This window comes from Pelodiscus sinensis, chromosome 7, assembly GCF_049634645.1.
Source record: "Pelodiscus sinensis isolate JC-2024 chromosome 7, ASM4963464v1, whole genome shotgun sequence".
In the NCBI taxonomy this organism is placed as follows: Eukaryota; Metazoa; Chordata; order Testudines; family Trionychidae; genus Pelodiscus; species Pelodiscus sinensis.
In genome coordinates, this window is record NC_134717.1 from 46,827,449 (window position 1) to 47,115,806 (window position 288,358).

Here is a 288,358-nt window from a genome sequence, read left to right on the forward strand (position 1 = left end):
TATATATAAGTTTCCTCTTCCGCAAAACCTTAGCGAGGCATTAATCCTTGGAGAAATGGGTACTAGTATGCACCTAATACACATGGCACATACTATTTCTCAACTTATACAATATGTCAGAAATGGAATGTAATCATTAGTGTAATAATACACTATGGGACTGATACTACAAATACTTCTGCATATGAGTAACTTTGCACATGGGGTATTGCCTGAGTAATTGTGCATAAGGGAAACAATTACTTCAATGGGCCTGCATGTGGATGTATTGCAGGATCAAACCTTTAGTCATGCGAGTGTAGAACCATAATTTCACGGTTTTCTGATTTTTGTGTGGTTCACCTTCCAGTTTTAGCAGGGTTTTCATGTATTTGTAAATGGAGTTTCCCTTGTTTGCAAAAATCAATCAACCAATAAATAAATAAATAAATCATAATATGCAGCATTTGCTTAACAGCAGTAGAGTGCACGGTACTGAAAAATGTATGGAGTTGATAGGACAGAAGCCCTGTAGATGAGCTTTTCTGTTGGTGTAGGAATGCTACTTCCTTGAATGCTATTAGCTAAAATGGAAGATGTGTCTACATTGGGGTTTTTGTGTGTGTTTTCTTATACCCTTATACAACTAACAAGCAACAATTCATTTTTCACCAACATAATCTAGAGGACAAATCCCTACAGAGTTTTTAGTTTTCTAACCGTTATCACTGAACACTAGAACTCTTCAGACAAAGCATTTTTGTAATGGAGAAGTTCTATTTCCCTGCTTCCGCTTTGAGAATGGCTAAACTGCTCCTTCCCTCTCCTCAAAACTTTCCAAAAATATTTTCTCATGAATGAAAACAAACAAGTGAAATATCAGCCTGAAAGACAAAGATTCTATAAGCAACAGAGAACATTTACAAAAACATCTGAGACACCTTAACCACATAATACCTCAAATGAAATGTAAGTATCTTTGGCCAGATTGATGGCTTGGGATGTTTGCACTCTATTACACAACCATGTGAGAAAGCCAACTTCCACAACAGCCAACTTCAGGGCTCTTAATGGAGCCTGGAAATATGACTAAGATGATGATGGGATCATAGACTTCACTGATCTTCTCCACTGATAGCACCTCCTAAGGGTCAGCTATTGAGCAATAAGGTCTCTAAGGAGTATGCCTACATCTATGGCTGAAAAGCTGATGCTATCAAGTGCTGGTGCTATATGAAATGGTGGAATAAGCTAAACAAGAAGGCTATGTCTACACCGCAGGCTTTTTGCACAAGAACAGACATTCTTGCGCAAAAACTTGCAGAGCATCTACAATTCATGAGCCTTCTTGCGAAAGTAAATTTACAGTAAAGCATCAGAAAACAGGGCTTCTTCTGGAAGTTATTCCTCTCCCTGCGAGGAATAAGCCCTCTTGCGCAAGAGCTCTTCCACAAGAAGGCAGTGTAGACAGGCAACATGAATTTCTTGCGCAAGAAACCCCTATGGCTAAAATGGCATTCAGAGATTTCTTGTGCAAGAGAGCGTCCACACTGCCATGGACGCTCTTGTGCAAAAGCACATGGCAGTGTGGATGCTCTCTTGTGGAAGACCTTTTGCACAAGAACTCTTGCGCAAAACAGTTCTTGAGCAAGAAGCCTTCAGTGTAGACATAGCCGAACTGAAGCATGGGTGGTGTGTATGTTTGTTTGAGAGAGGGAGAGATGAGTCTCCATAGTCTACATCTTTTCCCTTTTTAATTTCTAGGATTCTGTGAATGATTTAGGCATGCTGCTTATCAGAAAAGTGACCGTGTAAACAAAAGTTGCCTTCTTAATAGATCTGTTTCCTATATGCCTTCACAGTCATATCTGTTTGCCTTGCTGGCAAAGTCAAATCATAGCAAAGTCACAAAAGCAAAGTGTTTCATATATTACATATCAAATTGTTAATAAAAATCCACAGTTGGAACTTAATCAAGAGTCATGGGCTACGTCTACACTGGCCCCTTTTCCGGAAGGGGCATGTAAATTTCACTAGTCGTCGTAGGGAAATCCGCGGGGGATTTAAATATCCCCCGCGGCATTTAAATAAAAATGTCAGCCGCTTTTTTCCGGCTTTTAAAAAAGCCGGAAAAGAGCGTCTAGACTGGCCCCGATCCTCCGGAAAAAGCGCCCTTTTCCGGAGGCTCTTATTCTTACTTCAAAGAATAAGTAAGAATAAGAGCCTCCGGAAAAGGGCGCTTTTTCCGGAGGATCGGGGCCAGTCTAGACGCTCTTTTCCGGCTTTTTTAAAAGCCGGAAAAAAGCGGCGGACATTTTTATTTAAATGCCGCGGGGGATATTTAAATCCCCCGCGGATTTCCCTACGACGACTAGTGAAATTTACATGCCCCTTCCGGAAAAGGGGCCAGTGTAGACGTAGCCCCCATGTGTAAGCCAGAAAAAGGCTATGGGGGGGGGGGGGAACACAAGACCCCCAACCAAAATGCAGAGCTTGATTTTCAAATCCCAAATTGTGTCTGCAGGTCTGAGAGTTAAAAAACAACTCTCCCCCGCGGTTTTTTCAATGAGCAAGTTGGCTATGGAATCAGGGACAATAGAAATAAAACCCCTCAATTTCAGAGTCACTTTTCAGAGATGTTGTTATCCTGTAATTTCTAACACCACTTCTGTAAATAAGCCAGCTGATAAGAGATATTAATGGACTTAAAGTGTTTATCAATTTTAATTTTACAGTCTATGAGACCTGAAATTAAACTGTCCATATTCCAATTCTCTAGGTTTACTGGCTGCTAAACAATGAAATATTTAACACTGATCTTTAACCCACTATTGATACCTGTTTGAATAAGATGTACAAGTGAAATATTTATTGACTGACAATGATTATAAAGGATTCACAGCATCTAGGCTTTTTTCTTCATTGATTTTTAGGATCATGGTTCTAGACTGAGACACTGCTGCTAATGGGTTATTTGGGTCCCTATTCTGCCAAGGTGAAGTTCACCCCCATGTACAGAAGCCAGAGCAGGGTCTTAAGTTTTCAGAAGAGGGAGATTTGAGTGCTGAATAAGCCTTGAACTCACCTGGATGCACAGGGCATTAACTTAAAGCAGGCATCTCACACTTCATTGCACCATGACTCCCTTCTGACAACAAAAATTATTATATAACCCCAGGAGGGGAGACTGAAGCCAGAGCCCTCCCAACCCCAGCCACCCCATGTGGGGGAAGGCCAAAGCCCAAGGCCCACCGCCACTTAGGAGGAGGACCTAAGGCAAAGGGCTTCAGCTGAGGGGGAAGGGAAGGCTGTAACCTGAGCCTCACTGCCAGGGCTGAAGCCAGTGAGCTGCAGCTCCCAGCAAGTCTTGTATCAGGACCTTGTTTTAATGGGGTTGCCAGGGCTCCTGACACACCCTTTGAGAAACACTGACTTCAGTATCAATTTTCCAAACCTTTTCACTACAGAGATATGCTTTACAAAATGCAGATGGCACCAGCTATCCTGGCCATTGTGGGATAGTGCTGGTGCAAGCACATATAATTAGCTCCTGCCCTCTCAGCTCTAATTAAGGGGAACAGATTAGATCTGGTTGAAGAGCCTGAGGCCTGCCTGAAGATTGGCAACACATGTCAGCCTGAGGAACCACAGGCTACAAAGGCTGGAAGGAAGCAGCCAAAGAGAAGTTGGAAACCTCCTAGTGAGTGAATGACTTTGTTGGTGGGGAGGGGAACCTGTAAAGTTTGTATCTAGATGATGATACTATGGCTTTTATTTTTCTGGTTTCTCCATTACTTCTGCTGAAGGTGTGAAGTGGCTTACAGTATGTCTGCTGCTGATTTTGTGATAGTCTGGGAATTCCTTTGTAGGAGCATCTGAAAGTAAAAGGAAACCCAGTTTCCAACCCATATGAAAGTGACAATGGGCCTATATCACCAGACACTTTAATCCAAGTCTTGCCAACAACATGCAAATATGAACAAAGATCCTATTAAGCAGCCTTGAAATGTTATCTGCCTAGAGACTCTCTCTATAGCAGTCCTGATGAACCTCAGCTTTCCAGTTGCCAGAAGCGATTCCTTGTCCATGCACAGCCTCCCTAAGGCTTTGTCTACACTGCCAGCTTTTGCTGGCAGAGAGTTTGCAAATTAAGTGCTGATTAGCATACTGTTGTACTTCATTTGCCTCTGGGAGAGGCATAAGGATCTTGTGGAAAAAAAGGGCTTTTGTGTAAAAAGGAACCATCCACACTGCTTGTTTTTGCGCAAAAAACCCTTGCACAAAAATGGCTTGAATAGAGTTTGCAACTGAAACATGACAATATGCTAATCAGTGCTTCATTTGCATATTCTGCCAGCAAAAGCCAGAAGTGTAGACATGGCTTAGGAACATTGCTAGAGTGCTAGAGACTTTAGGGACTAATTAACCCCCCTCTCCATGCCAAGTTTTAAATACATAGGATTAACAAGATGTAAGAGACAAAAACTTATTTCCATCATTCCTTCATTAATGGCTTCTATAACTCTTGCTTATGTAAATGAAAAGTCCTCAATTGGCTACTTAAGAGGAAAAGGAGGAAACCTTCTCTTCTCTCTTTCAGTTGCTTGTGTCCCACACTTGGGCTACGTCTACACTGCGCATTGTTGTACAATAAGACATGCAAACGAGGTGTGGGGATGAATATTGCTGTGCCTCATTTGCATACCTAATGAGCTGCCATTTTGTGGCATGGGCTTTTGCGCAAGCAGGAGCTGTCTACACTGCTCCTTCTTGTGCAAAAAAAACCCCTCTTGCGCAGAGCCGTTCTTCCTGAAAATAAGCTGTAGAATGGCTCCTGCGCAAGAGGGGGTTTTTTGCACAAGAAGGAGCAGTGTAGACAGCTCCTTCTTGCGCAAAAGCCCATGCCACAAAATGGCGGCTCATTAGGTATGCAAATGAGGTGCAGCGATATTCATCCCTGCATCTCATTTGCATATCTTATTGTGCAACAATGCGCAGTGTAGACATAGCCTTGATGTTTTAATTGTTTTCAGTCTTGCTGACAGAATGGGTACAAGAAAACTGACCTACCAACATGAAGGACTGTTTCTTGAGAGGTTTATGAAAAGGTGCTTAAAAAAGTAGAGGGGAAATTACTAATATCACATAAAAATACACACTAAAAAAGTGTGTTTTTTAATTTGTCTTACAAGCCAGGAAAAAAATAAGTGAAATTGAAACCACAACATGTATGTCAAGTTGATACTACTGTGCAAGTAACTTTATTGATGAAATACAAAGAAAATTTCAAATTCTAATTACTAGCATGTTCTTAACAGGTACTAATTAAGCAGCACTCAGAGATTCTCTTCCCCCCTCACAATGTCAAAGCTCCATGAAGATTCACAGCAAGCGGTGTCATTAGTCCACTCAAATTGGGCATCCTGAAGGTCAACCCATCTTCTGAATTAGATTTCCCCAATAACATCCTCTGCAGTAGCCAAGAGACATATGGGATCATGCTTCAAAATGATGTTAACTTCTTGTGACTCCACATGTGCAGCCAATGTTTATGTTTTAACCTGTGCAGGCAAACATTTAAATTAGTATCAGCTGCATTTTAATCTAGTGTAAATTACAGCACTCTTCATTCAATGTTCTGTGGTGACTGATGAAACTGTGATTAAAATATCAAATATACTAGGCAGAAGTAGAGTAATCCCATCCCTAACAGATTATATGACTGGCCTAAAATTTATTATATTACTGGTGAAGCATAAGAAGTAGCAGTGTAAGGGTCAACAAGCAGAGGAGTCACAACAAAATTCCACCTTCTGCTTCTCCTTAAAAAAAATTAAGTGTTTTTGTTTTTTGGAACAGATGACATTTCAAAATGATGCACAAAGCGTGGACCGTTGCCTACGCAGATGGATTTGAGCGAGAGCATACAGGGAGAAAGTATTGTTGAAGAAATTAGAGCATTTTTTGCAACCAAAGTGTTGCCCATGGCATAGGTTTTAGTTCTCTTTCCTGTGGTATGTGTTGATCTGAATCAAAGCTCATATCTCAGAGGATATAGGAAGAGATTGCACTCTCATCAACAAAGCACAGCAGATCTTTTAGCGGATGTGAAGATAAGAGAGAGAACTCAGCTAGTTATTCATTCAAAGGAGATCATCAATCCAAATGAAGGAGCAAGACCACAATAATAATGAAAATTCTGCGAGCAAATACGCAATTATCTAACCAATGTAAATCTTAATTAGAATCTTGAAGACTCTAAAACCCCTTTCACAGGAAATAGGAATAGTCATTTGCTCCTTGCTAGTAAGAACCATGGAGACATTTTTCTTGTGAATAATCTTAAAAACCCTTACCCTGAGAAACTAAAGTGAGAGGCTATTTTAAGACAATAAAATGTCCAAACAGTCTAAACTTTCACATAGTGGTATCATGCTTCATTAGAAGAAGTGACCAGGAATTGTCCATGGTTTTTCATTTTGACAAAAAACCCAACACACAGAAATTGCATTCACTTTATTGGGGGTGGTGCATATATCCAAAAGTACAGTCTGACTTCTACTGCACCAGTGAATGCTGTAAAGCCAGTGAAAATGCATTGGATCACCATAATGTGGCATGCAGCCTGTTGTGAGAACTTTCAATTTTTTACAGAACTTTTAGGAAGAACTTGCTAAGCATTTCTTAAAGCCTACATTCCAAACCCTTGTTCCTTGAATCATAGAATCATACAATACTAGAACTGGAAGGGACCTCAAGAGATCATCAAGTCCAGTCTCCTGCCATCACGGCAGGACCCAGCCCCATCCCATGAGAGATGTCTGTCCAGGTTGCTCTTAAATATCTCCATTGATAGAGAATCCACAACCTCCCTAGGCAATTTATTCCAGTGTTTAACCACCCTGACAATAAAGACATTTTTCCTAATGTCCAGCTTAACCCTCCCTTGCTGCAATTTACACAATTGCTTCTTATCCTTGAACATATTCATACTACTAGCAGCAGTTACTGTAAACACATTTTTCAGGATAGCACTAAACTGATCTTGTTTGTCAGCCAAATATGATTAGCAAAGATTTCAACACTGGGAGGTGAGGCTCATCACTTATGGATCTAATATTTTGATAAAATACTTAACCTTTCTGGCATAAGTCATAGGCTAAGCAGTAAATTATTTTTGTCCATTTTAGTGCAACAGTAAGTGATAATGCCATAGTGAAACATGACCCCTGTTTTGTGGGAATATGATGACATAATTGATGACACTGAAGAATTCTATGTCTCCTCTCTGTTGCCTTCATTTCACAGGTTCATTCTTGTGAAAACTTGGGAACTAAATGTATAAGCACAGGACTTAGAGCAGGACTATGCAACATGGTTTGCGTTTACATGGAGCTCAACACGCGGCCTGCAGGTGGGATTCTTTGAATATGGGCCTTCACTGGGAATACGCTCCACAATAACGAGGTGTCTCCCACGCTGAGTGAGCACTAAAGGACACAAGCAGATGGGCTGGCTGGAAAAGACAGGTATAGGGTGTTGGTGTTTCTAGCCTCCAGGGAGGAGGTGCTGGGAGCACCAGGGCATTGTGGGAAGTGCTTTATATTCGAGCCCATCAGTGTGAAAATCTATTTGCATATATTTGCATATACATGCAACCATGCTTAAGTTGCGGCCCTCGGCATGTGCTGTATCATTGTGGCCCCTGGGACTTCCAAAGTTGAGTAGCCCTGGTTTAGTGAAACTGAAAAAAGTACAAGGATAGTAATGATGGTACATGTGTGGCATCCTCTGTTATGCTTAAAAACCCTTGTTCTCCTGCTAAGTTAACTTGAGACTTTTTGCAAGACACACCACTGATTTTATTTTGTGAAGGTGTTGAGTAAAGAGATCATGCATAGGTAGTGCTTTCTCTTTCTCCAAATGGCAATGGATGATGTTCGCCTAACATGCCCAATCCATGAATGCAAGTTTCCTTGGGAGACACTTTTAGAATGAACAATGATAAAAGGCTTATAACAAATTGCCAACCTTATGGCAATTTAATTCACAAAATCGTATGCCTGCTTGGCACTGGCTAGTAGTTCATCCCTTTGCAGCAACAGTGTTGTTTCTTTGTTCAGCTATACTAGCATGTAATAGAAGCTTAGCTGAGTTTTTACAACATTTTTTATTCCAAATTGCCTTTGAGCAATTCGGTCTAATAGGTTGTTCTATGCACCATTAAAATGGCCATAATGGATGAGGCCAATAGGTGTTCTAGCCTAGTATCCCGTCTTCAGAGGGTGGTCAGTGCCAGATGCCTTAGAGGGAGCAAATCAAGTGATCTGTTCTCTATCATTCAATCCTAGTTTCTAACAGAAGTTTAGGGACACAGAATATAGGGTTGTATCCCTGACCATCTTGGCTAATAGCTGTTGAAGTGGTGGCACACACTTAGCTATTGCTATTTTAAACCCATTTATACTTTTGGCCTTCAATAGCCATTGGAAATTCGTTCCATAGGCTAATTGTGCATTGTCTGATGAAATATGTCCTTTTTTTTAAAAACGGCTGCCTATTAATTTCATTGGGTGACCCCTCGTTTTTGTGTTATGTGAAGTGATAATTAACACTTCCTTATTCACTGTCTCCACACCCTATAGGGAACACATGATCCCACATGCCCCCCTTGAACACACCACCACCTATGAATTCCGATATATCTTTTTAAAAAATGGCATGACCAGAAATACGTGCAGTATTCAAGGTGTGGGCATACCAATGGATTTATATAGTTGCATTATAAAATTTTCTGGCATATTACCTATCCATTTCCTAACAGCTCATAACACTTAACTTTTTGACTGCTGCTGCATACTGAGTAGATGTTTTCAGAGAACTATCCACAATGACTCCAAGGTATTTCTTGAGTGCTCAACGGTAATTTAGATCCCATCATGTTGTATGAATAGTTGAGATTATGTGTTCCAGTGTGCAGTTCTTTGCATTTATCAACACTGAATTTCATATTCATTTTGTTGTCCAGTCACTGAGTTTTGCAAAATCCCTTTGTAACAGCTCAGTCTGCTCTGGACTTAGCTATTTTGAGTAATTTTGTATCATATGCAAACTTTCTCACTTCTTACCCTTTTTTCCAGGTCATTTATGAATTTATAACATATTCATGAAACAAAAAACAGGACTATGTAGCACTTTAAAGACTAACAAGATGGTTTATTAGGTGATGAGGTTTCGTGGGCCAGACCCACTTCCTCAGATCAAATAGTGGAAGAAAATTGTCACAACCATATATACCAAAGGATACAATTAAAAAAAATGAACACATTTTTTATATATGGTTTGGTATATATGGTTGTGACAATTTTCTTCCACTATTTGATCTGAGGAAGTGGGTCTGGCCCACGAAAGCTCATCACCTAATAAACCATCTTGTTAGTCTTTAAAGTGCTACATAGTTCTGTTTTTTGTTTCAGCTACACCAGACTAACACGGCTACATTTCTATCACTATTTAACATTCACAAATGCTAAGTTACATTTACAGAGAAAAGGCGGGTGAAGTATTATCTTTTACTGGACCAACTAAGACAAGCTTTTAGCTACTGAGCTGAAGAAGAGCTCTGTGTAGCTAAGCTTGTCTCACTCAGCAACTGAAGTCAGTCCAATTAAGATATCTCCTCACCCATCTTGTTTCTCTAATAGCCTGAAACTGACAAAGCTACAGCAACACTACATACAAGTTACATTTATGTAAGTTACCATACAGTAGAATGTATGTGTAAGTGTAAATTATTATTAGTTTATAAATTGCATATCGATCTATGATATCTTGATAGAAATCTAAATGCCAAAGATAGCCATGTTATGATTCACTTAATTACTCACTTTTGTGTAATATAAGACAAGTTCCTGTTCATGCTTCATAAATGAAGCCCAGTACAACTAAAGATTGGACTTCACTGGTCTGACACCCTTGGGACCTGAGTGGTCCTGGATGAGGGAATTTGTGGCACTAGGAAAGGTCCCCTGCCTCCAGCCCCCTCAGCCTGCTGCCCCTCCCCGCCACCAGCTCCTTTGGCTCTGCTGCCGGCCAGGTGACATGGCTGCCCCAGCCCCACTGCCATAACTGCTGCTCCAGCCCCATTGCCGGCACAGCAGCACACAGCCCTGGCTCTGCTGCTTCGGTACCAGTCCTGCTGCCAGCTGGCACATGGTCCCAGTCAGGCTGCCAACCTGCTGTGGTCCCAGACAGGCTTCCCCTGCTAGGCTGCCATGTCCCGGCCTTGCTTCCACCCAGGCTGCCATGGCTCTGTCCCCACTGCCAGGTTGGCATGCAGCCCAGCTCTGGCTGCCATGGCACAACCCTGCTGCTGGGCTGGCATGCACGAGCTGCCCCTTCCCCACTACCACAGCCTACTACTGCCACTGATCTGCTGAACATCTGGTCCTGCACTACCAGGCTGGCCTTTTGCAGAGATTTCAGCTGCTGGCCCTCCTGCCCTGGGGCTCTCTCATTCAGCAACATCCGTGGTCCTGCTGGGCCACAGATGTTGTTGGATAAGAGTGTTCCAATTTAGAAAGGTGCAACCTGTACTACAGTGTACTACAAGACATAGTACTCGAGTAAATTTGAAGTTACCTCACTGACAGATGTTTAGCCATTGGCCTTTGCACTTTCATACAATATGTCCCCTGACCTTGTCCTATTTCAGTTGTAGCGATGTTCATTTTTCCCCAAAAATATCCAAGTTCCTGTTTTGATTTTGTTCCACTTACAGCAGGAATTTCTATTTTTTTATTTGTCTCCTAAACAAAATGTGTATGTCAGGGAGAGTGGGAACAAAGTTCTCTTTAATTATACTAGTGTGCATTGGAGGAGGGGAATTCACCTGTAACTCTGATGAAAGCTGAACAGGATGCTTCCCCAACCTCATTGCTGGCAACACAGTTATATCTCCCAGTATCAGCAAGGACTACATTTCTTTTTAAAAGGTAATAGGAGTCTCCTAATTTCTCAATCTGTAAAACAATAAGAAATGTGCAAATTACAATTAGCAGCACACAGAAAGATATACTATGTCCCTCCCCAAAGAACATTTTAAAAAAGTTAAGACATACACTGGTGTCTCCAGCTACCACTCTGATATCATCTTTAGTCCAAATAACATTTGGTCTGGGTCTTCCATGTATAGTACAATGCAAGATTAAATCGTCTCCTTCTTGTAGAGTTGTATGTCCAAATTTCTGTATGAAGTTTGGTATTTTTCCTTGTACTGAAAAATAGCATATACTCTACTTGCAATGGCACAAGCAAACAAAAAATAAAACCCTTCTGCTTTATAATTTTCTGATTAATGCACAGAGAAAAAAATCCATGTTTATGATTAAATCTCAGGAGTACTAGTTTACACAGAAGTAGAGGACAGACAACTTTGAAATTATATTCAGCTTCTTGCCGGTGTGTGTAATATGGAGTGGGAATAGTGAAACTCCTCTTGACTCATAGGGTGGTAAGCATCAAGACCTCCATGCATTAGGACAGTGATATTAATTTCAAGATACCATTAGATAATCACATTCTTTATATGAGTAATGGATATGATGGATTACCTTATTGCAATAAATAGTAAAACATATTTCCTACAGAAGTTTAAGGAACAAGGTCAAGACTGGTAAACTTCTGAGCTTATTGTTGCAATTCACTCTTTGCTTTGCTAGTCTGTTCTATCCTTCCAGGTTAGCAACTTAGTGAAGAATGCAAGAAGCCTATTCTACAAAAGGGTCAAATTTACACTAATGCTGAAGGACAGAACAGAGCAGGATTTATGCACTAAATTTATCACAAAAGCCCTACGTGAAAAACTAAGGTAGGTTATTACAAACTATAGCAGTGGTTCTTTTTTGGCCCACGGCTCACCCCACTCAACACAGACCTTTCTGCAGACCACCAGCCAGCCACCCATAATGACAAAATGGATGAAGGAGTGGATAAGGTTGCAGGATCTGGCTGAGAGGTAGAGTGCAGTAGTGGGTTGGGGGTCTGGTCGGGAGGTAGAATGCAGGAGTAGACTGAGGGTGGTGGGTCTGGGTGGGAGGTAGGGAGAGAGGGTGCAGGGGTGGGGTGGGGTCTGGGAAGGAGAGAAGGTGCAAGAGCAGGGTGGAGGTGCGGGGTCTCAGTGGGAGGGGGTGCATGAGGAGACTGAGGGTGTGGGGGCTTGGCATAAGGGGGATAGGGGTGTTTAGCTGGCTCTGTGCCTCCCACTGCTCCCAGGCACCATCCCCTACTTTGCTCCACTTGGCTGTGAATCTGGCCATTGGGAGCAGTTGGGGAAAGCCTGCACTGCTGTTCCCCCTGCTGGTGGGAATGGGAGCAGCAGCATGCAGAGCCACTTCCTCCTCCTGTGAGCCAAATCTAGCCCACAAGGCTCTCCCCGTCTCCCCTGCAGTGGGATGCTGGTGCGCCAACCTCATGGGGGAGGGGGACGTGGCTGCAGTGGGAAGCTGAACCCCGAGTCCATGGCCCACCTATATGACAGTCACAACCACACTTTGAGAACCACTGAACTCTAGGATTTTTATAGCAGCCCAGACAATTAACTCATATCTTGCTTCCCCTCCACTTCAGAAAAATAGTTCTCTCTTTCATGGTGTACCATAGCTCATATATTTCTAAAGAACCATACAAGCTGTATGCATGCTATCTACCTTATTGTGAATGTAACTCCCTTAGGCATATACAAGACTCTCATATAAACAGAACTGTTCACATTTCGTGTTTAGAAACCTTAACCAAAATATTTCAGCTAATTAAATGTATCAAAATCTAGGGCTTGAGTCTACTCTCAGTTATACCATGCTAACTGTTCAGTCAAGTCATTCCTCCAATACACCAGGGTCAGAACAAAATCAGGATATTCCTTAAGAGTGTGTAACATACACCCCCATACAAAAGTCTCTAGCATAGGGGCATGTCAGGGGCCAACAAGAAGTGAGAGCAAGTGTGGCTGGGACAGTCCTGAGCCCCTGCTATATTACCACTACCACAAAGTCTATAATTAACTCGTGCCAGAGGCCAAAACTCTCTAATTCCGGCCACCCCTGCCTCCCTCAAAAACTGTGGGCCTGATAGTTATATCTTTAGGCCAGGGGTGGGGAAACTTTTTTGGGTCTGGGGCTGCTGACCCACAGAAAAATTGGTTGGGCCCAGCCTAGTAGATTTTGTGTTCTTCAGCCCTATGGGGGAAACAGTGGGGGGGGGGGGGAAGGGGGGCTCCCCAATGCTGAATGGAAGCCCCAAGCCTCAGGGGCCAGATCCAGGCAAGGCTTATGTTCCCCACCCCTGCTTTAGGCACTCCCATTGAAGTGAAGCAAGTCCACCTCACCTTACTGATGGTTGTGATTTTAAAGCTACAAATAAGAGGTATCTAATGTGGCTGACATAGAGGAAGCAGCAAATCGGGTAAAAGGAAGTTAATATCCTCAAACAGTGCTCTTATATTAATGACTATGAAGTTGGAGCCTATTCAATGTTGCTGTATAGGTGGAAGCAGAGAGAGTTTTGGAATTAAAAGCTCTTTATAGTCACCTACTAAAATATTTTCAGTGGGAGTGCTAAGGAGAAGGGAGCCTAAGGGTGGAAACTGTATTTTAATAGAGAAAAAAGACATTTAAGTTTCAGTGTGTTCCATGTTGGCAAGCCCTCCCCCCCCCCCCCACCTTTTATTAATACCTTTAGTTTTATAGGAATGCTTTGACTGAAAAAATTCAACCTGCTCCAATAACAAGTAAATTTATCTATGCTAATTTATTCCACATTTGTCTTTTAGTTTATGCCCCGCTTCACAGCAATCAATCTTGTGGCAGCAGCTCCTCTCTATGAAGCACAAACAAGGTATCTAGCAATGCAGATGAGCCAGTCCCCCTCCTTCATTTTCTCGTGTCTCTACAATTTCTCTTTTCCACCTCTTTTTTTTTAACCATTCTCTTTTTTCCCTATTGTCACTCCACTCTATTCTATCCCATCTCCTGTTCCTTCCCCTTTTGTTTCCCTCTTGCCTTTATCTATTTGTTCTTCATACCCTCCCTTCTTGGAGAATCCATATTGACTTTTTTGTGACCAGCAGGGGATTCTGCCTGGTACCAAGACCTACAGAGAAAAAAATTAAAGGGTGTTCATACTGGACTATTAGTCTCTGAAGCTATGTTCCTTTCTGATACTAATATGCTGGGAAACCTCCCCCTGTTGCAAATAAGCTGATATACCAAAGCATCACAGTGAATTTCTGATGCACAATACAGTTTCATGGACCACTGCAAATGCCTGGGAACTCCTAAAGAGTGGTTAATTTTTGCCATTGCTTCAGTGCTATTTTTTTCCAATAAGGTAGAGCTAATGGCTGTGTTGAAATAGAATAATTTATGTGGTATTGGTGTTGGCAAAAAAAAGTTTTCTGATTAAAAACCTAGCACTTTAAGAAGTTGTTCATCTTTGCCATCGTTCTGTATCTAAATAGTAGGAAGGGCCTACACCTTGTAAATGGGTACCTTTTTAGTTTTTTAAAAATAAAATTAAGAATGTGGTTTAAAGCAAGTTTCCAATCAGTGTGCTGTGAGCAGACATTGTGCCATCCTACAGATTGACATAACTATAAAGCAGACAAGAGGTCATATACCTTACATGATTCAAGTGTCTGAGTCAAAGGCTTGCATCCCAGCTGAGAATATTAAAATGGGTGTATGACCTGGCTTCTGTTACTATGGCTAAAAAGATTCATCTTCACCATTTAAAACATAACCAAGTCCCTTTCCCAGCTGTAGTAGAAGTGTTTGTGTAGTCCTGTGGAATTAGACAGAAAGTTGGACAAAGGAAGAGTGTATCACATGAAATGTCCTACATCTTTTTGTCTCAATGGTATATTGTGATGCAGAATCAATCTTTTGCCATGATAGAGCGATTTCTGTTCAGTACATCAGGAGAGTGTAGAACTAAATGCTACTTATTTTGCACAGAAAAGGTTCAAATCTCTGTTCAAATATAGCCATAACGTGGCAAGAATTACAGCTTCGATCTGGTTTCCTGCTGAATATACTACAAAATTGGTAGTGAAAAGGGAGTTAATATTCTGACAACAATAGTGTTAATGGACATAAACAGACGGCTACAGGCAATCTAGGTCCCCTTCCCTCCCCACATTACTTCATATTAAAATTGCAAATGAATCCAAGGTAGTTTTCTAATTTATATTAGTATTTCATGGGTTGCCATTCCATGAGCCACTAAATCTAGAAGCAAGTTTAGATCTGCTTTGAAAAAAGCTTCCCCTTCGTCCCCTGGTCTCCAGGGCTGTGTCTAGACTGGCCAGTTTTTCCGGAAAATCAGCCGCTTTTCCGGAAAAACTTGCCAGCTGTCTACACTGGCCGCTTGAATTTCCGCAAAAGCACTGACTTCCTACTGTAAGAAATCAGTGCTTTTTGCGGAAATACTATGCTGCTCCCGTTCAGGCAAAAGTCCCTTTTGCGCAAAACTTTTGTAGACAGCTGAGATTTGTGTTCTACAAAAAAGCCCCAATCGTGAAAATGTCGATCGGGGCTTTTTTGCGGAAAAGCGCGTCTCGATTAGCCACAGACGCTTTTCTGCAAAAAGTGCTTTTGTGGAAAAGCGTCCGTGCCAATCTAGATGCTCTGTTCCGAAAATGCTTTTAACGGAAAACTCTTCCGTTAAAAGCATTTCCAGAAAATCATGCCAGTCTAGACATAGCCCAATAGTAAAACATATCTCTGTCTCTAAAGGGCCTGAGGATAGTGGACCTGAAATCAGTCCTAGGTTTAAGATTGTCTTTTGTCCAGCTATCACCTCAGATTAATGTAATTATTGGACTTGAAAGGGATTTCTCATTTGGAGAAACAAAGTATGTCTGCAACAGGTTGTTTAAAAATACCCAAATAACCCGCAACTCTAATGTGGTGGGATGCGGAGGGGAGGGGAAAGCAACAAGTTTTAGAATGTTTAGATAGAGACGCAACAGACAGGATTCATCACAAGGCTCATCAGGTGGGTGGCTTTCCCTATCACACAGATCTGTGTTGAAAAGCCATATGAAATTGCATTTCACATTCCCTTTTGTCCACCTCTACCCTTTTCCACCTGGGACTTAATATTTTAGACCTATGACTCACAGTTCCAACTCCTAGCTAAGAAACAAGAAGTTTCCTCAGTAACCCTAACTTGGGATGTTAAATATTGGATAATTGAATAGTTGTGTAACTGCATGAAACTACTGTTTGATAGTCCTCAGGGGGGGACCAGCAGTCAGTGAACTCCCGGCTCGCCCCCTGCCACCTTGCGCTGCTGACTCCGTATCAGGCTTGATTCAGAGGCAGCAGCGCAGAGTGGCAGCAGCCCCTGTGTGTGGTGGGGGTCCAAGTTCCCCATGAACAGCGGGTACTCCACATCTCCTGGAGCAGCTTCTCTCCATGATGAGCTTGGGCCCGTGGACTGAGGCTGCTTTGTGGCAGCCTCTCCTGCCCCTCCCTCCACTGCCTCTGATAGTGGCAATTGTGCTAGGGTGGGAGGAGGCAGGTGACACTGTGGAGTTGGTGCAGCAGTGAGGGGGGGAACCAGCTTCCCTCAGCACCACTCCTGCTTTCCCCCACTTGCTGGCTCTGAGAGGTGGAAGAGTCCAACTCATGAAACCTCTTTGGCTAGTAACCAATGTTGCCTCTAATCTTTTCCATCATGAACTGAGTTTTTATCCCTATGCAGAATAAGTTTTGTTATGTGCACCAAGGTATGTGCAAATGTGCACCACTAACAGAAACACAAAACCAAGCTGCAGATGCTGTGCTGGGTGGCATTTGAATCTCTCCCAAGCGGCTGCAGAAGTGCACAGCTTACAAAGAACACTGCCAGTAATAGAAACTTTATAGCAGGAACTTTACAGCTTTCATTGCCACCTGTTCTGTAACACTCTGACATCTCAGACAGGGCTCTGGCACTCAGGGTGAGGAGGGACAGCCCCACATGCTGTAATTTTTCAGTGCTAAATGGCCCCTGAAGGGACAAACTCGTTTCTCTTTAAAAACAACCTGGCTTTCTTCAGCCAGCAGCCCAAGTCTGCTCACAAGCAGAGAGCCCGCAGATAAGCGCGGGATGAGACAGACCTCCCCAGCTTCAGCGCTGAGAGGAAAACCACCTGCTGCAGCCGTCTCTAGCTCTGCTCCCTCCCCAGAGCCCCGAGCCCCCTGTGCTGGCTCCTCCATTACTGAGTGACGCCTGGTCCCGCTGGGAGACCGTCTTGTGGAGACAGAAACACACGAACCCCTTTCCTCCCTCCCATCTTCTGCACCGGCCACCCAGCCTGTTCCAACCACACCGCGAGCCCGGCAGCGGGGCTTCGCTGCCTTTAACATGGCTGGCTCAAAGCCAGGCGGGTTTTGAAACGCAGGCTCCTTTGCTCAGGGGGCAGGCAGGGAGCGGGTCTAGGCTCAAGCGAGTGGAGGTCAGGTTGGAAACAGCCCGTGGCAGAGCCAATACCAACCAGCTCAGTGGTCCCGGGAGCGCTGGGGGTGGCGGGAGAACATGCAGCCGGCACAAAGCCCAGTTCTCTGCGGAAAGGGCTAACGGCAACACGGTGGCTTTAAAATTAGGACGGGAATGGTTACAAAGCGCAAACCCTTGTTCGGCGGCTGGAAGAGTTAACAAGCAACCCGCGCCGGGCGCCCTCACGCTGCTGGTCCCGAGCAGGCGCTAGGTGCAGTTGCACGCAGGAAGTTTTGAGAGCTCATTAGGCCCAGGGTACAAAGAATTTTCACAGGGTCTGTTCACCTGTAAGTATCTGAAGGGTGTAGATGTGAAAAAGACCGTGGAAGTATTTAGGGTGATCGGGGAGCTCCAACTAAAAGTACTACGTTAAAAAGAGTAAAAAGTAAGGCAGGCAGAATATCAGGAAATATTTCCCCAGGAGTGACAGCTCTACTATTCTCCCAGAGAGAATAAAGAAAACCCTCTCTCACCTTGAGCCATTTAAAATGTGACAATATAAAGCAGTTTTTTACATCAGGGCATTTGGCAATAATCAGCATTTATTGTACCTTTGCTTATAAATCCCAGTATTAACAATTGGAAGAGGCCCTTTAGTGCCTCCCTCCCCCAAGCAAAATAGCTCTGCAACCAGAGTATCAGGCAGAGATTAAAAGACCCTTATCTGTAAAATGAATAGTGATTTAAATATTAGATTAAATATACTATTTCTGTTTAAGGCAAGTGAAAAGCAAGTGCATACTAACCTAGCAACACTCTGAGATAACTACTTAAAGATACTAGTATTGCATTTGATTTACTAACATCTACAAAAGGGACTAGACAATCTGAAGCCCTTACACTCATGTTTGCTAAAAGTATTTACAGAATTTTTCTTAATCTATTTTGCACTTTCATCCACTCCTTATGCAGTAGTACTGTAAATACCATATCCCCTGCCCACCTACTGAGTAGTCCTAAAAATAATAATGCATTTCAGTTAGGAAAGCTGGCTTATTTTCTCTTTTTCTTTTCTGGGCCAAATTTTGAATTATTCATTCAGGCAAAAATCTCATGGAAAGCAGTGTGAATTTTGCATGAGACACAACAAATAAGGAAAGCAAGATTAAGTTCCATATCTAGAATTATTTTTAATTTTTGGGGGTAGAAACATAAGAAGGGCCATTTATCCCAATATCAGACCAGTGGTCCATTTAGCCCAATATTATGACTTCCAATAGTGGCACTTGTCAGATGCTTTAAAGGGAATGAATTGAACATGGTAATTACAGAGTGATCCATCCATCCCGATACCCAGTCCAAGTTTCCAGCAGGCAGATGTTCAAGGTCACCCAGAGTGTGATGTTGTATCTCTCTGGCCATTTTATATATAAATAAAGCAGATCTTTTGAAAAGGAAAGCAAACATCCAGGGCCCAATCTTGCCACTTTTAAAGCCAATGTCAAGACTCCTTCTGACTTTAATTGGAATAGAGTGCGGTTCTCTGCAGTTTACCTTAGTGCAAAGTGTCCTCATGGGTCACTTTACCTCCATTTAAACCTGTGTCTAGACTGGCCAGTTTTTCCAGAAAATCAGCCGCTTTTCCGGAAAAACTTGCCTGCTGTCTACGCTGGCTGCTTGAATTTCCGCAAAAGCACTGACTTCCTACTGTAAGAAATCAGTGCTTTTTGCGGAAATACTATGCTACTCCCGTTCGGGCAAAAGTCCTTTTGCGCAAAAGGGCCAGTGTAGACAGCTCAGCTTTGTTTTCAGCAAAAAAGCCCCGATCGCGAAAATGGTGATCGGGGCTTTTTTGTGGAAAAGCGCGTCTAGATTGGCACGGACGCTTTTCCGCAAAAAGTGCTTTTGTGGAAAAGCGTCAGTGCCAATCTAGACGCTCTGTTCCAAAAATGCTTTTAACGGAAAACTCTTCCGTTAAAAGCATTTCCAGAAAATCATGCCAGTCTAGATGTAGCCCTTACGTTTACCTAGTTCAAAACATACTGGGGTGAATTTTACTTCCTCAGTGTGCTCACTATTCCTTTTGCTTTGGCACAGGAGTTGATCACCTCTCAAGCCTTCTCCAGTAAGGAGTTGTTGTAAGACATGAGCTGCTTTATCAGGTAGAACACAGCATTTATGAAGGGGAAACTACTCAGGTTACCATTCAGCCTGGTTAATGAATGGGGCATTAAGCAATGGAAAGCAGCTTCTTCTGTACAAGTATAACCCATACACCTATGCTATGCTTTACATTTTCCATATCTTTGAAAGTTGCACTCTACGGCTAAATCTACAGTACATACAACTTTTGGTGGGATGTAAAGTACACATAGCTACATACCATAGTGAACTGCCAGGTGCATCTATATTACAGTGTGTAGCTATAGGTGTCAGTGAAAGACTCTAGTGGCACAGGAAGACTAGGGGGAAAGCTTCAGCTTTCTTTCTGTTGCCAGAGCCTTTCCATGCGGTGAGGAAAGATCCTGGCTCAGGAGATTTGCCCAATCCTTTTCCTTACTGCCTGCACGCAGCCCTGCCAGAGCCTTCCTTCTCTGAAGGAGTCTTTTCTTGTGGCAAGGAAAGGCTCCTGCAGTTGAAAACTATAGAGTTAAAAATAGCAGTCTAGATGGAGAGACACGGCTTGAACAAGTAGCAAGCTGGTAGGATATATACTTGCATATCTTCCCCCACCCTTCAGGCATCACATATGCCATGCCTCAAAGGTATACTGCCTCACTGGCTATATTGCCATTTACACCCATTCTAGAAGACTCTGTGCCTGCAATAGTGTCTAGTGTAGATATTGCCTAGATGGGGTGTCTACAATTGGAGATGAGATGCAGCTTTGAACACACACATCCGACAGCCCTTCCAGTGTTGCCATTCTTGCTATTTTATGAGAAGCCTGAGGATATTTTATATTTAAATTTAAAACCTTAGCTTCTTGGGGCAAGAGCTCAAGCAAGAATCTCAGCTTTCACTTTAAAGGAAGTAAGGCTTCAACCTGCATAATTGCAGTGACAAGACTGAAAATATGATCTGAGTGTACTGCAAACTCAGAAAACAGAAGAAAGTCCCCAAAATATATTATTCAAAACAGAAACCTGAGATTGGAGTGCCTTGACTCATGATATTTCATGACAACACTTCTAGCTGTCCCATCAAAAGCAAAAAATTTAAGTGGCACCCTGAGCTCCAGAAATCAGGGATCTCCCAGATCATCCAGAGGTACATCTCCATAGCAGCTGCAAGGTAATATTCAGTTTGGGTAGCTGTACACTCTCTAGCTTAGACTGGGTGCAGTCCTATCCAACCCCCTGGGTACATACTTGGGCAGCTAGCCTGCCCTCCTAGCCCCACTGCAGTTATGCTGCTATTTTCAGCATGCTGGCTAAAACAAAACTAGCGTGTGCATGTCCACCATGCTGGAAATTACAACTCCAGCTGCAGGGTAGACATGCTCCACGACACTGTTTCTCAGCCTTTCCAGATTACTGTAATCTTTTCAGGAGTCTGATTTGTCTTGTGTCATCCCAAGTTTCACCTTAAAAATGACTTGTTTACAAAATCAGACAAAAATTTAAAAATGCCATAGCGTGCTATTACTGAAAAATTGATTACTTTCTGCAAATATAATATAAAATAAATCAATTGGAATATAAATCTTGTACTTACATTTCAGTGTCTAAATATAGAACTGTATAAACAAGTTATTGTCTGAAAATTGAGTTTGTAATAGCTTTGCTACTGCTTTTTATGTAGCCTGTTATAAAATTACACAAGTATCCAGAGGCATTGATGTACCACCTGGAATGCCTCTGCATACTTCCAGGAGTATATGTATTCTTGGTTGAAAACCACTTCTTTAGAAGACTTCACATTCCTTCCCTATCTGCACAGAACATTGGTGGTATAAAAATAAACCCATGGGTTTCAGCCTCTGGAGAAACATCCTGGAGAAGATCAAAATATCCCCTTGGTGGAGGGGGAGAGAGGGTTGACTTTGAATTCTCACACTGCTGAGTGTGTTCTAATCTAGTCCAGTATGATGAAAACTGCAAAGCCTTGACACTAAATTAGACCCACCACCTTTCATGCAGTGACTACAAATCTACTGGCTGGCTACAGCCTTCCAGCATTCTGTTGATTTTAAATGAAGATCAGGCAGTCAGGCACCGACACTTTAGTAACAGGTAATACCTGAAACACATTGGAAGGATACTTTTGTTTAATCTCAATGTTTATTATACTGTATATGCAAGTAGGAGTCTCAACATAGTTGCTTTGTTGGTTGTTTTGTAGCAATGAATATGGATATAATTACAAGGCAATGAATTTAAACTGTTCTTTGGAGAAATTTCAAACATTCAAGATGCTAGTTATTATTAATTGTAAAATGAAAACCATGTTTCCTGAAAAGTACTAATCTATATAGCTTATTTACTTGGAAAAATTCTTATGAGACAACATTTACATGTGATGGCTAGACTTAATATAAATTCTGTTTATAATATGTTGTCTTCCCCCATCAGGTCAGCTCCCCTTTTCCTGTTGCTAAAGATATTTTGCCTTGAGGACTTCTGTTTTGAAGTTACAAGATTTAAATAGAGACACAGCCTCTGTGCCAAAAATTCAAATGTTTGTCTCTAGCCTCACTGGCTCTGTGCTATTTGAAATCTAGATTCTGTTCAGATCCTGTTGTGCAGTCAATCATTTATTTTCTTATTGTAAATTTTGCAAGAAACTGTATGTTCCACCCCCACCTGCCAGGCCTTATAAATTTCCCACAAAAGCAGATTCATTTTGTGAAAGCAGCAAAGGATAAAAGAAAAAGATTATACCAATGTTCACCAACTGTTTTTAGTGTATGGATACATGTGCCCAACTTTCATAAGAAATAGTAGAAATTAATAAGTTGTATATCTCACTCTTTAAATAGATTGATAATTTATAGGCAAAATCTTCCAGTGGCATGATTATTTTCTTACCTTTGTCAAAAACCTTAAGTAAATTATTCACTGTGTTTATAATATAACAATATTTTACTTGTCCTTGAAATGTAACACATGCAAGCAAATTCCTCTTTTTAATGTTACAGTTTTAAAATTACGGCTCATTTCTGACTGCAGCAATTTAAATGGAACCACACAGAAAAATCCTTCCTTTTCATTTTATCATTTATACTATCTTTTAGTATATTCTTTGATCTCTTTGAAAACAATTTATTAAAAAGGAATTAAAAATGGGCTCAAGGTCCAATGCACAGAAGATTATTTATCCCTGTTCATGTTTATAGATGGGAGTATAAAACATCTGTATCTTCCATTTAACATTTTTTAAGAGGAGTAAAAAGGTTCGTAGGAGTTATGGCACATATAAATGCATATACAGAACAGCTAAATATATTGGAAAAAGTCTTACTTTTAAAAGATTTGGTTGGTTGTCATGGGAATATTATAAAGCAGGAGCTACTTCTCTTAACTATCACTTACAAGGGGGCAGAGCCTGAGCTGGGGAAAGTTAGAAAAGCTTCACTGACTTCAGTGAAGCTATGGGAATGCACAGCAGCTGAGGCTCTGTCCCCTTGCTTTAAAGTCACTCAAAAAAGATAAATTTTATTAAGAAGAGCTGTAGTACTTAAAATAGAATATAATGATCTGATGTATGCCAATTAAACTATGATTACACTTCTGTACTGTGCAGATTCAAGTAGCTATGCCATGCCAAGAAACATTTAAAGTGTATGTGAGAAAAGTATAATCAGAAAACACATTTGATGTAAAAAGCATCATGCTACATACATTGATTTGAGCATCATGTTCCTGGATGCACTGTGACACATTATGATGTCTACAAACAACACCTTTTGTAACATTTTTTTTATTAAGTCTAAGACGTCTTTGTTATAGAGTGCAAAGCTCTGTCCATCATCCCAACTACATTTTAAACTAAAAATTAACATGATGAAAGAAGATGAACATCTGATGTAGTAGTGGCATTAACAAAATATCCAGCGTGACAAAAAAGCAGATTGGTACCGTTTGTGAAAGGTGCAGTGGAAGATAACTGATTTATTGTTGCTTCAGTCTGTGAGAATCAAGTCCCAGTGTTGTCAGTAGTACACTTACTATGTGAATAGCCAGTACATTAGTGATACGCTAATATAGATGAGACACAACATTATCCAGTTTATTCTTGTGATAGGTGGCCTGTTACCTTTCACATGGAGGATGGCACTTGATGAGATAGTGCCACTAGAATTTTTAGCCCGAACAACATAGAGGCCAGCATCTCCATCACACACCTTCTGAATGAACAAAACATGCTTTGTCTCCTTTTGTAAAAGTTTTAAGTGCTCATCATCAGTCAATTTCTGGCCCTTCTTGTACCTGAAGCAGAGAGTCAGTTTTCAAGTGAGGTTTACATCAATATTTGCAGAAGCAGAAATTGCTGATTTCAGACAATCTCTACAATAATGATAGCCGTAGCAGTCATTGCGAGCTGCCGCTCCCCAATTACCTCCATTTAGAAGAGTTATATTTAAACAGAGATACAAAATAGCTACCATGTTCAAATATGTATAAGGTTAGAAAAGATACAAAAAAGAGAGTCCTGATCAATAAAATCTTGCTAACAAATGATTAAATTCACCTATGCATCACATGAGCTCTGTACTGGAGGCTTAAAAGGGTCTTAAGTGGTGCACAGAGCATCATGCAGGCCCTCTAAAGAAAGATGGTTTGGTGGCTAAGGCACAAGTCACCAACTTTGGGGACCTAGATTCAATTCCATGCTTGGATTCCTGAGTGAACTTGGGGAAGTCACTTAAATACTTATGAGGAAGTGGGCTTAAAGTACCTGGTCCAAAGAAATCAATGGAAGTTAGGGACCTTTGAGTATCTGGGCTTTAGTCTCTGTGTGTCTCAGTTTCCAACCAGGGGATAAGAACATTAAGACTATGAGGCATCCAGATATTCTAGTGATGATGTGGCCATGCAAGTACCTTAGACAGATTAGACAGATACACATACATATTAATTTCAGTCAGAGAAAACAGAAAGAGAGTAGATGAACCTGGTGTTCCTCTCACTTTTGCCAGTGTAAAGCTGGTGTAATTCATTTGGGCCAAGTTCTCAGTTATTGAAAATGAATGTAGCTTCACTGATTTCAGGGGACATATGCCAATTTACACCATCAGAAGATCTGGCCCATTTCAATAGTGAAATGGCTGATTTACCCTCTTAAGGTAGGCCCTAGTTGTCTGATTCTGTAGTTTCTACTATTACTATATTTAACATTGCCTACATGTAAAACCTCCATGCCTATGTCTGTTAAAATATATACATCTATGCAATCAATATTGGATAAAATGATTCTGAACTAAATGTTTATTGTAAAAAAATCCACTTTCACAATTTTCATAAAATTGTGGATTGAAAAATGGTTCACCTTAAAATTTATTTTGAAAAATAAATAAAAATCCCAGCAATTTATTCTTTTGTGCTGAATCAGTGTTAATAGTGCTTTAAAACTGAATTGAAGTGACTTAATTCACCAGCAATACCTTCTCAAAGTGTAGAAGAATTAAAAAGTGATGACTATATTACTGATATTGGCAGAATATACTGCATATTTCAATATTTCTTATGTTTTTGGAATTCTTCGGGGGGAAATTCACATTATTAAAAGATCAGCAAAAATAAATTGTACTCAGTGTGTGTTAGTTTATGGTAGGTGGTAAACTCTCTCTACAGTTGGAAAGATCAGGGGTGGCCTGTGAGCCTAGACAGTCACCTAGGGCGCCGCTGGCCCCGGGCACCCGATGCCGACGTCACAGGGCGCCTGGGCGCCCGATGATTACGTCATGGCCATTGACGGCTGTGCAGGCGGGGGCGCCAATCGTGCCTTCCGCCTGGGGCGCCAGCTGCCGCAGCCAGCCTCAGGCCGTTCCTGCGCAAGATGTTTCTCTATCAGTCTATGCTTTCCATTATAGTTCTAGCAAATTAAAACAGAGATTCTATATGGGAATTAGGAAGAAAAGTGGGTAATATGGCTCTGGGAAATTGCAGTTGAATTTATTAAAATAAACTAGTGCAGCACATAAATTAATAAATATTACATTATTGTGAAATCTTTGGGACCTTCCATCAGTCTCTAAAAATCTTTATTAATGGATTTATCAAAATATTTTTACCCTTAAGAGATACTTATATTTCTCACTAATAAAAGTTCCTACTTCTGATTATTAAAAACAGTTCATGAGAAAAGTGGATAGGAGAGAGTAAATATTCAGTTAAAAACTGGAGTTCCTAGTTTATAGGCTTATTTTCTTTGCTTTCAGTCTTTCCCATTTGTGGGAAGAAGGGATGCTTGCAAGTAGAAGGCACATTATATGGAATTTAAGCATTGGAATAAATTGCTTAGGACAGCTGTGGAATCTCCACCACTGGAGATATTTAAGATCAGGTATGATCCAGATGGTGCTTGGTCCTGCTGCGCGATCAGGGGGCTGGACTCGATGACCTCTCAAGGTACCGTCCAGTTCTAGTGTTCTATGATCCTATGTTGGCTGTAAAAGGGGAAATTCCTTTCACAATCATTTTAAAAAGTGGAATGTTATGCTAAAAAGAAATATAAAAGAAAAATGTGTTTGATGTAATTTCATTTGAAAATAAATGTTTGCTACTCTGATAATTCATAAAGATTGAAAGCAGTGAAATTATTTCAAGTGGGTTAATTGAAAATAAGTTTTCTTTGTAAATGGAACCATGCAGCAGTGTAGTATGATATGGATAACAAGCAATTCTCACTAATTTTAAGATTAGTGCACACAGTTGTAAGCAGTTCAATGTGTATTCCTATAGGTATATTTAGTTTTTCTCATTATAAGCTACCCACCATGTCAGTGAAGGCTCTGGAAATCCTGTTACTTCTACTTCCAAAGTCACTGGAGAACCTTCCATCACGGTTACATTGGACAGCAGTTTGGAGAAGTTAGGCGCCTGTCCAGATAGGCTGACCATGCTGTTCTTTTCTGATACATTTTTAATCTCTTCTTGAGTGACCATCTGCCTCTGACAGCTTCTGGTGGTGTCTGATTGAAACACGAGATCTGAGAATGCATCAGGCAAAGCATGCGGCCAATCCTGAGTTTTAGTAACGTTATTAATGTCATGCAATTGTTCTTGTGTTTCTGTCATGCTTTGGTAAGCTTCACTGTGTTGTAAATGTGTCTCACACATTTCACTCATCATGCTATACACAGGGTTTGCATGTATTGTGCTGGAAACAGTGATTATTTCAGGTACTTCTGGTGAACTACAAGTCAAAGGAGATTCTACTCCAAATTTTGGATAGTGCTCTAATGTAGAAGGTAAAAACCTCTCTGATTCATCTGATGTGGTTTCTTTTCTATGATATGAAGTGTCAGCATAAGCAACAGGTGTTAAGAGATCAAACTCATCAATCATTCTTTTGCTGCCAGTGTTTATCTGCATTTGCAAGCTACAGGAGCTAACATGCAGACTATGAGAACTACAGCAAGGCTGCTCTTCCAGCTCAGCTTCAGACTGCAAGAGGTCAGATTCAGGCATCTCGGAAAGCAGTGGCAAAGAAATGTCATCAGGTGATATACATTTATGTTCCTCTCTCGAGGCTGTTTCTTCTGCCAGGAGCTCAGTCTGTAAACTATTCTCTTTGGCAGAAAGAGACAGTGCCGTATTCTGTGAAACAAAATCCTCCCCAGCTGGGCAGACAACTGAAATATCAGCGAGTCTCGTCTCTTCCTTAAAATAGAACAAAAAGAGCACAAGTTACTGTAGCACATATCCACATTTCATGCACAAGGTAGCAATAATATTTGGAATATTACTAATTAAATTCCGTCCACTTTGGAAAGTAGGAAAAAATGTGTGTGGCAGAGAATCACTAGCAAAAAATATTCAGTGAGATAACAGGTGGTCCAAACAGCTTGTGTACAGTCTAAAAAGTAATACAATCTGAACCCTTTATATTTTATTGATATAGCACCTAATATCAATGCACATACTTTGTATCAACAGGTGTCAGCCAGTAGATTCCCTATGCTCTGTGTTTACATAGGTATTTACTAATCTGTTACTGCTTTGCAAATGGTCACCATAGTAACATGGTATAGTATATATTTCCTGCATGAGTTTGACTATACTAGTCCTTTATTATAGTCAAATTACTGGGGCCTTTTATTCTGTTGGGAAGAAGGTGTCTGGCTATGGTTTGTGGGGTTTAGGAGCTAGACCAGAGGGGGGCAAACTATGGCCCATGGGACCCTATTGTCTGGCCCCTGAGCTCTTGCCCAGAGAGGCTAGCCCTTACCCCCTCCATATCTGTCACCCCTCCCCCACAGCCTCACTTTGGCACAGTTGTAAGCTCTGGCTCAGATGCACAGCTGTAGCATCGCCAGCCCTAGTGCTCTGGGTTGCGCAGTAAGGGGGCAGGAAGAATGAGGGGATTGGATGGTAGTGAGGGATCCTGGAGAGTTGGTCAGAGTAGGGAGCAGGGGAGTTGGGAGGGGCGGAATTTCTGGGGGGCAGTCAGGGGACAGGGGTCCCAATGGGATGGTCAGGGGGTGGAGAGCAAGAAGGGTTGGTTAGGAGCAGGAGGTCAGATAGGGAAGGGGGGCAGGGGCTGGGTCATGCCTGGCTACTTGGAGAGGCACAGCCCCTATAGCCTTCCCTATCCAGCCCTCCGTACAATTTCAGAACCCTGCCTGCTGTGGTACCACAAGCCACTCAAAGCCGGAGGAAATGTATATGTCTCTGTGTGTCATGCTCCTTGGTAGGGGAAAGAGAGTTCGCATACTGCTTTTATCCCCAGCACAGGCCTCACAGTTCCCATTGGCCAGAAATCAGCCAATGGGAGTTGTTTGGGCTTTGCCTGTGGAGACATGCTGCCTTCCTCCCCTCTGCCCTAGCACAGATGCACCCACTGTCCTAGCATCTGGCTGCTTTAAGTGGTGTATGGGGGTGTGACAGCAAAGGAGCCTGCTCAAGAGTCCCACTGGGCTGCTGGCCAGGAACCACCTAAGGCAAGTTCCTCCCAGTCAGAGCCTGCACGTGGCACCCCACTCCCTCCTGTACCCCAACTCCCTGCCCCAGGTCATAACCCAAATCCTCTGCACCTCCTTCTACACTTCTCCTCCAAGTCATAATCCTTTCCTGCATCCACCCCCCTCCCAGTCACCTGCTTCTCTTTCTGCACTCCAATCCCCTGCCCTAGGTCACAATCCACTTCTTTACCCAAACTCCCTCCCAGACTCCAAGCTCCCTCGTGCACCCCAGTCCCCTACTCAGGGCTGCCTTCCATACTCAACTTCCATCCCAGACCCCAGGCTCCTTCCATTAATATATAAAAAAAGTTCAGTCCTTGACCACTTACCAAATTCTTGGAGTGGTCCCCCATCAAAAGTTATTGTTCACCCTGTCATATTCATATAAAGTGCACATATAATTGTGCACATGAATTCACAGTTGCAGCTGCAAATCAGTATGAACATAGGTCTCGTCTACACTAGGAAATTAGGCCAGATTAGAAAATCCACAGCTTTGAATGACATAGTTAAGCCAAGATTAGTCCCTGTAAAGACAGCACTAGGTTGACACAAGAACTCTTCATTGACTTAGTTTGGGGTGGCCAATAATTTTAGATGGGGGGGGCACTTCAGAAACTTCCGTGCTTCTTCCCCCCCCCCCCCCCGCGCACACACACAGACCCTGATTGGCCTGCGGTGGAGGGAGTGCATGAAGTTTTAGCCCCACTCCACCGAGAGAGAACCACCAACTGTTTTGAACATCTGGCAGTTCCCTCTAGGTCAATCAGGGTCTGGGGGGAGGGGAGCATGCAAAGTCTCCTCCCACCCTGCCCCTGTCCTGCAAGGGGTGCACACTCTTAGAGTCAACTGCTAGGGTTGACTAAGTGCCGCACGCCCCTTGCAGGGCAGGAGAAGACTTTGCATTCTTCCCCCTGTCCTGAGGCCCTGATTGGTCTCTGACAGTGGAGAGAGCATGTGAAGTCTCTTACTCCCTGCTCCCACCCTGAAAGGGTCAAGTGGTGCTTAGAGTCAACCCTAGCAGCTGACTAAGTGCCGAGAGCTGCTGGCAGGGAAGAAAACTTTGCAGGCTCCCCTGATTGGCCTGGGGGCAGTGGAGCAGCAGACCAGATAAATCTTCTTGGTGGGCCGCATTCAGCCCGTGGAAGCCCTTTTTCCCCACCCGTGACTTAATTACTACCTCCTGGAAAGATGAATTACATATGCCAAAGGAAGAACTGCTTCGGCTTGTGCAGGTTGTTCTATAATGAAGCACTGCAGCTGTTCCACTGGAGCATTTAAAGCATAGACAAGCCCCAATCTGGTTTCCTTAATTACTTCTGTGCTTGGACTCTGGCCAGGGTTTTGTACAACAGTAATTGTGAAAGGTGCAATCACATTCTCATCCATTCATCCCATTAAACTATATTTGAACCAAAACTCTGGGAAAGTTATTTTGAGAGCACAATTTCTTTCTTGTGGTCCAGTGCTGCTGTTAAACTCTGTGCAATATATTGCATCTGTCAGCCAACTGCATCAATTGAATGTATAAGTCTCCAATTTTCTGTCACCTATCTCCATCCACCACAGATATTGTCACTAACAAATGAGCACATGAAGTATGTGTGTAAATGCGTGGTCCTAGCTGGCAAGAGGTACAGAAGGATATCATTAGTGGCCTTCAAGATAAGCGTTTAGTGACCATTTCAACCAATCTTTCCTTCTACATGGTTAGTTAAGTGTTGCTCTGTTTGTAAATATTTTTACTGGTCTTTGGCACACACAGTAAACAAATCAGTCAACAGTAAAGAAAAAGATACTGCCAAAAATATATTTGTCCAGGGCTTTGTTGTTCCATCCTGGCATGTTAGCCAGTTGAAGGCTGTGGTGATTCACTACACAGACACATCAGTCTCTTTTGGTGAACTGACTGGAAAAAGCAGTTCTATTGCTTTTATTCTGCCTGAAATGATTAATTTGGTCATGAAATGAAGCTCAGCTTTGGGCTTAGAATTCATCTGCTATAAACACCATTTGATGAACTTGGACCTCACAAATACCATTGACGAGAGAATAGAAAATGGGAATAATAAACATGGCAAATAAAAATTTCATTTCTTAATTTTCTGAGAAGTGTGTGGATGGATTTCTCCAGCTAGTCACTCAGATCTAGTCAAGAATACTACATCAAGCTCAGATGTTAGGCCTTGTGATGTTTTAAATTATTACAACTGTGATTAACTGCTAAGTGGATATATCCAACTTGTTGGACCTTGCTGATATTGTCACATATACCTGTTTCAGCTTTTGTCCTACCCAGGCTTGGACCTCACTGAACCCAGAGGCTTTATCTGGGGCCCAGAGACCAAGATCGGATTACTTCAACACTAAGTGGTACTTCAAAAACAAAATTAGACTAAGTCTCTGTATTAAAATACTACCAGGGTGAGAGAGTCCTGCAAGAATATTAAAGCCTGGGCGGGCATATTTTACAATAATAAGGCTAAGTAATTTCTCAATAGCTGACTGGCTGTGTCTAAGGCTATGTCTACACTGCAGGCTTCCACACTACCAGCCTATTCTTGTGCAAGAAAGTTTACAGTAGATCATCAGAAGAGAGGGCTTTTTGAGAAAGAGTTATTCCTCTCTCCACGAGGAATAAGCCTTTTTGCGCAAGAGCTCTTGCGCAAAAGGCTAGTGTGGATGGGAACAGCTAAAATGGCCATCCAAGCTTTCTTGTGCAAGAGAGTGTCCACACTGCCATGGACGCTTTTGCGCAAAAGCACATGGCAGTATGGACGTGCTCTTGCGCAAGAACTTTTATGCAAGAACTCTTCTGCAAAAAGCCTGCAGTGTAGACATAACCTAAGGGTGAGTCTACACAGCAGGGCTTACCTCAAAATAAGCTACGCAAATTGAGCTACGTCAAATGTGTAGCTTATTTCAAAATAGCTTATTTCGAAATTGGGAGCATCTACACAGCACTTATTTCAAAATAGAACACTCTGACTTCCCTTACTCCTCATACAATGAGGGTTACAGGAATCGGAGTAGGAAGTCCTCCAGCTTGACAGTACTTTGACATTATTTTGAAATAACTGCCTGCTGTGTAGACACGGACTAAGTTATTTCGAAATAACACGAGTTATGTTGCTGTGTAGACGTACCCTAAGTTCTGAATGAAATCAATGGCTCAGATCCTTCCCCATTCTTAGGTTGCTTTGTTCTACTCCATTGATTTGAAGTGATCCCAGCATAGACATAGCTTACCATAGAGACCACACCAGCAATGACCAATCTTTCAGTGGCATGCAACAGCTAGCTAGCCCAGGGCTGGGTAGCATGAGAAAACGGTGTAAATTAAGCTTTCCTGCACCTTTACAATCTCCAGCTGCTGTAATGGCTGGTAGATTGGTTAACTTTGTGTGAAATCCTGACTGTATTGAAGTCTATAGCAAAACTCCCATCCGTTTCAATTGTATCAGCATATCATTCTGTGATTTAAAAAGGGACCCCAGGTAAGACTTGATACTGGTACTTTATTTACATGTACATAGATGTAACAGGATACTGAGGTTCCAATCTATTATTTATGCCAAAGAAATTAATCCCTGTAATTTTAAGATTTCTCTTGTATTGCTTGCTGCACTGCAAAGGGGCAGCCCTCACCCCTCATGAGCACCCTCCTCTGGCCGAGTGCACTCTCTTGTTTGTCAGCTGAAAGCCTTCTTTGGCAGTGTAGCCCTCCTGCTAAGTCACACCCTATGTGTATCAAACCCCCTTCTGGGGTAGACATCTAACAGGGGCCCATCTTGGTACCTTCTGTAAGCATACTTCTTAGTCTGTTTCCCCACTCAGAGAGAGTTGTACCTCGAGGGCTTCCCCTCCTGGAAACAACGTCCTCACCTTTGGCTCAGGACTTTACACATCTAGCAGGGCCTATCATAGTCCATCTTCAATGGTGCTCCACACAGAGCTGCCCGAGGTGCTGCTGCTCTCTCAGACAGCCATTACCTGGTGTACACACCTTCAGGGCTCCTGAGACACTGACTGATGTTCTGGTCTCCAGCTCCTTTGATAGGCCTTTCTGATCCCTGAGTGGCTGGTTTGTTCTGCAGCCACTCTCGCCTACCTGGAGGACTTCTCTATGGCCTTTTTCTGGGATGGGGTGTGAATGGGCCACATGGCCTTCTTCAGTAAGGGACTTTAGGATCTGGTGCACCCATCACACCCTCTAAGTCTCATATTTACGCCCTGGCAATTTGGTAGTTTTCATATGCCATGTCTATATATCCATTGAACATAAACAATGTAACCCATAAAGATTTTAATTCCTTTAAATAAATACATGATCATTTATTGTAATTCTCTGAGTTAACTTTACTTGTTTCCATACATTATCATCAGCATGCACAGTATTAGTTATTTATTTATTTCTGATCTCTACTACATAAAACTCAGGCAATAAAAAAGGTGACTGAACTGTTTTTAGATGAGCATGAAGAAAATTATTTGCTGCTGATTTAGTATTGTTGTCTATTTGATATAGAGCTTTGTACCAATTGCACTACAGATTATGTATGACATGTCACCATGCTGAACTGATGACAGCTGTAATTGTATTCAATCACATTCATTATAAACCTGCTGTGCTATCATTTACAGTGACATAAATCTGGAGTAACTCTACTGATTTACTGGAATTACTCTGAACTTGCATCAATGTAACAGTGCAGAAATTGATCCTAAAGATCAGTCTTTCAGAGTGTCAGCATCCTCTGTGAACCACTCAATTGTGGGACAAAAGTTTCTTTGGGATTAGGGGCATGTTCGCTTACGTTTTTCTTTTTAAGAATTACATCAGACTGAACAGCAGATACCTTTTTAAGGTGACTGGCATGAAGCATATTGTTCTTTTCCGTTTTAATTCTGATTTCTGGATTTTCAGTGAGTGGCTCTGACTCTGTCTACAATTAAAAATTAAAGCAACAAATAATTATTAAAAACCATTTAAAACTAATTTAGGTCTCCAGAAGATAGATAAAAACACTAGTTTTTCTGTTTTCAGTCTGGTTCAAATCCAGCCTGAGCTATAAGTAAATTATATCTTCACTAATTTATTATGTTGTCTGTCAGGGGAAACAAAAATGTTAGGGTACTGGAGAATACTAAGAGTAGTGAACTAAAATAATATTGTAGTATCATAAGAAGATTAACCTCCCAATATTATTCCCATAAACATTACTGTATTGTAAACGGACCGGGCAGAGACACTACTCATGGGAAGGTAGGAAGTGTGAAATATCTCATTTGGAATCCTACGTACACAGTCCCATGGAAAACAGGGAGAGGAGTAAGAAGAAGCAGACAGAGATGATAGTGGCAAGGAGAGAAATGGAGAAGAGAGATCAGCTGACTAAAAGTGGATATTACATGGACATTACAACTCCACTGAGTAGGTTATGACAATCTCACTATTAAACAGTGGTTGAGAAGAGGAACAAAAGAAAGGAAGGAAGGAATCAGAAGAAGTTGGACAGGATGTAAGGGTAGGAAGGGGAGAAAATTGAAAGTGAAAAGATACACAGATTGTGCCGATGCTGAAGGAGTCTTCCAGTCAGTGGAAGGAATAAAGAACAGACCTTAGCAATGCATCAAAAAATTTAGTTTACACAAAATTCCAGTGCAGAAAGTTTACTAACCTCTTGATTGGCTTTGGTAACTTCCTTATATGTCTCCTGCCTGTTTTTTCCTTGTTTTCTTTCTATAGTGGCTGATTCCTCAATAAAACATGTTGTGTCAGGTGTTTTTTCTTTTAACACATCCTCCTGTTATATAAAGGAAAACTTTAGTGACTAAACATTACAAATTAGTAGTTGATTGTTACACTATCATCCAGTACATGGTGTTAAAGTAAACCTATATATTACAATCTGTTACCAGTGCAGTGTAAATTGTTTATGTCAGACCTATTAGATAAATTCTGATTTTTTCCATCTTATACAGTATCCAGGATATGCATGGACCAAATTTTTATAAGGTGACAGAAGCTTTTTTAGGGAAGGGAAACTGCAGACAGTACATGGATCTGTCTAGGTGTCTAGTTTTTACATGAAAACAAACAAAAGATACAAAAAGATTGTCCATCAACTAATCACTTCAACCTTCAGTCCATGCCCTCTATCATGGCCCAAGAAAAGAGAAAAAAAGAATAATATATAAATGTGTAATAAAATTAGCCTACTGTTTTTAAACACAGTCCTAAGTCAACAAAGAAGTCAAAGAAATTCAATGGGGTTAAGACTATTGTCTAATGAGCTTCAAATGAATATTTGCTCAGATATCCTCAAGGAAGGTTTTGATAGATACCTAGATACAAAGGAGGGATAACTAGGAGGAATTAATTCTCTTTTAATATATATATAAAGAAGGGTATTTCACTTTCCCTTATTCATGTCAAAATATTTATTTGAAATAACCTAACTCCCTTTGAAATGCCTACATGCAAATTAGGAGGAAAACTAAAAGCATTTCTTGTCAAGAGACAAGGGATAATGAACTGAATCAAATATGCTTTAATTTGGAAAATTATTAACTCACCAATACACAATCACAACAGTGTCCAAATATTATAATTAAAAGGTGTAGACATCTGAACATAAAGCTTCAGAGGGAATATTGAGTTATAGGCAGAGTAGAGGGGAGAGGCAGATATCTGGCCCACTGCCCTAGCTCTGGGAAAAAACCCAAACAAAAGTCAAAGATAAACATGCCAGGGGAACAAGCTGTTAGCATGGGAGGTAAGCAAATTACTGAGATGTAAAATGTATTTGCCAAAAACCACTGTGTTAAAAAGAGCTATCCTAGAAGCTGCTTGTCACTTGGGTCAAGCTAACACTAAGAAACAATATTATACTTTTCTTTACAACCACTCTATATGTATATCTTTCAAAAGGACAAATGTCAGAACATCAGGAAAGGTATAGTTATGTGATCCATTCGGTTTCCCACTGCCACATAATCTATCACCATTCACAACCTCAATATTGATCCCTACAATTTGTAAAAGTAGATGCAAGGGGTCAAAATTAAAAAGAATTGCTAGGGTTTTAAAATCCCATTTCCATTCAAAGGATCCAATTTAAATTGAGTTGATACATACAATTTTCAGGAGGGAGAAATGCTCTGACAGATCCTCTGAAGCCCATTAAAGGGGGCTCCTATCCTGAGAACTTTAGCCAATCTATTGTTCAGAACTAGTTCTCTCATACATTCCTTAATACTGCCCTGGCAGTGCAAAAAAGTGTTAGTGTACATGAGAATTAGACCCTGCTCCCAGCTCCATGCCTTGGCAGTGCCTACCCAGCCTTCTATGCTTTGTAGAATAGTGGTAGAGATGTAGCCGTGTTAGTCTGGGGTAGCTGAAGCAAAATGCAGGACAATGTAGCACTTTAAAGACTAACAAGATGGTTTATTAGATGATGAGCTTTCGTGGGCCAGACCCACTTCCTCAGTTCTATGCTTTGTGTTCCCTTACTCTTATCCCCTTGACTCTTGTCTCTCCATGTTCCCCCACCTCCACAGCCATGACTGAAGTCTATTGCAGATCAATTAATAATTATGAACATTTTAATGTATCTTTAATCATTCCTCTGTTAACATATGAAAATAACTCTGCATATATGAGGCCTAAGTTGTAGCCACTGGTAGCGGAAAGGATGAGAAGCCAGGGAAACATGAAACAAGATTTAGGATACATGCAAATTTGAACAGAATAGAGCATTTCCGCACTGTAGGAAATTTATAAGCAATCAGAAGTGGAGCTGTCTTCAGCTTGGTACAAAAAGACAAAATATCAGTTTTTCATGCTGTTTCTTTTCCTTAGTGCTTTTGCCCACACTTTATACACCTGTTCTGAAGAATTTCTAGTTCATCCACTCCCTATATAACTCAGTGTGAGGTGATACCCCATCATCAGTGATACCCCTTTTTAATGAAGATCGGTTAAGGAAATTACAAAGATTGTCTTCAACAAGGCCAACAAAGCAAAATAAATCTGGAGGCAAACATCTGTTGAGATTTTAAAAAGTTAAGAAATTGCTCAGAAAAGTTACAGGGAGATATTGTAAGCAGCTTAATTTCAAAGTTCTCCAAACTTCCAAGAAAAATTGTATCATGAGATTGTCGAAGCAAAAACACGCTCCTCTGTGTTAGGCAGCTAACAAGCAGCTTTATTAATTAATAAAGCACAGCATGAGCCAAACGTGGTCACAGCAGAGCCAGACCCAGTAAAGCTGCTAATACAATCAATCCTAGTATCTTTATACCCTTAACCAAACAGTCTGATGTCAGGGCATCCAATTACAGAAATCCTCAATTAAATTTGGAAAAACAAAGCTTTATCAACAAGATGGCGGACAGGTGCGAGGGAGTACATCTCCTGTCCCAACCAGCCCAATTAACACATACCAATAGCCCATCCTGTAGGCCTCTTCTCACGGGGTGACAGAAAGTTCACTCTGGTCTACGTGCTTGAGAGAAAAGCTGAAATGGTTTCTGATATACAAGATGGCTTCTAGCTAAATATGAAAATGGTTTCTACAGCTTCTACAAGATATAATTTAGTATGTGAAATTTTTGATGGTTTAGTATCTTTTGGGGAAAACTCAGCTCACAATAGGAACTAATTTCATTCTTCACCATGGGGTTGCTATTGCAATTTCATAATTCCTGTTTACTTAATATATTGTAACTAAATGGTTATGTCTAAATAAGTATGTTTATCAGACTGTTAGGTTAGAACATACTGTTATTCTGCTTTAACATTTATTTTATGATCTGTTTTCTAAATTGTAATTTCTCCCTTTAACACAATTTGACAGCCATTTTTGGTGGAGGATGGAGAGAAGCCAAGACTGGCTGTTTGACATTCCCATAAATAAGGCACCCAAATCTCATGACATGAAAGGAAGGGGAAACAGGAGAAAAAGTACTTGAACTGTGAATTTCCTCCTCAAAAGGGTGCTTAGGGGCTCTAATTGAAGTCAGAAGGCGAGTTTGAAAGGCCAGGAGGATGGTAGTTATTAGACACAGCATTATGTTTATGCTGTAATGGAAGAATAACTGGTAAAAAAAAAAGAGCCCATTTTGCTGTAAAAATCTGTTTCATTAAGAAGTATAGTCTCCCACAAATTGTCTCTCTAGTTTCTTAACACAAAATACTTATAAAAAAACCTGGCATCACATACGCTATTTTAAAATTGTCACTATATGTTCTCCAAATAAAATGAAATTACCACAATCTGTTCTTCAAGTTCTCTTAAAGAGCTGCACAATTCATCAATAGACTCAAGAACTTCCTTGTGTCTTGCTATTGTTCTCTGGATATATTTCTTTCCTTCTTCAGAACCTGTAGATAGAAAAACAGCACAACAATGAAAACAATACAATATTATGTAGACAAATAACTGCATTTTTCTGCAGGCTCAGTTTTATTGCATTAGTTTCACAATATAGGATGAAGTACCTCCTAACTTAAAGCTTTATGGTTATGGTCCTTTACAATCTGAGCCTTTTGGGTCAGTTCTTCCCTGACTAACACAATATCACTGACCAACTGACAAACAAATTGAAAGGGAAAATGGACCTTATGGGTGCGTCTAGACTGGCAAGATTTTGTGAAAAAGCGTCCGCTTTTGCACAAAAACTTGCCTGCTGTCTACACTGGCCACTTGAATTTGCACAAGAGCACTGACATTCTAATGAAAGAATTCAGTGCCTCTTGCCAAATACTTTGACATTCCCACTCAGGGATAAGCCCTCTTGTGCAAGTATTCTTGCACAAGAGGGCCAGTGTAGACAGGCACCTTAATTTTTTGCGCAAGAAAGCCCGATAGCTCCGATGGTGATTTTAGCCATCGGAGCTTTCTTGCACAAAAGCGCATCTATACTGGGCATGGATGCTTTTGCGCAAAAGCAATTTTTGCGCAAAAGCATCCGTGCCAATCTAGATGCTCTTTTACGGAAATACTTTTAACGGAAAAACTTTTCCATTAAAAGTATTTCTGCAAAATAATGCCAGTCTAGACACAGCCGTCATGTTTCTCTAGGACTAGCACCTCTAAGTCAGCTAAGGAAGACTTAAAAGCAGTTTTTCAGTCAAAAATTACACTGACCTCCTTCTCAAGGGGGAACAAACAGTTAAGATTTCCAATATAAGGCTAATTGGTGTCAAGAAGAGACTGTTCCCCTATTCTATTCTACAATAGTTAGGCTTAAAATGGTGGGCATGGTACATGGACAATGGCTGCTAGTCCCCTCCACACTTAGCTTTCAACACTGAAACAATTGTAAGTTTTGGTTGTATCTAAGTGTATATTAAAATGTAATCTCACTACAGTAAACTTCTGATAATCCGGCACCTTTAGGACCCAGGGGGTGCCAGATAATCAGATATGCCGGACTATTGGAAGGGGGGGCTATGAGGGGTCTGGGATGGGGTGGGGGGATGCCAACTCCAGACCCCTCATAGCCCCCCCTTCCGATAGTCCAGCTCTGCCCCAGGCGTCCCTGATTCAGCCGCTGCTGGTCAGTTTCAGCAGCAACTGAACCAGGGACGCCTGCAGCAGAGCAGCTGGGGTACTGCCGGGTTGGTCCGGTAGCACTGAGCCTTGGTGCGGCGAGACCAACCCGGCAGCACCCCAACTGTTCCTGGGGATGCCTGGGGCAGAGCAGCTGGGGTGCTGCCAGGTTGGTCCCGCAGCGCTGCTCCTCGGCGCTACTGGACCAACCCGGCAGCACCCCAGCTGCTCTGCCCCAGGTGTCCCCAAGTCAGCCGCTGCTGATACTGATCAGTGGCTGACTCCGGGAAGCCAGAGGCAGAGCTGCTCTGCCCCGGGCTTCCTGGAGTCAGCCCCTGATCAGTCTCAGCAGCAGCAGAATCGGGACGCCTGGGACAGAGCAGCTGGGGCAATGCCGGGTTGGTTCTCGCAGCGCTGCACCTTGGCGCTGCGGGGACCAACCCGGCAGCACCCCAGCTGCTCTGTCCCAGGTGTACCCAAGTCAGCTGCTGCTGAAATTGATCAGGGGCTGATTCCAGGAAGCCGGGGCAGAGCAGCTCTGCCTTGGGTTTCTTGGAGTCAGCCGCTGATCAGTATCAGCAGCGGCTGAATCAGGGACAGCTGGGGTGCTGCCGGGTTGGTCCCACAGCCCCGAGGGGCAGCGCTATGGGACCAACCTGGCAGCACTCCAGCTGCTCTGCCCCCGGATTCCCAGATTCAGCCGCTGAATCGGGGAAGCTAGGGGCAGAGCAGCTCCAATGGCCCGGCTGCCCGGAGCACTTCCGGGTTCCTGATGGTGCCGGACCATCAGGAGTGCCGGACCATCAGATGCTGGACCATCGGAGTTTTACTGTATTTGGCTTATCAGTTTTCACTAAGCAGCCAGAACTAGAGATGCTATGTCACCCCCACTGAGAAAAAAGGTATGAGCTCTTCTACTCCTAACAGCAACTCACAGTCTACATGGCACATGATTAGGTGACTTAATAAAGCCAATAGATGACATAATCATACTTATTTCTCCACCCATAAATTTGCCCCACTGTTTATTTTAATGGGTTTGGGGCTTATGCCCTGGGCTGTTCTTTTCTTGAAGCTGGCCAGTTGTGCAGTTAGGTTCCCCAGTCTTCTAAGAGCTACTACTCTAAGGATATTTTCTGACAAATTGGGCCATAAGTTAATAAAACTGAATTTTTAAGGAACTCAGGGCCTAATTTTAAAGGACCTCCTGATAACATGCCCTCCACACATGCACATGCATTCATTTGCATAAACTGGCATGTATACACAATTCGTAGAGTGAAAAATGTGGCCCTCGGTTACGTGACTATTGAAAATGGTTTTGAATCTCTTGAGCTTCCATGGACCTTTCATGGGCACTTAATAAACTTTTATCAATTATGCAAATAATTGAGCACAGGTAGTTATGGTATATTCTACGTAGCCCACAGTAAGCCAGATTTTCAGAGGGGTTTCCAGAGTTCCCTCTAGTTAGATCCTGTTAGATAAAGTAACTAGCACTAGTTCACCCAGAAAGTCACTGGGAGAGACAATAAAATAAATTAGATCACCAGAACTGTGCTTAAACTTTTGTGCTTCTGACTCCCTGGACTGTGCTTAAATCACTAGAGCACCATCTTCTCCTCTGTCAATGTAACACATAAATGTTATTTAGAAATTAAATAATCCCTTGTCTTCTGTCTCAAACTGTTCAATTTGCATTTGGTCAACAGCACATCACTAGGCAACTTAAGGAAGTCCTCACCATATAAGTGTTTAGCGAGGTCAGTAATCTGCTGAATTCTTTCCTCTTGTTGAGGCACTGTAGGCTTGATAAACTTATTGAACTGCCTGTAGAGGATTGCCACTGCTTCCTTTGTTTTACACTCTGCAGAATACTTCCCGACTCTAAAAACTGTAGCACTTGCGTCTTCATACCAAAATTGACACTGGCATGTATCAGGGAGGGAAAAACCAAGGCATTTAAGAAATGGATACAGTAACATTTTATAAAAGTGAAACAAGAGCTTTTGTGCAGTAGGTTTGTCCTATTGTTGTGTGTCTTTGAATAATAGCAATGAAGTTTCGAAGTGATACAATGTTCAGAGAATGTGTGGTGACATCATAACCTGACAAACTAGAACTTATGTGCAATATTATTCTTACAACTCAGAATTGATTAATTTTCTGTTAAATTGCACTGGATTCCATACAAACATACTCCCTTTAGAAGCAAAATTATATTCTTTTTTTAGTTGCTACCTTTCCAAATGCAATTTGGGCTGTGAATCAAGTCTGTGCATCCGTAGAGATTCTGCAGGACAAATCAAATCCTCAATTACAACTGTTATAACTCCATGAACTACGACTATGACTTCAGTTACACCTGTGAAACCCAGTATCTTCTATGAGATTGCATAGATGTAACTCATTGAAAATTCCAACTTGATTCAATGCTGGCTGAAATCATTAAGGGTCTTTCTCTTGACCTCGGTGAGCTGTAGAACATCCTCACTGAACAATTAAGAGGGATAACACACAACGTACAATAGAATCTGGTGCTCTCCCAGTCTTAGCTGTGTTGGCTCTGCAATGCTAGCAGGTGTAAAATTCACCTTTTTTTGTCATTTTAGATCAGAATTGATGATTCTGTATTTGCAAGACACAAATCTGAGATGGTGCTAGTTTTACAGCTCAGTAAAACAGAAAAATTACAAGAGAATTTTTGAGAATAAAATCATTCTTTAAAGTTTAGCATGTAAAATCCCAGCTCTTTCTAGAAGGTGAGATATTAAACAAATATAATTGCACAATTGTTGCCAAATTGTTCACCTCCTCAGGGATGAATTAGATCTAGGGAGTGTTTATTGACAATGGGGGAAACTGTTTTATCTAAGAATTATTATTTTGATCTGTCATAAAGATCTGTCATAAAGGAAAATTACCAGTCATGGATTTAGATTACAGTAAAGAACCAGAAGAGCTTTATTGCTAAAAATAAATGACAATGATGATAGGAATGTGGTTGACTCACAGCACAAGAACCTATACAGTGTGACAAGAGAGTAAAATGCTACTAGACATTGGTCTTTAAAAAACTTTCAGCACTACATTAGGGAGTCTGTTTTAGCTATATTAGGGTATGTCTACACTACAAAGTTAATTCGAACCAACAGACGTTAGTTCGAATTAACTTTGATAGGCACTACACTTAATTCGAACTAGCGGAGCGCTTAGTTCGAACTAGGTAAACCTCATTTTACGAGGACTAACGCCTAGTTCGAACTTACTAATTCGAACTAAGGGCTGTGTAGCCATTTAGTTCGAACTAGTGGGAGGCTAGCCCTTCCCAGGTTCCCCAGGTGGCCTCTCTGGGCACAACCAGGAAAACTCCTCTCCTCTCCCCCAGTCCCGGGCCCTTAAAGGGGTAGACTGTGGCCAGACGGCACTTTGCAGAAACAGCCCTGCTTCCGGCCAGCCTTAACCTCAGTTCAGGGTCCACTCAGTGTGGCCATGCTAGTTCAAATTAGCAAAACGCTAATTTGAACTAGTTTTTAAGTCTAGATGCGCTAATTCGAATTAGCTTAGTTCGAATTAACTAATTCGAACTAAGTTAGTTCGAATTAGTGCTGTAGTGTAGACAGACCCTTAGAGTGCAATTTTAGAATTCCCCGGAGGGGAAGTAAATGAAATGCTCTTGTGGATCTGGAATTCTGGGGATGGAGTTGAGAAGATGAAATCATATATTTAGCTGATTTACAAATTTACAAGTATTCTGTATTAAACACTACAGATTTGATTTTTTAAACAAGATTTCATTTTGCAGCTTTACAAACCACACAGAGTTCACAGTGACAGTCAGGCAAAGATCATAAAAAAAATGGTCCTGTAGCACCTTACAGACTAACAAAAAAATATAGATAGTATCATGAGCTTTTGTTGGAAGGTAGGTGGAAATGTAGACTGGACAAGGCTAAGGTTGATGGTGGGGTGGAATCCCACACAACAGATCCACTTCTTTGACACATTATATTACAATTAAATGATGGCCACATTTCCACCCACCTTCTACCGGAAACCTACCTATCGTTATATTTACCTACATGCCTCTAGCTTCCATCCTGGACACATTACCTGATCAATTGTTTACAGAAAGGCCCTAAGAAAAAACCTGATTTGCTCCAATCCCACATACAGAAACAAACACCTACGGGATCTCTATCAGACATCCTTAAAACTTAAATACACACCCAGAGAAGCAAACAAACAAACAAACAAACAAACAAAAAACAGATTGACAGAGTCAGACGAGTACCCAGGCATCAACTGCTTCAAGATAGGCCCAACAAACAGAACAACAGAACACCACTAGTCATCATGTACAGCCCCCAATTTAAACCCCTCCAGTGCATTATTAACAATCTACAGCTATCCTGGAAAACAGTCCCTCACTCTCTCAGATCTGGGGAGACAGGCCAATTTTCGCCTACAGACAAACCCCTAATCTGAAACAAACTCTTTCCAGCAACCACGCATCACAACTCAAACACACTCAGGAACCTTCCCCTGCAATAAACTCCATTGCCAACTCTGTCCACACATGTATACAAGCGACATTATCACAGGACCTAACCAGATAAGCTACCATATCAGAGGCTCATAAAACTGCACATCCTCTACTGTGAACTATGCCATCAAGTGCCAGCAATGTCCCTCTGCTATGTATACTGACCAAATTGGACAGTCTCTATAACAAAGGATTAATGGACACAAATCAGTTATTTGTAATGGTAACACACAGAAACCTGTTGGGGAACATTTTAACTTGCCTGGACACTCACTAATGGATATAAAAGTTAAAAAACAACAAATAGTGCTGCAGCACCTTAGAGACTAACAAAAAATGTAGATGGTATCATGAGCTTTCATAGGTACAACATGCTTCTCTGACAGGATAATTTCAGGAACCAATTAGAGAGAGAAACTGCTGAACTGGCCTTCATATACAAATTTAACACCAGCCAAGGACTGAACTAAGATATTTCTTGGATGGGTCTTTATATTCAACACCCAAATGACATCAGAAGCTAAGTATCAGACACTTAAAAGTGCACTAATCTATTAGCCTCATTTAGTATGGACACTTTAATTGACAGGTTTTTTTCTCCACCTCCTCCCCTCTTTTTGTGCTTTGTATTTGACCCTCTGTGCCTCTTGCTCCATATCTGTCATCTGAAGAAGTGGGTTGTGCCCACAAAACCTCATGACATCATCTATATTTTTGTTAGTCTCTAAGGTGCTGCAGCACTATTTGTTGTTTTTTACCTTTTATATCCATTAGTGAGTGTCCAGGCAAGTTACAATGTTCTCCAAGTGGTTCCGGGTGGCCTTAAATGCTAGTTAGCATCCAATCTATAGGGATAGCTAAGCGCTATTTCGATGCACTTTTAGGCTGTGTCTACATTGGCAAGATTTTGCGCAAAATCTTGCCGCCTGTCTACACTGGCCGCAAGTATTTGTGCAAGAACACTGACTTTGTAATGTACAAAATACTCTGATGCTCCCGCTCAGGGATAAGCCCTCTTCTGCAAGTATTCTTGTGCAAGAGGCCAGTGTAGACAGGCAACGTTAATTTCTTGCGCAAGAAAGCCCGATGGCTAAAATGGCCATCTGAACATTCTTGAGCAAGAGAGCATCTACACTGGGCACTGATGCTTTTGCGCAAAAGCACATGCCAGTGTAGACACTCTCTTGCGCAAATACTTTTAACGGAAAAACTTTCAGTTTGGGCAAAATCATGCCAGTGTAGACGCAGCCTTAGTATACAGACACGCTATTTCAAAATAAGCTATTTCAGAAAATAAATTCCGATATAGCTTATTTAGAAATAAGTGTGCAGCGTAAACATACCCTAAGATGCTACAGGACCACTCGTTTTTAAAGCTTTTTTTAAAGTTACCGATTAACACAGCTACCCCTCTGAGACTTTTAAGCAAAGATCATGTCATGATTTGGGGTAATTGCAGTACTTTTTGTGGTGCACTGGAAAACATTGTGGAAAACGTACTCAAATGTACATTCCAGAATAGGCTGAATTACTGTGGTTATCACTTATTGATGGAAACCTTGTTCTTACATGAAACAGGGAGTGGACAAATAATGTTAATGAAACTAAGGTATTTAGGCAGTCCTGACAATTTACTGTTTCCCATCAGGATAAGACATGGCAATTTACTAAGTGAAAGGTGCAATACTACTTGAAGTCACTGGATAGTGCTACTGGAGATGGTCTACTCCTTCTCTACACTAAAAGGAAGATTAGGGCTGCTGCAATCAATCTTCCAGAGTTTGATTTAGCAAGTCTAATTAAGACTTGCTAAATCAAACTCAGAAGACACCCCCTCCCCGGTGTCTGGTAATCCTGATCTTGCAAGGAATAAGGGAAGCCGAATGCTCCCATCGGCCTTCCGCTATAGGGATACCTTTAAACTCATCGTAAGGTAAGCTGACTCCAGCTACATATTCTACATAGCTGTTGTTGCGAGCTTTAAGCCGAACTGTTGGGTCTAGTGTAGACCTGGCTTCAATGTTTAGCAGTTAGAATTTGGGGAAATTCTGATTTTTCAAGTGTGGTGCAGTTCTCTTTAGATGCTAAATAGATTGCCAGTAAAGTCCATTTTGCTTTCTCTGACTAAATTATTTTTCTTAGATTGCAGTTGCTGCTTACAGGTTATCCACATGAAAACAAACAAACACACTAATGGCCAAACTAAATCAAGCCAGGGCCCAAGGCACAACCAACAGGAATTCTGCAATGGCCCCTCCTCCATGCCTGGGCCCTGTATAGGAGTCATGGCCCCTCTTCTTCTTGGGTTGCCAGCAGGTTTCAGAATTAAGACAAATGAGGCAGTCCAAAGCTCTTGGAGCTAATGTTTCAGGCTCTCTGCAAACTTAGACTGGCATCAGTTACAAACAGGTCACAATTTATAGTTTTTCTTTGCATCCATTATGCCTAGAAGCAGGGGTTTTTTTTATGAAAGTTGAGATTCTGATTTTGTGACTCCAGAAGCTGGTTCAAGGAATGGCAAAGCAGAGGCCAGGCAAGGCTCTCTGGTTCCCTACACAATACTTATGTGTACTGCCCTCCTACCACTCAAATTTGGCCTGACTGACCCTCTGTCATGACAGATGGGTGGCCAAATAAAAATTGAGCAAATGGAATGATGACTTGGCTGGCACATGCGGTTATAGCTGCTCAGAAATCGGCTGACTGTGCATCTGCCTACGTTGCCAATAGCTAGAGCAGCTTCTGGGCCTATGACTTTAATTCTGTCCTGATTATGTGGCATCAGTGTATTGAGAAAGAGACAAGTATGTAACAGCAGTATTACTAACTTGAGTACCATTTTTTATTGTCTGCCCGAACAGGATATAGTGAGATCTGTGTCTAAGAGACCCAATCAGAACAGTGCTATATCTCCAATTACCTCGAGATGATGGCGAACAGTATCACAAAGCATTCATCTTACTTTTTGTAGCTGTAATGTTCAAAGAGCTCAGTATAGGGTGTATGAAGGAACTGAAGCTGTAAATCCAGTTTGTTGGTTGGAACAGTAGCCACAGAAAAACTGTGTTGCATCCCTGCAGTGGAAGGGGGGTTATTTAAATGCACCCCCATAAAAAAATCTCCAAGATGTCTTCACAAAGGCAGTACAGGGAATTATGGGTCCAAGAGGATTAATGGCACAAAGTCTAATTATAGAAGTATGCATTTTCCCCCCTTGCAGGCCCCATACTCACCCCTTATCAGAGCTACAGAGTGGATTTCAAGTTTTATTAATACCTCTTCCATCATCTGCTGCAGATGCTCAATCAGATCCAAATTTTGCTTGTAATCCTCCACAACTCTGCCAAATTCACTCAGCTGTTTCTGTAACTCGTTGACTGACTCCAAGAGGACACCAGCTTTACCATCAGGATGATTTATTACACAGCCAGTAACTTTCTTCTCTAAATTATCTATCTTCTTTCTCAGAATCTATTTTGAAAGGTGCACTCTTGTTAACAATTATGACAGAAAGGTCGATAGATGTTTTTTAAAACTGAACAGTAGGGGAAAATTTGCAAACCTCGCTTCATAGCCTGTTATCTAAAAACGACAGCTAAGAACACTATACATTTGGAAAAGCAAAGACAGAAGACTGTACCCTTAAATGGGCACAGACAACTCCTACTGCATTCAATGGGAAATGCACGCATCTCTCTAAAGGTCAATTGAGTTAAACATTTCCAACTTTTTAACTTTAAAAGTAGATGATCTTTCTAGCCATAAAAGGGTCTTATTATTCACTCTTGAATAGAATGACCTAGATGGTATCTGGAAAAAGAACAAAGGAGGAATTTTAGCTTCTAATTCTAACTAAACAAAAGTTAATTATATTAAAATAAATTCTGTTCACTTCTACAGTATTAATTTCCAACATACTGGTCAAGAACATGTTGGTAACATCAGAGGAAGTCTGGAGTGATTCCCCTGATTTGAAGAATTAGTAGTACACTAGAATAAATGATGTCAGAAACTGGTGTACACATTATTTGTTGTTATTCATAGATTTTTAAGGCCAAAATCACTTAGTCCAACCTCCTGCTTAATAGAAGCCATTCCATCTCACCCAGTAACATCTACATTGAGCCCATAACTTCTAACATTAGTACCTGCATTTTTTCAGCATACATTTCAACCTGCAGAATCTGCATCTTAAGAACTTTTATATTTCGAGCTTTTTCTGTTTTCTTGGTATAGTTAAATTTCAGGTTGTTGAATTTCTTTTTCAGATCTTTAAATGACTCTCTGAGCTGAAAGAAAATTAGCATATTCTTCAATAAGAAACACTGGAGCACATATTAAAATTTATAAATGCCTGCTAAGACAAACTAACTACATTAGGAATATTCAGAGGATTCTCATGAGGATTAAAAACACTTTGGCACATAAAGCAATCTTTGTAGCCTCTGTTCCTCAACAGGTAAAACTATATACCAATTATTTTTTTCAGCAGTAGAAAAATCTTGCTGAGTAAACATCAAACAATATTACATATAAATCCTTTAAAATATACCAGTAAGTATATGCTTCTAATGGATTTTCTCAAGACAGCAGGTTCCCTATTAGGAATAATCTGTTGTATATATTTCATTCTAGATAAAACAAGCATTACCTAGTATATATGTAACAATCAGAATTTTACTGCAGTTATAAGCAGTGGGTTAGCTATCTAAAAAGGAAAGTAATATTTAAGACCCTAATCCTGTGAAGAACGATATACAGGCTTATACAGACTACACAGTGGGTAGTCTGTCTTCAATGGGACTAATAGTGCGTAAAGATGTACATAAGTGTTTGCAGGATTGAGACATTACATGTCAGCATTAGAGATTTGGTGAACTATTTCAGCCCCAGAGTTTATTTGCCATAAACATTCAGTTTCAGGGTGACCAGAACAATCTGAGAATTCTGCGAATAACTGTAGCCAAATACAAATCAGAGGGAAAAATTAAATAATTGAAATGCTTTGTTCCAACATTTTCTAAATGACACATTTTGACTTTGTTTCAAAACAATATTTTATTTTGAAATGTAGCTAGATTTGTTTTTAGAAGGATAAAACTTTCCTGGAAAACAAAACAAAATGAAAACAAAAATAAAATAAAATTAATTTGAATCCTAACAAAATGTTTTATACTACCCAAAACACTTTGTTTGTTTGTTTGTTTCAGTGAGAAAACCCAGCAAATTTCACTTTTGGCTAAATCAAAAACAATTATTTTTATTAATGATTGAAATAGGCACAAAATCATGGACAGTGTATTATGCTAACTATTTAATTGGTAAATAGTGCTCATTACCATGACATCTAAATATCTATGTCTGTTATGGATTTATTTAAATATTTATTTTTACTTTGTTTTCAGTATTGCTTTCGGTTCATTTTAAAATGCTCGATCTGTTCTAAAGCATATTTTGTTTGTTTGAATTAGTCATGCCCTCTTTATAACAACTTACCCTATATATTTAATAAGATTAACACATTGAAAGTTTTGTTGAATTCCACTATTTTTTATTAATTTAGTTATTTTTCCTTGCATGTAATATAATCTCAGATTTATTTATGCTAATATGTCTTTCTGAATATTTACTAAACAAACATTTTAGGGGAAAAAATGCTTTTAAGGGATAGATTGCAACAGACATGAGGAAACCATTTCTTTTTATGATATACAATTATAATTTTAATAGAGCTGCTTAAAACTTATTTATTATACCTTTTACGAGACATTGCTAAAATTTAATTTTGAAATAAAAAATTCTAACAATGTATAATTAATAAAAAAATAAAAATGGAAGGACTAAAAGAATTTAATTTTTTTTTGAAGTGAGGGATTCTCTCACCCCAAATTTCATGTACCTTCACATATTAAAGATTTCTGCTTTTTATAAGGTCTTGTACACTATGGCTATATGGAATAAAACATTTTAAAAATATTTTTATCTATACCAAATGATCTAGAGTAGATGTATAAAATTAATGTACCTGTCTTAATGATCTAGGGCTTGATCTGTTCCTAAAAACACTTATCCTGGAGAGTAACTTAATTCACGTGTGTTATATGAGTGGGCTCAGGATCAGGCTCCCAATTTAATGTTTGAGTTTTTGTGTATTTCAGAGTCAGACAGACATATATTCAAAATCCAAAGAGTAATGAATGCTTGTTTTGTAGCTACTCATCCATTATTATTATTATTACTTACTAATGTTAATCCACCAATGGACATATTTTTCATTTTCATTTAATCTAGGAGGATAACACTCTCTGCTAGCACATGATACCAGCAATGCACAGACAGATGGCACTGACGCAGTCTGAGAGAAAGGAAGGGAATTCTATCATGAAGTGTGATCTCCAATTAGTTAAGCTATTCATCCCTCCTAATTACAAAGAATAATAAATCTATCATAAAGCACCATGTTAATAAAGGCAGATATATGGACTAACAGTTTGTCTTCAAAATACAGAATCTTAATTTTAAATCTAATTTGGAGGAAGACCCAGGACTGACATATCACTAAGCAAGAGTTTATTTTGGGTTTACTTTCATAGTTTATGCCCATAATAATCATTTATAAAGACAGAGGCTCTCTTCATAGCACTATGAGTATGTGAAACAAGATCTCCTTGTTTCTGACAGTTCATGAGTCAAAGGTCAGCAGCTGCTGTCACTCTTCTCTCTCAGCCACAGTGGAAACCAGCTCAAACTCAGGACCATACGTTGCCTCCCATCAACACATGCAAATTACAACTACTGACATCAGCAACTGTGTGTGATCACTGAGGGCAGTACACAGGTCTGAATCTTCAGCAGCAGAGAACTCTAACCTTATATTGGTTCTTCACCCATTTACTGCAAAAATGCAAAGTTAAATTGCTAAATGGTTTTACTGCAAAATACCTAAACGAATTAAGACTACTGGTTTAATGGAACTTCATCATTACTTCATCCTTATTCACGCAGATGTTCCTAATTATAGTGTCCTGGGTCTCATGTGGAGAATGATGGTGGAAGAGGGGGATGGCTGCTACCTCTTGCTTAGACTTACAACACAAGTACAAAACAAATGCTATAGGCAGAGCAAAAAGCTGCTTTTAAAATGCATTTGTAAACTGCAAAGTTTATGAAAAACATTTTTCATTCATAGCCAAGATTCTTCAGGAGGCACTTCCCTCTCCCTTTCACTCCCACATATAACCTCCTGCAGTCTGAGTATCAAAATAGGCAAAAGGGTAAGGTAGCTGAAAAGAGATTTTCAAAGGGACAAAGACAAAAGAACAGAAGCAAAGATGGTTAGAAGGCAGGGACAGGAAAAAGTTGCCCTTCCATTTATCATTGGTTATGAGTTTAGAGTCAGGATCTTGTCAAGTAGGCAAGGTGTTGAGAAACTTTCAACTCCCGTCTATATCATGAATTCATGAGCGTGCTTGGTGCCTTTGGGAATGCTCAGCAACTTGTAGGATTGAGCCACAAACATAAAAGTATACCTCCCTATAAATTATAACAAAATGGGGGTTTGGGAAAAGCTGAGGCATAGTTTAAAGTACATTAGCATTCAGAATAACCACAAGGTGGTTTGCAATATTATTCTCAGTTGAAAAAGATTTTTTGTTGCAAAGAAGATCAATTTTAAAAAGAATTAAGTCATTTTTAATTTCACGTCCATTAGCTTAACAGAAGGTTAGACCATGGAGTTACCACAAAGCTAAGTAAGGGTTGCACATAGCTGCACTGTCCTAGAAGCACATCAGTGAGTCACAATTCAGATCCTGAATCCCTTTTCTTTAGGGAAGCCAATACCTAGCACAACTTACTTCCCCCTCTGGACTGGCTCAAATATACTGGCAGATACACTTGGGTAGAGCAGAAGGGTGGGGATGGGAAATAAGGCAAAGCTTCACCTGTATCCTTTCTCTGCCACCTGTGTAGAAAGAAGAGCAATATCCCTGTAGGGGCTGTACTTATGTCCTGTGCATGGAGCAGTAATGCAGGTAGCCCACATATGCAAGTGGCACCTACTTTGGATATTACAAATGCTTACAGGGCATGAGTTTTGGGTTTTGATTTTGCAGTTTTTTTAAAAGTAACAAAAAATAGAAATTTCTTTGTCTGCAAGAATGTTGCCCATTTGATTTTACACATCTGAACACAAATTTGTTTTCTTGCATTTTAAGGAGCTTCAAACCTTTACTCGTAGACCCGAGTCTAAAACAAACAAACGTTACTTCTGATCTGAATACTGCACCATAAGATAACCAATAAGTCCTTGATCCTTAAAATATTTACAGCATGGGCTTTACATACATAATTACACTAAACTTAAATGTATGCATAAGTGTTTGTAGTAGGGTCTTAAAACTGTTGATCACAAATGGTTTTAAATTTACATTTGAAATTTGGTGTTGCCAATTGGTAAACTGCAAATAACTAGATTGTGTATTGTTTGACAGGCACTATGCTTCCTGACATGTGAAGCGAAATGTATACCGACTCATATGTGATAGATGACAATGGAACTATTTGATACATGTCTACTTGTTGTTACAAATAATATCAGACTTATTACTGATGTTTAATAAATATTTAAAATAATTAATTGCATTATTTTAAAACTTGTAAGCACAAATTCATAAATTTTATCTTCTTGAACTAATTCAGTGCCATCAATTTACTGGGTATCTAGGTAGCTTTAGTTTTAGATGCTTAATGAAAAAAGTGACAAGGGATTACTATTCAAGTACAACTACCTAAGTGTTTGTTCAGGAAACATCATCAGTACTAAGTAATAACGGAAATGGAAACTAATTAAAGACAAAAACATCAAAGGGGCTATTTAGCATTATTTCAGTTATACTAAATACAACATTCAGTTAGGCCATTAGGTGATAAACATTAACCCACTCAGTGGGTTAATGTTCTCTGCTACTTTTATATCTTTTATAACTTAATTTAAAAATATACCATGTAATTATTTTTACAGAGGATTTCCATTATGTTTGAGAACCTAATGGGATGACTATATTTAGCAAAGCAGCTGACATTGATTTCATTTAGGTTTTGGGGACAGAAAGACATAGAAGTAATTTCCATCTTGCTCGTACTCTCTCTGGGTAATGCAAAGAGTAAGTACATAGAAATATTGCTTTACTTAGCAGGTAGATACATCCGTTCTGCTATTACTGCGATCACTGCAGAATACTAGGAACATATCAGTGAGACCAGAGCTCCATCTAGTCCAAAATCCCGTTTCTCATCGTGGCTGGTTTTGGATGGAGAGCTGGTTGGTAAATGTATTTTTTCACCTTGCAGATAATCTCCGGAAATATTTTGGCTTAAGCTTGAAATATATATTTTGTTCATGGAATGCTGCTGTGATGCTTCAAGCACCCATTCTCCTCTCTAGGATGGGCTCCCTGGTCAAGACTACATCCCCCACGATGTACCAAATTATCTCTCCCTACCCTCCCACCCCTCATCCTTTTGGGCAGGGATGGGGAAATTCAGGCCTGGGAGCCAAATGTGGCCCCCAGCTTGCCTGGATCTGGCCTCCACAGGTCTGGAGCACACAAAACCTACTTGCCTGGGCCCCCGTAGGCTCTGGTGTGCAAGGGGAATATGGAGAGTGTCTTTCTCCTTCTCAGTCAGGGCTTGTGACATTGCTTCTCACTTGTGTGTGGCCCCGACTGATTTTTCTTTGTCAGTGGCCCCTGGCCCAAAAAAGTTTTCATACCCTGCCTTAGGGAAAAAGGTGGTCCATCCTGGCAGCTGCAGTATATTATGGGGGGTGAAGTCCAGGTGGGGTGCCTGCCCCATAGAAGAGACTGAGAACATGAGGTGCTCAAACTACAAATATTATGAGACACCACAGTGTTATTTCAGAATCAAAATAGGTACATTCTGTAGGTACATTCTGTTATTCAATGACAGCATTGAAATTTCCCCTGAAAAGTAGATATTTTAAATTTAAAGAAAATCCTGTTTAATCAACCCCCCAATTTTCTGTTGAAAAACAGATGAATGAAAAATTTTAACCAGTCTTTATGAGAAATGTACAATTATGGACTAGCCTATGTACAGGGTAAATTTCTTCCTAATTTTGATTTTTTTCTTCTAATAGTTACCCAAAGAACTGTGTATGCGCTCATCTCCATTAAGTGGCTAACCCATTTTTAAATCCTAACCTTCTTGACCTCCATAACATGTTGTGTCAAAGAGCTATTTCATTGGTTTTAAATAGTACCATGTTCCTGATTGCTGAGAACAGGGTAAATATGAGTGTCCCATTGATCTTTTCTACACCATCATTAGTATGCATACTCTTTTTCCCCTTTAATTCATTTTCAGTTAAAAAATCCTTTCAGTCCATCAAGCTTTTATTCACTTTTGTTGTTATAACTGATTTATGCAATCTCTCTCTATACATATAAAGAATTTTTTCCTGTGGAATGACAGAGTGATGTTATCATATCGCTCTGCGTCCAGAGGAACAAGCCCTGCTCACTCCCATCCTGGTCTTTCCCAGGGCCCATAGCCTAGGCCTCCCCTGCCCTTCCCAGTAGCTGGGGGGGGGGGGCGGGGGGAGCTGAGCCTGTCATGGCTTGAGCCCGGCCCCTCCTGATGGCCAGGGGGAAAGCCAGACCTTCCCGGCAGCTGGGAGATGAACCAGGCCCAGCGTAGCCTTGGCTCAGCTCCTCCTGGTGCCTGGGGGAGGGGGGCAAGAGCTGGAGCTGGTTGAGCCAGGACTAGGGTACCTTCAGATCCTCCCGGCAGCAGGGAGAGGGAAAGAACCTTGGCCCAGCCCCTCCTGCGTACGAGGGAAGAGCCTGGCATGGATTTGGCCTGACCCCTCCCAGCATCAACGGGTGAAAGCCAGGACTGGCGCGAATTCGGCCCGACCCCTTCTGATAGCCGGGGGAAGACCCGGGCCCAGTGCGGCCTCAGCTCGGCCCCTCCCAGAAGCTGTGGGGACAAGAGCTGGGGCTGGCTGGGATGGCCTCAGGGCTGAGTCCTCCTCTGCGGGTGGGGGGAAGAGCCAGAGCTGGGGTGGCCTCAGATCCTCCCTGGCAATGGGGATGGAGGGGGAAGAGAAGGGGAAAAGCTGGGGACAGGTGGCCTTGGGCCTGGTCCCTCCCTGGCCAACAGGGGGGTTGGTGAGCATAGCAAGCAGGGGGCATGCCCCCCTAGTAATAGTTTATTGTTAGTAGTAGTAGTATTTGTATTACCATAGTGTTGAGACCACTTAATTATGGAACAGGGCCATATTGTGCTAGGGGCTGTACAAATATAACAACGAGAAGGGCCCCCACCACAAACAGCTTAGAATCTAAGTAGGGTGCCCAGTACAGAGAGAGCATGAAAGTTTTCAAAATAGCTTGTGTGTTATTTTAAAAGAGTTAATTGTAATATAGCCCTTTTGGAACTGTGAACCTTACATTTATATTGTTACATGGTTAACAGTGACCTGCCAGGGAAAGATAAATTGATCTTGAGACCTTTTAATTTCTTTGTAGCATATAAAGAAAGCTCAAAAGATTTTTGTTAAAAATAAAAGTAAAAAAAATTAAATTTGCTTTTTACATTAAAAAACAAAATGTGTCAACCTTGGAAGATACTGTGGTTACTGGCAAAATAATGATATTCGGATAGTACAAGAGATAAAGACTGCAAATAGATCAATTGATAGGAAAAGGGGCTAGTCAGACTGATTAACATTTTCCTCCCTTTTTATGTTTTGGTTAAACTTCAGTCCCTACTGAATCATGGGCAGAAATTATGTCCTATTAAAATCTCAACACGGTTGCCATTTAAGGTGTTAAAACAAAATAGCCAAGGTCCCCACATTTCCCCTAAGACTCAGGGAATATCAGAATTGACATTCTGATATTTCTTAAAGTACAAAATTACTAAGTGTGGGGGGGGTTTTAATGAATGCCTTCTCGTCTTGTAAAAATCATTTAAAAAAAATCTTTTACGGGTCACATTTAAACCTCTAATTGTAATACTCATAATTCTTTTTAACATGAGGATCAACAGTACAGCTACATGATACAGAAATACTGCATTTGTTTGAGGCTTTCCTTTTGAGATATTTATAAACCCAAATAACTGAACTGAACCAGATCTGGAAAAGAATTGTGCTGAACATCTGAACCTGACAAACTGCAGCTGCTGTATTTGCATTAATGTCAGCATGGTATCTTCATGTAGACTTGAACACAGGGTTGCATTTTAAACACAGGCCATAGATTTTTGCTATTGGTAAGATGAAAATCAGCTCTATTGTTTGTGGGGAACATCTAAGCAGTACCACATATAATAACACACATATTAGTAATTTAATCTGTTCTTTTCACCAGACCTCGTTTATCTCTTCTCTAGTTGTGCAGTACTGGAAGTTGTGTGACAGTTCCTCCTCATACTTATCTGCTTTGGTTCTCCAGTTAATGCTGTTACACTCAAGTGTAGCAAGCTCCTGCTGTAGAGTCTTTACAGAAACATTAAAGCAGTTCTTTACAAAATAAGAGAGAGAGAAAGCAAAAAATGAAATGATGATGAGCTGGATTTGCTGCCTACACAATATAGACACAAATGTCTAACTCATATGACATTGCTTATGGTTTAAAATAGGGAAAATATTTCTGCTTTATCTTACACTTAGTCAATTAAAAATAATGTTATTTCAGAGAAAGGATATTTATCCATGTGAGAATATCATTAACCATTAAGAGTAAGATTAAGGCATGGTTCGTAGCATATAGAAAGAGGGAACGTGTCTGCACCACCCTAGGAACAGTCTAGAACTGGAACTGTGGTTCAGAGTTGCACTTCCTGCCCTGATGTTCCCCTTAATCCAGCAGGAAATAATCTTCTATTGGCACCTGCTACTGTTACCTTACCTCCCCGCATCTGCTGCCTGGCATATTCTGGGGTATGGAAACAGAGTCCAGGTTCTGGCTACTCCGCTCTCCTCTGTTTAGGAGAATTAGTGGCCCTTAGACTCTGTTCTCTGCCTCCCGTGTACACCTTGTACCTCCTTTTCTCCCCTCCACAATATATGGGGCAAATGAGAATCTTGCCTGGAAGGAATAATGCTTTCCTAAAACAATATCCATTTCACTAGGAAAATTCACCTCTAGAGGAAAACTAGAATCCTGCAAGAAAATAAAAGAATATGGATGCAAAACTACCTTACAAAATAGGAGTCTAAAACTTACATACTTTATCAGTTGTCAAGCTACAGGACATGACCTGCACATGGAACATTGGGGAGCAGGAAAGCAGATTCCCCTCCCCACAACGTTGACTGTATTTATATAACTGATAATTAAAAAACAAATAAAAACCCCAAACTAAAAGACTAAGATTTCTGAATAACTAAACTTATTTTCTCTGTACCAAAATGATTCATAAAGTTAGCGGGACCACGAAAAAGTGAACTCCGTTGTTGAAGATTTCTTTTAGGTTGATGCAAACAAAAAATCTGCAGATGGATCAGATTCATTACATTAAAATGGATTTTTAAAATGTAAGCATGAAAATGTTTAACCATTTTGCTTTAGTTTTTTCCCCGGGGCATTAATGTGTTGTATGCATATCTACACATCAGTACGATAGTGCTAATGTTTCAGGCTATCATATGGAATGCTAAATTTCCTAATATTACTTACAGGATGCTGCACTGCAGAAAGGCTGGCCTTGCCTAGAGTAAGAGCCAGGTTATATAGATGTCTGATATGTGCATGTTTCTCCTGAGTATTAGCAAGATGCACTTTAGCTTGGAGTGCATCATCAGGAATCTTGCTTCTTTCAGGAATCTCCAGTTCTCCTGATTTTATGAGACATTCCAGCTGGAATATGATTGAAATAATTTGTTAAAGAAAGTTATACTATTCCCTTCTTCACCATCAGATGTTAACATAATAATGGGTAGGGAGAGGCCCTAAGCACAGAATCTGTGATTTTGATCTAGAATTTGAGCTCACCAGATTTCAGAAGATTTCAGATCCACAGTATGAGTTCAGTTCCACAGGTGGGTAGGTGTTTTTAATTTTGGGGCAAAACAAAGACGATAGGTGGTACCAGAAACAAAAAGAAATTAATTGCAACAGGAAAAAACATGTATATTTTAAGGATAAATATTATTATGCTTACTTGTTCTTTGACATAATGGAATTTGACTGACTTGTTGACGATTTCATCATATTCTGTCATCCTTTCTTTTATCTTCTGAAGAAGATGAGTAAGCTCACTTATTTTCTCAGAATTTTCTTTAAGAGGAACTCCTTTTAGGCTCAGCAATTCTGATAATTTTACTGTGTATTCAACCTCAGCAGTTAGTTGCTAGCAAATAAACACAATAGTCCAAGTTTTGCAGGAATTAATTTTCTTGTATTATTTCATCAAATGTAAATTAGGGATTAGGAAATTATTTTAGGAAAAAAATAAATGCCATTGTCTTCTCAAGGGGGGGAGTAGCATTAGCATGGTCCACACTGGCTCTACAGTGCTGTAATTAGTGTTTCTTCAAACCCCTAAGCAAGGAAGTTACAGCACTGCAATTTGCTAGAGTAGACAAGCCCCAAGTCCCTGCTTTTTCTCTTCAAAACCCTGCACACCCTACAGAGGGAATTCCTGTTTTACAGGCAATTACCAGCCCTTTCTTATCTGATCACGCAACCTCTGTCTATCAACAAAATACTGACTCTCTGCCCCAGGGACACCTATCTTCTGCAGACCTCACATTCCACACTAATGCCCATGCTGTAGTTAGGGGCTGAACCTGAACTTTTTACAAATAGATCTGAACCAAAACCTCAGATCCATAAGCTCCTACAGTTGAAGTCTGGACCAGATCTGCATTTCAAGCTGTGGACAATCTACTTTTTTGTTCCCCACATTTTCAATTTCCCCTGTACAAATTGATATTAACTCGTTGGACACTAGAGACTTCGCAGGTGAATGTCACTTGAGATCTGTAGTTAAGAGGAGGCAAACCGGTGCTGTGCTTGGAAACCAGGAGGTCTTTTTCATATTATAAGACATGACAGGTGGACGTAAGTCTGCAGAGCATGAATGGGAGACAGACTTTTCTGGGATCAGGAGTTGCAATGTGGAGGAGATAAGAAGCTCATATACATAAACACTCCTCCCCAACCAGCTCTGCAATCCTAAGCATGAGGCTGAGATGTCTTTTTTTTTGCACTTGTGCATTCAAGTAGGTTTTCCGGAGAGAGGGATGACTCAGTGGTTTGACCATTGGCGTGCTAAATTCAGGGTTGTGAGTTCAGTCTTTGGGGGGGAGGGGGGAATTTAGGGATCTGGGGGCAAATCTGTCAGGGATGGTACTTGGTCCTGCTATGAGGGCAGGGGACTGGACTGGATGACCTCGCAGGGTCCCTTCCAATTCTGAGATAGGTATATCTCATATATTTTAATTGCTTTTATTCTCTTCTGTATAGCTAGTCTTTCCTTGTGTATCATTCCTGATGTGCAGCCAATATTGTAGGAGACATTCTGAGGAGTTTGCACATGACAAAAGGCAGGGTGCAACCCTACACAGAATATAAAATGTAAAACCTAATCCCACAAATACTTTTTCCTGTGAGCAGTCCCAATGAACTCAATGTAAATGTTACTTTGCAGGATCAGGAATTTGCAAATAACTTTTTTTTTCACTTTGGATTTCCTCCAATCCAATCTGTTTTCTTACCTGAAACTGTTGTTTCATTTGGTTAATTTTTTGTTGTAGTTCTAAAAGAATCTGAAGATTACTCCCAAGGTCAACTGCTGCAGTAGGTCTGAGTGCCTCTTCAAGAACAATTAAGTTATGGGTTGTCTAAAAGAAATAGTGACACAACATATGAGAACATTTTCATTGGCATTACATCATTTAAATTTGACTTAAAAGCTATTTTTATAATTAAAGTAAAAAATTCACTGAAGTTCTGTCAACAGAATTCCATAGAGTGATATTACAGCTATAAAAATGGTTGATAATAAAAGCAATGCAAAGGAAGCTTGTGTGTGTCCTAAATTTGCTTTAAAATTATAGATCTCTCTTTGGTGCAAATCCTCTGATGTTCTGAAGGGGCTCTGGAAGACTTTAAACACAGTGTAGCTGGGGTAAGAGGAGGCTGGAAAAAAGATTCACTTTGTAGCCCATAGAATTTTCTCTGCAAGAGCTTGGAGAGTGGCTTAGCAATAACTAACATAGTGGCCACATAATGGGCTGCAGCCACATGTGTAGCTGCAGATGTAATGTGCAATCTGCCCCTGGGCCAAAGAAAATCCTTTTCTCATTAACCACTGCACAGCCCATTTACTTTAACTTTGTTCACAGAGATAGGATTTGGTTTACTGGAAGTAGTTAATACAAGCATGGCAGAGAAATAAATTTGTGCTATCTGGCTAGGTAAATTTAAATGCTCTTCTTTTCAGAACAAATACACAAATAGAAAAATGTAATGTGCTTGTAAGAATGCTGTGCACTGTGTAAAGCTGTGATTCTCAAAATGTTGACTTCAGCAGGATTTTATGGTGTGCACAAAACAAAAATAATAGAAAATCAAGCAATTTAATACAGCAAACAGTCCATAGAGTGATCTCTTCTGCGTCACCTGCAGAATTAAGTGGTGAGAGAAGCACTGACACGTGGTAATTTCAGACTACAGTATTAATAATGCAAAAATGTGTGTCAACACTGTCATCTTTAGATGTGTTTCACTTACTTTTTTAAATTGCTCTTTAAATTTGCAACATTGTTGTTTGATAGACTTTCCTTGATTTATATGGAGCCTCCATGTTGTCCACAGGTCTATCAGCTCTTCCTTTTCTTTATTCAATTTGTCAATAATGTCTTCAGTTATTTGCATAACGTTTTCCATTTGGAATATAATATTCTTATTTACCTGGTAATAAATGACAAATGCAACTTCATTTTTCCCCAAAAAGAATAACATATTTATAAGAATGCAAAACAGATTCAGTTTTTAGCTCAACAACTTTTAAAAAGAGAGCTGAATACAATCGGCATAATTCAGCATAATTATTTTGGAGTTTCCTGGTAGTTTGTGTGCATGTATAATACAGTGGTTTTAGAGAACTGGCTAACTAAAGGGAGTAGACATGGAAGACTAGTTCTTTGGTTCAGCAATGGCCAAGAATGATCTCCTTTTGATGACTGTTTGATGGCCATGAAAAATCAGGTGGAGTCTTCAAACCACATCTTAATGAACAGCGTTCAACATCAGAGAAACTACCAACATTGCCAATAATTCATATAACCGTCGGAAATTTCAACAAAGAGTTAACTGGGACTGAAGGAGGACTAAGGATATTTACTTATCCTTAAATATGGTTTCCATTGCACAAGGCTGAAAAACTCGTGAGATAACATGAGGCAAACATAGGCAACACTTGTGGATTCTTTTGCCTTTAAGCTTTTTGGAGTGACAATAGAAAACTTGGTAATTTTCTTTACTCTTTTCCCCAAATCTAGCCTAGAATTTTTCATCTGTGGAAGGATGTGTATGTAAATTATATTTCTTATCTATATGCTGACATTAATAAATATTAAGACTATAACTCCCATGTCAAGAATATATTGAGACCATATTAGCAGATGATGTATTGGCAGCAATTTTTAGGCCTTGCAAGAGGCAATATCTGAGAGCATATCAGCAAGGATAAATGGCATGGAGGTAATTCTATCACCCATTTTTCTAAAAAGTACTTTCATATTTTTCAACTAGCACAGACTACCTCTTAGTGGATGCAGAATAAAGTGTATATTGCACAAACAGAAATATGTGAGTCTATCTTGAGTAAAATATGTATATGAAAAAACTGTTGTAATAGGTTATTTTATTTGTATCACATAGCTTTTATGCCTGCTTGCCTTTGTGCTTTTAGCCAGAGTCAGCAGTGCATGTCACAGAGCATGTGAGATTGGCACAGCTTTTACAAACTGGCAGGCCAAGCTCAATATTCTTGGTTTAAAATGAGAATTTCCCCCTCTGTATAGGGCACAGAGAAATAAAGTGAGTTTCCTGAGGTCGCCCAGCAGGTCCAGAACAAGAACCCAAGTCTCCTGATTTCCAGTCTCATTTGCCCTCCACTGTACCACTCTGCCTCCCCTCACAAACGTTTTTAGAGTGTAATTGATCATACCACCATCTAGTGCTTTATTAGTTTGAAAATATTGCACATATATTCATCCTCTCTACCCCTCTATGATGGAGTGATGTGTTAGTTCCTGCATGGAGACAGACACTGAAAGGCTAGCATGACTTGCTCGGACCACACAGCACATCAGAATTAAGAACTGCCAGTTATCCAGGGGGCCAACAGACATGCCAGGCCGCTGGGCAAGGTGGGGGAGGGCTGCCTCTGCACTCCGGGAAGGGGGCGGTCCTTGGGCAAAAGAGGTGGGGCCTCAGGTAGAAGGGTGGGGCCAGGGGAGCCAGCCCTCGGTGCTCCCCACCTCAGCACCATCCAGAGCATGCTGCTCAGGGCACAGTGTTCCGGCAGTGATGTAAAGGACCCAGGGTTCCAGCCACTGCTGCAACAGCGGTGGCAACAGCTAGGAGCCCTGGGCCCTCTGAATTGCTGGGCCCCAGGCAGCTACCCAGTGATGGATAGGCAGGGTACTACTTTTTTCTAACCATCCCAATATTCAGTAACAAAGGGTTAAACCCAGAACAACGGATAACCAGGAAGTGCTGGCAGGGAGCCAGGAGTGCCAATGGAAAGAGAGTGAAAGATTTTTTAAATGAAATAAATTTTGCCTGTTTCAGTTTTCTTTATGAGGGAGCCAGAACAGGAGCTGGGATAGAAATGGACTAAGCAGTGATAAGGCACAGATTTTCCAGCAATATCATGTCTAAGAAAAGAAAACCTACATTTTGGAATAACAGAGATGTAAGTAGAACAGGGAATGTTTATAATTAGATGCAGTCAGGTTTTCTTGGTTTGTGGGACTTCTCTGTGCTGCTTTAAACCCTCCCCCTATTAAAAGATTACACTTTGTTTCCAAACTCTCTCCTAAGGGAGGATTAAAAGTTACCCCACAGAGAGAAGTTCCCAAGTGCTTCTTTGTGGCTCCAAGGAGTTTTTGCATTTGGGTGGTGGCAGCGTACCACTCAAGGTCAGGGAGTCTGTGACCTTAGGGAATTTTTATATAGAAGCCTTTAGTGGTAAGGTATTTTAAGGTCTCCTGCAGGCCCCTGTCTTCTGCACCCGAAATGCCAGAATGGGGAACAGTTTTGTCACACACCCTTTATATTTCCCATCAGTGGGCCTACAGCAATTCAGTCTGCAGCTTACTGCTTCACTTAGGGTACGGTACGTCTACACTGTGGAGCTATTTTGGGATACTGGAAGTATCCCGAAATAGTTATTTCATGTCTACTGAAGCAGCCTTTTATTTCCAAATAGATTCAAAACAACAGGTGGCTTATTCTGACATCCTGGTAACCATCATTCCATGAGGGTTAAGGGAAATTTCGGAATAGTGAGTTATTTTGAAATTTGACACTGTGTAGACAGCGCCAAATTACAAAATAAACTATTTTGAAACACACTTGAAATAAGCTGTGCAAATTGCATAGCTTATTTTGAGCTAAGGGTGCTGTGTAGACACACCCTTAAAGACCAGTGGCCTGCAAGATTGCAAGCTTTCTTCCCATAAGAAGAGAGTTCTGGAGAAAATGTCCATGAAGATGTCCTTGCAGACTTTCTCTATTGTTCCTTTGAAGAAGTGGGATTTACTGCATCCCAGTGGACAAGAAGGTAGGACCAGTCCTCAAACCAAACAAATGCTCAGGGGTCTGCAGAAGGCCAGGGTTGTCTGCATGGAGGCCCTGTGCCTCCACAAACCCTGAAGGAACTGCTCAATTAAAATCATGCTTACATGGATCCTGACTGTGGTGACTCCTTGGATGCTCAGAAGGTACCTCAGAAGTAGAAATAATCCCATCCCTAGCAAATAATCTTTTATGCTGAAACTCGACAGGACTTGCCTACTTCTTACTGCTCCTGGTAGCCAAATGTCCAGTATACCCATGCAGATCCCAGATACATGGACCACCCTCCAAAAGGTGCGGAAGAGGGGTGAAGAGTGGTGCAGAAGTAGTTTTCCAAGCTCACATTCTGCATGGGATAGGAGTGATCTATGCATAGAGATAGTGGGAGGAGTGAGCTAGCCTTTAAAATGTCTACAAATGCATTTTATCCTTATACACAGCTGGAAACTTGCTAGCAATTCCTACATGGCCTGAAAAGTGTTACAGGCCCAGACGTGTTCTACTGCACTGCAACGGAAGGTTTTCATAGGTTTTCAAACTCTAATAAGCTCAACGTACAAGAATTACAAAGTAATAAAATGTAAAAGATGCCTTAACTTCCTCTGAAATCTCATGTTAAAACATAACCCTTACTTAAGAATTGCCTACCAATTTAACCACATTATTGTTATTAGGATTAGAGCCATCAATATTGTGTTTACAGCTATGCCATCACAATTAGAGCTGGTCAGGAGTTTTCCATAGGAAAGATTTTTTGATAGCAAATGCAGCTCTGCAGAATGAAAATGTTCAAATTTGCCAAAAACTTTAGTTTTTTTCATAAGAAAATCAACCTGAAATACTTTATTTTGGATCAGTTCGGCCAAACTCAAGATATTTTGTTACACTGAGTTGACCCAAAACGTTTACGTTAAAATCAGTTAAAAATTAAAGTACAGTTTACCATCACAATTTCATCAGACAAAGTGTAATTTGGATCTTCTACTTCCTCCTTTGAGCTAGTCTTACTGGAGGACTTCATCCTCTGCGCTGCAGCATACAGATACAGAGAGGTCTTGGTCTCTTTACATTGTGGGAGATGTAGTCTCCATGGAGAGTCTGGCTCATTGGAGATAATAGAGGAACTGAACTATGCCAGAGAAATGCGGTGTAATGTTGATATCACTTGAAAAGCAGCTTTGGGACTGAATTCAACAAAATAAAATTAAACATTTCAAGTTCAGAAATGTCACAGTGTTTTGTTTATACTGAACATGTCAAAATGAAATGTTTTTCCATTTGCATATCAAAACTTTTTAGAATTTCTGTGCCGCAAAAAAAAAAAAAAAAAGTTATACCATTTTGAAATGAAAAAAAAATATGAAGTGTCAGAATTTTCCACAAATGAAAAAAACTCCAAGTTTTGCTCAGCTCTAACCATGATCCTCCTCCCCAGGATGCAATACAAAGTAGAAATACTGTGCCCTGGGCAAACTCTTCGGGGCATGGGAGTAGGATCCATAGATCTATTGTTAATCAGTCACTGGTTATGGTAGTTTAGTGCATATTTGAAATTTGAAATGATCACTGTAAATTTAACAGTTAATCCTTGCTACAGTGATAACTCTGTGAACTACAGTCTTACCATATTTAATGAATTAATAAATTCATGCCCTATATCTTCTGTGGAGAGAATCTTCTTTAAAACCATCTGCCACTGAGTATTAGCTGATTCCATCATATTCCTGGTTTCAGCTTCAATCTCTATTTGCACAGGCTCAGATTTATAGAATTCCTTCAGACTTTGAGTTTGGTCATTTACCTATAGAAAAATGCAAGAATAAAAGTAAAGGCCTTAATATCTAAAACTGAACAATTGAAACTCAAGTCTACCACCATGTTTGAATAATTAATTAATTAATTAATTAATTAATGTCTTCAGTGTTCTAAACCCCATGGTTTCCTCTACAGAAACCATAAACTAAGCAGACGTATTTTAAAGTAAGGATGTTAGTATAATTGAACAGTTGTGTAACCGCATGTAATCTTAGCAGTTACACGACTATTCGATAGTCCCAAGGGGCGGGGCAGCAGCCAGAGCACTCCCAGCCCCACTTCCAGGGGGCCCCCTCTGATCCTGCACAGGTGGGAACCAGTCCACTGGGGAGCCAGTTTAAAATAAAGAGGTAGCAGCACCAGGTGTCACCAACCCTTGTCTGTGGGGGTGTCCAAACCCTGTGGGAAGTGGAGCACCATCCATCTGCAGAGATCTTGGACACCCCACTTCCCCCAGACAGGAGCTCATGCCATGAACCAGCCTCTTCTGCGGCCAGCTCAGGCCGCCATGGATAGAGACTGCTTCATGCTACCCTCAAACCCCACACTTGATAGAGGCAGGAGTGGGGGGCAGACCACACCATGAAGCTGGTGCTGGTGGGAACTGACTTTTAAGCGGGCTCCCCCTAGCACAGGCTCCTGCCTCCCCCCCTCGTTGCCTCTGTAGGAGGCAGCAAAGGTGGGGGCAGATGGGTCTGTGGAGCCAGCATGTGCAGGAAGCCTGCTTGAAAGCCAGCTCCCCATGTGTATTGGCTCCAGACTGCCCCCTTATGCTCCATGCTGCTGCCTCTCATAGAGAGGCAGCAGCAGGGGAGTGGGGGGGGGTCTGGCAGAGCCAGTGCTCATGGGGAGTCTGTTTAAAGCCAGTTCTTCACAGGCACCGGCTCCCCCTCCCTCTTGCTGCCTCTGATCCAGCAGATACAGAGGCAGCAAGGGGGGGGGGGGGAGTGCATGTAGTGGATAAGATTAACTGATACACTAAAGCTTATCGGTTAATCATGTAGTGGACTACATGATGACATCCCTAGTTTTAAGTAACCTGTACACCTAATTTAACAGTTGGCAAATAGGTGAGGGACTGAAGTGAAAAGTTTATTATTCAACAAGAACTTCTAAACACACTGCAATATTTTTAAGCTGTTAGTAATTTGTTTAATATCTGTTATCTAGTATGTTAATATTATATGTTGCTTAGTTTCATTTAATGTGAGGTAACAAAAATTATTAGACAAATACAATATACATGACAAATATTAAAAAATACTTAAAGTGAAACATTAGGCTATGAACAAGTAAATGTGATCGTGTTATTAATTAGCATCACTATAATTGAAAACTTAATTGCTATGGCAAAATTTATCTAAAAAATTTTGTTCTACTTCTGTTCTTATTTTAGTTTAAAACATACAAGTGAATAGTATTACAGAACAAAAACAAGGACCAGAAAATCCTAGTTCTATCACTAGCCCAGGTTTATCAGTTTCCAAAGGCATGTTAGAAATGAAGGGATTGATTATGGGCTCCACTTGGGTGGTTTAAAACTAATTTAACTATTTTTTCTTACCAATTGAACTACATTGGTAGAAAAATCAGACCCTATCGTGGACTCAATTTATACTAATATAAAGCTATGTCAGAACAGCTTTAACAACAATTTCCCACAGATATCCAGCGGAGGGGTATCTTAAAACAATGTGTGCAAAAATGCATGCATGTAATTCCTTATGCTAGTGTACTATCTACAGTATTGCACTGATTTTAACTAAGGCCCTTGCTGAGGAAAATAACCTCATTTGAAATAGACAGCAGCCTAGGGGCTATGTAGATTGGAGGCCTGCACATCCTCCCTGGCATAGTAGCCCTAGATGGTATTTTAGATCTGACAAAAGCCATTGTCTCTCCTTGTGAAATTACAGAGTGACATTTAGTAATTCAAAAGGGAATCTCTACCTCTTTTGATGACTTTAAAAATGCCACATAAGCTTTTAGAAGGTCTAGTTTTGAACTAATATTTCTGTTAAGTGTTGTCAGTTCTTCATTTAGAAGGTCAGCTTTGCTAGAGAAAGCTGCCACCTCTGCAGGTTCAAATTCTTCCACCTCATTAATAATTCTCACAGCTGCTTCCAATTCATGTGATGTTTCCTATGAGGGCATAAACATAGAACACAGTATATGGTAATTGGAAAAGGCTCATCAAAATTCACATCCTAATGTTAATTTCCAGCAGTATTTGTTCTTTCTGTTTAAGCCACCCTCCTACATAGCAAAGGAACAACTAAAAATGTACATTAAATGCCAAAGATAAACATACCCTGCCTGTCATAGTTTTGAAATCAAACACAAAGCCTGAACATAATAAAATTTGCTAACTTGGAATGGGAAAAATGTGAATCTGAGTAGTGACAATCAGTGTAGTCTCTTGACAAAACTAAGGATCAAAAGCAATGGAAATGCTCCATCTGGGAACATGGATAGAGAGATGGGCCACCCACACAACCAAGACATGGTCAGTAAGTTCTCATGCAGTGCAAATCTGTAGGTCCCCAAAATTGAAATAGGAGCCAAGCAGCACATCATGTCTGTTTACGGTCTCTACTCTCCAAACATAGTAGTATTTTACTATGGTTTGGGTTGTGCAGATGTCCTTGACATTAGCGCTATTCTAGAATAATCAGCCAGGATTCTGTTTTTCAGTTCTGCTGTGTTAGCTCGTAACTCTAGGCAAGCACAAATCTTTTTTTCAAACTTTACGCCTATTTTTTCTTGTGGGCCTTATAAAGTCTGAGACACTTCTTCCTGAGGTCAGATGTTGGCTTGATATTACGTAGAACCCGGTGAATAAATTTCCAGAAAAGGCTTTGAACACTTGTTCTCAAAAACACATAAGAATGGTCATGAAGAAAATCCAACCTTAGCATAAAATCTAGATTGCATTTACTGCCTGGAAATATCCAAAGTTTAACTTAAATGTGAAAAGTCTGGCAAACATGATAAATCATTTCAGGAAACCCCCTCAGAAACTTTTTGCTATTGTGCTTTTCAAACGACTTCTGGATCCCAAATTTTCTCCAGAAAATACATAAATAATTTAAAATGTGAATTGATGGAATTGTTGCCTCGTATGCATAATGTTATCATCCAAAACTGCATCTTGTGAGCAATGGCATCAGAACTATGAATTACTGTAGGCAAAATGTTCGATCCATGTATTTCTATATCTAAAGGCCTAAGATAGCTTTACATACTTTAGTCCAATTCTTGGATTGATAGTATATGGTATATTTATCTCTGTCTCTCAGCTAGAGTGCAAGCTATATACCCTGTGAAATTCCACAGAAAGAATGGGTATGTGGCTAGGATACTGTAGTCAAAGCACATTATACAGTTTCTAGAGAAAGATCACAACAGGCAAAGGAAATGTCTACATCAGACTAGCATTACACCAACTGAGCAGAAATGTTATAAAAAATTATTTCATACTAATTTGTCACAAAGAATAGCTCTTACAACGCATCTGTTATTTTTATATTCTTGCTGAGTGCTCTTCAGAATTTCTTGTAAGTGAATTTTACTTTCAGTGCTACTGCACAAGACCAATTATTGGTTTATATAAACTGGTACAAGACAACAAAGAAAAAGAACAACAAAGATACTGAGTTTTCAGAATGTATTGAAATTGGGACTAGTTTCACAGAGAATACATATTGCTGCATTTTCTAAAGATCTCCCATTTTAACCTTGAAATATGAAACTGTGGTGAGATTTCAACCCACTAGTGGAAAGTGGGTGTGGTGAGGGGGGTAGAGCTAAAGTGGCTTTAAGCCCCTCTTACATGTTGTGGGGCCTATCTGGTTACAATAGTTTCCCTGTAATGCTTCATGATTCGGAAGTTCTCAGAAGGAAGCCTTATGGCTGTCTGTAGTACCTATGAATGGAGAATCCTCCCCCATCCAGACCTGGGCTTTTACACCATTCTAGCCCTTTTATCCACCATGAAGGAGTGTGAGTGGGAAAGATGATCTCACAGTGGTTATATTCTCAAACATGCCATTTTTGACATCCCAAAAATTAGTGGATCAGCAATATACATCGAGAACATGATGCTTCCAAGGGTATTAGAATCCGACCGTGTTTGGGCCTGGAGATACTAAGAAAGGATAGGATGATAGTAAAAAAAATAGGGCTGAGATGAGATGTATTACCTTCTTAGTAAATATAACCATCCCTTGCTGAGCATCTCAGCACATTTGTGTAAAATATACATTTGTGTCTAAAAATAGATAGGGTAATAGTATATGAAACATTTCTTTTACCTTAGCTTGATTAGACAGTTCTAGGTATTTGTTCAAAACTTTCTCTGACTCAGTCAAACAAGAACCAGGATCCACACTGACTGCAAGTATTGGACTGATTTTTTTAATTGATAGTGATACCTATATTAAAATATATACATATATATACACATCATTATATTAATTTCATCACTAGACATTATAAAAACACAAGCTTGCATAGAGAACGAAGTGAGGGAACAGACTTAGCTCTTGGCATTTCACAGCTTTGATTTTCAACCTTTCCTATAATCAGGAAATACAGAGGATGCCAAAAATAAAAAAGCCAAACAAATTCTTCTACCTACTGCAAATCTAACTAAAAAGTCTTGTGTACACTTGGGACACAGGTTTGAGCCTGCTTTCTTTTTTATCTACTTTTTTATCATTCTTAATTAATACAGCATCCTTATTATAATAAATTTGAAGCTTCACAGTGTTATAATCTAGAATTTACCATTTTGAACTTAATACTTTCAAGATACCTTATGTTTTAAAAAAATGTTTTGCAGATTACACCATTTTTTAAAACTAAAGCATCTTTAAAACTTCTCTAGCAATCTAAAAGGTCTATTTTATGCAGATATGTGTATATAACACCCTGTGAGTTATGCATGCATGCTGGCAAAAGGATAGATTATGAAGAGCAACTGCAGATGAGTCTATATGTGTATACATAGTCACTGCTAGGAATGTGAATTCATGTCTATCATTCATTTTAAAATGTTGCTTCTGAATTTGGCCTGGGATCACCGTGTGTCAAATGGAGCCTAATTTAGCAGCAGATCCTTCAGAATGCTTGCCTTTAGTAGGAGGTTGAAATGGGAAGTGTTTTACTGGGGAGCATATGGCACTGGGTAGCATTCTATGAGGAAAGTGGAGATATTTTGGTTCAAATGTTCCAAATGTCCTCAAATTCTGGGTGTCTGAAATGCAATGCCCTAAACTGAGATATCCAGAATCAGAGACCACATATGAAAATGATGGAGAAAATACACTGTTACATTTAGAGCATTCATTTGATTTAGATTCACATTTTCTTCAAGTGATGCCTTTTGTTCAGAACCAACAGGTGAGTCTTTTTGTTCAAGACTAACTAAACTACGCACTAGTTGAAACCTCATGTATAGAAAATCTGTTTCAAGGGATTCATGGATAGCAAATTGACTTCTTACCATTTGATTAAGGATAGTTCATTGCAACCTTCATGTGTACATTACGAAATTGCTTATTTAATAATTACTGAATCATTACATATTATTTAATTTTTGTCTGCACTGTAGGATGTCTTTGCTTTCCTTTGCTTGCTAGAAATATTATATTGCATTAGAGGTAGAACAGGCATATAGGCTCAAAGTGAAGTTCTGTGTGCCTAATCTATCTCTAATGTAATGAAACAGAGGTCAGAGAGAGCCTAAGACACCCAGAAGCTTGGAGGAAGCTTTCACTAACTTTCAGGATCAGTTCCTTAATGAACAGAAGGAGCCGTTATTGCGAATGTGATGCACTCTTCTTTGGCAACAAAGAAAGAGAAATCACATCACCTCTGCAGTGGTTCACAATCCCCATTCCTGTGGTTCCCCTGAGTTTGCTTCTCCTCCTCTCTCATTGTCAACAAAACAAAATGGGAAAAAATATTAAGAATGCAAGAAACTTTCATGCAAGTCACAGTCTTGGATTGGTTGCTCATATCTGCCAAAACAAAGGGCTCGTTATCAAAGCAAATCCATGATTTATTATTTAATAGGCATTGATGTAATGTGCTTGTAGAAAAAGCTTCATTTTCGGATCAAGACTTTTAAGATTACGGGTGCCTGCAGCTGCACTCAGCATTTCACAGGTACAATTCACCTATCCTCTCTACCAGCTAAATACATTATTTGATATTGTTCACTCACAAGTGAAGTCTAATGTTCTGACAGCTGTAGTGTAGAAATTCAATGCCATCTGCATGAAAACATTAATGAGAATGCCTTTTATAATGTACCTTCTTTAGATAATCTTCTAGTGAGGCAGTGAGCCTTTGTTTCTTGAAAGCAAGTTCTTTGTAAGCAGGACACTGTCTGATTAGTTGATCCACCCTTTTCTGAACACATTTTATCGTCTCCTGAATTCCAGTCATCCAAGAGCTACATTGGAACAATACGGCTGTTAATACTTGTCATGGCTTGTGCAGAAGCAAGATAACAATAGATGAATAAAAATAGCTCTTCTGTTTCATAACAAAAATGATATAGTAGGATTTTAAAAACGAGTCTTGAAAAATCTAACAGTAGTAATGCAGATAAAACTGTTCAGGAGCAAAGCAGAGAAATGATATTTCCTAACAAATTATTTCACATCCAATGCATACAACTCAGATGCAGATTCCTTAACTTGCTCTTTTACTCCCAATGACTTCAGTTGCACTACTTATGGAGTAAGGTACTAGTCAGGGCAAGTTAGGGTATTAGATTCTGGCTCTAGAGGAACTAAGCAAAAAGGAGAGAAATGAAATGAAAAAATCTGACATGCCAAGCATCTTAGATTTCTATTTTAAAAGGATATTTGACTTTGCCTCCAAATGTTTCAATTTTCTTACAGTAAATACATAAAATATGTCACCTCATTCCCTCCAAAGCTTAAGCCAACATTTGTTTAAAGAGGCGGTTTGAATAGAAGTGTAGAATAAATCAATTGAGAAAGCCCTGATTGTTTTATAATCTGAAACGTTTAAACACCAGGGTGCCAGTTCGCAATAATATGAATGCTTAAGGCAGTTCTCTCCAAATTGTAAACAAGTCATCACAGAGAATTAGGATTTGAAGATGGAGCATAAACAGAATTAGCGCTCGTATTACTTAATTTACTATTGAAGTTGTCTCTGACAAAGATAAATAAATACATCCAAAATTTATCAACTACTGCTAACGTGAATATTGTCAATTTAATTTCTCTGCTGACTTCCTAATGTACTTATCTTGATTCAACTATATACAGCCAGGCCCAGTGATTCTGAAGACCAAGTTCAGCAACCATGATTAAAGTTGAGCAATACCCTATCTAATGACATGGAGAATGGCATTAGACTGAATCTGCTGAGTGTATGTGGCCCAGAGAAAATCCAAGATCACAAGAAGGACATTATTTATGGAAAAAGTGGCTTCGAATTTTGCAAATTAATTTCTCAACATATCTATAACCTCTTATTTTTCAATGTAACCTTAAAATGTATAAAAAGTTGTCCCTCTGTTTCAACATTTCTTAAAGAAGAGATATTACTTTTAATTTACCAAAGCAGCTCCTTCAAACACTAATAGAGATTAAGGTTATACCTCTTGTAGATGATTACTTAGAGCTTAATAAAATCTTGGAAAGCCCTAATGATTCTGTCTGGCTTTAATACAAATAATGAATTTATGACATGGTGAAATTGAGTTTAATCAGTAATGAAATGAGGCCAAATCTTAAACTACTGATAGGCAAGCAGACTGGCCAGAATGATAATGAGGATTTTCTTATTAGACAAAAATCAATTGACTGAAGAAATTCTGAGTGAATATAAAATGCATCTTCTACAGCACTACTGTATAGTCAGCAGGCTTTCATTTTTAAAATGAAAATACACATGAAATCAGTAACTACAAATAGTCTCATTTGAAACAAAAATCTGAATGGGAGTTTTTTAATCTGGGTATAATAGCAGAGAGAATATAATAAAGACTTGCCCACCAATAGTCTCTTTTCAAAATCTACACATCTTCTAATATGTATGTTCTTGTACTCTTTCATTTATTCTGATCAACTTTTAGCAGAGTAAGAATATTATGTGTTATGAGCAGATCTGAGAACTAGATAGGACTAATCCAGTTACCTGATTAAAGTCCCAATCCTACAAATCTGATGTGAGTGCTTCTTACATAAACACTCAGTGAAATCTCTGGAATAAAGTGCTAATCTACATTAGGGTGGCAGAATTGGGCTCTAGTTTGTAAGCTATTCAAGGCAGGAAACGGTATTACACATACGCATGTAAAGTGCCTAATACATTTTGGGCTGTTCTATAAATAACGATAGTGAAACTATGAGGATGAAGCTATTCACTGACATTTTAAGGTCTTTCTTTAATGTTTCCTGCTTTTGCCTACCACATACATAAATTTAGACCATCCAATTGTCTGGGCCAACATCTGAAAACCTTACTAATGCTGAATAGTACATTAGAGCTAGGCAAAATTTTTCATATGAATAGTCTGAAATACTGAAATATGCAGTACTGGGTTGGCTGGAACTATTTGTGAATCTAACACAAATTATCAAATAACTTCAGCTAAGAAAAAAAATCTTATGCACTAGATTCACCAGGGAAGTAGGAACCATTCACAAAACTAGAGGGCTGTGTCTAGACTGGCAAGTTTTCCGGCAAAAGCAGCCGCTTTTCCGGAATACTTGCCAGCTGTCTATACTGGCCACTTGAATTTCCGCAAGAACACTGACTTCCTACAGTCTGAAATCAGTGCTTCTTGCGGAAATACTATGCTGCTTCCATTCGAGCAAAAGTCATTTTGCGCAAAGCTTTACGCAAAAGGGCCAGTGTAGACAGCGCAGATTTGTTTTGCGCAAAAAAGCCCCGATCGCAAAAATGGCGATCGGGGCTTTTTTGCGCAAAAGCGCGTCTAGATTGGCATGGACGCTTTTCCGCAAAAAGTGCTTTTGTGGAAAAGCGTCTGTGCCAATCTAGACGCTTTTTTCCGCAAATGCTTTTAACGGAAAACTTTTCCGTTAAAAGAATTTGTGGAAAATCATGCCAGTCTAGACGTAGCAGAAGTGTAAGAGTACTCCAAAGCCTGGAGTTTAGGGCACTGACAGGCAACATGGGAGGCAGGTTCAAATAGCTGTTCTGACTCAGGCAAAGTGGGGCTTAGAATCTGTGTTTCTCAGGTTCCAGCTAAGTGCTCTAGTTGTACAGTGTAAAGGGTGGGGCTCTTCTCTTCTAGTATTATGAATGACATTTCTTATTTTTAATTTTTAATAAAAAGCACTTCAAAATGCCCCAAACGGAAATGAAACATTTTATTTAAACCCATATTATTTTTTCTTTGTTTAATTTCACCAAGAAACATAATTATTTTTTGTTTGGTTGGTTGTTTGGGGTTGATCTTGTAGTAATTGCTGTTCAAAACAGGACACAGATACTCTACAACAGCCCTACCCAAGAGAAAGGAAATCAGGGAAAATAATGTATATCCAGTTGAAGGAATGGAATGAATTTAGGGAGGAATAAAATTGCACAAGTTGAAATCTGAGGCTATTACCCAGAACACTTGTTGAAAGTGCCGTGAAAACTTCATAGTCCATACTGTAAAGACAGCCATCCTTGTCTTCAAAAGTCTCAGGTAAACGATGGAAGCCAGGTGAGCTCAGATTCTGTCTCTCTCTTGTTCCCTATAATGTCTTTATTTTCCCCGAGTCCTTTCACTCACCTGGGCTACTAAAATCCCTTTCAGTGCTGAATAAGATCTTACCTCAAGTGGGTGGGGTGCAGCACTCATCACTTACTTTCTACAAACATAATCCCACACAGCTGAGCATGAAGCCACTTTGGGCACCTGCCAGGCTCTTGGCTCACTGCCTGGTTTCCTGTGATGATTGGGTGTGTGAAGGAAACCAGAAATTTGTGGAGACAGCTCACTGTACAGAAATGTTGCCCAGCATGGGAAGGGAAGACCAATTCTAATTCACTCTGAGAGTCCTGATCTCTTCTTACTTTCCTAATCCAAAAATCCCTTCCTTTTCCTGACAACATTCCTACCAGCCCTTAATTCCTCATAGAAACTGTCCTCTTCTAGGAGATCTAAACACTACCCAAGCTCCTAATAAGAAGTAGTCAAAACTCAGTTTTATGTCTCATTTGAAAGATTCACCTCCAACAGCACACTGGTTTTATAATGACTAAAAGAGAAGACTTCCCTGTTTTCCTTTCAGAAACTCCATGTTGGCTAAAGTGCAAAACATTTCTGGGGGAAGCACTGGCTTCCAGGAGCACCATAAATGTGGCACTTTTCTGTCCCAACACCCTTCTGATGTCATCTGTTCCTGACTCAGAGAGCTGTTCTTTGGAAGGTATGTCGGGGAAGACGAAAGAAGAAAGCTAGTGAATTAGTCCAACATTTCTGAACCTGGATGCCTAAAGTTAGGTTCCCAAACTGATGTTTAGGCACCTAATTAAAAGTTGCTTTCTTTTAAGAAGTGCTGAACTTTGCAGCACCCACTAAAATCTATGGATGCTTCAGGTGCTCAGCCCTTTGGAAACAAAGCTACTTTGATCTACCTGCCCAAATACAGATTCACGAGTCTAACTCTGGCTCCTGGATTTGATCACTTTCAGGGAATAGACAATGATACAACTTAAGTAAAGGCTGATTCAGGCCAGGTCCACACTACGGGGGGAGGTCAGCTTAAGATATGCAATCCCAGCTACATAAAAAACATAGCTGCAGTTGATGTACCTGAAACCAAGCTTTGGTGCTGTCCTCACAGCAAGGTGTTGATGGGAAAAATGCTCTCATCGACTTTCCTTACTCACCAGTAGGAAGAGTCTTAGTACTGACGGGTGCACCCTCAGCGTTTGATTTATCGGGTCTTTACTAGGATGCTAGATTGACTGCTGCAGCATTGATCTTCCCGCAAGTGGAGACATGGCCTCCCCCTCAGTGCAGGAGAAGGTTAAATGAGGCAGAAAGTGAACTTGTCAGGAGTGGAAGGAAATCAGCAGGGAAAGGGGGGAAACAGAAGACGTATGGTTTTTGTTTGCTTTTTTGGTTTGGTTTTGTTTAAAAGCTAGGATTTGGAAAATTTCAGTATTCAAATTGTATACATTTTGTTCAATTCTCAAGAGGTGTATAATTAACTTGAGTGACCTTGTGACTGTTGCTTTAACCTTCACTACACACACAGCTTGTTGCACTAAGTTGTTGCATTTTTTCCACATTTAAAGCACAAGGTCTTCTAAGCAGGAATGGCATCTCTCTTATTTTTATGTAAAATGTCTAGCACAACTTGGGAAGCTCAAAATTTTAAAAAACACTACCAAAAATGCTAGTTAACTTCCATGAGAGAAGTTTTAACTAGAGCTCCCTGGCAAAGAGTTTTTCTTCTCTTTCGGCAAGGGTACCTGCTTATGGCAGCACATATTAGCATTGCTGTTATCAGTGTTGCCTATCCAGAAGGATTTTTATTTAATTTTGCCACAAACCTCTAACACAATTACTTCATGTCAATTTGTCACTTTCCTTCTCGACTTGTCCTGGGGTTTCAGTATCCCAGCACTGTGTCACAGGCTGAGTACTTAAATACAGTAAGTATGGTTTTAAAAGACAGAGAAAATTAATGGCTGCAGTAATTTTATGGATCCGTTCTTAAAAGGTCTGAAGACGCCAAACCATTAATCAGATAGCCAATGCAATTTGGAATCCTGTTTGCTTTGTATCCACTGCCACTGAGATACTGTTGAACAAAGAACAGCCTGAGGTTTGTGATTGCTGCTGGCTTAAAAAAAAAATGAAATGAAAGCAAACGGAAGAAAACCTTCTCTCTCATTCTGCTTATCTATTTAAATACCAGCGGCAAGAATAATAAAATCAGCTGCATGTGGTATGGGTAAAATCACTGAACTTATTATAGGATCTCTTTGCTTGGCTCAGAGCTCTAAATAACTACAGTGGGTGCTACTCAGACTGCAGTGGAACTAAAGTGCCCCCTTTGGATGAAAATCAATGCAATGTTAAGTTTTTTGTTTGTAAGTGATAGCACAGGATCTTGAAGTGAAGAGAGTTCCTACATAGATTTTGAAGTTCTCTTCTGAAGCAAAGCTTTTTACACTCCTGGAATGACAAGTTGTGAAAAATAGGAGACAATCAACTTAATTTGAATCTAAGTTTCATTGAGGTAAATCAGGAGTAACTCCACTCAGGTCCCTAGAATTACACTGTTCTTGCTAACAACAACAGATGGGGGAAAAAGAAAGGTTACTTTATTAATAAATAAAGGTCACAAAGAAGCAGAGGAACTGTTCATATTCTTACATTTAGCTTAATACATATTATGTTCATCTGCTATATTAAGTTATAAATTATTAAATTTAATATACAGGATAGGCTTTCAAATGTCTGAAAATGTGCATTTGGGATTGTAAAAATGACTATCTGTTGACATTTTATTTTATCTGGACCAGACTGCCTTTTCCTAAACATTTTCTGATCTAACCATAGCCTTTTATGTACATAATTTATGTTTCAGTGTATATCGTTCTAAAAATGAACAAACAAAAACTTGTGATAGGAAGCAGAGCAATTTGTTCATATAGTATCAGTGAAAAATAATGACAAATTTTGAAGACTCATTCATGCCACTGGGCACAGACTGGCCCTAAATGAGTTTTTGTCTTCGATCAGGTTAGTGGGAGATCTGAAACAGTCGTAAAATAGAGAGAGAAAGAGCTCTCTTTACTCACCTGTGGGAATCTCCTTTAGTAACTAAGGCTTGTCCCTTCTGCAAAGCATCAGTTGTGCAGTCTTTAATTTCTCCCTGTAATTCCTCATGCTTCATTGCCAAGATAGGCAAACTTAAGCCCTCTGAGTTAAGGAGCTTAAGGTAAGCTTCAATACCTCCAAGAGCATCAAATGCCTGTCAAATGAAACACATTTCTTCAGTATTTTGATTTACAATACCAAAGTATTTGGTACAAAGCAAATATATTAGATGGATATTCATTAGTATTTTCTCAAAAATGAACATGATTCAATCAATTTAGGGCCTAATTCTGATCATCACAAAGGGGAAAAAAACAGACCCCACTGAGGTCTACAGAGTTATGTGAAAGTACATGAAAGGGGGATCCGATTTTGAGTTTAAAAGCAGAATTCATTTTATAGACATAATCAGACCAGTTTGATTCCAAGTCTCGGCCAAAGTGACTTGATCAATGCAGATGAAAATGTTAGAACTCCATGCATCAAAAAGTGTACGGAACACAGACCTACATTTATTACGAATCCTGTTAACAAAGCAGAAAAAAAGTGTAAAGGCACTAATACTAGGACCATAGGACATGATCCCACGATTAAGTTGTAGTGGTAATTTATGAAGAAAATGCTGAGTGTGGAGTTACAGAAAGTGATCCAAGAGATCTTATCGCATCATGTATTGAGAGTCATAAGCACTATTTTTAGCACTTTATGTTATTACTGCAGAGAGAGCTTCAGTATCTGTCTAAGATGTAGACTTTCTAGTAAATTCATTGCTAACAGAATCATTAACTAAGTTCCACATGTAACTTAAATCTAAAGCTGTGGGAAATATTTTTTTCCATTTGTGAAAATATTTGAGATTTCAAAAATGTTCCTATTCCACACTGGGATAAACGCGAGGCATTTCTTTTTCTTCTTTGTATTGTTAAAAATGAAAGAGAGTTCCCAGCCTTAGAATAACCACTAGACCAGAGACCCATAGCTGAAATGTCAGACAGGAAGGTTCCAGTCTCTGGACTAAAGCAGGCCTAGTTTCGTATACGAGCGCCTGATCTCTGGACTATAGACTCAGTCTCTTCCTCTGGCAGGATGCATGTTTAATTATATAAAGTGGAACATCTCCAACAGCAGATTGCAGGGCTGTCCTTAGGATTTATGGGCCCCTATGCAGTATTATTAAATTGGTGCCCCTATGCCTGATGACAGCTTGGATTCGCAGTCTGGGAAAAGGGATGAGGCAGCAAAGGATACTGAGATACCTGGTCCACCACACAGTTCCTCACAGAATGCACTGCACTGGTTCATTTGGCACAGCCCCTGACTCAGGAGATGGCAGCATGTGCTGGGTATGTAGCTGACTTACTCTTATCTGCTGAGGTCTCAGTCGTGCCCCAAATTTTTGGGTGCCCTACACAGCTGCATATGTTTCCTATGCCTAAGGATGGCCCTGACAGAGAATGAGGCACAGAAGCCTGGTGTTTAGAGCATTCATATTGTAACCCACCCACTTGTAACTACCACCAGACAGATTTGAGCCTGGGATCTCTAGAGCTTAGTGTATGAGCCTCTACAGATTGAGCTATAAAGCCAGCTGGCTTGCAGCCTAGGCTGTAGAGCTCCTTTGTTCTTATCTCTTGTGGTAAGTGGTCCAAATGCCACTACATGGGACACAGTAGGTGTGTGGATTACAATATGACATGTGGGAAGCCCAGGTTCCAATCCCCCCTTTGTTATCTTCCCACATACCAATTCAGTGCTCTAAACACCAGGTTCTACTCAGTCTCCTCTGTTGGAACCCTTTGGATAAGTAATTAAATCATAGAATCATAGAACACTAGAACTGGAAGGGACCTTGAGAGATCATCGAGTCCAGGCCCCTGCCCTCATAGTAGGACCCTGTACCATCTAGACCATCTCTGATAGATGTTTATCTAACTACGCATAGGGCTAGCAAGAAAGAGACTTACTATATAGCTTTGTGGTTAGGACAATCACTAATGGGATGGGGGTGATGCAGTTTCAGTCTATACTCCAATGAATATAGAATTAATTATACAAAGTAGAATTATACAAAGTAGAATCTCTCAAAAGGAGAGATTGGGAGAGACACACGGCCTGATTCAGTATATAGGTTCAAACCTCTATCTCCCAGGTGAAGATCCTAACCACTGGGCTATTGGCTATTTTTAACTGGGTGTCTCTGTTTTTGGTTTTGACCAGAAATTCCATTCTCAACCTGAGAAAACTTTCTGAATGGAAGTTTTGTTGAAATTGGCATATTCCCCAAAAACACCGTTTTGCCAGAAATTCCCGATCAGCTCTGACCAAATTCTGTCCCCTTTTACTTCAAATAATGATTCTGAAAATTGATTACAAATAGCATTGCAGAATTTCCTTTTTATTGGCCTTTATATCAAATATGTCAAGCAGAGAGATTGGATTTGTTTTTTAAGTCCTGTAAATTTAGACTGGATCTTTAATTTTTTTCAGTTCATCTAATATAATCAATAATATGAATTACACAGACCAAATTCTCTTCTTAGTTACTATATCATGCTCCCACACTAGCATCGTGAGTATTCTTACTGTACTCAATTTTCGCTTGCAAATCTTGTTTGCTATGCAGTGCCATTATGTTCAAAATAATAAAACATAGAGCATTAATGCTATTATGATCTTGTGTATGTGTTTCTCATGTGGAGAACTTTCAAAAGAATTAATTTCCTATTTAATAAATATACACCTGTGCACAAAAGGACAAAAAGAAAAAAGATCCAAAATGGGAATGAAACAGTGTATAGCTGCTATTGCATGTTATGCATGAACTAAAACAATTGAGACCAGTCCATAAGATGCTGAGTCAATGGAAAAGTGACAAGCTAAAATTTATTCACACACCTAAGAGAAATGCTTATCATTACTGAAGCCGAGGAAAAAGTGGACAAAAATACTTGAAACTGATGCAGTCATGGAAATACATATGGGGGAGGAGGAAAGTGATTAATTCTATAATGAAGAATGGAAAACACTAAACATATATTAGAAGAGAAATTAACAGCGTCAGAAAAAAAATCATAGTAACCAAAGCAGGTTAGGCACAAAGCAAGCACCAGCAAGAAAGTCAGAAAGTTTTTAATCCTCAATGCTGCTGTACAAAAAGATGGCATAATCAATCCTAATGCAGTTGGTGAGACAACGTTTTGTATAGGTACTGCCAAGAACTGGGTTAACTATTATCCGTAAGAAAATTAATTCAGTATTGAGATATTATTTGTGCTATCCAGACCAAGAAAAGTGAAGAGGAAAAATACAAACATGAAATGCACACAACAAATTTCAGGTAATTTATAGTATTGTTGTAGCCATATTGATTCTAGGATAGTAGAGAGACATAGTGGTGAGGTAATATCTTTTATTGACCAATTTCTGCTAGTGAAAAAGACAAATATTCAAGCTACATAATGTTGCATAAAAAAGCCTCCGCCTGAGTTCACTAGATTTATATACATGGATTTTCTAAAGCTACACCAAACTGTAAGGTCTAAGGCTTTAAACTGCAATTTATTGTGATCCTTGTCAATCTTTGTAATCTGTGTAACTCTCAAATTTACTGTAAACTGCAACTTTGTAATCTTTGTAACATTCAGCCACCCTGCTTGGAACTTTCCCTAAACTGCATTCTCCCCTGAATGAATGGAGAGAGAGTGTGAGTGTGTTTGAAGAAGGCTTGGAACAATGGACTACATGGCAATGAGTCATCACAGTCTGGGCATGTTCTCTGCTGGATAAAGGGAAGTCTGGGCATGCTCCCTGATGACAAGGTGAATGAGTCACAGGAGCCATTCAAACACTATATAAAGAGAAGGAGCACATGCGAGACTCTCTTTTTTTCCTTCCACTGATCCTGAGACGCTCCCCTCCAGTGTCTTTCCTCCTGACCAGCTTCCCCAGCCATGACGAGCAGACAGACCCTCCAGGATCCACATGCCTTGGCTCCTTCTGCAACCCATATGTCTGTGTAAGTATGTGATTGCCTGAGGGCAGGAATGAATGGGTATGAATGAGTGAATGAATGGAGGGGTGTGTGCTTGCTTGCTTGCTTGCTTGAGAGAGAGAGAGAGAGAGAGAGAGAGAGAGAGAGAGAGAGATCTATCTTCTTTAGTTTAAACCTTTGGTGGCTGCTTTCTCCTTTTTTGTTTTACCTAGTGGAAATAAACCCACACTAGTGTTACCCTGGGTGGTCTCCAGTGAGAATATGTTTGGGGTAACACACAGAACTCTTCTTCAGGTCCATATGGACATTTTAAATATGGACCAGTTTATGATTTGCTAGAGTAGTCTCTGATCTATTATGTAACAGAACTCCATCTACTGTGTAGTCAAAAGATTTATTCTGAACACTGGATTTACACAAATCATTTACATTTGGGGGAACTTGAGGCACAGAGGGTAAAGCCAAATCATTTCCACTAATTTGTAGTCCAATATGAGATATGTAAAGCCTGATTTCTGAAGGCCCTTATTTTTATAGCACTTAAAGGAACATAGCTTTGCCATTCTAAAATATTTCTACTGAGCATGGGTAAAGTGTGATTTTTCTATGGCTTATCCATTTTCACAAAAATTGGATGTATTTTTACAAATAAAAGGCAAATACTTGACATAAAAGCCACCCTCTTTCACAAACTGAAATGTGTGCTCCAGCATAAGGGGGCACTAGAACTTTTCAAGTACAATATTTTAACATGGGAAAAGCAATTTATTTTCCCTAGAATTTTGTTCTTGGAAATGGTGGAACTGTCTTGATTAAATTAGAATCATCCTGAGGCAGATAGCTCACATGTAAAATTTCAGCCCAAACAATTGTTCTAAGCAACTGAAAAGAGGATCTTAAAATGGAAGTGTCGGTAACCTTAAACTAGTGTTTGTAAAAGCAGAGACAATCATCAAAAGGACAAGTGTTTCACTTTACTGTATTTTAACTAAAAGAGACAGTGTTAATAGTCTACTGCAAGGCAGAATCAGAAACAATATCGGCCAAGAAAATGTATAACCACTTAGGAAAACCATTCAAGAACTGAGGTAATTCCAATGCTTATTTTATCTGCAAGCAACTTAGATGGAGGGAAAATAATCGGCTTACTCCACTGTAGACACAATGACTAAAATAAGTATAAGAGTGCTGCCATATAGTTGTCTGTCATCAACAATCTGTGGTCTTGAGGTAATTAGTAGGCAGACATGCACGTAAAAAAATTCCCCAAAAGGTCCCAGTCTTTCTTCAGGACCTACTAGTATAGGTTATAGTGCCTGGGAAGAGTCCACGTGAAGTAAATGGGACTCTGGAGTGGCACAGGAATCCTCATTAGCAGATCCTCATGCAAGATATATACATTGGCCAAACTGGACAGTCCCTACGTAAAGGAATAAATGGACACAAATCAGATATCAGGAATGGTAATATACAAAAACCTGTAGAATACTTCAATCTCCCTGGACACACAGTAGCCGATTTAGAAGTAGCCATCCTGCATAAAAAAAACAGACTTCAAAGAGAAACTGCAGAGCTACAATTCATTTGAAAATTTGACACTATCAATTTAGGATTAAACAAAGACTGTGAATGGCTAGCCAACTACAAGAGTGATTTCTCGTCTCTTGGTGTTCACACCTCCACATCAGCTGCCACATCCTCCCTGACTGAATTGACCTTGTTATTTCTGGCCTTCCTCTTGATTGGTACGCCTTTCTTTTCATGTGCCTGTATATTTATACCTGCCTCTGGAATTTCCACTACATGCATCTGATGAAATTGGTCTTTGCCCACAAAAGTTTATGCTCCAATAAATCTGTAAGGACTTCTCGTTGTTCATGCAAGACTGAGTCCTAAATTGCTAACTGAATACAGGCACTCCCTGAATTACAAACATCCGACTTTCAAATGTCCGCACATATAAACCAAAGCTCACCTGCAGCCTCGGGGGAGTGGGCAAGAAGCACAGGTGGTGGCAAGCAGCACAAGTGCTGACTGGAAGACTCCAGAGGAGCAGGGAGTGGTTGTGCAGCCATCTACTGGAGAGAAGCAGTGCTTTGAAGGGGAACTGCTGCTTCTCTCCCACCACCAGCTGCACAGCCATCCCCTGCTCCTCCAGAGTCACCCAGCCTGCGCTTGCACCATTTGCTGCTTCAGGTGAGCAGAGGCTGGGTGCAGAATGAGAGGCAGAAGTAGTTCAATTGAGTCTTAGCCCTCCTGCAGGAAAGTCTGGATACATCATGAGCCCTATTAGCCAGATAGTGTCGCCACCTCCAGTTGTCTGAGTAAACTGTCTGGAGCTCTGCAGTAGCACACATTTCCCCGTAATTCTACTCTATGGAGGACAGAATTGTTGCAGATATTGCTGCTGAACAGTGAAACACAGAATGAGATAGGTACATATATTTTCTTTTTCATCAAGAATAGCTGCATGGACACAATGTGCATTATGGATTCAGCTCTGTCATCAAAAACTCTTGCGGCATGATTTACTTTTCATGAAGGCAGACCATTCTACCAACTGCTACCATATGACAAGCCACGCAACTCGTCCCCAGCCTTCTGTTCATTCACTATATTTGTTCATTTCAGTGTGAAAGACTAATGTGGAAAAAACAATAACAAAACTAGAAAAAAAATGAGACGAGCTTTTCAAGATGTAGTTAAAAACAATGTCTGCAACGAACAATATGGGCATGATACCTATGAGCATGCATAACTCTCCTGGCTTAGAGCCATTTATGGCTTTTTGGCCCACTGAAAAACAAATATGATCAGTCCAAGGGTATGTCTAGACTGCATACCTCTGTCGGCAGAGGGATGCAGATTAGGCAGGTTGACATTGCAAATGATATCCCGTGCCTAATTTGCATAAAAATGGCCACCATGTTTTGCCAACTCAGCACTTTGTCATAACAACAAACCCAGCCAATCAAAATTCAGATTTGGTTACACTCACAAAGTCCAAGGATTGTGATACATGTGAATAGTTTCTGAATTAGGGTCTCATTCTATAATCACCTGTGCAAATAGCCTTTACTCATGTGAATAATGCCTTTGGTTTCAATGAGACCATGCAGCAGCAAGGATTACTTACATAAGTAAGGGTTTGCAGGATCAGGCCCTCTTTGGTCAGCTCTACATATCAGGTCCCAATCCTGCTTCCACCGAAGTCAGTGGGACATTTACTTTTTACTTCACTGGGAGCAGGATCAGGTCCATTTTGCACAAGAAGAGGCAGCACTTTTTGAGGCTGTTGGTAACTTTAATACAATGCATTTGTTTTGTGTGACTATATATCTATATATGAATAAACATCAAGACAATGGGTTATATATTAATACAGATATGATAATAGCCCCCCCTGGTGTTGAAAAAATAAATGACCCTGGACAAAAGTATTTTTAGTTCTGTGCCTTTATGTGACTTTTTAAACAGGGGGAATATAAAAGTTATTGGGGAAAGCCATCTTTTAAGGCTTTTGTAAACAACTCATGAAAAAATGCGGTAATATGTTATCAAAAGATTGCCTCTATGGACACCTTAAAATAAACACATTTCCCAGTACACGTGTGCGCGCACGTGCACACATACTCTCACTCTTAAATGACATTTTATATTTAAATAGTGCCTTTTAACCAAGGTTTTGCTAGAACACTGCAAGTATGGATGGATAAAGACTCAATGACACTGTGGAGAAGGTAATAATTTCTTCATCTGTACAATGGAGTCACAAAGAGAGATTGCATGTTTCACAAGTGGCACCAAAAAATGCCAGTGATAGAGAATCCATCACAGCACTTGATAGGTTGTTTCAATGATTAAATGAATTGTCTGTTAAAAATATGCACCTCATTTCAAGCTTGCACATCATGTCTACCTTCAGCTTCTAATCACTGGCTCTTATACGTTTGTCTATCAGATTGAAGAGGCCTCTATGATCAAAGTTCAGTTCCCATGCAGATACTAATAGATTGTGATCAAGTGACCCCTTAGTCTTCTCTCTGTTAAAATAAACAGACTGAGTTCCTTATACTCAAACCCCACTTAACGGGAAGTGCTCAGGGCAATCCCCATAGTACCAAATCAGCCCCTAAAAGGGTGCCACATTGCTCAACTGGTTATTTCTGTACATATGCATCTCTTTTATTTATGTGCTTGGACAATCTGCAGTTTTCCCCTCAGCTGGTCAATGTTTATGCATATGTGTGTGTCTAACATAGCTTGCAGAATAGCTAGGGCTGGCCATGCTTAAGCTTGTTGCTCAAAGGCATGCTTTCTAATCCATTAATCATAAGTCTTCTCTGAACCCTCTCCAGTTTATCAACATGCTTCTTGACCTGTTGACACCAGAACTAGACAGTGTTGATCAGAGGTTGCGCTGGTACCGAAAACAAAGTAATGTAATCTCCTTCTTCTTACTCTATATTCCCATTTATTCATCCAAAGATCACATTAGCCTCTTTGGCCAAAGAATTACATCAGGGATTCACATTAATTTGATTATCCACCATGTCCCCCAAGTCTTTTTCAGAATCAAGGTCTAGTGGTTAGGGCATGAGTCTAGGAATTAGGAGACATGGGAGACTGACCTTGCCAAATCACTTAGCCTCTCTTTGTCTTAGTTTCCCTTTGTAAAATGGAGACACATTACCTCCCATCTCATCGGATGTTGTATGGATAAATACATGAAAGCCTGTGAAGTGCTTTGAGATCTACTGATGCAATGTGCTATATAAGACCCTGGTGGTCCCGGATCCTAGGATACATTCCCTCATCCTGAAAGTATGGCCAATATCCTTTGTTCCTAAACATGTGACTTTACACTTGGCCGTAATAAAACACACACTGGCTGATGCCCAACTTACCAAATCACTCTATATCCATGAACTGTCCTCTTAATTATTTACCTCTCTTCCAATCTTCGTGGTGTCTGCACACTTTATCAGTAGTGATTTAATGTTTTCTACTAGGTTATTGATAAAAATATTAAATTAGAGTAGGCCCAAAATTGATCCCTGTGGAACATCCCTTTTCAATTATGATTCCCCACTTACAATTACATATTGAGACTTATCAGTTAGCCAGTCTTTAATCAATTTAGTCTGTGCCATCCTGATTTTGTATCAGTTTAGTTTCTTAATCAAAGTGTCATACCAAAGCAAATCCCCTACGGATATCTAAGTAAATTACATCAAGACTTACCTTCATCAACCAAATCTCATTAAAAAAATCAAGTTGGTTTGTCAAGAATTATTTTCTATAAACCCATGATGATTGGCACTAATTGCATTTTCCTCCTTTAATTCTTTATTAATTGAGTCCCATATCGGCAGTTCCATTATTTTGTCCATTAATTTACACAATCCCTTGCATATCAGATTTCTAGAGCAAAGTACCAGTCATATGATCAGATTATAATTATAGAGTTGGCCTCTAACTAACCTTGTTAGCAGCACTAAAGAAGTCATTGGCCTCTTGTAACAAGGTTTTCCTTTCCTCCATACGATGGCACAACTCTTCTTGCAATAGATTTATTTTCTGATTTGAAAGCTTTAGATGTTCCTTTTCCGCATAGTCCTCTGAAAACAGAATCTTGAGTGCTTCTGCTTTTAATTGTTCCACAGTGGAATTCCATTCCTAAAAGGAAGAGTGCTGATTTAATTAACTCCATGTAGCTAAAACGATCCAAAGGAAAATACTGTATGGTAACATATTACACTTATTGGCAAATACAATCATTTAATTTTATATGAGTGACGGTGATAGCCAACTAAAACAGAATTTCTCTTCAATAATTTCTCAGCCAAATGACTACTTTAATGAATAGAGTCTAGTGACATAATTGTCAAAGGACAGTCCCACAAGCAGAAGTATAGACTACAGCACGTCCACTGGGTGATTTGGTCTGGATAACCTAAAAAAGCAGCCCCAACCACAGAGAAACCTGAGATGTTTTTAAGAGTTTGACAATGAACACTTATAACCCCCATTCAGGGCCCCATTGAAGGCTCTTTGAGCGCCTCATCCTGCCAAAGACAATGTGAAATATTGCTCATTGTTCATGCTTCAGTGCCGCATGGCAGGGTATATATTAACTATTTTTGCCAGAGCTTGATGAGGAATGATAATTTGAATCAGGATGCTGTCCTTTTACCACGGGCCTAGAAGGGACACATCCTCTCCAATGGCCTTCATCAACTATTGTCCCATTCCAATGCCAGAAACACAAATGCCGGTTTTATTCTTCAAACATAAATCTTAGAGAAAACACAAACCAAAGAACCATCATGGATTGCAGATCCCACAATACAACCTTCCTTTCATTCCCCCTACCACAGGGTTCCTGTAGTACCTCATCTCTCTCCTGCCACTCCTTCATGCAGTGGGCCACTGTAATGGGGCACATCAGGATCTACGGCAAGATAGGACCATACATAGAGTAGTCCTCCAGGCTGGCTAGAGGGGCTGGGAAGAGACCAGCTAATCAGGGGCCCAGATAGGACTACATAAGAAGCTGCAGCACCTGACTCAGCGCAGTTGTACCCCAGACCTCAGGGAGAAAGGAGTAAGGTAAGTGACTGGCCTGAGGGAGTGGTACTGAGAGGAGAGCTGCTCAGAGACTATGAACTGGAAGATAAAGCCCTGGGCTAAGGGCAAAGGGAGTTGTTTCCAGGAGGAAAAGCCCTGGAGGCACCCCTCTTGATCAGAGTGGGGCAACAGACAGAGACAGAGAAACACTTTACAGAGGGCACTGAGATGGGCTCCTGTTAGAGGTGTACCACAGAAGGGGTTTGAGACATGCCAGAGTGTGACTTGGCTGCAGGTCTGAGCTGACGAGGAAGCTTTTTGGTTAAACTGAGGCAGTGCAGGAACCCGCACTTGGCCAGACAGGGATGCTTGCATGAGGTGAGTGTCACCCCAGTACAGCCACTTTTTGGGTTTTATAATGATTTTGAGTCCTACTCCAGAATAAACAGGGCTGGCAGGGCCCAGGCCATCAAAAGGGCAGACCATCCTGTTCCATACACTTTTCATCCATTGATCTCAAAGCACATTGCAGAGTGGACTACGCAACATCCCCATTTCAGACCAGAGATCTTATTGTGAAGCACAGAGATGTTAAATGACTTTCCCTAAAGAGCACAGCAAGTCCAGCGCAGAGCCAGGAACAGATGTTTGCTTGCTTACAGAGGTTTCCATAGCACTCAGTATCAGAGCCTTAGACCTGGTTTCCAATTCCGCATTTTTCATTTGTGAATGCACACATATCAAATCCAAAACTGCTCGACTGTTGCTAATTTGTGTGTGGACACTGCCTGCACGCAGAAGTTCCACTGATTTAATTATAGTGGGAGGAGTGCAGTGCTGAGCTCTTTCCCCTCTCCTCCTCAGTTCTCAGAGCCCTTCGGAACAGAGCTCCCATGGCTTTTCAAAGGGGCCTGGAGCTCCAGGCCACTGCTTCTGCAGCATTGGAAGCAGCCAGGAACTCTTGTCCCCTTTGAAACGCAGGGCCTCTGTGCATTTGCCCCATTTTTCTCCATTGGCGGGCCTTCTCATGTAAAATGTACACCAGCTTTAAAGGAATAGGGTTGCCAGATGGTTTCAACAAAAATACCGGACACACTTGACATTACATCACAATCTACTTTACATCTTATTTAGAAAATACCGGACATTTATATTTTCTCATTTATATTTTTTCAATTTGTTTCCCGAACAGAAAGCTCTAATACTGGACTGTCTGGTTCAAAACCGGACACCTGAAAACTATATAAGAATGCCCCCACAGGATTTAAACTGGTACAACTTTCTCATGTAGACAAGTCCTTAGTTCAAACATTTCTACCTATGATAAATTCCCTCATTGCCATTTTCATCCTAAATGACAATATTAATTTAAACAGGGGCATTTTGGTATAAATTGAAAGTAATATCTTATTTTAAAAGGGTAAATGAAAAAATATCCCACCATTCTTCCTGTTTCAGTACAACTGTTGTTTTTTTTTTTGGGAAGGGTCCCTCCCCCCCCCTTGCCCCCGCCCATGGGAAAGCCTTTAAAAAAAAAGTTAAAATAGTAATCCAGTGGTTGTCAAACTTTTTGGCCCATGGACCATCTAGATCAGGGGTCTCCAAACTACGGCCCGCGGGCCGGATGCGGCCCGCGAGGCCCTCTCATCCGGCCCGTGGAGACCTTTTTGTCTGGCCCCGCCTTCTTCCGCGTGCCGGTGTGATGAGGCGACCCCCGCCCGTCCCTGGGGCGCCGCCGAACGGGCCCTTCTTGCCGCGGGGGGGGGGGCCCCTGTCAGGGGTGTGCGGCGTGTACTCACGCCGCACCGGGGCAGGAGAAGCGGGCCGCTCCGCTGACAAGCGGCTGCGCGGCGGCAAACGGCGCAGGGGGCGGGGGTTAGCACGGGCGGCGTTCCCCCGCCCAGACTGACAGGGCAGCCGGCCAATCAGGGGGCAGGATGGGCGGTGGTGGTAACGCCCGCCCGGCGACGTGCGGGGGAACATGAACCCCGGCGGGAACTTTAAAAAGGTGACCCCTTCCGCCCGGGGGGGGGAAGGAGTGAGCGGTGGCAAGCAGGAGGGGAGGACAGCGTGCAGAGGAAGGGGAGAGCAGGGGGAAAAGCCCCCCCCCCTTCTCAGGAGTCCAGACCTGACGGCCACCCAGACGGCAGGACCAGCCCCGGCGGGAGGGGTGGGCGTCTGGATATACGACCGTCAGTCTGACGGACGAATCAAAGGTGACCGCCCCATGGTGGGGGGAGATAGAGGGTCACACGAGGAGGGAAAGGAAGCAGCCAGGGCAGAACTCGTTAGAGTTGGCGGGCTGACGAGTTACGGCAGGAGCCCCGTCAGCCGGACCGGAGCCAGCTGGTTCCGTGTTCTTAGGGCCCTGGGCTGGGGCCCGTGAGTGAGGGTGGGCCCGGGCCCCCCTTTCCCTCCCCTTCAGCACTGGAGGGAGTGCATGGTCAGAGTACCGGCCGCGCTGCGACAGAGGGCGCAATAGGCAACTGAAATTCCCCGTCGTGAAAGTGGCCCCCGAACTGCTGTTTGATAGTTAATGCGGCCCTCGGGCTGAAAAGTTTGGAGACCCCTGATCTAGATTAATGTAAACCTTTCCCAATGGAAACCCACCATTAATTACATAATTATGCCCAAGCCATTTTGCTAGTACTACAGCTAGGAAGAACCATTTAATTGAAATTATTATACAGATGAAGCATTTTAACTCTCTTATATTATTTATAAAATTTCATTTTAAATAAAGTAAAATATTATGTCCAACATAAAAGGTTTCAATGTTTTCTTTATGTATGGCAGGTGTGGGTACCTTTTTTGGGCCAAGGGGCACTGACCCACAGAAAAATCAATTAGGGACCACACGAGAGAAGCAAAAAAACTCCTCCAACAGCACCCAACCTTCACTGATGTGGCCCACAACTGACACACCTCACTGCTCTGGTGCTCCAACCCCAAGGTATGAGGAGAAGATGAGGACTGAGGTTCAGGGCTTCACATAGGCCAGATTTACTTTTCTGGGGTTCTGGAATCAGTGGATTTTATGCCTCCCCCACTTGGGCTCTGGGGTGGGGACAAAAATGAGGGGTTCATTGTGTGGGACAGAGTTGCCAGCAACTGGGTTAGGGATGGGGGTTCAGGATCTGGGAGGGAGGTGAGGTGCAGAAGGGCAAAAGGTTGCGAGGTCTGGGTGGGAGGTTGGGTACAGAAGCAGGCTGGGAGTAGGGTGTCTGGCCAGGGGAAGGGAGCAGGAGCAAGGGAGAGTGCAGGAGCAATGGTGGATGTAGGAGTAGGCTGCAGGCAGGTCTCTGGCCAGAGGGGAGGGTGTTGGAGCAAGGTGAGTGTGTGTAGTCATGGCGGGGGCAGGAGAGTAAGAGAGATTGGGGTGCAGGGGTCTGGGCATGAGGGGGGATGCTTACCTGGCTTCCTGTCCCCTTGCAGGGGGAAAAGCCCCTGGACAGCATGCTGCTGTTCCCCTGCGGTGTGGGGTGGGGAGGGAGATGGGGAGAGAGCTCAGCCTCCCCTCCCCCAAGTAGCAGGGAGCCCATGCAGCCGTGAGGCTGCAGCACCAGCTCCCCGCTCGGAGGGCATGTGGGAGGAGGGGGAGAGGAGATTAAGTAAGCCCCAGCCTTCTCCACCAGCCCTGGCTCATGGACAGTGGCTGAGTGGTAGAGGAGAGACAGTGACAGTGCATGGAGCGCACCTGATGAGCCCGAGTGCACCCCGCCCCACACTGACCCAGCTGGGCTGCATGCGGCCCCTTCTGGGACTGTGGCAGCAACTCTAAGGCACCGAGGTCCAGGAGCAGCTTCACCGGCTTTTGCCTTGGACCTGGGCTGGGGAGGAGGCCATGTGACACGTGGTGGTTGGGCAGGAGGTGGCAGGGACTCACCAGGCAGTGGTACGCACCGTGTTGGAACTCGGGGAATGCTGCGGTGTGAGCTGTAGCTGGCAATGAGGGGCCGTTGGTGGGGGTGGGCTGCCATTAGGAGACTCTGTGCATGTTCAGGCGGGCAGGGAGAGTGAGCAGCCAGGCCCTGGCCCACAGCATGGCGGTTAGAGTGACACTATTTTTGAAGCGTCCTTCCTGTGGACCATCTGTAAGGCAGCCACGGACCACTAGTGGTCTGCAGACCGCACTCTGAGAATCACTAATTTAATCTGTTGTTGTTCAGGGTAACATTTGACATTAGAAACCTATTGCATTATTCAAAACAAAATGAATATCTATTATGCTAGAAACCCTTCTGAGTTAATTAGCATCTTTCCCCTATTTTTTCTGCTAATTAATTAAATATCTTTTGAAATAAGCAAGACTTTTTACATTGCAGTTCCTCCCACGCCTAGAAGGGCAGAAAGACAGAGAAAAGTTTGTATAGACTGACAAATATTTTAAAATTAGATAAATATTTTCAGAAAATGCTGTGATGCATACATATCACCCACTAATGGTATTTGGATCTAATTTTTTCCAAGAGCGCCCAAAAAATGCTCTCTTATTTGGCACTCTAATGGACATTTTATTTTGTAGTAAAATACGTGTTAGACTATCAATACTGCATCTTTCACTATCAGGAATAATCTGATCATTTACAGAACAGTTACAGTATAAACAGCCCTAGTGTAAGCTTATTCACACTATCCCATTCCACTGCCTTAATCCTGTTCTCAAGGTACCATCAGTGGGGATGGAGAGTTTAGTCCATTCATTCTTTGACCTGTTTTCTGAGGCTGTGTATTGTTGTGGCAATGGTTTTGTGACAGACACTTGTTCAAAGAGATCAGCAGTTAATTTCACATAGGCCAACAGACAGTGATGATCCTAGCAACTCTCACTTTCAACCGACTTGGGCTGAATTCGGATCAGCAACCTAGTTAAAGTCTCCCTGCATTCTCCTGAAATATCCAGCCCCTTCTTACTTTTTAGAGAATGTCAAGCCTACTTAAAATGGATCAGTGTTGATAAATGTGAAGTAATTCACACTGAAAGGAGTAATTTGAACTACTTACTGGATTCTAAATGAACTGGAACACCTTACTGGATTCTAAATGAACTGGAACTTGGGAAACAGACCTGGGTATCACTATGGACAGCTCAATAATACTCTGTATAAAGCTGCAACCAAAGAAGCAAACAAAACGTTCAAAGGCATAAGATGGAAAATAAGAATGAAAATTTTATCCTGTCACTCTATGCTCTCTTTTTGAATACTAACTTTTGTTCTGCTTATTCTATCTCAATAAAAGCAGAAATAAAGGGGGTACAGCGATAGATAACAAAAATTATTAGAAATGTGTGTGTGTGGAGGGGGGGGGAATCCAGAAGAATGAAAAGATAGGGTCAATTTTGTTTACAGACTGATAAATGAGGACACGATACAAAAAATAATCAAATGACAGAGATGAGCCAAATCGGGTGTTCCTAGTTACTTTTTCTCATAAAACAAGAACAAGGTGACTGACATTCAATGATTAATGGAATATTTTTATTTTGACAATTTGCTTCTAGTTCTCATGTCACACGATATTATTGAGACCAGGAGTTTAGCAGGATTAAAAAAAAAAAAAGACCACACACTTATATGGATACAGCGTTACAAGGGATTGAGAAAAAACATTTTGAAGAGATATGCACTCTTATGCTTAACCAACCTTTAATTGAGATTTGGGAAGAAACTTCCCTTCAGATAGGTTATCCCATTTCTACCTCCATTAGAGTTTCTTGCATCTTCCTCTGAAACCACAGCAATGGCCCCAGAGACTGGTCTGGATTTTCTTAATCCAGTATGGTTATATAAGAACATGAAAACTGACAAAGTCCAGCTGACATCTCTGCCTGGAAAAAAACCATGTGGGGCACAGAAGATTTTATAAAAAGAAACTTGCAGTGTGTGCAACAAATTCTGCAAGAGAGAAATTCCTGGACACCACAGTACAAATCAGCAATGGAAAATTAGACACCACTCTCTACAGAAAACCCACTGACTCATACAGTTACCTACATGCTCCCAGCTCCCATCCAGAATACACCATATGATCCATCATCTATAGCCAAGCCCTTCGATACAAGCGCATCTGCTCTAATCCCACTGACAGAGACCAGAAACTTCAGGATCTCTACCAAGCATTTATAAACCTCAACTACCCACCCGGAGAAATAAAAAAGCAAATTGAAAGAGCCAGAAGAATACCTAGAAACCAACTACTTCAAGACAAACCCAAGAAAACCAACAATACAACACCACTTGTCATCAGCTACAGTCCCCAACTTAAACCCGTCCAACACATTATCAATAAACTACAGCCCATACTGGAACAGGATATTAAACTCCGAGAGGCTCTGGGAGACAGACCCATAGTCTCCTATAGACAACTACCTAACCTCAAGATGATTCTTACCAACAACCACGGGACATACCACACTAATACCAACCCTGGAACTTCCCTTGCAACAAACCCCGTTGCCAGCTTTGTCCACATATTCACTCTGCTGATACCATTATTGGACCTAACCAAGTGAGTTATAAGATCAAGAACACATATTCCTGCACATTCAGAAATATAATTTATGCAATCATGTGCCGAAAGTGTCTGTCTGCTGTGTACATTGGACAAACATCTCAGACACTTCACCAAAGGATCAATGCCCACAAAACAGATGTCAGACAGGATCACAAATAAAAAACAGTTTCTTGCCATTTCAACCAGAAAGGACATTGTCTTAACGACTTGATTACCTGCATCCTGCTTCAAAGGCCTTTTAAGACTTCACTTGAAAGAGAATCCTCTGAACTGTCATTCATGCTTAAATTCGACACTTTACACTCAAGTTTGAATAAAGATGCTAATTATCTTACCCATTACAAAGATAGCTTCCCCAATTATCACCTCTAATATTATTAGCTCACAGACATTTACCTTCCCCCCCCCCCATCTCCCTTCTGTTCTGAAATTTGATTTGTCCTTTTCATGTGTTCATTTTTTTTTAATTGTATCCTTTGGTATATATGGTTGTGACAATTTTCTTCCACTATTTGATCTGAGGAAGTGGGTCTGGCCCGCGAAAGCTCATCATCTAATAAACCATCTTGTTAGTCTTTAAAGTGCTACATAGTCCTGTTTTTTGTTTCAGCTACACCAGACTAACACGGGTACATTTCTATCACTATTCTGCAAAAGAGATGACTCTTGTTTCCTCTTACCCTACTGAAGAATCAGAAAGTTCAGCCCCAAGAACCTGTGGAGTGTGAGAAATTTGTGGAAGACATTGGTCATCTGCAGAGCAGATTTGCATCTCTGCACAAAATGTGGGGACCTCAGCAGAGATCACCCCTTCGCAGCCTGGTGTGGGGCCACAGAAAAGTTCATATTACCACAGGCTGTATTGTTTTCACAGCAGAATGGCTGCTATTTTCTGAAGTAGAAAGGAAAACAATGCACTTACATTACAACTGGTTGAAAATTTCCCAACAGAACATTTTGCTGTTGGAGAGTGCAAGTTCGATCACAGCAAAATGTCTGACAGAAACACGTCAATTTTTGACATTTTATTTAGAAAAAAAACTCGACCCTCTCTCACCTCTCCGCAGCATTTGCTTGTGTCAAAACTTTCTTCTCAGACATTTTCAAAATGGAACATTTTTTGTTTTCAAAATTAGAATTAAATGTTTTGGTTAATTCCAAATGAATTTCTTTCCCCTGAATTTCATTTTGCAGGGAATTTTGAAATGTTTGTTTTTATTTTGTTGTGGAACAGGAAAAAAAAAACTTTTCAAACTCAGGGAATGTCCCACTTAACAGAAAATCTGATTCCTGCTTTGCAGAAACATATATGCACCTTTCTCCCCAGTTCTCCTTACCCCTACAAGCTTGGTCCCACAGCACAAAAGCATGAGCCATGAGACAGTGTGCCCAAAGGGCAGTCCTCCCATCTATACAAGCACACTCAGAGCAGTCTGCTTCTAGATTGTTAGGGCCCAGTTCTGTCCGACAAGAGGACCCCACACAAGCATCTAGGGTCCAAACTGATCTAATTATTTCTAAATACATCCATGTTGTACCCTAGACAATGTCTATTTCCAATTATTCATGCCTTTTTATATTTGCACATGACATCAAACAATTGCTTAAGATTGCACATTTCTCCCACCCTCCCCAGAAATATTGAGAAATACCATGCAAATGGTACAGATCTTTGGACCCTGGAATTGGACCTTTTCAGGTCCCCAGTGGAAAAAAAAGAAAGGGATTAATATCTGAGGATAAAATTCAACAATTCATTCAATTTGCCTACATTTATTATCAAATTGTAATGCAAATTTTGTGACTTGTTTTAAAAAAACAAACCTCTGACCAGGAAGCAATAACCTTTCGTATGTATATTTTACCAGCTAATGGAACAATGATATAGTCTGTAAAGGAACACCTGCCTTATAAAATCATGGTTTTTGTGTCTCTACCTTCTGCTTGACAAAAATGTGGATTTCAAGGCTGATTACATTCTACTGTATTTCATACACTTTCTTTTTTTATTTAAAGTAATTGTTTTTTGTTTTACAAAATAGAAGGCTCAGTCCCTGTACAGAGAGACCCTTATACACATTAGGCACTCTAAAGGGTTTCCTTGTATGAATAAATGCTATAGCATTTGTTCTATAGGCCCACTCCTATCAGATAATCAATTCCAAAATCTCCCATCAGCTTCCCTGGGATTTGCATTTTGTGATGAGATCCTATATATATGAGCTTTCATTTATATGTCAACATACAAATACTGGAAGAGATAATGTGAATTAATTTGGAAAACAACAATGAAATATGTTATTGTGAAACTAGGGTTCATTAACAGGGCCTGCTCTAGTGGCATTAGTATAGGTAAAATGACAAGGAAGCCCAGTAGCAAATATATTTGCTCATTTTGTAATGGAAAGAATAGGTCTTAAAATAAAAATAAAATATTACTTTTACAAGAACCTATATTTTCCTAATGCAATAGCATGGATTCTGCTTAAGATTAACTGCACTATGAAATACTCTACTTATAGAAAGGTGGAATGAATGTTCTAAAGTGTTTCAATGCATGTGATGAGTAAGTTATAACTCCAGCTGGTGAGCCACTGATTATAAAGAAATGACTCCACTTACTGTGAAATGACTGCATTGTACCAGGCTGCCACTATAATAACCTTCAGAAATTTGCCTTCATTGTAAGTTGCACAATATTCACCTTCTAGATGATTTGAGGCAAAGGTTGATTTCTCTGAATAATCACATTAAATGTGTCTCTCTTTGCTTACGCTTTAACCTTTCAATCAAATGGAAAATGTCAATTTATTGCAATAATTAAAAGTTGCAAAAGAACTCCATTGAAATTACATCCCTGGACAATTTAAGATATTATATGTAGCTAGATTATTTGATATTCTGTATCATTTTGTGATGACAAGGTGCCAGTTCACGCCAAGGTTCCCATGTTTCAGCTGAACAAGGACAAATACATGACAAGAATCAATATGGCTCATTTCTGTGTTAATATTGTTAAAATATGTATTAGAATTATAAAAAGGTGTTTAGTGCTTAGACTTTAACTAAATGTTTGTGAGTTTCTGCATGTATTAACTTCGCTTAAAACAACAGGTGTAAACTATATTGGAAGGTAATATTTGAGCAGTTGCATTGTGAGCCTCTGTGACTGTTTAAATCACTATACAGAAGAGAGACATCATTTAGCATGAAGGGAGGATCTTTAATAGAAGGTGCCATGCCCATCCCAGAAGGAAAGGTCCATCGATACCAGACAGACCATTGTGGAATATTGCACCTGGAATTTCCCTATGTATTATCAATATGAGGACAAATGACCTTTGTTGTTCTGCCTTCCTCCCCTGGAGATGACTCATGCAAGTGCGCTTTTCCCATCAGCTGAACTTGCAGCTCAGAGCACACAGAACAGGAGAGGAAATAAAACAATACGGAGCAGATTATCTCTGTGGGGCTTGGACTCTGGAAGGCAACATTTCTCTAGGTATAAGCAAGGGATGCCCAGCAGCTTCGTCTGGGGTAGCCCTAAAGGAGACACACAGCTTGCTATAGAAGCATCTATTACCTTTTGACACTTAAGACTGATCATTTGTGTATCTATATTTATCTGCTTTTACCTTGTAAATAACTCTCTGGTTTCTTTTATATGGTTTATTATAGGATTGGCTACAAATGTTGTCTTTAGTATCAGGTTTAAGGTACAACTCACCTGGGGTAAGTGACTGGTCCTTTGGGACTCAAGTATCCTGAGGACTGACGTGATACTTGGTGTAAGGGATCGTTTAGCACAGTTACACTCATCTGTGTGGCAAGATAGATCAGCGTACCCAAGGGGACTATCTGAGACTCCACGTTAAGGCTGTTATAATGCCTGACTGAGTTTACACTGGATATTTGGTTGGCGAAATCTAAGTATAGAACTCCCAACTAATCTGGGGTTTGTATCCTGGTTCCCAATAGTCTGTCCTGAGGTTGGTATTCAATAGTCTTGAGTCACTGCAGGCAGCATTACAGTTCTCTATTACAAATATATTCAGTTTTCTTTACATTCCCTACAGTCAGTTTCTGAAGCATTTATAAAGCATAATTGTTATGCTACTTATCATTTTCTTTTTTATTTTTATAAGGAAAGGGCATGAAAATGCAGTGGAGAAAATCATTGTCAGTTCTGTCTGTTCTTCAGTCATTTAAGCACTAACTCTAGAACAGTCTGTCACTTGGCAATCAAATATTTCTGTTACTTGTCCCTCCTTGCCCCCCAGAAAGAACACAAAGCCTGCCATTATTTTGACTTTCTAGTTTGACAGAGATATGTGAATATCTCTGACCCATTCAGGACACATGGCACTGTATATACCTGTGCTCAGTGTCTCCCCACAGGTCATGCCATTACTCTCATTTTTCCTTGCACAGTAGTAGCCTTTTAAACTGTAGCTTTCACTCTTCCATTTGGCAAGGAAATTGAGCTCCTTCTGGATCCCTTGATTGATTTTGTTCTTTTTAAGAGGATTAGAGGTGATAGACAAGAAAGTGGAATTATTTTGTTATTTTTAAAATAAAAGCTTCAAACTTTTTCTTCACAAAATGCTGTGGATTTTCTAAAACGTATTACGTGATTGTCTGAAGTTAAGTAGATAGATCTGTTGCTCCCCGTGAAGGAAAGCATAAAATTTTCTGTCATTAATAAGACCCTATCTACATGTACAGTGCTGCAGCAGCGCAACTGTACTGGTGCAGCTATGCTGCTGCAGTGTCTGGTGAAGATGCTCTATGATGAGAGGAGAGAGCTTGCCCCTCAGCATAATACAACCACTTCTGCGAATGTTAGAAGCTATGTCAGTGGGAGAAGCTCTCCCATCAACATGTGTGTGCTGTGCCCACAAGTGCTCATGTCGGTAATTTATGTCGCTCTAAGGGGGTGGTTTACTCACAACCCCGAATGACATAAACTGGCAGAAATTTTGTTGACAAGCTGTAGCGTAGACATAGCCAAAACACGTAGGCTGTGTCTACACTGGCCCCTTCTTCGGAATAGCCATGCTAATTTAGAACTTTGGAATAGGGAGATGCGCGGGGGATTTAAATACCCCCGCGGGATTTAAATAAACATGGCCGCCGCTTTTTTTCCGGCTTGGGGAAAAGCCGGAAAAGAGCGTCCAGACTGGCGCGATCCTCCGGAATAAAGCCCTATTCCGGAGGATCTCTTATTCCTACTTTCAAGGAATAAGAGATCCTCCAGAATAGGGCTTTATTCCGGAGGATCCCGCCAGTCTGGACGCTCTTTTCCGGCTTTTCCCCAAGCTGGAAAAAAAGCGGCGGCCATGTTTATTTAAATCCCACGGGGGGTATTTAAATACCCCCCGCGCATTTCCCTATTCCAAAGTTCTAAATTAGCATGGCTATTCCGAAGAAGGGGCCAGTGTAGACGTAGCCGTACTGTGGGGTAAATGGAGCTGCTTTGTTTTTAACAGTGGTTTCCTACAACACTAAGGCCACGTCTCTACTTGCCAAAGGATCAACACTCTGATGATTGATCCTCCAGGCTTTGATTTAGCAGGTCTAGTAAGGACTTAGTAAATTGAACTATGAGAGCACTCCACAGGTACCTGTAGTTCTCCCTGTCACAAGGAGTAAGGGAAGTCAACGGGAGTGCCAGAAAATCGGTGCCAAGTATGTCAACTCTAGCTATGCAATTCATGCAGCTGAAGGTGCTTATCTTACATTGATTTTCTCTACCAACATAGACCTAGCCTAAAACTTCATGACAGATGTAAACCCCCAAATAAACATGGTTCCTGGAACAATTTGACATGAAAATGAGGAATCTTTGGAAAAAATGAATGTGATATAGGTTTAACACATTAGAGACAACAACTAAAGTTCAAACTAATTAAATATGTATTTATCAGGGTATGTGATTAAGTAGACCCTTCTGTTGTAGCTACAGTATACATAAGGCCAACTTTTTAAATCAGTGAGTCCCCTTTTAAAGTTTATGCTTGTTAAATGTCTTCCTATAACTTTGCATCTGTAATTGACACGAGAAGACTATTTTTGTATACCACTAACATTCTTGGAGCTGGGATATGCTCTAGAGCAGGGGTGCGGAACCTTTTTTGGGTTGGGTGCTGCTGACCCACAGAAAAATCAATTGGGAGCCACACACTAGTTAGAAGGAAACAAACAAAAACAAAAAATCCCCTCAAAAAAGCAGCTCTTGACTGAGAAGGAGAAAGACATTCTCCACATCCCCCTTGCATACCTGAGCCTCGGGCTGGATCCAGGCAAGCCGGGGGCCACACTATAAGCCAAAGGAAGCCCAGGGTTTGAGAATTTCTGTGTTTAAACTGTCTGATTCTCAGACAGAACACACCAGAGCAGCAATTCTTACCTTTGCTGCTTCTTTTAACCTTGCCCTTTTGCTTTCTAAACATTTGTTCCTTCTAATAACTGGTCTGTGATTCCTGTTCAGTATAATGTGAATGTTCTAGAGGCAATAGAGTTGTGCATCATTTAGTCACCAGTTCACTTGGTGGAACTACTGGACCAGCAAGCTAAATGTCAAGATCGGACTTTGTTCCACGGAGCTCAACAAACATAGAACCTGTGGGGCCTGCTGTGATAACTGACCTGACAAATTTACCCTAACTGAAGCTCAAGTGTAAAAAAATGAATGAAAGTTCATGAAAGGTCAGAATAATCCATAACAACAAATGTTGATGGGGAAAAAAGAACAAAAGAGAGACAGAAACACTGAATTAGACCTGCAAAAAGGCCAACCTATATAATTCAAGGACTGTGTTAAGATCATGCCTGGTAAACAAGACACCATGAAACTGAAAGTCAGTGAACCAAAACTGATATATCAGAAAGTAGGTCTAATTGGTGGACAAAATAATCAGGGGATTAACTATTCCACCTATTACTCCCTTTTGGGATCCTTAAAGAAAAAGTGGGAGGAAAATTGGCTACTAGAGCAGGAGTCACCATAAGGGCTGCTACCCTTGCCATCTCCCGGCACCAGGGGCCTTCAATGTCCTGATCCTGAGAGATGTCCTGACCAGACTAGGCTAGAGAGAGGAACCCAGATGACATCACCATTTCTATCAGTTTCAGCTGAATCAAAAAACATAACCATGTTAGATTTCACTTTCTTTTCCCCTCCCCACCTCCACAACTCTTTATGGCCTTTTCCTTCCCCGCTTTATTGCTGTGCTTTCCCCTCCTTCCTTTTTTCCCTTTTGTCTAATAAGAGTCTGGTAAGAGAGGCAATTCTTGATTTAGTCCTAAGCAGAGCATGAGATTAATATAGTTGGACAACTTGGTAATTCTGGCTATAATATTATTAAATTTAACATCCCTATGGTAAGGAAAATGTGGTAGCTGTACAACACTATAGCATTTAATTTCAGAAAGGGAAACTACTCAAAATGAGGAAGTTAGTTAAACAGAAATTAAAAAGCGCAGTGCCAAAAGTGAAATCTATGCAAGCTGCATGGAAAATTTTTAAAGATACCATAATAAAGGCTCCATAATAAGGCTCCATAATAAAGATACCATAATAATGTATGTCCCAAACTAAAAAACATCATAAGAGAGCCAAAAACATGCCACTGTGGGCTCCCAGATGCTGCTGCTGGAAGTTAAAGAAACAGTCAGAGCAAAAAGGCATCCTTTAAAAAGTGAAAGTTAAATCCTATAGAGGAAAACAGGCGCATGAACTCTGGCAAACAAAGTGTAAAAATATAATGAGGAAGGTTCAAACAAAGGCTTTCAAGAACTGCCAGCGAAAGTCTCAAAAAGTAATAGCAACCATTTGTTTAGTTCATTAGAAGCAGGAAGCCTGCTAAACCACCAGTGAGGTCACTGGAACATCAAGATAAGAGAAACTCCAGGACAATAAGGCCACTGCAGAGAAACTAAATTCTTTCCATCAGTCTTCACAGCTGAGGACATGAAGGAAATTCCCAAACCTGAGCCATTCTTTTTAGATGTCAAATCTGAAGAACTGTCACAGATTGGGATGTCATTGGAGGAGGTTTTGGAACAAATTGGTAAACCAAACAGTAATAAGTCACCAGGACCAGATAGTATTCAGCCAAGAGGTGTGAAGGAAATCAAATGTGAAACTGCAGAACTATTAATTGTAGTTTTGAACCTATCATCATTTAAATCAGCTTCTATACCAAATAAATGGAGGCTAGCTAATGAGATGCCATTTTTTATAAAAGGTTCCAGAGGTGACCCTGCAATTACAGGTTGGAAAGTCTGACTTCAGTGCCTGGCAATCTGACTGAAATTATAGTAAAGAACAGACTGTCAGACACATAGATGAACATAATTTGCTGGGAAAGAGTCAACATTGTTTTTGGAAAGGGAAATCATGCCTCACCAATCAACTTGAATTCTTTGAGCGGGGTCAACAAGAATATGGACAAGGGGGGATCCAATAGATATATTGTAAGGTATCATCTGAAAACTCACACTTCACCAGGACATTACTGATCTGCAGACTGTGTAGCAGCACTGTAGGTGAAGGTAACATCCTGTATGGTGTTAATGCATATTCCAATCCCTCCAGTAAATAGGCCTGTCATAAACAAAGGACTATGTGCTTGTCTTAATTTGCATTTAAGCAGAGAACAGTTATCAAACAGGAAGGGAAAACAAAGAAAATTCAAATAGGATATCCCCAGCTTGTTTTCTCACCTTTCTCATGGACTCTTGGTCCCCTGGATTTTAGCTGGAAAACTTTTTTAAGAGAACTGAAACTAACTACAAATGAGAGACAAACATCCTAAGGCATCCTCCTCTCTCTCCCTGCCAATTGCATCTGAGTAACCAAATGCAGCAGTCATTGGATTTGCTGGGGCAGGGAGGGAGGGGGGGAGTGTTTGGTCACTAATAAGACTGCTGAAAGCTTGCGTTGAAAAAACGTTTTGTTTGGAAGCTGAGGTAGTTTGTTAAATTGGACTAGAAAGCATTTTACCTTTGTTTTTCTTATAACCATTTTTTACTTTTATGGCTCACCACTGCGCACACTTGAAATTTCTCTTTGCAGTTAATAAACTTGTTTTATTGTTTTATCTAACCCATATGTTCACGTTGGAGTGTCTGGGTAACTCCATTTGGGGCAACACTTGTGTACATATTATTCCCTTAGAGGAATAACGGCCTCAATATAGTTGTACTGTCTAGGTGAGTGCTGAGCAGCGCAGGAAATACGTTTCTGGGGTGTGCTGGGTATAGTGGTGGTCACTCTGCAGTCTAACCAAAGCTGGTAAGAGCCAAAGCATGGCTGGCAGACTGCAAAACACACAGAGACTTAACTGGGAGTGACTTGCATGCTGGCGTCTGCTCGTGAGCAGCCCAGGCTGGAGACTACCTCAGCAAGGCATTCTTGGGGGGCACCCTCATTATAGAACAGGGGTGACTGAGTTATTCATTAGTCTGGATTGTACCAGATACGTCCCAGATAGTGACACAGTCTTGTCAAGACCTTTTTGTCTCTTTGAGCATGTAAATATAATCTAAATAAAAATATGCTAAGGTGTGTCAAAGAGGCTTTTGGAAGCAAATGAACCACTCTTGCAGTGCTCCAGGATGGGATATATAATCATACTCGCATCGCTGGGGAGCTGAAAGACGGCAAACCCTTCCAGGAGCCAAGTTCTCTACCACCAGCACCAAAGGAGAAGTACTGATGTGACTATTTTCAGTAAGTACTGTTATCTTCTTTGAAGGCCCATATTTTATGACCCACTTGTATATAAAGAGTCCAGCTCTGAAAATACTCATTAGCTAGCCCATGAGTACCTTTCTCTTCCCCACCTGTGGCATGGGATACCGCCCCTTTTCTTCCAGCTTGCAGGACAAAGAACTGTTATATGGAAAGATGCAGTGAGCACATTTTATTGAGGTGATGGAATGCTATGCTTTTTTTTCCAAGAAGGTAACAGACACAGTCTAAGTTACTGATGCGCTTTAAGGGCTATTAAGACTATCTCCAGTTAACATCAAAGCTACAGAAAATATACTTATTTACGAATAGTAATAGAAAGGTAGCTGTGTTCGTCTGATCTTGGTAAAACAAAAGGAAAAATATGTAGCGCTCTATCTAATAAACTATCTTGTTAGTCTCTAATGAGCTTTCATGGGTCAGACCCACTTCTTCAGACCATATTCTGAAAGAGAATTGGCATGACCATATATTGTATTCCTTTGTTATATATGGTCATGCCAATTCTCGTTCAGAATATGATCTGAATAAGTGGATCTAGCCCATGAAAGCTCATCACCTAATAAACTATCTTGTTAGTCTCAAAGTGCTACATATTTTTTCCTTTTGTTTTATTTATCGAAGGCTAATGTAATGTCCCCCTTATAGTATTTCTCAAACATGAACTGAAAGGACATTCCTGTACTTTCCTCTCAGAATCTGACAGTATGGTTGTACCTTTACCCTGCACTTACACTATCTACACTTCACCCTTGCCTCAAAATAAGCTCGCAATTTGCGCTATGCAAATTGCGTAGCTTATTTTGAGGTAATTTCAAAATAGCTTATTTTGAAATTTAAACTGTCTACACAGTGCCAAATTTTGAAATAAAGCACTATTCCGACAAGTTCCTTAATCCTCATGGAACAAGGTTGACAGACACCGGAATAGTGCTCCTGTTATTTCTAAATTTATTTTGAAATAACAGGCCCGTTTAAAGATGGGGAATTGCTATTTCAGGATACTTCCAGTATTCCGAAACAGCACTGCTGTCTAGACATAGCCTAACTGTCATGACAATTCTGGTGTATTTTGATGTGATAGAAGCTACATTCTGAAATTAATGCAGAACATTCACCATTTTTTAATTAGAACACAAGTTGGACACTAACGTGAGTTCTGGAGGGGGGAGTAATTCTAACTGTAGTCATAATGATTCCAGAAAAATTCATTATATTTTTCCTATTACTAATGAGACTGCTTCCAATTTATGTGCTGCAAAAACTGGTGTCTGCTTCTAATTGGGTAGAACATTAAAGAATCAGACACTTAAAACAAACTGTTCACTAGAAGAAAGAAGAAGAATTCTGAAGCAAATTAATATATACTTCTCTATTTGGAGACTTAGACTTACGCTTTGAGACTTTTCAGTTTCAGACATCACCTTTTTGTTTAAATCAGGTGACATGCAGCAGTGCCATTGTCTTATACAGTATTTTATAGCTTTCTTAGCTCATCTAGTGATCATCCCAGACAATGTGAGCTTGATTTACTAAAGCAATACTTTTTATGGGTGTTTTAAAATTTCATCACGTACCACTAGTAAAACAGTCATGACACATAATGAATGTTCAGTTCAAGCAAGACTGGTCAGAAACTAGGAGAAGAATGGCATGTAGCAATAATTTTATCAGTCCAAAAACGAACCAGGTAGCTCCAAATAAAAGGTGCCCAGCAAAGACCTGAATGTGGGTAAGCACATTTTTTACATCACTCTAAACATATACACCCAGCTGGAATTTACAGTAACACAGAATTCAATTCTGTCTGTCAAAAAAAGGAAACTAATCTCTATTCAAGCATCGTGTAGCAGGCTGTGCTGCAAAATAGGGCTCCTCAGGGATACTGTTATCCTCTCAAAAGTGCATTAGGCCGGACAGTTGTAGCACTTGAAAGTGGCGATTAATAGTCTTTCAGTGTGAATGTAGACTTAAATTTTTCAGAGAAAAATGTTTGTTCTACAAAAAGCAGTGTGAAATGTTAGTATTTTATTTTTCTACTACACTGTTTCTTGGCCCAATGCTACTCAATACCTATATCAATTATTTGGAAGATATGGCAGGGTCTATTCACCCCCACCATCTGAGGGTGGGCTGATGATGCAGTATCCCCATGGTTACATCACTCAGGTGGAGCTGGCAACTCAAATCACTTGGTCTAGTGGCCAGAATCAAAATGATCAGTTCTCTGTGTAAGGGGAATGTGGCCCACTGGCCCAAGTCAACATATATTAGCCCCTATTCTCAGAGCAATGCTGCCTACGGTCAATAGCTATCAGCCTCTAACTTCAGAGCAGCATGTCCCAATGGTCCAAGTCAATAGGTTTCAGCCCCTAATCTCAGGTCAGTGTGGCCCAATGGTTAGAGTCAATATATATTAGCCCCTATTTTCAGGGCAGTGTGGCCCAGTGGCCCATACCTTGGGATAGGAGGGAAGGCCAGTCCCAGAGCACTACCAGTAGTGGATTGGCCTACCACTGAATCAGTGAGAAATTCCACTGACTCACTCAGGTAAGAGGTATCACTTGCACACCTTTACTAGGTCACTTTCTACTGGGCCCTTCTCTCGTGGGGTGTCTCCGGAGTCTGGAAGCTCCTTCGGTGTTGGCTGTGCTCAGAGGCAAATGGTGGGAAAGAACATGGAGACCCACCACGTAGCGATGTAACCACCCCCGCCCCTACAACAGACTCCTCCCTGTGCCATCCCTAGCACAGGGGGAGGGCCAGGACTCTCTGCCCCAGGACTCTGGCACTGGCGGCAGCAGGGGTCGGGCCCTTCCTGCAGTCTCTGGCAGTGGTGGGGGCTGGGAAGCAGAGTAACAAGGCCACAGCTCACTCCTCCCCTTCTCCGGCTGCCAGCTGTGTTACTCCACTTCTCACGGGTGAGTGTGAGGGGCTGGTCCCACTCCTCCCCTGAACAATGCAGCCAAAAGAGTGGAGCTACATTGCTCGGTTTCCCTCCCTTGCTGGTGAGTGCAGGGGTCCCAACTTGTGCTGCAGACACCAGCCTTCCCCCTCCTCTCTAAGCCCCAGGCTGTCCAGAGGCTCTGGCCCCTTGTCCCACCCAGCCATGTTGTTTGGGGTGTTATGTGCCCCATCAGCCTCCCTCCCATGCATCACACCTATCTGTGCTCTGCGTAAAGCATCTGGTTGTCTGTCTTGGTATCAGAGTCTCCAGCTCCCATGCTCCAGGTTCCAGGCTGATCCTCAGCAGAGGCTGGCACAGCATGTTCTTCCTCCTTAGCAGTCAGCCCAGACTAAGCTGGGCAAGTCTCTTTTATCGTGTGGTAGTTGGAGCATGCCCAACAGTGTCAGGTGGGTGAGGCTTCCACTGTTAAGAGCACTGGCTTATCCCCTTCCTTCTCACGGTAGAGTATATTTACCCCATCACAGAAGAAAACAAAATAATTGTTTGGTATGGTTTGCAGAGGATACAAAAATAGTGGAATGGTATAATAATGACCGCTCAGTGAGAGACAAATCTGGATCCCTGCATAAGCTGGACGCATTTGAGTAACTTGTTTCAATACAGCCAACTGTACTTCCATTCATCTAGGAACGAAGCATGTAGATCACATTTAGAAGATTGGGGACTGAATCCTGTGAAGCAGTGACTTCAGACTTATGGATCATAATCAATATTATTTATGTCTTTAGAACTGGTGAGTCCATTAATGGAACACTGTGTCCAGTCCTGATATTCACACTTGTAAAAGGATGTTCAAAAATTGCACAGGGTTCAGAAAAAGAGCTGAAAGAATTATCTGAGGTAGGGGAAAGCTGCCTTAAAACAAATGAGGTTCCTAAGTCTGTCTAGCTTCTCAAATATCACACTAAAAGGGATCTTGATCATGATGTACAAGTAGCTGTTCTCAGAGATTTTTGACAGTAGAGGGCTCTTCAGTCTAGCAGACGAAGGCATTAACAAGATCTAATGAGCGGGAAGATAGAACTGAACAAACTCAGACAAGAAATAGAGCACAAAAAAGGTGAGTGTCATTATAACCATTGTAACAACTCATCAAGGATATGGCGACTCTCCTTGGCATGAAGTTTTAAAATCAAGATCTTTTTGAGAAATAAACTGAAGCTCAGCCACAAGATAAGGGATTGGTATAGGAATAACTGGGTGAAATTGTTTTGTCTGTACTATGCTGCATGTTAAATTAGGAGGATCATAATGATCCTTTCTGATTTAAAAATCTATGTAAAAAAATGTGATTTTGTTTCTAGCTCAGTTCTGGAAAGGAGAACATGTTTTTCAGCAGAGCTCTGAACTGCCTGTAACACATTCATAGTGAGGTTTTATAAACATATGTATTTCAAATTTCTAAAAGTACTACTAAAGGATCCCTGTTTAGGCAATAGCCTGAATCTGTGAGCGTAACAGCTGGCAAACCAGGCAGGAGAGAGAGAACAGTAATGATGATTGAAGCTACCAGAGCATTTGTCCTAAACTATACCAGAAATGATTATCAGACATACAGCTGGAGCTGCTATAATGTAATGATGAACAAAAAGTGATTTAGCATGAAGCAAGCTTTCTCCACTAATATATAATCAGAACTGCATATACAGTGTAGACATTTAAAATGTAGTGATCTCACCAGGGGAAAGCATCAGATTTTGGAGGCTGTCCTAAAAGCTGCAAAATATTGCAGATTCAAAATCCCTAAAAGCTGCAAAATATGGAAATTCAAAGTTTAGGCCATAACTCTTTAGGGTACATTGAAATAATGGTTTAAAAGATGGCAAATGGTGCTTATATGCATGCATATGCATATATATATATAAAATCTGAAAAACAAACCTTTGTTTTTTATATATATATATTTAAAAACCAAAGGTTTGTTTTTCAGAAGTCCATAAGAGCTGAGTTGCGATTAATGCATCCTGAGATACAGAAACGAGCCTCCTACATCATAAAGAGACATCACAGCAGTTTTATCAGATGGAAGGTTTAACAAAAGCCTAGGGACTGGAGACTTACAGATTTAAAATGTTCCACTGTGGCGTCACTGGCACGGAGGTGCTATAGAAGAAATTAAGCTACTGAATATCTTTGCTCTGATTTTACAATGAAGTCTTAACTTTTGAAATTGGTTTCAGCTTATGTTTCAATGTGCTACTGCCATCAAGGCAAAATACCAATGGGTCTAGTGATGGCCTGTAATATAAACCTCTACCATTCCAACACATTTTACAGAAATATTTGTTTGAATACTCAAGCTGGAAATAAAATGTAGCAAAGTGTCTAACTTCTCCTTCCCATTGTTCTTATCATCTGCTTAGAACAAGGAAAAGATACTGTAATTCACCATTCTGCAATACATTTTCTGTGTGCAGCCTACAATGGCTTCTACACCCCCATTTCACATCAGAAGCATGGTAAGTATTTTCAGCAAGAGCTACTCTGTGAACTTGATTTCCCTGAGCTAGAAAATGCTGTTAACAGTAACAGAAGGATAAAGGTAAGCTGCACTAAGCTATGGCTCTCTGTGGAAAGCTTCCAAAGCTAATCTACAGTCTAAAACAACATTCTGAGAAGAATGGGACATTCTGAGATGATTCAAACACCTTGATTAGGTAATGTATGGGGAAATAATTACAGTAAACTTCCGATAATCCGGCACCTTTAGGACCCAGGTGGTGCCGGATTATCAGATATGACAGACTATCAGAAGGGGGGGGCTATGAGGGGTTTGGGGTGGGGGGAATGCCACCCCAGACCGCTCATAGCCACCCCTTCCGATAGTCCAGCTTTGCCCCAGGCATCCCCAATTCAGCCGCTGCTGGTCAGTTTCAGCAGCGGCTGACTTGGGGACGCCTGGGGCAGAGCAGCTGGGTTGCTGCAGGGTTGGTCCTGCAGCACCGCCCCTCAGCGCTGTAGGACCAACCCAGCAGCACTCCAGCTGCTCTTCCCCGGGCGTCCCCAAGAGCAGCTGGGGTGCTGCCAGGTTGGCCCCGCAGCCTCAAGGGGCAGCACTACGGGAACAACCCAGCAGCACCCCAGCTGCTCTGCCCCCAGCTTCCCCAATTCAGCTGCTGGTCAGTTTTAGTAGCGGATGAATCGGGGAAGACGGGCGCAGAGCAGCTCCAATTGTCCAGCAGCCAGAGCACTTTCGGGTTCCTAATGGTGCTGGACCATCAGGAGTGCCGGAGCATTGGATGCCAGACCAATGGAGTTTTACTGTATTTAGATAAGCAATAAATAAAAAAATACTTTACTGTGATAGTTTCCCAAAGCCCCAGCCATGGATCAGGCTCCACCGCTGTACAGAATGAAAATATGAACTCTTCTTTTTTAAAACCTACCACTGGGCTAGAATGAGAAAAACAGTACCAAGAACATTGTGTATATAATACTAGTTATATTCATTTTTTCCCTCTTATATCACAAACATATAGACTTCACATATATACTACATATAGGTTTGTGTGTATGCATACACATTTACACAGACACACACATATATAATTGTTAGTTTTTTCCTTTAGTATTTTCATATTTCTTACTTTAGCCTTGAATTCCATTTCCTTGTGCTCATGAAGTAATTCTTCATTTTCTGTTAATGATGAGCCTAGAGTTTGCTTATGTAGATAATCTTTGATGTTCTTTCTATACCAAGATGTTACCTAGATTAAAAAAAAAAAGATTTTCAAGAGTTGAGAAGAGTTTTAAAAGTTGAGAAATAATTTTCCTATCGTGCAGGGGTATTAAGTGAACCAACTTAGTCTATAAATTAAGCCCCAATTTTAGATAAATAGAACTGTGTTTTCATGTTTTAATTCAAAAGTTTATATAACTACACAAAATAAATCATGGGTCAAAGTGCACATATATGGGAACATATGTAACAAAACAAGACTTATTTTCATAAAGTATGTCAAATGATTTATCAATCAGTACAATGGTTGAGAATGAAGGAAAAGAAAAAGCAGGTAGTAGTAACATGGAAGAAGACATACATGATCTAAAATGGTAAAGAAATCACACATTTTCCTTAGAAAGATGCTCTTTTGTGTATAGTAAGAGACTATAAATCTGAGCATGTTTACAATGACACATAAAAAGCAATGACTACATAACTTGACAGGCCTTTTCTAACTATAACTTACATAATTCAATTAAGCTTCTGTATTGCATTATATAAAATAATCTTTTGTATTCCAAAAAACAATTACAACTTGCTAGACTGACTGTAATGAGAATATTAAGCAAACAAATGTAGTAGTTAATGTATCTTATAAATTGTACAGAATAGCTTCCATCTACTTCTATTTGATTCAGAATAGGTCCCTTACATATTCCTTGTATACAACACATGGCAAAGATCCCTGAGTGAAGGTTTGCATTTTAAAATAGTACTGGGAATCAGTTATTACCTATGAGACCCACTCCAATGTTTTCCAAGTTTTGCAAAGCTACCGCCATATTCTATAAATCACATTTAAAACTACTTTGTAACATATGAAGAATACAGGCTTGAAAACAGGTCTCTAAGAATTTCTTGAGATCTGTGGAAGCTATTTTATTTTATTTTGATTTTTTTAAACCAAAAGAATCTTTATAACCAAAAATACTTTCAACACACCTGAAATAATCCAAGGAGCAAATTACCTAAGGACCTCAATAGAGCTAGGAAAGTAAACAGATAAATGTAATTAATTTTTTTTAATTTGATAGCAAAGTGCCTCGGAGTTTCTATTTATTTATGTATTTGTTTGTTTATTTATCAATCACACAGGGAATCTTGTTTTTATGAACACTCTCCTGGGGATACAAGTTACAAACAAAGGCATATTTGGGGTTTTGTATGTGTTCTTCTTTAAAGACTGTAGTTCATAAAATAATTCTCTTAACTATTTGAACAAAAAATAAGACAGTGGGAAGTGAAAACTACGTAACAAAAATCATTCATATTTGGGAACCCACGTGGTATTTTCATTTTCAAGGGAGGGTGAGCTCTTGTTAGCTTTTGTAAGTGCAAGTTTTGCAGCAGAATGAACCCATGTCACGAAGTTCATATTGATGCTTTGATGACTGTTAAGTGACATTTTGGACAAGCTCCATTTCTGGAATACTGCATGACACTGGTTATTTTGTTCTCTCAGAAAATGGGTTAGAGCTGGACAAGTCACCCTTTGACGAAGGCAGACCTATAATGAGGAAAGTTGATTATGCAGAATGAAGGGATGAGTGGAAGCCCAGTCGAGTATCGGAGTAATATTTATACCTCTGATTGAAGCAAATCAAATTTAAAACATAGGGATTACACCAACATTTTGAACATGACGACTTTCCTTGTCCCCTTCCAAACATACAATGCAAAATTATGAAAACATTTATACAGAAAGAAAACATACAAAACATGTACTTTGCATCTATCAAAATAAAACTGAAAGCGTATGTAAGGAGAGAGAAGAATTGCCCTGTAAATTGAGGCAATTTTCTTTTCTATGGAAGCAATTGGCTGTTTGCCAAAACAAGCTCATGCTTCTACAGACTTGAGCAGGGATACAGAAAAAGCAGTAATAAAATCTTTAGCTCTGTTACAATAAGAAGCTCAGTCCTTAGTCACCTGGCAATGTCCATTTTAATTATCGAAAGTAAGTAGTTGTATTGAAGTACTGCAGGTGTCAATCAATAATATTCACAGGTATGCTTAACTCATATAGCGGCTTTCTTTGGTGGTTTTTAAACAAGAAGCCCACAGAATTCTACTGTTACAGAAATTTCTTTTTATAAGCCTTTTTTTTGTGCACAAGCTACAGAGCACATTGATTGCCTAATAAACAAAACCACTGGTTTGCTTAAGTCCTGCATACAACTGCCTTCCAGCATTGTCTTCCTGACCAAGAAAACAGTTGCACATTTTAGGGGACAGAAGGGTTGCCGAGCTAGTCTATAACTTGGAAAAAAATGAGTAGGCCTGTAACACCTTTTTGAGTATCTCGATGGTGCTACAGGACTACTCATTTATTTTAGGGGACAGTTTGATATTCTGAATTCAGAAGTTAACTATCACCTAATGAGAAGAGACTTTGACATTCTGACAGTCTTTTTTCCCAACTTTTGTATAAATTTTGTAAAGACAGGTTGAACTTCCCTAGTCCAGCACTCTCAGACTGAAATGGTCCCAAACAAGGGAATTTGCCAGACCAGAGGAGGTCAGGTATCTGGGCTCATCTGGGGCTCCCCTCCTGGCTGCTGCCCCAGGAAAACCTGGACCTCCTCTGGCCCACCTGCCTGGCTCTGCTCCCTGGCCCCAGTGCAGGGCAGCAGCTGCTCCTGGGGTTCCCTGGCTGTGGCCCTGCGCATGGGAAAGGGGGGCCCTGCCCGTAGGTCACTGGCCCTGCAGGCTGCCACCAGCTAGACCTGCTCCGCTCCAAGCTGCTCTCAACCTCTGCAGCCTGGGTTCTCAGGTCAAGCAACACCTGTGGTCCTGCTGGACCATGGACGTTGTCAGACCAGAGAGTCCTGGACGAGAGAGGTTCAGTTCAGCCTGTACCTTGGCTCATGGTGCTGCTCTTACAAGAATATGGTACTTCACAAGAAGATCTATGCCAAAACCACCAAAATCACTGTTGCTGTGGGGAGCCTGACATATACTGCTGAGCTACTAGCAGAGCAGCTTGTGGGGACAACCAGCAAGCGCAGGTGGACCAGCAGAGCGGCTGGTGGGGGACGACCTACAGGTGGCTGGTAGGAGCAGCAGCAGACAGCCAGTGGAGCAGCTGCAGGAGCAACCAGCTGGCGGCCAGGGGCATGGACCGAGACGGCTGGCGGAGCAGGACAATTCGTGGGACAGCTGAGGTGGCTCATGGGACAGCAGGTGGAGTGTGGCGGAGTGACTCGCGTTGATGGTGGCAGCAGAACCCTATGGAGAGGCGGAGCCATCAGCAGACCATGTAAGGTGTAGCGACCCCCACCCCACTCCAGGTTGGGATGGTAACACCCTGACGGGTGAACTTCTGAACCCTGGATCGGCACCAACCCGGGGCAGAGACTCTTGGGGTGTTGGACTTTTGGGAACTTTGGGTGATTCGTGGCTGGGGGGTGGGTCTTTGCTCATGTTTGGTTTATGAATCCGAGTTGTGGTGTTTTCCCAATTTAATGCTGAGGTCGGTTACCTCATGTTATTAATGATTTGCTGCTATACCGAGGCTCTGTGCTTGCAAGAGAGGAAGAATTGCCTCTGAGGCACCCAGGGGTGTATGTAAGATTTCCCAGGTCACTGAGTGCGGGGCTTGAGCCGGTGTTGTATTACCTTGTTGGGAGGAGACCCCTAGATACTGAACCCAGCCCTTGCTGCTATTAACTCGGCCTGGCAGAAGGGTTACGTATGTAAAGGGCTGAGATCTGGAGACAGTATTGCATAAATCCAAATATGCAGTTACAGTAAAGGGGACTACACCACCATTAATCAAATAAATGACATTATAAGAGATGAAACAATTATACACCAGAGGCTAAAATCCTGGGCCCAATTAAGTCAACCACAACACTCCCGTTATCTTCAACTGACCAAGATTTCACCCAGGTAGCTAGTAAAGGATAATTTTGAACACTGAATAGAATTTAATAATTTAATTTTGTTCAGGTCTAAATATTCCTGCACTTACGGTAAAATGTAATCAATTTGTCATTTTTATGAAAAGTATTTACAGAAAGCTCTAAGAGCATATCTGAAGACATATAAAGGTCCACTCGATAATTTTATGGAAACTTTTAATTGCTTATGAATTAAGTGAAAAAGTCCAGGCTTGTCTCCACAAATGCAAGCCATTCTGGTGCATTAGTCACTACTGAAGATTCCCAATTACACTTGTGCTAAAAATGGAATCCCATATGCTCATATTTGAAATCAGCTTCCAAACGGAGTAATGCCCATCCCACCAAACTGCATCCTAAGGATAGTAATGGTTAAATCTATCACCCAATTATACATGCTGAATACCTTTCAGTAAAAAAGAAAAAACTCAGCTATTAACCTAGCCACCCACTGTGTGAAGATTAGAAGGAAAAAAGACCAGGCTACGTTAATTTAGAACCTTTAAATAACTGCATTACTATAGTAGTTTTTACATGGGTTAAATTGCCAGTAAATGAAATCCAGAATCAAGGAATGACACAGCCATTAGTTCTATCTTCTTAATGACATAAGTACTGAAAACTAACGGTAGTTAATATTTTGCCTTTAAAAAGGAGGCTCATTTCCCTTCTGTATGTCTGCATGGACCGCAGATGAGGATGTGCTATGCTGTCCCACAAATCTGATTTAGCTCTGCCCTTGATAAAACCTTTTACCCAGGGACCATGAATAGTTTAATTTATTTGTTTGTCTCATATATGCATGATTAGCACAACTGAGAAAAATTATTTTCATAAATCTCACCAAGAAAATTAATTATGCACAAAATAGCCCAATCTGCCTCTGATTTTCATTAACAAGGGAGATTATCAGCAAAATATGATGCTGCTGTATCTGAAAAGGAAGATCAGCTCTTCTTTAACTGTAAAAGAAGGCACATTTTTACATATTGAAAATACTGATAAAGAAAAACATGTTATGATTATGCTTATCAGACCATCACATTCCAATTAGAGGAAGAATGAAGGTGTTGCATTTTGAGTTCTTCGGGGGCATTGTGATCTTTACATTTGCTTAGCTTCTCTTTCAAAGGCTTCTGTGCTTTATACTTATCCTTTGAAAAACACAGGCAGTATTAAGGGTAAAAATCTACTCTCACATCTTCACAGCAGAGCTTGACTTCAGTATGCTGCTCTACCTGTGTCTCCCAAACTCCCATTAATGTCAATGAGTGCTCAATAGGCTGTTCTCCTTATATGTGTAGAACTCCACTTGACATTAATGAGAATTCAGCACACAGAGGGAAAGAAAAATATTAGGCTTCAGATCTTCCATAGAACTATGAGAACAGTACAGGCAGTCCCCGACTTACGCGGATCCGACTTAGGTCGGATCTGCACTTACGAACGGGGCTTTTCTCGCCCTGGAGCTCGCGGGCGGCAGGACCGCCAAGAGCGCAGCGGTCCCACCACCACGTCCTCTGGGGCGAGAAAAGCTGCTCCGGATTTCCCTGGTGTGCTGGGGCGGACTCCCTAGCACAGCAGGGAGACCCGAGCAAAGCCGGACAGGCGGCGGGACCCCGCTGCCCGTGCGGCTTTGCTTCTTTGCCCCGGTGCACAGCAGGGAGACAGGAGCAAAGCCGCAGAGGCGGGGGACCCCGCCGCCTGTGCGGCTTTGCTCGGGTCTCCCTGCTGTGCTGGGGAGGACTCCTCCAGCACAGCAGGGAGACAGGAGCAAAGCCGCAGAGGCGGTGGGACCTCTGCGCCTCCGCAGCTTTGCTCGGGTCTCCTTGGCCTGCTGGGCGGGCGCCTCCCCCCCCCCAGCAGACCAGGCTTTTGTTGCGGGACGCCTGGGGTAGAGCAGCTGGGGTGCTGCCGGGTTGGTCCTGTGCAGACCTACCCGGCAGTGCCCCAGCTGTTCTGTCCCAGGAGTCCAGATTCAGCCGCTGTTGAAACTGATCAGTGGCTGATTCCAGGAAGCCGGGGGCAGAGCAACTCTGCCTAGGGCTTCCTGTAGTCAGCCGCTGATCAGTTTCAGCAGCGGCTGAATCTGGAGCCAGTTCCGACTTACATACAAATTCAACTTAAGAACAAACCTATAGTCCCTATCTTGTACGTAACCCGGAGACTGCCTGTACTTAAAACGTATATGCATAAGTCTAAAAAAAAGATACTCTCTCACAAAATTTCTATCAGTTATTTCTAGAGTATTTCTTGTTCTCTAATTGTACACAAAAGTTACATAAATGCCAGACTGACAATCCGGTATTCAAATGCAGATCTGGTCCATAGTAAGAACTGTACTGCAAGGACCTGATTCTGAAAATCTGCATAAACCTTGGACCCTAGTTGGGCATGAGAAGGCAGTTAGTTGAACAAGTATTCAGTCTGAATTACAGCCCTTCTCCTCAAGCTATCTATCACCAAGCTTGCCAGTAGATGTTAGCTGTAATGGTGGCGTTCATGATGTCATCATCTTTTCTTGGGAAGCATGCCTCTCAGTAAGTAGATTTCCAACTTACATAGCTTAAATGTGTTTTGAAACTTCAGTTGTAGCCATTGAGAATTTATCACAGGATACTGTACTGAGAATTGAAATAATCTTTTTAAAGGTGTGTTCTCTTGCTGGATAGTTTCCTGATGACATTAGACAAAGCAGCAGCAACCAGTACAAAATCAAACAGCATCATGCCTCTCTAAACAAATGTTAGACAATATCTCCTGATTTTCATAGTAGTGGGGTATGGTCTCTTATTTAGCAGTTTCTCCTTTTACAGTATCTTGGTTGAAAAGGGGGATTAGTTCCAGTCTACAGCCACAGGCTGAGAAGATAGCACTTCCATAGGAACACAGGATTTTTCATCCAGGGTAGTGATCCGTCTAACCACAATGACACCAATAAATCCAGTTTAGCCTCGAGCGATTACTAATACATGATGCTTTGGAATAAGGTTAGCAGCTCCCTAGAGTACCTAGTCAATTGTAAAATGTTTTAATGCGGGGGAGGGGGAGAAGTGTAACATACACACTATGCAAAAAAAAAAAGGCAGAGTTGTTTTTAATGTAAAAGGTGCTGTAGCCAGACAGGAACCCCCCTTGTAACATCCATTTTTGCTTGCCTGGAGCATGCAGGGCACACAGAGCAGAAGGCCCAGGCTGCTGTGACCATGAATGGCTGTAAACAGAGATACGCCAATTGCGGACCAAGAGGCTGCTAAGGAGTGTCCTTGACTTAACCCATATTGATACAAACACACAGCCGTCCGCGGGGGGAGGAATCTCTCGCCCAGTAAAAAATGTCTAGTACTCACAATTTAGTTCTCTCTCTTGCAAGTGTAAATTAACTTTAAACTTGCTTGTAAGAACTGGCGCCACAAAACGGACCAGTACAATTCGGCGTCTTAGATAAGAAAGAGGATACGGGCCCCCAGGGGTATATAGATGGGTCCAGCAGCACATTTTCTCTGCGTGTCAATCTACTATCTATCTGCTGGTCGGGTTTGGTGTTTGATCTCCCGAGGTTCCAGAGGGGACGCTCACCTCGTATTCGTCTTTCCTAGGAATTGAGAGACCGGCCCTGGCCTGACACGCTGGAGTCGAGAGGCACAGAAAGGGGTAAAAATTGTACCTGGACGTGGTCCTTTGTTTAAGTATATATATACATAGTGTTAGAGCTCTTTAAAGATTAAGCTGTCACTTGGTACCATCATTTCTATTTTCTATCTTTACCTTTTTCCTGTAACCATTTTTAAGATCTATATATACATTTGCTAGCATTTAAGAAATAGAGCAATAGCCATTGTAACCATATGCTTTTACAAGTCTTTTAATAAACCTGTAACTGTTTAAGCTTTAACCTGACTCCTTCAGTTGCTGTAACAGAACCAAGCACAATTTAAAAGAACTTCAGCCGGTCATAAAGGGACAGGCATAGGAAGAGCTTGGGCGTTTGGACCTGTGTCACTCCCAGGTGACAGATCCGTTGGGGCACCTTTTCAGCCTTCCCCAGGCTGCCCGCTGCGAAGGAACTTTGTTTTCTAGCAGCTAAAATCTAAGGTGTAATAAGCTCTTCCTATATAACGGGGCGTCTGTTGGCCTGCTGGCCACCCTCTGCAACGGGACCCCGGTCCTAGCAGTAAAGACACGGATGTTAAACCTTTTCTCAGAAACATACACACACACACACTGCCCTGACCGTCGGCTGACAGGTGCATAACCACGCTGGAGAAAGTGAATAAGGAAAAGTTATTTACTTGTTCCCATAATATAAGAACTAAAGGCCACCAAATAAAATTAATGGGCAGCAGGTTTAAAACAAACAAAAGGAAGGTCTTCTTCACACAGCGCATAGTCAATCTGTGGAACTCCTTGCCTGAGGAGGTTGTGAAGGCTAGGACTATAACAGGGTTTAAAAGAGAACTAAATAAATTCATGGAGGTTAAGTCCATTAATGGCTATTAGCCAGTATGGGTAAAGAATGGAGTCCGTAGCTTCCGTTTGTTAGAGGGTGGAGATGGATGGCAGGAGAGAAATTGCTTGATCTTTATCTGTTCGGTTCACTCCCTCTGGGACACCTGGCATTGGCCACTGTTGGCAGACAGGATACTGGGCTGGATGGACCTTTGGTCTGACCCAGTATGGCCATTCGTATGTTCTTATCAATATTATAGGCAGAGCTCGAATGCAAAGTGCTGCCTAGCACGTTCCATTAACCTTAAACATTCAGACTAAAATTTTCCTTGATGAGCGCTTGCTTTGGCTGCATTTTTAGGAAACTTTCAGTTTAAAGGGGCTTAGCTATTTCTTAGCCATTTCTGTTTCGTTGTTGTTGTTTTGGTGGACATGGGTTGGGTGCGCTAACAATCGCAGAAGAACAATTTCAAGATAATTGCATCCATACGGCTGCTTTTACCTCCTTCCTCCGGAATCAGTGTGTACACACGATACTAACTTTTTTTGGGGGGGGAGAGGCGGGGGAAGAAGTATGTATTAGGCATTCTTGGCTGGGATCTTATGGCGTTTTGTCCCACTATTGGGCTTTATGCATTCTGGAATGATTATTTTTTTGGCAGTGCACTGTCAGATACCTACAGTGAGCTCCCAGAATTCTGGAACTTGGGGTCACAGTAGCAAATCCTCATGATTTATTTCCTGTCATCCTATAACAGTCTTTTGCAAGTCAGGGCCTATTTCACAACTGCCAATAGCCGGCATGGAGGGAACACTGCTGTATGTTATGGTTTAGACATTTGCTAATGCACAGAGTCTTCTGCACATGTATTTGTGATCACATACGTGGGTCATTTTGAAAGCCAGCCAATGCACTGCCAAGCTAAGTTTGTTAAAGAGGAGGAAGAAATCAAGCAGCTAATTGTGGAAAATCTTTGCCTGGAGCACGTTCACTTGACTGAGTGTCATTTCTGGGCTCAAGAAAGCACCATTGACTGGTGAAAATGGATAGTGATGTGAGTCCTGGAATGACTACTCAAGGGAAGAAATTCCAGGTGACAAAGGGAACTTTCCAAGAAATCACTGAACTCACCCTAGCATGAGCTGATGTTTGGCGAAGCACAGGAAGCTATTTTTGGACTTTCTGACCTGTCTTGGAGCCACTGATGAAACTCTTATTTCCCCCTGCCCTCAGAGTTCATCAGCAGAAAGTGGTGCATTTCCATGGAGCTCCAATGTCTAGAAGATTCATCAGTGTTAATGGGTGGTGGTGATCTTAAAAAGGTTTAAGTTGCTGGGGTCTTCTGAAACTCACATCTGTTGTCTTTAGTGAAATATGGAAAATATGTTCCCATTGCTTCTATAGATACGGTGCTGTTATTTCTCCTGTCATTCTAAGGGAGACAGCTTACTATCTTCTACCCTGGCTTATGAAACCATTTACTGGACACTAATACAAGAGGAATGACCTATGAACTACATACCTTTGCCTGGGGAGCGCAGGGTGAAGTCCTGCCTCCCCACGCTAGCCCCAGTTTCCCCAAGAATGGGGCATGCTCTGGTACCTGTAGAATATCAGTGGATCCTGCATTTGAAAGGGAAGTAGCGTTATCTCATGGTGAAGCTGGAAGTTGCTAAGAAATACCTGCCTCATAGGATAACTTCTTGCTGTATTTTGCCGAACTTCTGAGGCAACGAGCCTCATTAATGGGTTGAGAGCAGAAGTGCAGAGACTTTTTAAATGCTTTGATCAGGCAGAAAGGTTTCCTCTGAAAACTGCAGCAAATCATCAGGGCCAGAGGATCGGGGTCCTCCATGCTCTTACTTTGAGACTAGAAGCTGAAATGTGGCAATAGAATTTAATATACATTATATCAGAGTTTCTTTATTCTATGTGTATGGCATCAGTAAAAATTGCTCTTAGTGAAATTTGTGTCATGACTTTTGGCGAGGATATTTTGTTTTGTTTATGGGGCATGTCCTTTACTGGTGAATCTTGTCAAAAATAACCTGTATTGATCAAACCGTGACAATATAAAACTCATGGACTGGACAAAACTGTGCAAACTTTTAGCCATTGTTACATAAACAATGTAAACTAGTTAAAACTTTAAACAAGATTACAATAAACATGTGGGCCCATGCCATACAGTGTGGCATGAAGATATGTGTGCTTTACTAGTCAAGCATGTGTACAAGCAGGATTTCTACTGGTAGCCTTCGTGCAGAGACATAAAATATGCTAGAAGAAACTATAATTTGTCATTGTAGAGATGAAGGAGGGATCCCAGAATCCACTGATTTCAGACAACTGCCTGTACCAGGAGCTTTAAGAATGTACAGGCAGTCCCCGAGTTACGCGGATCCGACTTATGTCGGATCCATACTTACGAACGGGGCTTTTCTCGCCCCGGAGGATGTGGGCGGCGATCCCGCCGCCCCCATCCTCCGGGGCGAGAAAAGCTGCTCCGCGTCTCCCTGGTATGCTGGGGGGACAGGGTCCCCCAGCAGACCAGGGAGACGCGGAGCAAAGCCGCAGAGGACCCGGGCGGCGGGACCGCGTAGACGCGCTGCGGTCCTGCCGCCCGCGTCTCCATGGTCTGCTGGGGGGAGGGAGGGGAGCGCAGCTAGTGCGCCCCCCCCACCAACAGACCAGGCTTTTCTCGTGGACGCCTGTGGTAGAGCAGCTGGGGCGCTGCCGATTGGTCCCGCAGCGCCGCTCTGCGGCGCTACTGGACCAACCCAGCAGCACCCCAGCTGCTCTGCCCCAGGCATCCCCAAGTCAGCCGCTGCTGAAACTGACCAGCGGCTGATTCCAGGAAGCCTGGGGCAGAGCAACTCTGCCTCAGGCTTCCTGGAATCAGCCGCTGATCAGTTTCAGCAGCAGCTGACTTGAAGATGCCTGGGGTAGTGCAGCTGGGGTGCTGCCGGGTTGGTCCCCGCAGCGCCGCACCTCGGCGCTGCGGGGACCAGCCCAGCAGCGCCCCAGCTGCTCTGTCCCAGGCATCCAGATTCAGCTGCTGTTGAAACTGATCAGCGGTTGATTCCAGGAAGCCTGGAGCAGAGAAACTCTGCCTCGGGCTTCCTGAAGTCAGCCGCTGGTCAGTTTCAGCAGCGGCTGAATCTGGACGCCAGTTCCGACTTAAGTACAATTTCAACTTAATACAAACCTACAGTCCCTATCTTGTACATAACCTGGGGACTGCCTGTACTGCTGCTCCCAGTATGTATTGTTCTCCATGGGCTCCAGGACATGGCTTGACTGGGCATACTATGTCAAAACAATTGTGCATCTAACTCAGTATCCTATCTTCTGACAGTGGGTAAGGCCAGATGGTTCAAGGGGAATGAACAGAACTGGTCAATTGGGGTTGTTGTTGTGGTGCTGTGGCAGAACATTGCCCAAAAATGTTCTCCATCAAGACAGTCTGGTTTTGCGTGGGCTTCAGGAGCTATTTTTGCATGTGCTTCTCATTCTTAATAGGGTCTCTTGCCAATTCTCTGTCTCTCCACAAGGATAACTTCCTTCCACTCCTCTCTTTTTATCTGTCTTCTAAGATGCTGTCATAATGTCCTCAACCATTTCATCCTTGGTCTTCCTTTTCCTACTGTGGAGATTAATCAGAAGCTCTGCAGCTGATAAGGGTCCTGCCATTCTGGGGAATGTGTAGACATTTTCACATTACCTCCCCTTTGCTTAGGAACCCTGTTCCAATCCAAGGCTGCTGATATGGCATACAGCTGGGGACTGCAGGTTTCGGCTTGGGCTTTGCCTTTGCCTGAGTATGAGTAGGCAACAGCATTTAGGGGTCTGGGTAGATTGCAGGTATTGGAAGGTGAATGGGTGGACAAAGGTTTGCAAGAGGCAGGTTAGTAATTGTGGACAGTCTTTACAATGAAAGATATTACTCTGATCTAAATCACCCTAAGGCAGTGTAAGGGCTTATTCAAAAAGGCCACAGGTGGACAAGGAAGATATGCATTGATATTAATCACCAGAAGGGTCCCTCCAGAAGTACTGCAGGATGGGAAAAGCTACTCTACCCGTAAAGCTAGCCCCAAGAAGGATGTTGTGTCGTGCAGCGTGTGTGCCAAAAAAGAGCATTAAGTTTGCCTTAAATTCTGTTTGCTATTACCTGCACTCAGACACACAAAATGCAGAGCAAAGTAAGTACAACTCGGCAGTCTGTGTTCTGAACTTGATGGCTTAATGATGCCGAGCCAAGTGTCTTACAATCTCTGTACAATTATTGTCTCTGTCTTTGGGAAATATACTTCATAAAATGCTAAGAGAGCGGAAACTCAGGGCATTGTGAAGCAGAGTATGTTTATATTTTATAAACATGGCTGCATGACAAGGCTGTTTTACAAAGCCACTCTGGCATTGCTGGCTTTATCAGGGCAATGGAAGCAAAATGGATCCTCCCTGTAGTGTTTGATGGGGGATGGATGGGAGAAAGAGGTTGAAGGGTAGATGCTGGGAAGATAGTGGCAGCTACTGTTAAGACAAGGCTGAACTCTCTCCTGTTCCCAGATAACAAGGAAATCTATGACTTTTGTGCAGCACCACAAGGCCTGGATCTACAATGCTGATTACAATGAAAAGCATATATATCTCCAGTGCCACATAATTGCAAATAGAGACCTCTTAGTTGTGCACCAGCATTTAAACAGGCTGATGACATCTGGGCAACATGACCCTATAGCACTAGAGGGGAGACAGATAAAAAGAGATGGAAGTCCTGGTGTGATACAGTGCAGTGTGGCATACAAGTGGGAGGTCTGAGAAGTTAATCCAAAATATAGATAATTCCCTTTTCTGTACAAACACATTCTGAAATTAACTGAATCAATTTTCAAAGCGGATTATCCAATTTCCACTAATTGGCCAGCCGATTCAGAAGAAGAGTTGTATTGTGTGGATGCGAGCCCATTTTAACTGGGAAAAAAAATCCTGCAATTAGCGTGAAATAAATCCCACTATGTAGACAAGCTCAGGAAACAAGATTCAAGAAAAATACTTTTTATGCCCATGTATAAAAAATGTCTTACACCTGTTAATTGAGATGCCCTAGCACCTCGGTGCTTTGGAGAAAAGGTTTTAAGTTTAGCCAGGAGCTTGCTCTGGTATCTAGGATGTGCCATTTGCTTTTCTTATGAAAATTCACCCAAATGTGGCCAAATTCCAAACCTTTAAAAATTCCAGTTGCACATTCTCAGAGACTTGCTAGAGTTTGGCAGCTCCATGGCCCAAAGATTCCATCCACACTGAGGATACCCCTCACCACCCAGGGATGCAGGAGCGGAGCAGGACTTGCCTCTGAAATTGGTCCCACATGCAAGGAGCTACAGTCACAGTGGAATTGGGAGCAAGGAGACTGATGTCCTGTGCTATAAATGCTGCCGCTACCCTTCTGTCCCGTCCCCCCACCTCCACGATGACACCAGGTTGTGGGGAGGGGAAAAAATGAAGCTGCTGCCTCATTTGAATGCAGAGGGGTGGAAGGATAGACACAGACAGGGGAAGGAAGCTGAGGAGGCAAGAAGGGTTGGGTGTATATAGACACACAGGGGGAGGAAGGCAAAAGCTTGAGCACAGAAGTGGAGGAAGTTGGATAAGAGCAGAGAGGGATGGAAATAGGAGCTGGGCATGGGTTGATAGCCAGAGAAGGGAAAGGGACTGGATGGGTGCACAGACACTGAAGAGTATCACCACAAGAGCGTATTCATCTCCACAAAAGCAGGCCCTGAACTCAAGCATTCTGAGTCCCTCTATTCCTCTGCCCTGAGCAAATAGCTGTGAAACCACTGGCAAAGTATTTCTCTAGTTCAGAAAGAAGATGATCATCTACTGAAGTCACCAGATGCTCCATTAACTCGTGTGGTAGAGGTTAGTGCAGTGAAGCTAAAGGTCTAAAGCAGGCAGGTCACCCATGTGACAGGATTTCTGGGAGGTAGATTCAGTTATTTTTAAACTTAGAAAATTACATTAAAAAAATATAGCAAAAGAACATTAAGGTTGCAAAATCAAGCATCCAAAATTTTAGAGAGACCAGAAATAAAGTTGTGCTGTGAGACATCCATAAAATATAATTCAAAGTAAACAGATCAGTGTGCTGAACTATTATCCAAATGCACTGGAACCTCTTTTCCTGTTATTCTCCCACCACATAAAAAAAGTCTCCTGATTTTACCATGGCTGGCTTAAGTGCTGTGCATCATACCTGGTTTTCTTGGTGATGCCAATGACAAATTTGCAGAACCTGCTCTAATCCTTGGCGTTGTTGCTTCAGATATTTGTCCAGTTGCCTTCTCCTGTCTTGTAGCAGTTCAAGGAGACTGTCAATTTTTAAGCAGCTGCTGTGGGCTCCTTGAATCAACTCAGGGTTCACATTAGGCCCGTCAGACTTGAATTCTTCTATGAATTCAGTCAGCTCATGGCTTTTGTTTAAGAGGGCCAATGACTTTTCCAAGAGCTCTGAAAGAATAAGATCACATATGAAAAAACATGCTAATTTTGATTAATACAGTCATTAATATATAAAGCAAATATTGTAGAAATGAGGTTTCTGTCACTGATGTGGATGTATTTGAGAGAGGACTCGATGAGAGTCCAATTCCCCAGAGTACAGGCAGGCACTGCGAAAGCCAATCATAGTTAGCTATGAAGAAGCTCCACTTTCTAGCTGAATGCAAATAACGTACAGTATAAGCACTGGAACTCTTTGGAAACAATTACCATTCCACGGAAAAATACAAATATTTTTAAAAAACGGAATTTTCCATTGAATGGAAATTCCAAATGTTTCTTTTTTTTAAAAGAGATGAAACAACACTTTATATTGACATTTTCAAAATCTTTCTGAGGCTCCCTCACAGTTGTCTGGAGACCTAGCAGTCTACTAGAAAGGTTGCCCCAATGTCTAGGAGTTTGGATACATGGGAGGCTTATAAATTTGGGCTGCTGAGCCATCAGGAAACCTGCCTTTCTGTATTTTGAAATCTGTATTTCACTGAAATTATCACATTCATCTGGAGTGTTTTAATTTAGAAAAATTCACATTTTCCGACAAAGACATTCTACTGGAAAATTTCCAACAGCTCTAGTAAGCATGTGAACAAGCCTGAAATAACCCATTTAGCTAAGTACACAAAATGCTTATTACAAGATGAGATCCTGCACAAGTTGTTTTGAGCCTGCTTCTACTTTAGGATGAAGTGACCATGCCTTTGCTTCTTAGGAGATGTTGTCAAAACTGTTAGAATAAACATTTGAAATTTAACAGGGATAACTCCAAAGTGAAATCACTCATTTCCCCACCCCCAATTAGGCGTGCTCCTGGCACACCGATAAGTTTACTTTTTAAATGTAAAAGAATTGTCACCATAGCTTGTTAGCGCAAACACTTTGTAAAGAAGGCCAGCAACTTTTCTGCAGAGAAAATAGTCTCTATTAGAAAGGCACAGCCTAATACAAGCATGATTTTCATTAATTTTATGACCATCCTCTAAATTCTTAGCACTTTGGAAAGATGTAAACCAAAAAGGGGAGCATTTGCTACTTCTTCTGTCCCTTTCTGAAGCCTATCTTCCCTCTGGAAAACAATTTTACTTGATTGTTTCAATTATGGACCCTCTTTCCAGCAATGACAATCAATCACTGCCAGGTATTCCAAGCTAAAATTGCTGTGTGATGAGCACTTCAGTCCAATAAAGATTGAATTGGGACCACCAAGCCCATATTAAAGTTACCTGAGCTCAATTCACTAGTGTCTCTTGAGTAGAATTGCATCTGATTCACAGTGCCAGCATTTGAAGCAGCTAGCTTTCTGATACAGTGCAAAAACTGTTCACGCTGCTACTCTACTACTGAACAGTCAACTGCAGTTTATTTTTTTCCTGCCTGTTGTTTGATTTCCTATAACAGGTTTCCTTTAACATTTGGTTAAAATTACAAGGCTGGAGTGTATGGATCTGTAGGAAGAAAGCAGTCTTATGTAGGATTTCAATCTTTCAAAATAGACTGCAATTGTACTTAGTTGTGCAAAGAGATTGATTTTGAGATGGTGGGAAGGCACCTTGCCTCCCACTCTCAAAAGATTAGTATGTTGTCATAGCAGAAAATGCTTCATATAAAGATCTGATTTTAAGATTAATGCCCCATCTGCTGAATTTCTTATAACATGGGAGAATCTGTCTAGTATTGAGAGAAAAACATAAGATGTGGAAGCAAGAGTGTAAGCCTAGTCCTGGGCCCCTGACCTGTGCTCAGACCTGTAAGTAAAGGTCCTGTGGCTCCTTTCAAACCACCGGGGCCTAAGGGCAGAGGAGACAGAAATGCAAATACAGTCCCCCAGTCAATAAGGCCCCAGGCCCTGGTGCAGGGCACAGCAGCAAAGCAAACACAGTCCCACAGTTAGTAAGGCCCCGAGTCTAGTCCTACAATTAGTAAGGCCCCAGCCCTGGTCCAGGGCAGGTCAGAAAACAAATGCAGTTCCAGTTATTAAGGCCCAGGCCCTGGTTCAGGTCAGGTCAGGCAAACAAACGCAGTTCCCCAGGAATGAGCAGGGAGGGGGGAGACTGCCACCCAGTATGTGTTGTGGCAGGGGGCACACAGGCCCTCTCTAATCCACCGCGTCCCAGCCCACGGCCCTAGGAGTTGCAGCTCTGGCTGCATGGATCTGGCCTGCAACACACAGACATACCCTAAAACATTACGAGATCAGCCTGATAGTCGTTGGCTTCCCTTGGGCCACTTCCTAACTCCCCCTCAGCATCTGCCTGGCTCCATGCCAGCTGCTGGTCTTCAGGGTTGTGGTGCTATGAATCCTTGGGCAGGGTGTAGAAGGTCTCCTCTTTGAAGCAAGAGCCCGGCCGTCTGGGCCAGTCCTCAGCCTCTGCAAGGTCCTCCAGGCCCGCTTGGCTTGGGAGCTCAGGGCCAGCCTCTGCTTCCTCCGGAGGCTGGGGCCCTACTGAGCTTCTGGGCTGGGCTTTTATGCTCCTTGCCTGCCCCCTGGCCTCTGTGGAGTTAAAGAGGCAGGACCTCGCTCGGCCCACCTGGACTCAAAAACGGGTTCTTCCCCCTCAGGGTCAGTGAGTGGCCACACCTGGCTCACTTTAGAGAGGTACAGGAAGTATGGGGGGGGGGGGAGTTAAGTGGGACAGAGAATTTTATTTCCTGGCTGCATATGACTGCCTGAAACTTCACTGCAGAACATTATTGGAACTTGGCTCCACCATGGGACAAGAAAATTCATCAGGGGAGCTTAGTGTCGCTCTACAAAGCCAGAAGCACACATCAGGTAAGCCATTACAGGCAGCTGTAATCTGAGGTTTTCTGGGGGCCCTCAGTAGCTCATTTCCAAGCCCACTTCACTCCTCTTGCCCCATACACTTCCAATTGTTGGGTAGGAGGCAGCATGTGCCACACACTGTTCCCCATCTGCACACCCAAGAGGCCGCTGTAGGACTGCTGTGGAAGACTGGCACCAATGCAGGTTTCATCCCTCTCCAGAAGCTCCTAGAAAAGCTCAGCCCTGGGGCATAGTATTATAGCAAGCTGGCTGGCATCCATCCAGAATGCTCCCCACCTCCACTTTCACTGTGTGGGAAAACATGGCTGGATGAAGCAGCAGTGTGGGGAAGCCAGGAGGGGGAAGCTTTAGCGGAGCCAGGAGAAGTATGGAAAACAGTAGGGAGGTGTCAGAGGACAGGAGAGAGAGAGAGAGAGAGAGAGAGATCCGGAACAGATGTTTAGAACCATTATTCATTGACCGTGCTTGTCAGATGAGTATTAGCAGGTAGGACACTGCCAAACACTGAACAATACTCACTTTCTGAGTTCTCTTTGCAATTAAAGACACTACCGGAGCAAACAGGATTTCATAAAAGAATGTATTTATATAGGAAAACCAGAAATCTCTCTCAAAGCCTAGAACGTCAAACCACTAACTATGCAAGTGTGTACTATTGGCCAAAGAAAAGAATCCTTTCCTTACCTTTTGCGTGATGCTCATGCTGATAAAGGAGCTCTTTCAAAGACTCAGTGTTCTCGAACTCCTGGGCATTCTGAAGGAAGTCCTCCACTTGGTCAATTTTAATAGCAAACTGCAGTAGGAATACAAAGAGAAAAAACGCAATGCAGTAATGCTTAAAATACAGTATGTCAACCTACGCCTTTTGGAACAAACGCTCAGATTAGTGGGGAAGGGTATCAAATATTTCTAGTGACAATCAACTACAACTTTCTAGTACAAATTTTTGGAGGCTGCTGTGGGGCCTCTGTTTTCACGAGGTTCTGATTTGAATCAAACCCTTGTCTTACTGGATGTTTTCCAATGTAACTGTGTAAAATTACAGTTTGTCTTTTCTCCCCTGGTTTATCTGCCTTCAAGTTCATTGATAAAGTGCTCTTAAATGATCCTCTGAATTTTAAAGATTGTTCTAAAATCCCCGTATTAACAATTGAATAAAGTTTTCCCTCTCACATTCACATTTTATTCAGGTTCCCTTCCAAATCCTCTCTGCCATATTAAAATCTAAATTCCAAGCATCTCTAGGAATAATGTTGAAGGCAGATACAATCTTCAGTCTGACTTTCTGAAAATAAAAATTGATTTTAAATCCACTGTTATGGTAAAACATTAAAAAACAAATTACAGTGAGTGAGGCCATAGCACAATGATCATTAAGATTAGCTTACTGCTTAACAGCTGATTTTTAAGTTCTCTAAAATACACCTGCTTTCTTAGACTGTTCTGAAAATTACTAAATAGGTATCACCTGCTTAGGACTGATCTCAGCTACAGGAAGCTACAAGACAGATCTCACTGATTTAAGAAGATATTCAAGGTAAAATTTGAAATGACAATGTGGCTCAAGCCAAACTGACAAGCCATAGAAAGTGCTGATGTGTATTTTAAGTCTGTATAGTGCTTTTGATGTTCTGGAAGGGCACTGCTGGTCAACCATAACTATATATTAGCAAAGATTTGTGACAATGAGTTAACATTACAGCTTATATCAAGTTATTCTTTTGATTAATTATATCTTCTATTTCTTGTGTCATAATGCTCCTTCAGTATAATAAAAGTTTTTCATTACCACACCCTGGCTTCGAATGCCCTGAAACTTTGGATCCAAACCCAGTCCAGAATCTGAAGTCTACAGGTGATTTCTAGCCTTATAAGTGTGACCTGCACCTCAGACCTTACCACTTCAAACCCTGGGTTGCTCGAAATTTAGACTTGAATTTTGCAGCTTTGTGCCATCTCTAGTAACTGGATTGCCAAATTAAGGAAGACCAAATGATTGAAGTGCACACTTGGACTTCAGTGTCATCAAGTATATTGAAACCTATGATGAAATTAACAAACAAGATGAAAATCAAGCTCTCTCCTTTTGCTTGTTTAGACTCCTTTTCCTCATGATCTGTATGCTACACAATTATTCCATTATGCTTCAACATTTGAGATTTGAGTTTCATTAAAGAATATCCTTGCAATAATGTTTGTGCTTTATAATAGTAAAGCAAAGATTTCACAGAATTTAATTATAAGAAAAGAATCTCAAAAGTTAATTACTGTGTATTTTTATTTAAATCTATAGGACAATTTACACAGGTATCTAACTTAGTCTAGACTCAACAGAATGGGCCAGACCACTGGTCCAGTTCCAACTGCTTTATATTGTTCCCCTGGCAAAGAACAGCTTAAAAGGCAGCTCAACCAGTCTTATACTGGGGAGTAACCATAGTGACTCCTTAACAATCTCCTCTTGGCTTCTTGATTTAGGATTTGGCCCAGGCATGTCTGCATCTGGCTGATCCCTGGTTGCTGGAATGGTTTGTGAATTCTATTGGGAATCTGCAACGTTTACCTCAGCCCTCCTACTTTTCTAATTTCTATTAAGCATCGGGATAGTACAGTCAGTCCCAGGATCTGAAGTCCCAGACGGTGGATTAGAACAACACTTGTCCTCCCATGCATCGTCTTGTGAAACAAAGACTAGAGAGCACCACGTCACTGGGCGCTCAACTTCTGGTGCAAATCCACCCCACTCCTCTGTAAATGTGAAGTCAAATGATAGATTTAGTGGGCTGCGCAGGGAGTGCACATACTGTCATGGTTTGGAGTCCCAACCTCCATGAGCTTCCTGTGTGAAGACGTGAAGAGCGGTGGGATGATGGGATGGCATGAGCAGGCTGGGAGAGAGATAAGACTGGGAGAAATGTTGCTAGATTCCTATCTTTCTGGTTTTGTGCCACTGTACAAGCTTTGTGCATATGGTTCTTATATTTGTCGTCACTTGGATGGCTAGACAGGCAACTGCCTTATTTGCAAGCACCACTGTGAGAACTATGCCCACATTTTAATACCCAGCCTTGAGTCCTGTGTTTAGGAATTTGGCCCTCAAAGAATTAAATAAACTGAATCTTAGATAATGAAAAAGATCTATTTGGACATGTCCATGTTCAGTGCAGTATCGAATACTAGAACTGGAAGGAACTTCAAGGGGTCATCAAGTCCAGTCCACTGCACACATGGCAAGGCCAAGCACCATCCTGACAGTTATTTGTCTAACACCTGCTTTTAAACACTCTAGTGATGGAGATTCTATAACCTCGCTAGGCAATTTGTTCCAGTGGTTAACCACCCTGACTATTACAAAGTTTTTCCTAATGTCCAACCAAAATCTTTCTTGCTGCAGTTTAAGCCATTGCTTCTTGTCCTATCCTCAGAGGTTATGGAGAATATTTTTTCTCTCTCCTCCTTGTACCAATCTTTATACTTGAAAGTTATTTCCCCTTTCAGTCTTCTCTTTTCCTAATTAAACAAACCTAATTCTTTCAATCTTCCCTCTTAGGTCATGTTTTCTAGAATTTAATAATTTTTGTTGCTCTTTTCTGGACCTTTTTCAATGTGTCCACATCTTTCCTGAAACGTGACACCCAGGACTGGACATAATACTCCAACTGAGGCCTAATCAGGGCAGAGTACAGCAGAAGAATTATTTCTCATGTCTTTCTTACAACATTCCAGTAAATACATCCCAGAATGATGTTTGGTTTTTTTTTGCAAGGGTGTCATACTGATGATTCATATTTAGTTTGTGGTCCACTATGACCCCTCGATGCCTTTCTGCAATACTCCCTCCTAAACAGTCATTTCCCATTTTGTATATGTGAAAGTGATTGTTCCTTTCTAAGCGGAGATGTATGTTGTGCTAATTTTCTCAGCTCATTTCTCCAGTTTGTCCAGATCATTTTGAATTTTCATCCTATCATCCAAAATATTTGCCACCAACCTTCCAGGTGAAAACCAAAACAAATAAGTCATTAAGCACTTTCTCCATTTCCACATTCTCTGTTATCGTTTTGCCCTCTTCATTTAGTAATGGGCCTACCCTGTCCTTGGTCTTCCTCTTGCTTCTTTTTGTAGAATGTTTTCTTATTACCCTTTATATCTCTAGCTAGTTTGAGCTCATTTTGTGCCTTTGCCTTTCTAATTTTGCCCCTATATACCTGTACTGATTGTTTATATTCATTTATATGTAGGTACAGACTAATTTTTCATTGTTATTTTTCATTATTAGTTCTTTTTTAAGTAAAACATTAGGAAGAGATATCACATTTTTACAGATATTCATTCTAAATGTTCTGCTCATTTTTCTTCTGGAATACTCAAAAACAGAAATGCAACTGGGATTTTTAAAAATTAATTAGCCCTTTGCATCAGTAGATATAGAATGCAACACACTCTTGGAGGGATTGGGATTTGTTTCAAATTAAGCAGCATTTCATTTTAAATACAAACCTCCAGAGCATTTTCAAAAAATACTGCAGTAAGTTTCAGAAGTGCTCTTCGCTTCTGCAGCATAATGATGAGGGCATCCCAGGCATCCCCCAGAGTCTGTGCCATAGCATCATACACCTGGCTTTGCTCTTTGTTCTCCTCGGCAGTCTTGTCTGCTTCATGTAACAGATTCCATACTTGATCTTCCAAAGACTGTATGCGGGCAGGGGACGGAAAAACAAACAAATGTGTTATATCTAATCAGAATTGCAAATAACACAATGATATTACTTTGGGATACATTTTCAATAGGATTATCTTTTCAGTTACCCACAACTATCCTATTATTGGCATATTTTCAACATAAAGTATTTTAAAAATGGTGTGTGGCCTTTTCTAGAGATGGTATCAAAAACTTACCTGTTGAATTCAGTTCTGTATTTTGACGCTCTCACACAATTCCATAAAATGTTGGTGACAATGCAAAGGGGATCCATCATTCCACACTTAAAATTTACATTCAGATATGCTCTGCTACTTAAATGTAAATCATTCCTGCAGCTAGTAAATACTCATGTGTTTTGGGTCTTCATTTGTTAGAATATCATACAGCCATAGCAATGCAACCTCCCTGCAGTGCTGGAGGTCAGTAAAACAAACCCAAATTAAAGCCCTAACAATATAGGATACAACTCAAATATAATTAATTCACAAATACCTCAAAGCCAGGGGCTAATTAGATTAAAACTATATTTACATTGTCTAAGACAGGCCACAGCTTACATGCCAGGATTTCCAGTTCTGCCTGGTATAGTTCTCAAGATGAACCACATAATTAAAATGTTCAGGTTATCACAAGAATGAGCCCAGAATGTTTCATGCCCTTTGCCATAAGATAGGATAACTTCTGTGTCTTTTCTTGTTCATATTAAAATCTTCAGAGTGTCTAGAGAATTGATTGTTTGTACTATACGTGTTTTTCATCTTGGGCCTTTATCATGAGAATAGATTAATAAAGTGCCAATTTCTGCTGTTATTACATGTACTATCACAAGAATGTATAATGAGAAGAGGAATCTCTACAAGGCAAATTAAAATCTCTGATAACTCATGCTCATGACACAGACTAATAAAAATAGAAGATAAGAAAACTTGAAATTCTCATGACAGAGATTGAATTTCGAATCAGAAATAATAGAAAACTAATTCATTATTGTGCTAAGCACAGGATCAGATGCTCCAGATCCTCCCTGGATGCTACCCACACACTCTGTGAATGTAATAGAGTCTGAATCAGGTGTTAATCTCTCCTCACTGAAAGCAGGGCTTTGGGAAACACTCCAGTGCACAGTGGAACCATTATGCCTGACTCGAAACATTTTAAACAAAAACAAATAATTTAATTTACTTCAGCACAAGACAGAATAAATAAAAGATTAGTATTTTTTTACTCAGTATCCAAAATAAGAACTACTACAGTCTGATACTGCAAAAATAAAATTATTAAAGAAAGGAATATATCCAAGAAATATATTATTGAACAAATATTGTGTAGTACATAGGTAAGTGTGGTAATTAACTTTAAGTTCTCAGCAGTGTTTTTGCTAGCCTTATAGTGGCAAACCCATCTAAAGGACATACAAAAAGTAAATCTTTTAAAGAACTATTTACATTCCCCATTTTGTCTCCTGAATGATAACATAGTACTCGGAACCCTGCATTCTAATCTTGGCTCTGAAAATGACTCCTTCCATGCCACTGAACAAATCATCTTTTTTTTCCAATTTTACCACTGGTGTAATGCCACTGATATGAAAGGAGTGGCTCCTTAATGACAAAGGTATAAGATCAGAATCAGACCTGGAGTAAAAATGGAGAAAGGCCTTGAGGATTTAACCTAGTCATACTAATACTTCCTTTCTCTTCATTTTATTAATGTTTAGTTACCAACCTCACTGGAGTGATGTTCAGACTAATTAGTTAATGTTTGTCAAGTTCTATATTCAGTAAGTGTTAAGTACCATTATAATTAGTCCTAAAAAGAGAAGCACTTACTGGGGTGTGTGATAACTTTTACACCACAGAGATATTAAGGCTCTATGATTAAATGAAATTTAGAAACCAGCTTTATCAAACGGATGTTAATGGTCAGGCTTAATGAGCCATTACCAAAGCTCATGCAAACTTTAAAAGAAAATTCATCTTGTAAAACAATCTTCAGAGTGTGTTTTTTAAGTGCTTTGTTTTTCTTTTATTGGCTTGCATCATTATTTCCTACATTATCTTTTTATAGCAGCATAGCTATATAAATAATGTTGTCTATGCAGTATTCAATTTGCCAAAGCATATGCACAATCTGCACAAAATCAAGGAGATACTCTAATGCCTAAATGTTCTATTCTGTCTAAAATATAAGCTCTGAGTGTTTAATCCCAGAATGCCACAGATGCAGGACAGAGAAGAAAAGTTGGCTTGGTTCTTCAAGTCTAAAGAAAGAAGAATAGCTCCAGGCCAAAAACTTGTGGAACTGAGTGGCCAGTGTACTAAAGAAGAGGACGTGTGTGAATGATGGAAGTTACAACTCCATTAACATGGGTCTTACAATTGCCAGGTACTTTTTCTTCTGTTATATAAATGATTCTCTTGGTTTCTGCTATTTCCACTCCATTTCATCTGATGAAGTGGATTGTACTCATGAAAGCTCATGATTCTGTATATTTTGGTTAATCTCTAAGGTGATACAGGACTACTCGTTATTAAAGTTACAGACTAAAATGGCTACCCCTCTGAGATATTTTAACTCCATATTCTTTCTTTACTACTGAGCCCTTTCAACGTTCAAGCATGTGGGGGGTAAATGCTTTAATTATCTGAGAACAAAGTGATTTCTTTCTGCCCTCCCACTGGCGTTTCTACAGAGCATCTTCCCATCAGGTCTGTTGCTATGCAGGCAATCATCCCCTCTGCTCTTACTGATCGGGCTTTGAGAGTTCTCATGACCAAGGTCTGTAGAGAAAGTTCCTGTTCTCATCCCCCAGGCCGCAACACGAGCACTCACAAGGGCAGAGTTACGTCAGGATATATATAGTGTGGGATAAACATTTTCTGTCAGAACATTTTTATGGAAAATTGGGTTTTTACAAAATGAAATTTTTCATGAGACGTGTCAGCTTGCTGACTTTTGTTGAAAAACTGACCACCAAAAATCCAAAATATTTAGATTTTAAATTGCTGCCATTGTGCCTCGTGAGACTTGTACCTGGATATCTTGACTTCTTTCTCCTCCGTTGTTCAACCCCTTTTTGTTTTCAGTTTAAACTGATTTTTACTGGGAAAAAAATCTTGGGTTTTAAAAAAAGGCTATTTTTTCACTCTACTTGTTATCAAACTATATTAAAAATAACTTGTTTTTTTAGGAAAATACAACACACTGCATGAAATATAAGTATTATGATAATTCTTTAGTCTGTTGTATACAGGCAGTCCCTGGGTTACGTACAAGATAGGGACTGTAGGTTTGTTCTTAAGTTGAATTTGTATGTAAGTCGGAACTGGTACATATTGTAGGGGAAACTCTAGCCAAACATTTTTTTTAGTTTTGGATAGCATAGGGAAAGGTTAACTCCCCTCTAATGTTTGTTTTGCTGTCTGTTCCCCTGTTCAGAAGATTTCACATCTATTTCTGTCCCTGTGACAAACTCAGGACTAAAGGAGTAACTCATCAAATACCAAACAGCTCTGCACCATGCTTTGAGCTAATAGCTTTATTTCCACACACCAGCCAGGGTTCTAGGAGGAGGGTCCTTTTTTTGCTAACACAATGAGGCCAGCACTTTCTTTGTTTTGGTGGAGTCTTTGTTTGCCCAGGGAGCCCAGCATGTATAGGGGGAGGAGGGGCGGAGAGGCTGCTTTTGTCTGCTGTTCGGCAGCCTGTTGCTCAGGGGAGGGGGCAGCCTGTTGCTGGCAGGGGGGTGGGGGGGCAGCGGGCGTGGGGAGGCACTTTTCCTCTGCCCGGCAGCTCTGCGGGATCCCTGTCCCTGTGGCCAGCTGCTGCAGGCAGAGGCCAGTTGGAGCCGGCCGAAGAGGAGGAGGAGGTGGATTCTAGGACCCAGGTGAGCGAGCCCCGGGGACGCTGCTGCGCTCCGGGAGCCCGGCATGTACAGAGGGGAGGAGGGGCAGAGAGGCTGCTTTTGTCTGCTGTTCGGCAGCCTGTTGCTCAGGGGAGGGGGCAGCGGGTGTGGGGAGGCACTTTTCCTCTGCCCGGCAGCTCTGCAGGACCCCAGTCGGAGCCGGCCCGAGGAGAAGGAGGATCCTAGGACCCAGGTGAGCGAGCCCCGGGAATGCTGCTGTGCATGTGCGGGAGTTGCCTCACCCCGTTCGTATCTAGGGATCCGACATAAGTCGGATCCACGTAAGTCGGGGACTGCCTGTATATGCAAAGCTGCCTATTAAAACAAGAAATAGTCCTGTGTCACCGTAGGCTACGTCTATTCTGCACCCTTCTTCTGCAAACGCTTAAGCAAATGAAGCACTGAGTAGCATATTGGCGCGCTTCATCTGCATAATTAATTAAGGGCCATTTTTGCACAAGAAGGAGCTGTGTAGACGGCTCCTTTTTGCAAAAAAACACAGCTCCTTCTTTCACAAAAATGGCCCCTAATTAATAATGCAAATGAAGCACAGCGATATGCTACTTCGCGCTTCATTTGCGTAAGCTTTTGCGGAAGAAGGGTGCAGTATAGACGTAGTCTTACAGGCCAACAAAAATATATAGAATCATGAGCTTTTGTGAGCAAAACTCACTTCATCAGATGATGAGCAGAAACAAGGCTACATATTAGTCTAGAAGTTAAACTAAACAAACAGGTATGCACACAAGGTCTGAAGTGCATGCCCATCTGAATGTGCTGAAAAATCTTATGCCCATCACCTAAACGTTTCAAAGTGTTAACAGTTTGACATAAAAAGAATCTGACACAATAAAATGGGAAGAAAATGAAAATCTATATTAGAATATGATTCAGAACACAGGGAAGTATTCAAGAGTTTTATAAATACACAAACAGGAGAAAGGGATATTGTTGAATGTAAATGCTACAAATGGTGTGACCCAATGATGAAATGTAAATATTTAAAGACTAACAGTTCTAAGTCTGCAACAGTAAATGGTTTATTCTGATGAAAAGGCTTTTTGGGGGATTAGAGATGCAGTTTTCTCAAACTGGAGGTGGCGTTATGTTTTGAATTCTGTTTTAATTCTGCAGCAAACCACATTGAATTCCATTAATCAATGTGTAGTGCCCCCTTCTCCACCTGGTTACCTTCTTTAATGCCAGTCTGCTTACAGGTTTTGATGGGTAGGTCTGGGTTCTTCTGGATCCCGCCATCCACTCAACTTTATTTTTTCCTATGGATTTATTTGGCCGTGCCTCTACCCCCCTCACTCCTTCCAGGCAGAGTCACCAGGCAGCTTGGGTGGAAAATTCTAACCCAGGGGAATCCCCACGTACTTGCCAGATAGTTGGAGACTTCCAGAAAATAACACAAACACATACACTATAATAAACACAAGTATATTAAACAGGAGACAAATATAACATAACAGGGTAAAACACTATTTTTAGGTTCACCAGTGCCCAGCAACTGTAAGGTCAGTGTCCCGTTGGTATGCGTACTTTGTTGGGGCCCTTGATGACTTATGACCACAAAATTCTTCTCTGCAGTGGTTTAGCAGTGGGGCTGACTGGGTCCAGTACAGCCCAAAGGACTCAAGCGGGAGAAGGTGGTAAATCCCTCCAAAGGTTTAATATGCAGCAGGTAATAAAATCTCCAAACAAATTCCCTGACTTGCTAACTAAAAGATGGTGCACTCACACACTCCTTGAATGAGGCTCAGGTTCAGAGATGACTCAGTCACTGCAGAGGGGCTACTTTCTTCTGGCAGGGATCCTCTTCGGGCAGGAATCAGGCTGCTTTGGTCCCAGGATTTCCCCTCACCACAAAGGGGTGCAAGGCTCAAGGTGCAGGCCACACAACTGCACCAAAATTCAAACTATAACCTCCTACACAGCAGCCTCAAACCAGCAGACAGAGCAGAGCTGACCATGCGGTGACTGGTCCCACCCAGGGAACCAGAGAGCCAACTCAGCCTGGGGAAGCCTCCTGGCAAACTCCACAAACTGGGAATCAACAGTGGAGAAATAAAACCCAGCTGAGGGATCTTGCTTTCAGGTCCCTAGAGGCTAGTTCTCAGGGGGAAACCCTGCATGCAGGCCTGGGGTTTACTAGCAACCACACAGCCAGCCTTCCCCTTCCGCCACTGGCTCCAGCCCCTCCAACAAAGGCCCCTCCTTCCTGAACTCTCTGGGAGGAGCATCTCACTCCCTATGGGTTGCCAGGCAGACTCTGACCCTGGTAGGGAGGGGGAGCCAAGGCAAACTCAGTGTGCCTGTCCCTGAGCTGCCAGCAGACAGAGCCCCAGGAATCTAGGGAATCTCCTTGGGGGTTACAAATGCATTAATCTACTGAATATTCTTCCCCCTTGTTCTTCTGTGCACCCCAATATCTATGCAGTAAAATGATTAATATATTTCCATTAATTTTCACTCGTTTTTGTTGTTGTCATACACACTGAAAATTAAATAGAATAAAAATGAAAATGAAGGGGACAATCAGGTTCCCTCAACTACATTGCCCATGATGCATCATAGAAGTTCAACAATGGAGAATGGCCTATCATTCATCATTAGAGATATAATTCAGCCAGGGAACCCAGCCCATGGGGAAAATTGAGGACACAAGGCACCCGAACTGCTACTCCCATGAGACATCACAAAAGCATTTCCAAATGAAAATTTTTGATGTTCAGTACAGGTCGCACCTCCCTTGTCTGGCACCCTTGGGACCTGAGTGATCCTGAACCACAGAATCTGCTGGACAAGGGGAGGTCAAGGCTCCCTACCAGGTGTAGGACTCTGCTCCCGGCTGGGGCTGTGCTCTGTACTGCCTGCTCCACTGCATCCAGACCCCCACCACACACACTGTACCAGCCCTGGCCAGGGGCCGCCCCGCTGCCTCAAACCCTGGCCGCGGTACACCCCCCCCCACCTCAGCACCAGGCCACCCAGGTCCTGGCCCTGTTGACTCTAGCCCTGGCTCTTGGTTGCTAGCCCTGCTGCCTCCAGCCCCAACCGGGGCTGCACCCCCCACACTGTGCCAACCCCAACTGGGGCTGCATCCCCTCATCTCACCAGGCCTGCGTTCCTGGCCACTGGCTTCGCTGCTTCCAGCCCCTAAATGAACAGGGCAGGCTTGCAGGCTGTGGAGGCCAAGCCTTGAGCCAAGCAATCCCAGAAAAAAGGGCTGTGAAAATGCTTTACCCTTGGGAGAAGTAGATAGCAGGTTGTATGGCTGCCCAACCCTGTCTCATATGTAACTAAGTCAGGCCCTCCAGGGCACCTCATGCAGCCATCCATGGCGCAGCTGTCTGGTCCCACCTCACTCTCGAGTTTAAAGCTCCCGAAATTCATAACACTCTCATAACAGTACCGCCCTTCTGGGCTTGTTTCATTGGAACAATAGCATCCTAAAAGTCCAAAGCAATAATGTCCGATAAATTAAGAACAGAGAACACAAAATCTTCTACACCACTTGGGCACCATGTTAGTCTAAAACTCCAAAATCTAAAATAATGCTCTGCAAAGGATTCACCCCTACTTGGGCCCTGTGGAGTCCCTTTCCCACTCTTACAAAGCTATGCCTTACTGGGCTTTCATCTCTGGAGGTCTTCCCAGACTGTTAATCTTGAAGGGTTTTTTTTCCTCCCTTTTGGTTGCCTGCCTGCCTGCCATACCACCTCAGCGCTAGCCATAGGAAACATCACTCCCCCTTCCACAGGTCTTTTCGTCAGCCAGATTAGTTTGCCTCCCTATCTTTAAGGGATTCTACAAACCTTTCCTAGGGAACTCCCTCCCTGCTTTCACTTTTTCCTGTCTCTTTACTGGGCTGTGGTATCCTCTGTCCACCCCCACTGAGAAGTATCTAACTGACCACTGGGCCCAGTCCCTTTTACAGAGAATGCTCAGTTCTATATGGAGCACTGCATGGATCACAAGTAAATTTCCACTTGTCATAGCTATTTATACACACAAGAGAAATACAGCTGTAATCCAGCTACTCACATACCAGCCAAGTTACCAATGTGGGTCTTTAGGTTAATTTCAGACGTCCATGGCATTCATAGTAAAAGATTAAACATACTGAAGACAAGCTTGCATTGTTAATGTAGTCACTTTGCCGGTGTTATATAATGCTTGTAAAATTGGCAGTTAAATTCATTTTGTGTTTATTTCTTTTTAATGCTGCTAATTATTTTAATAAATGTGTTCCTCAGCTTTTGCCTGCTGAATACTAATGGACAATTTTTGCCAATAGGTAAATGGGCACACTTGGCTATGATCTGCTTCTCACTTTAGACAGAACAATTTATGCATTCAATAAATATATTTTCATCTGCCAATTCGTTTCTTATGCCAGCTGTTCTAGTTATTATTCATTACATTTCACAGACAGAGCAAAGATAGAATCTAGCATTTATGTTCCTTCAAAAACAGACCCAGATATTGAATCTCAAACTATTCTGAAATCATAGCTGGCCTGGTCTCACTGGCTCTCTCTACACTACTAGATTATTTCGAAATAATAACTCCCAAAATAACTATTTTGAAATAAGCTTATTCCTCTTCACAAGCAGGAGTTATTATTTCAAAATAAGTCTATTGTTTCAAAATAACAGGTGTAGACGCTCAGCTTGTTATTTAGAAATAAGGGGAGTCAACCCCATGGTAGACATGCCCACAGTGATTTTAAAATGCCATCCCAGTAAAGTATAATACAATAGTTTGGAGTTCAAAATCAACAGGACCTTTTCCTACATAACTCAGTGGGAGTTACTACTATTAAAGCAGCACACTGTCCGGTGAGGTGAAAGGGCCTCACGTACTGACAACAGCTCTGCTATTTTCCACAGCCAATGAGATATTTGTCAAACAACATATACTGCTAATAGAAGAGAGACGACAAGTTCCTTCCTGGCTCCACAGCCAAGGGAGCTGCTTTGCTTTAAGCTTTCTATGGCCCACGTGAGAAATCATTCCAATATATCAAAGCAGCACTGGAGTGCAAAGCTAATTTTAAATACATTTTTAAATGTACAGTTGCATTACTTTAGAATTCTGTTTAGATCCAAGAGGAACTGAATTACTTTCATTACGTCAGAGCAGCCGGTTCAAGCTGCCTAAACAACCTATCAACAAGATAGGAGTTCTCAATGTGTGTGTGCACACTTGCTACACAAGTTAGAAATAGTGTCAGTTTCATCCAAACCTATAAAGGGATGAATGAGTTGTATTTCACTCATCTTGGATAACAAATTTAGCCTAGGACATTTTGCTTTTCTTGTGGTGGTAAAGCTTCACTCTGGCACTAATTAGTAGTAGCCGGCCCGTAACACAGGATCAAAGATGAAATGGGCAAGAGAATAAACCACCCATTCCCTGTGGAACTGGTCAAAAGAGTATCATGTGGAGGACAGAGTGGAAGGGCAGTGTGCGAGAAGCTTGCAGTGCTGTTGCCTATGCAGTACCCATTCTGTGAATAGAGGATTATTACTGGTTTATGATCATATCTTCTTGGCAGACTCTCAGGAGGATTGTCTCTGTACTGCAAAGCTCTTCATCTAAGTGCTGCTTAGAGGATGGTAAGTCTCCAGGACTCTCACTCCAACATGTTTCCTGTGCACTACATTTACTGGAATAATATTAAAGAATTAAAAGAAAAAGAAGAATCCTTCTAATTCTTGGAATCATGCGCAGAAACCTCCATGGTGTTACGTGGCCATTAGTCAAGGGACATGTAATGACAGCATGTACATTTCCTGTTTGTGTGTTGTGAATAAGCCTGAAATAAACCTTTATTTTTATATTGCAGAATTTGGCCCAAATTCATGTTCAGCAGCTAATACAAATCCCTCCCCTAGTGCACTTAATGCACTTAATGTGTCCAAGAATTATTCAGCTAATACAAATCCCTCCCCTAGTGTTTGACAAGACAGCCTGCAGCCCAAGCCCAGCCAAACAACCAGTCAAAAAGTAAGATAAGGGCTTTGTACCCTCTTCACCCATGCTTGCCCCCCCTCCCTTCTCCCAGGGAGCTCAGGGCTGCTCCACTGCTTAGGCACCTCCTCTGCTCAGCCACCCTTCTGTCCAGGTTCACTGAAGCCCCCCCAGTCACAGTCCTGGACTCTAGTGCACAAAACATCCTTAGGGCTTATTCCTCCTGTCTGTGCTGTAGCCAGGCAACAGGAGAGAGCTGGGTTATTTCGGTGGGCTGCAGTAGCCTGGAGATGTTAGCCTCCTTTTGATACTGTGCGGAAAGGAAGGGACAAGCTGCTTTTAGACATATATGGGTTGGAGGACAGCGAGAAGGGGGTAATGAAAAGATCTCTGCAAAGACATGGGCCATGTCATCCTTTCCCCTCTCCTGCTTCCCAGAAGCTCGAAGCAGCTCCTGTTCCCTCCCCAATATTCAGTGACAAAAGGCTACTGCTGGTCATATTCCCGTGTGAACCTTGGCAGGAATCCGGGCAGTGGGGGCATGTGACACTATGTGCTCCCCCCTCCCACATGTTGCCCCAAGAAGATGTAATGCCAGGTACCTGGAGAGGCGAGTCCATTCAGGGGGCCCAGACAGCTGTGGAGTGAGGAGAATGCCAGACAGGGAGGATTGGGTCAGTCACTCAGTCACAATCCCTCCAATGTGATAGAGATGTATAGGTGTGTGTGTATGGGGGGTAACCTCTCACTGTTTGGGGGGGGGGGGCAGGTCACCCCATCCCTGTGTGAACTCTCAAGCCTTAAAGATAAGGCTATTACTTCTATTAACAATATTTCGTTTTAACAGGGACTCAGTCAACTTGATGTTAATTGGAACATTTGTATAATTGATTGCCATTGGACTTGCGTGAATGCAAGTAATTTTACCAGGTGTCCCATATTCAGTATTGGGAAATATGGTCACCCTAGTGATTATTTATGTTTCCTTCTGTAAAACATCTGTCAGCAATCTTTCCACCTCACCCCAAAAGTTTTGATTGCTGGCTGCCTACCAAATATAAGCTGCTACGACAGGGATGTGGAGCAGTTTAGAATTATGGTGATCCTGGTTGGTGGAGCCTGTTGACAGGCAATATGAGGAGTCAGCACAGCCCCATCTGCCCTGGGTAAAGAGAGAAGGAAGTGGTGGCTTCTTTGTGCCACTTTCCCCTGTCAAGCTTTTTGCTTCTGGGAATCTGTGTCTGTACTTACTCTGGAAGGAACCAGGAAAACCCTAGGCTGAACTTGTCTTGGTGATTTTCCACCTTCATGTTAATACAGTAAATTTGAATGGAGATTAATCAAAATCCTAGGTACAACCTCATGCAGACAATTTTGGGAAGGGGATCCAGCACCTCAGGTGTGGAATGGATGACATTAAAATATCCTTGTCTATGTGGGTAACAGATACCACAAGCGTGCCCTGGTCTCAGCTATCAAGCTTACCAAGTCAATCAGGAATCCTAATATTTACCCACCAGGATCTGAATTACATGTTTAAATGTCTTTAAGTATATTAGTGCAAAGCAATTTGTTGGGTAAACACTACTTTCATGTGAAGAAGCTTGAGGCAACAATGCCCATTATCAATCATTTTGATGATTTAGTTTTTTTTTAACATGCTGTAGTGCAGTAATGAGCATTTTGTCTCCATTATGAGTAGACGTAGCAATACTGTGTGTTTGAGAATGGCTGGGGAAGGAGAGGGAGAGTGCAGGAAAAGTGGGGAGAACGGTTATTAAATATGAATATTTTTAACAAATACAATCTGTTTTCAGAGTAGCTATTTCAATATTATTGGTTTTAAAAAGCTGATGGGAAGATAAGTACTAACAGATGGGAATATTATATATTTTCTTTTCAGACAGACATAAAATGGTCTCCTACACAGCAATTTTCCAGGAAGGGTAGCATTTATTATTTACCTAGCATGAGATTTTGCTAACATTCTGGATCAGCTCTCCATCTAATGTAGTGTAATAAGAATTAAATGAACTCTTGATATTCATGGTCTCTGTACTTATTTAACATCGTGCCATATTTAAGTACTAGTTGAAAGAGCAGGCATGGTTTAAAACACCAAGTGTTCAAAACTTCTATATATGAGGTAAGCCCATGCACATGTCTAGCTATATTTTTGTCCTTCCATGTAGGGAGTTGGACTAAATGACCTCTCAAGGTCCTATGATTCTATGGTTTCTAAGATTCTATGTATACTCATCTTGATTTTATGTCAGCCGCAACTCCTTAAAGGAGAGCTCCAAATACTAACAACTTTTTTGATGACTTTAGACAGGCAAGGTGAATATTTAGTGTCGGCCCCTTTCAAAGGCTTTTCACAAAATCTAATGGGCTAAATAGTTTAAAACACGTTATTAACAAGCAAGGGATAACTGCATGCCAGATTTGTTTCATTGTCCAAAAGAGTAAAATATGAAAATGTTTGAAAGGAAGAGTATAAATGGTTAAAAGTAAATTAAGGAATATTTTAAAAAAGCTCTTTGATATTTAAATAATCCAAGTGGTGTTAACTTTCAAAATTTTCTTCTCTCATATAAGATAGTGTAATACTCTCTTATAGAATCACAGAGATTTACTGGAACATGGCAAGTATGAACTTCAGCGCGCACAGGCAAGACTGAACTTCTTGCTAATCTCTCTCCTCCCTCTGCCCACATCTGAACAACTAAGATATAGAATATGAACGGTGGCATTGCTGTCTATATTAACATTACAGCCACCCTCGGTTACATAATCTAAACAATAACTCTTAAGGATCCAGTAGTCTGCCATCCACACAGTTTTCCATGTTGATCTCCTTATTTGAGTCCCATATTCAGTCATGGACTCTTCATTCATAGTACAGAATTCATATCCTCTAGGTCAGCCTAACTTCTATGGACAGTCTGTTGAAGATGGCAGTGTGCTGAGGTCCTGAAAACACCTTGGCAATCTCCCTTTATGAGTCTCAGAAATCTCTTGTGGTACTCCCAAATCCTCTTCTGCATCCTTCTGAAATACTTGCTGACCTCTCATGTCTTTCTGTAAATCTGTGCCCCAGTTCTCAATTCACTACAAAAGGGTGACTTCTGGCTTTTTGTATCATTTTATGTTTGCATATTACCTTAGAGAGGAGTATAGACAAGTCACATTACAAGTAGAATTAATGCATGGAGCCACTTAAAATCATTTGATAGACTCTAAACACTAAACACATTCTTAATAGTTTAATACCTATCTTGAACAATACTACCATAGAGGTGAGCTGGACTGGTTTCCAGCTATGCATTTGTCAGTTCTCAGTTCATGTCAAGGATGTAGGCATCAGCTGACACTTTTTCTACCAGCATCACACACCTGTTCATGTTTCCCAAATTCTCCATTATACCTGGAGAATACATTGCCAGGTGTTTTAATTGCTTCTTTTTGTTGCCTTCCATTGCTGCTTCTGTCAAGTTAACCCCTAGCTATTTTACTCATTGGACTGCTTCACAGCTATCAATCTCCACAGAACAATTTTTCTTTCTTTATAGCATTAGGGTGTGTCTAGACTATATCCCTTTTCTCAAAAAAGGGATATAATTAGACACTTTGAAATTGCAAATGAAGTCCTGATTTAAAAAATAAGGCTTACAGGATCTTTCAAAAAAGGGTTTTATTTTCAAAAGATCCCCTTCTAAACTGCCGTTTTTCTATCAAAAAGCCCCATTTAAAAAAAAAACTGCCGCCGCCATTATGCAAATGAGGCACGGGACATTTAAATCCCAGCTTCATTTGCAGTTTCAAGGTGTCTAATTTACATCCTTTTTTTGAGAAAGGGATGTAGTTTAGACACAGCCTTAGATGTTCTCCATGGATCAGGCTTATTTCTGATCCTGAGTCCAACAAACAACCACCAGATACTGAGCAGGTCCATCACATGGACCATTCCAATAACTGCGAGTGGTGATCCTAGTAAGTTAGCAGCTTCTCATTTGGCTTTTTTTTCTGCTTGTGCTATTCCATGCCACATGGCCTTTTTCTCCACATTGCTTAGGACCCACTCATATGAGCCAGAAGACATTTGTGAATAGCTCACACCTGGACTTTGAAACTAACAGCTGATATATTTAAGGAAACCCCACTTTCTGCACCCACATTTTGAATTCTGTGTATAATGTGATTTATCCATTTATCTTCTCTCAGTGGCAGGTTACGAGGTTCCCTTTCTGAACCATTTATCAACTGACATTTCACATCTGATTCTCTCGTAACTTGTTATTGGCCATTGCCCCCTCTCTGTACTCCTAGCTCTAGATGTGGCACAACAGGTTCTGCTTCACATGAGCCACCTCCTGAGATGGTGGCTCACAGAAAGACCTATGGAATATTCTCTTTAATGTACACAAATAATTACACAGGGCTTCCCTTTCCTGCTATTCCTGGCTTGACATTCCTTCTAGCATTTCAAAAGGGCTCGTCTCCCTTCCTAATGGTTATACAACTATTTGTGTAACTGTCTAGAAGATCCTTGATCTGCACAGGGAAGCTGATGGTAAAATGCTTTGGCATTACCATCCAAGAACACTGCTCAGTACTATGTTCCTGACTCTGTAGTCCACTTGTTGACACAGAGCTCAAAGTCTGTCAGGTAACTCATAGATTTCAGTCTCATCTGCATGACTGGCAAATTTCTTCTCATCTCTTTTGCCATCTTTAAGCTGCTGCCATTAGTTGTAATACAAATTTACAGAATCCCACAGATGTACTGGGACACTGCACGGACCAACTCCAGTTCACACAGGCAGAACAAAACTTCTTGCTCCTCCCAAGTCAGATCAACAACAACAACATACTAGGCAACAACTTATCATGGTCAAGGTGCTGTCTGCACTAAACATTATAGAACTTATCTTGACAATTTCTCTTTCATTTTGTCCTTTAACTATGTTCCACTTCTATGAAGCAGTCATAGATTAGCTGAGGTGTGGGCAATAATTTCACTCCAAGAATTTGGTAACTGGTCAAGGGCCGTATTTTTCCATTATATTTATGGAGTAGCAATTTTAATTCAGCCCCTAGAGAGGTATGCATTATGGTACAGTCTTTAATTATATCCTTCTTTCCTCCTCCCCCCCCCCCACTAGACTCCTGCTTTATTCAGTGCACAGGGTGAACATGGTTCTGGAGAAGAATCGGAGGGCAGTAGTGAATGGGGATGATGGATGTCAAACCCCAGTTTCCTTTATTGCAGAATTAGGAAGGTGTATAGTGAATGAGAGAGGAGATTGTGGGAAGAGAAAGGATAGCCTCATAGTAAAAGCAGCTAGTTGCCACCTTGAAGCACTGGACTGAGTCTCTGCCTCTGCCACAGTGCTCCTGTGTAATGCTGGTCAAGTCCTGTAACCCTGTAGCCAGCCAGAGTAAGTCTAAGGTCCGACACTGGGTTCTCAAAGTACAAAACACGCTGGACAGGTATATGTCAAACACAAACAGTTTTATTTCCTGACAGCTAACAGCTGTGCCCCATAAATGGAAGAACAATATAACAAAGAAGCGGCATATCTAACGTCCCTCCCTGCAAGCCTGGGACCCCGGGTAGGCTGCGGACAAAGTGGGAGGTTGTCTTAGCTTCCGAGGCGCCGGTACCCAAAGCCCATCGGTGAAGTCTGATTTGCTAGGCTCTGAGGCAGCCTTAAATACAGTTTTCCTGCCTTGTTTGGCAGTTTGGAAATTTTCAGGGGTTACTCATTAGTGCTGATGTAGGGCTTAGCTGTTAGTTATCAATCTGGTTCTGATCTGGATCTTCTTGTTCTTTGGCCCTGTTTACGTGATCAGTACGTTAGGGTAAACAGAATTGTTTATGCATTCTTGCCCTTATCTACAGTTCATTCTTGGTATACTGGCAACAATGCTTATATTAAATGGCGTATGTTCCCAAAGACTTGCTTCTGGCTCATCAGTAGTAGGGAAAAGGGAGAGGGGGGAAAGAATGCAGGCCTCACCGCCCCTAAACTAACACGTAAAGAGTTCTTCTGCAATTGACCACTACAAATCCAAAACTTGCACAGGTGGGCACTGGGAGTTTATCAAGGTTGGGCACCCCCAAGCACCTGAAGTTGGATTTACAGGAGTGCTGAGCACTGAGAACTGCAACTGAGCTCAATAGGAGCTCTGTTCTGAGCGTAGGTATTGTGACACATAAGTGTTCTGAAACATCAGGTGCTAGGCTTTGCAAACTGGGAACACAAAATTAATTGATGCTCTTGACAATTTTGTCTTTTAACTCAGGCTGGGTACATGGATCAGGATATACCCCTCCTGCAGGGGCATAGGTGGTATCACAGAATTCTGTGTGTAGCCAGTGCTTTGTACCTCAGTTCCTCAGATGTAATATGGGAATAAGACATGCGACTTCATCTCACAGGACTGTTGAGAAGATAATTAATTGGTGTTTGTAAAGTACTAAGGTGCTATGATGAGAGCACTATAGAAAACCCAATGAGCAAATTAATAGTTCTGTTAGTGCATAGTAAATAATGGACTGGGTCACACATTAAATGATTAAGATACAAAGAAATATCAAATAGTTATTCATTCAGGGTCCTATGGGGAAAAAATCGCATGTGATCATGCAGTGAAAGACTGTATCATAAAACACAAGGGAGACAAATTAAGGTTATACAGGTATCCTTACTTGTAATTTTCTGATTGACTTTAGCATTCTTTTCAATGTAGTAAAAGATGTACCATGAGTGTTATATGCATAGATGATACTCTTATTTAATTACTGTTAAGATAAAACATTACAGAAACCTGGTATTACAGAAATCTGGTGGGATGGGACGCACAATTGGAATGTTGGTATGGAAGGGTACGGCTTGCTCAGGAAGGACAGACAGGGAAAAAAGGGAGGAGGGGTTGCCTTGTATATTAAAAATGTACACACTTGGACTGAAGTGGAGATGAACGTAGGAGATAGCTGTGTAGAGAGTCTTTGGGTTAAGCTAAAAGGGGTAAAAAACGAGGGTGATATCATGCTAGGAGTCTACTATAGGCCACCTAGCCAGGTGGAAGAGGTGGATGAGGCCTTTTTTAAACAATTAACAAAACTATCCAAAGCCCAAGATTTGGTGGTGATGGGGGACTTCAACTATCCAGACATATGTTGGGAAACTAACACAGCGGGGCACAGGCTATCCAATAAGTTTCTGGATTGCATTGGAGACAACTTTCTGTTTCAGAAGGTTGAAAAAGCTACCAGAGGAGAAGCTGTTCTGGATTTGGTTTTAACAAATAGGGAGGAACTAGTTGAGAACTTGAAAGTGGAAGACAGTATAGGGGACAGTGATCATGAAATAATAGAGTTCATGATCTTAAGGAAAGGTAGAAGGGAGACCAGCACAATTGAGGTAATGGATTTCAGGAAGGCAGATTTTGATAAGCTCAGAGAACTTGTAGGTAAGGTCCCATGGGAAGCAAGACTGAAGGGAAAAACAACTGAGGAGAGTTGGAAGTATTTCAAAGGGACGTTGTTAAGGGCCCAAAAGCAAACAATTCCGCTGTGTAGGAAAGATAGAAAATATGGCAAAAGACCAGCTTGGCTTAACAAGGAGATCTTGCATGATCTCAAAATAAAAAAGGAGTCATATAAAAAATGGAAACTAGGACAAATAACAAAGGATGAATATAGGCAAGCAACACGGGAATGCAGGGGCAAGATTAGAAAGGCAAAGGCACAAATTGAGATCAAACTAGCTACAGGCATAAAGGGAAACAAGAAGACCTTTTATAAATACATTAAAAGCAAGAGGAAGACCAAGGACAGGGTAGGCCCACTGCTTAGTGAGGAGGGAGAAGCAGTAACAGGAAACTTGGAAATGGTGGAGATGCTCAATGACTTCTTTGTTTCGGTCTTCACCGAGAAGTCTGGAGGTGTGCCTAACATAGTGAATACAAGCAGAGAGAGGGTAAGTTTAGAAGATAGGATACACAAAGAACAAGTTAAAAATCACTTAGGAAAGTTAGATGTCAGCAAGTCACCAGGTCCTGATGAAATGCATCCCAGGATACTCACGGAGCTGATAGAGGAGGTATCTGAGCCTTTAGCTATGATTTTTGAAAAATCATGGCAGACAGGGGAGATTCCAGAAAACTGGAAAAGGGCAAATATTGTGCCCATCTATAAAAAGGGGAATAAGAACAACCCAGGAAACTACAGACCGGTCAGTTTAACGTCTGTCCCAGGGAAGATAATGGAGCAGGTAATTAAGGAAATCATATGCAAACACTTGGAAGGTAATAAAGTGATAGGGAATAGCCAGCATGGGTTTGTGAAGAACAAGTCATGCCAAACTAATCTGATAGCTTTCTTTGATAGGATAACGAGCCTTGTGGATAAGGGAGAAGCGGTGGATGTCATATACCTAGACTTTAGTAAGGCATTTGATACAGTCTCGCATGATATTCTTATTGATAAACTAGGCAAATATAACTTAGATAGGGCCACGATAAGGTGGGTGCATAATTGGCTGGATAACCGTAGTCAGAGAGTTGTTGTTAACGGTTCTAAATCCTGCTGGAAAGGGATAACAAGTGGAGTTCCTCAAGGGTCTGTTTTGGGACCCGTACTGTTCAATATCTTAATCAATGATGTAGATATTGGGATAGAGAGTACGCTTATTAAGTTTGCAGATGATACCAAACTGGGTGGGGTTGCAACTTCTTTGGAGGATAGGGACATAATTCAAAATGACCTTAGCAAGTTAGAGAAATGGTCAGAGGTAAACAGGATGAGGTTTAATAAAGAGAAATGCAAAGTGCTCCACTTAGGAAGGAACAATCAGTTCCATACATACAAGATGGGAAGCGACTGTCTAGGAAGGAGCATGGCGGAAAGGGATCTAGGGGTCATAGTGGACCACAAGTTGAATATGAGTCAACAGTGTAATGCTGTTGCAAAAAAAGCAAATATGATTCTAGGTTGTATCAACAGGTGTGTTGTAAGCAAAACTCGTGAAGTCATTCTGCTGCTCTACTCTGCACTAGTTAGGCCTCAGCTGGAGTACTGTGTCCAGTTCTGGGCGCCACATTTCAAGAAAGATGTGGAGAAATTGGAAAGGGTACAGAGAAGAGCAACAAGAATGATTAAAGGTTTAGAGAACATGACCTATGAAGCCAGGCTTCATGAACTGGGCTTGTTTAGTTTGGAAAAAAGAAGATTAAGGGGGGACATGATAGCGGTTTTCAAATATCTAAAAGGGTGTCACAAGGAGGAAGGAGAAAATTTGTTCCTCTTGGTTTCTGAGGACAGGACAAGGAATAATGGGCTTAAAGTACAGCAAGGGAGGTTTAGATTGGATATTAGGAAAAAATTCCTAACTGTCAGGGTGGTCAAATATTGGAATAAATTGCCAAGGGAGGTGGTGGAATCTCCCTCTCTGGAGATATTTAAGAACAGGTTAGATAGACATCTGTCAGGGATGGTGTAGACGGAGCTTGGTCCTGCCTTGAGGGCGGGGGGCTGGACTCGATGACCTCTTGAGGTCCCTTCCAGTCCTATGATTCTATGAAAACATGCTGTGACAACCATATCTGTGTACATAGTTTAATACAGACTGTGCTCTAGCCATAACTAAAATTAGGTCCCCCAGATGTGGGACATTGTGTACTTATAACCAGTATTTACACTGATTACATCACAGAATAGGGACAAGAAAGATTGTGTGTGTTCCATGGGCCAGATTCTAACCACTTCTTTAATAGTAGCTGCTACACACAGAAGCCTGTGATACCACCTATGCACTTGCTTATAGGGGCATATCCTGGTCTATGCACCCAGTCTGAGTAAATGTGTTGTACCTGAGCACTGGGAGCAGAGTTCTCTCTGCAGCTGCATAATATCAGCAGAACCAGTCAATAGGGGCTACTGCAATCTCAGAACCCCACAGAGACTTCAGAACTGTTGCACCGCCAACGCACACCACAGACAGTTATAAAAGTCTCAGATGGGGAACCAGGTTAATCTGTAGTCTGTTATGTTGACAGACATCCCTAGTCACTGCTCCCTCTGCCTTGATCTTTGCTCTCCCCAATGCTCAAACCTGCCTTGTGTGCTGCACACATGAAGACTGGGCCTTCAGAAGCCTTTACAGGTCTGAATACTTAGCCTAAAGAAGCCTGTGTTCCATTTAGCTGCATCAGAGCTATTAGGAACAGGAACTACCGTCATAGACACTGCAACACCACACAGTATCTTTGGGGAACCCTTATATTACATTTTTGAATGGTTTCTGCATGATTGCTTTCTGCTTCATAGGAGATGGTTACCACTGCTCCTTCCAGAACTAAGAAGGGGTGTGATTACCCCTGGGATTATAAACATCTCCAGAGAGGTTCCACACATTGGGTTGCATATACTGGTTCAGGCTGGGTTTTGCAGTGACAGAGAGCTAGTCTACACTTGAATCACTGTACCAATATAGCCACGTTGCTGTAGTGCTACTACTGAAGATGCTCTATGCAGGTGGAAAAGAGCTCTCCTCTCAGCATAATTATTCTACCTTAGAACAGCTCGGCTCTTGGCAAAAGGCAGCCTCCTTTAGGCTACCTGGGAGGGATGGTATTGCCCACAAAGTTGCCAATTTAAGCCTATTCTCTTGTGTGCAGGACATGTATTCTGAGGTCAGACATAGAACTGGGGGGACTTCAGCTAATTAGATTGTTTGCTCTCGGGTCCTGTAAGTATTTTGCAGCTCCCATGCCGACATTCCCTGTGCTTTCTCTCCGATTTGCCTCTGAACATTTGTTCCCGTCGTGTATCTAAAAAACTAGAGAAGATTACAATTTATGTCCTTTTTACTAGCTTCCCCTATTTCACTTGCTGAATTACCAAATGATGCAACAGGGATATCTATCACCTTCACTCCTGGAGGTGCTATCTGACTCCTCTGCCTCCATTCCTGACCCTTACGTCTATATAGTATGCTCCATAGAAAAACGAAACAAAAGAAGTCTAAGTGAAGTCTGTCAGAAGCAAAGGCCACAGAATTAAATTATTGATCATCATTGCTGAGCCCTCAGAACCACGGATGACCTTGTGTAAAATATAGATCCTTTTATTTTTATTCTCAGATAAGCTAAGAATGAAGGCCCTGAATTTCCTTAATGCCATTTCAGCATAGTTTTATGTTTCATTTTCTCAATTACATCAATAAAAATAAGCTTCTATGCACACACAAACACACTTACAAACCTAAATGTTTTGAAGTGTTTGTGCTAAAGAGCTACCTGCAACATATGCAAATCCTTTTTTTTACACGCAAACTCCAGTGCATGGAAATCGTATATACCCATCCAAGTTTGCACAGGGCATATATGCCCAAAAGCATATGTGCAATCTAACATGTAGTAGAAAGTATAGTCCAAAATTCCTTCCACTGGCAGCTCTATTCACTGGAAAAAAACTGAAGTTAGCCAATTAGGCTGACAGATCAGATCAGCAAAATGCTGCTACAAGGCAGATGGGCAATGTCTTGACTAGCAGGACAAAGACAGTGGCTCCTTAAGGGCCCCCTGTTTTGGATTTGTAAGGGGTGAGGGCATCACCTAAGCTGGTGGGCAGACCAGTGGGGCTCAATGAGCCTGTGGCACCCTGTGTACTTGAGGCGGGTTACATAAACCCTTTCCCTCTGGCCTGAGTCACCTGATGAGCTGCTACAAGGAGGCAGCAAAAGTGTAAGTGAGTGATTTCCCCATTGCTGGTGCCTCCTTATGGCAAGTAGCCAGTACAGGTGCTTGTTCCATAAGGGAGTCTGGTTCTGTGATAAACCAGAAATAAAAATGGACTTAGGAAAAAGGTATCCCCCAAAGAATCTGGAAAATGGGCTTTGGCATCCAAATATCTGGTAAAATGAAGATACCTTCCCTTGCGCCTGGTCCCTCATATAAGGAAAGGAACCTAACAGATTGGTACCAACTGTGTAGAGCTGAAGATGGGAACTGCTGGCAGGGAGAAACAATTAAGAAAGGAATCTTGACCTGCACTGTATGATAGTTGAAAGAGAAGTTTGATAATGAAGTTGAGGTCTAAATAAACCACATTCTGTGCACCTTGGTTCCCCCCGCCCCGTCAACATGTCCTCAATAAAGTACTGGACAATTTTATCAAGTCCTTAGATTCTTCAAATGCAATTGAATATTTATAGAAGCATTAATGGTTCTCTTTTCTCACTTCGCAGTGTCCCCAGATTCTTCACAGGCAAGTGAACTATGAATACACAGTATATTGCCTTCTTCAAAGAAGGCATCCAAATAATTCAACAATCTCAGATTTCACATAATACCTTAACAGTCTCAGATTTCACCAGGTTTAGGTGCTGTGTTTTAGAAATCTACAGTGCAGACTTGCAGCCCAACATTTTTTAGTGGTTTTCTACACTCTTCACTTGTGTGCTTTTAAGATTACTCAAAGGTTTATGCCTGACTTTAAAACTGCAAAGTGCTAATAAAGCTGCTGTCTTGAAGCTCAAAATAGAATATCATAATTATTTTGGCGCTCAAATATTACTTCGGTGGGAATTTTGGGTATGCAAATGTGAAGGCTAGTTGGTGAATAGAGCTAATGCTATCTGAGGAAACCATTGAAAGAATATAGAACCGCACAACGTCACTTTTACATTCACTTTTCTGACTATAACAGCACTTTCAAATCCTCGAGAAAACAATTTTATGGTGGAAAATATGACCGATCTTCATTTTAATGGCATTGCCCAGCATCTTTGTAGCTAAAAGTAAACAACTCAGAAAACAGAGATTAAGAGAACATAGCTAATTTAATGAAAAATAAGCATTATATGAAAATATTTATTTTTGCATGAAACAAATAAGAGGCTTGTTTTTAAAAAAATTCAAATGCAAAAGATGAACATATTATTACTTTTTGAGAAATATATTTTTCTAATTTGCTCCTCCCGGATATTTGCATATAAATGACTGTTTTCCAATTTATGCTCTGTGAATTGGAGTAAATACAGTAATTAGGAGCAATCTACAGGTACATGGGCCAGATTATTAATTGCGCTTTTTTAAATGAAAGTTAAATTTGCAGAATGGATTTATTATATTTGCAGTATCCCTGCTCTAGCTCACTGTGGCTCTTAAACATGACAAAAAACAGAGCTTTGGAGACAAATCAAGAATGCCAGTATTTGTCTTACTGGGGGCTGCAACACAGCATAATCCAAAGTCTGGCAACACACACTAACCCAAAACAGTAGTGTTGTGAAATATAAGATCAAAACCAGTATTTTCTCCAGGCAGGATTTCTGATGTAAAGGCTGAATTAGGAACCTGTGCTGGGGAGCAGCATTGCATGCAGAGCAGTTTTGACCTTTGGAAGACTTGGCTGAACTCTCTTCTCCCCTCCTCTCGCCCATCCCATTTTAGAAAATAAAATGTGAGTCAAGCTTGAAAAAATTTTCAGACTACCCTCTCTCCTCAAAAACAAGCACGAATGAACAAACAAACCCCTTGCTGAAGCAGGTCTACCAAAAGCTGAAGTGCAGCAAAGCATGAGGAGTCAAGGCTGATGACATCACAGAAGGAGGGGTGGAGTTTTCCACAAGACTTTCTGGCCATTGATGGTTCTGGTTAGTTTTTAAAGACTCAGCAGCAGATCTATAATTCTTGATTACTGACAAGTCATATCCCAGGAAAAAAAAGGAGTTAAGGCCTGATCTAGAAAACACTTAGGCATGTGCTCTGCTCTGCTCATAAGAGAAGTCCTGTCAAAATTAATGGGACTATTCATGTGCTTGAGGTCAAGTATGTCCATGAACGTTTGCAGGATCAGGGGAGTTTTAAAATAATCCATGCATAAAAAAAATGTGCAATGGCTTAGTATTTCCAGGCCCTGGATATATGTCCTACTGAATGCAAAACAGATCCATGCTCTGGAGTATATATCCATAACACAAGTGACAATATATACAAGCTTTAGTAATCAATTAGTTATCATTAAACAAAATTAAGTGACTGCACTATAGCCTAATCTCTTAAATCATTGTTTCCCCACAAATTGCATTAATCTTTTCATGCTATTATTAGACTCTGTGATTATGCTAGAAATATAAAACCCAGGCAGTAAAAACAACTATGTTACAGATATGAATGAAATGTACAGAAAGGAATTTAACTAGATAATTTAATGTTGTATGCACATTCATATTTCTAGATTAGCCTAATGTTTATCATTTCCTGTTTAGTCTTTCAGTCTGGTTAATAACATTTTCCTCTTCATAATCCATCAATGTTTTAAATTGAGATCTTTTAAAAGTTACTATACTCAAGATTTCAGTGTAACATAATACTGGGTCACATTCTTAGCTGCCCTCAAGCTGCTCTTTATACCAGCAGTGAATAGGGTCCAATATGATCTATCAAATGAAACACATTTAGGTAATTTTTGTCTAATACATTTCAAAATAGGCAAGTGATTACTTTTAATGTATGATTTATAATAAGAATGACGACTCTGCTGGCTGTAGTTAGAAAAGTGGCTATACATTTAAATCCCAGCCTTCATGTTCAAGACATGTGCTTCCTCAATGTCTTGAGTCTTATCTGTTTATATTAATAAGAAATAGGTTGGCATTATTTTTAACTCCTGTTAGCACTGCAGAACCAATTGCTTTCTGGAATGGAAAACTGGATTATATACCTGTTCATGTATCATCAAAAGTATTGTAAACTGAGTTCTATGAAAAATTCTGTGCTAGGGTACACTGATGAAACTCCAACACGTATAAATGAGGGAAGAATATGGCTTGCAATATCTTTGAGCCTAACAATGCACAAATCAGGGGGAGGAGAAAGAGGCTAAATCAAAAACAGCTAAATCAAACAGTTTTAAATCAAACAGAGGCTAAATCAAGCAGGATGAAATTTGTTCAGTTACAAATAAAAACATCAAGTTTTTATGTACAAGTATGGTCACATTCAAATATCTATCTGCAAATATTTGCACAGATACTTAGACTTCAATCCTGCAAAGACTTGAGCAGGTGGGATGGCTTAGCTGCTTATGTCTTTGTCAGACTGGGGATGTAGGCCACATCCTATACTCAGATACACACGTGCTCAATTTGGAGACACATGCTTAAGTGTTTATAGTATCAGAGCTTTTACCTTTATTTTATTGCAAGATTTTAAATTCTCCAATTTTATAACAGGAGTGATAACAGAGAAAATGGCAAATTAAATCACATTTACAACTATATGAATAAAAACAGAATAGAATCTTTAATCTAGCTAAACAAAAACTATTAAAGAATGTATTGCAAAGATCATTTAAAACAATTTCATAGTATCACATAAAACTAAAGAGATTTGATCAAAAAAAGGAAAACAATTTCACAAAAAATCAAATTGTAAAAGTTATTTGTATTTTATGGAGTTTTATCTTTCATAAAATGTTTTAAAAAATGTTTCAAAAATTCAAAATTTTGAATATTCTTATCCCCTTTTTCCTTTTTGCTACTGTGTATAGTTAAATGTTGCATTGTTTTCTCATTTTTCCTTTGTCTACTCTATCTTTTAAAACCTTCTACAACCTGACCTTTTATACCCTGCCATAATCTCAATATATGATAAAATTCATAGTGTTTTGAATTGAAAACTTTTGCTGTGTATCCTTCAAATGCCTGTTCTCATAGATTTTAAGGATACAATTGAATTATTATACATGAACTTGTATGCACTTAGTTTCCATGTTTTCCTATTGTTATGTACAAAATAAAAATAAGTTTAAAAACATAAAAATCTGAGATACAATGGCAGAATGCTGCCAAAATTTGAACCAATTTCTTTCTAAAATAGCTTGCACACACACCTCAGCTTTGCTATTATCTTGTTTAAAGTATTATTAGTGTATTTCAGACTCCAGGATCTAACACCAAAAATACATGTGAGCATAAACTATAGTGAACTTTGTGTCAACAAATTTGAGTCGGTAGGAAGTAGACGACCAATGGATTTGTCAGTTTTTGTAGCTCATGAAAGAAGAGCTAAATATACTGTATTTAAAGGGAAAAAACAACAACTAAGCAGGAATGTTTTTTTATTGTTAATGCATTTGCATAGCTCTCAGTTTCCAAAATTAAAGGTGTTAACTATGATCACTGAGGGGGAAAAGAACAAGAAACTGTCTAACAACTGTGAATACAAGATTTTCCAGACTAGTACTATCCAGCATTTGTAATTGTGTGACTTTCTTGGACCTCTGTCTTCGCAGTTCTGCATTTCTAATTTTCCTTTTTATCTTCTGTAAATAAGTCATATTTTTGGCATTAAATGTTCAGGTTTGTAGAACATTACTGGCTCTGACATTACCCCTTGTCACACAGCAAAGGCATAATTCATGAACAAATAAGTGCTAAAGATTATTGTAATCGATACTTTAAAGATTGAGAATCATCGTCTTGTAGACACCATTGATTATGGGGTCTGGTAATTTATAAATAGCTACCTGTGTGAAGTGATATAAGCTCACTACATGCGGAAAGTTTCGCTTTTGTTAAAAAACAGAGTCAATAGGAATGATAATATTTGTGTACATGTATTGGAGCTGGCTGGCTTATTCATGGAGAACAGTATCTGTTTTGAGTGTATCCTTTTCCTGTGGATTGTTCACTAGTAAATGCTGATTTTTACAATAGTAGTTGCTCAAAATATTCATTAAGAGTTTATGCAAAAAGTGATGTCAAAGGAATGGTTCAATTAACTGTTCATTACTCCTTAGTGGTATATGATTTGTCACCTAAGTCATATGATATGGTTTCTGCTTCCTGACTGGATGACAGACTTTTTAAACAGGAGATTATCATGTGTATTGCATGACAAACACGACATTTTCCACTTACAATATGAATGTTCAGGTGTATACACATTTATGAACTTTTGGGATCTACACACACTTCCCCACAAATAGGAGATGAGCAATTGCACTATGTTTAATAGTTGACAATAGTAGTGAATCACTTTTTCTATTATGCATTTATTATTTATGAGCATTAAGCAAGCTGAGTGAAGCTGAATAAAGAACAAACCAAAGGTAAAAGGAAGGATTGGCCGTGGGGAGAGGGGGGATGGATGAACAGTTAGTTAATACTAGCCACATACATGGGCTAACATCTCAGAACAGCTGTTAGTCTTGGATGATTATTCCCTTTTGCTCATTATGCCCAATAAAAATGGAGATATCTATGGAGATTTTGTAGTCTAAAACCCATAACACAATAAAAATAATCAGTTTTGGGTTGGGACAACCACTGACGCTTCACCAAGGGATTTAAAAAAAATTATTGTTACTGTACACAGGCACCAGGTATGCTCAGATTAACAGAGGAGAAAACCATGGACAGGAACTTTTGGTGACACGTTAATCCTCACCTTGCCAGCAAAGATACTCCAGGATGATTGGGAGAGAGTGACTAAGACTTGCATTTGATTTTGTTTAGTAGAGAGCTGGCATGTTGCTGCCTCAATAAAGGCCATTTTTATTGTGTACATTTATCACTGTAAATATCAGGTGGGACATCCATAAAATCTCTTGTGGGTGAGCATTCCCTGCCCTGAAAATAAGATACGTGTAATATTGGGTTGTTTTGTGTTGACAAGTGAGGCTTAAAATCTTCAACTTTATTTTGGCTTGCTAGTGTTTGGGATTATGATGTTTTCTGCGTCTTGCATTTAAGATTATTTCCTATTATTGGAGGGTGAAATTCAGTTTATTGTGGTAGTAAATTAGATCCTAATTACCTCTAAATATTTGAGTTGGATAACTGGATTAAACTACATTTTCAAGCATACTCACAATTGAAGTCAATAGTGATGTGACATTTGGATAGTCAAGAAAAGCAGGACTAAGTCCTTGATGTATGTTTCATTAAACATTGCCATTTGTGCTATCCAAATTCCACTGCATACACCATATTAAATTACAGTCTACATTTACCTTATTGTATTGCCTCACATATGGCTGAGGTTTACCTTAGCATGAGTGGTACAACACCTGAATACTAATATTAAATGCATCTTTTCCAGTTCATATTTATGGTCTTAAAATATGAACAAAATCAGAATGTAATAAAATACACAATATAATCAAGAAACTTCAATGTAAACAGACAAAACACAACGTCACAATGGCCTAGAGCACCCACAAGAATCTAAAGAAATTAAATTGATTTAAGCTTATGCAAGCTGCATCCATTCCTTCAGATCAGGAAAGTGAATGCTCTTCAAAGTTTATTTTAAGCTCTCTCACATCAGCAAAATAGGAATAATTTAATGTGACAGTATATTGCCATACTACCCTTCTTGTCTCAGAAATGTCACAATGATATTCTGCTTCTAAGATGCCCTTTATTTCCTAATGCTGGCCCTAGCTCTACGATTTAGCTATCATCTTCCTTCCTCAAGCCAATCACTGGCTTAATGTTGTCACCTTATTCCTATCTTAACGTACATCAATCATAATAGGAAAAAAGTGACTGGGATGTTAATTTCACATGTACAAAACACATGATTGCTTTTATTGTTGTTACCATAGTTATGAACCAATCTAATGTTTCAGAGCCCAGCAGAACAAATAAAAACCTTGAATTTCCTGTCTTTAGCAGGTACTAAAGACTGTATCAATTTTGATTTTATTGGACAATAATGCATCAGTTGGAAACATAATATTTTACTAATTCTGCCAGAAAAACAATTACTAGAGAACTTAGTTTTCTATTGAAGAGCTATTATGGGGTCTTACTGTCATTCATTACATCAGCAAAGGTTGGACATACTTTTTTTCACTCTATTCTTTTGCCGACAAACAGATCACAACAAAAGACTTGTACACATAGGGCACATCTACACAGCAAGGCAAAAGCTGAACTAAGATATGCAATTTAATAACTGGCTGGATAACCATTCTCAGAGAGTCATTATTAATGGTTCACAATCCTGTTGGAAAGGCATAACAAGTGAGGTTCCGGAGGGGTCTGTTTTGGGACCGGTTTTGTTCAATTTCTTCATCAACGAGGAAGCTGGGAGGGCATGCAACTGCTTTGGAGGATAGGGTCAAAATTCAAAATTACCTGGACAAACTGGAGAAATGGTCTGAGGTAATTAGGATGAAATTTAATAAGGACAAATGCAAAGTACTCCACTTAGGAAGGAAAAATCAGTTTCACACATACAGAATGGGAAACGACTGTCTAGGAAGGAGTACTGCAGAAAGGAATCTAGGGGTCATAATGGACCACAAGCTAAATATGAATCAGCGTGATGCTGTTGCAAAAAAAAGCAAACATGATTCTGGGATGCATTAACAGGAGTATTCTGAGCAAGACATAAGAAGTTATTCTTCCGCTGTGCTTGCACTGATTAGGCCTCAATTGGAGTATTTTGTCTAGTTCTGGGCATCACTTTTCAAGAAAGATTTGGAAAAATTGGAGAAGGTCCAGAGAAGAGCAAAAAGAATGATTAAAGGTCTAAAGAACATGACATCTGAAGGAAGACTAAAATAATTGGGCTTGTTTAGTTTGGAAAGAAGACGACAGAGGGTACGTCTACACTACATTGCTCTGTCGATGGAGCCATGTAGATTTGTTTATTGGGCAAAGGGAAATGAAGCGTCGATTTAAATAATCGCCGCTTCATTTAAATTTACATGGCTGCCGCACTGAGCCGACAAACAGCTGATCAGCTGTTTGTCGGCTCAGTGCACTAGTCTGGACGCTCCCCTGCCGACATCAAAGCCCTTTGTCGGCAGCCCCGGTAAACCTCATCCCACGAGGAATAACGGGGCTGCCGACAAAGGGCTTTGATGTCGGCAGGGGAGCGTCCAGACTAGCGCGCTGAGCCGACAAACAGCTGATCAGCTGTTTGTTGGCTCAGCGCGGCAGCCATGTAAATTTAAATGAAGCGGCGATTATTTAAATCGCCTCTTCATTTCCCTTTGCCTACAACCCTCATCTACATGGCTCCGTTGATGGAGCCATGTAGTCTAGAGACAGCCTGAGAGGGGACATGATAGCTGTTTTCAGGTAGCTAAAAGAGTGTCACAAGGAGGAGGGAGAAAAATTGTTCTCCTTGTCCTCTGAGGATAAGACAAGAAGCAATGAGCTTAAACTGCAGCAAGGGAGGTTTAGGTTGGATACAAGGAAAAAGTTTCTAACTGTCAAGGTGGTTAAACACTGAAATAAGTTGCCTAGGAAGGTGGTGGAATCTGCATCTCTGGAGATAGTTAAGAACAAGTTAGACAGACATCTTTCACGGATGGTCTAGATGGTACTGGGTCCTTCCATGAGAGCAGGGGACTGGACTCAATGACCTCTTGAGGTCCCACTTCCAGTTCTAGTGTTCTATGATTCTATGAACTTCAGCTACGTGAACTGCGTAGCTGAAGTCAAAATAGCTCAGTTTGGCTTTTGGCTTTAGGGAAGTCTCTTCCTTCAACTTCCCTTATCCCTTGTGAAATGATAGTTACAGAAGTTGGAATAAGTCATCCTCCAGTTTGCCATTATTTCAAAATAATGGCTTGCTGTGTAGACATGCTCTTTGTTATTTCGGAATAACTTCAGTTATTCCGAAATAATGCTGCTGTGTAGAAATGCCCATTGAGTCTGTCTACATCACAGCTGTAACAAGACCAGAAAAATCTCCAATTATCCATACCACACTCCTTACCTTCAGTTTAGCCAAGAGGAGTTCATGATCTTGTAGTAGTTTTTTGGTCTCATCTTGATTGCTGCCTATTTCTAATACATTTGGAATTGATTCAGCCAGCTGAAGTTGCACCCATTTCCCACACTAAAAGGCAAACAAAGGCAAATACCCAGCGTGTGTCATCCAGAAAACACTTTTTCTATCCCTTCCCCCAAAACATAGCAGTTAAGGCCCATATGGATCTTGTACTCCAGCATAGCTCCAGTGGATTCCCTGGGGACAGAGATCCACTTATATGTATCCAATCGCACAATCAGGTCCCAAAGTATACAAAATCCAGTGAATACAAACTTGAAAAATGGGATGCCATAAAAATGGTAAATCAAATGTCATTTGAGGCCCCAAATTCTTGCTTCATCCAATCTCTACCCAGGCAGTAGTCAAAATGGTATTGAAAAGGAAAGAAAATCATACCAGGGACTAAAAATAACATTTTTCCCTTCTCTGTCCTGGGAATTGATAACATATTTATAGCTGGAGTTTGCAAGGATTTCTCTCAGTTAAGGGGCATGGTGAACTGGTTATCTAACCCTCCCAGAACAGAAACAAATTAAGGCAGACATAAGGGTTGTCATTTTTACATAACCCAGCTGGCTTCAGTACCCAGAGTTCTGTTAGTGCCAGGTAATCTATCACAGTATTTTCTCTAACAAGTGAAGGTTTTTTTTAAAGCAACAACCAAAAGCTGGGGGAGAAAATGACAAAAGGAACATAAAAATTAGAAAGTGATGGGCCCAATCCTGCAGTTTCTTACTCCTGTAAGTACGACTCATTTAATTTCTTACTGAACTGAGAGATTTCCAAAACTATACTGTTGAGAATTCTTTGAGAATTCTCATTGTTTGAGAATTCTTTAAAGCATCTGATCTAAATGTATAATGTTACTAAACACTTAACCACCGTCAGCTCTATAGCAGATAGATCATGAGCCAGGCAGAGTGTTGGAGTGAGCCTCCACAACTAGGAGCCAGGAATCTTACACAACAGACTGGGCTGCTGCTGAATAACAATTACTCTGGGATGGAGTAAACTCCAAGGCATCTGTGCCTTTATCTTTTTGCTTGGAGAAATGCCAGGTGGATTAATGTGGTAGCAAACCCCACCAACACTTCTAAATTCCCACTAAACTGCAGAGCCACTCATGACTAGAGGTTCCATGGTGCACACGCAGTATGTGGCCTCTCTCAAGTCCTGTCTTTCCACATCTGCTAAGGAGGAGGAAATTTTTCTCCTAGAAAGAAAAAGCCCTATGCTGTTCTAAATGCAAAATCTGACTCCCACTAACGTCAGCAAACAAAAAGTTGTTGCCTTTAATCTGATTTACAAACTCCAAAAACCCCTTGTCTGAGAGATTAGAGGTATCAAAGGGAGTGAGGTGCTCATCTTCCATTGAATTACAGTTAGTGGCAGGTGGCTAACTCTCTTAGGCAGCTTTGAAAACCCCAGTCTTATTCAGCATCCCCAGCCACTGCAATGATACTGTGGGTCTTTATCAACATTAGGGCATACACAAGAGCTTCTACTAGCAAATATATGACAAAGACAATTCACTTTTGTTTTTACAGGGTGACTACAATTTTAATTGGTATTTTTTCAGCTATAACTCTAAACAAGACAAGGAGCTTCAGGGGGTAGCCGAGTTAGTCTGTTACAAAAAAAAAAAAGTAGCAAGCAAATGGTCTGGTAGCACTGTATAGACTAACAAAACATGTAGATGGTATCATGAGCTTTCGTGGGCACAGCCCACTTTTTCAAGGCTAAGTCAAATAGCTCTCTGTGCATTTGGGATGAAAGAAAAGTATCTAGTGAACAGAGTTAATAAATACCTTTTTTTAACTCCTCAAAACGGATAACGTTTTGATGTACTATAATGATCCATCTTTTTGACAGCACCCTAAATTTACATTGCCACCTTTTAGAATCAGAGATAATCATGGCCCCTAAGAATTTACATAATTTGGTTGAATAGTTTTAGTTTACAGAAAAAGGAGAAAAAGTGATGCACTGTGAATAGCATTAACTTGTTAGGAGATTTCTACATACTAACGTAAGCAATAAAATAAATGTATTTGCCTGATTGACAGTATATGCTTAACAGATGCGGATATGAGCAGAATTTGGAATAGGCTGTTACTAAACACTACACAGACAGAGCATAACTGTTAGCAAATGTTGTCTTACCTTAAGTATTGCAATAACAATCCTGGAATCTCCAGCCTGGACAGCAACTGAACTGACTGTTGTTGTAGAAAAGTGCTCGCCAGAGCTGCTTCCATTTGACATGGTGTCTCAGCACTGGACTTCATACATTACCGCAGCCTCAATACACTTGTATGCATGCCCTGGTCATTTCAGAAGGCAACAAACAGGGTTACTTGGATTCATTCAGCAAAAGAGCTCAGCTAACACTGATTACTCTGCCAAAAGGAAAGAACAGGAGGTTAAAAATAGACAACCCCATTGAGTTTATCATTCTTGAGAGAGAGAGAGAGATTTGACACACCCCTAGTTTGGTAGCATTAAGCTGCCTGTTCTTTTTTTGTCATTATCTGAAATGTAAAGGGCTGCCTCTGTGAACATCATCTGACTCTAGATAAGCAAACGGAAAAAAGGTACTTAAATTAAAGTAGCTGGAATCAATTTAACAACTATTTCTGTACAGATAGAGCCCAATATAAATCTTTAAAACAAGCAAATTGCTGATCTTAACATTCAGCTTTTACAACTTCGTGTTATTCTCCTAATTTATTAGTTATTAAATGAGCGCCATAAACTTGCTGAGTATATTTTTCTCTAAGTGCACATTATGAAGCACTATTATATATATATGAATATGCATATGAATAGTATATAGAACAAAATGGAACTAGACAATGTATTTCTTTCAAAAATCATTAAAATGTACAGGAACTGTATTCACTAAGAAAGGAATCCAAATATCCTGTGTAGACTTTTGATAGGCATTTCATTACTTAGTATTGTTGGAACTTTTTTATTCAGGACTTCATTTCATAGCCAATAGTTCCTATATTCTGTTTAAGTGTAAGTAGTCACTATAATAATATGCTTGTAAGAGGCACATTTCCCAACACATGCAAAGGCTCCACTGTACATTAACTTTTATTTAGTGCAGGGAAATCACAGACAGTTTGAAATTGTGGCACAAGGGCAGTACATTAATTCTACTGCTAGAAATGCAGAGCATGCCACAAGTAGACGGTGGTATTAGACAGCTGCTAGTTGATTCCCTGTGACAGAACAGCTGAGAAAGTGACACTGGAGTTTAGGTCACAGGTTACTCAGTTGACACGAGCACATTGGAGAAACCTCAGATTTAGCAGGCTTATAAGCATCTGCTAGCTGTATTTAGTTAAACCATGTAACAGTTTAGATCAATTTAGAAGCAAATCCAGGCTGAAAATGTGATAGTCCCAGAATTAGAGAATTACAAGTTATCCATGTAATCAATATTCAAAGATAAAAAATTACCTCTGTAGTCAGCAAAAATTCTGGCAACTCAAGTACTGTGCAAAAAGGCTCTGCAAGTCTTCGACCATGAAGTCTTTCTCCCAAGTTCTCCTCACACAGACGCTTCCTGCTGATGCCAGTGGACATGGTGACATACTTCTCAGGTATTCCAGGAGTACCAACAGAATGGAGCAGAGTGCAATGCTGGCTCCACCACAGACTGGCTGAATATGATTCTATTGTTAATTGTTTTAACAAGTAAATTCAGACAGCAGTGATGCTAAAATCTGAAAGAAAGTGATAAAATATTTTGCATTGAAGGAAGGAGGGCAGAACTACAGTCATGTTGATGGCTGCCCACCCACTCTGTGCTAAAGCACTTAAACATTCTGGACTCTAGTTACCTCTGGAGAGCAAGCAATCTTGAGCTCAGGTGCACAGATGACAATTCTTTTAAAAGAATATGCAGGCCCAAAGCCAAAAACAAATCACAGAGCAGCAACTCTTCAGCTCTATGATACAGAGAGACAAAGAGCATATTTCACATCCTTCCACCCATTCACAACACCCCTTGACATACCTTGCAGACCCTCTTCAGTAAAACAAACACTTCATATAGAAACTCAGAAGGCTCACAGAAGAGGAAAAGTCTACAACACTTTAGACAACATGGGCACTTGTGTACCAGGTATGGCCAAGATGTGAATTGTGTATCTGAAATGGAACAAAAAGGTAGGAAATTGTACAAAAACTCCTTTGTTCATAAACAAAGTTGGATCAACGGAAGGACTGACATTGTATAACTGGAAGAAGTAGTGTGTTTGCTTCCTAGGATACCCTAAAAGAAAAGGACTTAATGCAGCTTCCTGAATCTGGGCAGGTCCAGGTGCAGTATGTAGCCTGTGTAGGACTCTCTCTGACTTTTAGAAAATATGATCTCTGAATTCGTGAAAGGGGTCAGGTCAACTTGACTTCTAGTCTAGGAGTTACAAGTAGTTTCGGGTTCTCTGCCTGAGTCTCCTTGCCAATATTAATTGTTTCACAGGCACATTTTTTACATTTTGAAAAATACAGCTATGCCGGGGGTTGGGCAATCACACTAACTTGTTAAAGCCGTTGAATGTGACAGAAACTTCCCCATTAGGCTAAGCAAAGCAACAATGAAATGTCCTTTGTTTAGTGATACTTGAAATAATGAAAACCCAGCAGTAAGGATTAGATTAAAGTCAAACCTGGGCAGTAGCTGACCTGCTGGGAGTGCTGGGGAGAGGGGAGGGAGAGTCTGAGGATAAACACAGACATGGGGGAAGGGTTTTATTGCAGCTGTGTGAGAGAAAGTAGCAGGGGCTTCACCACAGAAGCACACAGGGAAGGCATCAAGGAAACCTCAGACAAGCTAAAGAAGCCTTATAGCATGATCAGGACAAAATGCTAAGAAAGAGAGTGAGCTTTTGTGTAGAGTCACCGCCGAGAAGAGACTTGGAAGTGGGAGGTAAGACACTGTCTTCTGCTCTTTGAGTCCTGCTGGTTATGGGAAACAAGATTAATCTGTGTTTGCGGTAAGTAAATAAGATTGTAACAGACATGTACCAGATTCTATCACTAATTTCTCCTCTGAACAGAAACAATCTGCAAGACCCCAAATATTTGCTAACTGTTTGAATCAAAGGGGATAGTCATATTTTCCTCTCCTGTTGCGGCATGAAGGATCCACCCAGTAAGCAATGGGGGAAACTGAGATACTCACTGACTATACAAGGGAAGCAGTGAAACTAAACGAAGATCAAACTGAATGTGTAGTCATTGTAACTACAGTACACAACAAGTTTTCAGACAGACATCAGAAAAAACCCTTTATATTGACAACCACAATTATTTTTATTTCTTTTTCAACATGTAAACATAAAAACAAGCAGGGAAGCTCAGACAATTAAAAGTATATTACAAGACAAAAACTGCAGTAATCAATCAGCAACATCTCTGTGCAAAATCCACATTTCAGTCTCAGCCCCCAAAATCCAACCCTTTCCTCAACATCTGCACAAATGAATAGACTATTATCACAGTTTGTCCAATGATAGTGGCACCAAGGAAGCCTGGTTAAGGATTACGGTCACATCATGATAGGTGCTCACAGAAAGCCCAACTAACAGGTTCTTCTTTTGTATACCAAATAACTTCCAAGTTTTTGGGGAAAGAAAGCATCAGGTTCCATGCCAGACAGAACTTTAAAGATCAAAACTACCTATGCCCCAGATGCTACAAGGCACTTTGATAGATGTTCAGTTGCACTCTCTGGCTATGTCTAGACTGCAAGCCTCTTTCGAAAGAGGCTTTCAAAAAAGCCTCTTTCGAAAGAGAGCATCTAGACTGCACGCAGAACTTTCGAAAAAGCAAGCCGCTTTTTCGAAAGAAAGCAGCAAGTGAGTCTGGATGCTCTCTTTCTAAAAAGCCCTGTTTGCTTTCAAGAACGCCTTTTTTTGAGGGAGCACTTTCGAAAAAAGGCGTTCTTCCTCGTGAAATGAGGTTTACCGCCGTCAAAAGAAAAGCTGCGTTCTTTCAATTTAATTTCGAAAGAACGCGGCTGCAGTCTAGACGCAGGTGAAGTTTTTTCAAAAAAAGGCTACTTTTTTCGAAAAAACCGCTGAGTCTGGACACAGCCTCTGAGTTGGACAAAAAGATAGAGCTGTGTCTCATCAGCATATTGGTCTTTTACTAGCTCTCTTGAATACTCCATATACACACAGAGCAGGAGGTGCAATGAAAATTCCCACAGGGAAAAAAAACACTTACAATCTCAGAGTAATTATATCACAAGACAGGTCCATTCACACAGCTTGAGTCTTGCCAGAGAGCAAAGATATGAGTCTAAGGGTACATCTAAACTACAGGCTTCTGTCGACAAAGAGTGCCTAGACTACATCCAGTTCTGTCGACAAAGCAAGCCACTTTGTTGACATCAGAGTGTAGACGCAAAGGACGGTGTAGTTGCAATAACGCCATCTGTCAACAGAACTCTGTCGACAAAAGGCGTTATTCCTCGTAGAATGAGGTTTACCGCCATCGACAAAACTACCAAGTTCTGTCAACGTTATATCGACAGAACTCGGTGGTAGTGTAGACGCAGGTATAGTTTTCTCGACAAAAGTCCACTTTTGTCGACAAAACCCTGTAGTCTAGACACACCCTAAAGCATCAGTTATGGAGCTAAGCTGTTCCAGTACATCCAGAATCTCAGTGAAGACTCTTCTGTGCAGAAAGAAGCTGTGTAATCTAAGAAAAATAAATCTGGTAATTGCTAACACCCATTATTCCAATGGCACCTCCAGCATGTGGTGTAGGAAGAGTACATGAAATTCACTTGAAGCCTTTTAATGGGTTGCTTAAAAGATCAGAAAGCTGATCTGGCAAGTAACTCCTGTATCTTCAGGCATGCAATGTACTAACACAAATGGGGTCTACATTTGCTTCCAAGGATGACAACAAGATCAGAAACACATAGTAAACCTATCTGGATCCCAAACCAAACACAAGTTTCAGAGAGGTAGCTGTGTTAGTCCGTTTCGGCAAAAAACCAAGGAGTCCTTTGGCACCTTAAAGACTAACAATTTGAGGGGGAGGGGGACATAAGCTTTTCGGGTTTTTTTTAGAGGCCACTTTGCATGAAGTTGTCTGAATAGAGAGTGGCCAGCTTCATCATCTGAAGAAGTGGAGTCTACTCCATGTAAGTTGGTGCCCACTTCATTTGTTAGTCTTTAAGGTGCCACAGGACTCCTTTTTGTTAAAGCAAAGGCAGCAGATGCGTTTTCAGTCCAGTAGTCATAATTTTTCCGGTGTTTTCTCCCCCTCCCACCCTACACTTTAATCCTTAAAAATTCCAAGAAACAAATGTACACCTGGTATAGGATTAATGCCCTGAAGTGCTTGGTTCAATAAATTTCCCAAATTAGGAAAGAGGTCCAACCTCTTCTAACGCAGAACTCATAATTAGACTTAAATTATGCCACCTCAGAGTCTAATTCTAATTTTAAGGAGGCTTTTCTAGCCTCTTTTTGAATGCAAAGCTTTAATTTCTCTTCTTGATATGTCCTAAGGAAAAGGCTGTTCTTTATGTGTCTCCAAGTTTTGTGTGTGATGTTACCTGGAAAAGGTAATTTCCCTTCCTAGTCTTTGTCCAGATTCTAAATCAGTGAAAGAGAAATTCTGGCATTTAGACTGGTACACAAAGAGTGCTTACATTTGTATTTATGAATCACTATCAGAATGATATTTTAACTTCCACAGATTTTATAGTCAGTTCTACAGCTTATTTCTTATTTCAACATTATTCTGCTCTGCTGGTAAAGGGAAATTTCAGCTTCAGGAATGTGGAGCCATTGGTCCAAAACTTCTGTAGTCAGGCATGTTTCTTTCTTCTATAATGCAATAAAATTATGAGTGCTTACAAGCCTCACTCTTTATTTGCTGTTGTGCACTGTTATGCTACAACTGAGTTTTTTATCCCTGGATAAGCTGAGGTGGCACCGTACTGGGATAAGATGGAGAAAAAATGTCTGTGGTGTCTTAGAAAGGAAGAAGCTAAAGTTCCCATAATAATGCCCAAGTTGCTCTGCCCCATTAACAGGTTTATCACTGAGTTAACTGGTCTAAACAGATGTCGCCAAATCCAAACACATGACTTACCAAGTAACATTTTTCTTTGCACATTTAATTTTCGTTTGCTCTCAGACAGATATTAAAAAAAAACAAGTTAGATTTATGCTATTCCTTAAAATGACAAGTGAAAATCCAATTACAACTTCTCCCAGTCTATGAGGTGAATTGTCTTGTGTTACCACTATGATAAAAGCATGATCAATGCAACAAGATGGTGGATAATTTTAGTAGGTGGGGGCAATAAATGAATTCTGCATTCACAATTAACATGGCTTATTGCCTAATCCTCTGAACAAGGTTCTGTTAGTTCTATTTCACCAAGTGTAACATTAGAATAGCTACAGAGACTGAACAGATAAAAATCACTAAAAGAATTTGAACTCTGCACTGTTTATAACTTCTCACATACAATCCAAACCAACAGATAGGGCCTGTGTCTCCTTTTAATTTGATTTAGGAAATGGCAAAGGGACCTTCCCTTTTTTTTGGGGGGGGGGGGGGGGACCAGTAGAGTGACCCAATGAAATGGTAGAAGGTTTCCCTCAGAGTCAAAATACATATAGTAAAAAAAAAAAAACCATGAATAGTCCCCTTAGAAGCTTGGATTGGAAACCTACCTATGAAGGGCAGACCATGGCCTATTCTTCTCACTCTTGAACAAAAATATTGAGGAGTATGTGACCGCTTAATTCTCTACATCTACGTGAACTACCCATCCCATGAGTAGCAGCATTGCTCTATCCTCCACAGCATTGCTCTGTCCTCTTACCCACCACTACAGCATTGCTCTATCCTCTTACCCACATGTGCATGGAAAGTTGGTGGAACTTTCACTCTTCAATAGCTTAGGTGCATTTTAAAATCCATGCCAACATGCAAGCCAGTGCAGACGTACTAGTGCACCAGGGTAGTGCTAGTGCTGCAGCAAACACAGAGGTGGCACAGGCTATAATTCTTCTCTTTGTGGGAAGGAGGGGCTCAGGAGGCAGATTGCGACTTGGGTCTGCCCTGGAGGCAGCTATAGGCTAGCCCTCAAGGGGGTACTATGAAATGGATTGGGCACGTACTCAGGAAAGACAGAAGCTCCATCACAAAGACTGCTGTGCACTGGATCCCTGAAGGGAAGTGGAAATGAGGATGACCCAAGACAACATGGCACTGGACTGTTGAAGTAGAAATGAAGAGCATGAATTACACTTGGGGCACTATTGAGAGGCTGGCCAGAGACAGACAGAAGTGGAAGACCTTTGTTGCTGCCCTATTTGCCAATGGGCATGAAGGACGATAATGATGAAATGAGTCTTGCCCAGTTTTATCAATTATATTGTTCAATATATATTTAAAAAATCGGCAGCCATACCAAATTGTTGCCATGCAATTATTGTTAATGTTTCTGGGAAAATACTTGAAGAACAGCACCCAGATCTCTGAACTCAACTTGTGCTACAATAAAACAAAAGATTAAAAATATTATGGACTGTGCACAGATACATTATTATTTAAACCCTGGCCAAAGGACCAGATTAAAGATTAATACCGGTTCCATTTAACCTTCAGAAAGCAATCATTCTGCAGTGACACAAAATTACACCATGCACCAGTTAACAAGAGCGAATGGCTCATATAGGTATAACTCCATAAGCAACAGTAGAACTATATTGTGTTCATAGTGAAAAGAGAAAGGGATAGCCAGCTGCATGGACCTGAATTTCAGAGGCTACATTTAGAACTTGTTAGATAAGCAGAGGGCACAACTGAACTCTTACCAGCACATCATTTCACACATGTAACCACAAAAGCTACTGCAGCCAATCAGTGAAATTGAATGGGAGGAGCTAAAGACTGCAGCTGCTAGTTAAACATTGTTAAAATAGCCAGGGACTACTGAGCTGTGTTTAAACAAATTACAGCCTGTTTACCCTCTCATTTACCACAGGAAACTGAAGAAAATTCATGCGGATAAAACTAACTGCATCTTATTGAACACAACTATTTGCAAGCAGATATCACTGAGAGGTACCTCTGTGTCTGTTTTATGAATGTTTCTTTCTTTCCCTTTCCTCATATCCTTGGAGCTCAAGAACAACCAGCTACCTCCTGTGCATCACCCTCTTCCCTGAGGACAGGCATCAGATCACATGACATAATGAAGGTGCATCAAATATTAATATAATCTCCTTCTCCTCTGCCCACTTAATCTGTTCCTGTAAGTCATCAGTGAGTCATACTTGTTGTCATATAATCTAATGTGGGGCCTAACTCCCAAAGAGAAATAGTGCCTACTTTCCCATGGCATTCCCCAAAACAGAGGTGATCCCTTTTGCCGTAAAAATGTTGAAAAGATGTACATTGGTATCGCTCCCTCTCTCAAATACACACAGATACACACTTCTATGGTAGTGTTCACATTTTAGAATTGAGCTGTATATCTCCAGAGTTTCTAGAATTTTGCTTAATATGTTTAAAAAAAGAGAGATGACATTCTTACCAGTAACACACTGTTAAGTTTACAAATATATTTCTCTGTAAACACTGTTAATATCCATCTCTGTAAATGTAATAGATTGGGAATCTTACTCTGCTACAATCTCTACTGGCAAAGCACACTGAGCAACAATAGTATTGTGTTGTACCACTAAAGCAAAAGTCACATAATGCAAGAACTTAAAAAAAAAAAAATCAAGGTCACAGTCTGCTCTGTGTTGGCATTAGAAACTCTCTGACATTTCACAGTAGGTTGCCCTCATGTCTTTTGCTTAAGTATTTTCTCCTCCTCTTATCTTTCAAAGCTGTGCAGTATTCCATCTCCCAGGTGATTGCTACCCTCCACTGCAGAGGTGGCTGCAGGTCATCAGTATTGTATATATGTAATTTATAAAGTTCCTTCGTTTCCTTCAGGGGAAAGATGTTATTTTTAAGTAAAATAATAAGCCCTTTAGAAAGCATCACACGGGAAGGTTTACAAAACATGCCTATGCTATGTCTACACTGCCCAGTCTTGCACAAGAACATATGCAAATGAGGTGCGATGATGAATATCGCCATGCCTCATTTGCATATTTAATGAGCTGCCACTTTTGAGTAAGGGGCTTTTGCGCAAAAGCTGTTCTGCCTGAAAATAAGCAGGCCTCATTTGTATATGTTCTTGCACAAGACTGGGCAGCGTAGATGTAGTCCTAAAGGACTAAGGCCAGGTCTACACTAAAGGTGAAGGTCGAATCAAGATACACAACACCAGCTATGTTAATTATATAGCTGGAGTCGACGTACCTGGATTCGAATTTCCCATTGGCTTCCCTTACTTCTTGTAGGAGAAGGAATACCAGCCACCACCACCAGAGATGCTCTCTAAGGGTATGTCTACACTACCCCACTAGTTCGAACTAGCGGGGGTAATGTAGTCATCCGCAGTTGCAAATGAAGCCCGGGATTTGAATTTCCCGGGCTTCATTTGCATGAAGCCGGCTGGTGCCATTTTTAAATGCCGGCTAGTCCAGACCCCACATACCCAAAGTTTGATTTAGCAGGTTTTAACAAAATTGAATTCTGAAAGATCAACTGCGGCAGCATCGATCTTCCCTGGAGTGAAGACATGGCCTTAGAAGTCCAAATCAATGGGACAGACACCAAAACATTATGCATACATTGGATTTTGCTGTATTACCATATTCATAACATATTACTTTAGCATAATCATATAAAGTCTATTAAGAAACTCCGAACTGCTTCATACTTTCTCTTTTTTGTGTTGGTTCTTTTATTTCACCCAATGGCTCTGTGGTCCTTCACTGATTCTGATCCAAAACCAGGCCAGTCTTAATTATCCACATGAACAAGAGAGATGTTTGCAAGAAAAAAAAAAATCAGAGGCAGATTTATTTTTCCCCAAGTACATTGGCTCTGCAAGTTGTTCTGTTTCTTTAACCAGAAGCTTCAAGTTAGTCTGTTACAGAAAAAAAACAGCAAGCAAATGGTCTGGTAGCACTTTATAGACTAACAAAACATGTAGATGGTATCATGAGCTTTCATGGGCACAGCCCACTTCTTCATATGATCAGAGTTATGATTAGGGGATAAGGAAACTCGAAATAAATAGGAGGGGGGGAGATAGATGTTCTGTTGCCCACCCCCCTACCTCTATGCATAAAGTATCAGGAGAAAGGGTGCTAAACCTGTGTAGATAAATATCAAAGCCAGTGGATGGATAAGGCAGAAACGACACCATTCAGAAAGTAGTGAAACAAAACAATGATTTCACCACTACAGCTGCAACTCTTCTGTTTAGTAACATTGGACCATGGTCCATCATAAATTAGAGACAGAGATTATGGAAAGGACATTATTTTCCATTCTTACAACATGGTTTCCAATGTCTCAGAGAGGTAGCCATGTCAGTCCGTAACTTGAAAAAACAAATGGTCTTGTAGCATCTTAGGGACTAACAAATATATATATAGTATCATGAGCTTTCGTGGGCACAACTCACTTCTTCAGGTATCTATATCTATATAATGAGTCTATAAGGTGCTACAGGACCACTCTTTTTGTTTATGGTTTCCAACACGATGGCATCAAATTACCTTCCAAACAATAATGAGTTTACCTTCTTAACAATCCAGAGAAATCAGAATTTTGTCTGCCATCCTTTCCTTTTCTCCTTGGTATCCCTTACAGCAGCCTTCACAGAAACACTGAAAGCAAAACCTTTTTTGGGGAATAATCCATGATATAATTTTAAACATGGTTGTGACAGTTGGTCACAAAATTGTCGGCTAGGGAGGAGGGCAGTCATGGGAAACAGGAAATTCCTCTTATGAGGAAAACAAAGTGGAAAGACCAGAAAACAAAATCCACAAACCTAAGAGATCACAACACATAGTGATTAGATGAAATAATGCATCCAAGTCATCCTGACTGAGTGATACAAAGCATGTGAACAGAGTGAACACTCAGTCTTCTTAGTGAATGTCATTAGCCATAACATACCATGAAACTATGCTATACATAGCAACTCCCTAGAAAATTGGCCATTTACATTTGATGGAAATAAAAACATTACTATATTTTCCAAGTACATGGGTTAATATAACCTTTTAATGTAGTTTGTAGCAATGCACTAATACAACTAATGGGTACAGCTGACCTAGTTGCTATATTTCTTCATGTGCATTTACTTGAGACAAAGGATGTGTCCTGAGAAGTAGTGAGTGATACAAGGCAGGCTGAAGGCCTCATGTTTAGATCACCACCACAGATATGTGGGGTAGAGGTCAAATGTGTCAGTCAGAGTACGTTGTACAACCCTTCACCTGCCAAGCCCTGCTCCAAGCTATTCATCATTCAAGTGGAGGCCTGCCAAGCTACCCGTAAGGGTTTAGGGAGCGAACAGGAGGCACTCAATCAATACCAGTTTAGTATGTAGCTCACTCCCAAGTCACTGAAGGCTGGACTCACTGCATCACATAATGGTAAGAACGGTGATTTAAATGCAGTTAGTTGAAGCTTCTCAATACTTCATGTGGTCCTCAAGGTCTTACTGTAATGAGCCATCGCAGGCATCTCTGTACTAAATACATGACAGCTGCCTATTAAGATGTGTGCACTCTCATCTGATCTTATGTCAGACCTCTTGCAGTTATAGTCTCACTTACTTACTGTACAGGTGGCCTGCTGGGAGTCACATCTGTGAGTTGACTATCACATGGAAGACCAAGAGACAAGTCTTGAGATGATGTATGTCTGTGTTCTTGGGAGTAGATTTTTTTAAAAAAGATTGTACTTCTAGAAGAAAAAAGTTTTTACGAACCGTGTAAAGCAGTTGCCATGGACACTCAACATGCCGACTATTCATGCTTTGCTTTGTAACTCAAGCTTCATGGAAATCTCTTGTCAACTTGGCCTTAAAAAGGGAGATAATTGTACATGGGCTGTTGGAAAGTAAGAATATCCACCTTGGGTCGGCTCAGTTCTTAAGCATAGAGGTCTGATTGTAAGTAGTCCAAAAGGAGTTGCGAGTGACTCTGAATACCATAGTTGTACCTCAAATGATAGCTCAGTTAGACTTTTACCACCAGATTTAGGTTTCAGGGTGAAGTCATACTAGAATATTACTCAAAGGACAGTAACATTTTAGGAACCAATGCTATTGATGTAACAATGAGAATTGAGCTGATAAGATTCACAGTCCTTATGAAGATTCACAGCCCTTATGAAGAAGTGAAACAGCTATGCCATCCTAATGGCTTTCTATTTGTGTATTTTCTGTTTCTGGATTTGCCTCTTTTACAAGAGACAAGTGTCTTCCCAGAGACATCATAAACCAATTTAATAATTTTAGGGATATAGTTTAGCTCTGGGAGACTTGATAGTCCAAAGAAAAAAAATTCACTCACCCCTGCTGGCCCTGGAGTTCACATCTGCTGGCTGTTGTAGCTGTCACGTGTATGGACTGGGTCCTTGTGTGGTCCCCTCCGGCTTTTTCCTATGTATGAGTAAGGGGATCTGACTACTTTGTTAAACTTTTCTTATTGAGTCTGCAAGCCTTCCAGTAACCAACAAGCTACAACACAGAGTGTTTAAATAGTCGCATCCTTCAGCATCTTCGTGTATAGAATCACAGAATTCTAGAACTGGAAGCAGCCTCGAGAGGTCATCAAGTCCAGTCCCCTAGGTCCATGACCAAGCACCATCTAGACCATATGATCCTATTCTCTTGGGTTGTGCTATGGGCTATAGATTGATAGAGGTCCAGAACCACTATAACACCAAGATATAATTAATACCAAGTCATCATGAATGCGTTCTCAAGTAGCTAAATTCAATACAGCCCTAAAAAAATTAGATCAAATTAAATCTTTAGTTGTAACAGTTGAGCTCAAGAGTATTGGTAAGAAGAAGGATTTGTAGAGACAACAGCCAGTTATGCAATTGGACCTGAGAAACTATAGCTATTTTTTCTTACAAAAAATACAGGGCCAGATTTTCCCCTTTTTCCCATTCTAGATGTTCTACGCTAGCCTGCGTTTGCATCTATAGAGGAATTTCTCTGTATGACAGAACTGGCATAGCACAGGGGTCATGTACGTAAGGAAAGAGGGCGTAGTCAGAGTCAGTATTCCCTCTAACATTTTCTATCCTTGGGCAGGTTGAATTTTCTTTTGGGCAGGATGAAATTTCTTATATGCAACACCAATGTGAGGTAGCATGTGGGTGTCTACCACCAATATAAACAAAAACATATATAAATATTTTAAACAGCCCATATGTGTGGAAGAAAAAATATAAAAACAAGGGATAGTTAACAAGGAACAATGTTTATGATATTTGATATGAAATCAAATAAAATGAATATTAACACTACCCTTGGAGACTATGTGTCATCCTCCTTTCTAATAACTCAAGCTAGTACACACACCAAAATGCATATTATCCACACATAGCTCAGCTTTAAGATGCTAAACGAATCTATGAGTTAAATAGAAATAGTATTTGCAAGGAGAACATGACTAATACAATATTTACTGACATTGGAAAGGAGAGTAAAAGGGATTCACTAAGGCTTATAAAGTTTTTCTGGGTAAATGTTTAGGATCCATGCTAAGAACAAGTGAGAGAGACCTGTAAAAAGAGATAAAAGTTATCCGGCTTTGGAACTTTCACCTTGTGTGTGTCACCAACTCAAAGAATAGAAGCCCCAGAACAAATTAACACATGGCTTCAGGGTTTGTAGACAGATGCTCATTTCAAAGAGTTTGTAAATAAGGTTTCATCCTATAAAACAACTAGCATCACAGCTAGTACTTGCTACTTCTCACTCATACAAGCCAGAACTCAACACTTAGCAACGATCTGGCCTTAATGTAATGCGATATAACTTGTATTAATTAATAACACAGGATATAAATATCATTAAGATCATAAGATCAATTTTTTAGATATCTGCAACAACAAAAAAAATCTGTTAAAAGAATCTTTTTTCTTTCTTACCGTAAGCCATTAACACCTACGTAAACTTTGTCTGAAATGTAATCATGAAAATGTACTGGCATACACACACTCCATGCAGCCTGCTCCCCCACCACCTCTCCAACTCAGCCAGCCAGAGAGGACTGCAGCAAGTGAATCACTCCTTCCCCCACCTCATTGCACAATTCTAGGACTGACCCACCCACTCCTGTGCAACCTGCTTCCCCCTCTCCCCCAGCCCAGCCAGAGGCTGAAATAAAACCCTGCTTCTCAAACCTGCAGGTACAAACAGCCTACGGGATACACAGCACAAGCAAAATCACCATCCCTCCCCCACCTCACTCCAGGACACATAGCACAAACTCCCGCGCCGCCTCCACCTCATCCCAATGCCAGCACCCACCCACTCCCTCTTTCCCACACCTACCACACGCAGTTATCCCCTTGCCTCCCCATTTCCTGCCCAGGAGACTTGAGGTGAGTGCAGAGTTTCTGCTTCTACCTCTCTTCTTGAGCTGATGGCATGCTCCAAACTCCCCTTCCTTCTGATCTCTCCCGCCAGCCAATTACTCCCCCTTCCTCCGCAACCACTTATTCCCTCCTTAGCTCCCCTCCTTACCTATTCTGGGAGCTTCTCTGTTTCAAGCATGCAGCAGCTCTGTTTAAAGCTGCTGCTTAGTGAGACGCTTCTCCCCGCACTAATCAGCTGAGCTCCCTGCCTGTGCAGGAGCTTTGATCCTCTGATCAGGTCTCAGAAAACAGCTGTGTGGCCGTGCAGCCTACAGGGAACTTTGGTCAGAGTGCCAGCGTGCTTTGGCAATCCTTGGCTGGAGGCTTGTTACAGCTGGGCACAACTTAGTCTTCCATCCCTATAGTCATGAAAGTAAATTTCACAGCAGTAGCCAAAAGCTAACTGTGCAGAGGCTATGGCACAGGGAACACTTCTTAATTACTACGTATTTAACTGTCGCATGAATAACACTGCAGTCAGGCTGGACACACCACAGGGTTTGTAGGATTACCCTATATTAGAGTATGTTGCTGAACCACCAAGAACAAAAATATGCAAACAGCCTTAATTTAGAATGGGCCAGTGTATTGTTTTGAACATTTGCTTTGTCCCAGGACCTTATGCTGCAGCCCCTTACTTATTATCTTCACCAATAAGACTTATAAACAACTTCTGTAAAAGTGGAGACTTTGTGCATATTAATGGCTTGGTTCCATTTCATGTTTGTGTTAAATACCGTTCATTCTGCTTGTTCTTCCCAAGTATGGACAAGATCTCTCATCCCCAAAATTAAACAGAACATAAAAAAACACACTCATTAGACTCAAACAATAAACCTGACAAAGTTGGTTATTGCAATATGATAGAAACCTTTCAAAATGCACATTTATACCACAAAGTACTATACATCTTATTTTAAAGCAACATTATATATACTGCAAAAATAAGTCAGATGTAGTTATTACATTATTTTGTATTTCTTGCCAAGTATTTTGAGACATGATTTGTCATTTGCTATAATGAGAAATCACTATTTATTCACAATTCTAGATGTAAACTGCTCATTTCAAATACAGCAATTAACTCCCTTCCAAGTTTTAGGTAATTACCCTCACTCTATGAAGCTGAAAATGCCAAATAATTAGTAGATAAGTTACATTGAGAATCAACTTCTTTTAAAGAATACAAAGTGAACTTTAAAAAAAACTTATAAAGGAATATGTATTTACTAGGGATGTCAGTTAGTGGGCGTTAACACCTGCGATTAACTCAGAGCAGAATTAACGCGTGAAAAAAATTAACTCGCATTAATCACAAAGGTCGGCAAACCAGCATGAGCTGCTCCAGAGGTCGTCTCTGGTAAGGCGCAATAATGCAAACCGCCACCAGAAGGCGCAGAGAAAAATGAAGCAGCCAGAAAGGAGGAAAAAAACCTGAAGACGTGGTTCCAGTTCCAACTGAGAAGTAAACAAAAAAAGTAAAGACCCGGACACTTGTCTCTCTCCCCTCCCATGTGCCCACAGCAGAGTCTAGCCCCCCACTCCGGCCATGTGCTGCCCACACCTGGGGAAGAGCTAAAAGAGGGCTCTCTTGAATAGGACACAAAAATATTGATTATATAGAAGAATTTAAGTTCAGCTTTCATGATAGAATTTGCACTACAATACTTCAGTGAGGTGAACTGAACTTTTTTTTTTTTTTTTATAATGTAAATGTTTTGTAATAAAACATAAAAATAAATATAAAGTGAGCACTATATACTTTGGCTGCGTCTAGACTGGCTGCTTGAATTTCCGCAAGAACACTGACTTCCTACTGTCTGTAATCAGTGCTTCTTGCGGAAATGCTATGCTGCTCCCGTTCGGGCAAAAGCCCTCTTGCGCAAATGCTTTTGTGCAAGAGGGCCAGTGTAGAAAACGCGATATTATTTTGCGCAAAAAGGCCCCGATCGCGAAAATGGTGATTGGGGCTTTCTTGTGCAAAAGCGTGTCTAGATTGGCACGGACGCTTTTCCGCAAAAAGTGCTTTTGCAGAAAAGCGTCCATGCCAATCTAGATGCTCTTTTCCGCAAATGCTTTTAACGGAAAACTTTTCCATTAAAAGCATTTGCGGAAATTCATGCCAGTCTAGACGTAGCCTTTGTATTCTGTGTTGTAATTGAAACCAATACAGTAGACTTCCGAGAATCCGGCACCTTTGGCACCTAGATGGTGCCAGATTATCGGATATGCTGGAATATCGGGAGGTACTCCAGCGGGGGGCCGTGACGGGTCTGCCAGGACCCACACTGTGTCCGGGGGGTGGGCGGGGAAAGGCGCAGCAAGGGGCGAACCCTCCGCTGTTTTTCAGGAAGGTGGGCAAAGCCCCGAGCAGCCGCGAGAGCTAAGTATCCAAACTTGCCCCGTTCTGGCTGCGCTAAGCCCTGCACCACCGCCGAGAGTTTCCAGGAGGGGAGCGGGCTCCCCACCCCCCAGACTGCAGTAGTTATCGCGAGCAGGGGGGTGAGGGGCAACACTGCGGGACCAACCCGGCAGCACCCCAGCTGCTCTGCTCCACCACTTCCCCAAGTCCGCTGCCAGAGCACTGGATGCTGGACAATTGGGAGTTTTACTGTATATTAGATGTAGAAAACATCAAAAATATTTAAATAGATGGTATTCTTATTATTGTTTCACAGTGCGATTAATCGCAATTAATCATGATTAATTTTTTAATTGAGTGATTAATCGCAATTAATTTTTTAATTGCTTGACAGCCCTAGTGTTTACTATTTAGAAACCCCTCAACATTTGAATTGGTTTCCTTTGTAAATGTTGCTCTTTATCATTAATGTTGTATAAAGCCTCTGCCCAACACAAGTACAATGCAAATGTTAAGTTCTGCTTTGTAATCTTTTGAACCCTGTAACATTCCACTATGTCCTTTTTTTAAACCAGTAGCTCTTATTACTGGTATAAATCTTTCGAATGCTATAACCTTTCATTATGAGAGAAAGAGATCAGAAGGATTCTTATGATTCAGCATGATCTCACTGTAGAAATTAGAATATAGGTTGTGTTGTAAAGAAAACATGATCATTAAAAGTTTGTACTAGCAGAACCTTTGTATTGGAAGTAGATCGATACCTTTTATGTGGAGAATTGTATCCCGTTTTCCATGTGTGAAACAATTGTGTAGTTCCTGGACGGGAGAGTGAATGAGTTTGGAATGTAACTGTTTGGAGAGAGAACTTGTAAGCCCAGCAGTTTCAGACTCCAGATGGCTAGGGAATGGGGACAAGGAGCTGGAAGACTTAGGGGTACCAAGATACCATCGACTGGGCTCAATATAAGACAGACGAGTATAAGACATTATAGATGGCCTTTGAGTGGTAAGAGCAAGCATCTCTTTTCAAACAAGACAGCCTTGAAATTACATTGGGAAGGAAGCACCAACATACTAATGTCAGAGTAAAGAATAATTCCCAGATAACAGATGTTAAACAGAACGGATGGTGATTAATTAAGAGCTGACAAAGCAAAATGTATAGACTTGAATGGGAGAAAAAATGGGGTGTCTTGCATGAATCTCAGGGTCTCGTTTTGTCAAGATCAGAGCATCGGTTCAGACCGAGAGAAGCCCCTGGGTCCTCTCCTTGCATTTAACTCACCTGGCCAGTGAGTTCGCGTGAGCAACAGACTGGTAGCTTCACACACCTTGAAAACAGGTAGATCAACAAAAAAATTTTTTAAAAAAAGTGCAGCTGGGCTGTGAGACGATGACACAGAACACCTAAAACTGCAAGCTGACTTTTTTACATGCTGTCTTCAGGAAGGGTCAGATGAGAGAAAGGATACATGCTCTGGAAATGTGAGACTTTACTTTCCTGTATGTACATGATTGGTATATATCGATTCATTTTTGCTGGGTGTAATTATGTAGCCAAATTATGTAGAGAGTTGATTTTCTTTTAATCTGATTTCCTATTCTCAATCTTGTTTTATTACAATCCCAGTAGTTGTAGCTTGTTTGGGAATTCCATGCTGACCACTTCTAATGAAATAATCTTCAACCTCTAACAAGCAATATTGAAGGCGGCTGGAGTTCATACTGCTTAACATCCTCAATACAATGGGCATACACCATCCTCTCCTATTATAGGAATCAAAGAAATCTTAAATGTTTCCAGGAAAAGCTTTGTTAATGTTTTATCCTCTGTCTTGAGCACATAAGAGTCTGACATTATGGCACTGCTGATTTATCCCAGTTTTAAGAAAAAAAATCAGCCATCAAGAGCCAGATTGTAATATCCTGCTACCTTACTCCAGGAGTAGCTCCCCTGATGTCATTGTAACTACTCCTAAAGAAAGGCACTACTTGAGTAAGGGCATCACAATGTGACCCTTAAGAAAAATAATATGTTTTTTTGTCAACAGATCAAAATGTGGGTTTACCAGCTTTAAGTGTGTAATGGACAGTCTATCCACATTTGGGAAGATAAATCATAACCAATCTGTATCAGATTTTTAAAAGATGGTTTTTATTAAGCACAATCAGCTTTTAATAGATATCAATACAAGTAGGAAAACATCTGTAATGAATCTGATATATCAAAGATTTGATGGTCATGTTGCATACTGGAATAATAGAAATGATCATTTTTAAAGTATTACAAATTAAAATTATAGGGTCACCACTGTCTACACAAACAGGTAGCTTACCTACAGCCTAAAAATACTACATCACCAGCGGGTGGGGGTAAAGAGAGCCATTATGTCATATGTGGAACTTCTACATTCTGATTAGCACCATTCAAAGCTTATGTCAGCTGTTTAACTAAGAAGCAACTGACAGGTCAGGGTAAAGCTTTTACAGCAATTTTTCAGTGCAAGGTTTACAGTTCCTTTTGATAAGATACTTGGAATCTATGGTTTCATAGCATGTTAAATAATTATGGCTTGGCAGATGTACAGTGTTAAGATGTTCAGGAGCAATGTTTACTTTGAAAAAGATGAGGCTTTTATAAATGGCTATGAAATGCATTATATCAAATGCTGTAATATGCAGACGACATGCTGGGTTACAAACTGAAGTCTTGTTACAATCTGGTATTTAAGGGTTCAGTCTATTAGCTCTCTGGGGTAGTGGCTTCTGGTTGTCTCAGCTGCTGCTTTTTCAGGCTAACTAGCTTCATCTTCTCTCTAATGTGTTCTGCTGAAGAAGCCATGTCACTTGGGCTCCCAAAGTACTGCTCAGTACTATGGAGAAGAGAAAAAAAAGAAAAAGGTAAAACAGCATTAGAATTCTCATGAAAATACAAATACCCTCCTGAAGATTTGAAACAGCACAGAAATACAGGTTCTTTTCTGCTTGTGATTTTAAACGCCAACTTCAGTGGGCTTTACAGAAGTCCTCAAACTGTAATTTTGCTGTGACTGATAAGAAAATAAACCAAGGACAGAATGAGTATGGAGACTAAGCTGTCCTCCCAGTCACCAAAGCAGTTTTGGTCTACACTACGGCATTATTCTGAAATCCGCCCTCCCTTTGATTGAATTTATAAGCAGAGCTTCCGCACCACCTAGCACATTATTTCAAAATCGATAGCATGATTTTTTTTTAGGGAACATTTTTCGAACAACACAACCGTCCCTGCAATAATGCGATTTCCCCGACTGGCCGGCCAGCCGCTGGCAGCTGCGAGGGGCTTCCCCTGGTGTTAGGATTGAAAGTTTTATTCTTTTTATATTTCTTATTTTAGGTATAATAATATAGTAGTAATGTAGCAATATAAGGCATATATTAACATACATTTAATATTTTACAAATTTAGTCCTTTCAGTTGAAGGTCTATTTTCTTTGTTTTGAAGTTTAGTAAATGTTCTAAAGTAAAAAAACAGTTCTGAGTATTGTGGCTGTGTTAATAAGATTAGCGGAATTCTGCTAATGTTGAAGGCCAAGGCTTAATTGTTTAATTTACAACGCTTTTGCTTTGCCATGCAGATTGTAACCTCAGAGAGCTGTGTATGTAAGGAGTGTGAATGTGTCAAAGATAAGATGCAAAGTTACATGGCTTTAGAACCAGATGGCTAAAGAAGGGGATTGAGTGAGTATGGGCAAGGCCATAGCACAAGACAATCTGGCTGCAGAGGAGCCTTCTATAACCACCAGTGTTTACCCACTACTCACAAAAAGACTGGATAATTGGCAGATTGACAGCCTTAAAGCGGAGCAAGCACTCCGACAGGATGATTGATTACAGGATGAACCTTCAAGAGATGTTTTGGGAACACTCACATCAAAAAGATAACATTCCCGTCACAAGCTGACGGAGCGGGATCCATGGATTTTAACAGAGAAGAAGGATTATAAATAGCAGGGTGCTTTGCTATGGAACTAGATTGACACAGACTCTGGACTGGTAACTATGATATCATTTGGCAGGATGATGTATGCACGACGTGTTTTGTGTGTGCGTGTGCATGACTGAAAAGCATATGCAACTCTTGTATTCTCAATAAATGCGGCGTGCTGCCTTTTCCCCCCATAAAAGATCTTGTGTGCTTTGTTTAAGCATAACACTGCCTCCCTGCAAAGCGGTAGAGGTTCGCTGCTTGCCGTGCCATTTCCCGGCAACCCCGTCTGGCTGGATGCCTTGCTCCCTCTCCTCTGCCCCCCCACTTGAAGCCAGTGGCTGGGTTTCCCCAGCTGGCCAGTCGCCGGCAGCTGCGTGGGGCTTCCCCAATTTATTGATGAGTTTTAAGTGTTCATGAAAGTTAGCCAGTGAGTCCATTGGCGAGAGCCAGGCCTTACGCAAGCAAGAACAATGCCTGCTTTTCTGTATTTCTATTGCAGAAGTGTCTAACTGAAGCTTCACCTAAAGATAATTTGAAAACGTCCATTAGAGCCGAATGTGGCTACCTGCTAACTCAGCAGCACTTCTCAGGAAGAGAACATTTCACTCAAGCTCCAAGTCAAGCACTCAAGCCTGTAGCTCAACGTAGGAGTGCTTTGTATGCAGTCCTAGTCACTATTGAGAGCGTATATGAAAATAAAGAATACAGTTGAAAGCAGCGGGCACATTATTTTCTGTTGCTGAGTGAACAAAATGCAGCAATTTCAAGTGATCCATCAGTCGCCATCCAGTCCCAACTTTTGGCAGTTAGAGGGTAAAGGGCCCAGAACACAGTATTCTGTCCCTAGCCATCTTGGCTGATATCCACTGAGATGAACCGGTCTTCCATGAATTTACCTAATTCTTTTTTGAACCCAGTTATACTTTTGGCAGTCACAATATCCCATGGCAATGAATATCAGACGTTAACTGTATTTCTCTGAAGGAGTGCTTCCTTCTGTTTGCTATACACCTGCTGCCTATTCATTTCATCAGGTGCCCCATAATTCTTGTGATACATGGATGATTAAATAACACTTCCCTATTCACTTTTACATAATATTAATGATTGTATAGACCTCTATCATATTCTTCTAAATCTTTTATAAGATGAATGCTCCCAGTCTCTCATATCTCTTCTCTTTGCTGTACTTTTCCCAGTATATCTTTTTTGAGATGGGGCAATCAGAACTGTACAGTGTTCAAGACATGGGTAGATTATGGACTTATACAGTGGCATAATATTTTCTGTTATTATCTATCCCTTTAGCAATGGTTCCTTATATTTTGCCATCTACTGCTTCTCAGATGTTTACAAATATCTATTTTATGATGACTCCAAGATATTTTTCTTGAGTGATAAGTCATGAAATTGAAACCCCATAATTTTTTTCCCTATATCTGCAATTATTTTGCAACATGTGCTTTATTCTGCACTTCTACACTGAATTTCATTTTGCTACCCAGTCACCTAGTTTATTGAGATCCCTTTCTAACACTTTGTAATCAGCTCTGGATATAACTGTTTTGAGTAATTTTGTATCTGCAATTTTTGCCAACTCACTGTACATCCTCCATTTCACATAATTTATAAACATCAACAACATTCTAATAACCTCTGCCTATGATACCACTGCGAAGCTTTAACAAAAGCATACTGAAGTAGTATTACAACAGTATGTCCCATACCCATCAGGATAAACTACAGGCACTGTTAGTCTGTCCAATATTGATTTCCCAACTGCTTCAATTTCATCAAATTGCTCCATTTCATTAATGTCTTCAGGCTGCTCTGGAAATTCTTGTAAAATCTGTAATAAACAATACAAAAATGTAAAAGAAACGAGAGCAGACTGCAGCAAGCTTCTGAAGAGATGTTAACCAGCATAGTTAATGCATCTTCATGTACACATTTATTTAAGATCAACCTGTAACAATCAAAGCACAGGTTGGACCTCGGCAGCTCAAAACCAGAGTTTGCCGGACCAGGGGAGGTCAAGGCTCCCACCTTACCTGTCACCCTTCCAGCCCTGGTCATTGGGATCCACGCCCCGTTGCACCAGCCCTGCTGTCACCAGCCCCAGCCAGGGCTGCGCTCCCTGCCACGTCGGCTCTGCTGCCACCTGCCCCAGCCTGTACTCCCCACTGCGCTAGCCCTGCTGCATTCCCTGTCGCAATGGGGCTGCATAACACACTGTGCTGGCCTGAGCTCCTGACCACTGGCTTGGCAAAGGCTCCCAGAGCTGCTGCTGCTGGTGGTGGTGCTTTGCGCCTGGTCCTGGCCGCCCCTGCTCCCAGCCAGGGTCTCTGGTCCAGAAATAGCCATGGTTCTGCCGGAACATGGATATCGCCAGACCAGAGAGTGCTGGAGGTTCAACCTGTATATTTAGAAAAATATAAACCCATGTTGCAAGATAGCCCAGGCTGCTACACTGAGTACCAATACATTTTACATCTCTGCTAAGTAGCTGCAAACACATAAATAAATACAATCACAATTAATTGCCACCAGGAATTCTAACAATTAATTCAAATGCATACCAAAATAATCTGTATCAGCAAACAAGCCAAACAGCTATTTGAAATACAGGCAGTCACCGACTTACGTGGATCCGACTTACGTCGGATCCCTAGATACGAACGGGGTGAGGCAACTCCCGCACATGCGCAGCAGCATTCCCGGGGCTCACTCACCTGGGTCCTAGGATCCTCCTTCTCCTCGGGCCGGCTCCGACTGGGGTCCCGCAGAGCTGCCGGGCAGAGGAAAAGTGCCTCCCCATGCCCGCTGCCCCCCCCCCACCCCCCTGCCAGCAACAGGCTGCCCCCTCCCCTGAGCAACAGGCTGCCGAACAGCAGACAAAAGCAGCCTCTCTGCCCCTCCTCCCCTCTATACATGCAGGGCTCCGGGAGCGGAGCGCAGCAGCGTCCCCGGGGCTCGCTCACCTGGGTCCTAGAATCCACCTCCTCCTCCTCTTCGGCCGGCTCCAACTGGCCTCTGCCTGCAGCAGCTGGCCACAGGGACAGGGATCCCGCAGAGCTGCCGGGCAGAGGAAAAGTGCCTCCCCACGCCCGCTGCCCCCCCCCTGCGGCCTCGCATCCTGCACGCCTCCCCCCTCCCCCCCTGCCAGCAACAGGCTGCCCCCTCCCCTGAGCAACAGGCTGCCGAACAGCAGACAAAAGCAGCCTCTCTGCCCCTCCTCCCCCTATACATGCTGGGCTCCCTGGGCAAACAAAGACTCCACCAAAACAAACAAAGTGCTGGCCTCATTGTGTTAGCAAAAAAAGGACCCTCCTCCTAGAACCCTGGGTGGTGTGTGGAAATAAAGCTATTAGCTCAAAGCATGGTGCAGAGCTGTTTGGTATTTGATGAGTTACTCCTTTAGTCCTGAGTTTGTCACAGGGACAGAAATAGATGTGAAATCTTCTGAACAGGGGAACAGACAGCAAAACAAACATTAGAGGGGAGTTAACCTTTCCCTATGCTATCCAAAACTAAAAAAAATGTTTTGCTAGAGTTTCCCCTACAATATGTACCAGTTCCGACTTACATACAAATTCAACTTAAGAACAAACCTACAGTCCCTATCTTGTACGTAACCCGGGGACTGCCTGTACAAGAGTACCTGATTAATAAAGAGGACACTCAAATTATTCTTGAGAACTCCAATCTGTTTTTCCAGACACTACATACTAGTGCAAAGTTCAACCGATATAAAAGGATTAAAACATATGACCTTATGAATTGGTACATTGGATCTGATACATTGGATACTATATTTAACACTATATAGTCACTTAAATCCAAAGTAATCCTCTTCCTTTTATGGTAAAGTTTGAGCAACAGAGGTATATGTGAAAAATATGCCACCAAACTAGCAAAGCTGCATTCCTAATTTATCAATTGAATTGGTAGACAGTATGGGTAGTTACAATGCAAGGTTCTTCATGCTGTCCCACCTATATAACACGTCATAATTGTAGGAGGACCACTTTTGTGGATAAGAAAGTAATTCTCCCTGTATATCCGTTCTCTTTTTACTTAGACTACCTACAAATGTGTCAGCGAATTATTTCCAGTTATAAAAACGTTTTTATGATATGGACAAGCTTCCATTAAGAGCTGGACTGAGATAGTCAATTCATTTACCAGCCACTGAACTCTTCTCAATTATAATCAGACACTACTGACCTAATATTTGATCTGAATTTGACAGCATTGGCACAAGACCTGGAAGCCCATTATCAATCTCCTGACCTTCACATTACCCTTAAATCCAAAATGATTTCTAACCAAAAAACAATTATTTGATTTAACTTTGCAACAGGACCGTGCTTCAATATTAATTTGAATGTATGCATTTATGGTATCTTCTACTGACTATCATAAACCATGCTTTGTTGATTATACAACCTTCTCATGCCAATATGTTCAAATAATAAGTAATTTAAAGCTAAGGAATTATGCCAATCAAATGGAAGAAACCATGATTTACATTTATGACAGTTTTATGGGATTTATTTTACATTTTAAATAGCTGAATTATAAAATATATTTTCAATACAGAAAATGCTATTTAATTTCTTTGTAAAATTTAGAAAGCAAATAATCAGAATCTGATTGCAGTCCAATAAATACACAGCAAGATTTAATTTACATATTTATTTTTCATTTTACTTAAACTAAAATAGAATAAGTTTTTCTTTCAAAAGCCTCTCACCTTTTCAGCATTTGAATGAAATGCAACAGCCATTTCCAACCGGTGTACTCTCTCTTCAGAAGTTATTGTAAACTGTTTCCATACTCTGTTCAGTCTCGGAAGTGTGTCTCCTGAGGACCTAGAAGTGCATCGCAGAGACTGGCAAAGCACAACTGTAGCCTGTAGTAACTGTCTCCCATAATCATAAGTACTCTGCAAAGAAAAAACAGAGTATATGCAAAATACTATTTTCAGCTTCAGAACAGACAATTTCCAATAATACAAACAAATATGCAAGAGAGGAATTCACTTAGGACAGGGGTTCCCAAACTTTTTGACACGGGTGCCAGTAAATCCATTCACAAGCTTTTGGAGGACTGGTAACATTCATTTGCCTATTTGCATATTCATTAAGCAAATGATGAATATGCAAATAAGTTGTTTCTGGTCCTCCCAAAGCCCCCACTGCCAGCTTTAGCAAAGCTTTTGATACAGTCACCCACAATATTTTTGCCAGCAAGTTATGGGAATTTGGATTGGATAAATGGACTGTAAGATGGATAGAAAGCTGGCTAGACCATGGTTTCCCAAATGTTTTACTTTAGTTGGAACCCAGTTTTTTTCAATACTGTTTATAGCAGCCCAAAAATATAAACGCATATAAAAAAGAATAAAAAATGAATACATTTTCACTGTTTCACCGGGCTGCATCCTCCGCCCAGCCCGGGCCAGGACTTGGGGAACCCGGCGCGACATGGGCACTCCAGGAGCCCGGAACATCTGGCTGCATCCTCCGCTCAGCAGGGGCCAGTGCTTGGGAGACCTGGTGCCACACGGGCACTCCAGGAGGTGGGAGCAGGAGCAGGAGCAGATTGGGGGTAGGGTATCTGGCTAGGAGGGAGGGTGCAAGGAGGGGACTTGGGTAGGAGTTGGACCTCCCTGGTCTGGCACCCTCTGGACCTGACTGGTCCCAGATGAGTGATTTTTTGGACCAGGGGAGGTCATTTCAGGGCTCCTGGTTCTCCCCCTCCCCACTAGGCTTCTTTGTACCTCCCTCCCCTGCAACTCAACTGAGCTGCCTACCCTTGCTGGTTCCCTGCACCTGCCCCAAAACCATCCCCCACAATCCAAGGGAGTGCAGCACCAGTTCCCTGCAGCCCCTCACAGCCCAGCTGAGCTGCCCTTCTGTTCCCTATGCCTTCCCTTATCCACTCAGCCCAGTTGAGCCCCGCACTGGTTCCCTGCATGCCTCCCTCACAGCACAGCTGAGCCCCGTTTCCCTGCACCTCCCCCCAAGCCTGGCAGAACTGCTAAGCCCAGCTCTGATTTCCTGCCCCTCCCTCCCCTTGAGTCTAGCCCCGGGTTCCTGGCACCTCCCTCCTCCTGCAGCCAAACTGAGCTCTGAGCTCCGCCCCCACCCCCACAGCCTAGCCAAGCATCCTGCACCTCCCCCACCCCTGCAGCCCAGTCTGGCACTTTCCTAGCGTGGCACCTGGGGGCAACTGGCCCCCCTTCTTATCCCCTCGCTACGCCTCTGCCGGGAGCCCAGAACATCCGGCTGCCTCCTCCGCCCAGCCTGGCCCAGGGCTTAGGGAACCAGGCACCACACGGGCACTCCGGGAGCCCCGAACACCCCTGCAGCCACGTTGAGGCCTGGTATTTTTTTCCCCACGGACCGGTATAGGTCCGCGGCCCATAGTTTTGGAAACGCTGACTTAGGGCGTGTCTACACGAGGAAATTAGTTAGAAAAACTATCACCCTTGACTTAGAGCCCCAAGCAGCAATGAGGAGTAATTACTTGGAATTATTCTGGAGACTAATTATTTCAAAATAGCAACAGCTGAGTGCCACACTACCACTATTTCTAAATAACTATTATATTATGTTATTATATTTACTACATTATTCTATTAATTATTTATTACATTATTCCTCAAGGAAAGCAGGAGTTATTATTTTGAAATAACTAGCCCCTTATTTCAAAATAATGGGTTTGGTAGTGTGGACACACAGTTTGTCATTTCAAAATAGCTTCCTAGCGTAGACTTAGATATAATTCCACAGCGCATGCTTGCACTGATCTGATTCAGTAAAAACATCATTTACAAATTAGTAAAAACATCATTTACAAATTAGTTTACTAAGTAAATACCTATATTTGTTTTGGGGGTTTTATTTTAGGCCCATTCTACATCAATGTGAGAGATGCTTTTGAGATACAATGTAGTTTCTCAATCTCCGGTTACCTCTATCCTGGAACCAGACATGAAACTCACATTTCTTGCACTGTAGTGCAGAACCGTACAAACACACCAGATGGTTGGCCCATATTTCTGCTACATTAGTCGCAATGACTTCAGAATTCATTAGGAAAACAGTCCCACACATCTCCCTCTTCTTTTTAAATCAATACCAACCTTCTTTTATACTCTGCACTTCCTGTGCCCGCATCTACGAAGGTCGTAAGACTGCCAGAAACAATATGGGCATTGTAGGTTTTATATCTTTGAACAGTTAACAATGGAAACTCTACTACAGTGCCCCAGATTTACAGCAAAAAGCTGCTCATAGATATGCAAAAAATGAGTTCCTAGAATAAAGGTAATTCACTACTCACCTGTGCAACATCAACAAACTTTCGATGCTTTTCCAACAAAACTTTGGTTTCTTGAGCATCATCTCCCAACCTGATATGGGTCTTGAGCAGAGCATCCAACAGTTCACTTAACCATTCTACCGCCTTGAAAAAGAGAAGTAATTTAGAAGAATAGAAACTGGCTCGATAGCTGATTAAAAAGAAAATCAAGTACACTGAGATGACTATAGAACTGAAATATTGCTTTGCAGTTGAAAACTCAGAAAAGGTTTCAGCTAAATCAGTATTCTTTTTATAACCCCCTTCTGATCTGTTATTTTTATTCATTGCTATAACCTTTGTGAATACTCTAACGTAATTTACCCTTTGTGAATACTCTAAAGTAATTGAAAACAAAGTAAAAGTAAATTTAAAAATATCAAAAGAGAAAAATATATTTTAAAATTGAACAAAACATTTGTCATTATATTTGCAGAAGGGGGTTCATGGTTCCAATATGGGCCGTGTATTAAAATGAATGATTTTATTAGTACATTTTAAAAAAGAGAATGGTAATTCAGGCATTTTTATTTACATTAAAATAAAACCTGACCTATGTCAGGTTTCATAAGCAAGATTTCCAGTTAAATTATATTTATCATAGAGAAAAGTTTGCATTTAGTACCAAGGAACAGTCTAAGTGAAGACCTATATGGTGGCCATGTTATAGAAGCCCTCAATATTTGTAGAGCCCAGCAAATCCGCAAGTATTTGCTTTATATTCACAGGTATCTGCATCCGCCGATGTGGATATCACAGCTCATTTTGGCAGATATATATGCGGATGCAGATACAAATTTTGTATCTAGAACCCTTCAAATTAGCAGATATCTGCTTTATACCCACGGGTATGTAGATGTGGATATTTGCAGCTCACTTTTGTGGATACAGATTTTGAATCCACGCAGAACTCTAAATATCTCGAAGGATTATGCCATCACAAGAGCACAGTTATGTTTAATCAATATACGTTTGCGAATATTTCGCACAGTCCAACCAATAAACTTGTCTAGAAATAGCAAAATTGTGAAGTTCTATAGCAAGCCCTTACCTGAGCAGCATCTTCTTCACATTTAAATAGCTGGACCATCTGAAGCATCTTTAGCCGTCGCACATCTACCATGTCCTCACACCTGAGGAAACCCAAACATTTAGGAATAACTGAAATAATAGCACAGAGAATCACCATTCAATACACTAAATATACCCTAGAAATGACAATTATGGTGTCACAATTTAAGCATTTTAAGTGTACAGCATCAAGAAGGCAGTTTTCTTTAAAAAAGTAATTATGCATGATTGTACCAGTGGCCTGGATTTTGCAATGAAGTCCAAAGAAACTTGCAGTAAATGCAGCTGAGCACTAAAAATGCTGATGTGTCCACAGTCACCTTCAAGACATTGTGATGAATAAGACTGGATAATGTGTAAAATGTATCTGCATTTCCCCACTTCACCATCTTTAGACAGCTACTATTTCAAATGGGACGGGGAACCTTTTTTAGGTCAGGGGTCACTGATCCCTAGAAAAATCAGTTGGGGGCTGCACACAAGTGAGAAGAAAAGTGAAAAGCCCCTGACTGAGAAGGAGACAGACACTCTCCACATTCCCATTACACACCAGAGCCTGGGGGCAGTGGATACAGGCTAGTAGATTCTGTGTGCTCCAGCCCTGCGGGTGGGTGGCTACAGGGCTGTGGCGCCAGCGCAGGCTCTCCAATGCTGAACCTTGGGAGCTGGATCCAGCCAAGCAGGGGCCGCATTTGGCCCCCGGTCTGAGATTCCCCACTCTTGATTTAAAAGGTTATAAGATAAATGTATCATCATAAAGAATCACAAAGACTTTGCAGATTAATTTGGATGATTTTCTTTGCTATAATTCTTGTTGGAAACCATTCAAAATGTAATTTACATAAAATGAATGCAGAAAGAAGATTGCTAAAATTCAACTTATGACATAATTAATTCATTTTCTACAGTCATGATATGAATATATTGGAAGCACTTTCCTGTCAACCACCACAGCTCAATATTATAATACATTAATCTAAATAATGAGTTCTCTCTCTGAATTTAAAAGGTAGTTTGTTTTTTTTAAACATAGAGGGAGAATCAGAATCTTACACAGTCCAGGAACAAATCCAGATAGTTAATCAAGATAGCAAGAGTTAGCTTTGTAAGTGACAAGATATGCACATGCACACATGTGTTTTTCAAACAGGTTTTGTAATTTCCATGAGCCTGCACAAGTACAATGTATTATAATTTTGAGCTTTGTTAAGTGTGCTCTGCAGTGCTGCAATGCTTACACTACGTAGCAACTACTGCAAAAGTGATAAAACGGGACTTTTAGATTTCAAGAATTTTAGCAATCTAGTCAAAATATCCCTTGAAATAAACATTCAACATTTATGAAACATCTGATAGGTTTAAGCAGCTAGTATTTTGCAATTCTTATTGTGTTACTCACACCTGGTTTGGACTACCAAGAATCTTAAAAAACTATTTACAATTAGCTATTGCAAACAAATCTTGCAATGGAAATGGGAAAATAGATTAAAAACTAATGCACTGTCTGACTTTACTTTGAACCTTATTGGTATTCAGGCCAACTAAAGGACTTTTAGTCATACAAGTAGTTCCTTTGTGCATACCAATCAGAGAGGAGAAAATTCACATTTAACTCTTACTCATACTGTTTTTTCTTTGGAAAAAATGCCAGTAATATTATAGGATGAGGCATTTTTTGTTACAGAAGCTAATGTACCTGAGCCAGAAAAATGTGTTATTGAGGTGAGATGTGTATTTTCAGAGATTAGTTTTTGGGCATTTCATTTTCCCTAGTAAAAGCTGTGCAAATTAGGTAGAAATCTAACTGTCCAAACTTCTTTTCTGTCTGGTAGAAACTACAATACTAACAATAATGAAAAAGTGTGGATTATATTTAGTTCTGATGGTCTGAGTTGCAATTATTTTAACAAATTTGCATGCCATATCTATATTAAGGATATCATTTGTCAACATGAATTCAAAACAAAATTCTTCAAAGATTGTTATGGCTAGTGCAGTTATAGGGCACCTAGGACTTCTTGACAGATGAGAAAACATCCCAGGGCTATATTTAAGTCCCATTCAAAATACACTTCCGTAAAACGTAACGAAAAAAATCATAGTTGAGAACAGCTGCTGTCACGTCAACAAATCTACTAAGCTGAATGGATTCATCAGGTGGAAAATCCTCCCTGAAGAAAGGTTTAAAGACAGGTTTGCCTTCAAACTTTATTTGGAAGAGAGGAGGAATAGCTTAGCGGTTTGAGCATTGGCCTGCTACACCCATCGTTGAGAGCTCAATCCTTGAGGGGATCATTTTGGGATCTGGGGCAAATCTGGTATGGTACTTTGTCCTGCCCTGAGGGCAGGGGACTAGACTCAAATGACCTCTCAAGGTCCCTTCCTGTTGTATGATATATATATATATATATATATATATATATATGGAGATATACCTATTATCAGTGGGCATCTTAACAGAGACTTTTTTGTGGACAAACACCTCTTCATCTCACACACTAGTGATCACCCAGACCAACTGAGGATCATGCAACACAAACCACCTCCTCTCCAACAGGAGATGACGTGGCAACTACAACAACTGCATCAGTGGAAATAAAATATTAGGAAAAGAACATTCTAACACAATAAGGCACTGATTCAGGAAGATACTTAAGCACATCCTTTTAAGCACTTGCTTAACTTTAAATCAGTGGGACTTAGGCGCAGTTAAATAACTGGCTGCGTGCACTTCCAAACAGGAATACTCTAGTGAATTGAGACCTCCCCTCGGAAATTTAAACGTGAGAGGGAGGGGAAGTGATTAAGGACACAGGAGTGACGATGTGCTTTCATAAGAGCACAACAGGCATGTCTGTTGCTTCCCAGCTTCCTCTCCATTGTGGTTGTCCCAATCCCACCCCCCTCATCTCCATATGTTCTAAGTGGATAATTTGTTATTGCCTCAGGCCGTGTTTATACTACACCCCTCTGTCGGCAGAGGGATGTAAATGAAGCACTTCGAAAGTGCAAATGAAGCAGGGATTTAAATATCCTGTACTTCATTTGCATGGTGCATCATGTCGAAGTTTGGGTGCCCTGACAGATTCATCTTGATGGTACGTCAGTTCCACGACGGCATGACGGCTCGTGTTCTGGATGATGGAGAAGCTTCAGAGGCCTTTCCCGTCACAAACGGCATCAAGCAAGGGTGTGTGCTGGCACCAACCCTGTTCAGCATAATGTTTTCAGCCATGGGAATCAGACTGAGATACAGGACCGATGGGAAACTGTTTAACCTGCGAAGACTCCAGGCTGTCACCAAGATAAAGGAGACTGTGCTACGAGATCTCCTTTTTGCTGACGACTGCGCCCTGAATGCTGGATCAGAGCAGGAAATGCAAGCCAGCATGGACAAATTCGCAGCAGCATGCGACAACTTCGGCCTTCTCATCAACACAAAGCAAACCAAAGTGATGCACCAGCCAGCTCCGAAAGCTCAACATCAAGTGCCCACCATCACAGTGAAGGGACAAAAGCTGCAAGCAGTGGACCAATTTACATATCTTGGCAGCACCCTCTCCCGCGCAGTGACAATTGACATCGAGGTCAACTGCAGAGTCGTCAAGGCAAGCTCTGCATTCGGCAGACTGCTGACCAAAGTGTGGGACCGCCGTGGAATAAGCCTTGCTACAAAGCTTAAAGTCTATCGAGCAGTAGTGTTAACTACCCTGATGTACGCCAGTGAGACTTGGACTGTATACAGAAGGCACGCTAGGCAACTGAACCACTTCCACACGATTTGCCTCCGCAGACTTCTGAGGATCCAGTGGCAGGATAAGGTGCCAGACACAGAAGTCCTTTCTAGAGCAGGCCTGCTGTCAGTTTACACCCTGCTGATGAAAGCTCAGACACGCTGGGCAGGCCATGTTGCAAGGATGCCAGATAAGGGAGTTACTCACCTCGTGCAGTAACGAGTGTTCTTCGAGATGTGTGTCCCCGTGGGTGCTCCACTCTAGGTGAAGGGTCGCCCTGAGCCGCAGATCGGAGCTTTTCAAAGCAGTTTTCCCCCTGTTGAGCCACGCATGCCCAGAGGGCATCTCGAGCCCTTCCCGCCCTCTGCAGCGCGCGGCTCAACCCCCTCCCTTTCAGTTCCTCGTCTCCGCCCGAGTAGTTTAGACTCCGTGCAGAGGGGAGGAAGGGAGGGTCGTGGAGCACCCACGGGGACACACATCTCGAAGAACACTCGTTACTGCACGAGGTGAGTAACTCCCTTTTCTTCTTCGAGTAGTGTCCCCGTGGGTGCTCCACTCTAGGTGACTACAAAGCAGTGTTCAATATATGGCTGGAGGGAGCCGGAGTCAATGTTTAGCGGTGGTAGAGAGCACCGCTGTTGCTACTGCTGAGTCCTGTGTAAGTTGCGGTAGGATTGCATAATGTCTGGCAAACGTGTGATCTGAAGACCACGTTGCTGCTCGGTAAATATCCCTTAAGGGGACATTGTTCAAAAAGGCTGTAGAAGCGGCCGTGGCTCGAGTGGAATGCGCTCTTGGGGGGCACGGTAGTGGTTTATTGCCCAAAGTATGACATTTGACTATGCATGTGGAGATCCATTTTGAGATTCGTTGTGATGACAGGGGTGTTCCCTTAGAACGCTCAGCGATTGATATAAAAAGTCTTTCGGATTTACGAAATGGTTTTGTTCTTTCCAGGAAGAAGGCAAGAGCCCTCCGAATGTCCAGGGTATGCAGAGTGGCGTCCTTCTGTGATGCATGCGGTTTCGGAAAAAAGGTAGGTAGTACGATTGGTTCATTTACATGGAATTCTGTACAGACCTTTGGCAGAAATGTTGGATGAGGTCTAAGTATGACCCTATCCTTCGTAAAAACTGTGTAGGGGGGTACTGCCATTAATGCCCCAATTTCACTCACCCGTCTAACAGACGTGATAGCCAATAAGAAACAGACTTTCATAAAGAGAAATGGGAGTGGTACTGTAGCCAGAGGCTCGAAAGGAGGTCCAGTAAGTTGGTGGAGAACAAGATTTAGGTCCCATAAGGGGGGTGGTGCCTTATGGGGTGGGTATACGTTGTGGAGCCCTTTAAGGAATCTTTTAGTGATAGGATGGGCAAATATGGAGAATCCATCAATGGAAGTATGGAACGCTGTTATTGCAGAAAGATGTACTCTTAAAGAAGAAATTGAGAGTCCTGATATTTTAAGGTCTAGAATGTAGTCCAAAATCATATGTAATGGTGCATCACGGGGTTCTATCCTGGTTCGCTGGCACCAGAGGGAAAATCGAGTCCATTTCTGTAGGTAAGTTTTTCGAGTGGACTGTCTCCTACTGTGGAGGAGGATATCTTTCACTTGTTGGGAACAGTGATTTTCTATCTCCGAGAACCAGAGAGTAGCCAAGCCTGGAGGTGTAGGGTGTGGAGCTGTGGATGCAGTATCGCTCCATTGTTCTGAGATATTAGGTCTGCCCGGTGAGGTAGCGGGTAAGGAGGGTGAACTGCTAGCCTGTACAGGTACGGGTACCAAGTTTGGCGGGCCCACGACGGGGCTATCAGGATGACTAGGGCTCCGTCTCTGCAGATCTTGCGTAAGGTTTTCGGGATTAACGGTATGGGGGGGAAGGCATAGTGAAGGGGGGCTGTCCATTTGATTAGAAAGGCATCCCCTAGGGAATGTTTGCCAAGACCTGCGCGTGAGCAGAATTGGGGGCATTTGGCATTCTGGGTAGATGCAAAAAGGTCTATGGATGGCCATCCCCAATGGTTGAAGATTGAGTTTGCGACCTCCGTGTGTAACTCCCACGCGTGATCTGAGGTGAAGTTGCGACTGAGTGAATCTGCTCTGGTGTTGTTCACCCCGGGCAGGTAGGATGCTACCAGGGTGATCTGTTTGCGGATGCATGAGTTCCACAGGCGGATAGCCTCTGCACAGAGGGAGCGGGAGCGGGCTCCGCCTTGCTTGTTTATATAGAACATCGTGCAGATGTTGTCCGTTAGAATGCGGACCGTCTGATTGGCAATGTCGGGGGCGAAGTGTGCGCAGGCATTCCTTACTGCTCGCAGTTCGAGGAGATTGATGTGTAGTCGTGCCTCGGATGGGGACCACCTTCCCTGAACGGCTTGGTCGTTCATATGTGCTCCCCAGCCAAGGAGGGAAGCATCTGTAGTAATCTGTACAGTGGGTTCGCTCTGTTGGAATGGAACACCTGTGAGAAGGTTGTTCGGTATCGTCCACCACCGTAAGGAAGCAAGGACGTTTGGTGGAATAGTCACCGTCTTGTTGAGGGAGTGTTGTGACGGTATGTATACACTTGCTATCCAGAGTTGGAAGCATCGGAAATGCAGACGAGCATGGTGGACAACGTAGGTGGTGGAAGCCATGTGGCCCATTAGTTGGAGGCAAGTAAGAGCTGTAGTGGTAGGAGTTGTAAGCATTACACTTATAATTTCTTGTATCGTTATGAAACGTTGCCGAGGTAGGTATGCTCGGGCTGTAATTGAGTCCAGGCGCGCCCCAATGAACTCTATATTTTGAACTGGGTGCAGTGTTGATTTGCTTTCGTTGAGTAGAAGGCCTAGACGATTGAGGAGTGATGTGGTCGTACTTATCATGGAGGCAGTTTCGTCCTGTGTTGAGCCCTTCAAAAGGCAGTCGTCTAGGTAGGGGAATATGATGACATTGTGGCGTCTGAGGTATGCAGCGACGACTGCTAGTACCTTTGAAAATACCCTTGGAGCTGACGAGAGGCCGAAGGGGAGGACATTGTATTGGAAATGATCCTGGCCGAGAGTAAAGCGTAGATAGTGTCTGTGGGCGGGATGGATAGTTATATGGAAATACGCATCTTGTAGGTCGAGGGCTGCGAACCAGTCCCCTTGATCTAGCGCAGGAATGATTGTTGTAAGTGTGACCATTTTGAAGCGTTGTTTCTTGAGAAACCTGTTCAGTTTGCGGAGGTCTAATATTGGCCTCCAGCCTCCCGTTTTTTTCTCGATCAAGAAATAGTTCGAGTAAAACCCTTTCCCGTGGAACTCTACTGGTACTTTTTCTATGGCTCCGATAGAAAGGAGGCGGTCGATCTCTTGTTTTAGTAGAGTGCCGTGAGAGGGGTCCCTGAAAAGGGACGGGGTAGGGGGAAGGGTAGGTGGGGTAGTGGTAAATGGGATAGTGTATCCTACTCGAATTATTTCTAGAACCCAGCGGTCCGATGTTATGGATTCCCATTGTGGGAGGAACGGCCGCAAACGGTGGGTAAATAGGCAGCCATGTTGTGTTATTGCTAGATCGTGAGGGAGGTAGTGCAGACCCTCGACCACGACTTCAAATTTGCTGTTTGGAGGACTGGGTAGTTGGTGGGCGACCTTGATTAGGTCGTCTTCTCTGAGGTCGTTGCCTTGGCCTAGTGTCCTCATAGGGTCTCTGTGGCCGGTTGTATTGCCCATATCTATAACGATTGTACGTATTATATGGGGTGTATCGCCTGCGTTTGAAGGGCGGTGTATACATGCCTAGTGTGCGAAGTGTGGTTTTCGAGTTCTTACTATTATGTAGCATTTCATCTGTAGAGGCTGCAAATAATTTTTGTTTATCAAATGGCAAGTCTTCTACTTTTGGCTGAAGTTCTCGGGGAACTCCAGATGATTGTAGCCAGGAAGTTCTGCGCATGACTATCGCAGTGGCTGTAGCTCTAGCTGCTGTGTCAGCAACATCCATTGCCGTCTGGAGGGCAGTGCGAGCGATGGTGTGGCCTTCGTGGACTATTGCTTTCAAGATGGCTCTTTTGGACTCAGGGAGATGTGGTATCAGTTCTCCGAGCTTCGAATAATTATCAAAGTCGTGATTCGCTAAGAGGGCAGAATAATTTGATATTCTTAGTTGAAGCGTAGAAGAGGAATATATTTTCTTTCCAAAGAAGTCTAGCTTTCTATGTTCTTTGTCGGTGCTGCCATTCTTGTATTGCGGTATCTTCGCTCTTTGCTGTGCAGATTCAACCACTAAGGAGTTTGCTTGTGGATGCGTAAAGAGGAAGTCATTGTCTTTCGGTGGAACAAAATATTTCCTATCAATCTTTTTGTTAGTCGGTTGGATGGATGCTGGTGTCTTCCACAGATCTTCAGATGTTTCCATGATTGCCTCATCAATCGGCAGGGCAATTTTACTATGCAGCGTAGGATGCAGGTTCTTTAATAAGTGATGTTGTTTCTTTTGTACTTCTTGTAGGGAGACATGCTGACTTGTTGCTACTCGCTTAAATAGCTCCTGGAACTGTTTAAGGTCATCCATCGCTACGGTATCTGATGGTATCACTGCATCGTCCTGTTGGGCAGTCAGGTCATCTGGGTGAGTGACGTTTATAGATTGAATGTCGGATTCATTATCCGAAAAGCGCTCCTCCTCCTCTTCCTGCTCTGTGTGTGATGCAGGGGGTAGGGGCTGTGGATGAGGCAGACCTCTCCGAGATGGTGTGGAGTGGACTGAGGACCGGCGTCTGTACGGGTCCCATTGGTCCCAGGGCCCCCATTGGGGTGGATAAGGTGGGGGCGGGTAAGACCAGTAGGGGTGCCATGGGTTTTGTTGCGGTCCAGCCCTCTGATAATAGGAACGAGACCCCCTTGGCAACGTCTGTCGCGAAGAATATGTCGTATGGCGGTCATCCTCTAGAAAGGGAGCGCCATGAAAGGACACTGGGGACACAGATCTGGCAGGGGAATGCCTTGCAAGGGATGTCCCTGGTGAGCAGTCAATGGGAGGGGGGCAGGGCTGCTGCTGCCTGCTGTGAGAGTCAGACGGAGTCTTAGAGAGCTCTGCAGCAGACTCTCGAAGAAGCCTCTCATTGTCTGTTGCCGGTGCCGGTGCCGGTGCCGAGCTCTGGTTTGTGGCGGGCTGTGTATTAGACATGCTATGTTGCGGTGCGGGTTGTTTTAGCGGTGCCGTTCCTTTAAGCGGCACCGGGGTTTTTCGCGGTGCCGGGGCTTGCAGCGGCGCCGCGGTTTGAAGCGGCGGCGGCTTTTCTTTTCGCCCGGGTTTCTCAGTGCGTTCCCGGGAGGGCTCAGAAGCAGCGCGCACCGGCGCTGATGTAGACCGGGAGGATTTTCCCTCTGCCTTATTAGCAGGGGTCCCCGGGTTTCTTTGCCCCTCTCCCTGGGTTTTGGGAGAGGAAGAAGGCGGGAGAGAGCGAGATGGTGAGGCTCTCTGCCTTGTAAGTTTCGTTGGCAGGGGAGTTTCGTGCTGCAGTTCCCCCTGCTCTGAAGGCTGCAGAGTCTTATCAAATAAAATCATCCTCAGGCGGAGCTCTCTATCTTTTCTAGCTCTCGCCGTGAGGGAAGCACAGTGTGTGCAGCTGCGGGGCGAGTGAGCTTCCCCCAAGCAGCGGATACATTTCGTATGGCCGTCAGAAGCCGGCATAGGCTCGCGGCACTGGTCGCATTTTTTAAAGCCTGAGGAGGCAGACATATCTTGCTGCTTGTTTCTTTAAAGTGTTGGTATTTCGTTTCTTTTTCTTTCATATGGTTTATGTGTTTTTCTCTGGCTGAGGAGCCAGGAGAGAGAGAGCTCCGGTTCACCCGGGGCTCCGGTCTGAAGGGAGTTTTAGTCCCCGAGGGGGGATTTTGTTGTCAGTTTCGTTCTTCTTATAAAAAAATATTTTGTTGTTATTATTTCAAAGAGAAAAATAAGGGAAACTAACTTGGAGTAACAGGGGAAAAAACTATGTAACCTAACTAATAGAAAATACAGTCTGAGGGACTGTGAGGGAGCTCCTGCTCGCTCCGTCCGCTGACGAGGGCGGTTAAAGAGGAACTGAAAGGGAGGGGGTTGAGCCGCGCGCTGCAGAGGGCGGGAAGGGCTCGAGATGCCCTCTGGGCATGCGTGGCTCAACAGGGGGAAAACTGCTTTGAAAAGCTCCGATCTGCGGCTCAGGGCGACCCTTCACCTAGAGTGGAGCACCCACGGGGACACTACTCGAAGAAGAACATCGCATCCCTAAACAGCTCTTCTATGGTGAGCTGTTTCAAGGGAAGCGATCGCACGGGGGACAAAAGAAGCGATACAAAGATACGCTTAAAGCCTCTCTCAAGTCCCTGTATATTGACACCACCTCCTAGGAGACCCTGGCACAAGACCGATCAACATGGCACACGCTGATCTACCAAGGCTGTCAAACATCTGAAGCCAGAAGGACAACCATAGCACAAGAGAAGCGAGCGCTCCGTAAAGCCAGAGTTGCAAAAGCTGCAACAGTGGTGCCTACACATGTCTGCCCGACATGTGGCAGAACATTCCGTGCCCGTATCGGCCTTATCAGCCATTTGCGGACACACCGTGGACAGTCCACAACCCGTTAGATGTCAAGGTCCTCTTCGAATATGATGGATGAACAACAACAACAACACTTCATTTGCATAATCACATCACGGCGCTGTTTCAAACAAGCACCATGTCACAAGTGAAATCACAGTTAAGACATGGGTTTTTTGACAACGAGGCGATCTTTCGAAAGATCTTGTACTCCTCAAAAATTACCCTGTTGTTGAAAAAAATAGGTCTAAACTGTGGTTTCACTTTCGACATGGCGCTGGTTCGAAACAGCTCCATGATGTGATTATGCAAATGAAGTGTGGGATATTTAAATCCCCGCTTCATTTGCACTTTTGAAGTGCTTCATTTTCAGCCCTCTGCCGACAGAGAGGTGTAGTTTAGATGTAGCCTCAGTGTCTGGTAGTGCCTACAAGAGATCATACACTGTTCCCATATCACTATTTGTGAGCAATGTATGTTCACTCACATCTAAGTATAGGAACAGAAGGGAGCACATGGCCTTATGTACCATCCTCTCTGCTTCATCCAGCCCTGCAATGTACCCATCTTTGGGTTTAGAAGTAGGCCACAACAGTTCTAGGGGAAGAAGAAAATTAAACTTCTCTCTCATTTAAATGGAATGTGAGATTCCTTTTGAGCTGCATAAATTAGGATTTCACCATCATCCCAGGGCTGAGTCCCATATAAATGAGGGTCTGATGTAAAATAGCATCAGTTTTCTTTCTAAAAATGAGTTTTAAAAAAGTGTTATTATTACCGTTGCTTTCTAAGCTGCATATCTTCCATCACACCCTGGATGTGGTCCACATTTTCTTTGTTTTCTATGGTTACATCTTTTCCATAGGCCCAGGACGCTTGGTTAGATATCTGATCAAGAAGACCCTGGCCTTTTTCACGCAAACCTTGCAGGCCTAAGTCTAAAACGAAAATAAAAGAAAATAAACCAAATTGCTGCTTAAATCTGGTTAGTTCTCCCCATTCTTTGAACTCTCTCAACTTTTTCACCATCCTTGAATATCCTTCTTGAAGTGTGGACACCAGGACTGACCACAGTACTCCAGGAGTAGTTGCACCAGTGCCAATTATAGAGATAATATAACCTTTGTACTCCTCCTTTGTATTTGATATTCCTCTATTAATACAGCCAAGGACTGCATTAGCCCTTGTTGGCCACGGTGTCACAATGGGAACTCATGTTCAGCTGATTATCCACCATGACCGCTGCATCTTTTTCAGAGCAACTGCTCGCAGGATGGAATCCTGTGGATTTTTATGTATGGCTGGCATGTTTGTTCTTAGTTGTATGGCCTGACATTTTGGTTGTACTGAAACATATTGATCGAGAGCATCAATTAGATGTAACATTCTATAATATTTACAGAATGCTAGGGAAAAAGTATTTGTCTCTATTTATTTAATTTTTACTTGCTGGACCAAAAAATTAATGTGTTCCCAGAAAATATGAGAATTGATAGACAGTTATAGTTGTTTCAACATATACATAGGTAATTAATGCATACAATCTTCAACATAAACTATATGATGTTGTAAATGTGTAACTGATGAAGCACTGCGCTGCTCCAGCCAATTGGTGTGGAGTCCTGACTGTCAGGCCTGCTGTGGACAGGGGGTTGCTCTGGCCTGCTGCACCACGGCCATGGGCAGTGGACTGCTCCAGCTGGCTGGTTAACTGAAGAAATGTAAAATCCCAAGTAATTAGTTAACTGGTTAAATGTTAAGTTAAACCAGTTAACTGATTAAATGGGAAGTGGGCAGGTTAGAGCAGCCCTCTGGGCAGAGGCTGCTGAGGGCAGGCTGGAACACCCCTGCCTGCAGCATGCTTGGGCAGGACCCAGCAGAGATGGGGGCTGCTACAGCCCAGCTGGAGCATCCCCTACCTCCCACCAGTAGCAGGCTGCCCCAGTCCTCACCAGTTAACTGGTTAACCTCCTACATTCTTTGGATACTGCAGTATGAATAAAAATATTTCAGTGCTTCCCCTTAAAGTCAGTGCTTGTTGTTAAAGCTACAGCAGAAAACATTTATTTTATGTCATTTTAATATAGTGCATGTTTGGGGTAAACCTAATATAAATTGCTGCACATTTGCAATAACTTTTAAAATTTAGTTACTTCAGCTATTTCAATTTTAATACATCTTTTAATTCCATAGTCTCTCTTCCAACCTACTGCCCTTTCCCTTATGATAAAGCCTAACATATGGCATATGGAGTCTGTAAAAAAAATTAATTACAAGTTTTATCACTGCAAGCATCCTGGGACTGGGTAGGCAGAACATAACTCCTTTCAGAGTTTAGTTAATTCATACAGAATTCTCTCCTGGGGAACAGGAGTCTCATCTTCCTCCAAGGAGATTAGGACATAACTCTTACAATAAAGTCCTGTTCTCCTGCCAGGGGTGGGGAAAGCGGTGCAGTCCAAGGTTCAAACTCTAGGTTTCTTGTCAAATGTAAATACGGTAACCACACTTTTCATTTGTGTGCGTATTATTCATATACTTTTTCATATAAAGTAATTACAGAACATGGCACAGCCAAATATGACAAACATGCATTATAGAACGCAGGTTTTAGTGCTGGAGAGAGGTGATCTTCTACATAACCCGGGTCTCAATTTCTCAGCCCACAGACTATCCCAGGCCAGAGCAGTTGCCAATCCAGCTCAGAAGTCACAGTGTGCTAGGGAGGAGGGGGAACTGTCCATTCCTGTCCCCCAAACCCTGTCCTTTCCCCACCCACCCCTGATGGGTGCATACTGGGGGATTCCTGAGTGGGGGGAGGGCTGGCACTGAGCAGCAGCAGCAGTCATGTCTCCTGTACTCCCCATGGTGGCAGGAACCATAGGGAAACAGAGGAAGTGCGTTCACCGAGTGTACTCCACTTCCCCAGGACTCCCACTGCCACAGGAAGTGCAGGGGGCCCCAACTGCTGCTGCTGCCTCGCAATAGACCCCCTCCCATAATCCTTGAGGCCGTATTCCTTGGGAGATGGGGTGCCATGTGGGCAGAGGATGAGGAGATGGCGGAAAGAGGCAAAACATGGGGAATGGGAACAAGCAATCCCCTCCCCGTCCGAATAATGGGCTTGATTGCACAACTGGCCAGGGGGTTGGCCTGCAAGTCAGGAGTTTGAGACCCCTGATATATAAAAAGGGGGTGAAAGAGTATAAAGGAAGAACTGATCAAAAGGGAAAATAGTTTAATACATTAAGTGAAAATTGAGAGTATTGTCCTCAGCATTTATCCCTTTCAGGTAGTTCATCCACTACTATTTATATATTTCTGCATTTCAGTAATTTTCTGCTTACCAACACTTTTCAGCTTCTCTTCAAGCAATTTTAAAGTTTGCTGAATTGATGCTCCATCAGCTGGTGCTACATCTACACACAACATCCCTAATAAGCCATCTAACTGCTGAGACAACTGAAACAGAGAGGAATAAAGATAAAACTCTTTATTTGATAAAGTAGCCATTCTTTGTAATGATACAATTCAATTACAACTAATATGTAAAAGACGTATAAGCACTCTCAATATTGCCAAGCCCAAGTGTTCCAGAATCATGAGCTTAATTTAAAAATAATCCCCGCCCCAAATTTTGAGGTTTCTTGGCCTTCTGAGCCTTTGGAGTTCATTTACATCAAGTCTTCAAGCTTTTCTCCATATCCATGAAAGCTAGAAATTTATTTTTTTTAAAAAAGCTGAAATTATCACCTAATAACACGGTTACAGCAGCTAGCCTTTAAAGAAAAAACACCCAAGTCTTAGGCCAAAATCATGAGTTGGCTACACTGAAGCGGACACTTCAGACAAATAACAGCATGAAAAATATCTTACAGAGAAACTCCAAAGAATGTTCTACCCCATGCAATAAAACCAGCCAGTTAAAAAATTTAAGCAAAGAAGAGTTACCTGAATTTCTTATAATTTGTGAAACAACATAAAGACCACATCAATGTATGGCCACACCAGAATGTCTAGTGTTACAACATACATTCTTCTTACTAAACAAAAGGCTTCAGCCTTAAGAACAGCATTTCAATCAGGCTACCAATAAATCAAGACTCTTGAATTTTTCACAGAAGTTACTTTGTTTTTTCGGTAGACCTCATGCAAGAGACTGAGCATCAAAAATGTTATATCAACAGTGTATTGGCAAATAAGCCTCTAAACACTTAAAAACAAGCTTACATCTTGGGCAACACCATGGAATTCAAGCGCTGCTTGTAACAGATTTTGTCTAAATTCCAGCTGACTGGCCTGCCGATAACAGACGTCACTCAATTGTTGCTGTAGTGCTTTCAATTCTACCAGGTCCTCCTCATCCCCAGCATTGAGCAGTGCTGCAATCTGCTGATTAAGCTCCACATATACAGCAAACCATTCCTTAAAAACAAACAAACACCACAATACCACACAATTAAAAGCTTTCAAATAAAGTAACACCAAAATAAATCTTTATTTTAAAGAACATGCATTTGAATGTACTGAGTATTTCATTATAATTTTCTTTATGGGATACCAGTGGAATCTTTCAGCTACCAGAGCAGGCTTATGCAGCATTTTGAAAATTGACATGGCAAGAAGCATTTCACATCCTGTATCTGGGCAGATTAAATAAATGATTCAACAATAATTTGATTTTTTTAAAATGTAAATGAAATACAGCTATACTTTTAAAATATAAATATATATAAAATTAAATATGAAACTGACAAACCTATTTTAACATCTAAACTACTTAAAATCTATCAAAACCATAGAAGTTAAATAAAAAAAAATTACACTTGTACTTCTTTGTTAGCAGGAAAATCAAACTGAACAGGTCAAAGTCACTGGCTATGCACATAGACCCAGAGTTTTTTGAAGTGATAAACCAGCTTTTGCATACTGTTGTTACAGTAGCCATGTCAGTTCCAGCATATTAGAATGACCAGGTGGGTGAGGTAATATCTTTTACTGAACCAACTTCTCTTCCCAAGACAGATGTTTTTGAGCTACATAGAGTATAAGTAGTAGCTTATGCTATGTGCTAACTACTTATGCAAAAAGCATCTGTTTGACCTTGTTTTTAGTTGTAACTCTCTCAGTACCCTTCCATGACCTTGAGAAGTACTCTATATTTCAAAAGGTTGCCTCAAACAAGCTTTTGATAGCTGTAGCCTCTTCTGAAGGTGCAGAGAGAATACTTTCTTCAATTCAGTTTATTTCAAATTGAGACACTAATTGGGATTTGGAAAAGTTTGTTTTCTTCTTCCAAACTATGACTACATCTAAACTTAGAGCTAGACATGCAACTCCCAGATCAAGTAGACATGCACGTGTTCTTATCGAGCTAGTGTGTTAAAAATAGTAATTGTCACACTAACACTGGCAGAGGAAAGTAATGGCATACTCTAGCTGCTCTAAATTCAACCCTGCACTGATACTGTAGGTATGTACTTGGGATGGCTAACATGTGCCATCGCTCGCCACTGCCCATGCTACCACAGCCACTCAGCTTCTCTTTTGCATGCTAGCTCTGTGAGAGCTAGTGTGATGATGTCTATGTGAGTTGGAAATCATAACTGCAGCTTTTAGCGTAGAGATATCCTATAAATAAGAACTAGGCCTGGCCTGAAAAGGTGAGATTTGTTGGCGCTAAAATCTTGAAACACACAGTGGCAACATATAATCAGCTGAATCTATTAACTATCAATAATATTTCCTCCATTTAATGCATCAATTCCCCTTGTCTATACATCACTTTTAAGTTAGTTTTTATTTAATTACAAACATAAAATACTGGTTTTGTTCATTTGTAATTGAATTCAAATTACCACTCAGATTCACACAAATCACAATACAAAATTAAACTAATAAACAAATCCTTCATTCACCATATTCCAACAAAATTAAAAATGTAAAAGTTATAACTCTGAATAAACACAAGTATATAACTGCTTAAATAAATGTGTATAGATAGCAGATCCTCCCTGTTAGCAAAAATGAGCACTAAAATGTAGCACGTAAGGATAAATTAAGTAGAGAATCAACATGTTTTAATGATTAGCAACTTATGGGGACCAATCTTTTAGAGAAAGAACTAAAAGTATAAATGTAAAGCACAGTTAAAATCAATTACTTAAACCAAGGTTTCTTGCTTGTTAATTTAAATTATTCTTTAAATGGGTGATTTAAAATCAATCCATTCTGCCCACTATCAATAACAGAATTGTAAGGTTTTTTTTTAAAGTATCTATGCTATTTAAAGGTAAGGGGAGTTCCATTGTCATAAACTTTAATTGCCAAACTGCCTATTGGCAAATACTCCACATTCCATTAATATTCACTTGCACAGCACATAAATGCCACTATCTAAACATTAATCGTTATTTATTATTATTATTATTATTAAGGTGTTCATGGTATGCTACAGAAACAATGATCATGCCCTAGCACCACATTAAGTGTTTTCAGAAATATGATTACTGCTAGCAGTAAACTTAGAAATGTCATTAGAAAAATGAGGCAGAATGAAGTAAATACTATCTTTCAAATAAAATGGGGCAGCAAAATAGAGAAATAGGCTATTTTAAAGTTTCTTCATTATATGAGAAAATGTGTTGCCCAAGCGTTGCCTTAAATATATTTATATTGTTAAAATTATAATATATAGCTTTTGGTAAGAAAACATTTCAAATGATGGACAATTCGTGGTGAATGAAAGCCTACTTCATATATCAAGATAAGAAATCCAATGTTCATCTGATTTTGTTATAAACCTGTAATACCAAATATGGCTGCTAGACAGTTTCATTATTTTGGTCTACAAACCAGATGACCTTCAAATGTCCTTAGTTCCAACATAAGAGAATAGTGCCACCTATTGGCTGTATTAATGAAATTTCTGATTTAGTGATTAATGCTTTACCTTGTGATTGCCCAATAAACACAGCAAAAATAGTTAACTGTAACAAAAGCTGCTAAATATTTCAAGACCCATAAAGCCCTTAATTAAGGCTGTTGACCACAAATGACCAGCTCTAAACCTAAACTGACCAGACTCTTGGTCAGGATCATGAAGAAGGGGCCGAAATTTGACTTAAGACTATGTGCTCAAGTAGATTAGACATGCACAGAAACTATGAAGTAGGTCACAAATTGATTATCTAGAAAACTAAAGCAGTTCTTTTTCAAGGCTGGATTCATATAGAATATTAAAAACAAATAGAAGCATTCTAAAGCAAACTAAAGCAGCACAAGAGCAATACAATCAATAATAAAGAGAAGACCTTTCCAAAGCAATGCAGGAAATGGGGAGGGGAAGAGCAATGGAAGAGAGATAAGATCAGAAAGACATGCAGTTTGATTTTAGGAATGAGGGAAGAAATATCCAGAGAGACCACAGAAAATGAGAAAAATGATGAAGAAATGAAGATGACAGACATCAAATGCTTATTCCCAGATCAATTATAGGAGATGCTCCCTGACTAAAGGGCAAAAACAAGCATACACACACACAGATACACTTTGAAAAGAGACTTTGTAAATGGGGTTCCATGTTTAACGTATGTCAACGATTTCCAGATCAAAATTTGATTAATTGATAAGTCTAAATATGTTTATTTAGCCATTGCTGCAAATTCATACTGGAATTGAAAGCCAGGCTGTGTTCTTTCTTGCTTGTGCATAATCAACAGTGATATTCTATAGGCCAAATTCAGACCTCAGTTACACCTCTGCAAGATTGCAAGGACCTGCGGACAGACGTTGCCCCTCAAAGAGAACTTAGATCATTTTGTTAACGACGCACAAGCATCAAAGGAATTCAGCACAGTCTTCCTTATCTATGTCACTCTGCAATACAAACATGAATAAAACATTACAATTATTTTGTTATTAAAGCAAGCAAATGTTATTCTGTGCACATAAGGATCAGACACGCTGGGTAAGAAAATGACATTTACACATTTCTCTACAGAAAGTGACAATGACAAAACAGTAGCTGTCCTCTTGCTGAATGCCGAGTAATCAAATCTCAGTAACAATAAATCAGCTGGTATAGAGAGGATATTTCTATTGCATGTTAAAGATCTGCAAAAGATACCTGTAAACAGGTTTAGAGTAAAAAATAGAATAGTATTTGGTCACCAAAGTTAGAAATAAGCTATCAAATTTCATTCCAAACTCAGGGTATATCTAGACTGCACTGTTATTTCGAGATAACTAGAGTTATTTTGAAATAATGCAAGCATCTACACATCCATTCTGTTATTTTGAAGTAATTTTGAAATAACAGATGGCTTATTCTGAAATCTATAAGCCTCATTCTATGAGGAATAACGCCTATTCTGAAATAGCTATTTAGAAATAGGGCACAAGTAGACACTCCACTGTTGCTATATCAAAATAGCCCCTCACCAGGGCCATTCTAAGTTATCCCTCCCCAGTGCCTCCTGGGGCTCTAATCAAGATAGCAGGTCTACATTAGGGAAGCCTGCCTCGGACTAATTTTGAGGCTTCCCTGCAGTGTAGACGTGCTATTTCGAAACAAGCTATTTCGGAATAAGTATGCAGTGTAGACGTACCTTAAATTGTGTTTCAAATCTTGTAACTGAAATCCATGTTCATAGTTAACTGACAGTGATGGGTTCTAGCCAAAAAAACTTGAAATTTAAACATCAAATTTACCAGACCAGCTGCACAAATCTTATCAACATTTTCACAAATGATTTTTTTTCAAGTTTATTCTCCTTTTTTATTTCACCATTACTGAAAGTACAAAATTATCATAGTGGCTTTTAAGACATCAACATAAACTACACACAGACAGAAAGCATATAATTAGATTTTATTATCTACATTGGAAACCATAAAAAGCTGTATCTAATGGACATAGAGGGTAGGTAAAACAATGCAGTACTCCTCTTTATACCCGATAAATCACTGCCTGCCCAAAATGCCTAAGAATCTGTCACTGAAATACACTGTTCACAATTAATTACTTGTACTCATAATCATGTTGTAACTTGGGGAAGGGGAAAATCTCTCACACTGTGTTGACTCTCAATCTCTTCATGTTTCTGTTGCAAAGCTTGCGAGGCTCTAATTGAATCACCTATCCCCCACTGGGTTCGTAGTTGTTCTGATCCAGGTCCTTCAAGCCAATTCACTACCTGTTAATAAAATAATTGTTTAGATGAAAACAAATAAGTCAAATATTCTCAATAATTTTTAAAGACATTCCATTCATGCTATTAAAAATTCTTGTACTTTTCATTTTAAAATTCACTGAACCAAAAATTGAGTAATAAGTTTTTATCACTCATTTTTTGTTGAATGACTTTGGAAGCAATTCAATTTATGTGACACTGGTAAAATGTACTTTTCATTAACTTTAGGCTCATGCTAAAAGCTGAGAGCTCACAAAAGTCTAGGCATGCTAATATTTGTCATTTCACATGTGTGTCAATAAAGTGGATTAAAATAAACCCTTTTCCCTCCCTTTGATATAAAAAACTAACCCTTTCATTTTAGGACAAATTAAATTAGCCCAGATCAAATTTCTGTGCATGTGTCAGCAGTGCTGAACGTTGGACACATTTTATGTTCATGAGAGATAAGTGTTTTCTCCCTGCTTTGTTAAACAATTATGTTAATGGACAAACAGGTGACAAGCATGTTTTCAATACAAAATATGAGCAATACACAAAGGGTATGACTACACAGCAATGTTATTTTGGAATAACGGATGTTATTTCGAAATAACATAATGCATGTCCACATTACAAGCCTTTATTTCAAAATAATGTTGAGGTGGAGGACTTCTTACTTCGACACATGGTAACCCTTATTTCACAAGGAGTAAGAGAAGTCGAAGGAAGAGTATGTAGAAACTGGAGAAGGTTCAGAGAAGAGCAACAAGAATGATTAAAGATCTAGAGAACATGACCTATGAAGGAAGACTGAAAGAATTGGGCTTGTTTAGTTTGGAAAAGAGAAGATTGAGAGGGGACATGATAGCAGTATTCAGGTATCTAAAAGGGTGTCATGGAGAAGGGAGAAAACTTGTTCTTCCTGGCCTCTGAAGATAGAACAAGAAGCAATGGGCTTAAGCTGCAGCAAAGGAGATTTAGGTTGGACATTAGGAAAAAGTTCCTAACTGTCAGGGTGCTTAAACACTGGAATAAATTGCCTAGGGTGGTTGTGGAGATATTTAAGAGTAGGTTAGATAAATGTCTATCAGGGATGGTCTAGACAGTACTGGGTCCCGCCATGAGGGCAGGGGACTAAACTCGATGATCTCTCGAGGTCCTGTCCAGTCCTAGTGTTCTATGATTCCTTCAACTTCCTGCTGATGTAGCTCAAGCTGTGTAGCTTAATTTGACTTTAGCCCTACTGTGCCGACATACCCAAAATAATTTAAAGGAATATAGACCTTTATCTTGTAAGCAGTCCCTTTCTGACATTAGTGTGCACTTACATTCAGCCTCACTGATGCCAATATCTCCTTTAAAAGTTATGGGATTGCCTTTGAAATATAGCCTACAAGAGGTCTTTATGTCTTATCTACACTATTAAGTCCCAAGATTAAACTGTCAAAATGTGTTATTTTTATAACTAAGAACACCATCAATTCATTTTGATTTATATGTCCCGAAATTATCTCAGTATGGTGGAAAGGCCTCTAAAATTATGTATATTGGCCCCTTTATGTATATTTTCATGTATATTTATATTTCACATATTAGACTATACCCACAGCACAAATTCTAAGATTAAAGCATCTAGGAAATCTATAAACATCCATGCCAGCTGAAAAAACCACCTGAGAATACAGAGACCCCTAAATTGACAAAGGACAAACAAGTAACTTCCCTTCATTAAATCCAAAGATTTTCTTTTAAATAACAAGAATATATGCAAACATATTATGAAATTCAGTTGGCTGGTGGATTTGTGCACACCCATTTTTCATAGAATACAGCCTCAGCAAGGGGAAAACAAGGACAGAACATGGATTCATCTTTGACTTCATGGAAGGTCATGGTGCAATAGCATCTATTACTATGCAGAAATTATTCAGAAAGTCCATTCAGTTTTGTCACCTGATGTACAGTTATCCATGCCTGTAGGACAGCTTCAGACTGCTTTTTCGAGAGCCTATTACTCTGCTAGCAAAGCACATAAGTAATACAGATGCCTCAAGATACCATTATTATTATTATTATTGTAGCAAACAGGACCCCTACTCATGAACCAGACTCCAGTGTGTTAGGTGCTATGTAGACAAAACAAATTGTAATCTCTTTGGGCAGGGATCATGTTTAAGTAAGACATCCTGTCCTGCTCACATCTTGTATGGTGCCCCCTTTGGTATCAGTGGAGAGAGGCAGAGAAGGGAAGCTAACAGTATACCCATCAGTGAAACTGCCTTGAGACTTTGCAACAGAACTGCTTAGCAGCTTCCTACTTTATTCCTCGCTGGAGTCTTCTCAGTTTCAGGCAGCTGGCTTCTATATCTGATCCTGGCAGCTGCTTCTAGAGCTGCGATTGGCTCAGCAAGTGGAGAAATCTGTGTCAAATGCTTGTGCTGGAGAGAAGTAGCCAGCAGAAATGATGTGGATGCCTAGCAGATAGAAGCCAGCAGAGGATCCTACACTCTCTATACAGACCAGACAGGCCATTTACAAGGGAGAGACAAGAAACTATGTGGTGAGATGGGAGACAAGGGGAACAACATTATTATTAAGGGGCAGTTTTCAAGTCAGCGAGTGACTGGGGGAGGGAGGGGCACAACAGGATTTTATGTGCATTTTTATGAGTTTAGAATCATTTATTTTTATTACAAATATTTGCATTGTAAAAAAAAAAAAAAAAGAAAGAGTATGTCTCCATTCATCTAATACAAGTACTGTAGTGCAATCTCTTTATCATGAAACTAACTTTCAAATGTAGAATTACATACAAAAAATAACTGCATTCAAAAATAAATCTAAAAACATTAGCACCTAGAAAGTCTACTCAGTCCTTACTTCTTGTTCAGCCAATTGTACAAACATATTTGTTTATGTTTGCAGAAGATAATGCTGCTAACTTCTAGTTTACATCACCTAAAAGTATGCCAATTCATGCTTCAAACACCGTTTCAGAGGACATGCATCCATGTTGACAAGCTCTGCTCAATAATGATCCAAAGCAGTGAATACTGACATTTCCATTTTCATCATCTCTGTCAATACCACCAACAGAAAGATGATTTTTTTGGGGGGTGGTTTAGGTTCTGTAGTTTCTGCATCAGATTGTTGCTCTTTAAGACTTCTAGCAGCATACTCCACACCTCGTGCCTCTGAGATTTTGGAAGGCATTTAAGATTCATAAACCTTGGGTAAACTCTTGTACCCATGAGATTGCTAAAGATAGCTGCCTTTGAGATTTGTCAAATCTTCAGTTTATCCATTCTTAAAATGAACAGCATATGCTAGGCAATCATCCAAGACTGCTTTAACATAAATTATATGGCGAAATTCAGGCAAAACAGAGCGGGCAACATACAAGACATACAATTCTCCCTCAAGAAGTTCACTCAGAAATTTAACTAATGCATTATGTATTTTACAAGCGACATTAGCATGGAAGCATGTCCTCTGTAATGGTGGCCAGAGCATAAAGGTGCATATGAATATTTAACATATCTGGCACATAAATACCTTGTGTTCAGGTGACACTGTAAGTAAGAAGTGGGTTGCATTTTCTCCTATCAATGTAAGCAAATTTGCTGGTCTTAGTGATTGTCTGAACAAGACCTAGGACTGAATGGACTTATAGGCTTTAAAGTTTTGTTTTAACTTTTTAGTGCAGTTGTGTAACAAAAACATTCTACATTTGCAACTTGCTCTTTCACAATAAAAAGATTGCATTCCAGTATTTGTACAAGGTGAAAAAAATTATTCCGTTTGTTTATCATTTTAGAGTATAATATTTGTATTACAAATATTAAGTGAGAACTGTACACTTTGTACACTGTGCTGTAATTGAAATAATTATATTTCAAAATGTAGAAAATATCTAATATGAAATACATTTCAATTGGTATTCAATTAATGTGATTAAAATTGTAATCAAGATTTTTTTAATCTCAATTTTTTAATCATGTGAGTTTACTGAGATTAATTGCTAGTCTTACTCACAATTTCTGTGTAGTTAATAAACTTCTTGCATAGTTTTATCTAAACCAGTGATTGTTTAGAAATAAGTATTCAGGAAACTTCATTTATGATAACAGGATTTGTGCAAATAATTTTCTATTATGACAGGATGGACTTTGTATGAGCTTCTGCTGTCCAGAGGGTGCTGGGCAGTACAAGACACATTCTGGAACAAGTCGGGGACTATTTAATTTACTGGTGTTGTCTGTGCAGTGTAATTAATGGATGGTTGGCTCATACAATATAGCTGGGAGTGATCTGCACGCTGGAGGCTGTTTGAGAGCAGACCAATAGTGGTTGTTCTCACAGTGACGCAGTATAAAAGAGTTGAAGGGACTCTGCTGTCCATCAATCGAGATTGTACCTTGTCTTTTTTCCTTTCTTTAATTTGGCTGTGCCAGCATCTGCTTTCCATTTTTCTTCCTCATTCCCATTCCCATTCCCTGTTCTAATCAAATGCGGACTCTACCTGTTGGTGGGCAGCTTGCCCACTGCGGCTGCTGCCTTTAGATAGGATGTATTTATTTCTAGCTGTGGATCTAGGCTGGTTGCCTTATCTTTTAAATTTAGGCAACATTTCATTGCATTTTTTGTACAGCGCTTAGACGTCTTTCAGAATTGTCTTAAAACTGGTTAATCAAAATAGCCAAACACATAGCTACATTACGTTCTAAGATTCTGTTCACTTATGCAGCATCAGTAATGTAAACAGAGCAAATGGATGACTATTTCTAATCAAAATGATGCAAATTGAGGTTGATGCCCCAGTAAACAAGTCTATTTAAATGCATTGCATTAATGAAGGCAGTTTGCCAAACTACATTATAAACTTCATTTCAATTAGCAATTCTTGCTCAGCCAATTTGAATATTATCCAACTACAGGAAAACTCCCAGGCTCTGCTTATGTCATTTGTGAACTATGCAAGAGTGTTATAGTCTTGCATATCACACTTTTTTTCCACCTGAAAATATCAGAAAAAGAGTTTTGATTTTTCTTTTCTCTTCAAGATTTCAGTGATTACACAAATAAAAACAGCTTCTTGATGGATTTACATTTTCAGTGGTAGGCTATTTCCCTTCATCAGAAGCATGCGATTTTGGGAAGAAAATTGGTAAGTGGATAAAGTGACTTGTGTGCAATTCTGAAATTATTTTGGAGATGAATTTCTAGTGAAGCCAAAGAGAATTGCTTTTCTTATGAAATATAATATATAAGGGTGAGGCAGGAGTTCTCCCAGTCCACTCATCCTTCAAGATGATATGACAGCAACTAAAAAAGGTGACCTTCCGAGAAGGGTAAGACACAGAACATATGGTCAGTGGTGGATACACAGGCAGTTCTTGATTGCCCCATCAAAAACAGCCTCTAGGTGCTGGATGGAGTTGAGTAGTTGCAGTTTTCATAGGGAGAGATGCATATCTAGGTTTTTGTATAATACTCTCGTGTTTGCATTTTGGTTAGAGTGAACACTGGTGGTAGAGCAGCTGGGAGGTAGTCCTGGCTTGTACAACTGTTTGTGGTGTTTCGTCTTCTAGCCCAAGCTGTAAATGCCAAGGGAACGGAGGATTATTCTAGAGTTTTTCAATGAGTTCAAAAACTTAGTCTTCTCATTAAATAAACTTGACAAAAGGTGGTCCTCTATTATATTCTGAACTTCCCTGGAGAACCATGAGGAGTGCAGAGCAAACTCATGCCTCAGGTCTCTGTTTGTGGCTTTCCTTACAGATGCAGTATCAGCTTCATTGACTTTAGCTTGAAGAAATATTTTGGCCATCAGACTGCCTTCCTCAGAGGGCCTGGAAATGTTCTCTGTCTTCTTGAGTTAGGTGCAGCGTGTGTGTGAAGAGAAATGTCACTCCTCTGACTGGTACAAAATTATGCCCCTCTGCCCTTTATGGGGCTTGGCGCTAAAGTATGAAAGACTATCCTTGCTGGTTCCATGATGGTCTCATTTACAAGTTCGGCCCTCTTACTGGCTATCGTGGGCCTCCTCTAGTAGACTGTGGAGGGTATTCATCACTCTCTGCAGAAGCTCCTTATATTGCCAATGTTCATCAGACAGAGTTGGGGTACGTCTACACTACAACGTTAATTCGAACTAACTTAGTTCGAATTAGTTAATTCGAACTAAGCTAATTCGAACTAACGGATCCAGACTAAAAAACTAGTTTGAATTAGCGTTTTGCTAATTCGAACTAGCATGTCCACATTAAGTGGACCCTAAACCAGGCTTAAGGATAGCCGGAAGCAGTGCCGGCAGGGCATCAGAGGATGACTTAGAGCATGGAGATGCTGTCTCAGGCTAGCCGAGGGCTGTGCTTAAAGGGTCCCAAACCCCACCCCGGACACAGTTCTCAGGGGTGCCCCGCTTGCAAAGCAGTCCTGGCTTGGATTGCCCGAAGTACCCACACTGGGCACATCACAGCACTCGGCCATCAGCCCGGCTGCACTTGCCACAGGCTGCCATCTGGGGAGAGGGGGCAATTGGGGGGCTGCAGGAGAGCTTCCACCCCCAGAAGCCTGCAGTGCCAGCCCAGTCCTCCCCATTGGGGGCGCGTACCCCATTCCTCCCTCACCTCCTTCCACTTACCCTTCCCTAGCCCCTCTTCTTGATGTACAAAATAAAGGACAATTGTGTTCAAAAATGGAATCTGTCTTTATTGAACAAAACTCAGGGAGACTGGGAAAAGGAGGTGGGAGAGGGGAAGAGAGAGGGTGTGAGAGGGGAGGGCAACTAAAATGATCAGGGGTTGGGAACTGGTCCCATATGAAGAGAGGCTAAAGAGACTGGGACTTTACAGTTTAGAAAAGAGGAGACGGAGGGGGGACAGGATACAGGTCTCTAAAAGCAGGAGTTGGGTGGAGAGGGTGCATACAGAAAAGTTCTTCATTAGTTCCCATAAAGAAGGACTAGAGGACACCAAAGGAAAGGAATGGGTAGCAGGCTTCAAACTAGTAACAGAAAGTTGTTCTTCACAAAGCAAAGAGTCAACCTGTGGAACTCCTTGCTGCAGGATGCTGCGAAGGCTAGAACTAGAACAGAGTTTAAAGGGAAGTGAGATCAAGTCATGGAGGTTGGGTCCATGGAGTGCTATTAGCCAGGGGGTAGGAGTGGTGTCCCTGTCCAAGGTTTGTGGAAGGCTGGAGAGAGATGGCACGAGACAAATGGCTTGGTCACTGTTTTCGGTCCATCCCCTCCAGGGTCCCTAGGGTTGGCCGCTGTCAGCAGACAGGCTACTGGGCTAGATGGACCTTTGGTCTGACCCAGGACGGCCATTGTAAGCTCAGGGTAGGGGGTCTCAGTGGACCACCTTGATTTTCATGCACACCTGCTCCTGGGTGGCCAGGCTGGCAACTCTCCTGCCCTAGCCGGCCACTTTCCTGTGCCTAGTGCGGAGGTCGTGGACAAGGTCCACGATGTCTGCACTAGCCCAGGCGGGTGCCCGCCTCTTGCGGTCCCGGGCAAGCTCCCGGGAGCCGCCAGCCTGGTCCTGGGAAGAGGGGGAGGGCTGGGGGGCATCGGGTGAGTGGCTCGATCCATGCCAGGTGCAGGGTCTGCTGGCTGGGTGCTGGCAGGCTTGCACCTGGCACGGGCACCGTAGCCAGCCCGTGCCCCTTTAAGGGGTCCGGGGCCGGGAGGGGGGCAGACGAGTTTCCCTGGTGTTGGCCAGAGTGGCCACCAGGGAAACCTGGGGAGGGCTAGCCTCCCACTAGTTCGAATTAAGGGGCTACACACCCCTTAATTCGATCTAGCTAGTTCGAACTAGGCTTAATCCTCGTAAAATGAGGTTTTCCTAGTTCGAACTAAGCGCTCCGTTAGTTCGAATTAAATTCGAACTAACAGAGCACTAGTGTAGTGCCTATGAAAGTTAGTTCGAACTAACGTCCGTTAGTTCGAACTAACTTTGTAGTGTAGACATACCCTTGGTGAAGATAGGGAAAAACTGCTCATTTGGTATGGAAGACAAAACAATCATCAGTACCTGATGATCTGGTTTAGTATCCTTGCCCTCAAACCGGCAATGCCAGCAGGTGTCATGTGTCAAGTATAGTGGGACAGATGAATGGATTTGGGCTGTTTATTGTAGGGACATCCCAATAGGGCCTATATGAAGGGTTGATTGCTTGAAGCAAGTCTCAGATACTCTCAATTCCTTCAACAGCTATATATGGCTAGACGATGGATAATGGATGCAGAACTTCTTGGGCCACAGTCTGAACTCACTTTCCCATGTGCGGATGAAGGATTATCATCTGGAACCTCCAATACTTCTGAAGTGAAGGCCTGTTTCTATTCAACCATCGTAGCTGTTGGTCCAATGGGTGAAAGCTCCTGCCTAGAGACTTAAGAGAGTAATATTCCTATCTCTTTCACATAGTTTCAACTTCTGGTGTCACATCTCTCAGCAAGATCAGACCCAAAAGACGACTGGGGATAAGGAAGAGTGACAATATCCTCTGGTAAGTTGACAGTAAAACCTGTTATCCGGCAAGCCCAGGGATTAGGGTGTGCCAGTAACCTAAAAATTCTCATTATCTGGCGGGGGAGGGGGGGGCAGGAGCTGTGTGGGCCCTACCTGGGGGCAGGGGAGGAGGGAAGTGGCCTGCTGAGGAGGGGTGGATGCTGGGGGGCGTGGGATGCGGAAATGGCAGGGGCGGCCTGCCAAGGGGGGGCGGAAGGGGATCCGCGGGGGAGCTGGCCTTCTGGGGGTGCCAGACGCCGCGGGGGGACTGGCCTTCTGGGGGTGCCAGAAAACGCGGGGAGAGCCGGGTTCAGCTGATTGTCCACCGTGACCGCTGCATCTTTTTCAGAGCTACTGCTCTCAGGATGGAATCCCCCTGGTACGTGCTGCACACTCCCCCCGGCGTCAGAAATTTGCCGGTTTCTACAGTTTTCCAGATGCTTAAGTTCCAGATAGCACAGGTTTTACCGTATATTTTGATTAGTCTCAGAGACTGGGGCATTCCAGTAGTCAGGATTCAGAGATTCAGTGCATCCCTGGTCATCGTGAATGGCAGATCTTTCCGGTGACTAGTCAGTACTGTTGAAGAGTCAATGTGTGAATTCTTAGATAACATTTGTGGCTGAGGATTCTTGGGACTAGGAATCAGAGCAGACCCTGCTACCATCAGATCGTTTCTCCTTAGCACCTTGTTCTCAGGACTGGAAGATTGAAGAGGGTATAAGTACTTACAACCTGCATGCAAAAGTTCACCCAATTTGGCTCTCTCTTGGAAACAAACCTAGGAGGAGATCTATTCTTATGTTTATGAGAGCGTTCCACATTCTTGTGAGAAGCCGTAGGCAATGATTTGTTGGGCTTACCATCTCTGGCTTCCACTCCTCAACTCATGTTTGGAGGGGCATTGCTTGTCGGATAAGGCTGACATATAAGCGAGTCTCCTCAGATTGAATTCTCACAGCCTTCTCCATAAGATGTTTTCTCAGCTGGGGCCCTTGAGTCTCATGGAAGAAATGAACTGCAAGTGCTGCCCTTTGCAGACAGTAACAACAGTGTTGTTGGTCATGAAGAATGAGAAAGTTCTTGAACCACAGGACTCTGGGCATACATAGTCTTTGTCCACAGAAAAACACACATACCCCTCCAGTGTGGGGAGAAATCTAGGTTATACTAAATACACAAAGACTAAAAACTCTATCTATAGTAAAAAGTAAAATATATACACGACTGTTAAGAAGCAGCACAGAGAAATCTATGGACACAAAGGATTCCAACTCAAGCCATGTGGTTGTAAGAAGAAACTGGAGGGTATAAGTTTACAATACATCTTATGCCCTCGGTTCGTAGCATAAGGAAAACAAGTGCCTAGCTGTAGATGAACAGACACTGTTTGCTAGACATCCCAAATGTCCACAATACAATATTTTTTCTTAAATGCTTATCTGATAAAAGTCTAGGCATTTAGCTATGACAAGGCTATGCTGTACCACGGTGGCAGTGCAAAGAAGGCTTAGGGCTGGCGTAAGTGGCCAACAGGGCAGGATTATGAAAGGGGCTTTAGGGACAGTAATGATGCCATTCCTTCTTTCTGCTCCTCCCCCGCCTCCGCTGCCACGAGCATGGCCACGAGCATGGCCACGAGCGCCGCTCACCTGCAGGTTACACCCCTGCCACTCCCACTGGCCGGGAATCATGGCCAAGAGGAGTAGCAGCATATACAGGGCCGCACAGAGCCACCTGTTCCCCCCAACCCCTGCATTAGATAAGCGCCATAATCCCGTCCCCTTAGTAGCTGTGACGAGGCAGGCCGCCTCCACCCTGCGGAGGCAAACCCGCCCCACACTGACCCCGCAGTCGCACTCACGCTTCTGGGGGCAGCCCGGGAAGTACAAGAGGCGTGTGGCCCCTGTACCGCTGCCGCCTCTCAGCTGAGAGTCAGGGGTGGGGCCAGAACAGAACACTAGCTGACGTGCCGGAGCCGGGCAGGCGGCGCGGCGGCCATGCCATGCACGACAGCTGACGTCATGATGGGAGGATGCCGGCGTGGGACATTTAAAGCCAGAGAATTCCCAGGAGAAGGAGATCCAGGAAGGAGGTACAGGGGAAGGAGGCCAGCAGAGGGTGGCAGAGACCCGGGAGGAAGCACGCCCAGGAGGGACAGCCCCCGAACCGAGAGCCAGGCCCATGGGGATGGCAGAGGGTCTGGCGAAAGATGAAGGGGTAGGAAGTAGCCCAGGGCGGGGCTTGGAACCAGTGAGTTTCGGGCATCAGTCCCGCCGGCTGGACAGGTTTCAGTGAACCTGTCCTTAGGGCCCTGGGCTGGGGCCCGTGAGAGAGGGCAGGCCTGGGCCCCCCTACCCAGGATAGCGGGCGAATTATGCGTCTAGTGGCAGGACAGAGCCAGCAAAGACTATTAAGGACCTACCCCAGGTAGGGAGAACATGAGTGGAGGCGTCTAAATACGCAGTTGTCTGAGCGGGGTGGGTGGACCGCTTGTACAGTTGCCCATTAACTCCACCAGTGGCATGACTGTGCCGGGGCGGGCAATGGTCCCCAAGTTAAAAACATGTGCATGCTATAGGAGTACACTGAGAATAGATAAGTATTTTTAACAGCCCAACCAACAACAAAAGCCCACCACACCATAGCTGTCTGTAACATGTGCTGTTAAAAATACTACAAGACAGACTAAAACAAGATTAGTTTTAGATGGATTTTTGATAATCATGCAAAGACAAAAGACTAAATGATGAAAAAAACATGGTACCAAGAGAATCTTGGTGCTTACCTGCATTACCTTCTGTTGAATCTCCTCTAGTTGTGTGCGTTTGCTACGCAGCCTACAAACTTCCTGGTAGCGTGTATATTGTTCTCGGAGCGAATCTAATAGCTTCATGACCTGTGGCTGAGCAAGCAGCTCATCATCCATGGGAGACCATGAGACTCCTGCGTCCGAACCATTAAACCGACGCTGCTGTAGCTCTGATAGCAGCTCATGACCTTTAAAGATAAATAGAATAATACAGTCATAATTAGGGCTCTACCAAATTTACGTTCCTTTCGGATGTCATAGGATTTAAAAATTAGTAAATTTCATGATTTCAGCTATTTAAATCTGAAATTCCACAGTTCTGTAACTGTTGGAGTAATGATCCAAAAAGGAGTTGTGAGGGTGGGGGGAGGGGGAGAGAAGGGGTCTTGTGGTACTGCTACCCTTATTTCTGCACTGCTGCTGGCGATGGCATGCCTTCAGAGATGGAAATCTGGAAAATGTTGGCTGGTAGCCCTGCTCTGAAGGCACAGCCACCACATCCAGCAGCAATGTAGAACTAAGGATGGCATGGTATCGCCATCCTTCCTTCTGCACTGCTGAATGTAAAGTGGACCTTCAGTCAGCTGCTGTCACTCTCCAACCACCCACTAGTAAAAGCAGCAGCATAGAGGGTTCATCTAGACTACAGACCTTTTCCGGGATACGAAAAGCTCTGGTGCATCCAAGGAATGCGTCTGCTTTTCTGAAAAAAAATGTCGGAAAAGTGGACGGGTTTTGTCGGCATGCCCCCCGTCAACCTTGTTTCACAAGGAAGAAGGGATGTTCCAAAAGAGGGTTTTTTCCCCCAAAATTTGGCCCCGTATAGATGGGCCAAATGTTGGAAAAGCCTCTTTCGGAAGAAAAGAAGAAAAAGATATGCAAATTGTCATGCAAATCATCATGCTTACTTCTGTGTTGTTGTTGGCAGGGCACCACCTTCAGAGCCTGGGACCCAGCTGCCACTTTCCAGCCACTACTCTCCAGCTAGGAAGGCAGCACAGAAGTAATGGTGGCAATACCATGCCCCCCCCTAAAATAACCTTGCAATCTCCCTGTAACTCATTTTTAGATCAGGACCCCCCAATTTGAGAAATACTGGTTCCCCTTGTGAAATCTGTATGGTATAAGGTAAAAGCACACACAAAAAAAGACCAGTAGGAGACCAGATTTCAGTCTATGATGTGTTTTTCATGGCTGTGAATTTTGTAGGGCCTGACTCGATCATTTAATAACCAGAGATGTAGCCAAAACCATTAGGCAGCACTATTTGAAAGCAAACAGTTTTCCATAAATTTAACCAATATTCTAAAAGATAACCAACTTATATTTTCAAGTAGTTTTCAAGAGTGAAAATTGACTTTCTATAGTCCTAGATACAACTAACATCTAAAAGGTTTACCTCAGTAAATAAACGTAACAACTCTTAATCAAATGTAATGATGTAAATAAATGAAATACATACTGAAGGCTACATGGACTTAAAAAAACAATTACTAATAGGGATGTGAACCAGTTAACCAGTAAGCATGAGGCTTTCTGGTATGCTTACCAGTTAACTGGCCCTGACCCTTTAACTCCAGCAGTAGCGAGTAGCACCGGGCCAGAAAAGCCACAGTGGGACCCAGGGTGCAGCCTTAATTTAAATCAGTTAACCACTATAATTTAACCATTTACTGTTTTAACATCTCTAAATTGTGGAGCACAATTTTGACCCTCTCATATCTACAATATATGCTGGCTCATTCCAAGCCACTGTATACACACACAAAACAGCTTTCAAACTTCCACTTCCTCTCTATATTCATTTTTAGACATAATGGATGAGATGGAAGCACTGATGAATTCAGCTATATGAATTGGTGATCTCATAATATTTAATGTAAAGTATTCATACTAAGCCCAGTTTTTAAACCAAAACAGTATTTTTACCAAGACTGTGTTTGCAGCTTCTTAACCTACTTCTTTGCTTATCCAGGGCCCCATTATGAGACTCTTATACAGACCAAGTAGCACCTTAATCCACAAGTATTTTCAATGATTTCTATAAAATTATTTGTGGCGTGAGGTGCATCTGGCCACCACTGACTAACTATTTAACTAGCTTTTGGATGGTGTTAATAATTAAAAACAATAAGTCACTTACAAATAATTAAAAAACTGACACAATAAGGAAAGGAAAAAAAAAAAAAACCTATTTCACCATTTTTTTCCCTGTTCCAATAGTTTAAAAGAACTACAAGGGCAACATACAAATCAATAAAAATTATAGGCTTTAATTATTGTTAAAAATAGAAAAACCCACCATATTGTGAAGCCTAAACAAAGATAAATAGTGCCAGTTCCCCTATATGTCTCAACAATATATATATATTCCTGTTAATAGGGAAGATGGCTGAGACCACCACTCATTTTATGTAAGCCAGTGAACAGTGATTTTTGGTTTGCATTGTCTTAGAAGTGAAAATCTCCCTGGTCAACTGCTAACTATAGTAGGGTATGTCTACACTACCCTCCTAGTTCGAACTAGGAGGGTAATGTAGGCATACCGCACTTGCAAATGAAGCCCGGGATTTGAATTTCCCGGGCTTCATTTGCATAAACTGGGCGCCGCCATTTTTAAATCCCTGCTCGTTCGAACCCCGTGCCGCGCGGCTACACGCGGCACGAACTAGGTAGTTCGGACTAGGAAGCCTAGTCCGAACTACCGTTACTCCTTGTGGAATGAGGAGTAACGCTATTTCGGACTAGGAAGCCTAGTCCGAACTACCTAGTTCGTGCCACGTGTAGCCGCGCGGCACGGGGTTCGAACGAGCAGGGATTTAAAAATGGCGGCGCCCAGTTTATGCAAATGAAGCCCGGGAAATTCAAATCCCAGGCTTCATTTGCAAGTGCGGTATGCCTACATTACCCCGCTAGTTCGAACTAGCGGGGTAGTGTAGACATACCCAAACATACATTTGAATTCTCTAATGAAGTCGCATTCTTTTGCTCTGACAATGGAACAATTAAGGATGTTATTAAAGTTCTAATAAATATAAAATTACCTGAAATGATCAAGGCTTTGGAAGTATCCAAGTCATTTTTTTAAAACCTCATGCCACAATATTTTGTATTGCACTAGCTAATACAAATTATATTTAGATGTTTATCATCAATGTGGTTTAATATATAAAACTCATAAGACATTAGGATGGCTCCAAGACAAACAAATTATCGTAGGAGTTTTCAGAAGCTATACTTCTGGCAAAACCTTGAACTTTTATTGACATAACTTTTCAGCAATTAAATATTTTATTATTTCATAGAAAAATATTCAGGTTTTTTTTAAGTTCACACAAACTCTTAAAATAGAGAATTTAAGTGTGAATTTGGAGTCCATAAAAGATGCTGAATGTATAGTTCCAGCAGATTGAAATCCTTTAATTCCAGAAGAGGTACAAAACTAACCTCAAAAGTGTAAACTTCCCCATCTTTTCCCTATTTGTTTCATATCTCATGTGGAAGGAGAAAGATTTTAATTTGTGTAAACAATTAAAAAATGTGGCTTATTAAAAGAGGGTGAATAGGACTGCCGATTATGGAGGGTTGTGTGACATGGACTCTGTCTTGGAGGAACTAAACTGAGATCACCAGTTCTTTTCACACTACAGGTTGTACCTCCAAAATCCAGCACTCTCTGGTTCGGCAACATCCCTGGCCTGGCAGGACCATGGATGCTCCTGGACTAGAGAGCCCAGGAGCCTAAGGACAGGAGGGCCAGCTGGGCTGGGCATCAGGGTCAGCAGCCCAGCTGGTGACAGCACAGGATATGACTGGAGCCCTGCAGCAGCCTACAGGAGTGCGGGGCTGAGGCCGTAGCCCCAGGGCAGCGCAGGGTCAGAATCCCGCAGCAATCCCCAGGAGCACAGGGCCAGGACTGGAGCCTCATGGCTTCCCCCAGCAGCACAGGCCTGGGGCTGGAGTCAGAGCCCCACAGCTTCCTACGGCTGCGTGGGGCTGGGCCAGGGCTGGAACTCCAGTCCCCCTGGATGCTGCCAGCTGTGCCAGACCAGAGCTCCGTGGCAGGAACTGGAGCCTATGCTGCCCAGGGAGCCAGCAGTATCTGGGTAAGCAGCCCAGCCAGGTTGGGGGGAGGGCAAGGCCGTGTTGCCTGCTGGAGCAGCCTGCCAGCAGGGGGTGATGGGCTTGAGGGCCAGTGGCAGGAAACCTCCACTGGTTCAGCAAATGGTCTTGTTTGGGACCACTCAGATTCTGAGGATGCCGGACCAGGGAGGTCCAACCTGTAGAACCACCCCCCATATTAAGAACTTTCACTCACTAGTTATCTGAGCTTGCTTTCAACAGAATAGAAAACTGAAGGTTTTGTAACTCAAGACCATTACCAGCCACAAGAGCCATCAGCTGGCCTAACGTAGACATTCCAATATTGCATCCAGAACTCTAACTACAATTGGAGAGGACCATTAGGCAAAATTAGACTTTCAAATTCTACTGGTATAATCTGAATACTCAGTATATGTTAAGAGCTTTTCAGATTGCAGCAAACAACCTCAATATGGTACCAATGTCCTACTCTCACATACTTTGTTTCTATTATGCAAGAGCTAACCAACTGCCAGGCCACGACCCGCTGCCGGGCCGCAGACTTCTCCAGACTTCTGGGGACCAGGTCTGGGATACACTGCTCTCACCGTGGCTGTTGGGAGAGGTGTATCCTAGCCTGCGCCTCTCAGCCAACCAGTTCCAGGCAGGGTCTCCTCCTGGTCATGGAACAGCACTTCCCTGTGCAGTAGGAAGACCATACAGAGCCCTCCCACTGCGCAGAGAAGCATTCTTCTGCAGCCAGGAAAAGACCTCCCACAGCACTCTCGCCATACAGCAACCCACTCTTCCACGGCCGGAAGAGATCCTGCTCCTAGCCACTGCTGGTTGGCCGAGAGGTGGGGGAGGCACCGGGTGGTGTACCTCTGCTCCAGCCCCCAGAGCCACTACAACGTGGGCAGCAGCACAGGGCTAGGTGAAAGGGGCAGGGTAGACACTGGGGGCTCTGGAGGCTGAGCTAGTAGTGGGGGAGTATGAGGACAGGGCTGGCACTGGGGGACTCTGGGGATGGAGCTAATATTGGGGGCTGCATTGGGAGAGACTCGAGGGGGTTGGGTGAAGTAGGAAACAGGAGGCTGGTACTGGAGGGTCTGGTGAGGGGGGCTCTAAGGGGCTGGCACTGAGGCATTTGGGATGGGGGGGCTGGCATTGGGGGCTCTCAGGGTAGGAGGCTGGCATAGAGGGTTTGAGTGCAGGGGACTCTGGAGTCTGGTCTTGGGAAGTAGTAGAGAAGAAGGGGGCTTTAGGTGTTAGGGCTGGGCTTTTGGCAGACCTGTAACAGTTTATTTGCATATTCATCATTTGCATAATGAATATGCAAATAAAATGATTCCAGTTCACCAAAAATTGTGAATGGGTTTGCCAGTCCCCAGTATCAAAAGGGTTGGGAACCAGTGATCTAAGGCATGCAGGAAAAGGATGTGAGTCACAGTAGATCTCTCTGGAAAATATTAATAGGTCCCACAGATTGGCTAATGGGATGCTGAGGTAATATTCTCAATATTTCTATTCTAGAGACTAAGACTATATCTGTGTAGTATTACTCATTTCCCTTTATTCAAGGGAACTGAATTTTTAAGCAAATTCTAAGTTTAAATCTACCACTGCTGTTCTACTTAACTGGTTAATTTTGGCCTAGCAAAACTTAATTTTTAATTGTTTTGATGACACTCAAGAGAGAAGGTAAGAGTTAAACAGGCATGGGGACATTTCACTTACACAAATAGTCCTCAGAACTAGGCTGTGGCAAATTGTCAGAATGATGTGGGAAAAATACATTCAGTGTTGTAACCATTTGGTGGCTAATGAGAGTAATTCATTCATCAGTGGTGACAACTTTGCATATTTCAGAAACATTGTATTTAATTTATACAATTAAAAAATTAGGTATGGTGTTAGTGTAAATGATATTACATTATTAAGATAGTGACTGATTTTTTCAGAGAAGAGAGAGAGATTTTTCCATTTACCAACACATTTTTCAAGTTTTTTTTTAAACTTAAATGTTAATACATGTTCTTGTTAAGTTTATTCCACTATGAAGTTAGTTAAGATATTAGCATCTCATCCTTTATGCTTTCATATAAGGTTTTAAAACAATATATAAAAAATATAATAGTGACCCAAAAATGATCATTTTTAGTTGACTGTACCTGTCTGTAGTACTGTCTCTGGATCAACGGATGGAAGAAAGTTTAAATCCATAGACCTTGTAATTAAAAAGTAAACATATTATTTATTAGTTGTATTACAGTAACACCAAGATATCATAGCTACATTTTATAAAAAGATAGTAAGAGATAGCCCCTGCCTCAATAAGCTAATAATCTATATAAAGCAAGACAGATGAAGAGTGGGAGTAAAAAAATGTAATTATCCCTGTTTTACAGATGGGGAATGGGGAGACAGATGCACTGTGATCTGCCACTACCGATCAAGACCTCAGCATCTTGCCCAGAGACATACAGGTAGTCTGTGGCAGAGCCTAGTGCTGAGCTATCCTACCCATCCTTGCGCTTGTGGCTCTTTGTAAACATATTCCTAGTAATATTTTATAGCAAAATAGTAAAGATAAAAATGAGTGAAAACACTTTTGGTACATTAATATGGCAATGCATGTAACTTAAAACAAAATTAAAGCTGACAAGCAATTACTTATTAACATGCTCTAGTTGCTTTGGTATTTAAAGACGAGACAGACATTAATACTGTGGATATTTATAAATCAATATTGTAGAAAACCTTTCAAAGAAGTTTTATTGCACTAGGAAATGTCCCACATTTCTATTTACACAAAAGATCAGATTTCACCACCCCCAACAAAAATTCAGATACCTGCATCCTTTAGAATTTTTATACAGAACTTCTCATCTCTGTTTCACTCTTCTCCCTATTTCCAAGTATTTGGCTAAATGCATTCAATCACAGCGACCACCTACTTGGAACCCTTTCTCCCTGGCAGTTTGTGATGATAACTAGCAGTTTAATCTTTAGCAGGTCTATTATGTTTAAAATAATGGGAAGAATCTGATGGGAAACAAATGGAGTCAATAAATTGAAACTTGAGGCTTATGCTTCAGCGCTGACTCATCCCATTTCACTTCAGCACAAACATACATGCTAGGAATGGAAGGATCAGTGAAGAACTTGTTAATCAAAGCTCCATGCGGTATCAATAACGTAACAGATAATCACATTAACAGTTTGAGCTTCACTTTATTGATCATTCCCCAAACTGAGAATGCAAAGAGAGGTATCACTGGGATCAAGCACATCTGGCTTACTTAGCTGCTAAGGCCTGATCCTGCAATTAACTGTGCAGAGGAACAGAAATCTGACCATATGCAATCAGTTGCAGGGTAAGAGCCTTCGTGCTTGCCAGAAAACAAAGTGTTGAAAAATACTTGTGTTCTCCACCAGTCCCTTCACATTAAATTTCATGTTGTAGCTGAGCTGGCAATTAAGACGTACGCTGAAACATGTCTATTTTAAAAAGCAATTTACATACCTCTCTTTCTCCTGTTGATTTCCTTTATCACTTCCATTGTTAATTAAAGCAAGCTCATCTAATAATGATGTAGACTCTTTTGTAAACTTTTCAAATACCTAAATAAAAATACTTTAAATTAAAAGAGAGCATTTACTTTAAGAACTAAATGAAATTAATGTAGTGCTTGTGAAAGATGTAGTTTGACATTACCAGTTGAAATGTATCCATATTACTCTGTTAATATGCTTCAAACTTGACAAAGTAATTACCTCCCAGACTCCGACGATATAGGAAAAAGGTTAGAAAATATAATTTCCCTTCAATGACAGAGGCCTGCAGTGTTAGATTCTCCAGGGAATTAAGCAACTGTATGTTAGAATACATTCAAGTTAGGACTGAATTTTGAAATGCTTACAAGATCCTGAAGAATTTCTCAAAACTTAAGTCTTCATTGCCATAGTTACTCATCCAGTCCATTTAATCCTTTGCCTTTTTTATGACTGCCTCTTAAGGACTGTGGTGGGAATTTTTGTTACATGTCCTCTAAAAATGGATTAAGTACATCAACTGTTATCAGAATGTCTAGCTTTTGGTCTGTACTAATTTGGGCTGCACTGAAACAAATAACTTTCAGAGACAAAGAAGAACATTCTAAAGGAAAAAAAATATCTTGGTCAAGGTTCCTTGAAATGTATTGGCTTTTGGATGTCAGAGAGCAAAGTCTATAGAGTCAGGCACTACATGTACTTGTTCAGTTTCTGTGTTCTGAGTATATTAAAATGGAGTGTCAATTCGTTCTAGTAGTGATAATATTGTGCAATCTGCATTCCTGTCCACTAGAAACTGGACTGGAAACAATCACTCATTTCACTATAGATGGGTATCAACTTCCAGCTGCTAATTACCTCATCAACTGCTAAACTTTGGCTTGGACATGTAGCTTCTGTACCCCATCCAGAGTATTCAGGCATCAATTGAAAGCCTACTGGACATGAATTCAATAGCCCTCTCAATAACAATATAAGTTTACAACATGTTCATACACTGTAATATGAAACGCTTTACAAGACTAAATGCAGTAATGAAACAGAAAGACATTTTTCAGCTGAGATCTGAAAATAGAACCAAGAAGGGTTATTCTAGATGGCAGGAGCCGGAAAAGAAAAAGTCCTTGCACCGACATTATGGAAGTTAGGGATGTAAAAGTGACTAGTTGCTTACCCCTCCTTCACTACCTGTATAAGAGGAATGCAAGGAGGGGGAACAGGAGCTGGTGCTGGGGGGAACTGGCTTAAAAGCCAGTTCCCCCCAGCACCATCTTTGGGGGCACAAAAGAGGCAGAGGCATAGCGGGGGATTGGGTGCAAGCCGGGAATCGGGTGATTCCTGGCTCAGCCCAGTCCCCCCCCACTGTGCTTCTGCTTTTTAAATGTATTAAGAGCCACCTGGCTCTTGATACATTTAAAAAGCAAAGGCGCAGGGAGGGGGACCAGGAGCAAGCTGAGAATAGCAGTCTCGGCTTACTCCTGGTGCCACCCCACCCTCGCCGCATATCTGCTTTTTAAATGTAATGTAAATTAAAACAGCTCTTAATACATTTAAAAGGCAGAGCCGCAGCGGGGTTAGCTCCTGGGCTGGGAGCTAACCCCATTGTGGCTCTGCAGTTCCCCCCCACTGACTACTTGATTTAACCGATTACCCGCAATTTAACATCCCTAATGGAAAGTATACAAAAGGGAGAGACAGGAGTCCAGTGCTAGATGACGAGAAGAGACAGACATCTGTAAGACAGCATCAGTAGAGAACATTTTCTGAAATTAATAGGCAAACAGAGGCTGATCAGTATTTCTATTCCTACTAGGGTAGTATATTTGTTTGCTTCTTGCAAATGTGAAAAAGGCAATTACAGAAAGATTTCACAGTAATGTGTGCTGGACTTGGGGAGATATCAAAGAAGGGAGTGGCAATTTTGAAGGTAAAGAAAGTGAAGGAGTTGATGAGGATTTCAACAGAAGCAGAATCAAGGTAGTGACACAAAACAGAGGCAAAAAGACTACCTCTTTACAGATATAAGGAATATGTGAGAAGGTAAGGTGAGGGTTCAGGATCACATGCACAGTGGAAGCAAATGAGGATGGAAAGAGAGCATAAAGCTGTGTTTAAGGATGCTCATCTTGTCTTTTGAGATATTTAGCTGAAGAAAACTGAGAAAGCAATAGGTTTCTCTAGCCCAGGGGTGAGGAACCTTTTAAGGGGGGCCACTGACCCATTTAAAAAAATCAGGGGCCACACACAAATAAGAAGCAAAAAACTCTCACTGATGCAGCCCCCAACTGACAAGAAGAAAAGTACTTCCCATATTTTCCTTGTACACTAGAGCCTAGGAGGGCTCCAGCTCCACAGAGGGGAGGGTGGCAGAGGGAAGGGACCTGGTGTTGAAGTGCAGGCTCCAAAAGCCCCAAGCCTTGGGGACCAGATCCACATATGCCAGAGGCCACATCTGATCCCTGGGACTTAGGTCCCCCCCTTGCTTTAGCCTCTCAGACATCATTTATTTACTACAACCCTAACCTTTTTTCATTTGCAGACCCATAAAAAAAGTCAAATGGAGGTGCACAGCCCTTTGGAAATCTTAGACAGACTGCAGACCCCCACTGAATTGCAGACAAGTTGAACACCCCTGTTTTATGATAAAAACAGAGTTCTGTGGTCTCCTTAGGTTACCCTGGAACTTGACATTTCTGCTGTCAGCCATTTTATGTATCCAGCCACTGCTAGCTGAAAAACAAATACCACATAGCTAGCAATAATCTTAGGGCTCTGAAAGGCAAGGCCAAACAGGTGCATAACTGCAGTTTTGCTAACAGAAAAGGAGGACAGAACAGAGAATTATTGCACTATTGCTGGGGTCACACAGTGCCCGAGGGAGGCAACACTATGAAAAAGGAAGGAACATTTGGAAAGCAGTCTTTGATTTTAAGTGACCCTGACATGCACATGTTATTGTTGTTCAAATTAAAAATACTCCAATAAATGATAATTAACTTAGTGACCTGCTAAGGATTACTATGGTGACCCACCAGGAGGAAGTTAAGCAAGAGAAAAAAAAACCCACACGTAGGAGCAGTCTGAAGAATCATAGAATACTAGAACTGGAAGATACTTAAAAGGCTATGTCTATACGGCTTCTTTCTTGTGCAAAAGCCTATGCAAATGAAGCATAGATTAGCATATTTCTGTGCTTCATTAGCATAATTAGGGGCCTTTTTGCGCAAGAGGCTTTTGTGCAAAAAGGAGCTGTGTAGATGGCTCCTTTTTGCGCAAAAATCCCCTCTTGTGCAAGATCTGTTCTTGAAAAAAAATGAGGAAGAACCGCTTTTGCGCAAGAGGGGGTATTTGAGCAAAAAGGAGCCATCTACACAGCTCCTTTTTGCACAAAAGCCTTTTGCACAAAAACGGCCCCTAATTAATTATGCAAATGAAGCAGTATAGACGTAGCCTTTGAGAGGTCATCAAGTCCATTCCTGTGCACTCACAGCAGGACTAAGCACCATCTAAGATGACCCCTGATAAATATTTATCTAACTTCCTCTTAAATATCTTCAATGATTGAGATTCCACAACCTCTCTAAGCAATTTATTCCAGTGTTTAAGCACCCTGACAGAGAGGAAGTTTTTCCTAATTTCCAACCTAAACCTCCCTTGCTGCAATTTAAGCCCATTGCTTCTCATCCTTTCATCAAAGGTGAACAATTTTTCTCCCCCTCTTTTTAATGCCATTTTAGGTACCTTAAAGCTACTATCATCTCCCCTCTTAGTCTTCTCTTTTCCACACTAAACAAACCCAATTCTTTCAGTTTTCTCTCATAGGTCATGTTTTCTAGACCTTTAATCATTTTTGTTGCTTTTCTCTGGACCCTATCCTATTTCTCCATGTCTTTCCTGAAATGTGATGCCCAGAACTTGACACACTACTTTAGTTGAGGCATAATCAGCACTTAGTAGAGCAGAAAATTTATTTCTCCTGTCTTGCTCACAACACTCCTGTTAAGAAGCTTTTCTTCGGGCAAGAAGCTGACACCTTCACTCCCTAGGAGATGGATAAAGAAAGGGCCCCATTAGTCTGGCTGTTAATTACCATCTCAGACTTTGGGTAACTATAAACGTTTGGGAAGTTTGAACCTACTGGTACAGCATATATGCTTTAAATGGAGGAGCTGTGTCCCTATTGATTTATTCCTAACACTACAAGAACAGTTACCACTCTCTGGACTCTGAAATTCAGGGTAACAGACACAGCTTTCTGATCCCTCACAGATCCATGGAGTACAGGTTGAAAACCACTGCCATTGAGTAAAAACATACTGAAGTGCTACTGTAATAAGAAAAGGCTCACAACTGCTGCTTGTGTTTTGCCAATCTTGAAGCTGAAAACACTTCTGTTTTCAGAGCTAAAAACATATTCAGACCAAAGTAGTCAGTCTGCTTTTAAAATCATATAATATAAAAGGGAGGCCATTACTCCACTTTCAAGGTTGGGTTTTGTTTTAAAAATACATTTTAAAATAATATATTCTGATCTTAAAACAAATCTCAATGAACAGAACTAAATATACTGAATTATGTACATACCAAAGACTCCCTAAGTAATTTGAATCTATTAACAATTTAGAGGTAGCAAGTATAAACTGCAAACTTGCATCTACCAGGAGGGATTCACCATGATGGAACTTTTAAATCTGGTTATGGCTCTTCCGTAGAATCCTATCTTAAAAGATTGCCTTTGAAACATGAAGAATTAGAGTATATTTTGCTTGGCCTGGGTCTTCCTTCTCTATGGCCAATCCCAGCTGATTCCAGGTAACCCAATATTCCTTGGTCCTGTTCCCTGCACTCCTGGTGGATTTTTCAACACAGAGAATATGTAACAGAGCCTAAAGAGTAAATCTGCTCCTTAAACTGTATAGCTACATTTGCTTTGCTACTGCTGAAGAAAATTCAATTTCTACTAGAATATTAAGACTCTACATTTTTAAGATGCATTTTTCCTCATTTGACTGCATTATAATGTATTCTAAACACTGAGGTGGTAAAAGCCATACACACCCAGAAAAACATAGTACAGGCAGTCCCCAGGTTATGTACAAGATAGGGACTGTAGGTTTGTTCTTAAGTTGAATTTGTATGTAAGTCGGAACTGGTACATATTGTAGGGGAAACTCTAGCCAAACATTTCTCCAGAGCTCAGTTTTATTCTCCCACACCTCACTTCCCTCAGTCCTTTATTCTCAAACTGAGGTGTCTGCTGAGAAAAGCCGCTCCGCGTCTCCCTGGTCTGCTGGGGGGGGGGGGCACTAGCTTCGCGTCTCCCTGGTCTGCTAGGGGGAAGCAGCTAGTGCGGGGTTGCCTCACCCCGTTTGTAAGTAGGGATCCGATGTAAGTCGGATCCATGTAACCCGGGGACTGCCTGTACATGCCCCACAGCAGTGTTTCTCAACATTTTTTTTTTAAAAGTACCCCCTCTAAAAAAAAAATTATAAGTACCCCCAGTACCAACAGTTTTCAGACACAGAATTTTTTTTCCCCACCATTGCAACACAATGTTTAGACAACTTAAGTGTTTAGACAACTTAATCGTAGCCGGGCAGGCGATGGAATTTTTTGATCGTAAAAAGTACAAAAATAATAAAACACTGTAAAACTTAAAACAAAAATTCAGTTCTCTCCAAATTTCAGTTGTGTTGACATACTCCCCCGCGCAGACTTCTCTCAAGTACCCCTAAGGGTACTCGTACCACTGGTTGAGAAACACTGCCCCTCGGCTTACAATTTGAAAGACAAAAAAACCCAGAAAACGAACCAGCCTCTTATTCAACCAGTCCATGTGATCGTAAGAAAGGCTCCCTCCAAAATCTTCTGTCAGTTGGCATGGTTCTATGTATCGAGTCAACTTGTTGGCAGATACTAAAATAACCTGTAAAATTAAGAAAGTAAGTGTTGGTAATGTGATTTTGTGAAACTTATGCTACAAAAATTAATGCATTTTATTCAGCTTGTTACTTTGAATAACAGGAAGACAAAAGGAAAAACAAATATATATTTGAAATGTTTCTGCAAAATGTCACAGGCTTTCCCATAAGTAAATCCCCACAAATCTGCAGATATCTGCTTTATATCCGCAGGTATCTGCATCCACGAATATAGATGGTAAATCTCTCAGCTTATTTTTGCAGACTCAGATACAAATTTTGTATCTGTACAAGGCTTTAATCTATAAGTAGCTGTAGGACTTGGTTTAAGCTGGTGCACATCATTTTACTCACTCTGAAAACAAAACATCTCCCAAAACCCGCACCTCAATTTGCGTATTCTACAGCTATGAAGTGTGCAGCTGAAGTAGGAAAGAGTCTATAGTTATGTTAAAACTGAGCTTAAGATGGACAGTGAGTTTTGACATACAAACTTCTCCCTAGCAACATTTCTTCAGGAATTGATATTTCACTATTCTTCCAAACTACTATAGCCCCCTTTGATTCTTAGCCCTTGAAGCTAGGATAATTATATTTTTCCAGTCTTGAAACCTGTAATCCAGTCCTTTATTCTGCACTTTGGACACATACTTCCTCTCCCTCAAACTACTGGTTTGACCAAGAATTCTCCAATCTAGGCAATCTGCCTCCACTCAAGATGAATTCCAGTTGCATTATAGTCTTTGCTATCCAGGATCCAAAGTGAAAGATGTATTTTGTCATCCTAGTAACTACCTGTTACTAGTTGTGATTTGCCAGTTCTTCTCTTCCAGTGTAGTGTTAAACCTTAGGATACTACAGGTTGTATCTCTAAAAATCTAGGACTCTCTGGTCCAGACCACGGATGTTGCCAGAAGGATCACTGATATTAGTAGACTAGAGAGCCACAGCTGGCAGTGGGGAGTGCAGCCCAAGCAGTAGCAGGTCTGGTGTGGTGGGAGAATAGTCCGCAATAGAGCTGGCAGTGGGGAGCACAGCCCTGACAGCAGCCGGGCCAGCACAGCAGGGAGCACAGCCCCACCCAGATCGGAGGCAGTGGGGCCAGCAACCAGGAGCTCAGCCCAAATGCAGCCTGAGCTGGCAGCAAGAGCACAGCCGCAGCCTGAGTCAGCATGCTGGGGAATGTAGCCCCATGTGCAGAAGCTTGGGGCCAAGTGATAAGCTCCTTCCCATGGCCTCTGCAGCTCCATCTGGCGCATTCCGTGGAGGGGTTTCTATCCCCCAGCCAGGGCAGGTCCAGACTAGGTTGGGGGGGGACAGGGCAGGGAAGGGGCTCCCATCCCCCTGCAGTGGTAGCTCTAGGTTGGGCACCATAGCCGGGGGAGGGGTCGGGGTTCTTCCCCATTAGTCCCAGCACAGAGCTTGCATGGCCAGAGGAGAGGGCCCTCCTTGGCCTCAGCATGAAGCTGCCACAACCGGGGGAGGGAGAGGGTGTTCCCCTCCCCGACCCCAGCCCAGAACTGGCACAGCAGCTCCATTCTGGGGACAGCAGGCAGAGGCAGAGGCTGCACTCTGTGTAGCAGCCTTGAGCCCCTACATGAGACTTGTTAGGCAGCTTAGAGAGCTCTTAGATGCCAATTAATACTTCTCATCAAACATTTGAGAGACAATGCAAATTCACTTAAACCTGACTGACCTGTTTTTCAAGGAGTGACATTCTCAATGGACAGGAGGTTAGCAAAGGGAACCACGTTAGGGTTTAAAGAGAGAGAGCGTTTGGGGAAAAGAGATCAAGGCCCAGAAACCCAGAGGTAATACATCTGAGCAGTGCTTTTTTTTTTAATTAAAAAAAAAGGGTGCCATTACTCCTGGGGAAAAGTTGTTGAGCTCTGACGGGAGGTGCTGGTACAGCGTCTGGAGGTACCAGTACTGCGTACTGGGCAGTACCATCAGAAAAAAGCACTGCATATGGGACAACACAGGCCTGCCTGGGACTTTAGGTACAATACATGTGTGTTCAGGCTTTCTGTTTAAAATCCTTTTACTCTTATAGGATGCATGTTCTGACAGTGAAGATACTTGATTTTAGGAAGGTTCTCTGGTCACAGTTCATCGCTGATCACAGGTGTCCCCAAAGGGAAGAAGCACAGGTGCCAAACTCTCTTACACCTGTTCAGCAGGCATGGTTGACCTAGAGGACGCTAACTCAGGACACACACTAAGAATAGGCGAATTGCAGCATTCCACTCCAGGGAACTTAAAGGCTTGAGACTGGGTGGTTGAGCTTACAGAGATTCAGAACTGCTCTGCACTTGTGACAATCATACTAAATTTCTATGTATTATTTTAAAGATAACTTATCTGAATGAGATGATGGATTGGCATTCTCTCAGCAGCCATCTGCAGAGAATCTTATTTGATGAAAAATGTCATGGTTTGTGACACATCTGCAATTTGATTGATCTAAGAATGTTCTCTAGCACTAGCCAGCATAATATAGAAGCCTATTAGTTACATTTCTATATAACTTGCATTGGTAGCAGAAGTGGCATACAATCTACTCAATAGAGATGCCATTAACAATGTATACTGATTTAATCAGAACAAACCAAAGACAGCATAATGAGGCTGCTTCCAGGCCATTATAATACTGTCATAATAGCCTGAAAGGAGCTATTCAAGAACGTATCTCTCTCCGGGAACCCACTCATAGTTCAAATATTTTGTGGGTCAGGATTAAAATATGAGTGAATTACTCACCAAGCACATTGTGGGGGAACCTCACTCCTTCTGAAAGGTTAATTTGTTGGAACCAGCCTCTTCTTTCCCAAAATTCTCACTGTTAATACTACTTGAGCTCCAAAAGTAGCAGAAACAGTCAGAGTGACACTGGCAAAAAACATGGCTTTCCATCATGTCTTGTAGACCTGCTCTGACCAGGTTTACATGTTAAAACAACAGTTAAAATGCTGATGGGCAACCTATCTAAACAAGTACTCTGTCTAGAGCCTACCTATCCTAATGCTCCCACTCTTCTCCCTGCCAGCTTTCGTCATATGCGCAAAACAAGCATTGTAAGGGTGAAATGTGCAGCCAACAGAAAAACTTTGTAAATGGCATCTAAAAGTAAGTTGGGAGTTTGAAGTCTAAGGAACTTCCTGCATGAATAACCGGACACATAATGATGCGTCTGTTGGCAGCAATCTCTCAAGGTTGAAGATGACCTCTTTCAAGAGAGTTTATTTTTATGGGTCCTCTGTTGACTGAAAAGTCCAGTCCTTCAGCCACAAATTCACTGGCAGAAGTTGCAGGTAGTGTTGGAAGTCAGGTTGGGCTGTGATTTGGGAGAGGCAGATGCCTGTCCTCAAAAATGGATGTTCCCTCACTGACAAGTCTTTGTGGTGTCAATCTTTTGATGTTTATCTTGAGGAGATCTTTAAAACATTTCTTGTGGCCTCCCCCTTTCTTTTCTCCTTTTGTGAGTTGGGCATACAGCAGTTGTTTTGGTGGTATGCACATATTAGGCATGTGCACACGGTGCCCGCTCCACCTTAGCTGGTGCTAGAAAATCAGGCCCTCCGCACCAAAGATGTTGGCCTTTGTGAAGACACTAGCATTGGTGTTATGATCCTCCCCCTTTATGTTGAGGATCTTCTGAAGAAAGTGATGGTTCTGAAGTTTCAGGTGTTTCAGGTGTCACTCAAATCTCTCAGCCATAGAGGAGAGATGTCATTACAACCACTTTTAGTTTAGTCCAGTGCGTTTTGATGTTGTGATTGAACAGCCAGTGAGACAGTATGACTGCCAATGGCAAGGCTGACATAGCTGATTCTGTGCTGTATTTCAGCATCCATGTCTGCCCTCTGTGAAAAGTGGCTGACAAGACAGGCAAAGTATTCTACATTTTCCAGTTCTTTGTCAATGTAGATTTTCCTTGCTGAGTCTGATACTGACCAGGAGCTAGGTGGTTGAGAACGTTTGTTTTGCTGATGTTTAAAGTTAGCCCTAGGCTTTTGTAAGCTTCGGAGAGCTGTCTGTAGATCCTCTTTGGCATATGCAACAATAGCACAATCATCTGCATTTTGGATAGGCCAACAGTGGCAACTATTAAGGCATGCCTTTCTCTCCTTTATGGGGAAGCTTCTTGCTAGAATGTTACTGACCTGCATGTTTCCTCTTGCAGAGGAGTACTTCTGGATTCCCAGTGTGCCTTCAGACCATCACGAGACACCACCAAAATGATTTTTACAGTTAGGAACATCCAGGAAAAATGTCAAAAACACCACCAAGAACTGTATATGGCCTTAAGTGAGCTGACCAAAGCCTTTAACTCTTGTCAACCAGGAGACTCTGGACAATCACGTCACAGTTTGGCTGCAAATTTTGGCAAGCAAATTTATCACCATTTGACTCTTCCACAATCAAGTGACTGCTTCCATTCTGTGCAGTGCTCAACTTCTGAACTCTTTGTCGTCCAACCTGGTGTACAAGGCTGGCACTCACTCCTCTCCATTTTCTTAGCAGCTATGAAACTTTTAATCCAAGACAGTTTGCCACAGGGCATTGGCATCCAATATTTGACTGACAATCTTGTCAATGTTTCTCATCTCCATGTCAGAACTAAAATAAAACTGGCAACACAAATTGTATTTCAGGAGGAGAACCAAGAGACATGAACTAGATAGGACAACTAAGCCAGAAAAACAAAGGAAGGACTAGTCTGATGAGAGAGAGAGAGAGAGAGAGAGAGAGAGAGAGTTTAATACCAGGGGTGGGCAATAATTTTTTGTCCAGGGCCACTTCAAACATTTGTGAAGTGGCCCCGGGCCACACTGGAAGGGGTAGAGCTTCGAGTGGAAGGGGTGGGGCCAGGATACTTCTGGGTTCCCCACTCCCAGACTATGATTGGTCTGGGGGTGGGGGAGCATCTTTGCCTGCCCTCCCCCCACCCAGGTGCCCATGACCCTGGCTGGGAAGAGACTTCCCACGCTCCCCTGCCTCCAGGCCAATCAGGGCCTAGGGGTGGGAGAGCCCGCAAAGTCTTCTCCCGCCCTGCTAGGAGCACACGGCACTTCTAAGTGCCACGTGCTCTTCATAGGGCAGGGCTAGGATGGAGGAAACTTCACATGCTCCCCCGCCTCCAGGCCCTAATTGAATCCGGCCCACAGAGGCCCTTTTGCTCACCCGTTTTACAAACACTTTACTAGCAACATAAGAACCAAAACAAACTGCCATGTGTCTGCTTGAATAGCAAGTTTTTATATAACCTGAGCTTAAGGTACAAAGTTTTAGAGTGTGGTTTATTTTCAGTGGTTCTGTATTTTCTGTTTAATAAACTTTATTTTATTTGAATTACATTGGAGTTATCAACAGTTCTCTGGGATTATTGCTGCGACTGCTCCTAAGGAAATATAAACATTTCTTCTGAAGAGAAGCCAAATGTGGAATGGAAGGTCATGAACTGAGGCTAAGTGTAACTCAGGATCTTCATCAAAGAAGTAGAACTGTAATGCAGTACTCCAATGTTATTGATGCTCTGGATGAAGTCACATGTAAGCATGGGAAAAGTCTTGGGACTCTGGATCAGTGTTGAGGGAAATATCCATTCCCATTTCCCAACAGTTTGCCTCTCTAAAATAATCACGCAGAATTTGACTCAATTTGTGAGGACAAATAGCCTAAGAACCTAATGGCAAAGTGTGCAATGCTGAACGATGAGTGGAGAGGGGAATTCTGCTTGAGATTAAAACTGTGTCCTGAAGCATGAGATCTAATTACCTTAACTTGCATACCTACAAATATTATTGCTGTCCAAGCTTCCTAGAGCTTTTGAGAATCTAGTCATAGCAACTGTCTCGCCTCCTGTGGCAGTGAATGTTCTACAAAAATTTAAAACAAGTTTCTTAAATTCCTACACTTCTATATCCTGACATTTAAGTTGAATTTCCTCTTCCATTATGCAGGTTGTCTCTTTTCATCTTCCTTTGATGCTTCCCAAAGCATTTAAAGGCATATGAGTTTCTCTCAAACCTCTCTAGGTTATAGCAAGCTGAAAGTAAGGAACAACATATGCCTTCATTGGCCCTCTTGAACTAGCTGTCTGCTTTCCCCTCCAAAATCATTAATACTAAATTACAGTAGTCTCAATACCAACCTTAAAGTACATCATTATTAATCTTCTCTCCCATTTTAAAAGAAGCCATTAGGTATGACGGTTTTCTATTGAGTAACTAGCTTTCAGTTCATGTGAATAAGATGCAAGTGCAAATAAGCCTTTGTTACAATGAAAAGGAAACAAAAACCCATGGTCTGCTTGCAATTTCTTTGTAATTTTTTTTAATGCTCACTATTGTTGACTTAGTGAAAAAACACTCTTTTTTGAAACCAGATTAAATGCTTTTGGATAGTGGGTTGTCCAATATAAAAATGAGAGAGAAAAGATTAAATTTCTTAGAGGACAGATGGTGTTCCTAAAAGCAGAAAAAAGTGTTAATGGCTGAAGTCCCCCACTTTCTTCCCATCTTGGCCTCTCTCCCCCCATCTGGGTATCAATAAGGTAATCAAAACTCAGAAAAATGGTTCAGAACCGGCCCTGGTTAATACCCATTTTTTCTTAGCAGCAGACTATCCCTCATAGAATATTTGACAATTATACTATTGCTCACATTAACAAAATGCCTCTGTTGTAGTAACTAAATGCTGTTCTTGTAGTAACCATTTATCCTCAAGAGCAATGTGACTTCAACAGAATAGTAGAACAAACAAAAAAATCGGGGCAGTTCAGCAGGGATTTTTTAGGACTTCAAAATAGTCTCTCAAAAGAGAAAAAAGTGTCTGTGATGTGATGGCCAATTTCTGAGGTAACAGGGATGTGTGTGTGCATCCTTGGAGTGCAGGATTTCTTTTAGTAATGTATTATTCTGAATTAGTATATTATGTCTTTAATGTTCATTGAGTAAAACCAGGTCAGAAGACAATGGCAAACTTTTCCTACAGCAATATGTTATGAAAAAACAAAACTATTTTTAAAAAAATTTCATTGAGAAATTAAAAAAAAAACCCACGATATTTAAGCACATTCAAAATTCCCAGAGATATTGTCTTAAAAAAACAGGAATGGCCTTAGTAAAGATGTTGTCTTTAGGGGAGAAAAACTGCATTAATATTGTTGGAGTAATTTAAGATATTTGGTTCAACTAATACAAATTTGAGTGTGCTCATGTAGGGTTTACTAATAGAGTGAATTCCTCCAATTTTGGAAACTATCCATGTTGAGGCATTATTTTGGGAAATTAGATTTTCATCTCTTCTGCAAGTAGAAAAAGGTACATTTTAAAAGGAATTATTTTATAAACATACCAAAGACAACTGGCCTTCATTTCCAGAAAAAGAGACTGATGTTCTGTTTTATCGATAATGAATATTTATGTAGCATTGTAAACACAATAAATTTTACAGAATGTATAAAAAGGAATTTATAAATATAAGATAAAACAGTATCTGTAGCCAAACTGGAGACTAGTTATTAGTCTATTTTTAAAGATCCAAACAAATATGGAAATACTTATCTAGTCTATTCAGATATTTTCTTTACTAGGAATAAACAAATATCCAGTGTTTTAAACCTGTTATAGGTTATAGGATAAAAAAAAAGGTGTCTGTAGTTTTATATATGTGCTTCTGAAACAGCACATCAAGTACTAGAGATTCATCTAGAAGTACAAGAAAGGTTATTTCAAAAGCCTTACTGATTCTCAAAGGTAATAAGGGGCTTCCCTCCAGTGTTATGGGGCACCAGAACATGGTTGCACACATTACTGTGACCATCTTTAAAAATAAAAAAGGTAATACCAGAGCATTAAAATGTATAGTTTTGTATATAGTCAGATACTTCCATTCTTTAAATCAACGTAATCTTGGTTATCAAATAATACAGTATCTGTCAAATAAAATGTAGTTACATTTATTGGGATAACTTAAACTTAGAGCAAAGTTGTGTGCTACCTAATTGTTTTGTTAGTATATTTATTACTTTGAAATATGTAGTTTTGCTTAAAATTTAATTGTTCTGCAACATGAACTTATCATTCTTTAAAATTAATATATATTTTAGTAAAACAGAGTGGCACTACTATAAAAGTCTAATGTCAAACAAAACAATCTGTACAATTATATTATTGCATTAGACATCAATAATCAGTGAGATTAAAAATGGTATTAATTTTTCAAATATACCACACGAGCTGAACCATTTTATTCCCTTGATATAAGCCGATTTATCCTGGATACATCCATTGCTCCAGGTTGATGTCTGTAGTTAAATATTTTTAAAGTAATCACAATGCTGTCTTCATTAACAGAAGAAACCTAACTTATCCTAATATCAGCTGAAAGAGGTGGCTTTTAATGAGCAACCAAGCAAGAAAACAGGATAAGAAATGATGGAAAACATGAAAAGGAGAGATAAGAAAATATGACTGAGCCACAGTAAAAACATAAGTATTTAAAATATTCAGACACTATTTATTTTAAGTCTTGTTACAAAGCACTTGATTTATACAACTCTTTAAATTGTTCCTTTAATTATAAAGGGAATCAATCAATATGCCTTTTCCTAGTCTGAACTTCCTAAAACATGCTCAACAGACTGCAAGCTAATGAGATGGGCAAACTTCTGAGTCCACTTGTTAGCATAGGTTCTGACTACTTTTGGCTTTAGAGGAGGATAGGAGTGAGAAACTGAGAATCTCCCAGGGAGGCATCTATCATAGGGCTGGGAAAGCTTTGTTGTGAACCAAGTGGGAGCTGTACTGGGGAGGACACAGAGCAGTGATGCCAGGAGTTCAAAGAGCATGAAGGCAGGTATGCCTTCCAGCACCAGAAGTGAGTCAGGCCACCTTCCTCTAATGGTCTGGCAGTAGTCTTTACAAAAGATGCCAAGAAGGATTCTGCACTCAACTCAGTGTCAATCCTCATGACAACTCCCATTCTCCTTGTATTTACGAGTAGTGATTGTCTGCTGTTGTGCCAGGGAAGAAACAGAGCACACTGTCCCTCCAAACGGCAGGACAGGGATGGAGGAGCGCATTAAAGACAGACTGGCTGGCTTAACTACGCAGAAGGATGCGGGGGGAGAGAATGGGCAAGAATTCATTGATGCCTCTGTCAAACAGCAGAACTGACCTGACTGCTTGAGCAACAAGATTCTTCCTACGACCTCACAAATACAGCTTTACGGCACTATCCTCAACAAAATCCCCCTGTGCTTCCTTGTCTAATCTGGGAATGTTGTTGTTTCTCCCAATCTCTGAGGAAGAGGCTTTTTCATTAGAGTTGTCCTGCAGGGCACAGCTGGCTACTACAGAAGATGGAACAGCCTCTGAGAATTCCACATGGGGTTAAGTTATTGTTTTTACAAAACCCTGAAAAATAGACTAAGTTCTCTGGATATCACTTAACTCCCTGTTTTATGAAAAAATTCCCAAGGGTTTACGTAAAAGTTGTTACAATACTAGAAGTATTCTTCACTCTCTCACCTACCAACTCCCTCTTTCAATCTACTGCTGTTCAGTCACTTCGTATAAATTCAGGCCTCCCATTTAAAAGTAATGCACATCTCAAATGGGGATGCACAATGTTTGATAGATTCCATGTGATAAAATGACCAAAAACCCATCTCTCTGCAGGAGCACAGAAATATAGGGCTGAAGGGTTGTGGAGATATCATCCAGTACAGCCCCCCTGCTCTGGGGTCAGGACTAAGCATATCTAGACCATCCCTTACAGCTTTTTGTCTAAACTGTTCTTAATTTCCAAAGCCAGGGACTGTACTACCTCCTCCTTTGGTAAGCTAACCTTATAGTTAGAAATCTTTTCTTAATATCTAACCTAAATTTCTCTGGGTGCAGATTAAACCGGTTACATTTCTGCAGACTTTAGTGAACAGGGAGAACTATTAATCTCGTGAGCCCTTAACCGTTACAATGGTCCTTGCCACACTGAGGACTGTTATCAGGCTCTGTGTAGTCTTCTTTTCTCAAGACTAAATATGCCTAGTTTTTTAAAAAAACCTTCTCACTTTATAATAAGCACATGTTCAGAATTCATGTATAGCACAGATTTCCCCCCCCACACACACACACACACACAAAATACACTGCTGGAAAGGTGCTGCAGTTACTCCTTTTTGCCCACTAGCGCCAGAACAGAGAGCAGCCACTCTGCAACTCTGCCAACTGCAGACAAGGAAGAAAGAGAGGCTGCTTTCCTCACAGTGGCCTGACACTGTGGCCAGCTCAGGACCATATTTCCTTATTGTGTTGATTAGAATGTCATGTAAGGCTATGTCAAAAGGTTTATTAAAAATAAAGATAGATGATGTCTTCTGCTTCTCCCCTCCCGCACACCAGTAACCCCATCAAAAGAGGATGTTAGGCTGGCATGGCATGATTTATTCTTCTCAAATCCATACTGATGATTAATATCACCATATTATCTTCTAGGTGCTAGCAAACTGATTGCGTCATAATTTGTTCCAGTATCTTTTCCATGTATCAAAGTTAGGCTGGTTTATAATATCATGGAGCTTCCTTTTCTTCATTTTAAAGACAGGTATTATGTCGGCTCTTCCCAAGTTCCTGGGATCTTACAAAAGACCCCCTGAGCTCTTCAACACAACACTTTTCAGTGAGAATAAAATAGACTAATAAATGGGACTTACAAGTATCTCTTTGCAGAAAATGTGTTGCACATATATGTGTCACACAAATGTGTATCTTTGTATTTACCTTTTATCTATTTCCAGAGTGATTAATAGGCAAATAATTATATCTTAGGAATGCTGCTACCCAAAGGGCTGTCCATAGTAGGTTTGGGATCCAGGACAAATCAGCCTCCCAACTAGTCTCCTCAACATCTGCCTGGCACGCCTGCCAGCCACTCGCCCCCTTGCCACCCATCCACTCACTCACTTGCTGCTCATCTCCTCATTTGCCTCCCCATTAGCCTCCTTGCCAGCCACCTGGAACATCCACCCACCCAGCTGCCGCTTGCCTCCTCTCCCACCCTCAACCGCCACTGCTCACCTCCACTAGTCTCCCCACCATCCATCTCATGTACCCTCCCCATCCTCTGCTTTCCTCACCATTCACCTGCCCCCTGCCTCATCACTTCCCTCTCATCTGCCTGCCAGCCACTCACCTCCCTGTTCACCTCCTCTCCCACCCACCTCCTCACCTAAATATTGGGATAACTGGCATCCCAATCGTACACTGGTCAGGACAAGGGACAAAAGGCTAAATATTGGGACAGTCCTAATAATGCAAGACTCTTGGTAGGTGGACCAATTCACCCTCGCCATGGGACAGCTCTGCCTATGGGAGACTCCCTTCATGTCAGACACCTCAGGTTACAGTGGTGACTACTCTTAAAACATTTTAAGTCTCAAATATGCAGAATCCTAGAAGGATATTTGGACCACCATATGCTTCTAGTGCCATTTTCTTGAGTCAGTGATTTATTATAGAAATCACCACAGTTAAAATGAATTTATACTGTGAAAAGTGACTGGAAATATGGCAGCATGAGGTTTCTAGTTGTCTTCAAGATAAAACAGGCACAGTTCGGAAAAACAACTCTTTCCTTGTTAACTGGCAGTGCTGCAAATTCAATCCAAAGGCAAACTGTGTTTTTTGCCGCAAATAATATATTCACCACAACTTAAGTAAATTTTATGCATAAATCAGATTAGAACATGCTCTTCTGTGCCAAGAGGAGTAGAAAAAATTAAGACACGGTCATCTCTAAAACAGATAAGGCTTGGTGTAGTAAAATATAGTAAAGACTATGTGTGCTTCTTCCCCCTTCCATTACTTAAGCTTGAAACAGCACATATCATTTAGCTAATTGCGCATGTTTTAGAAGCTGTAGTAAAAAGGGGAACTAGCTGTTTAGACCCATTTTTCAAGGACTGGAGTACACGTATTACTTGAGTTAGGGAAATTTGCTAACTGCTATTGCTTAAGTAAGCTATACTGGTGGTTGTTACTGAATGGAATAGAGTTGAAATATGCTAACCAATAACGCGGCAACACGAAGCTAAGGTAACAAATCAAGACGTGCCAAGTTAGATAAGAAAGTTAAAGAAAGTATAAAAAGGATGCTTAGCCAATGCTCAGGGTCGGCTCTGCTTTGAACATTGAGTTCCTTAGCCGTACCTTGGTTGCAACCAATAAACTTGAGTTGGACCCAGCCTGAAAGTGTGACTCTCTTCTTGGGGTAAATCAGACTAGCCTCCAAGGGGATGAAACCAGCAATTTATGCAACATTGGGATACACAAAAAGAGAAGATCTGCTAAACCACCTTTTAGTGAGTCAGATTTTCTAACTGTAACCAAGTAGCAAAAAATTAATGAGTGGAGATGGAGGAATAAAGTTACTGCAGAGTTAGTGCGCAATAAGCAACTTGCCAGTGTGGACACCTTGGGAATTACAGCTCTGCAAGCTGATTTACTGCACTGCAACTTAGCAGTGTAGACTTGACCTTAAACACAGTAATATGTGTAAAAACAACTACACAGTTGGGTAGCTACCAACAGCACCTCTCACCAATTGCTACTAGACTCCCATGTTTCAATCTCCCCATTACCTACTCATTTCTGTGTTTTACTGCACAGTGAAACAGCAGAGACTGTGTAGAGGACAGAGTAAAAGAGTTCAAGTCAGACAACAAAACTGGAGCGATAAGGCCAAAGGAAATCTGCCAAGAAAGTGGAGGAAAAGAGATTTCATAAGTTCTTCCACACATTGCTGGAGGTGAGGGGGAGGAAGGCAGGGTCTGCACACTGTGCTCTCTTTTCCTTGATTTTTTTTTTATTTGAGTGGGGGAGGAGGGGAAGAGGTACAAAATTATAAAGTATTTTACAAAACAGGCCTTTTTCAAAATGGATTTTTAAATATACAGCAGTATAACATGTCTCTATTCCCTGACATCTGACTTGTGTATCATGGAGTACATAACTCACCAAGCCATAGTACAAGAGTCAGTAGGAAATATTTGCTGAAAAAGCTTTTTTCTTAACTAGAAATGAATAGAACTTTGGTATTTCAATACTTGGGACTTTTTCTGTGCTTTCATCCTCAAAATAACTCACTATGGACTACTCACTTGTCTGATATATTACTGTATTTTAAAACACAAAGGTTTAATTTCAGCAGCACAAATGATCAACACCAGCACCACAAAATAGGACATCCTTCATTAAAATGGTTGTCCTTATTCTATTAAACTGAACATAACAATCACTTAGGGTATATCTAGACTACATGCCTCTGTCGCCAGAGGCATGTAAATTAGACCTACCGACAGTCAATGAAGCGGGGATTTAAATAGGGAGGTAGCTCTCCATACATTAGGGCTGTGTCTAGACTGGCAAGTTTTTCCGCAAAGTAGAAAAACTTTTTGCTTTTGCGGAAAAACTTGCCAGCAGTGCCACATGGAGCTCGGGGTAAGAGACAGGGTCCCCAGCTGACCCTGGGCTTCAAGCGGCGCTGCCGCTTTGAAGCACCCTCTGCTCTCCCTACTGCCCTTGCTGCCTCTTTCTGATCGAGGCAGCAAGGGAGGGGAAGCAACTAGTCGACTAGTGTGTCAACTATCCAATAAGCATTGCTTATTGGATAATCAACTACTCGTTCATATCACTACAATTAAGAATTCAGAAAAGGGAATCAAGTTGTTTCAAAATTAGAACTGGACCCTAAACCAATGAGCCACGCATTTGGGGTGCATCTACACTGCACCCAGAGCGCAAAATAAGCCACGCAATTTGTGCTACGCAAATTGCATAGCTTATTTTGAGGTAATTTCAAAATAGCTTATTTCAAAATTTGGCACTGTCTATACAGCACTCATTATGAAATAAACTGCTATTCTGAAACGTCCCTTACTCCTTGTGGAATGAGGTTTACAGGGACCTCGGAATAGCAAGCTCTTGATATTTTGAAAGAAAGGGCATGCTCACAAAATGTGGAATAGCTATTTCAGGATACCTCTGGTATCCCTAAATGGCACTGCAGTGTAGACGTAGCCTTATGGCATTTCCTTCCCTGGAATTTCTTTTTTAGACGTAGAAGTTCAGGAGATACATCCTGCCGTTATTTGGGCTCTGTAGGTAACATTTGGTAATAAGCTTGTAGGAAGACTAAACTCCGTATGAATTAATACCCCACACTTTCTTCTTATTGATGAAATTTTGAGACACATGCTACACTTTAAGTTGACAGCTTTTTATCCCCAGTCACAGAAGACAACGTGGGGCTGCTACCTTCTCATCCCCTTTCCTCCCTTAAAATGCATTTCTATATTTTCTATAGAAATATTTGGAAACTGAGAACATATTATAATTCCGGCATCAGGAAGAAACATCTATCATAAGGGAGACTGTTTTCCTTCTGATCCTTTCTAAAGAAAAGGAGGTTCCCCCCTCAAGTCACTTTGATTTACCTGTGCAGAACAATAGATGACCAGACAGTATATCCACTGATGTGCACTGGAATGACTGTCATAAGGCAGTATTCTTTTCCCCTTGACTCCACTACACTTATGTAAAACATAAAAGGATGCAATTATTCTTGTTTGCTATCCCTTATATATACAAAGTCCATTTCATGCAAGTCAAAATATAATCAATCTTAGAAAAAACATAGGATGCCTATACTCCTAGTGACCAATACCAAGAACTAAGATGTATAAGGGGGAAATGAATATACTGAGGCTTAGAACTGTACCTTCAAAATGTTTGTTTTTTCGTGAGTGACAGTAGAAGAGGAGCATTCAAACAGTCCTCGGTGGTGGAGCCACCCAGACTATATACTATACCGTTATGTAAAAATTCTTGTCGATAAAAACATGGAAAGTGGTATGAAACAGCTTTACCATCATAGTCAAACCAGTACAAAAGTAGCAAAGCTTCAACTCCAAAACTTCATTTAACATTCTACCCAAATTTTGTTTGTAGCTCAAGAAGATTTTAAAAGCAATACGTCACCGTAGTTTTTCAGAGGTATTTACAAAGCAGTCGGGAATACTGCTAAACATTCTTTAAGAAATATCCATTCCAATCAGATATGTATCATTCTAGCATGGTTAGAGTGTTAACATTCCTTATAGGGGGAAAAATAACTATACATACCTCAAAGCCAAGTCTATCTTTTTCTTTCCAAAAACAAAAATGTGTAACCTTCTTGTCCCAAAATTCATCAGGTTTTACTACACAAACAAGAGATACCTCAGCTGGAACAACATTCTGCAAAACAAATTAAAGCTGATAAAAGATTCCAGATTAAATTCTGATTTATGGCAAAATCAACTTGCTTTCAGACAGCACCCTTCATCCAGGAACTTAATACTCTCTACAAATATGAATTAAACAAGGCTTAAAACATCGAGATAATAGGTGGCTGTATATTAATTATACAGAGAGAAATTATACAGAGATTAAGTGATTTGCACTGAAGTACACAGTGAGTCACAACAGAACTGGGGATAGAATCAGGTCTCCTGATTTCCAAAACTGTGCTCTACCCACTAGCCAACCTCCATCAGCAATAGAAAAAAAGACAAAAAACAAACCAAAGAACTCTACACAAGCCTATTTACCTGAATGAATATTACTTATATGGTAAAAAAAACTATAGTTAAAGCTGATATGATACTTTCCGTTTACAGCCTGTTTGCATTTTATCTAGAGAATACACTATGGAAAAGAAGTTAAATGGAAAGCTTTATACTTGGGATGTTAGACAGCGTGCAATTGAATAGTCATGTAACCTCATCAAATTTTAACAGTTATACAACTATTCAATAGTTCCCAGGGCAGCAGCCCCTGTCCGCAGGCACAGAGGCTATTCTGTGGCAGCCTCCCCTGCTCCCTCCACTCCCCATTTCTCGCTTCTGCCTCTGATAGAGAGGGAGCAGTGGGGGGGAGGGGGAAGATGCAGCTTTGAAGGAGCCAACGTGTGAGCAGTTGGCTTGAAAGCCGGTTCCCCATGTGTACTGGCTTCCAACTGCCCCTCTTCACCCTCTGCATTGCTGCTTCTCTATCAGAGGCAGCAGTTGGGGTGGGGAGGCGGCTCCACACAGTTCAGGCACTGGCTCCTTCCTCCCCCCCCCCCCCCCCCCGCTGCCTCGGTATTAGAGGCAGCAAGGGGGGGGGGGGAGAGGCAGTGTGTGTAGTTGACAAGAATAACCGATAAACCCAGGCTTATCAATTAATCATGTAGTTAACTACATGTTGATGTCACTATTTTATACAAGCTAATTGATACTATATTTGAAATCAGAACTCCTGCTAGGTTACTACAATAAAGAAACAAGACAAGCTAGAAGAGAAATATATACTTTACTATTACATCAGGATTTAAGATCAATGGATCAGCTATTACACTGTAATTATACTAGAAGAAGAAGTTCTGTAGAACTTTAAATACTAATACACTTATTTGGGCATTAGATTTCATTAGATGTATCTGACAAAGAGGGTTCCAGCCCATGAAATCTTATGCCTAAATAAACCGGCCAATGGGAGCTGCAATATTGTCCTGAAGTGTGCCATGTAGCACCACCCGCATCCTCAGGTAGCCCTAAGAGCCATCTGGAGTGCACCGCGTGGCACCCCAACAGCAATTTAAAGGGTTTGGGGCTCCGGGCAACGCCACTGCTTCAGACCTTGGGGCAACTGCCATCTTTTGCCCCCTCCTCACAAGACTGCACACAGAGCTAGTAACACTAGACATCTCTGTTCCATAACTGACAATGAAAACATTTTTAAACTGCAAATAAATTTTAATTTCTGATTTAAAAACACTGCATAGAAACGTAAAAGCAAATGCACATTAGAACAACAACATTTAGATGCATTATTGTGCAATAGGAAAGTTGGTAAAGAGTCATATCGTGCTGAAAATTTTCATGATCATGTTATTTATTGCTCATAAAGGTGTCGCTCAATATTTTGAAAGCCTGATAATGTGTTACCCTATTAATTGAACCAACAGCATTCTAGGGTCTAAATTTGCAATCCAGCTTCTGAATTTGTACATGACAAGGCTTTCTGGGAATCCTAAAAATTCAAATGTTATCTTTGAATGCATTTCTAGTTTCTCCTTCTGAAAGCACAAATAAAGAACACAATTTTAAAATGCCCAAATATGGTCACTTATAAACTTACATGTGCAACGAAGGACATGCAAATATAGAGGAGGCGTTTGAAAATGTGGCCCTAAAAGTCTATTCTTTCAATTTCAATTTAACATATTATTTCAAATTATTTTTCTATGCCAGATCCATTACAAATCAAAACTGCAAGCTCATAGTTATTGTGCTTATTTAACTCTGCTCTTTCTGTCCTCGGTCTACTCATTTAAAAAATGGTTTTGTGCTTCATTGCTTCTTGAGTACTTACTCACAAGAATGATTCTACATTCCAGATCGTCTCTCTCATTAGAGATCAAAATTAGAGGCAAATGCATTTAGTCTTTTTCCACATGCTGCCACTACATTTCTATAGTTGACACTAATATTCTTTTTTTTAAAAGAGTCATCAGAGAAAAACAAAAAGGAAAGATATTTCTTATCTATGTAACTATGTTGTTACAAAACAAGAAGATTTTCACTTCTGTTTCTGGAGACTAACTTTTATGGCACTATATATAGCACAGATTTTAGACTGCCAATCACAGGAGCACGTAGGCACATAGCAAATATTTTAAAAATAAGCTGTAAACCACATTTTAATTTCTGCAATTAAAAGCCACTTTCTGCAATTAAAAGCCACTTTTATTTCTTCCCGGGGTAAAATATAAACTGGAAAATCAGATGAAAATTAAACCAAATATAAACTAAGACTCTGCTGCTCTGAAGACCCTCCCAAGGAAACAAACTCTATAAACTTCACCACAGTGACTTACCTATATTCTATTCTAGGAGGAGCTCCTGGGTAGGCTTCATGAATAGACATTGGCAGAGTTCCCAAAGAGCAGTCTAGACAGGAAGTGGCAAAGGCTGGAAAACCATTGCCATGCCTATATTAAAGAGGGAGGGTCACAGCCTCCTGATTAGATATACATAGATTATAGAAGTCAGTGAGACACACCAAACAATATAGGTGCACCAATGATACACAGGGCCTGGACTCTAAACTATTTACATTGTTCTAACATGTTCACTTGTAAAAATTTTATGTAAGTCTGACATGAAGGCTGCTCAGACTAAAACTAGGTTCTGTCTTCTCCGCTAGTTACACCTCTGCAGTAAAAAGAAGAGTGAAAATGTGGGTGTGCAGCACATTTTAGGGTTCCCTAGACTACATTTGTGCTGCATGCTGGATTCCCTTTTGCTAGGGTTCTCATGCTGCCAAGCTCTAAATAATGGGCCAACTTTTCTGACTTTGTGTAACACATAGCTCAATGGGGGTTCTGAACAATGAGCTCCTAAGCACTACTCGTATCCATGTTAATAATGTAATATCAGCTAGTTTCTTCTGACCTTGTTTTATTTACAGATTTTGATTTAAGTGATATTTTCAAATATTCCATTTTTTTAGCACACTCAACATGCAAGTGAGGCTACTAGCAGAGATGCAGTCACAATTAGGGATGTTAGATAGTGTGTCATTGAATAGCCATGTAACCATAACAAATTTTAGTGGCTAAACGGCTATTCAACAGTGGCCAGAGGTGGGGCCAGCAGCCAGTGCAATCTCTGCCCTACTCCTAGAAAGCCCCTTGCCATGCCTTGCTGCTGTCTCTGTATTAGAGGCAGCAGCACAACATGGCAGACAGGAGCCAGTCTGTGAGGGGAGCCAGTTCAAAAGCTAGCTTCCTGTGCAGACCAGCAGCCGCCTGTCGCCCCGCGCTGCTGCCTCTATATCAGAAGCAGCAGCTCGGGGTGGCAGCAGCCTTTGTCCTCAGGGGGTCCGAGCTCCCTGTGTACAGAGGTTGCTCTGCAGCAGCAGCCCCTGTCCGCAGGGAGCTTGGACCGCCCCCGCAGACAGGGACTGTTGACACAGAGCAGCTTTTGTGGATAGAGCCTGTGTCACAACAGGCTGCCTTGACCCCTCCCAAACTGCTGACTCTGAAAAAGGCAGCAACATAGGGGGAGAGAAGAGAGGATGGTGGCTCCTGTCATCCCATCCCCCGTTTCCGCCCCCCCCCCCCCCCCCCGCTGCCTCTGCAGGAGGCAGGCAGATCTGCAAAGCCAGCATATGCAGAGAGCCAGCTAAAAGTGAGATCCCCACACATATCAGCTCCCGCCTGCCGCCTCAACCTCCGTGATGTTGACTCTCTATCAGAGAAAGCAGTGCGGGGGTGAGGCACAGGTGGATCCAATGCTTTTATAGAGCAGGCTTAAAGCCAGCTCCCCACGGGCACCAGCTCTCGCCCCCCTCTTCTCTCCCCCGACTCTCTCTGATATATAGAGTCAGCAAGGGTAAGGGGATGCATGTATTCGATAGGATTAACCAATAAACCCAGGCTTATCGGTTGTGTTGTCATCTACTCGTTGACATCCCTAGTCACAATATAAATAACCTGATAATAAGCTCTACATTTCCTTTTCCTCTAACCTAGACTATCATTCCTTACTTTTGCCAGGCCTGATCAAAGACAGGGATATTGACAAAAACAAACCCAGCAGAGACCCTCTTCTATCGGCTACTTGGATTAAGTGGAAAGAAAGGAGGGAGTGGGAATGAAAAACTGGCTGATCTATAATGGATAGCTGCCTGGCTTCCACCAAAACAGTTTGCAGCCTCAGGTTTCTCTCTACCTCTCTTCCTTCATTCAGGAACTTTCAGCACCCCAGGATCATCATTCATGAAAGACTGGCTAGTAGGTACAACCATGCCTCTTTAATACGGGCGCAATAGGCACAATTACCTCTTCTAATCTAAATACTGCAACATCCTCTATTTAAAACTTTCCTAGAAGTCTACTCAGAAGCTCCCACTATCAAAAAATCTGGGGGATTTCCTCAGGTGCTCACAACACAACAGATGTCCTCAAGTGGGATTTTTTATCATTTCTAGGTTACCATATTAAAAAGAAGGCAGTTACCAATCTGCTCTATTTTGCACAACCCTGGCCTCTCAACAAATAGCTTGAGATGACCCTCAGTTGAGAAAAATCTGAATAACTCTCTATAGAAATATATAAACCCCCTTTTGAGATGCACAGAATTTTGTAAGAGCATATATTTGGTAATTACATCACAATATCGGTTCACCTATAAAGAATTTTCAGCCGTTACAGTAACACAGCATTTTGACTACCATCAATAAAACTCATCTGTTGACTGTGAATATATAAAAAATGATTTACCTGGAGCATTAAAACAACTGTCTTTACCACATTCCACTGAGATTTTCTGCCATCCACTATCACAGTAAATCCTCTAGCTTTACACTTTTCACTAAAAAAGAAGATACAAGGAACAAAGTGTCAGCTATCACAGTGATTAGCTTGGTTATTACTGACTTTCATCACAGCCATTTTATAAACAGGACACTGCTATGGAATTTTGCAATTTTACTTATTAAAAAATCTCCCTAAAAGCTAAAATATGCTCACTTACAAAACATTTTTCCTTTTTACTGTTCAGGCATACTTGTTTGTACACTACTACCAATTTTTTTAAACAACAATTTCTGGAATACCAAATACTTATAATATTTTGTGTTTATACTGCAGTTCCCCTTATCATTAACCGAAGAGGTTAATTTTCCTAAAGCCACCCAGGAAGTCTGTTGCAGAGTGAAGAATACAACTTCCAAGTTTTGTTCCTAAATCTCTTGATCTAGTTACCAATCCAGGAAAACATTTAGGCTGGTGGCTTACATTTTAAACATGCACTTATGTATTCTTCTGACTCAGGGCCATTAATTACAACACACAAAAAAGCTAGCCAGAAGAACTGGAAGCACTTATTTACTCCCTTTTTAATTAATAAATTTAATTTAAAAATATTTTTCAAAGTAGTATATATTTGTAAAAAAAAATGTGAAAGACCATTAGGGTTACAAAATCAAGCACTCAAATATTAGGAAATGCCAGCATTAATGTTATCAGTGGCCAGTGTCTGCACCCTTATCCTTCCTGCCTAGATTACAGCAAGAGGAGCATACAGAAAATCTCTCTTTGCTCCCAGGTCCAGTGCCAGGTACCACAGCATCTAGCAGCATAAAGAGAGTCCTGCTCAGCCTACAGTATGGGCTAGAGCATGCTTATGCAGACGGAATATTCAGAGAATTTAGCTGCTGGGGTCTAGTAAATCTAAACTGAGCATGTGCATGTGGCAATTTTCAGAGGCTTTTAACTTGGCCAAATTTTGGCCAACTCAGGATAACATCTTTGCTCAATTTTAAGTCCCTGGTTTAAACATGAAGGCTCGAGCTTCTCAGTGAAATGACTCAGCATAGGAAGTTTCAGCCTCAACAGTTAACTTTTTCAAGTGATAAACAACTGAATACACTGGAAAGCGTTAACTACAGGCAGTCCCTGGGTTACGCGGATCCGACTTATGTCGGATCCATACTTAAGAACGGGGCTTTTCTCGCCCTGGAGGACGTGGGCGGCGGGACCACCCAGATGTGCTGCGGTCCCGCCACCCGCGTCCTCCGGGACAAGAAAAGCTGCTCCGAGTCTCCCTGGTCTGCTGGGGGGGGGGGGGGGCAGCAGACCAGGGAGACACAGAGCAAAGACGCGGAGGACCCGGGTGGCGGGACCGCCCAAACGCACCGCAGTCCCACCGCCCGGGTCCTCCGCGGTTTTGCTCCGCGTCTCCCTGGTCTGCTGCCCCTTCCCCCCCCCCCCCCAGCAAACCAGGCTTTTCTCGCGGACCCCTGGGGCAGAGTAGCTGGGGCACTGCCGGTTGTTCCCACAGCGCCGCTCCTCGACGCTACTGGACCAACCCAACAGCGCCCCAGCTGCTCTGCCCCAGGCATCCCCAAGTCAGCCGCTGCTGAAACTGACCAGCGGCTGACTACAGGAAGCCCGAGGCAGAGTTGCTCTGCCCCGGGCTTCCTGGAATCAGCCACTGATCAGTTTCAGCAGCAGCTGACTTGGGGACACCTGGGGTAGAGCAGCTGGAGTGCTGCCGGGTTGGTCCAGTAGCGCCGAGGAGTGGCGCTACTGGACCAACCCAGCAACACCCCAGCTGCTCTGCCCCAGGCGTCCTGATTCAGCCGCTGTTGAAACTGATCAGTGGCTGATTCCAGGAAGCCTGGGGCAGAGAAACTCTGCCTCGGGCTTCCTGTAGTCAGCCGCTGGTCAGTTTCAGCAAATGCTGAATCTGGACGCTAGTTCCGATTTACGTACAAATTCAACTTAAGAACAAACCTACAGTCCCTATCTTGTACGTAACCCGGGGACTGCCTGTATTCACATTAGTGCCAGCTCTACATATAAAAATTTAGAAAGTCATTGCTCAAACACAGACAGTATTACTACTTCACATGTATATATTTTAGCTTACTATAACTGCATCATTATGGGACTAAGCCATATTTTCTATCCCTTATAATGAGTTGTCAAATGTACATAAAGAAGGAAAAAAAAACCCTGTGCTCATATACTATGATTTTTTTAAAAATAATCAGTATACTCTTACCCATTTTAATTTATTTTTCAATTTAAAAAGTTTAGCTCCTGAAAACTCAGATATACAGCACAGAGCCTACTATTGCAATAATCCCACTGATTTCGAACACGGTTACTCACATGAGCAAGCATTATGCTTGGTAGTAGGCATTTGCAGGATCAGAACTTTAGTCTACATTAAGGGTAAGAATCAACTAAACATCCAGCAGGAGGAAAAAAAAAATCAATGTACTTATCATTATTGTATTTGTAGCATGAAAAAAATGTTTCTTTGGCGTTTGGACCATAACTATACCTTGACCAAGAAATTTGGACCTTGACAAGAAATAATTGACTATCTCTGATTACTTTGTAAAATATATTTTGTGTTGGAAGATAAAAACATTTAGTGCTTTTAAGCAACAAACACCTTTAGAGTTACTTAGTCACCTTGGAATACTTAGCAGATAGTCTAGGGTAACACTCAGCTCATCCATATTTGTCTGTTCAAGGCATAATGGAATTGTCAGAATGAGGCCACTTCGTCTGTCCTTCCCTCCTATTAGAAAAAGGCATTACAAAGTTTTAATGTACTTTTAAGATAGACATAAACATTTTCAATTATATATTCTCAAACAACGTTACTTGCATCTAAAACTGTTATGAAGCTTACCCCCAATTTACAGCCCTTTTGTTCTCTTGTAAGTCCTGTAATTAAAGAACATTTTGCAAAGGGTATCTCGGACCTTAAACCAAAATTACATAATAGACAAAACCATGTATTTGTAACCTACCTGTAAAAGACATGCCCAAAACACACGGTTTGGTCATTAGGTTACCTTACTGCAAATCACTGTTAGAATATATATCAACATCTTTGAATACTTAAAAATTCTCAGTGCCTTTTCAGTGAGACTATACGTTTACATTAAGGCTACCAATCCAGGAAGGGACTTCAGCACATAGTTGGCTTCAAAAGAACTATTCACTTGCTTGAAGTAGGCACACGCTCACATACATTGCTGATTGAAGGCTTAAAATGGGGGGAGGAGGAACCTAAGACCCAAGGGCCAGATGTGGTCCTAGGTTTGTCTGGATCCAGTGTTCAGGGCTTAGGGCTCCTCCTCCTCCACATTGGGGAGACTTCGATGGCACTCCAGCCCCCACTGCCCATTCTATGGGTCAGCGGCCCCCAGCCCTGGTCTAAAATGTGAAAACATAAAGCATGTGATCAAGATTATTTTTAAAGCTGGATTGAAGGTAGATTCCTAAATTCATATTAATGGGCATATTTTCACAATTACTAGATACAGAAGAACCCACAATGGCCTGTGTACCTAGATTGGAACAACAGTAAGTACACTCTATCGCTTCTGTTAACCCACACAGCAGATTTTCATCTAAATATAAAGAAACAATGAATATGTCAGGATCAAAACATACAAAATTAAAGGCTCTCTTCATAGGAACAGATCACCCAGAACTCTCACTGACGTGCACAGAGCTGTGGGTGCTTTGAAAATCAGGTCTTTTGTGTTTTATCTATAACTCTTTTCAGAATATAGGAAAATCCATAGCTTTTCACTAGATCTCATGAAGTACTGAACCTTCAGTATTGGGGGGTTGACAATTGACTCCCTTGCCCACTTTTTAAATTATCATACACCAAACATCCTTTCTCCCCCGCTCTTCTCCTCCCTTCATCTCCCCCCCCCCAACACACACACTTGAGAAGAGCTTCTTGTAAACATTCCTAAAGCCATTTCTTTGTTCTCTTTCAAATCCTGTGTTTGTACAGAGCCTAGCACAACTGGGTGCTGGTTCATAATTAGGATGCCTAGATGCTACAGTAATCCAAAGAAATACAGCAGAATGCTGGTTATCCGATACAACTGATAATCAGGTTAGAACATCAAAACAAACTAACAAAAACCTGATAAACTAGAGTAGTATTTCCCAATTTTATTTGGCCATGGAATTCTTTTCAGCTTTTCAAAATGTCAAGGAACCCCTAAATTTGTCAAGAAAAAAAAAGGGGGGGGGAGACCCACCAATGCATGAAAATCACATTCCTTCCCCAAGACCCCACCCCTTCCTTGAGGCCTCATCCTCTGTTCCCCTCCTCTCCATCACTTGCTATCCCCTTATACACTCTCACTGGGTTGAGACAGGAGGTATGGGCTCTGGGGTGGGAATGAGGAATTTGGATGTGGGCAGGAGTGAGAAGTGCAAGCTCTGGGAGGGAATTTGGATGACGGAGACGGGGATGGTGGCTTGGGAGTGTTGGGCTCAGGTGGAAGGTTGGGGTGCTGAGCAAGCCATGGACTTGTGGATGTGAGGGTGCAAGCGTTTGGGTTGGGTATGTGAGGGGCTCAGGGTAAGGAGGTTGTGAGTGTGATGGGCTCAGGATACAGATTTGTGATGTGTGGATAGTGCAGGAGTGTTGTGGTGGAAGACTGAGGATGTGGGGATGCGGGAGTTTGGGGATGTAGGAGGCTCAGGACAGGGGGCTCCAGTGTATAATAGGCTGAGATTTGGGGTCAGGTGGTACAGGAGTGTTATGATGCTGCAGTGAGATAGGGGCATGTTGGGCTGGCTCCATTTTTAAATAAAATATATCAAACTCAAAAGGTTTTAGCATTGTCTTTATTTATGAGAGGGGCGAGGAACCTGTTTTGAGTTAAGGGTCTCTGACCCACAGAAAAGTCAGTTGGGGCCACACAAGTGAGATGCAAAAGCCCACATACCTCCAAAACCCCCCAAGCTTCACTAATGGGGTCCCAACTGTGCTGGTGGGGCCAGGGGACAGAGTGCTAGTGGATGCTGGGGCTGGGGCGAGGGTGGTTCTGGGTGGCAGGATGCTGGCACAGGTGGTGGGGTACTGGGGCGGGTGGCAGGGTGCTGGGGTCAGGGACATGGTCCTGCTGGGCACTGGGGTGGGTGGCAGGGTGGTGCTGAGTGATGGGGACAGTGCTGGTAGGGACAGGGTACTCGTGGTGGGGGGTGGGGGGGGGGGAGAAGAGACTAGGCAGCAGCAGGGGCCAGGGGCAGCTGGGACAAGTACCTGGCAATCCTGCAGCACCTCTGGGTTCCAGAAGTGTGCGACTGAACTTCCCTTCCCCAAACAGCTGACGTGTGCACTGCCTGAGCAGCAGGGGCTGTTGCACCCCAGCAACTTACTTCCGCGATGCCATCCTGCGGGGGTGGGGAGGGTGCGGGGAGTCCCAGGGCAGAACATGCTGCCTGCACAGTCAGAGCTGCGCAGCCCCGGGTCTCCTGAACTCTCCCCCGTTCTCCTCCACAGCGCAGAAAGGCCACAGAACTAAGTTGAATGCTACAGCCCCAGCTGTTCAGGCATCGCACACCAGCTTCCTTCCCCGCTGTGGGTCACTTCTATCTGGCACCCCCCCTAGCGTGCCAGCCGGGAACAACTGTTCCCTCTGTCCTCACCTCCCTACACCTCTGCGTTGCCAGGGAGGAAAGGGAAACAAGAGTGCTGCTTCATTAAGAAGCTGGCTAGCGGCTCTCTCTCTTTCAGAGGGAGCAGGGGAGTGCCGGCTCCTCGCAGAACCCCTACTTTTGCTTTGCGGAACCCCAGGGTTCCACAGAGCACCAACTGGGAAACACTGAACTAGAGAATGGAAAAGTGTAATGCTGCTGCTTCACCATGTAGTGGCCACATTAGAGATTCCCTTTCTGGATGTGCATGCACTGGTTGTCCAGTTCAGTGTTTTTCAACTTTTTTTTTTTTTAAATAAAGTATCCCTTTTTCAAGAAAAAAAATTATAAGTACCTCCTTTTTTCTTAAAAAAAAAAAAAAAAAAAAAAAAGAAGTATAAGTATCCCACTACCTACAGTTTTCAGAGACAATTTTTTTTTTTACCATTGCAACACATTTAAACAACTCAATCGTAGCCAGAGGGGTGATGAAATTTGTGGGGGTAAAAAGTACAAAACAACAAAGCGCCGTAAAACTTAACAAAAATTCATTTTTTTCCAAATTTCAGTTGTGTTGAAGTACCCACCAGACTTCTCTCAAGTAATCCTAAGGGTACTCCTACCACTGGTTGAGAAACACCAGTCTAATTAACACTGAAAAAACGACAGTTACTTCTTCTTGTAACTAGTGTTCTTCAAGATGTATTGCTCACGTCCATTCCAATCAGGCGTATGCAATGTGTGCATGAGCATCAGAAACGTTTCCCCTAGCAGTTCCTGTAGGGTTGGCTCTGGAGACTCCTAGAATGGCACTGCTACATTAGCACATATACCAGTGTCAACCTGACCTTCCCTCAGTTCCTTTTTGCCAGCTATTCCCACAGAGGGGGAGGAGGGTGGGTATTGGAATGGATGTAAACACCGCATCCCAAAGAACACCAGTTATGAAAAGTGGTAACTGTCTTTTCTTCTTGGAGTGCCTGTTCATGTTGATTCCAATTAGGTGATTCCCAAGCTGCTACTCCATGCAAATAGGGTCAGAATTAGGAATCACAGACTGGAGCACTGCCCTTCCAATAGCTACATCCTCCCTGGAAAATTTATTGATAGCATAGTGGGCTATGAATGTATGAATGGAGAACCACGAGTCCACCCTGTAAGGGAACTTGTGCCACAAAAGCAGTCAACAAGGCATGTGCCCTAGTTGAGTGACCTGTGACCGGTGAGGGTGGGACACCTGCTAAGTCATAACAGGTGCATATGCACCATACTGTTCAGGATGATATGCACTGTACAGAGACTGGGTGCCCCCTCATTCGCTCTGCTATAGCCACAAACAGCTGCATGCAGTTCCAGAATGGTTTGGTATGATCAATGTAGAAAACTAAGGCCCTCCTTACATCCAGTGTGCACAGCACTCTCTGCATAGCACTAGAGTGTGGTTTAGGATAAAAAACTGGGAGGAAGATCTCCTGGGCTAGATGGAATTGGGAGAACACCATTGGCAGGAAAGACGGGTGCAGCCTGAACTGCACTTTATCTCTATGGAAGACCAGGTAAATGGGGCTCTGAGGAAAGGGCCCTCAAATCAGACACACTCCTTGTTGAGGTGATGGCTACCAGGAAGGTCACCTTCATGGAAAGATGAAGCAGTGAACACTCAAACACTGGTTCAAAGGGTGGTCCCATAAATTTATTGAAAAGCAGGTTTATGCCCCAAGTAGGTACAGGTGAAGGATAATGGATATAACCTGTCCAACCCCCTCCTCAAACGAGTCACTATGGGGTGCCCAAACGGGGAATGGGAGCAACCCTGGGTGAAAAGTGGACACAGCCACCAGGTGTACTTTCATAGGAGGCCACTAATCCCCGTGCCCGTAAACGTAATAGATAGATAATCTAACACCACCGGAATAGGTGCCTGCCTAAGGGAGATGTCCTGCTCCTCACACTGGGTAGAAAAACTTCTCCACTTGGCCAAATATGCCACCCTGGTAAAGGGCTTTCTACTGTCCAAGAGGACCTCCTGCACCTGGGCAGAGCACTGAAGCTCTAGCGGATTGAACCATCCAGGTTCCATACTGTGAGATGGAATGAGCGCAAATCCGGGTGTCTGAGATTCCTTGGATGCTGCATCAAGAGGTCCGAGTATGGGGGGAGGGCTATCGGGGCCTCCGCTGACAAGTTGAGCGGTGGGGGGGGGGGAACCAATGCTGATGCGGCCATGCCGACGCCAACAGGATTAGACCAGCCCTGTCCCTGAAGGCTTTCAGTAGGACCCAATGCACCAGTGGGAATATGGGGTGGGAGGGGGGAGAAACAGGTACAGGAGGTTCCCTCCTCCTCCCCAGTGGAGTATGAACACATCTCACATGGAACCCTGATATTGCTTTTGGAACAATCAAAAGTCCCTGCACTTTTTGTTCTCCAGAGCAGCAAACAGGTCGAGATGGGGAGTCCCCCACATGCAGTAGACTGAGTGTATTGCATCTTCCCTGACAGAGAACTCATGGACCATGAAGATCCTACTGAGGGCATCCACCAGTGTGTTCTGCAGCCCTGTGAGGTACTGAGCCTCCAGTGAATTTTGTGTTTTATGCAATAGTGCCACAGATTTTGAGCCTAGCGACAGTCGGGACAACTGTGCCGCTCCCCGCTTGTTTATATAAAACATAGTGATCGTATTGTCCATACACACCAACATGCATCTGGGGGTCAGAATAGCTGGCAGGCTAAGCTGACTGCCTTCAATTCCTTTATGTTGGTGTGAAGTGCCAAGTCCATGGGCAACCACAGACCTTGGGTCCTCAGGATGCCCAAACAAGTTCCCCCCGCTCTAGGTCCGAGGCTTCTGTTACTAGGGTTAGAGTAGGGACTAAATGGGCGAACTGCACCCTTTGTGACAGGGTCAGCAGGTTCATTCACTACTTGAGGGACTCTATCACCCTGTGGGGAATAGATACCACTACATCTAGACTATCGTGTCTTGGCACAAAGACCAAGGTGAGTCAGCCTGCAAGAGTCTGAGGTGCAGATGCATGTATCTGATCATGGGGCAACATGATGCCATGTAACCAGAAGTCTGAGGCATACCTTCACTATTGGGACAAGGCACTAGGTGAGAGTGCATACCAAGTCCTGTATCACCTGAGACCGGGTCCCAGGAAGAGATGCCTTCCCTTGTGTCAAGTCCAAGGTTGCCCCAATAAACTCTCTTCTTTGCCCTGGACTCAGAACCAATTTCTCCTTGTTGAAGAGAATGCCCAGGGCTCTAAGCAGTTCTAAGGCAAGGTCCATGTGTGCGTGAAACTGTTCTCTGGAGGTTGCTTTTAGCAACCAATCATCCAAACAACAGAAAACCTGGCCCCCTCTCTTGTGCAGGAAGGCCACTGCCACACATTTGGTAAACACTTGCAGAGCAGAGGACAGGCCAAAGGGTAGCACTGCAGAACTGGTAGTACTTGTTTGTTACTATAAACCTGAGGTAACGCCTGTGACATAGAAGAATCAAGACGCAGAAATATACATCCTTCATAGCAAGGGTAACAAACTAGTCTCCTGGATCCAGGCAAGGGATTATGGTGGCTAGTGTGACCATCCTGAACTTCCGTTTCCCCATATAGCAGTTGAGGTTCTTTACGCCTAGGATTGGCCTTACACGTCCTTTTGCCTTTGGTATTAGAAAGTAGCGGGCAACATATAAGGCAGAGGAAGGTCAGAGTACCAGACACAGATGCATGGAATTTGGAGCCACCAAAACAGGGACAGCATTTAGGAGGAATTGCTGCATTTTCCTCCTTCTCAGTTGCTGGGTGGGAGGAGAATTCTCATCTGACTTGTCTCTGGACATGTCCTTCTCTTATCCACCATCATATATTAGTTCTACCACCCGCATTCCCATATCACATATCACTTTCACATGTAGAGTCTAATGGATGCCCCATTTCTAGAGCTAGCTCCTGATTCACTCATGTAGCATAAACAAAGCTGCAGGGATTAAACAGAATTATATATCTTTGCCCTTGGATCTTTTCAGCAATCATATTCTTGAGGCTGAAACCATGCTGCTTATCTCATTTTTTTATAATGAAATGAACTATGTAGAAATAAACAGATATAAACTGCAGCAAGATTTACAAATTTAGCCCAAGAGTTTCAAGCCACCACAGTGGCCTTATACTAGCTTTTTTATCCTTCAGCTTTTTTAACAAAAACTGTTCCACCTCTGCATTAATAAACCAATTTCAAAGCAAACTGTAAATCTCAGTAGCTTTAAAGGGTGCTGATTTTCTTTGCCATTGCTTATTGAGATAAAATATTTTAAATGCATTAACTTAAATGATAGTCTACTACAGTAAAGAGTTACTTAGTAAGGGGCCAGTATCCAAACTACATCATTTTCAACCAGACCTAAAATGCTGGTTTTCACATATGCTAAACAAAGTTTTAAAATTATTTTAACTATCTTATTAAGTTGAGAGGCATTAAACCATCATGTTTTTCCTTCATGACAGCAGTTGATCTAAATGGAATTTAAATTATGACCAATCAGTCCACAAAGCAAATTAAAAGACAGTCCTATCTATGCAGAAGTATATGAGACAAACTACAAAACAAATGCACACATATAATCAGAACACTAGTATCAAGTGTTGTAGCTACAAACTGGTATACACTGAGAGGCGCTCTAGCTCAAGATAAGCAGAGATACAAAGGACATATCTTGGCCATTTATACAATTAGCATTGGCATAATAACTGCAATAAAATAGTTAAAAGTCTCTCTCAAAGCCATTCAAAACCCAAAACTGGAATTAAAGATGTAGTGATGATATCTGGAATATGTTCCACAGCCCTCACAAAGGGCCAGATTCTGCACACCATCTTCATATAATTAGCTTTCTTGCTTTGAGTAGCCTGACTGAACGAAGGACTTTTTGCCCCTAGAAGTCTTCCATGAAGTTTATGATAGTCTTCTGTCTTTCTAACCACGATGGCCCAAGAAAATGCAAACAGTTTGTTGATAACCAGCTACAGGGGGGCTCAGCCATGTGAATGCTATTCCCAAAGATCCTTTCTTAAAATTTTATAATCCTTGTTGCTGCTTCCTTTCCCAGGAACTGACAAAGGAGGGAACTGAGGGGCTCTTGAGTGTGGGTTGGCCTCTTCCACAGAATCCATGAAGCAGCTGTTGGATAGTTCTTACTAGAGCAGGGCTAGACAGTAAGTGGCCAACAGGCCAGGCTACTGCTTCCCACAGCTCCCACTGACCAGGAACAATGAACTGCAGGCAATAAGAACATAAGAACGGCCGTACTGGGTCAGACCAAAGGTCCATCTAGCCCAGTATCCTGTCTACCGAAAGTGGCCAGCACCAGGTGCCCCAGAGAGGGTGGACCGAAGACAATGATAAAGCGATTTGTCTCCTGCCATCCCTCTCCAGCCTTTGACAAACAGAGCCCAAGGACACCATTTTATCCCCTGGCTAATAGCCTTTTATGGACCTAACCTCCATGAAATTATCTAGCTTCTCTTTAAACTCTATTATAGTCCTAGCCTTCACAGCCTCCTCTGGCAAGGAGTTCCACAGGTTGACTACATGCTGTGTGAAGAAGAACTTTTATTCGTTTTAAACCTGCTACCCATTAATTTCTTTTGGTGTCCTCTAGTTCTTCTATTTAGGTAACTAATAAATAACTTTTCTTTATCGGCCCTCTCCACACCACTCATGATTTTATATACCTCTATCATATCCCCCCTCAGTCTCCTCTTTTCTAAACTGAAAAGTCCCAGTCGCTTTAACCTCTCCTCATATGGGACCCGTTCCAAACCCTTAATCATTTTAGTTGCCCTTTTCTGAACCCTTTCCAAAGCCAAAATATCTTTTTTGAGGTGAGGAGACCACATCTGTCCACAGTATTCAAGATGTGGGCGTACCATAGTTTTATACAGGGGCAGTAAGATTGTCTTATTTTCTATCCCTTTCTTAATAATTCCTAACATCCTATTTGCCTTTTTGACCGCCGCTGCACACTGTGTACAAGTTCTCAGAGAACTGTCCACGATAACTCCAAGATCTCTTTCCTGATTTGTCGTAGCCAAATTAGCCTCCATCATACTATACGTTATTGAGGGGTTATTTTTCCCGATGTGCATTGGGGTTATTTTTCCCGATGTGCATTACTTTACACTTATCTACATTAAATTTCATTTGCCATTTTGCTGCCCAATCACTCAGTTCGGTGAGATCTTCTTGGAGTCCCTCACAGTCTGCTTCTGTCTTGACTATCCTAAACAGTTTTGTATCATCTGCAAACTTTACTGCCTCACTGCTTACCCCTTTCTCCAGATCATTTATGAATAAGTTGAAAAGGATTGGTCCCAGGACTGACCCTTGGGGTACACCACTAGTTACCCCTCTCCAATCTGAAAATTTACCATTTATTCCTACCCTTTGTTTCCTGTCTTTTAACCAGTTCTCGATCCAAGAAAGGACCTTCCCTCTTATCCCATGGCCATGTAATTTACACAAGAGCCTTTGGTGAGGGACCTTGTCAAAGGCTTTCTGAAAATCCAAGTATACTATATCTACTGGATCCCCCTTGTCCGCATGTTTGTTAACCCCTTCAAAGAACTCTAATAGATTAGTGAAACAGGATTTCCCTTTACAGAAACCATGTTGACTTTTGACCAATAAATTATGTTCTTCTACATGCTTCACAATTTTATTCTTTACTATTGTTTCGACTAATTTGCCCGGTACTGAAGTTAGACTTACCGGTCTGTAATTGCCAGGATCGCCTCTACAGCCCTTTTTAAATATTGGTGTCACGTTGGCTACCTTCCAGTCATTAGGTACGGAAGCGGATTTAAAGGATAGGTTACAAACCACAGATAATAGCTCAGCAATTTCCCATTTTAGCTCCTTTAGAACCCTTAGGTGAATGCCATCCGGTCCCGGAGATTTGTTAACATTAAGTTTTTCTATTTGTTCCAAAACCTCCTCTAATGACACTTCAATCCGGGACAGTTCCTCAGATTCATCACCCACAAAGGACAGTGCAGATTCAGGAATCACCCCAACGTCCTCAGCCGTGAAGACTGAAGCAAAGAAATCATTTAGTTTCTCCGCAATGGCTTTATCGTCCTTGATTGCTCCTTTTATAGCTCGATCATCTAGGGGACCCACAGGTTTTTTTAGCTGGCTTTCTGCTTCTAATGTACTTAAAAAACATTTTGTTATTTCTTTTTGAGTTTTTGGCTAGCTGTTCCTCAAAATCTTTTTTTGCTTTTCTTATTACATTTTTACACTTGAGTTGACAGTGTTTATGTTCCTTTCTATTTATCTCACTAGGATTGGACTTCCACTTCTTAAAAGATACCTTTTTGTCCCTCACTGCTTCTTTTACATGGTGGTTTAGCCACGGTGACTCTTTTTTAGGTCTCTTGCTATGTTTTTTAATTTGGGGTATACATTTAAGTTGGGCCTCTATTATGGTGTCTTTAAAAAGTTTCCATGCAGCTTTCAGGGATTTGGCTCTAGTCACTGTGCCTTTTAATTTCTGTTTAACTAGCCTCCTCATTTTTGTGTAATTCCCCTTTTTGAAATTAAATGCCAGGGTGCTGGACTGCTGAGGTGTTCTTCCCACCACAGGAATGTTGAATGTTATTATATTATGGTCACTTTTCCCAAGTGGTCCGGTAACGGTTATATCCTGGACCTGATCCTGCACTCCACTCAGGACTAAATCGAGAATTGCCTCTCCCCTTGTGGGTTCCTGCACTAGCTGCTCCAAGAAGCAGTCATTTAAGCCATTGAGAAATTTTATCTCCACTTCTCTTCCTGAGGTGACATGTATCCAGTCAATATGGGGGTAATTAAAATCCCCCATTATTATAGAGTTCTTTATTTTGGTAGCCTCTCTAATCTCCCTCAGCATTTCAATGTCAGTATCGCTGTCCTGGTCAGGTGGTCGGTAATATATCCCTACTGCTAATTTCTTATTATTGGAGCATGGAATTACTATCCATAGCGATTCTATTGAACATGTTGATTCACTTAATATTTTTATTTCATTTGATTCTACATTATCTTTCACATACAGTGCCACTCCGCTACCCACCCGGCCTGCTCTATCCTTTCTATATATTTTATATCCTGGTATGATTGTGTCCCACAGTTTTTCCTCATTCCACCAGGTTTCCGTGATGCCTATTATGTCAATCTCCTCATTTAATACGAGGTACTCTTGTTCACCCATCTTATTAGTCAGACTCCTAGCATTTGTGTACAAGCACTTTAGAAATTTGCCACTGGTTATTTGTCTGCCCTTCCCTGATGCATTGGATTCCTTTGTATGCGGTTGTTTGTCTGCTCTGGCCCATGGTTTGCCCTCTCCCCTCCTCTCTTTCTGACTACAGCTTAGAGAATCTCTATCAATGGATTCTCCTCTAAGAGAAGTCTACCTCCGATTTACGTGCATCTCCGCACCAATCGGCTTTCCCCCATCTCTTAGTTTAAAAACTGCTCTACGGCCTTTTTAATGTTTAGTGCCAGCAGTCTGGTTCCACCCTAGTTTAGGTGGAGCCCATCCTTCCTGTATAGGCTCCCCCTCTCCCCATCTCCCAAAAGTGTCCCCAGTTCCTAATAAATCCAAACCCCTCTTCCCTACACCATCGTCTCATCCACGCATTGAGACTCTGAAGCTCTGCCTGCCTACCTGGCCCTGCACGTGGAACTTGAAGCATTTCCGAGAATGCCATCATAGAGGTCCCAATGAGAGCTGCACCTGTGGATGCACAGGTAAATAAAGTGTCTGGTGACTCACTAGGAGGTAATCCTGGCAAACCACATCTGGCCTGCAGCCTGCTTATTGCCCACCCCTGTGCTAGAATCTTCTCCATTCTGTAGCTCACTGCTTTGAGCAGCAGAAGCTGCAGATTCCTGCCTTTGCCTTTTCTCTGAGCTACAGGGGCTACTAAAAGCCCAACCAATAGCAAAGGAAAGGTCTGAAATGAAGGAAGAAAGAACTGAATCAATATTATTCAGAAGTTGAAGGGCAGCCTTTACCTTTTATCTTGAGTCTGTGTGCACTTCAAAAATAGCAGTTTCTTTCCTTCCAGGGATATTGCTTACAAATATATTCAAGTCAACAAATAAAAAGTAAAATGGTATTTGTCTTAGGATCTGAAGTAAGGCTTCAAAAGCCATGTTTCTCCAATGAAAAACTGTCGTCACAAAGATCTCAAAAAACAACAAAAACACTACTTATAATGTCAAAGAAAATATGGTCTTCCACCATCAAAACCAAACCATGTTTCTCTTAAGAGGCAGGACGTTATATCCATCTCCAATACGGAGTTTAGCTATGAGGAAGCAGACATTAAAAAATTGAAGACAAGCTGGGCCTAAGCTGACATTAAAGAAATTGTTTCAGAGCTAATTTCCATGAAGGGTGAATTCAAACAATAGTTAAAGAAATTTAAAAAAAATGGAGGCAGAATGGAAGGATTAGCTGACCAAATGAATGAGCAAAGTACCACAGTCACATATGTAGATGACAGGGTTAAAACAAAACAGAAGTGAAGGGAATTGGAGCTGAAACTCAAAGATCTACTTAAAATACTACAAACAGCAAATAAATAAAGAGATCCCTGGAGGAAGTGGAAAAAGAAACCCTACATTTGTAGAGCTATATTTAAACCCATTTTGCTTTCTTCCACCAGACCATATCAGGAGTCTGCCCCAAAGAGACTCGGTCATCTGTCTCCATTATGATGCCAACATGGACCAAGCCATAAGAAAAAGCAAGAAACAAAGGATTTTTTATTGGTTCAAGGTTACAGAATAGCAATATACTGGTCTGTCAAATTTAACCTTAAAAAAAAAGAAAGGTAAGGTCTCGGCTGCATTTTGTCACTTTTCCTTGAAATTGTGGTTCTCACATATACCACATCTGCTTGAGCAAACATATTGCTTCTCTTCCCCCCAGGGTAAATATTTCTTCAACAACAGTTGACTGTTTTAATACAGGTTATGATTCCCTTCATCCCTGCTAACACAGAACGAGTACTAAAGGGTTGAATAAAGACTATTTCCCATTCTGCCTTTTTCTTTTGTCACGGACTTGCTTATGTGTTCAGCAACACCAATTCTGATGTGACAGGGAGAAAGGATAATGAAACAGATTTCAGCAGTAAAATAAATTGGCTACATTCATTATAGTACAACACTAGGAGTGATGCTCTTATTTTCTGTAAAAATAACATGACTCCTTCAACAAGGCAAACTACCACTTAGACCATGAGTCTCAACTAATTTACATGGAGATTGAACTGACTGCAAAATGGGTGCAGGTGGCAGTGGTGGTGTGGGGTATGGCTGGGAGGTAGGGTGCAGGAGCAGGCTGAGGGTGGGTGAAATCTGGGAGGGAGGTTGGGTGCAGGAGCAGGGTTGGGAGCAGGAGTCAGAGGGAAGAGGGGAGGGTGCAGAAGCAGGATGCCAGAGTCTCAGTGGGAGGGGTGGGTGAGAGTGGGATGGACGTCTGCGCTTCCGAGGATGGGAGGCATTTATCTGGTTCTGTCTCTCCCGTCACTCCAAGGCACCACCCCTTGCTGCTTCCACTAGCTGTAATTCCAGTCAATGGGAGCAGCAGATAAAGCCTCCCAGTAGCTGTTTCCTGAACAGCCATTCCCCACACCCCCCACTGAGGGAGAGGGGTACTGGCAGCACATAGATCTGCTTTCTTCCTCAGTGTAGACATAGCCCTAGATTGTGGGGGAAGTGCAAATGCGCTCTTTCAGAAGGCCCTGTATTCCTCGGGGGGAAGGAGGAGGGGGCTTCCAAAAGACGGGTTTTTTCCAACATTTGGCCCAGTCTAAATGGGCCAAATGTCAGAAAAGCCTCTTCCAACAAAATAATTGGAAAAAGCTAGGCAAAATTCGGAGCACATTTTGCGTAGCTTTTTCTGACAAAAACTGCGCAGGCTCACCCTGCCTTCCCCCACCACGCAGTGGGAAGCTGATGGAGGGAAGTACCCAAGCTCCAGCTGCCTACTTGCAAGACGGTTGTGGTCTGCGAACCGCACTTTGAGAACCACTGTTCTATAGCGTGGACATGGCCTATGTCTCTTCTGTTTAATGGAATTTCCCTCCAACCTCCTCCCCGTCACTATTACAAAGCAACCAAACCTTAAATTAGCTATAAAAATCCTCGTGTTGATAACATAAGAGTGGAGAGAATCTAAAATTTAAGCTGTACTCAATATTTCATATGCAAGTTTAGATCTGGCACTTGAAATCTACTCTCATCTGCAGTAAGTGTTTGATCTCTAAGAATTTTTATTGAATAATTACCTGAAGTTATACAGCATTCGCAGGAGGGATTTAAAACACTATTTATTTGCTGACATTTTCACAAAAGATTGCAATAAATTAGATGTGTTATTGAGTTTCATGACATTTCACAGCACGCTCAAACTGAGTTATTTCACTAAGGAGATAAAATTCAGAAACCTTTATTCTACTTGCATAATAATTTCAGTACAGGTTTATCAAACAACTAAGATTTATTCAGGTCAGATAAACACTGTGTCATCACAAGTCTTCAAACAGTTTCTTCCACTGAGTTAAATCATTTAAAATGATGGCAAAACAAGGATTATCCACCTCCCATAAATTCTCTCCAGTGAAAGTCGGTGTTCCACAATTTCAATAAAAGGTACTGAGCATCTATCTATCCTTCTAATCTAGAATTATTTTAATTCACCATCAATCAACTGCAAGATATAAAAGTGTTCAGCATAAACTGTTTAACAATCACTCTCAGATTACCAGATGAGTTAGTAAATTTTAGGAACCTTCCCAACCAACCCATATTAGTTAGTATCATCAAAACAAGAAAACCTAAAATTGGACTTATAGTGAAACAACTTAAAGCTGGAAATTTTTTCCCCATGGCTGACTTCCATTTGTGCAAATAGGGTTTTATTTGTTTTTGGGTTTGTTTTTTTTTTGCACAATTCACGAGCAGGGAATGGGTAGGGTTGCCAGGTATCCGGTTTTGAACCGGACAGTCCAGTATTTGAGCTTTCTGTCCGGGAAACAAATTGAGAAAATACCGGACATAAATGTCTGGTATTTTCTAATTAAGTAAGTTTTATTATTATCAGGAGTATCAGTATGTAGTTGCATACTGCCTGGCTGGCAGATACGCTCACACTGCATGAGTGTGTCTACCAGCCAGGCAGTACGCAGCTATGCAGTAGAAGGGACTGGGGAGGAGGCGGGGCTGAGGCATGATGGAATCCCCGGAGCCGGACTCGCTCGCACGCCCCACCAGGACAATGCGCGGGACAGCAGCACCCCAGGATCTGCGTGCACCCAGGTCAGCCCTGCTTCCCGCCAGCCTGTTCCTTCTCCCCCTCCCCATTCTCCCCTGGCCAGCCCCGCTCCTCCTGACCCTCCTTACTCCCCACCAGCCGTCCCTGCTCCCCCCGCCCCAATCTCTCCCGGCCAGCCCTGCTCCCCCCGATCCCCTCCCAGCCAGCCCTTCTTCCCGCTGGCCAGTTCCTTCTCTCCCCTCCCCCGTCCCTCCAGACCCCCTCCCATCCAGCCCTGCTTCCCGCTGGCAGGGTCCTTCTCCCCCCTCTCCCCCAGCCACTCCTGACTCCCTCTCAGCCAGTCTCCCCTGTTCTGAGATAAGTGTGTCCAGTATTTTTTTGAAACCCATCTTATAACTCTAGGAATGGGAGGATTTATAACAGTTCCTACAAGCATCAACAACTTTAGTGCGGAACCGATGTATACCAGAGCAACTTACAGTGGGGAACACCCTGAACATAATGAAAGTCACAGCAATACTATGGTGACCTAGATGATTTTTTTCATTTGAATAACTAGATTTAGCAGAAGTCATTCATGCCTCCTTCCTTTTTAAAATGTTCTCTTGCATTATTGTTCATCACTGTGTCATTATTTCTAGCTCAGAAACATTCCCTACTACCTTCACAGTACTACCTGTAGGAGTGGCAATCCCAAATCTGACTAACTCTAGTCTAGATATACTGAAGTGGAAGCCAAAAAAAGTCATCTCACAAGCCATAATTTGAGCTATTATGTGGGGATTCTTGGGTTTAGAACCAATCTTAAAATAGAAGAAATTCACGTGGTTCATGTTATAGATCAGCATAAACTGATCTAATTTACATGCTGAGAGCCTGGAAGAGTAGGACTGTACCACAAACACCAACCAAGGACAGGCATAAGAAATAAAACTGAAGGAAATACTCTAATACGCCTGTTGGTAGCTTCTTCTACTCCTACCAAGCCTCACACGTCTCCCTGCTCAGTCAATATGCAAATTAGTGCAAATCATCTGTATTGCCTCTGAATTAGGCTCACGTTTTCCAAATTCATGAAAACATGGTTCCAATAGAAAATGATGTTTTCCCTCTTCTGGCGACTAAAATGGGGAGAATAAAAAAAGGAAGAACATAGCTTAGCCTCTTCTCTCATGAGAGCAAGCCCTGAAAAACACGGTGTAGTGGTGGGAGGGAAGATGAAGTAAAAATTAGACAAGGAAGAATAATAAAGCAGGTCCAAACATACTAGTTTTCAGGTGTCTTCAAAGCAGATTATACTTCTTATGCTTGAGAAGCCCAACCTCCAAAAACCTAGCCAATATTTTCACAGCATAATTTTATTCTGATGTTTTATTATCAGGGTTGACCCTAATGGTGCCCTATGCGGCCTATGATCAGTGCTTCCCTGGGGGAGGTGGGTAGGGTTGCCAGATACTTTCACAAAAAATACTGAACATGGCAGGAAAAAAACTGGTTGAGAAAAAAAAAAAAAGACGGGGAGGGAGAACTAGAGGGGAAGCGCTGAAGCTGTGGGGGGATAGAGGTTGCCAACTCTCTCAGACCGAACACCATTTACTGTAGCAGGAGACAGCAGGAGAGAGTAGGCCAAGGGAACAGCAGGTATCTGTGCAGCCGGCCAGCTTTTAAGGGAAAAGTGCCACTTCTCTCTCTAGCCATCTGCTGTGCAGCTGTTCCCTGCTCAGTTCTCCAGTCCATGAGGGCCATTTGCCTCCACCTAGAGAGCAGGGGCAGGGAGGCTTCAGGGCTAGCACTGAATGGAGAGGGGAAGAGGTAGAGAGAGACTGAAGAATGGGGTGGGAGGCAGCCAGAGCAGTGCTGAGTGGGGGAGGGGGCCACCAGAAGATAGGGCAGGTTTGGCTGAAGCCTACAGGCAGCACGTTGGTGCCCAAAATTTCATGGTGCATTACAGAGCTGCATGTTTGCCTATTGGTAGGGATGGCCCTGTTTACTATTATTATGTTTTAAAACTCCTTGAAATTAAATGATGAAGAGATGTGAAAAACTAATTGCCCATCAGTTTTCTTTACTCACACTGAGAAAGCTAAAACATCTCTGGTATAAATCTATCATTACATTAAAATGTCTGTCAACACTATGTAATTAAAAAAAAAAATCAAGCCTTCTCAGCAATATCCTAAGTTCCAAGCTTTTCCCAGTATTTAAACTGCCACTCATTAAATTGCTTTTCACTAAAAATATCTATATTTCCACAGTGAATCAGGTAGCTTTACTTGCCAAATTGCACATGCACTTTAGCTGATCAGAATCTCGAGGTATATGCTGATCAAAACAATTACACTAAGTAAACGATTCACTATTTTAGGCTGCCAAAAAAGTGTCTGGGCGAATACAAGGAAAAAGACTTTAAAGCGATGATTCTTAAGCTAGTTGGAAGGGGAAGGCGTTACATCAACTTATTAGATATTTGCCTAGTTCTATAACAGATTACATAAAAAGCACTAATAAAGTCACTATAAACTAAAATTTCATACACATAATGAGTTGTTTATATTGCTCTATATACTGAAATGTAAGTACAATATTTATATTCCAATTTATTTATTTTATAATTATATGGTAAAAATGAGAAAGTAAGCAATTTTTAAAAAGTGCACTGTGACACTTGCGACTTTTTATGTCTGATTTTGTAAGCAAGTCATGTTTTAAGTGAGGTCTTGGGATATACACGGCAAACCAAGACTCCTGAAAGAGGTACAGTAGTATGGAAAGGCTGAGAGCCACTACTTTACATACTTTATTTCTGAGGAGAAACACGGGAGTTTAATTGTTTAGACACTGAAGCAGGACATTTGCTGGAGCTACCCATTAGCTGAAATAAAATTAAGTTTAACTAAAATAATACTTCCTGATTCGTAAGATTGCAAAAATGTATCACCTACTCATCTTTCTTAAATTCTGATGTGTACAGGAGTTAAAACAGCAAGATCTAAAACCAGGAGTGAACATTTTTTTAAAAAAGCACCTTAATCAACAAAATTTCAGTCACTTAAAAAACATGTATCTTTCGTAAGGGAAAGTCTTCATTTCTTTGAAAATGATGGCCTTCAAACTAAAATGCAAATTTGTTTGCTCAAAATAACAAACATCAATATTCAAGCTCCACCATACTAGCCTAAATCATAGTTTTTACTACTTGATATGATTCCAGATTATTATTATTTGTAATACTAGAAGATTTAGCCAGCATTGCTCAGATCCTTAACTCAAATAAGTTTTGTTTTTCTTCATTTAAATCATTGTTCTGGGGTAGGACTGGGAATGAGGGCTTCAGCATGCAGGCTGCTCTAGAAAGAGGGGACAACCACAGTCTACTTTCACTGCAGCAGCTTGGGGCCAGATGAGACGTCCCTGTCCATGGCCACTGCAGCTGGCAGTCTGTTTGTGTGTGTCTATCCCCCAGTTGGGGGAGAGGTGCATGTCCCCCAGCTGGGGGACACGTGCGCGCGCGCGCACACACACACACACACACACACACACACACACACAGAAACTCTCTGAAATATATAGTAGATAGCTGTCCCTTTCTCCGCCCCTGCTGGACAAATAGGATTATAGCGGTCCCAGTTCCCCTCTCTGGCCCCTTGCTGCTCCCCTGTGGTTATTCTACAGTGTGGAATGTTTTCCATTAAAAGCATTTTCGGAAAAGCGCGTCTAGATTAGCAGGACGCTTTCCCGGAAAAGCACTTTTTGCAGAAAAGCGTCTGTGGCCAATCTAGACGCGCTTTTCTGCAAAAGCCCCGATCGCCATTTTCGCGATCGGGGTTTTCTTGCAGAAAACAGTACTGTGCTGTCTACACTGGCCCTTTTGCGCAAAAGTCTTTTGGAAAAAGACTTTTGCCGGAACGGGAGCAGCATAGTATTTCCGGAAAATCACTGACGATCTTACATGAGATCGTCAGTGCTTTTCCGGAAATTCAAGCGGCCAGTGTAGACAGCTGGCAAGTTTTTCCGGAAAAGCGGCTGATTTTCCGGAAAAACTTGCCAGTCTAGACACAGCCTGTAAGTGTACCTCCTAAAAGACTCTTCGCTTTCCATTTAATGAGAAAATCAAATTCCAGGCATATCTCATTAGGGTTGTCAGATGGTTTCAACAAAAATACCAGACACACTTGACGTTACGTCACAATCTACATTATATCTTATTTAGAAAATACCAGGCATTTGTATTTTCTCAAGTTGTTTCCCGAACAGAAAGCTCAAATACTGGACTGTCCGGTTCAAAACCGGACACCTGCAACCCTGTATCCCATTGTTCTGGGACAACCACACCCTATTTTGCTTTTAAATTATGATAAGAGGAAAGATAAGGGGGAGGGATAGCCCATGGTTGACAGTTCAATGCTTGAGGGGGGGCTATTTAGGGATCTGGGGCAAATCTGTCAGGGATGGTACTTGGTCCTGCCATGAAGGCAGGTGACTGGACTCAATTCTCACGGTCCCTTACAATTCTATGAGATAGGTATCTCTCCATGTATTACAGTAAACTTCCGATAATCCGGCACCTTTAGGACCCAGGGGGTGCTGGATTATCAGATATGCCGGACTATCGGGAGGGGGGGGCGCACTGTGGGACCAACCTGGCAGCACCCCAGCTGCTCTGCCCTGGGCGTCCCCAAGTCAGCCACTGCTGAAACTGACCAGCAGCTCCAACTGTCCGGCTGCCTGAAGCACTTCCAGGTTACAGGTGGTGCCAGACTACCAGGAGTGCCAGACCACTGGAGTTTTACTGTATTTTAAAACCTGCATACCAAATTTGGTGGTCCTAGCTCTTACCATTTAGGAGTTTTTGAACAAATGGACTCACAGATGCACATTTCTAAAATATATATTATGAAGACTGGAATGCCCAAGAGACTTAGTCTAGACCAGAACTCCATTCTGCTATAGGCTGTGTACACATACTGAACAAAAAGATAATATTTTGGGGGAGTAAAGACTGAACAGAAGGGAGGAGAAAGAGCTCTAAGAAAAATCAAAGAAAAAACATTCCTAAATTTCAGAATCAGTTGCTTACATGCCAGTTCATAGTTATTTTTGGACCCTTATTAAATTATCACATTTTATTTTAGAGGAAATGAAACATGACCTTCCAAGAACCACTAGTGACAGACTATGTTTGAATTTAGTTTTGCTCTCCAGATTTAAAGATTTTTAGAGCAGTGTTTAGAAATAAGCCTTCGTGAAAAATCTGAGATCTACTTCTGTCAAATGCATCTGGCAAAGATTAAAAATACCAGTCAGATCCAGACTATACACAGAGCAAATGATTGAAGACAAGACAAATCAGAAACTGTACCTGAAAGGAAGGCTAACTTTTTCTTCAAAATAGGTAATATTACGGTAGCTTCCATTCTACTTCAGTTATCTTTCACAGCTCTGAAACACAAGAAGTTAAAAATATCAGCTTTGGGAAATCAATTACCATGCTACTAGAACAAGAGTTAGCTTGCGCCAGCATAGTTTTGTACTTACATTTTAGAGAGCAGCATAGAATACTTAACTAAAACTGACATAACATTTGATTTGCATTATGTTGTTAAACTGAAGAAAAATTCCAGAACAATGTCATGGATTTTTTCATTGTAAATCTTTAAGGCACTATTATTTCTCTATTATCTGAAAGCAAATTCTTATTATTTTAGCCTTAAGTTTAATAGATCCATCCAAGTTAAATCCATTTTATTTTCAAACACAATAAAGACAGAACACAAACCTACAAGACATACATAGCTTAAATGTCCTTACGCAAGATAAGGGGAAAAACATTAAAATAGAAGCAGTTTATAAATATATCATACCTTATAATCTTGTCATTCCTATGTAATGGAATAGGTATGACTAAAGCTAGTGTGCCTGTTGACATTTTATAGGGTCTCTCTCTTACAATACCAGAATTACAATGATTAAAAGGATAATTGCTTTTATATTGCATGTTAAATGCATTGAAATCTTAATTTGGAAATGCATTATCACCATTCAGACTGAAGACACATTTTGCAAACAACCTCATAAAACCTGGTATTTCCTCATCTTTTAATCTATTGTTTAACATATAGATTCTTGCTTTTCTCCCTCCTACTTTCATAAAATTCAACCCAAATTTACGAAGAGTATCAGTAGCACGAAAACACATTGAAGAGGAGAATTCACCCAGCTCTGCAGAAGTGAAAACTTCTCACAATCCCAATTATTTATACACTACTGTTACTGGACCATGGGAGACGCATTATGATGGTTGAACCATCCAATGTACCTCATGGATTTTCCTGTTAATTATTTGAATGGACATTTCATAATAAACTGAAATTAGGAGAGAGATGTAGCTGGCTATAGCAAAAAGATAAAATACAAATATTAATAGATGCCTCTGTCTGAGCCTACCAAGGCTGCAAGAACATATGAAAATACATGTTGTTTACTAAGGAGTCAATTATACACACAAACACACCATTTTCCCCTCCATACCACACAAATTGACATAAAACCCAAATGGAACTGCCTTAATAAACCATGTTTACCAGTAGCTAAAAATCCATTACAATATGATAAATAAGGATCCACCACTGAGATAGGCTATGGATATGTTAAGTCAGTTTACTTTCCATCTCAAAAAAAAAAAAAAAAAAAAAAAAAAAAAAAAGAATGGATGAATACAGGCAAGCAACACGGGAATGCAGGGGCAAGATTAGAAAGACAAAGGCACAAAATGAGATCAAACTAGCTACAGGCATAAAGGGAAACAAGAAGACCTTTTATAAATACATTAGAAGCAAGAGGAAGACCAAGGACAGGGTAGGCCCACTGCTCAGTGAGGAGGGAGAAGCAGTAACAGGAAACTTGGAAATGGCGGAGATGCTCAATGACTTCTTTGTTTCGGTCTTCACCGAGAAGTCTGGAGGTGTGCCTAACGTAGTGAATACAAGCAGAGAGAGGGTAAGTTTAGAAGATAGGATACACAAAGAACAAGTTAAAAATCATTTAGGAAAGTTAGATGTCAGCAAGTCACCAGGTCCTGATGAAATGCATCCCAGGATACTCAAGGAGCTGATAGAGGAGGTATCTGAGCCTTTAGCTATGATCATTGAAAAATCATGGAAGACAGGGGAGATTCCAGAAGACTGGAAAAGGGCAAATATTGTGCCCATCTATAAAAAGGGGAATAAGAACAACCCAGGAAACTACAGACTGGTCAGTTTAACATCTGTCCCAGGGAAGATAATGGAGCAGGTAATTAAGGAAATCATATGCAAACACTTGGAAGGTAATAAAGTGATAGGGAATAGCCAGCATGGGTTTGTGAAGAACAAGTCATGCCAAACTAATCTGATAGCTTTCTTTGATAGGATAACGAGCCTTGTGGATAAGGGAGAAGCGGTGGATGTCATATACCTAGACTTTAGTAAGGCATTTGATACGGTCTCGCATGATATTCTTATTGATAAACTAGGCAAATATAACTTAGATAGGGCCACGATAAGGTGGGTGCATAATTGGCTGGATAACCGTAGTCAGAGAGTTGTTGTTAACGGTTCTAAATCCTGCTGGAAAGGGATAACAAGTGGAGTTCCTCAAGGGTCTGTTTTGGGACCTGTACTGTTCAATATCTTCATCAATGACATAGATATTGGGATAGAGAGTACGCTTATTAAGTTTGCAGATGATACCAAACTGAGTGGGGTTGCAACTTCTTTGGAGGATGGGGACACAATTCAAAATGACCTTAGCAAGTTAGAGAAATGGTCAGAGGTAAACAGGATGAGGTTTAATAAAGAGAAATGCAAAGTGCTCCACTTAGGAAGGAACAATCAGTTCCATACATACAAGATGGGAAGCGACTGTCTAGGAAGGAGCATGGCGGAAAGGGATCTAGGGGTCTTAGTGGACCACAAGTTGAATATGAGTCAACAGCGTGATGCTGTTGCAAAAAAAGCAAATATGATTCTAGGTTGTATCAACAGGTGTGTTGTAAGCAAAACTCGTGAAGTCATTCTGCCGCTCTACTCTGCACTAGTTAGGCCTCAGCTGGAGTACTGTGTCCAGTTCTGGGCGCCACATTTCAAGAAAGATGTGGAGAAATTGGAAAGGGTACAGAGAAGAGCGACAAGAATGATTAAAGGTCTAGAGAACATGACCTATGAAGCCAGACTTCATGAACTGGGCTTTAGTTTGGAAAAAAGAAGATTAAGGGGGGACATGATAGCGGTTTTCAAATATCTAAAAGGGTGTCACAAGGAGGAAGGAGAAAATTTGTTCCTCTTGGTTTCTGAGGACAGGACAAGGAGTAATGGGCTTAAAGTGCAGCAAGGGAAGTTTAGATTGGACATTAGAAAAAAATTCCTAACTGTCAGGGTGGTCAAATATTGGAATAAATTGCCAAGGGAGGTGGTGGAATCTCCCTCTCTGGAGATATTTAAGAACAGGTTAGACAGACATCTGTCAGGGATGGTGTAGACGGAGCTTGGTCCTGCCTTGAGGGCGGGGGGCTGGACTCGATGACCTCTCGAGGTCCCTTCCAGTCCTATGATTCTATGATTCTAAGCCCAAGGAGGCAGTATGTAATAGGAAATTGCATAACAACACTAAGAGTCTGTTTGAACATAATGACAACTTTTCTTTGTTGCCATAACAAATAGCCAAAAAACTGTCAACCTACAGCTAACAAAAAAACTGGGAAGAATTTATATAGTTTATAACAAATTAAAAAGCAGTAGTATATGCAAAGATAAGCAAATCAAGACAAATTACTCAAATCAGTTCAAAATGTGTAAATGAAAGAATGCTTTCATTCACCGTAATGTTAAGTCATCTTAGCACTGGAAGGCAATAAACAAGAGTAACCCACTTTGGAATAATACTAATCCCCACAAACACCACAAGCATGCAAAGGTCAAATAAATAGGTAAGAAAGAATTTGGATTAACTGCACAATGTCTAATAAAAGGAACTCAAGTTGACAACTGAAGAGTAAAAATATATCTTTTATAAAGGCCACACTAATGGGAAAGACAACGAAAGTTAAATAGAAAGATGGCATGTAAGAAAGTGATAAAATGATTTCTGCAAGTTCCTAAAAAATGAAGTGGCATAGGAAAATAAGTCAACGAGATCTAGAACTCTGAGTGCCACGAAGCTTTAAGAAAAATTAAGTGACTAAACTTTGTCATTGTGTGAGAGTAATGATCAAGATGTGACTAGAAAGAGTATTCAGCTCACAGAAAAGCTTTACCAGGTGTTCTATAAATATCTGGCAAAGCGAAACAACCTGAATCTTTTCCTGGTATCAGAATAAGGGAATCCTTTTTATAACACCTCTTTCCACAATCTCAAACTCTGAACACATGAA

At 41.5% G+C, this 288,358-nt stretch overlaps 2 protein-coding genes and 1 long non-coding RNA gene across 12 annotated transcripts in view; 1 reads left to right on the forward strand and 2 right to left on the reverse strand.

Moving 5' to 3' along the window:
* Window positions 1-5,226: 5,226 nt before the first annotated feature.
* CCDC141 (coiled-coil domain containing 141) lies at window positions 5,227-168,587 on the reverse strand. Of its 6 annotated transcripts, none has more exons than XM_075933726.1 (26): window positions 168,300-168,587; window positions 166,992-167,152; window positions 164,772-164,894; window positions 133,924-134,115; window positions 130,108-130,216; window positions 126,334-126,587; window positions 111,583-111,702; window positions 87,669-87,863; window positions 78,175-78,347; window positions 71,671-71,812; window positions 69,666-69,785; window positions 67,303-67,494; window positions 65,162-65,338; window positions 60,463-60,642; window positions 59,445-59,570; window positions 57,887-58,075; window positions 57,403-57,582; window positions 56,094-56,243; window positions 47,842-47,982; window positions 46,970-47,164; window positions 40,892-41,075; window positions 37,864-37,976; window positions 34,270-34,395; window positions 33,448-33,534; window positions 26,401-27,287; window positions 21,883-23,891 (listed from the first exon to the last, which is right to left on the reverse strand). In XM_075933726.1, exons 2-26 carry the CDS (start codon window positions 167,091-167,093, stop codon window positions 23,630-23,632), a joined length of 4,719 nt encoding a protein of 1,572 aa, XP_075789841.1. In that variant the 5' UTR covers window positions 167,094-167,152; window positions 168,300-168,587; the 3' UTR covers window positions 21,883-23,629. The 6 variants fall into 6 exon arrangements, with proteins under 6 accessions (XP_075789843.1, XP_075789841.1, XP_075789845.1 ...); XM_075933730.1 differs by lacking the exon at window positions 168,300-168,587 and having other exon boundaries at window positions 26,401-26,596; window positions 27,137-27,287; window positions 166,992-167,246; XM_075933728.1 differs by lacking the exons at window positions 21,883-23,891; window positions 168,300-168,587 and adding an exon at window positions 5,227-5,540 and having other exon boundaries at window positions 166,992-167,248.
* Window positions 168,588-185,907: 17,320 nt separating this feature from the next.
* SESTD1 (SEC14 and spectrin domain containing 1) overlaps window positions 185,908-288,358 on the reverse strand; it is a 134,847-nt gene continuing 32,396 nt past the window's right edge. For 3 of the 4 annotated variants that reach the window (XM_075933734.1, XM_075933733.1, XM_075933732.1), the window contains 17 exons: window positions 284,312-284,391; window positions 263,625-263,733; window positions 260,919-261,009; window positions 255,734-255,847; window positions 240,437-240,550; window positions 234,596-234,693; window positions 233,241-233,296; window positions 226,963-227,174; window positions 215,554-215,676; window positions 210,710-210,904; window positions 209,827-209,941; window positions 207,258-207,417; window positions 196,168-196,249; window positions 195,099-195,221; window positions 192,502-192,693; window positions 189,473-189,594; window positions 185,908-186,647 (listed from right to left, as the gene is read on the reverse strand). In XM_075933734.1, coding sequence (XP_075789849.1) covers window positions 186,518-186,647; window positions 189,473-189,594; window positions 192,502-192,693; window positions 195,099-195,221; window positions 196,168-196,249; window positions 207,258-207,417; window positions 209,827-209,941; window positions 210,710-210,904; window positions 215,554-215,676; window positions 226,963-227,174; window positions 233,241-233,296; window positions 234,596-234,693; window positions 240,437-240,550; window positions 255,734-255,847; window positions 260,919-261,009; window positions 263,625-263,733; window positions 284,312-284,366 — 2,091 coding nt within the window. In that variant the 5' untranslated portion in view covers window positions 284,367-284,391 and the 3' untranslated portion in view covers window positions 185,908-186,517. The remainder of the gene's footprint in view (window positions 186,648-189,472; window positions 189,595-192,501; window positions 192,694-195,098; window positions 195,222-196,167; window positions 196,250-207,257; window positions 207,418-209,826; window positions 209,942-210,709; window positions 210,905-215,553; window positions 215,677-226,962; window positions 227,175-233,240; window positions 233,297-234,595; window positions 234,694-240,436; window positions 240,551-255,733; window positions 255,848-260,918; window positions 261,010-263,624; window positions 263,734-284,311; window positions 284,392-288,358) is intronic. The other variant, XM_075933735.1, reaches the window with a different exon arrangement.
* LOC142830199 (uncharacterized) lies at window positions 218,031-276,893 on the forward strand. 2 transcript variants are annotated; one of them, XR_012905233.1, is made up of 6 exons: window positions 218,031-218,215; window positions 224,091-224,172; window positions 233,478-233,555; window positions 264,482-264,527; window positions 269,044-269,178; window positions 276,338-276,893. It is a non-coding gene; the product is annotated as an uncharacterized LOC142830199 (long non-coding RNA). The 2 variants fall into 2 exon arrangements; XR_012905234.1 differs by having other exon boundaries at window positions 269,115-269,178.

What these genes read in the sequence shown, in the direction of transcription:
- CCDC141 (XM_075933726.1), bottom strand. Translation starts at nt 167,093, where the DNA reads ATGTCAAATGGAAGCAGCTCTGGCGAGCACTTTTCTACAACAACAGTC. An exon ending in TTTCTGCAGTGCAGCATCCT is followed by an intron (nt 56,244 to 57,402) that starts GTAAGTAATATT and finishes TATTTTGTAAAG; the next exon opens with AACTGCTTTAATGTTTCTGT. An exon ending in AACTTGAAGAACAGATTGTG is followed by an intron (nt 34,396 to 37,863) that starts GTAATTTCATTT and finishes TTTATATAACAG; the next exon opens with GAGGATGTGTTAAAAGAAAA.